The sequence below is a fragment of the Microcaecilia unicolor genome, chromosome 2 (assembly GCF_901765095.1).
Source record: "Microcaecilia unicolor chromosome 2, aMicUni1.1, whole genome shotgun sequence".
In the NCBI taxonomy this organism is placed as follows: Eukaryota; Metazoa; Chordata; class Amphibia; order Gymnophiona; family Siphonopidae; genus Microcaecilia; species Microcaecilia unicolor.
The window spans coordinates 655,472,382-655,728,314 of NC_044032.1; the positions used below are offsets into that span (position 1 = coordinate 655,472,382).

The window sequence follows — 255,933 nt, forward strand, 5'->3', positions numbered from 1 at the left end:
CTGGGGCATGGTTATCAGCCGAGGAGAGATGGGCGTCTTTAGGTGATAATCGAAACAAGAAGGGCGTTTTTGACGAGAATTTGGTCCGCTTTATTTGGACCCTTTTTTTCAGGTCCAAGTCCCCAAAAAGTGCCCCAACTGACCAGATGGCCACCGGAGGGAATCGGGGATCACCTCCTCTGACTCCCCCAGTGGTAACTAACCCCCTCCCACAAAAAAAACCCCACTTTACAAACTTTTTTTCCCAGCCTGTATGCCAGCCTCAAATGCCGTACCCACCTCCATGACAGCAGAATGTGTTCTATCCTCTGGCAGCCTTTCCCTGGTTCTGATGTGGCTCTCGGGTGAGTGTAACACCTTTTCTGTTATGCGCACTGCACCGTCACATCAGCAATGCATTGTGGTGGGTATAGGGTATTGGGCTCCGTGATTTCACTAGCTTGTGTTAAATGCTCACGATGTTGGTAGTTGGTAGGCTCTACTCCCATGGTGCTTTTCCCCCTGCTTACTGGGTCAGAGTGTGCCCTGTTTTGTTTCCGGTAGTCCATGAGGTAGTGGCCATTTTTGTAAGCCAGTTTTAGCTCCCTTTCATGTGTTACCCACGTTACTGACAGTGGCGTACCAAGGGGGGGCAGTGGGGGCAGTCCACCCCGGGTGCACGCCACTGGGGGGTGCCGCAGCGTGTGCCTGTTGGCTCCGAGTTCGCTAACTTCACTCGTTCGCTGCAGCTCCCTCTGCCCCGGAACAGGTTACTTCCTGTTCCGGGGTAGAGGGAGCTGCAGCGAACGAGCGAAGTTAGCGAACTCGGAGCCGACAGGCACGCGCCGCGGCACTCCCCCAGCGGCGTGCACCCAGGGGGGGTGTCATTTTGCCTGGGGGGGAGGTGTCATTTCACAGGGGGGGGGGGGGTGAATCGGCGATCCGCCCCGGGTGTCATCCAGGCTAGGAACGCCACTGGTTACTGAAAGTGGGCATTGTACAGCATTCTGCCAGCTCTCACCTACTGCTAATCTCAGTACCAGGGAGACTCTTTGCCAGTGTGGCACAACCTCTGATCTGCAGTTAACTGTGAGTAAACGTGCTTATTCCAATAAAGGATGTTTTTGTATACAGGTGTCAACCAGTGTGCCAAGGTTATACAGCAGCAACAAGTCCTAGAGGCCTGTGTGTATCCAGGTCCCTGGAGCACTTTTAGTGGGTACCGCAGTGCACTTAAGGCAGGCGGACCCAGGCCCATCCCCCCTACCTGTAACACTTGTGCTGGTAAATGGGAGGCCTTCAAAACCCACTGTACCCACATGTAGGTGCCCCCTTCACCCCTAAGAGCTATGGTAGTGTTGTACATTTGTGGGTAGTGGGTTTTGGGGGAGGGGGGTTGGGGGCTCAGCACCCATGGTAAGGGAGCCATGCATGTGGGAGCATTGTCTGAAGTCCACCGCACTGACCTCTAGGGTGCCCAGTTGGTGTCCTGGCATGTCAGGGGGGCAAGTGTACTATGAAACCTGGCCCCTCCCACTACCAAATGGCTTGGATTGGGACATTTTTGAACTGGGCGTTTTTAGTTTCCATTATCGCTAAAAAAAACAAACGCCCAGCTCGGAAACGACTAAATCCATGGCATTTTGGTCCGTACAAACCGTATTTTCGAAATGAAAGATGGACGCCCATTTTTTTCAAAAATACGGTCTGTCCCACCCCTTCACATACCCATTCTCGGACATAGACGCCCACGGAGATGGGCGTTCGCGTTTGATTATGCCCCTCCACGTCACTTATGATCTTTATGTAATACCACTTGTATCTCTCACTCTGGAATGGCGATCGCCATGACGGAACAAGGTAAGCCACATTGAGCCTGCAAATAGGTGGAAAAAAGGGGGATACAAATGCAGCAAATAAACAAATGAGTAACAAGAGAGAGAAACACAACACTGTAGGGGAGAAAGGGAAGAAAACACTAACACTGCAAACTCTAGCTGCTACTTCTGGTCAGTCCAGCTCTCCAAAGGCTTGCCCAAAGAGCCAGGACTTCAGGTTCGATTTAAAGCTTTTAATAGAAAGCTCACTGCAAAGGGAAAAAGGAAGATTATTCCAAACACGTGGGGAGATGAAAAAGAAAGCACAATGCCTGGTGTATTCAAGATGTGCAAATCTGGGGCCTAGTAGGACCGGACGATGGTCATTTAAGGATCAGAAGACCCTAGGAGGCATGTAAGGAACAGAGCGATGAGAAAGATAATCGAGGAAACCTATTCTAAAAGCCTTAAAGTTCAGTAATGCTATTTTGTATGTGATCCGATATTCTATGGGTAACCAGTGGTGATGTTTCAGTAATGGAATTGTGAGATCCAGATGCGACAAAATAGTCTCCTAGTGGTATTTTGAAGCGTTTGTCATTTCTTTAGGGTGAAGCATGGCAGATTTGCGTAGATAATGTGGCAGTAATCAAGTCGAGATGTGAAAAACAACAAAAAATGACAGTATGAAATTGATCGTGGTCAAAAAAGATGGCGGATGCGTTTTAACTGGCGAAAGGTGAAGAAACGGAGTTTGGAAAAGTGCAAAATATGGGGAAGGAAGGAAGGAAAGTGAGGAATCAAGGATTACCCCAAGATAGCGGAAATGGGGGATTGGGGAGATAGGCGATCCAATATGGTGGCTATGACCTGTCACCTTAGTATTATGGGGGAGGGGGAGGGGTAAGGGAGCCACGGGAAGGGGTCCAGAAATTTTTAATTTTTGTGTCGTCTCCCATGATGACACAAGAGGGGGGAACTCCTGATGAAAATGGAAATTCCCCCAAATAACACAGGAAGTGACTTGAAATGAAAACGTTCTGGCTGCCCATCTCAAGCTAGTTTCACTTTGTTATCGGAACATATTAATTTATGGTTTTCTGTTGGTGCAGCAACTATAATATTTTGGATCGCTCATTATTTTTGGCAAATTTAATCCATTGAGGTAATTGCCTATGAGTGATACTTCACACTCTTGTATTCTGTTCTCTGTACATTTCTTTCATGAGGAATTGATCTCTTTTTTCAGTTTTACTGGCTATGCACTCTTGTCTTGATGTGTAAATCTGTGTGATTTCTTTTTCTCTTTCAAAAAGTACAAAGACTAGGGGACATTCAATGAAGTTACATGTAAATACTTTTAAAACAAATAGGAGGAAATGTTTTTTTTACTCAAAGAACATTTAAGCTCTGGAACTCTTTGCCGGAGGATGTAGTAACAGCGGTTAGCATACCTGGGTTAACAACAGGTTTGGACAAGTTCCTGGAGGAGAAGTCCATAGTCTGTTATTGATATGGACTGCTTGCCCTGGGATTGGTAGCTTGGAATGTTGCTGTTCATTGAGATTCAGAATGGAATCTTGTTACTTCTTCAGGATTCCAGAATCTTGATATTCTTTGGGGTTCTATATGGAACGTTGGTACACTTTGAAATTCTGCGTGGAATCTTGTTATTCTTTAGAATTCTAGAATCTTGCTACTCTTTGGGGTTCTACATGGAATGTTGCCCCTATTTGGGTTTCTGCCAGGTACTTGTGGCCTGGATTGGCCACTGTTGGAAGCAGGATACTGGGCTGGATGGATCGTTGGTCTGACCCAGTATGGCATGTTCTTATGTTCTTATGATTTAAGTTGTGCATTTGCATTTGTGCTCGTTGTATAAGAGGCACATAAGCACCTCTGTGTTTATTAAATACACAAGGAAGTAAGTCCCAGAATAACACAGAAAACCAATAAGTATACAAAAAGAAACTAAGAATGTGGAAACCTCAGAACTTGTAGCAAATTGGCATTTCAGTGACACTGTAAACCATATCAGCTGCTTAAATCAGTGGCTGGTTTCAGTTCGTTCTCATGTTCAGTCAGACTTTATTATATAACCGTTCTCTATTTATAGGCCGACATGAGCCAAATAAACAATAGATTTCAATGTTATCGATTTGAAAATAAAATCGTGCTTGCCTGACTGCTGAGGGACTCGACATGGTCTCTGTGTTTCTTTGAAGAACTGCCTCAGGGGTCCGTCACAGGCACATCAGAAACCTCTGCAGCACAGAAATGGTTGTCATTCCTCTGGTGGACATCTAAACTTCTTTATGGCAACCTGCAGTCTTCAAAAAGCTTCTGTGTATTTAGGAAAGAGCAGCATAAGTGGGTGTGTGACTAAAGTTTGTAGAACTGTGTCTCCCTGATGAGGTAATGGACAGTTGTCTGTGTGAGATCTGGATACACCCACTTATGCAGTTCTGTTTTTATTGATTGCCACTTTCTCATCACTCTCGCCTACACTTTTACTTTCTAGTATTTTGTCATCTTTTGCTGATTCGATCCTGACCTAAGGAAAGGGTGAGTTTTAGCTCCCATAAGCTATCTGTGACTGGGAAGGAACCAAAGTGAGTCAGGCCTTTATAGTAAGGGGGAGTTTCCTTGTACAAGCCAGTCCCCCCTCTGATTATGTCACTCCCAGCTTCTCCATCTCTCTAGAAAAGCCTAATGTTCAGCTGATCAAATATTGTTTGTTTATTTATTGATGTATTTACTACTACTACAACAAATCATTTCTACAGCGCTACCAGTCGTACGCAGTGCTTCACAATTGAACATGAAGAAGACACAGTCCCTGCTCAAGAGAGCTTACAATCTAATTCAGGACAGACAGATAGGACACATAGGCAGTGGCGTAGCCAGACCTGACATTTTGGGTGGGCCCAGAGCTAATATGGGTGGGCACTATGTATGCAGGTATGAGTAGTGTTTCATGGGATATTACAAAATAATGCCTTAGAGTGCACTTGATGAAGGATAAGTAAATAACCTGCCCAACAGTTGTCCTGTGTCAACATAAACTGCGTATATACTTAATGGAACACCACCATTTTAAATTTATTTTAAAAATTTCTATCCTGCACTAGCCCACAATTCTAGGCAATTACTAGACAAACAGCACTTAAACTTGACCAGACATAAGTCTACTATAATGGCAAACACCTCAACACACATCACAGTATCCTGCAAAATAATTATAGCAATGGCACATATCCGTCAAACTTTGCTTTATAATAAATGTAAATGCCTGATTAAACTGTGTTAAAACCACCTTTTCTAAAACTTTAGACAACAATGGCAAATTGGACACTGGCCTAAAAATATTTGGCAGATCTGTCATAGGCCACAGCTAAGATGTTTCCTCTTCCAGTTTTCCCATTGAAAAAAAGTGAATTCAAATTCTGGTAGGACCTCAGTAATAGTAACATTGTCAAAATCCCTTCCCTGCCAGATTATTTGTGACGTAACATTAAATCTTATGAAGCTTTTTAGAGCCTATGTAGCAAACCTTAACACCACCAATTCTGAACACACAAAAGGCAGCAGTGAATATACACAACAGCAATATATGTCCCATTGTAAAAGCCAGACAAGTCAGATTGATATAGGTCCCCACACAAAGCACATGCCTGAACACAGAACAACTGTCACCAATTACAGAATAAAGGATCAAAAATTAGGAATTGTCCCGTAGCCCAGCATCACCTTATGCCTGGAACAGACTTCCGGAGGCCATACGCCATGCGCCCTCCCTGCCCATCTTCAAGTCCTTACTCAAAACCCATCTCTTCTCCCTTGCTTTTGGCGCCTAACCACCTTCCCCATTCATGATACACTGACTACACTGACTACATAGTTTGCTACCTTTAGATTGTAAGCTCTCTTGAGCAGGGACTGTCCTTCCCCATGTTTTAACTTGTACAGCGCTACGTAACCCTAGTAGCGCTATAGAAATGCTAAGTAGTAGTAGCAGTAGCCCAGCATCAGCCCCCGAGATGCCAAGTTACCCAGTTCCAGGCTGGAAATTTTGGGGCTGTCCTGCATTTCTGCCCACTCCATTCTGTTGCATTATGGGACTCGAAGCACTCAATGGGCACTACAAATCCCATACTGTTTTGGGATATAAGTTCAAAACCAGGATTGCCCCAAAATCTCCAGCCTGAAACTGGATAACTTGGCATCCCTGCAGCCCTGCCCTTCCCTACCCTTCATATCCCAGCATCAGCCCTACCCTTGACTACCCCTTTCCCCATCCCTCCTTGTAGCTCGGCATCAGCCCTGTCCTTCCCCTCCCACTCCCCCCCCATAGCTCAGCATCAGCCCACCTCTATCTACTCATAGTCTGGTAACAGTCCTGCCCTTTCCTCTCTCTTCCCCCATAGTCTAATATCCCCTTTTCCCTTCCCAATCACCCACCCCCACCCAAAAGCCCAACATGCAGGACGTCAGACTCACAGAAGCAGAAGCCTGCGCGGCCACATTGGTGATCTGCAAGGGCCGACTTCTACATGGAATGTTGCTAGTGGCATAGGAGCATTCCATGTAGAATCTCAAATAGTAGCAACAGTGGAGGAGTGGCCTAGTGGTTAGGGTGGTGGACTTTGGTCCTGAGGAACTGAGTTTGATTCCCACTTCAGGCACAGGCAGCTCCTTGTCACTCTGGGCAAGTCACTTAACCCTCCATTGCCCCATGTAAGCCGCATTGAGCCTGCCATGAGTGGGAAAGCGCAGGATACAAATGTAACAAAAATAAAATAGATACTATTGGAGATTCTACATGGAATGTTGCTACTATTGGAGATTCTACATGGAATGTTGCTATTCCACTAACAAAATTCCATGTAGAAGGCTGCGCAGGCTTCTGTTTCTGTAAGTCTAACGTCCTGCACGTACGTGCAGGACGTCAGACTCACAGAAGCAGAAGCCTGTGCGGCCACATTGGTGATCTGCAAGGGCCGACTTCTACATGGAATGTTGCTAGCGGAGGAGTAGCCTAGTGGTTAGTGCAGTGGACTCTGATCCTGGGGAACTGGGTTGAAATTCCCACTGCAGCTCCTTGTGACTCTGGGCAAGTCACTTAACCCTCCATTGCCCCAGGTACAAATAAGTGCCTGTATATGTAAGCCACATTGAGCCTGCCATGAGTGGGAAAGCGCAGGGTACAAATGTAACTAAAATTTTAACAAAACTATTAGTGGAATTTGAACCCGCCGTCTCTGGATTACAAGACTGGTGCTCTAACCACTCTGCCATAGCTCTATTTGCTTGGATGTCCCTCCCTTACTTTCAGGTCTCCCAGCTGAGTAAAGCATGGGCAAAAAGGATGTTTTTATTATTGTGGGGGTGGGGGGAGGAGGCACAAAATGGATGTTTTTTTTTTTAAGCGAAGCTTTATTAAAAAAAGCAAACAGGCTCCGATGCTGCAGGCTCTTTTTTGGGCATCATTCAACCCCGGAATAATAAAAACATCCTTTTTGCTCGTGCTTCACTCATCTGAGAAGTCTCTGAGCCAATCACAGCGTGTTTTTAACATTTTAATAATTTTCCAGTCCCGCCCAGCCCCAATGAGAGGTAAAGAACTCTCGTTAGATTTTCCAGCGTTTTCCAGCGTTAAGGCAATCGGAAAAGGTTAGTGCATCTCATTACAATAGGGTTTCTACACGATTTGCTCATCTGCATTCCGTTTTCGTTAGCTGCTACCGTCGTCGGAAAAAAGTGTTTAGTGCAAGCCAGGGTTTACTGCTTTTCTCGTTAATGGCTCGTTCTTGGCTCGTAAAGTTTAGTGCATCTTTGTTATTCCTATTTACATCATGCTCAGTACTTGACAGTATTAATTTGCAATCTTTTGTCTGATCTACTACGGTTTCTTTTGCAACCTCACTATCGGGATACCCTATCTTCCCTGTTTTGCTGATATCTTTGAAAGATACCTTAAATAAAATACTGAGTGGAGTGGAACAGGTAGAAGTGAATCATTTGTTTACCCTTTCCAAAAACACTAGGACCAGGGGGCATGCAATGAAGCTACAAAGTAGTAAATTTAAAATGAACAGGAGAAAATATTTCTTCACTCAATGTGTAATTAAACTTGGGGATTTGTTGCCAGAGAATGTGGTAAAGGCGGTTAGCTTAGCGTAGTTTAAGAAAGGTTTGGACAGCTTCCTAAAGGAAAAGTCCATAGACCATTATAAAATGGACTTTGGGAAAATCCACTATTTCTGGGATTTTATTTATTTTATTTTTTGTTACATTTGTACCCCGCGCTTTCCCACACATGGCAGGCTCAATGTGGCTTACATTAAGTGCAGGGTTGGATGCACTGGCTCAACCTTGGTCTTCGGGCCTCCTGTACGTGTTCCCTCCGTGGTCCTTGGCAGGTACTTGTGACCTGGATTGGCCACTGTTGGAAACAGGATGCTGGGCTTGATGGACCTTTGGTCTGTCCCAGTGTGGCAATACTTATGTACTTATGAAACCCAGCTGAAACATTGTCATAAAGAGAATTACAATAATCCAGTTGGGGAAGGAGCACTGATTGGACTATAGTTCTGAAACTGCTCTGGGATAGTGAAGATCTAATTGCTCTTAATTGTCTGAGCTTAAAAAAGAACTTTTCAATAACATTGGATCACTCTTTGGAGGGTTATGATTCTAAACTTTTTGACACATTGATTGCAATAACTCTCAAATATATTTTATCCAACTGGAAGAATAATTCCCAACTTATCATTCATTTTTGGTGGAATAATGTTTTACAAATTCATAAATATTGTACAGCCAATACTGGTCATTTCCAGATGTCTAATCACAAAGTTTGGTTAACATTGCAGCAATATTTGGACTCACACCCCATTAGTTAGCCATCTGAGCACACTATTATGATTCCTTTTCCCCCTTTCTTAATTTTACCCTCTGTCCTTCGTTTTTCCCTCCAAGTTATTATTCCAAGTTATTATTATTTTTATACAACTTCCATTTTTGTATACCTGCTGTATACTTAATTCGAATTAGTTAATTGTAATTGGTTATATGTTTGTTATCATATAGTTCTTCTTGTGGAATGGAAGTTACATTATATTTTTGTAATGACTTTGGATGGATGTTTTACTTAAAACTAATTAAAAAAATAAAAATAAAAAAAGAACTTTTTAATAAGTGCATTGATTTGTTGTTCATATGACAGTTTAGAACGCAATATAAAACCTAAAGCTTTTGAATAATCATCGATTGGTAAGTTTTCTCCAGAAGCTAATGTTACTATCCCATCTGGAAGATGGTCAAAATCCCTGAACCACGATGGCGAGGCGATCCAAGATGGCGACGGTTTGACTCGCGCCGACGGACGTGCTACCAATCTGTGTTCAGCAGAATCTGGAAAGAGCTTCCTTACCTGTTGAGGAGATGGGAAAGCGACGAGGAAAAGTCAGGGAAGATCCCTCTGACCCTGGCTGGAAACCTCAGCTCTCACAGCCGACGCTTGAACATTTTGGAATTGCGTCCGGTTCTGGTCTCACTTCTACTCCTGCAGCTGGTGCCAGCATCTCGGCGCTGACCGACAGTGGCGACGGGGCTTCCCTAAGCCCTGTTTTACGTATAGCGCCCCCTCAACCAGGAAGAGAGAGCTCCCAGACGAGTCCTGCCGCTTCCAACCGAAGTGGTGAAGGGAGCGAGCAGGGAGGGAACTTGCAGGCAGCAGGAACACCAACTGAACGATTGATTGAACCAGAGAAGAAAACAACTCCGTTTGTGGTATCTACAATCGTGAGTATCCTGGAACAAATTGTTCAAGCACCTCCCCTGGTCTTTACTGAAGGGAATATTGAAAAACCTGCTATAGTGACTTTGGAGTCACTTTGGGACCTGAATTCCACAACTCTCTCTGCTTTGAAGTTATCTATTTCAAAGAATTCTGAAACTATTAAAGTTTTAGCTGAGACTGCACTTAAACAATTGCAAATTAATGAGGTCCAAGCGGTTGAAGTAAAAAGCCTCTCTGAAAAGGTTGAAAAAATGGAACTTGTGGAGAAATCACTGATTAAACAAAGGAATTTTGCTTCCAGACGCATGGAATATTTAGAAAACCAATCTAAGAGACTTAACCTGCGTTTTATAAACTTTCCAAAATCACCATTACTTTCCCCGGTACAAATGGTTAAGAAATATCTTGTCGATATTCTGGGAATGCCTGAGACTTCACTGCCACCAATTACAAGAGCCTATTACATCCAAATTTCTGGGCAAATTCCAGAAAATGTAAATCCTCAGAATGCAATGAATCTGACGGCTTTCCTGGAATCATCTTTGGAGGTGGTCACGCAAAGAACCACTTTGTTAGTGACTTTTGCATTAGAATTAGATAGAGATGCAATGCTCAGATTATCTTTAAGACATTTAAGCTCTTTATTCATGGGTTCAAAAGTAAGGGTTTTCCCGGACTTGTCCAGGGAAACCCAAAAGAGACGTAAGTTATTTCTAGATTTGCGTCCTAGGGCGGTAGCCTTGGGAGCAAATTTTCTTTTGAAATTTCCTTGTGTGTGTAGAGGAGTGTGGTAGCCGTGTTAGTCCACTCTTAAGGTTATCAATAGAAATCAAACAAAATAAAACATGGAAAAGAAAATAAGATGATACCTTTTTTATTGGACATAACTTAATACATTTCTTGATTAGCTTTCGAAGGTTGCCCTTCTTCGTCAGATCGGAAATAAGCAAATGTGCTAGCTGACAGTGTATATAAGTGAGAACATTCAAGCATTGCTATGACAGTCTGACAGGGTGGGAGGATGGGGGTGGGTAGGAAGTATGCATGGGGACATCAAAGCATATCATTGGTATTCTAACAGGGTGGGTGTGGATAGGTGAGGGGAGGGTGATCAACCGAGACATACAGCTTTATGGTTTATAATGGGCTAGGAACCCTAGGTCCTTGTTAAGTCCTTTCTGTTGGGTGTTAAAATATTCAATCATTCTGACTTCAAAGGTCTTACGTTCTTGTATGGTTTTAAAGTTACCTTTGAGGATTCTCACTGTGAAGTCACTGGTGCAGTGTCCTGGTCTTGTAAAATGTTGCCCAACAGGCGTGGGAACTCTGCTGGCACCAGCATTGTTTATATGATGTCTATGTAAATTGAATCTTGTCTTAAGCATCTGGCCTGTTTCTCCAATATAGCATCCTTCATTACATTTTTTACACTGAATGATATATACCACATTGGAAGATGAGCAAGTGAAAGATCCCTTTATGTTGAATATCTTTCCTTTGTGGATGACTTTGGGGTCCTGTGAAATATTTTGGCATAGTTTGCAACTGGATAAATTGCAGGGAAGTGTGCCCTTCTGTTCCTTTTCAGTCTGTGAAGGAAGTTTACTTCTGATTAGCTTGTGTTTTAAATTGGGTGGCTGTCGGAAGGCCAGTACTGGTGGGGATGGGAATATCTCTTTCAGTAATTCATCCTCCTGGAGTATAGGTTGTAGATCTCTTATGATTTTCCTCAGTTTTTCCAGCTCTGGATTGTATGTCACTACCAGGGGGATTCTGTCTGTGGCTTTTTTCTCCTTGTACTGTAGCAGATTCTCCCTGGGTGTTTTGAGGGAGGAGGCAATATTCTTGGAGATTATTTTGGGGTTGTAGCCCTTCTGTTTGAAGGATTCAGTCAGGGTTTTAAGGTGTCTGTCTCTGTCCCCTGGGTCAGAGCAGATACGGTGGTATCTTGTGGCTTGGCTGTAAATGATGGATCTTTTTGTATGTGAAGGATGGAAGCTGGAGTTGTGGAGATAGCTACATCTGTCTGTGGGTTTCTTGTATACAGATGTTTGTATACAGCCATCACTGATTGAGACCGTGGTGTCCAAAAAATTGACTTTTTCTGGGGAGTAGTCAATTTTGAATCTGATTGTAGGATGGTATGTATTGAATGCAGAATAAAATTGTTCAGAGTTTCTTCACCCTCCGTCCAAATCATAAAAATGTCATCGATGTACCGGTAGTATTTTAGAGGTTTGGTCTGGTGTGTATTCAGAAATGTCTCTTCCAGCTCAGCCATAAAAAGGTTGGCATATTGGGGTGCTGTCCTGGTGCCCATCGCAGTGCCCATTATTTGCAGATAGATATCATTGTTAAAGTGGAAGTAGTTGTGAGTTAAGATGAATTTGATTAATTTTGTGATAGTTTCTGGTGAGTATTGATGGTCCAGTGTGGATTTTTTTAGGAGTCTTCCACATGCAGCTATGCCATCCGCATGTGGAATGTTGCTGTATAGTGATTCTACATCCATCGTGACCAGAAGGGTGTCAGGTGGTAGTTGCTTGATATTTTTCAATTTATTCAGAAAGTCTGTGGTGTCTTGTATGAAGCTGTTAGTTTTGTGTACGAGAGGTTTCAGAATTCCCTCTATGAATCCAGATATTTCTTCCGTGAGTGTGCCAATACCTGATATGATTGGTCTGCCAGGGTTTCCCAGTTTGTGGATCTTGGGTAGCATGTAAAATGTGCCTACGGAAGGTTGATTTGGTATGAGTTTCTTCAGGTGAGGTTGCGCTTGTGTAGGAAATGTTTTGATAAGGTCTTTCAGCTGTTTTGTGTAATCCTGTGTGGGGTCCTCAGTTAGTTTCCTGTAGTATTTATTGTCTGAGAGCTGTTTGTGCCCCTCTTCAATGTATTTTTGTATGTCCATAATTACCACTGCGCCTCCTTTGTCTGCGGGTTTGATGATAATGCGTTCGTTAGTTTGTAGGGCTCTTATGGCCGCTCTTTCTGGTGGGGTAAGATTGTACAGAATTCTTTTTTGTTTGTTGGAGAGTTGTGATTTAACCCTATGTCTGAAACTTTCTATGTAGTTATCCAGTTTGTAGTTTTGTCCCTCCTGTGGGGTGAAATAAGTGTTCTTCTGTTTAAGGCTGTATTTTGGATCATTTGATGTCTCTCTATTGTGGAAATGTGCTTTAAGACGCATTTTTCTGAAGAATTCTTCTAGGTCTGAATATAGCTGGATTTTATCTAGGTTATTCGATGGGCAGAATGAGAGCCCTTTGGAAAGCACAGAGATCTCATGTTGTGATAATTGATGGTTCGAGAGGTTTATTATCCCCATTTGGTTTGCATCTGTAAAGGTGTGATCAGTATTCCCTGGTTTGTTTGGGCTCTGATTTTCACATGCCTCAGATGTGTATCCAAGTGTCTCCAAAGTGTCTGGAGCTGTTGGTTCTGCAGAGCTGTAGCTATTCAAGGATAAGCAGTTTCTCTCTCTTTGATTTTGAAGAAGAGAATATAGCTTTATTTCCTTATTGCGGATAGCAATGTATTGTTTTTCTCCCTGGATGTTATGTAGGTCCTCTTTAAGTTGGTTCACAAGGTGTGGATGTAATTCCTCCATGTTCCTCATGGTTACATCCCTTTGGGTTTGTATTATTCTTTTTTTCTTGTAGAGTTGATGTATAAGTTCATTTCTAATTTCTGACTAGTGCGTTTGCAGAGTTTCTCTGCATAGTCAGAATTGTAAGTAGTAGCCAAAGGATTTTTGATCCTCAGTCCTTTGGGAATGATGTCATTCTTCTTGCAGATTGTCAGAAAGTAAAGATGACTGTTTACTTTTGTTTCTTTTTCCAAAAGTTTGTTCATTTGCTTTTTCATGCGGCTGTATGCGGTATCTTCCATCTTAAGTAGAGGAGTGTGGTAGCCGTGTTAGTCCACTCTTAAGGTTATCAATAGAAATCAAACAAAATAAAACATGGAAAAGAAAATAAGATGATACCTTTTTTATTGGACATAACTTAATACATTTCTTGATTAGCTTTCGAAGGTTGCCCTTCTTCGTCAGATCGGAAATAAGCAAATGTGCTAGCTGACAGTGTATATAAGTGAGAACATTCAAGCATTGCTATGACAGTCTGACAGGGTGGGAGGATGGGGGTGGGTAGGAAGTATGCATGGGGACATCAAAGCATATCATTGGTATTCTAACAGGGTGGGTGTGGATAGGTGAGGGGAGGGTGATCAACCGAGACATACAGCTTTATGGTTTATAATGGGCTAGGAACCCTAGGTCCTTGTTAAGTCCTTTCTGTTGGGTGTTAAAATATTCAATCATTCTGACTTCAAAGGTCTTACGTTCTTGTATGGTTTTAAAGTTACCTTTGAGGATTCTCACTGTGAAGTCACTGGTGCAGTGTCCTGGTCTTGTAAAATGTTGCCCAACAGGCGTGGGAACTCTGCTGGCACCAGCATTGTTTATATGATGTCTATGTAAATTGAATCTTGTCTTAAGCATCTGGCCTGTTTCTCCAATATAGCATCCTTCTCAATCAGTGATGGCTGTATACAAACATCTGTATACAAGAAACCCACAGACAGATGTAGCTATCTCCACAACTCCAGCTTCCATCCTTCACATACAAAAAGATCCATCATTACAGCCAAGCCACAAGATACCACCGTATCTGCTCTGACCCAGGGGACAGAGACAGACACCTTAAAACCCTGACTGAATCCTTCAAACAGAAGGGCTACAACCCCAAAATAATCTCCAAGAATATTGCCTCCTCCCTCAAAACACCCAGGGAGAATCTGCTACAGTACAAGGAGAAAAAAGCCACAGACAGAATCCCCCTGGTAGTGACATACAATCCAGAGCTGGAAAAACTGAGGAAAATCATAAGAGATCTACAACCTATACTCCAGGAGGATGAATTACTGAAAGAGATATTCCCATCCCCACCAGTACTGGCCTTCCGACAGCCACCCAATTTAAAACACAAGCTAATCAGAAGTAAACTTCCTTCACAGACTGAAAAGGAACAGAAGGGCACACTTCCCTGCAATTTATCCAGTTGCAAACTATGCCAAAATATTTCACAGGACCCCAAAGTCATCCACAAAGGAAAGATATTCAACATAAAGGGATCTTTCACTTGCTCATCTTCCAATGTGGTATATATCATTCAGTGTAAAAAATGTAATGAAGGATGCTATATTGGAGAAACAGGCCAGATGCTTAAGACAAGATTCAATTTACATAGACATCATATAAACAATGCTGGTGCCAGCAGAGTTCCCACGCCTGTTGGGCAACATTTTACAAGACCAGGACACTGCACCAGTGACTTCACAGTGAGAATCCTCAAAGGTAACTTTAAAACCATACAAGAACGTAAGACCTTTGAAGTCAGAATGATTGAATATTTTAACACCCAACAGAAAGGACTTAACAAGGACCTAGGGTTCCTAGCCCATTATAAACCATAAAGCTGTATGTCTCGGTTGATCACCCTCCCCTCACCTATCCACACCCACCCTGTTAGAATACCAATGATATGCTTTGATGTCCCCATGCATACTTCCTACCCACCCCCATCCTCCCACCCTGTCAGACTGTCATAGCAATGCTTGAATGTTCTCACTTATATACACTGTCAGCTAGCACATTTGCTTATTTCCGATCTGACGAAGAAGGGCAACCTTCGAAAGCTAATCAAGAAATGTATTAAGTTATGTCCAATAAAAAAGGTATCATCTTATTTTCTTTTCCATGTTTTATTTTGTTTGATTTCTATTGATAACCTTGTGTGTGTAGGATTCTCCTTCACACAAAACAATATCAATTTTTTGAACCCAAACAGTTGGATGATTTTCTGAAAGGTAGAGAGAGTATTATTGTGAAATTTTAGACCCGAATGTAACACTGTAAAGCAGCTTTGAGTAAATTGGCAGAACATGGCGCAGTCTTGGTTTAGCAGAATTGATTATAAGCTGGGTACTAAATAGCTTGTTTAATATTTCTTAATTCTTGGATCACTTACCTAATTTGTGGACGATAACAGTATGTTTAGTTTCTTATTACTTTTTTCTTGATGATGTTTTTTCAGTATTGTGTTTTATTATTCTTGATTGAATATTATTATGTATATTAAAATGTTATAAAGAAATAATAAAAAAAAAATCCCTGAACCACAGTTGTTAAGTTTTTTGCTTATTTAACTTTGAAAAAATTATCTGTTGCCCATTTATCTATGATTGAAATATAACTTTGTACTTTAGAAACAGTGTCAGAAAAATCTTTTGAAGCAGGGCACAAAAGAAAAATGTCACCTGCATATGACAAGACAAAAATGCCTAGATCTGAGAGAAGGTAGATATTAAACAAGGCTCTTTTACGTGCCAAACAGGATTATTATATCCAACTGACCAACTCTCTTGGCTCTAATCCTCGACTTCTCTTCACCACATTGAACTCTCTCCTCAAGGTGCCCCCTCCCCCAACTCCCCCTTCATTATCTCCTCAGACCCTTGCTGAATTCTTTCACAACAAGGTTCAAAAGATAAACCTTGCTTTCTCTACCTCACCAGCTCTCCCTCCACTAGTCTGTTCCCCTCTCTCTCCTTCCCCTCATTCCCTTTCCTCCTTCCTGAAGTTACTATTGAGGAAACTACACTTCTCCTTTCTTCCTCAAAATGTACCACCTGTTCCTCTGATCCCATTCCCACCCACCTTCTTAATGCCATCTCTCCTACTCTTATTCCTTTTATCTGTCACATTCTCAACCTCTCACTTTCCACTGCGACTGTCCCTGCTGCCTTTAAACATGCTGTGGTCACACCTCTCCTTAAGAAGCCTTCATTTGACCCTTCTTGTCCCTCTAATTACCGACCCATCTCCCTCCTTCCTTTTCTCTCCAAATTACTTGAGCGTGCTGTTCACCGCCGCTGCCTTGATTTTCTCTCCTCACATGCTATTCTTGACCCATTACAATCTGGTTTTCGCCCTCTCCACTCAACCGAAACTGCGCTTACTAAAGTCTCCAATGACCTATTACTGGCTAAATCCAGAGGTCTCTATTCCATCCTCATTCTTCTTGATCTTTCCGCTGCTTTTGACACTGTCGATCACAGCACACTTCTCGATACCCTGTCCTCACTTGGATTCCAGGGCTCTGTCCTTTCCTGGTTCTCTTCCTACCTCTCCCTCCGCACCTTTAGTGTTCACTCTGGTGGATCCTCTTCTACTTCTATCCCTCTGCCTGTTGGCGTACCTCAGGGTTCTGTTCTTGGTTCCCTCCTCTTTTCTATCTACACTTCTTCCCTTGGTTCATTAATCTCATCCCATGGCTTTTCCTACCATCTCTATGCTGATGACTCCCAAATCTACCTTTCTACTCCTGATATCTCACCTTGCATCCAAACCAAAGTTTCAGCGTGCTTGTCTGACATTGCTGTCTGGATGTCTCAACGCCACCTGAAATTAAATATGACCAAAACCGAGCTTCTCATTTCCCCCCCCAAACCCACCTCCCCGCTCCCCCCGTTTTCTATTTCTGTTGATGGCTCTCTCATTCTCCCTGTCTCCTCAGCTCGAAACCTTGGGGTCATTTTTGACTCTTCTCTCTCCTTCTCTGCTCATATCCAGCAGATTGCCAAGACCTGTCGTTTCTTTCTTTACAACATCCATAAAATCCGCCCCTTTCTTTCCGAGCACTCTACCAAAACCCTCATCCACACCCTTGTCACCTCTCGTTTAGACTACTGCAATCTGCTTCTTGCTGGCCTCCCACTTAGTCACCTCTCCCCCCTCCAGTCGGTTCAAAACTCTGCTGCCCGTCTCATCTTCCGCCAGGGTCGCTATACTCATACTACCCCTCAAGACCCTTCACTGGCTCCCTATCCGTTTTCGCATCCTGTTCAAACTTCTTCTACTAACCTATAAATGTATTCACTCTGCTGCTCCCCAGTATCTCTCCACACTCGTCCTTCCCTACACCCCTTCCCGTGCACTCCGCTCCATGGATAAATCCTTCTTATCTGTTCCCTTCTCCACTACTGCCAACTCCAGACTTCGCGCCTTCTGTCTCGCTGCACCCTACGCCTGGAATAAACTTCCTGAGCCCCTACGTCTTGCCCCATCCTTGGCCACCTTTAAATCTAGACTGAAAGCCCACCTCTTTAACATTGCTTTTGACTGGTAACCACTTGTAACCACTCGCCTCCACCTACCCTCCTCTCTTCCTTCCCGTCCACATTAATTAATTTGATTTGCTTACTTTATTTCTTGTCTATTAGATTGTAAGCTCTTTGAGCAGGGACTGTCTTTCTTCTATGTTTGTGCAGCGCTGCGTACGCCTTGTAGCGCTATAGAAATGCTAAATAGTAGTAGTAGTAGAGAGAGAGAGGGAAACCCTGCGGAACCCCGCAACTCAGATTCTAACTAAAATAATTTCCATTTTTACCTTTCACTCTGTACAATCTGGAAACCAAAAACTGTTCAAAACCAGGTAAGCACCGAACTTGTTATTCCTAGTTCACTCAATCTAAGCAATAGGATGGTGTGATCAATGGCATCAAATCAGAACATAAGAGTAGCCACACTGGGTCAAACCAATGGTCCATCTAGGCCAGTATCCTGTTTTCCAAGCAGTGGCCAAGCCAGGTCACAAGTACCTGGCAGAAACCCAAATTGTGGCAACATTCCATGTAGAACCCAAAGAATAGCAAGATTCTGGAATCCTAAAGAGTGACAAGATTCCATGCAGAACCCCAAAGAATAGCAAGATTCTGGAATCCTAGAGAGTAACAAGATTCCCTTTCAGAATCTCAAAGAGTAGGAACATTCCATGTAGAACCCCAAAGAATAGCAAGATTCTGAAATGCTGAAGAGTGACAAGATTCCATGCAGAAACTCATAGAGTAGCAACATTCCATTTAGAACCCCAAAGAATAGCAAGATTCTGGAATCCTAAAGAGTGACAAGATTCCATGCAGAATCTCAAAGTGTAGCAACATTCCATATGGAACCCCAAAGAATAGCAAGATTCTGGAATACTAAAGAGTGACAAGATTCCATGCAGAAACTCAGATAGTAGCAACATTCCATTTAGAACCCCAAAGAATAGCAAGATTCTGGAATCCTAAAGAGTGACAAGATTCCATGTAGAACCCCAAAGAATAGCAAGATTCCGGAATCACAACAAACAGCAAGACTAGAGGATATTTTCATAGACAGGCATCATTGCTCTTTGAACTCTAGCATGCATGTACTGTGGATTCGTTCTGTTTTCCATGACTCCCAAAAAATTTCCCACGGAGCCAGCTTTGCCAGAAGTGAATTCTTTCCTGCTGCCATCTATCTGTCTCAGGAATCCTGATACCACAGGTGGGATTGTTACATAGATAACATAAGAACATAAGAGTAGCCATACTGGGTCAGACCAATGGTCCATCTAGCCCAGTATCCTGTTTTCCAAGCAGTGGCCAAGCCAGGTCACAAGTACCTGGCAGAAAAGCCCAATTGTAGCAATGCTGTAGAAATATCAAACTGGTGCAGAAGGACCTGATGTCTTCTACTTAGATAATATTTTAGAATAAGGAGAAGTGTTTCTGTGCTATGCCTTGGTCTAAACCCTTGCTGTGTCTTGTGTAAGATGTCATATTACTACTACTACTTATCATTTCTATAGCGCTACTAGACGTACGCAGCGCTGTACACTTGAACATGAAGAGACAGAACTTACAATCTAATTAGGACAGACAAACAGGACAAACAAGAGATAAGGGAATGTTAAAGTGAGGATGATAAAATAAGGGTTCTGAACAAGTGAATAAGGGTTAGGAGTTAAAAGCAGCATCGAAAAGGTGGACTTTTAGGTTAGATTTGAAGACTGCCAGAGGTGGAGCTTGACATATGAATCAATAAAGTTCAGTAATTGTTCCATTCCACTTACTGAAAATTCAAGTAATTTTGCCATCCAAGGAATACTTGCTACAGAGCGGTAACTCTCAGTTAATGTTAGATTAACCCCGATAGATTGAGGGAGAGGGGTCAACACAATGTTTGACAAACTACTCAGATACTGCCCTGACTGAAGAGACATATTCATAAACGCCATAAACAACATTATAATCCTGTCTGGAACTTCGTTGCCAGAGAATGTGGTAAAGGCAGTTAGCTTAGCGGAGTTTTAAAAAGGTTTGGACGGCTTCCTAAAGGAAAAGTCCATAGACCGTTATTAAATGGACTTGGGGAAAATCCACTATTTCTGGGATAAGCAATATAAAATGTTTTGTACATTTTTGAGATCTTTCCGAGTATTTGTGACCTGGATTGGCCACTGTTGGAAACAGGATGCTGGGCTCGATGGACCTTCGGTCTTTCCCAGTATGGCAATACTTATGTACTTATGCTAAAAAGAGTTTTACTAGAATTATTAGATCTTTGAATCTCTTGATTGTAAACACTTTTCTTAGCAACCCTGGGAAACAGTCAGAAAGGTCCATGTTTGTGAGCATGTGTCGAGGTGGGGGGGGGGGGGGGGGAAGGTGTATAGAAGAGATTTCTGGTAACAGCTACACACCCACATAGATCCACTCCGAGTACTGGAAGGTCCATAAGGGGAGGCTTTTAGAAACTCACAGTCTGATGAATCACTGAAGGTTTAGTTTATCCTCTTACTCAACACAATGCAGTCCATGGCTATCAAACGGCAATCTCAATCAGCGATTTGTCATTTGCATGCACAAAGTAAGCCTTTTATAGCTTTTATTTTTCCATCTGGAGCTGTTGGTTCTTAATGTTTTGTAACTGTCCTGTTTTTATCTGTAGTTGTTCTGGGTTTTTTTTTCCTGTCACTGATCAGCATTGGGTGCATGCAATCTTCTGAGACATCTTGGCTCAGCTGAAGGACAGCTATTCTTTTGCTCACCTGCTGGGGTACTGGTATCTGAGAAATGAGGCAACCGCATGGCTGTACTGCACGTTACTGTGCAGCAGTGGTATAACCAGACAGCCAATTTTGGGTGGGCACAAATTGTTCTCTCCACTCTTGCGCGCCTTCTCTTCTCTGCCCCCCCCCCCCCCGCAGCGTTCCCACTCATCCCCAAGACTTGCCAGCTGAAGACATCCTCTGAAGGTGACCAGAATTCCTTTTTACCAAGCTCAGCAGTCAACTGCAACATCCCTGAGCCGCTGACAGTGGCACCTTGCACATTCTTGAAAACTGGTTACAGGCTATGTCAGCAGTTTGTTTTCAACCGGCCCTAGCTTAGTTCCATCTGCATCCTCAGTTACGAGCCCCCTCATTTGGTCGGCCTTTTACACACTGCTCCATTTCCTTGAGGCTGTCCAAACACAAAGCTTCATTGTTGTATACAACCCTTTCATATGCCGGGTATAGTAATTACATGCTTCTAGAGAAAACTGCAAAAGGGGACCATGGCTCTCATAAGTACATAAGTATTGCCATACTGGGAAAGACCAAAGGTCCATCGAGCCCAGCATCCTGTTTCCAACAGTGGCCAATCCAGGTCACAAATATCTGGCAATATCCCAAAAAAGTACAAAACATTTTATACTGCTTATCCCAGATATAGTGGATTTTCCCCAAGTCCATTTAATAACGGTCTATGGACTTTTCCTTTAGGATGCTGTCCAAGCCTTTTTTAAACTCCGCTAAGCAAACCGCCTTTACCACATTCTCTGGCAATGAATTCCAGAGTTTAATTACACGTTGAGTGAAGAAATATTTTCTCTGATTCATTTTTAATTTACTACATTGTAGCTTCATCGCATGCCCCCCTAGTCCTAGTATTTTTGGAAAGCGTGAACAGATGCTTCACATCTACCCATTCAACTCCACTCATTATTTTATAGACCTTTATCATATCTCCCCTCAGCCGCCTTTTCTCCAAGCTGAAGAGACCTAGCCACTTTAGCCTTTCCTCATAGGGAAGTCGTTCCATCCCCTTAATCATCTTTGTCGCCCTTCTCTGCACTTTTTCAATTCCACTATACCTTTTTTGAGATGCAGTGACCAGAATTGAACACAATATTCGAGGTGTGGTCACACCATGGAATGATACAAAGGCATTATAACATCCTCATTTTTGTTTTCCATTCCTTTCCTAATAATATCTAACATACTATTTGCTTTCTTAGCTGCAGCAGCACACTGAGCAGAAGGTTTCAACGTATCATCCATACGACACCTAGATCCCTTTCTTGGTCCGTGACTCCTAACGTGGAACCTTGCAGGACGTAGCTGTAATTCGGGTTCCTCTTTCCCACATGCATCACTTTGCACTTGCTCACAATTCTTTGTTTTGGGTTTCCAAAGCTTGAATCCACAGATGTAGGCTGTCAGTGTGATCTTACTGGGTAATCCTATCCTTTGTATAAACTGCAAGTGTAGCCTTTAGTTAGAATAGAGATCATTGAAAGAGGTCCTGGGTGGGAGGAAGCCTAGCCCAGGGAAAATGATGAAATAATTTCAATAAGGAAGTGCTCTGATTTGCAGAGCCGCAGAGTGGGGATACGTTTGGTGTGGGAAATTGTCCCTGGTTGCCTATATTCTAAGCTGTTACAAGCCCCCTGCCAAGTGACCATTAACAGAATAAGGGGGATCCTGAACCGCCAACTCCAGTTAAGCTGATCCAAGAGGGGAACCGTGTAATTATCCTGTTTGTAGAAGTTGGTGAAAGAGCCAGAACTCGGGCAGATTTGGGAGTCTGGCACATAACCTGGGCTCAGGGCATGATGTGGTCTGCCCACAGCCGGAGGTAACCTTACAGTATTACCCATGGATGAAGACGGCCACATAAGGGGTCACAATCCTTATGGAGGAGTAGCCTAGTGGTTAATGCAGTGGACTTTGATCCTGGGGAACTGGGTTCAATTCCCACTGCAGCTCCTTGTGACTCAGGGCAAGTCACTTAACCCTCCGTTGCCCCTGGTACAAAATAAGTACCTAAATATATGTAAACTGCTTTGACTGTAGTTTGCAAGAAAGGCAGTATATCAAGTCCCATTTCCCTTCCCTTTGTGCTACACTGTGGTCTGCTCAACAAGCCACCAGATATGTGGAAGCTTCTCAAAAATGTGTAAGTCCTAGCCAATGGGCATTTCAGACAGCATTTTGAGCAGGTTTATAGCCATGCAATCCAGTCAATCTTATGGGTGTTTGTCTAGTTTGCTGCCATCACATAACCCCACCCCCACCCTTTTCTGTCCAAATCTAAAGGACCTATCCTGCATAAATGAATTAAACTACTTTTGATTCTAAGAGTACATTATGATGTACCATATCAAAGGCACCCGAAAGATTTAATAAAATCAACAATTATCACGTATACACAGCAGGAACCTGGGTTTGTGAGCCCTTGGGCCACTGCCGAGGAGCAGCAGCGGCAGGAGAATCACCCCAACACCAGATAGGGCAGACCGGAACTGGAACACGGTGGACTGGAGTAAGGCTTCACCTACACTTGGCCACCTTTCACCAAGAGTTGAGCTCTGGGCTTCAGGCGGCCGGTAGGACTTGCAGGACAAGGCAGGACACAGCAGCAGGCTGACAAATAACAGGAACACAAGAAACACGCTGGGTTCCAGGAAAAACCGTAGGCAAACAAATAATCCAGAAACAAGCCAGGTCAGGGCAGGATGTAGACAGAAGAATAGTCCAATAAACAATCCGGGTCCGGGCAGGCGGTAGGCAGAAGAATAGTCCAAAAAACAAGCAGAGTAAAAGTCACCAACACGAACAGCACAATGGCACTGCAACACTTCACACCAAAGGAACGCCTCTGAAGAACACTGTTGCAAGGCAACTAAGAACCTTACCAGGTGATTAATAAAGGCAGGTCACAAGGGAGTTCACCAGGTATGGGTGCTGCTTGGTTCCAAAAAACTCCCAAAACAATCTGGAGAGCTGGAAGATCCGGACCGGACCAGCATATCTTCTGGAACACGGGAAATGGTAAACCATCACCTCGCAGCATTCCTCAGGTCTGAACCCCGGGGACTGAGGTGACTGCGAGCCCGGGACCTGGGCACAACCGTGACAACAATCCTGAGTTCTTATGATCTAAACGTCTATGGATATCTTTTAGTAGAGTTAGTAGAACCCTTTCATTACTATAACCAGGGCAAAACTCTGATTGTTCTAGGTCCAACCCTTGAACGTTCTCTAAATAGTTGTATAGTTGAGAAGTGACATATTCTGCTATCAGCTTTGCCAATAGTCTAAATTTGAAATAGGCCTACAGTTACTCACATCAGGCCCGATATTTAGCCCATTGCAGTAAGTGGTTATAAATTGCTGATGGCCACCAGCTGACATAACCCATGGGGCACTCAAAATCCAGGTATGTGCGGCAACAGATAAGTTAACTAGGCACCAGCCAATATGCAGACCAGTTTCTGGTTAACTCGATGGTTGAATTTTGGACAGCGTTTGTGCTCTCCTAACTTTATCTACATGCTTAGCCAGTTAACGGACTGAATAAAGCCACGAACTGGCTAAATTGTGGCTCTGCCCTAACTCTAGCCCTGGACCACTCCTAACCTAACCAGTTAAGAATTGGCTAGTTAGCGGCGATATTCAGTGGCACTCCCTAGTTAATGCTGCTATCGAGTGGAATGGATAGATGTGAATCTTTCTAAAAATAAAAGGACTAGGGGGAACACAATGAAGCTACTAAGTAGTAGGGCTAAGGCGGGACATAGTCAGCAGTCCTGCCAGTCAAAGAAATCCACTGTCAAAGTGGCCCTCTTCCTCCTTGTGCTGCCTCAGGAAGAGGAAGTCAGCAGGGTGCCTCCAGCCGCTGATGCTGACATTCCCAAGCATGCTCAGTTCATGCAAGTGTTGATGACTGGAGGCAACCCGCTGACTTCCTTGTTCCTGAGGCAGTACGAGGAGGAGGGGGGTGACTCGGGCAGTGGATTTCTTCAGCTGGTGGGGCTTCAACTAGCCCACCAGCCATTGAACAGGTACTGCAGCTTTGAAGGGGGCCTAAGATCAATCTCTCTCTCAATATGTACAACCCACCATCACTCCTTCTCTCATATGTGCCTCTCATACCTTCACCCATTCTCTTCCTTTCTCATATGTGCCCCCATTCCTTCATCTATTCTCTCCCCCTGTCATATGTGCCCCATGGGCCTTCACCCATTCTCTTTCTCTCTCAAATGTGCCCCTCTGTGCCTTCACCCATTCTCTCTCGTCCCCCCTTGTGCCTTCACCCATTCTATGTGCCCCCCTCTGCCTTCACTCATTCTTTCTCACTCTCTCATGTGCTCCCGTTCCTTCACCCATTGTCTCTCTCTCACTAATATGTCCCCTTGTGCCTGCCCCCATTCTCTCTCTCATGTGCCCCCGTTCCTTCACCCATTGTCTCTCTCTCACTAATATGTCCCCTTGGGCCTGCCCCCATTCTCTCTCTCAGGTGACCTCCATGCCTTCATCCATTCTCTCTCTCATGTGCCCATGCCTTCACCCATTCTCTCTCTCAGGTGCCCCCCTGTGCCTTCACCCATTCTCTTTCATGTAACTCCCCTGTACCTTCACCCATTCTCTCTCAGGTGCCCCCCTGTGCCTTCACCCATTCTCTTTCATGTAACTCCCCTTTACCTTCATCCATTCTCTCCCTCATGTGCCTTCACCCATTCTCTCTCCCTCCGTACCTTCACTCATTCTCTGTTCACCCCTGTGCTTTCACCCATTCTCTCTCATATGTGCCCCTGTGCCTTCTCCCATTCTGTCTCATGTGCCCCCTGTGCCTTCACCCAAACTCTCTCATGTGCCTCCAAATCATGAATTCATGGGCGGACGAATTCCAACTAAAACTCAACGCAGAAAAAAACACAATGTCTCATCCTTTCATCACAATACAAGAACAAACCCACCAGTATAAGCACCCCAAATTTTACTCTTCCTATTTCAGATAGCCTGGAAATTCTAGGAGTCATACTTGACCGAAATCTCACACTAGAAAGCCATGCGAAAAATACAACAAAGAACATGTTCCATTCAATGTGGAAACTCAAAAGAATAAAACCTTTCTTCCCAAGGGAAATATTCCACAGCCTGGTACAATCAATGGTGCTAAGTCAACTAGATTACTGCAATGCAATCTACGCCGGATGTAAAGAACAAATCATCAAGAAACTCCAAACTACCCAAAACACAGCAGCCAGACTCATATTTGGAAAAACAAAATACGAAAGCACCAAACCCCTAAGAGAAAAATTACACTGGCTCCCATTGAAAGAACGTATTACGTTCAAAATCTGCACTGTGGTTCATAAAATCATCCACGGTGAGGCTCCGGTCTACATGTCAGACCTCATAGATTTACCAACCAGGAACACCAAAAGATCAGCAAGTACATTCCTGAATCTCCACTACCCCAGCTGCAAAGGTCTAAAATATAAATCAACATATGCATCCAGCTTCTCCTACATAGTAACACAACTGTGGAATGCACTACCAAAAGCCACAACAACAATACACGACATAACTAAATTCCGAAAAATACTAAAAACCAACCTGTTCAAAAAGGCATACCACAATGATCCATCCTAAATACCAGACAACAAAATCCATATCAGAATTGGACAAAACTGAACTCTCTATACCTGACTGCTTAAATTACTTTGTCACTAATGAACTTTAACGCAATACTACTTTATCTCTCACTACAAAAATGAATTCTCTATTCTTGTTTGCTTAATCTATTCTGTCACTTATGAACTTTAATGCAATACCACTTTGTGTTTCTCATTCCAGAATTGGCGATCGCCATTACGGAACGTAAGCCACATTGAGCCTGCAAATAGGTGGGAAAATGTGGGATACAAATGCAACAAATCTAATATAATAATTCTCACCTCCAACGTTCTGAAGCTGACTCCGTGGCAGCTTGGAAGTGAAGCCATGAAGCCCTGAAGTGTTCGTAGGCTTCGTAATAGCTCCGCCCATGCAAACGCGACATCATAAGAATCCCTCCCTCCCTCTGAATTCCAGACCCCCCCCCTCCGCGTTCCTGACCCCTGGACCCCCTGCCGCGACCTGCTCGAGTCCCCCTTCACGCCACCAACTCTCCCCCGCCGCCGTCGCGTACCTGTGCTGGCGGGGGACCTCAACCCCCGCCAGCCAAAGTCCTTCTCTCGGCTGCGCGTCGTAGACGAATCATCTGATCAAGTTGCAATGTTTGTGTGCGTGCATCTGTCGTCCTGCACACAGATTAAAACAGATGAGAGTAGAAGAGGAAAATGCAGCCTAAGACACTGCATTGCCATCATCTTTCTCCTCTACTTCCTAAGAGGTAGGCTGCTTTGCCCTCCATTGTCTTATTCTGGTTTTTAGGGGCTTGGCAGTTTTCTCCTGCTCTGTTGAGCTTCCAGCTTATTCGGAACTATGGCTTGGCCATAAGCTTTCATTTGTAACTATCCAGGAATGTTTCTTCTATTATGTATCGGGGGAGGGAGGGAGGGGGGCCTGGAACTCAGTGGAGGAGAGGGGTTTGGAACTCGGGGGAGGAGACAAGAGGAGAGGAGGGAGGGAGGGAATGCACCACATGTACAAAAACTAGGAAACAAAAAAAAACGGGGGAACGACCCTGGAACTCGGAGGGAGAGAGGGGGGGGTGACGACAACCCTGGAACATGGAGGAAGGGGTGACACTGAAACTGGGAGAAAGGGGTGGGGGCCCCTGGCACACACTCTCACACACACACTCTCTCTCTCTCATAGACACACTCGCACCCAGTCTCAATCTCTGTCACACACACACACTCGCACATTCACTCTCTCTCACACAGTCACTCTCACACATACTCTCTCAAACATACACACTCTGAGGAAAACCTTGCTAGCGCCCGTTTCATTTGTGTCAGAAATGGGCCTGTTTTACTAGTAAATAAATAATAGCAATTAAACGTGTGTAAATCCACAATTATACACCTAACTTTAATCAAGAGCACTTATGCTAGCTGAACGGCTGATATAAATACTCACACATAACTGACAATATTGTATAACTTTAGTACACAAGTGCTGGGCACGCCCCTGACCCACCCATGCTCCCCAGCATTTGCATGCTAAAGGAATTACACACTAAGCTTATAGAATACCGACTAAGCAGTCATACATGTAACTGCAAATTAGCACTAATTAACTTCAATTTTTAAAAGCCAATTAATGTCAATTAGTGCCTAATTGGCAGCACTCTATAATCTGCATACACAATTTTATGCACCAAGGGCTAGATTCTATATAAGGTGCCTAAAAGAACTGGCGTTGAAAAAAGCACTATTCTATAAACCATGCTTAAACTTAGGCATGGTTTACAGACTAGCGCTTACACCCAGTAATCACACCTAACTTTAGGTGTGGCCATTTGCACCAACTGACAAGTGGTGCAAATGTATGTGCCTAAATTAGGCGTGTATCCCCCCCCGTATTCTAGGAACGCTACTATTCCGCCCATGACCCTCCCATTTCCGTGCCCTTTTTTCATTTTACTCATGTGGATCCCACACCTAAATCTACCCACGTAAGTTCCAATTACATCTAATTAGTGCCAATAACTGCTTGTTATGCCAATTGGCACTAATTAGCTCATTATTCAATTAAATTGTGTGCGCAAATTGAGCACAAGCGCAATTTTTGTCGACTTTTACAGAATTAGGGGTACGCGTGAAAATGGCCACATAAGATTATAGATTTAGGGAGGGATAGTGTGCAAGTGTAACTCTGTACTGTGCAGCCTGCTTGAGCTGGTACAGGTTAAAGTCTTGATATGCTCTTGCCACACATTCAGAGCTGCAAATTTACAGAGACCGCAAGAAAAAAAAATTGTACAGAGACTGTGTGTATACTGAATTTATTTAAATTCTCTTCATTTTTATTTTACAAAATTTAAACATCACAAAAAATATTCCATGAAAACTCTATGTAAAAAGCACTCGAAAATGATCTGCACTTTTATATACTACTGTGAATCTTTCCACCAGAAATGTAAAACAGCTGAGTAGATGAACTGTATAAACCAGACACAGTAGAAATGAACATATCCTCATAAAGATGTTCCATTGTGTTACAAGATGAATTTTTGTGCTAAATAGCAAAAAGAAATGAAAAAGCAAAGCCGATTATAGCCTCAGTCAGACCCAACCTCTGTAAACTTACCCTAAACCTTCTCCACACAGTAGCTACAGTAATGACAGAAGTAAATGAAACTGAAAGGAACATACCCATGTGGACAGAGTAATCGCTACCCATAAATCACAGCGCTAAGATAAAGGTCACTAAGGCGCTGCTATGAAAAATACATCACAAAGGGGGTCTTTCACTAAGCCACAGTAGCATTTTTAGCTCGCAGTAGAAATCATCTGGCGCTAAACGCCAAGACGCACATAGGAATATAATGGATATCTTGGCGTTTACCGCCAGCTGGTTTCTACTGCAAGCTAAAAATACTACTGTGCCTTAGTCAAAGACCTTCTAAACTTTTAAGGAACATGGTGAAATTAGATCTTACCTGCTAATTTTCTTTCCTCTAGACCCTCCAGACCGGTCAAGACGCGTGGGTTATGTCCTCCTACCAGCAGAGGGAGACTGAGAAAACACTAAGCTTTTGAAGCCTGTATATATAACCTGTGCAGAACCTCCACTAGCCAGTATTTTCTCAGTCTCAGCAGAGGTAGCAGTTGACAGCCTGTGCAGTCTCCAATAATCTGGTGAGGTAGTTTGTCATTGGGTCGTAGGATTTTTTCCTTCCAAACTTTATTCTGTTGCAGTACCCTGTACGTGTGTGTAAAAAAAAAAAAAAAGAAGTGTAAGGCACTCAAGGCTACAATACTGAGAAAGCAGCCGAGGCACAAAGCTGCCAAGCAAAACGAAATAGAATAACTGACCTTAAAGGCACAGTAATTCTGGCATCTGGAAATTGTAAGGCACTCAAGGCTACAATACTGAGAAAGCAGCCGAGGCACAAAGCTGCCAAGCAAACAGAAATAGAGAGCAGCACAGGGGGAGGGACCCAAACATAGGTGTAACACCCCAGGGGGAAAAACTGGGCCCCACCAGACCCAGGGCCCCAAAGCACTTTTTTTTTTTTTTTTTTTTTACACACACACGTACAGGGTACTGCAACAGAATAAAGTTTGGAAGGAAAAAATCCTACGACCCAATGACAAACTACCTCACCAGATTATTGGAGACTGCACAGGCTGTCAACTGCTACCTCTGCTGAGACTGAGAAAATACTGGCTAGTGGAGGTTCTGCACAGGTTATATATACAGGCTTCAAAAGCTTAGTGTTTTCTCAGTCTCCCTCTGCTGGTAGGAGGACATAACCCACGCGTCTTGACCGGTCTGGAGGGTCGCTGAGGAAGACAGAATATTTTTAAGGCATTATATGGTCTGGGTCTCGCTCAACTCATGATGATAGATTGAAAATTCCATTGAGGTCTGAATGTCGACTAAGTAAGACCTTTAAGCAGGACCATAACTGGAAAGGAATCTGAACTTTAGAACTCAATGCCATTGAATGTAGAATTATTTCAAATTAGGTGAGTTTTAGACATGCTGTGAAGACTTGGTTATATCAAAGTTTTTTTGTAACCTAAAATCTTGAGTGACTAATTGGACAAATGTATTTTTATTTTTAATTTGATCTCTCTATTGCTTTTTATTTACTCTCTGTATATTTTTTGTTTGTTGTAATCCACACAGAACTATATTTGGTTAAGCAGAATATGTGCCAAATTAAATGTGTAGACCACAGACTGAGGGACTGTGTGCTATCTTCAACCTTGTAGTCAGCCAGTAACCCTTCTGGTCAAAAGGACACTGTGCTCCACATTTTATATATCACTGTTTGCGGCTCGAAGTTTGGGGGGTGCTTTCATAACAAAATGTACTAGTGTCCAACAGAGAACTTTCACTTATAATCAACAGACAATCTATAAGGATAACTCTTTAAACTAGCTGCTAACATTTAAGCAACCACTGCATGAATGCTTGAAACACTAGCAAAGAAATGCGCATGCAGATGTGCCCTTACGTGAGAATATACCAGCATGCTACCCGAGTCCTATTCTGCAAATGCTTAATTCACTTACAGAGCGAGAGGATTACGGGAAGGACATAGGCAGGCCTCCCACTTAAGTGCGTAACTTACAAAATACTTAAGTTACATCCCTGCACACTTAGGTGCCTGTACTTAGGCCAGCTCTACGAGTAAACACGGGCGTCTAAACATTTGACATGCAGAAACCAATGGAATCTAAGTGTCTACGTTCCACCCAAATGGAGGTGCCCAGTTATAGGAATTGCCCCTTATACAACCAACCCCACCAATCGCCTAAGAACAGAACCGGAATACTTTGGGAAAGATATAGACCAAAGGGAGTAAAAAGCCAGCAGGATCAGGAGTGACACTTCCGATATGAGGCATTGAGAAAAAGAGAAGCAGCACTTCTGAGGCAAGATTTTGAGACTTCACTAGCTAAGAGGGAAGAGGCACTTCAGATACAAGATTCCTGAGCCACATCAGCTAAGAGGAAAGAGGCACATCAGATAGTCCTAAATTACTTTTAAGCTAAGGCACAAGACGACTGTGTTTTGGCCCAGTTATGTTTATATATATATTGGATACTTTCATGATGGCACAATGATTAGTTGGCTTTGGTTGGACTCCAGACAGCATGTGCAATCAGAAGAATCTTTACTGCAGGTTACCCAATTGTCCTGCATTCAGAAGCAAGAAACTCAGATTCTTGATTTAAGAAATGATCATCTGCTCGCTCTATCTTGCATAATTATTCTCCTTTCCAAAGGCTGGTCTCAGCTGATCTTATTTGCAGGGTTACTGGAAACTGCAATGGCCCAAGTCTTCCGGCTTCTTTAATTTGCTATTTCATTCTGTTTTGATGTATATTTACTGTAGCTTCCCATCTTCTCTAGTGCACGTGCTGGATGAGACACATCCACAGACAGGGAGGCTGAGATTCCAGCTGTGAGGAAGCAGTGTGGAGCAGTTCCCACCCTAGTTCAAGGATGCTCCCAAGAAAGTGTTCTTTAAGAGTCTTACTTCTCTGCACTACAGGGATTTAGCACACAATAACATGTCCAAGACAGGGTGCTTCACTGTTACAACGCTCCTTGGCCAGTGAAACACATCCTCTTCATAAGTAAGCACTACACCTCACGTCTAACATAGTGCTACAACTCACTTCCAGCTAGCAGGGATAACGGAAGTTAATAGTAGGAGGGAGGGAGGAAAGTGCGAGGCTAAGACTGGGGCCTAATAGTACTGCTTTCAGTATAGAGCAAGAGACTATAATCCTTCAGTAAATGCAGAATATGTTCTGTGGGCTAAATCCAGACCAAGAACTGGCTCAACTATTAAGCAATATTTGGGGCTTTTTTGGTAACAGTAGTGTAAGTTACTACTTTGGTCAACAGTACCCCAGAAATCTAGTTTATAAGAACAATATCAATTCCATAAGGCCTGATTTACTAAACTTTGTTTCCCCTAGACATAGAATAGGAAACAAAAGGCTCAGTAAATCAAATCTTAAGTTAGGGGCAATGGAGGGTGAATTTCTTCTCAATCTCATGGTCTAGTATGGGTTTCTGGTTTCTTGAATAAAAAGTTTTCCACCCTTCACAAGTTGCAGCGACAGCTGGGCAGCTAATACAGGCTGGTCTTCTTCATGATCCGCAGAAATTCCTGCTCATTGATCTCTCCATCCCCATCACGGTCAGCTTCATCAATCATTTCCTGCAAAACACAGTCCACACATTCATTCTTATGTCATGTCCAAGCTGATTGATCTATCCAAGACAAAATGTCAAGAATTTCTGGGTTACATCACACTCACTGGATCTGACATGAACTATGTCATGTGTTGGCTGTGACGTACAAATGACAGAACAGCACATCACAGCCAGAACATGAGACAATTCACGTCAGATCCAGTGAGTAAGACGTAACCCAGGAATTCTGCCACTTCCAAGCAGCTAAAAATAATATAACCCCTAGAGGAAAGGAAGAGAGATAGGATGGAAATATCTGAACGTCTCAAAGGTATAAACACACAAGCAGCAAGCATTTTCAAGAGAAAAGACTGAGGTTTTGTGTTATTTCACAATGTGCCTGGTAGTGGAGAGATTTATTTTACTATTATTGAGATGATGTGAGAATCATATTTTTTTTTTGTATGGCAAATTCCATAGAGAAAATGTGCTAGTTATGATCTGCACCTGTTCTTGGGGAGATAAGGTTTTTGTGGACGCACAGCATGTTTAATATATAAGAACTGAGGTACTGTATCAGACCAAGGTCCACGAGGATCATGTATGCAGTGTGTAATGGATGCGAGCATCATCCATCATGTGTGTCCTGACTGAAAAAAAGTTGAGAACCACTGGCCTAGGCATCACTATGAGGTCGCATTTTCTCCCTCTTTCCCCTGTCCTGCGTAGTCTTATCTCTCTTGGCCTTTCCTCCTTGGCGGACCTCCAGTGTTTCTATGCCTGCAGGCAGCATCGGCAAGTAAAGGAAACTGCCTATGGCTGGCCCTGCGAGCGTTCCCTCTGCTTTGCCCACCTAAGCTGACACAGGAAGTTGTGTCAGAGGAGGCGGGACATAGCAGAAGGAACGGTTGCAGGGCCAGTCACAGGCAGTTTGCTTTACTTGCTGACACTACCAGTAGCCACAGAAACACTGGAGAACTAACGAGAAGGAAGAAGAAAGGATGATAGAGATACCAGACCCAGGGGGGAAGGAAGAGTAAAAGATGCCACACTGTAGGTAAGGGAAGGGAAGATGAGAAATATCAGAATGTAGGGAAGAGGGGACAGAGGCACAGAGGGGAGATACAGAGTGATGATGGTGGGCATGGAGTGAGAAAAAATGTCAACTGGAGAGATCTAGAAACAACCAAAGTTAAATGGTACTCTGGGGGGGGGGGGGGGGGGGGGTACAGAGCTGAAGATGGGACGGGGGACAGAACAGAGAAGATCAATGGAACTAGGGGGTGGAGAGAAGGAAAACAGAGCAGAAGATGACTGGGACTTGGCGATCGAACGAGGGTTGAGGACCAGAACAAGGAATTATAGTTAGAAAAGGAGTGAGAGTGTGAAATGAGAGATAAGAGACGAGGGGCAAAAAAAGGGGATGAAATTTGGGGAAAGGTTGAAACATAATTTAAGTGATCTGGGAGAGGATGAGAGGCAATTAAAGGGGATGGGGGTACTGGGGAGGGGTATTAATCTCTGACATGGAAATGGGGATAAAAGATGGTGAATGACAGGCAATAGGACATGGAGTATAGGGTAAGAGAGAAGAATGCTCTGGAGACAGGGAAGGAAAGAGACAGAAGAATAGTCTGGAGACAGGGAAGGAAAGAGAGATAGGGATGGAGCTGGTCAGGTGACAGAAGGCAGTGGAGGGTAGATGAGGATTTAGAGAGAACATTCAGAGGATGGGGGTGGGGTGGGCAACGGGAATGTTGGAAAGAGAATGAGAAGAAGCTAGGAAAAGCCAATGGGTAGATGAGAAGTAAAAAGGAGACTAGAGGGTGAGAGAAAGGGAGAAAGAGAGAACATATGAGTAGCCATACTGGGTCAGATCAATGGTCCATCTAGCCCAGTATCCTGTTTTCCAACACTCCATACTACAAATCTCAGGGCAAGCAATTGAGAGAAAGGGAGAATGAGAGTAAAATCCAACGGGTGGTCATAAATGCAGAGAAAAGAAAAGTGCGTATGTGTGTGTGGGGTGGGGAAACATAAAACATAGGATCTTAGACAGTGCTTCGGAGGAGCCAGCTGTCTTGGTATATGTGGGTTCCAATGACACAGGAAAATGTGGGAGGGAAGTTCTGGAAGCCAAATTTAGGCTATTAGGTAGAAAGCTGAAGTCCAAAGATCCTCCAGGGTCGCATTTTTAAAGATGCTCCCCGTTTGCGTGGTTGAGACGATGGTGCAGGGATGAGGGATTTAGATTTGTTAGGAACTGGGCAACATTCTGGGAAAGGGGGAGACTGTTCCGAAAGGATGGGCTCCACCTGAACCGAAATGGAACCAGGCTGCTGGTGCTAACTTTAAAAAAGGAGGTAGAGAAGCTTTTAAACTAATATGGGGGGGGGGGGGGGGGGCGGGAGCTGACAGTCGCCCAGGAGCTCATGGTTTGGTGTGCCATATCCTTGAAGGATATTACTGAAACAGGACATTTAGGGAATCCCAGTAGAGGTTTCATCAGTACTGAAAGCAAACCAGGTGTGCTTAATGAGAGAGTAGGATAAAGGATGCACATTATCCCCTTCAACTTCTAAGCAGCTTGTAGATCAAAGGAAAAAACACAATTTGAAGTGCCTGTATACAAATGCTAGAAGCCTAAAAAATAAGTTGGGAGAGTTAGAATATATAGCACTAAATGATGAGGTAGATAAAATATAGCAAATGAGAGGGAACGAAGTACAAACTAAAGTCCAAACGAAAAAACAGCACCAAGGGCCTTTAAAAATGGAACACAGTTCTTTAATGAATGAGCCTTGACAAAAAACCCGACACGGGCCGTGTTTCGGTGACTAGCACCTGTGTCAGGGGTCACAGTGATGACGTGGAAAACTCAGGGAATAACTCGAATACATTCCTCTACAATATATTATTCCTTACCCCATGTCAGGTTCTCAGGTTCAGAGCCCGCGGGGCCGGGCTCTGGAGCAAACGTGAGCCCTTGGGCTGCTGACGAGGAGCGACAGCAGCAGGCAAAACCCACCAACCAACACTGGGTAAGCACACCGGCAGGGACTGCAGGCACTGCCCAGCGAACCGGAACACCTGGACTGGAATCCCCCGGACTGGAGGACACAGGACTGGAACACTGGACTGCAATCCCCCGGACTGGAACACACACCGGACCGGAACACACTGGACTGGTCCCCCGGACTGGAGGACAAAGGACTGGAACACAGGACTGGAGCACGCTGGACTGGTCCGCACAGCTTCACCTGTGCTTAGCTACTAAGCCCCCCAGGAGTTGAGCTTCTGGGTTCGAGTAGCCGACAGGACTTACTGGATACCGGGTGACATAGGGACCAGGACTGGAAACAGAAGTGCTCCTAACCCTAAACTGATCTACGTGCTCCCAAGCCCTAAACCAGCAGGAGTGTTCCTAACAGTAAACTGACAAAAGGACTTCCTAAGCCCTATACTAAACAGGAGCTCCTAATCCCTGCTCAAGAAAGGAACTTCCTAAGCCCTAAACTAACAGAGCAGGGAACTAAACACAAAGCTAACACAGGTGCTACTAAGCACCAAGCTACAAGCAGAGCTTTACACTAATAAGCTGAACACAGAACTAACCAGCTACCTAAGCACTGCTCTAGCAAGCAACCAGAAGAGCTCCTAGCACTAAAAGGGAAGACAGGGGAGCCACAAGGAAAAAGCAGTGAAGCTAACACATAAGCCAAAAGTGCTTCTAAAGCACCAAACACCAACAGCAAAGACTGCAATGCTCCTAATAGCACAAACACCAGAAGTACTTCTAACAGCAAACTCTGCAGTGTTCCTAACAACACCAAACCCTGAAGTACTTCTATCAGCAACAGAGCTTCCAAAGCCCTACACATAGCAATGCTCCCAATAGCACAAACACCAGAAGTACTTCTAACAGCAAACTCTGCAGTGTTCCTAACAACACCAAACCCAGGAGTACTTCTATCAACAACAGAGCTTCCAAAGCCCTACACACAGCAATGCTACCAAAACCAAGAGGGAACAGAAGGGAACCAAAAGGGAAAAGCAGGAAAGCTAAACACACAGTCACCAGTGCACACTGCACTAACACTAACCTGGCCCTTAGCAAAAGCAAGCAGGGAAACTAGACACAACGTCAGAAGTGCACACTGCACCACCCTACCTACAGCAAACACCACTGTTGCAAAGGCCCTGAAGGAAAGAACCCACTTCCTTATCAAGGCCCTCCCTGATGATGTCACACTCCCTAGACCTAGGCAAAAGCACACTGACCCAGAGAGGCCCAACCCACACCAATGCAAAACCGTGAAACACTTGAAGCCAGTACACCCAAAGAGAGTTAGAGCAACTCAGACTACACCCACAGCTGCAGTGAAGAGACAATTAGAGCCTTGCTGCTGGAAGCTGCCAGCACAGAGAGACAGAGCCAGCTCAGAAAGGACAGAGAAAAGAAACAGAAGCCAGCTAAGAAGCTGACCCCCAGGAAAGAGGTAAGTTTGAGAGGGGTTCAGACCCCAATCATAACACCCCATGTCTCATATAGTAAAAGCTACAAAGCAACAAAGCACTTTCTGTATCCAAACGGATCAATGGGACAATCAATGGGACACTGTGTTAACAGGATACAAATTGTATCTTAATGAGAGGATCAAATTGGAGGGGGGGGGGGGGGGGGCTGCGCTATATGTTAAAGAGGGAATTGAGTCAAATAAAATAAACAGAATCATTATGGATAGAAATTCCATGTGTGAAGGGAAGGAGTATTCTTGTAGGGCTGTACTACTGTCTGCAGAACAGATGGATGAAGAAATGTTTACAGAGATTAGGAAAGCTGGAAAATTGGGCAATGCCATAATAATGGGTGATTTCAATTACCCCGATATTGACTGGATAAATGTTACATCAGGGATTGCCAAGGAGATAAAATTTCTAGATGTAATAAACGAATGCTTCTTGGAGCAGCTGGTCCAGGAACCGACAAGAGGGGGAGCCATTTTGGATCTGGTCCTTGGTGGTGAGAAGAGCATAGTGCGAGAGGTGGCAGTGTTGGGACCTCTGGAAAACAGTGATCATAACATGATTTAAGTTTGAGCTACTATCTGGGATGAACTCACAAAAGAAATCTACTGTAGCTGCATTTAATTTTCGAAAAGGGCTACTATAATAAAATGAGGAAAATGGTTAAAAAGAAACTAAAAGGATTGGCTGCAAAGGTTAGGACACTAAATCGGGCGTGGACATTATTGAAAAATACCATCCTGGAAGCCCAATCCAGATGCATTCCACATATTTTTTTTTTTACATTTGTACCCCGTGCTTTCCCACTCATGGCAGGCTCCATGCGGCTTATATGGGGCAATGGAGGCTTAAGTGACTTGCCCAGAGTCACAAGGAGCTGCCTGTGCCTGAAGTGGGAATCAAACTTAGTTCCCCAGGACCAAAGTCCACCACCCTAACCACTAGGCCACTCCTCCACCTATTTGCAAATGTGGAAAGAAGAGAAAAGGTGAGCCAGCATGGTTAAAAGATGAAGTAAAAGAGGTCATTATAGCCATAAGATTGTCCTTCAAAGAATGGAAAAAGGGCCCTAATGACGAAAATAAGAAGCAACATAAGCACTGGCAAGTCAGATGCAAAGCATTAATAAAGAAGACGTTAAATCGCGGGAGGATTGTGAAAAATTACAAGAGGACCGTACGAGACTGGGAGACTGGGTATCTAAATGGTAGATGACATTTAATGTGAGCAAGTGCAAGGTGATGCTTGTGGGAAACAGGAACCCGAATTATAGCTATGTCATGCAAGGTTCCCACGTTAGGAGTCACAGACCAAGAAAGGGATCTAGGTGTCGTCATTGATGATACGTTGAAACCTTCTGCTCAATGTGCTGCTGCGGCTAAGAAAGCAAATAGAATGTTAGTTATTATTAGAAAAGGAATGGAAAACAAAAATGAGGACGTTATAATGCCTTTATATCGCTCCATGGTGCAACTGCACCTCGAATATTGTGTTCAATTCTGGTCGCTGCATCTCAAAAAAGATATAATGGAACTAGAAAAGGTGCAGAGTAGGGCGACGAAAATGATAAAGGGGATGGGGCGACTTCCCTATGAGGAAAGGCTAAAGCGGCTAGGGCTCTTCAGCTTGGAGAAAAGGCGGCTGAGGGGAAATATGATAGAGGTCTATAAAATAATGAGTGGTGTTGAACGGGTAGATGTGAAGCTTCTGTTCACGCTTTCCAAAAATACTAGGACTAGGGGGCATGTGATGAAGCTACAATGTAGTAAATTTGAGGAAAATCCACTATTTCTGGGATAAGCAGTATAAAATGTTTTGTACTTTTTGGAATCTTGCCAGGTATTTGTGATCTGGATTGGCCACTGCTGGAAACAGGATGCTGGGCTTGATGGACCTTTGGTCTTTCCCAGTATGGCAATACTAATGTAAGAGAAACTTGCCGAAAAGGCTAAAACTCACAGTAATAACTTTTTCAGGTTCATCAGAAGCAGAAAGCCTGTGAAGGAATCCGTGGGACCGTTAGATCACGAAGAAGCAAAAGGGGTGCTCAGGGAGGACAAGGCCATAGCAGAGAAACTGAATTCTTTGCTTCTGCCTTTACGGAAGAAGATGTAAGAGATCTGCCTGTACCGGAAATGGTTTTCAAGGGTGATGATGCGGAGGAATTGAAAGAAATCTCGGTGAACCTGGAAGATGTACTGAGCCAAACTGACAAATTAAAGAGTAGTAAATCACCTGGACCAGATGGGCATAAATCCAAGGGTACTCAAAGAACTCAAGCATGAAATTGCTGATCTGTTAGTAATATGTAACCTGTTGTTAAAATCGTCCATAGTACCTGAAGATTGGAGGGTGGCCAATGTGACGCCAATTTTTTTTTAAAGGGTTGCAGGGGTGATCATGGAAATTATAGACTGGTAAGCCTGATGTTGGTGCTGGGCAAAGTAGTAGAAACTATTAAAAAGAATAAAATTACAGAACACAAACATGGTTTAATGGGATAGAGTTGGGTTCAGCCGAGGGAAAACTTGACTCACCAACTTACTTCATTTCTTTGAAGGCATGAATAAACATGTGGATAAAGGTGAGCTGGTTAATGTAGTGTATCTAGATTTTCAGAAAGCTTTTGATATAAGTTTCTCATGAGAGACTCCTAGGAAAAATAAGGAGTTATGGGATAAGAGGCAAGGTTCTGGTGTGGATTAGGAATTGGTTATTGGACAGAAAACAGAGGTTAGGGTTAAATGGTCATTTCTCTCAAAGGAGGAGAGTGAACAGTGGAGTGATGCAGGGATCTGTACTGGGACCAGTACTATTTAACATATTTATAAATGATATGGAATTCATAACGAGTGAGGTGATCAAATGTGCAGATTATACAAAACTTTTCAAGGTTGTTAAAACATGTGCGGACTGTGAAATATTGCAGGAAAACCTTAGGAAATTGGAAGACTGGGCGTCCAAATGGCAGATGAAATTTAATGTGGACAAATGTAAGGTGATGCACATTGGAAAGAATAATCCGAATACAATTTTGCCAACAAGGTGAGCCCCGTTGGGCAAAATTGTATAAGCTAAGTAACATTATTAATTCAAGCAACTGCCTGACATCACGCTTAAATGACACTCTAATGGGCCTTTATTTAACCCCCATATAGAGCCTTTACTTTCATATAAGTGGAGTTTTCAGACCGGTGATAACCGAGTCAATTGAATGCTGGCATTGAGTGCAATCATTACACTGCTGCCACGCTATGACTACTGAGGTTGTTTCTCCACTTTAACTAAGAAAAGAGTCTAGTTTGTGACTGGATACCACACATTCTGAACAAGACTGTGTTAGTTAAGCATATTTCAGCTCATTGTCAGTATTTTCACTCATTCGAGATAGAATTGGTCTTATACTATCTGTAGTCTATAAAATGTCATTTTTGGCACTGCAGGCTAACACGGCCACCCCCTTCTGAAAGTTTCTAATCCTGCAAGTCACCCACCTGCAGCTCTTCATCTGTCAAGTTTTCTCCCAGCTCCTTTGCAACTCTCTTTAGATTTTTGAAGGAGATTTTTCCTGTACCATCATCATCAAACAGTCTAAATGCTTTCATGATTTCCTCTTTGGAATCCTTCTCACTCTGCATTTGAAAACATTAAATCTGGATTAATGGCAGAATCAGATGACATGTTTCAGCACTATTCCTAAGCTAGTGACCTGAGGCTATATGATCCAGGGGTCCCTAGATCTCTTAAGCTCTGAGAGTTAAAATGCCGTATTTTTATGCATCTAACGCGCCCACACATATAACGAACACATGCATATAATGTGTGCAAATTACATCTATATAAAAATAAACTGGTATAATGCACCCACGTGTATAAAGCATGCTCCATCAGTTTATTTTTCTAAGATGTGCTAATTGCAAAATTAGTGCGCTTGGTTTTTTAAGGGCTTTTCTCTTTAGATTTCACAAGCAGTACCATAATTATAATAATGCTTGTGAGAAACTAAAAAAGTCTTTAAAAAAATATGTTAGTTTTGCAATTAGCGCATCTTAGTAAAAATACACCGGCACAGCATGCCCACGCATACAGTGTGCAGGGGGGTAGACGCAGTTTGTAAAAACGCTTATAATGTGTGTGTTATATGCGTGAAAATGCAGTACTTACAGCCAAAAAACCTCAAATTGTCTAATCACACAGGGGAAGTGAAGATCTCCAAGCAAAACACTGAAAAACAAATGCAGGGGAAAAGAGCACCGAGCCTCCTGTATAAGAAACGCAGAGACCAAGTTCCAGCTATGTAAAAAAGGAAGGGAACCAAGGGCTCTACTTACTAATGTGTCTTAAGTGATAAACGCAACAAAAATGGGGTAGAGAGGGCCCAATGTCAAGAGATCAGTCACCACGCATAAGGGTAAGATGCTCCAGAAAACCTTTATTAGGACCCAACACGGTCCGTGTTTCGGCTATGTCAGCCTTCTTCAGGGGTCAATCTATGGATGTACGGTGATATATCGACTGATGGAGCAATTAATGATCATTAATAAGACTCACAAAAACCTTAACAAGCACTTCATACAACGCACAGAATGCAAGTTAAACACATTAAGACAGCGTGAGAGAGAAAGAGATCCTGAACTGGTCCATAGAAATCCACCAGCGTCGCCAACTAAACCTTCAGAAGGTCAAGCTCTTCTGCAACCCATCCTGCAAGAAGTGCAGGATTTCTATGACCGTCAACCACCAAGGCAGCATCCCGTGATCTGCGCATCAGGCCTCAAAAAATGCGTCAAGCTCTGATTAAGGCCAACAAAATAGATTGTTCCCACACTCAACAATGTCATAATAAGCTTTTCGCAGGGACCCGCCCTCTTGCACTACTAAGTCGCCAACATGACAAACACAAAAGGAAAGCGGAGAGGAACACGTTATATGTTCTCCAGACCCTTTCGCAAACATGGAGTTGTTTTACTACTACTACTTATCATTTCTATACATGCGTATCTACAAGAAAGGTGATATTGTGGACATCAAGGGTATGGGCACAATTCAAAAAGGCATGCCCCATAAATGTTACCACGGCAAGACTGGCAGGGTCTATAATGTAACACAGCATGCTGTGGGCATCATTGTAAACAATGATGCTGCTTTTTAATATATTTATAAATGATTTAGAGATGGGAGTAACTAGCGAGGTAATTAAATTTGCTGATGACACAAAGTTATTCAAAGTTGTTAAATCGCGACAGGATTGTGAAAAATTACAAGAGGACCTTACAAGACTGGGAGACTGGGCGGCTAAATGGCAGATGACGTTTAATGTGAGCAAGTGCAAGGTGATGCATATGGGAAAAAAGAACCCGAATTATAGCTACGTCATGCAAGGTTCCACGTTAGGAGTTACGGACCAAGAAAGGGATCTGGGTGTCGTTGTCGATAACACACTGAAACCTTCTGCTCAGTGTGCTGCTGCGGCTAGGAAAGCGAATAGAATGTTGGGTATTATCAGGAAAGGTATGGAAAACAGGTGTGAGGATGTTATAATGCCGTTGTATCGCTCCATGGTGCGACCGCACCTTGAGTATTGTGTTCAATTCTGGTCGCCGCATCTCAAGAAAGATATAGTAGAATTGGAAAAGGTGCAGCGAAGGGCGACTAAAATGATAGCGGGGATGGGACGACTTCCCTATGATGAAAGACTAAGGAGGCTAGGGCTATTCAGCTTGGAGAAGAGACGGCTGAGGGGAGACATGATAGAGGTATATAAAATAATGAGTGGAGTGGAACAGGTGGATGTGAAGCGTCTGTTCACGCTTTCCAAAAATACTAGGACTAGGGGGAATGCGATGAAACTACAGTGTAGTAAATTTAAAACAAATCGGAGAAAATTTTTCTTCACCCAACGTATAATTAAACTCTGGAATTCGTTGCCGGAGAACGTGGTGAAGGCGGTTAGCTTAGCAGAGTTTAAAAACGGGTTGGACAGTTTCCTAAAGGACAAGTCCATAAACCGCTACTAAATGGACTTGGGAAAAATCCACAATTCCAGGAATAACATGTATAGAATGTTTGTACGTTTGGGAAGCTCGCCAGGTGCCCTTGGCCTGGATTGGCCGCTGTCATGGACAGGATGCTGGGCTCGATGGACCCTTGGTCTTTTCGCAGTGTGGCATTACTTATGTACTTATAATAAGTTAAAGGCAAGATTCTTGCAAAGAGAGTTAATGTGCGTATTGAGCATATTAAGCACTCAAAGAGCAGGCCCAGCTTCATGAAATGTGTGGAGAATGAGAAAAAGAAAAAAAAAAAAAGGCCAAGGAAACGGGCATCTGGGTTGAGCTGAAACAGCAGCCTGCAGCGCCCAAAGGAGCCCACTTCGTGAGAACACAGGGCAAAGAACCAGAACTGCTGGAGCCAATTCCTTATGGGTTTATGGCATAGGGCACATTTATATTAATAATTCTCACCTCCAATACTGAAGCTCACAGTGTGGCAGGGAAACACTCACTCTCACTCATACACCTGCCCTCAGCCACGCACCCCCAGCCACGCCCCTTCCGGACATAATTCGCTACCTGAACGTTCTATTGAGGCCCCAAGCTCCAGCCACTTCTGTCAAGGGTTCGTTAGTTCATGGTGGTGAAGCCTCTCCACTCACCATGTCTGTCTGTCACGCCCTCGCGTCGAACGTCATGACGTCACGGGCGGAGCTATTTCAACGAACGATGAACGACACGAACGCCACGGAAAGGGGGAAGCCTCACAATCACCTCAGTGCGCCGACGAAACAACAATGGCGCCCAACACGACCGTTCCCAACCGCCACAAAACGCGACCTCAGACGCCAGAGGAGGAGCACCTTCACAGTCCAAAGCTCTGCTGGCTGCCTGCGGTGCCGTCGTGCTTCTACAGAACAGCTGATCCTCTTTGACCAGGTATGTTTGGTGGCTGGCCGGACGAGGAGGGGGAAGCGCCGCTATTGATGATCTGCTTGGGGTGGGAAAGGGGGTGCAGTGGGTGCGCACACTGCAAACCTTCCTGTGCAATCCCCTTGCTAGCGCCCGTTTCATTTCAGCCTGAAACGGGCATCTTTTACTAGTTACAGAATAAAGACAATTGTTACCAGAAAAAAAACAAAAAAACAAAACAATGTCATAATAACAGCTGCCGAATAACCACGCCCACTCAAGAGCCATGCTGCAAGGAAGTATCGAGCTGGGGATGGCCTGGCCACAGGCCAGTGAAACAACAGAGGAGGCAAGAGGGGGAACCTCAGGAGCATGTCTACTAACAGCCACACCAGATCACCATACCATGGCTGACGAGGCCAATCTGGCACAATAAGAGCTACCCAAGTGCTGTGAGCCTCTATCCACTGATAGAAAATACATACAACAGACCGTGGCATGGCCAGAGTTGGACAAGGGCATCGAGGCCCTCTGACATTGGCACCTTCATGCGGCTGAAGAGACAATTTGCCTTGGCACTCCACAGCAGCACCAAATGTATCAACAGCCATGCTTCCCTTTCTTTTGTTGTTGCTGGAATAAAGATTATTTATCCTTTTTTTTTTTTTTTTTAAACAAGCCTCCTAATCTGTTGGTCCCCAACCACAGGAATCTGATTCAGTTTCAGAAATGCAGAGCCCACAGCACCTACCTACCATCTGCTGAGGAGACTGAGAAATACTGAGGTACACAGGGCTCCACAGCACCAAGGAGAAGCACCTCACCTGGTAAGAGGACATATACCCACTCATAGGGCATGGTCTGGAGCAGACGCTAAGGAAATATATCTGTTTTCAGCTAACAGAGGTAAACAGCAGAAAGAATTATTGAATTAACCAGTAGGAAAACGCATACAAATGTGCTGACTGTACCATTTTCTGGGTCATCATTGTCAAAAAATCTTCAAAGTCAATAGTCCCTGAGCCTTCTTTATCAATCTCAGCTATCATTCTTTTAATCTCTTCTTTTTTTGGCTCGAATCCTAGAGCTCGCATAGCGACCTGCAAATGGTTAAAAAAAAACACATATATATATTGTTACTTGTTGCATATATTTGAATTGGCTACAATTACCTTCTGCTAATGTAACACAAAAATATCTAAAGACAATGTAATCTGAAAAAGGGAGAGACAAGATCTTGAAAGCTGGTGCACATGGTCTTTGAATAGTTCTTATGTGTCACAAGTGCGTGAACAGGACAATAACTGTGCAGTGAGTTGTGCTCCTACGGCAGACACAGTCCTGAGAAAACCACAGTTAAACCTCTTGTACAGCATACGTTCCTCAGTTTGCTTATACTTTATTTCCACAGTATCCTGTCCAGAAACACAGTGAGCACAAGAGGAAACTATTATAAAGAATAAAATCACTGAACACATAGACAAACATGGTTTAATGGGACAGAGTCAGCATGGATTCAGCCAAGGGATTCAGCCTCACCAATGTACTTTATTTCTTTGAAGGCGTAAAAAACATGTGGATAAAGGTCAGCCAGTTGATATAGCGAATGCTACATACCTGTAGAAGGTATTCTCCGAGGACAGCAGGCTGATTGTTCTCACTGATGGGTTGACGTCCTCGGCAGCCCCCTCCATCGGAAAGTTTACTAGCAAAGGCTTTTGCTAGTCCATGCGCGGCCGTCTTCCCGCCTGAAACCGGCTCGAGCCGGCCAGTCCAGTATGTAGCAAGACAATACACTTCAAGGGAAGACTCAACTCCAAAGGGGAGGCGGGCGGGTTTGTGAGAACAATCAGCCTGCTGTCCTCGGAGAATACCTTCTACAGGTATGTAGCATTCGCTTTCTCCGAGGACAAGCAGGCTGCTTGTTCTCACTGATGGGGTATCCCTAGCCCCCAGGCTCACTCACAACAACAACCATGGTCAATTGGGCCTCGCAACGGCGAGGACATTAATGAGACTGACCTAAAAAATTTACCAACTAACTGAGAGTGCAGCCTGGAACAGAACAAACAGGGCCCTCGGGGGGTGGAGTTGGATCCTAAAGCCCAAACAGGTTCTGAAGAACTGACTGCCCGAACCGACTGTCGCGTCGGGTATCCTGCTGCAGGCAGTAATGAGATGTGAATGTGTGGACAGATGACCACGTCGCAGCTTTGCAAATTTCTTCAATGGAGGCTGACTTCAAGTGGGCTACCGACGCAGCCATGGCTCTAACATTATGAGCCGTGACATGACCCTCAAGAGCCAGCCCCGCCTGGGCGTAAGTGAAGGAAATGCAATCTGCTAGCCAATTGGATATGGTGCGTTTCCCTACAGCCACTCCCCTCCTATTGGGATCAAAAGAAACAAACAATTGGGCGGACTGTCTGTGGGGCTGTGTCCGCTCCAGGTAGAAGGCCAATGCTCTCTTGCAGTCCAATGTGTGCAGCTGACGTTCAGCAGGGCAGGAATGAGGACGGGGAAAGAATGTTGGCAAGACAATTGACTGGTTCAGATGGAACTCCGACACAACCTTTGGCAGGAACTTAGGGTGAGTGCGGAGGACTACTCTGTTATGATGAAATTTGGTGTACGGGGCCTGGGCTACCAGGGCCTGAAGCTCACTGACTCTACGAGCTGAAGTAACTGCCACCAAGAAAATGACCTTCCAGGTCAAGTACTTCAGATGGCAGGAATCCAGTGGCTCAAAAGGAGGTTTCATCAGCTGGGTGAGAACGACATTGAGATCCCATGACACTGTAGGAGGCTTGACAGGGGGCTTTGACAAAAGCAAACCTCTCATGAAGCGAACAACTAAAGGCTGTCCTGAGATCGGCTTACCTTCCACACGGTAATGGTATGCACTGATTGCACTAAGGTGAACCCTTACAGAGTTGGTCTTGAGACCAGACTCAGACAAGTGCAGAAGGTATTCAAGCAGGGTCTGTGTAGGACAAGAGCGAGGATCTAGGGCCTTGCTGTCACACCAGACGGCAAACCTCCTCCAATGGAAGAAGTAACTTCTCTTAGTGGAGTCTTTCCTGGAAGCAAGCAAGATGCGGGAGACACCCTCTGACAGACCCAAAGAGGCAAAGTCTACGCCCTCAACAACCAGGCCGTGAGAGCCAGAGACTGGAGGTTGGGATGCAGAAGCGCCCCCTCGTCCTGTGTGATGAGGGTCGGAAAACACTCCAATCTCCACGGTTCTTCGGAGGATAACTCCAGAAGAAGGGGGAACCAGATCTGACGCGGCCAAAAAGGAGCAATCAGAATCATGGTGCCTCGGTCTTGCTTGAGTTTCAACAAAGTCTTCCCCACCAGAGGGATGGGAGGATAAGCATACAGCAGGCCCTCCCCCCAATCCAGGAGGAAGGCATCCGATGCTAGTCTGCCGGAGGCCTGAAGCCTGGAACAGAACTGAGGGACTTTGTGGTTCGCTCGAGATGCGAAGAGATCCACCAAGGGGGTGCCCCACGCTTGGAAGATGTGGCGCACCACTCGGGAGTTGAGCGACCACTCGTGAGGTTGCATAATCCTGCTCAGTCTGTCGGCCAGACTGTTGTTTACGCCAGCCAGATATGTGGCTTGGAGCACCATGCCTTGACGGCGAGCCCAGAGCCACATGCTGACGGCTTCCTGACACAGGGGGCGAGATCCGGTGCCCCCCTGCTTGTTGACATAGTACATGGCAACCTGGTTGTCTGTCTGAATTTGGATAATTTGGTGGGACAGCCAATCTCTGAAAGCCTTCAGAGCGTTCCAGATCGCTCGCAACTCCAGAAGATTGATCTGTAGATCGCGTTCTTGGAGGGACCAACTTCCTTGGGTGTGAAGCCCATCGACATGAGCTCCCCATCCCAGGAGAGACGCATCCGTGGTCAGCACTTTTTGTGGCTGAGGAATTTGGAAGGGACGTCCCAGAGTCAAATTGGAGCAAATCGTCCACCAATACAGGGATTTGAGAAAACTCGTGGACAGGTGGATCACGTCCTCTAGTCCCCAGCGGCCTGATACCACTGGGAGGCTAGGGTCCATTGAACAGATCTCATGTGAAGGCGGGCCATGGGAGTCACATGAACTGTGGAGGCCATGTGGCCCAGCAATCTCAACATCTGCCGAGCTGTGATCTGCTGGGACGCACGCACCCGCGAGACGAGGGACAACAAGTTGTTGGCTCTCGCCTCTGGGAGATAGGCGCGAGCCGTCCGAGAATCCAGCAGGGCTCCTATGAATTCGAGTTTCTGCACTGGGAGAAGATGGGACTTTGGGTAATTTATCACAAACCCCAGTAGCTCCAGGAGGCGAATAGTCATCTGCATGGACTGCAGGGCTCCTGCCTCGGATGTGTTCTTCACCAGCCAATCGTCGAGATATGGGAACACGTGCACCCCCAGCCTGCGAAGTGCCGCTGCTACCACAGCTAGGCACTTTGTGAACACCCTGGGCGCAGAGGCGAGCCCAAAGGGTAGCACACAGTACTGGAAGTGGCGTGTGCCCAACTGAAATCGCAGATACTGTCTGTGAGCTGGCAGTATCGGGATGTGTGTGTAGGCATCCTTCAAGTCCAGAGAACATAGCCAATCGTTTTGCTGAATCATGGGGAGAAGGGTGCCCAGGGAAAGCATCCTGAACTTTTCTTTTACGAGATATTTGTTCAGGGCCCTTAGGTCTAGGATGGGACGCATCCCCCCTGTTTTCTTTTCCACAAGGAAGTACCTGGAATAGAATCCCAGCCCTTCTTGCCCGGATGGCACGGGCTCGACCGCATTGGCGCTGAGAAGGGCGGAGAGTTCCTCTACAAGTACCTGCTTGTGTTGGAAGCTGTAAGACTGAGCCCCCGGTGGACAATTTGGAGGTTTTGATGCCAAATTGAGGGTGTATCCTTGCCGGACTATTTGGAGAACCCACTGATCGGAGGTTATGAGAGGCCACCTTTGGTGAAAAGCTTTCAACCTCCCCCCGACCGGCAGGTCGCCCGGCACTGACACTTGGATGTCGGCTATGCTCTGCTGGAGCCAGTCAAAAGCTCGCCCCTTGCTTTTGCTGGGGAGCCGCGGGGCCTTGCTGAGGCGCACGCTGCTGACGAGAGCGAGCGCGCTGGGGCTTAGCCTGGGCCGCAGGCTGTCGGGAAGGAGGATTGTACCTACGCTTACCAGAAGCATAGGGACCAGTCTTCCTTCCCCCGAAAAATCTTCTACCTGTAGAGGTAGAGGCTGAAGGCTGCCGGCGGGAGAACTTGTCGAATGCGGTGTCCCGCTGGTGGAGAGACTCTACCACCTGCTCGACTTTTTCTCCAAAAATGTTGTCCGCACGGCAAGGCGAGTCCGCAATCGCAGGTCGGCGGCACGCAGCCATGAGAGCCTGCGCATCACCACACCTTGAGCAGCGGCCCTGGACGCAACATCAAAAGTGTCATAAACTCCTCTGGCCAGGAATTTTCTGCATGCCTTCAGCTGCCTGACCACCTCCTGAAAAGGCTTGGCTTGCTCAGGGGGAAGAGCATCAACTAAGCCCGCCAACTGCCGCACATTGTTCCGCATGTGTATGCTCGTGTAGAGCTGGTAAGACTGGATCTTGGCCACGAGCATAGAAGAATGGTAGGCCTTCCTCCCAAAGGAGTCTAAGGTTCTAGGGTCTTTGCCCGGGGGCGCCGAAGCATGCTCCCTAGAACTCTTAGCCTTCTTTAGGGCCAGATCCACAACTCCAGAGTCATGAGGCAACTGAGTGCGCATCAGCTCTGGGTCCCCATGGATCCGGTACTGGGACTCAATCTTCTTGGGAATGTGGGGATTACTTAGTGGCTTGGTCCAGTTCGCAAGCAATGTCTTTTTCAGGACATGGTGCAAGGGAACAGTGGACGCTTCCTTAGGTGGAGGATAGTCCAGGAGCTCAAACATTTCAGCCCTGGGCTCGTCCTCCACAACCACGGGGAAGGGGATGGCCGTAGACATCTCCCGGACAAAGGAAGCAAAAGACAGACTCTCGGGAGGAGAAAGCTGTCTCTCAGGAGAGGGAGTGGGATCAGAAGGAAGACCCTCAGACTCCTCGTCAGAGAAATATCTGGGGTCCTCCTCTTCCTCCCACGAGGCCTCACCCTCGGTGTCAGACACAAGTTCACGAACCTGTGTCTGCAACCTCGCCCTGCTCGACTCGGTGGAACCCCGTCCACGGTGGGGGCGTCGAGAGGTAGACTCCCTCGCCCGCATCGGCGAAGCTCCCTCCGCCGATGTAGTCGGGGAGCCTTCCTGGGAGGTGGCCGCGGTCGGCACCGCACGCGGTACCGACGTCGGGGACCTCAACCTGGGCGATGGGCCAGCCGGCGCCACGCTCAACGGTACCGGAGGCGCAAGCACCGCCGGTACCGGAGGGGTAGGGCGCAACAGCTCTCCCAGAATCTCTGGGAGAACGGCCCGGAGGCTCTCGTTTAGAGCGGCTGCAGAGAAAGGCTGAGAGGTCGATGCAGGCATCGACGCCAGAACCTGTTCCGGGCGAGGAGGCTGTTCCGGGCTGTCCAGAGTGGAGCGCATCAACACCTCCTGAACAGAGGGTGAGCGGTCCTCTCGGTGCCGATGCCTGCTGGGTGCCGAATCCCTCGGCGACCCAGAGCTCTCGGTGCCGACATGGGGAGGAGACCGGTGTCGATGCTTCTTCGACTTCTTCCGAAGCATGTCACCGGAGCTCCCCGGCACCGACGAGGAGGACGTAGAATCCATCCGTCGCTTCCTCGGGGCCGAGACCGAAGAGGGTCGATCCCGGGGGGACTGTACCGCAGGAGCCCTCAGGGTAGGAGGAGACCCACCCGAAGGCTCACCGCCACCAGCAGGGGAATGGACAGCCCTCACCTGCACTCCTGACGATGCACCTCCGTCCGACGACATCAGCAGACGAAGTCTCGGTACCACCGACGTCGATACAGTCGCCCGATGCCTCGGCGCCGATGCAGAGGTCCGATGCCTCGATGCAGTCGATGGAGCGGCAGCCAAGGAAGATGGTCCGGACGCTGACGACGTCGATGCACTCGATGCCTCCGGTGCCGATGAAGAGCCCGAGAACAAAACGTTCCACTGGGCTAATCTCGCTACCTGAGTCCGCCTTTGTAACAGGGAACACAGACTGCAGTTCTGAGGGCGGTGCTGGGCCCCTAGACACTGAAGACATGCAGAGTGCCTATCAGTGAGCGAGATTACCCGGGCGCACTGGGTGCACTTCTTGAAGCCGCTGGAAGGCTTCGATGTCATGGGCGGAAAAATCACGCTGGCGAAATCAAAAGCCGAAATGGCGAAAATTGAAGCACCAAAATTTAGAGGGAGAAAAATCTCGACCGAGGCCAAAAGAGGCCTACCCCGACAACGAAAGAAAACTTACGGGGCAAAAACTGAGAAATACGGGAAGGGCAGAAAACCCGAAAGGGTCTTCCAGAACACTACCGGAGCGCTTCCCGAACTTTTTCAAGGAAAAAAGGACAAAAACACGTCGAAAAGGACGCGCGAGGTCGACTCTCTGGGGCACGAACGGCGTAACACGACCGTACCGAGTGCGGACGAAAGAAGACTGGCCGGCTCGAGCCGGTTTCGGGCGGGAAGACGGCCGCGCATGCGCGGTGCGCATGGGCGCGCGAGGACTAGCAAAGGCCTTTGCTAGTAAACTTTCCGATGGAGGGGGCTGCCGAGGACGTCAACCCATCAGTGAGAACAAGCAGCCTGCTTGTCCTCGGAGAAAATATAGCTAGATTTTCAGACAGCTTTTGACAAAGGTCCTCATGAAAGACTCCTGAGAAAATAAAAGAGTCATGGGATAGGGGGCCATGTTCTGTTGTAGATTAGGAATTGGTTACTGGACAGAAAACAGAGGGTAGGATTAAATGGCCATTTTTCTCAGTGGAGGAGGGTGAATAGTGGATCTGTACTGGGACTGGTGCTAATTAACATATTTATAAAGTGATGTGGTAGCCATGTTAGACCACTTTCTTTTTTTTATTTCAACATTTTTATTGATGACATTTCAAAGAAAACACAGCCAACAAGCTGAATATACAAAGATGTACATATGAACATGTATCCAAAAGAAAAAACCAAAATGATACAGTCCGTCATCAATCCTTTAACATTTTACCCCACCCCCACCCCTCTAATGTATGTTCTATCTTTCAACAATCTTTTACTGATGATATAGGTAATCAATAGAAATCAAACAAAATTAAAACATGGAAAAGAAAATAAGATGATACCTTTTTTATTGGACATAACTTAATACATTTCTTGATTAGCTTTCGAAGGTTGACCTTCTTCCTCAGATCGGAAATAAGCAAATGTGGTAGCTGACAGTGTATATAACAGTCCCTCATAGATGGTCTAGCAGGGTGGGTAGGAGATGTGTATGGCCTGGGGATTTCAAAGCATTCCATAGTCTAGCAGGATGCTTGTGGGGAGGAGAGGGGAGGGTGATAAGCAGTGAAATACAACTTATGGTTTATAGTGGGCTAGAAAACCCAGATCCCTGTTAAGTCCTGTCCGCTGGGTGTCAAAATATTCAATCATGCTAGACCATCTATGAGGGACTGTTATATACACTGTCAGCTAGCACATTTGCTTATTTCCGATCTGACGAAGAAGGGCAACCTTCGAAAGCTAATCAAGAAATGTATTAAGTTATGTCCAATAAAAAAAGGTATCATCTCATTTTCTTTTCCATGTTTTAATTTTGTTTGATTTCTATTGATTACCTTTAAGAGTGGACTAACACGATAACACATCTCTTACTGATGATATAGTAAAGCCAACATACTAAACAACCAGCAAGTTCAGTGTACAACCGTTTGTCTTATAACTAACATATCAAGAACAATATAATAGTTCTACCATCATCAATGTATCCATATTCCCCTCTACTCCCCAATCTCCTCCTTTATGCAACTGTCCAATATTCATGAATTTGTGTAAGGATCCCTTTATGACATGCCCAACTGGGATCTTCAAGCGAGAAACGATATCAAACTACAAGAATACAGTGTCATATCTACTAGGACAGACCTCTAAATGGTCTCTCCTCTACCCGAGTCTTCCATCCTCAAAACCATTTATAAATACCCTATGTACCAGGCCTATATTTACTTCTCACATGAACAGCTCCCTTCTGGTAAAAGATAAATTGATGCTTCATAGAAAAATGGAACAGCTAGAAAATTTCAATCGAAGATTGACTCTTAGGGCAATAAACTTCCCCATAATACCTGGGATACCTCCAAATGATTTATTTAAAAAATAATATCTAATTGAGAATCTGAACTTACCATCTCAAGATATCCCTCCTTGCAATAAAATTTACTATCTAAAAATGCCTGCAAAGAAGAATGAACCTGGACAGGAGGGTAATGAAATAGATCTTCAGAATCTAACGGCTATATTGGAAGAATCCATAACTGAAGTGGCGACCCCCGGTACTTTAATTTATTTCTTTAATATTTGAGCAAGATTTAAGTTCACTGATGAGACTATACTTTAGGAATCTCCAGAAACCATTTTATGGTCAAAGAATATGGATCTATCCTGATGTTACCAGAGTAACTCAGGAAAGACGTAGAAAAGTTTTGTTACAGAGGGAGAGAGTGAGAGAGATGGAAGCTTCATTTCTACTCGCCTACCCCTGTAAATGTATTGTCAAATATTTGAACAACAAGTATATTTTTTATGATCCTGAACAATTACAGAGTTTTTAGATAGGAAAAGCTTGAATTGAGAAGAACTATAAGAACTGCGAGAAAACATCAGAAGTAATGCCACTAACTAATAGACAAATTTTTCTTTCTATTAATCTCTCCTATATGATCTTCACCACCTTTTCCCCTTCTAAGATTGAGGTCTGAGAAAGAGATATGTAACATAGTAGATGACGACAGAAAAAGAACTGCACGGTCCATCCAGTCTGCCCAAGAAGATAAATTCATATGTGCTACTTTTTTATTTGTACTGTCCTCTTCAGTGCACAGACCGTATAAGTCTGGCCAGCCCTGTCCCCGCCTCCCAACCACCAACCCCGCCTCCCAACCACCAGCTCTGGCACAGACCCTATAAGTCTGCCCAGCACTATCCCCGCCTCCCAACTACCAGTCCCGCCTCCCACCACCAGCTCTGGCACAGACCCTAAAAGTCTGCCCAGCACTATCCCCGCCTCCCAACTACCAGTCCCGCCTCCCACCACCAGCTCTGGCACAGACCCTATAAGTCTGCCCAGCACTATCCCCGCCTCCCAACTACCAGTCCCGCCTCCCACCACCAGCTCTGGTACAGACAGTATAAGTCTGCCCAGCACTAGTCCCGCCTCCCAACCACCAGCCCCGGCACAGACCGTATAAGTCTGCCCAGCACTAGCCCCGCCTCCCAACCACCAGCTCTGTTAAATATCATTTGTTGAGACCTGATGGTCTAGATGTTTATTTTCCTGCAATATGATCTCTGTGTTTTCACAAGTATGTTGTTATTACAACTTGTATATTGTTTAAATAATAAATAAATAAATAAATAAATAAAAAACAGCTCCCTTTGACAGTATCACACGCATTTCAGCTTCTATAATGTGCTAGCTTTGTATATGTTATTGTACTACATAATCTGCCTTGAACTGAAAGGTAAAGTGCATTATAAATGTACATGTTAAATACTGGAGGGTGGGGGGTTTAGGTTAGTGGGGCTCTCCTTGCCCTTTTTCACCACCTGAGACACGGTGGTCAATTGCTCATATTTTGGTTTATGGTTTATTTGGTTTGCTATACCATTTTTTCTGAACCTATAACGAGGGGGCTTATGGACTAATATTTAAAGGCTTGCACTGTGCTAGCACAGAAACATCTCTGCATTGCTGCGGGGTAGCAAACGGCCTCCTTTGCATGCATTTTAATCAGATATGTCCTGATTAGAGACCTGCACGGGAATGGGGTTTGCAGGAATCCTCTCTGGAGCTGTAGGATTCCCATGGGGACAGAAGCAGTTCTGCGGGGTTCCCGTGGGGATGGAAGCAGTTCATGGAAGTGAAGTTTAAGCTGCACCTGCGCCAGCCTCTCAACTACCAAATTCTTTGAGTGCTGCTTTTCAGCTTGGAGAAGAGACGGCTGAGGGGAGACATGATAGAGGTATATAAAATAATGAGTAGAGTGGAACAGGTGGATGTGAAGCGTCTGTTCACGCTTTCCAAAAATACTAGGACTAGGGGGCATGCGATGAAACTACAGTGTAGTAAATTTAAAAACAAATAGGAGAAAAAGTTTCTTCACCCAACGCATAATTAAACTCTGGAATTCGTTGCCAGAGAACGTGGTGAAGGCGGTTAGCTTGGCAGACTTTAAAAAGGGGTTAGATGGTTTCCTAAAGGACAAGTCCATAAACCGCTACTAAATGGACTTAGGAAAAATCCACAATTCCAGGAATAACATGTATAGAATGTTTGTATGTTTGGGAAGCTTGCCAGGTGCCCTTGGCCTGGATTGGCCGCTGTCGTGGACAGGATGCTGGGCTCGATGGACCCTTGGTCTTTTCCCAGTGTGGCATTACTTATGTACTTATGCCTCTTCATCCTCCTTGCTTTAACAGCGCAGATGTGGAAAGTCTTCCATTAATCCTCTCTGTTCCCGGGCTGATGCGCAGGCCTCAGCTCTGACACAGGCATGAGGTCACCTGACCTACTGGTGCATGCACGTGGCAACCTCTCAGCATACAGTGCCAGCGAATCAAAGACAAGCCTTACCTGAGTGCACCAGAGTGTTCCAAGTTCAAACTTCTATGTTCTGTTTCTTCCTTCCCTGCAGTGCTTCAGCTCAAATCCAAAGAGAGACAGAGCCGACCGGGATTGTTTTTTTTAGGTACCATTAAATTTTTGTGGGGACGGGTTAGATTCCTGCCCTGTGCAACTCTCTAGTGCTGAAGTCTTACCAGAAGAGTTAATTCAGGCACTGAACCCCTTTCTGCATTGTTAGCCCCACTAATGTGCAAGTTGAGCCCTCGTTAACTACCCACTTCTACCCACAATAGTTTTTCAATATCAGCCTCTGTGTGAGGCATGTTAGCAGGGAAAAGAGAATGACGAGACTGCTATTATTTACCAAAGAAGAATAGAATTCAGGAAATACAGACATAGGAAAACTGTCAGGACAAAAGAAGAGGAAGACCCATTAGCTAAGCAAAAGTTCAGCCAGAGGATACAACTTTCTTTAGATATCTGTGTGAAAGAAGACGGACCAGAAGACCAAAATAGAGATAGTAAAAGAAAAGGAGGATCAGAAGACAGCAAGGCTCATACATTTTTTAACTAAAAGGGTCAAAACAGCTACTAACATTTACGCACGTTTCTAGCATGAATAACTGCATGTGCCAAAATGCCACCTAACCCTACCCTGGAAAGACCCACTGTCCTTACGTAGCACAAATTCGCAAAAGGGACATACACAGAGTGGAGGCCTGGGTGGGTCTCAAACTTACATGCATAACTTACAAAATACTGTAAGCGGTGCAAAGAAAAGCTACGAGAATGGTATGGGATTTGCGTTACAAGACGTATGAGGAGAGACTGGCTGAACTAAACATGTATACTCTGGAGGAAAGGAGAAAACAGGGGTGATACGATACAGACGTTCAAATATTAATCCGCAAACATTTTCTGGAGACGGGAAGGTGGTAGAACTAGAGGACATGAATTGAGGTTGAAAGGGGGCCGACTCAGGAATATCATCAGGAAATATTTTTTCCTAAGAGGGTAGTAGATACCTGGAACGCCCTATCACAGGAGACAGTGGAGCTGAATGGTAAAATTATGCCTTACCTGCTGATAACTTTCTTTCCTTTAGTAGCAGCAGATGAATCCAAGAACTGGTGAGTTGTGGTCATCTACCAGCAGGTGGAGATAGAGATTACAAAGCTGAAGGCAGTGATACCAGACGGCTAAATTGAAGTAGCTCTGAATATAGCTAGCTGTCCAATATAAAGAAAAAAAGTGCAATAAAAGCCTTAGAGACACTGCAACAAACAACTAGCTAAAAGTGCCACAGATACAGTGGAAGCTGAAGCTGGAATGCAATACTTTGATCAGAGTCAGACAGCAAAACTGGAAGAGCAGAGCTACTGTGGGAAACCACCACTGCTAACCTTTGACACTGTAGCCTAGTGTAAACTGTCCCAGCTATGGAAGGAACTGCTTGTCAAGGCAAGTAATGAGAGAGGGAAGTAAAATATGCCCCATAGAAAAGGAGCCGAGGGCCACAGTTTCTAATATGATGCACAAACCAGCCTTAAACCTGTGACCTTCAGGCTGAAAGCCAACCACCTTCCAGAAAAACAACTATTTTGCTGAAGCTACTGCACCTGGAGCAAAAGCCCCCATGACAACAGCACTGGGGTCCCACGGAGACCAGAGCACTAGCCCCAGAAAACAACAACACGTAACATTTCCCACAGAAAGGTGGCGCCAAAGGCACTAAGCCTAGAAACCCCCACTTGTAATTGTAAAGGAGTAAAAGGTGCAGAAAAAAAAAGAGAAAACCTACTGCACCTGCTATTCCCAGGCAGTCTCCCATCCAAGTAGAAACCAGTCAGGCTCAACCCTGCTGAGCTTCCAAGATCAGAGATCAGGCACACTCAGGGTGGTGGTGTGCTCGTAGGCAATGCCTGTACTGCCAGTATAAAATACAAAGGAAGGAGGGAAACTTCCAAGCTGTTCAAGCAACTGCCCTCAGAGAAAAACTGAGGGGACAGAAAAGTCTGTAAATAAAAACACACAAGGAGCCCTGCTCTGATGCTGTTCACTGTTTCCCACACCAGGAACAGCCTTTAGCCAACGCAGGAACTATAAGAAAATCTAAACTCACCACAGTGAGGCCTATTGCTATCAATGTACACACTTAGGCAAACATGGCTTTCCAGCTCAGGAGATTCTTGCTGCCTGTGTGCAGAAAGGGACTACCCTGAAAAGACTCCCTCCGAATAGAGGAAGACAGGGGAGAAATAGAGCCTACTGCTCAGCTGGAGAGAAAACATCCCCTCTTCGGGGCAGGAGACAGGGAACAAGCCAGAAAATTCCAAAGGCTGAACTAAAAAGGAACTGTTAGCTCCCCTACCAGACTTCTGCAACATATAGGCATACAGAGCAGCAGAATGAACTCAGAAATCCCCTGCCCCAAAGAAGCCCCCAGTGGCTGACATGCATCCCGAAAAAAACAAGGCACATTGCAAGACCATCAGATTCCTTCTGGAAAACTTAGCCCTCTAGAACCCATCCCCCAATCACGAAAAGGGCTACAGAGGCCAAGCTCTCTTAAGAAGAGAGGTTCAAATTAAGGGTCCCAGAAGATATAGAAACAGCTTAAAGTAGTTCTGTTCTTCCCTTGCGTAGTGGGGCAAGTTTGAGAAGAATTTGTGCCACTGCCCAGCTACATGCAAACAGTTTCTGACTCAACAGTGATTTTGGAAAGGAAACCAAAGGCTGGAGAAAATAAAGGGGAATCCCCTGGACCAGCAATCTCTAATGGAACACAAGGTCCTTTAGGAGAAGCCGCCCCTCCCCCCTGCCCACATCAAGGCTGCAGGGCGGGAAAGGATCAGAGCTGATATCAGGAGAAAAGAGAGGGCTGCGCCAGCAAAAGGACATGCGTTCCCGCCATTTTAGCGTGGAAAAAGACTGCTCGGAGAAGGGGAACTTCAGCACTTCCCTCACCAGCGTTCAAACACGCCACCACACAGTCCCACTGCGGAGCATCTGCTACCGCAGCAGGAACAGATTTCAAATGCCAGCATCGCCCACATTAAAGCACTGTACCCCCGCACTGAAAAGAGAAAGGCAGGGACTCACAGAACAGCAGGTGTCTCCGGAGGAGAAGCAGAGTCCCACAGACGCAGCAGCCTAACCAGCACACAGACTGAAAGCACAGCACTAAGACAGGGAAACCCTGTACTGCCCGGTCCTGTCAGAAATCTTCTGTTTTTGTTTTTTTAAACAGCAAATGAAGGCAAAAGGAGCTCTCGGTTTTTTTTTTTTTTGTGGGGAGGGTTACTGGCGAGGAAGGCTAGAGCTCTAAAGACTGGGAGGCAAGGGGGAAAGGGTGAAGCAGGGACCCAGAAGACTGAGTATGCCCCCAAAGTCGGCACCACCAGCTCAACTGGCCCACAGGACCCAGGAGTATCCCCAACAGACAAATCCAGGAGCTGCTGAAGCACCGTCCACCACCTGCTGGAGATAGAGATGTACTGAGGTGAAGGAGGAGCTGGCCATCTGGTATCACTGCCTTCAGCTTTGTAATCTCTATCTAACCTTTATACCTTTCAGGAAATCTAGACTGCCCCTATTTGACTGACTGTACATTTGTCCTTTAGATTGTAAGCTCCTTTGAGCAGGGACTGTCCTTCTATGTTAAATTGTACAGCGCTGCATAACCCTAGTAGCGCTTTAGAAATGTCAAGTAGTAGTAGTATCTCCACCTGCTGGTAGATGGACACAACCCACCAGTTCTTGGATTCATCTGCTGCATACGCTAAGGAATGTAAGTTACACGTGTCTGTGGCGAGTGCTAACACACCAGCTCTAAGACCAGTAGTAGTGCTCGTGGCTAAATGTTAAGTGTGTAGGCTCCTACCATACACCCTCCAGGCCCTTCATTAGACAGTAGATGCCCCGTTACTGAACTGTCTCCCCCCTCCCCCATGATTTACAGAGGAAGCATCATTTAAGCAACTGGAAAAGTGAAAGTAAACAAGGCATATCCCAAAATACAGATACCATCTGTACCCTTAAAAAGGAGAAGCTCCAAGAACCTAGAGAAAAGCAGGTCTAAGGCCACAAGGATGAATACAAGGAGAAAGCAGAAGATTCCAGAGCAGGATCTAAGGCCATTCCATAGGGATGGATACAAGCAGAAAGGAGAAAGCAGAAGATTCCAGATAAGTACATAAGTATTCCCAAACTGGGAAAGACCAAAGGTGCATCGAGCCCAGCATCCTGTTTCCAACAGTGGCCAATCCAGGTCACAAATACCTGGCAAGATCCCAAAAATGTACAAAACATTTTATACTGATCTTAGTGTACCAGGTGTAAGATAACGGAAGCACCACTAAAGGATAGAATAGTGATTCTATTATTATCTAACAGTGACCTGGAAACGTGGGTTACAAAGGGAAAATAGTGTCAAATAAATCTGATTGATTTCACTGAAGTGACCAGAGCAGGAAATTAAAAAGCTACAGAAACGACAACTTAGCAGCTTCTCCCTGACCCAATATCTCACCAAACTACATAACAGAAAATGATACTGAGTGAGCATTATTGCTTTTGAAACACTACTAATACATTGGGGCTCATTTTCAAAGCACTTAGACTTACAAAATTCCACAGTAACTTATAGAACTTTGTAAGTCTAAGTGCTTGGAAAATCCGCCTCCACATAACTTTGTAAGTCTAACTGCTTTGAGGTGTCATTTTCTTTTAACCAGTAACCAAAGAGAAGCAAGAAATCACAGAGATGGTGAATTACAGATTAATGATGCCATTAGAAGTCTAACTACTGGGTAAGAAAACCCTCATACTCTGTCCTTGCTCTTCCTTCTATTGGTAAGAGTTCAAATATTAATCTTTGCCTATTTGCCCTTCACCATGGGTCCCTAGTATTTTTCCACATTCTAATATTGCACTTAACTACTGCACACAAACAGTTTCCATATCACTGTATCCCTGAGCTCACAGGAAACACTACACTGTTTGCTGGTTATATGGAGAAGAAAGCAGTCAACCTTCAGTTCCTTGACATCAATGGTTCCAGAGCCATCTGTATCGAACAAATCAAACGCCTCCCGGATTTCATGCTTCTGTTCCTCGCTCAGCTCTGGTTTCACTCCTGTTTTCTTCCGCTGGGCCATGCCCAAGGCTGGCTTTCTGCTATAGTTAGAAGCCTGGAGCAAAAACACAGAGAAGAGTCTTTTTAAAAAAGTTAGTACACAGTACTTCTGATGACGCTGCATCTGACGTTGGCAGTATGACGAACGTTACACTGCACTAAAATCTTATTTTTTCTAAATTCTATATTAGATTGTTATTTAATAACTTTCCACCTGCCAAGGGGCCAAATATGCTAAACATTTCTTCTCATTTTGTACCTATCAACAAAATGCTCAGGACTCGTGAAGGACAATTCTGTAATTGAACGTGTGCAGTTACACACAGGGCTGTGAAGTTGGTACACCAAACCTTCCACTCCTCTATTTGTCTGACTGACTCCTACTGATATTAGGCTTTATATTTTTTGTTCAGGTTCTAAAGTAATGGTAAATATAATTTTAGATCCAGGACAGACATATATATATCTTAATATAAATTCGAATGTTTTTTTATTTCTTTTGAAGCTGAAGTCTGAGTCAGTATATTTTTACCGCTTGCTTTCGATTCCGACTCCACAGCCCTGCTTAAACGTGTCTTGCATAGGTACAAGTGAACGAAGTGTTATTCTATAAGGGACATGTACTATATGGCACGTAACTGCAAGGGGGGGGGGGCATACTCGTGGGTGAAGCAAGGGTGCTGTTTGTAGAATAATATAAGTTGTGCCCACTGCATAGCACACTTAGGCACGTCAGACTACGACAGCCATAGACCTGGTGTAAGCGGGCATGCCTAATTATTGTCATGTCGATGTCATTACACACCTACTTTGTATACCACAGAACGTAAGAGGGGCGCCAAGATGCCACACACTGAGTGCCAATTCTGTAACGGCATCTTGGAGCCACCTTATATTCTGCTTTATACAAAGTAGGTGTTTTTAAGTTTTTAAAATAAATATCATTGCCTAAAACCTAAGTGGATTACAAAATGCAAACACATTAAAATACATTACAAAAACACCATAACACCCACCAAGTCATGTCTTCTGTACCACCAAAAAAAAAAAAAAAAAACCACCCTTCAGGCTAGATTTGAAATCCAGGGCCAATCAGAGCCCGGGGCATCAAAACTGGAAGAGAGAAAGACTTATTCTGCAACAGCTTTAAAACTCAAAACAAGCGCCATCTGCTGGCCAATTAGGAGAAAACAAGAGCTTTGGGAGCAACTTTTACCCTATATCCTTGTAAACGTTTGATTCATTTCCTGGGAATTAAATATGTTTTCTTCGAACCAAACCAACTATGGGTTTTCCTGGACATGAAAAAACCATCTAGCCGACCGACTGGAACATCTGATATCAGTTAAATAAGTGGGAAATTCGGATTAGGCCAAATTCTGATGAAATATTTTTTGTTAATCTCTTTAATTTTACTTAATCCACTCCCCCTGATTCTTCTTTTTAAGGTCTAAGGAAGAGTGAAAAATTATGTATAATCTTCTTTACATTTTTCTTGAAACTAATTTCTCTGTATTACTCTTCTATTTGTTTGTAAAATTTGAATTCTATAAATAAAAATGTTTTAAAAAATGGATCATCACAAAACGCCTGAGGTTACCGCACTGCCACTTAGAGGGTCTATCCCCAGCACAGCTCAGGTCCACCTACACCTGCCGCTTTTGCTCTACACCAACACCCTCCTCCCACCAACTGGGTCACAATCGCCCCTGGGCGAGTCTCTACTGGGGCCACACTCCTAGTGGTCCCACAGTTCCCAGAAAGCACTCACAGACCCAACACACAAACCACCAGGTTCTTTATCAGTCCAGACAGGTAGAGCGAACAAACAATTGTTTATTCTAAGAACTTGGAACAGTGGACAAAAATGTGCAGTTGGCTAACAGTAACAAGAAACAGACAATTTACCAAGCACTAAAATGTACCAGGGGCATTTTCCAATCCAAAAGGCATCACAGTAAATTCATACAGACCAAATGGGGTAATAAATGCTGATCGCTCCTGAGCAGCAGCTGTTAGGGGAATGTGCCAGTACCCTCAGCTAAGATCCATTGTAGTCAGTTAAGTGGTCTAGCAACTCGTCCATCCGGGGTATCGGACAGGCGTCAGATACAGCACATTCAATAAGCCTCCTGTAATCCACACAGAAGCTGGTTGTGCCATCTTTCTTAGGAACCAGAACTACAGGAGAAGACCAGGGACTATGAGAGTTCTTTATAATATCTAAGACTAGCATCTCATCAATCTTCTGCTTCATGTGCTTCTCCACCTCAGCAGATATTCGATAGGCACTCTGCTTCAGCAGTGTATAGTCACCAGTGCCTATATTGTGATTAGCCAAATGAGTAATTCCTGGTTTAGTAGAAAACACATCTGCACTTTTGCAACTCTGCTTCTAGCTGCTGTTTCTGAGTGGAGCTTAATTGCTCTCCCTCTAGTAATGTAAAGACAGAAAAAGACCTGCACGGTCCATCCAGTCTGCCCAACAAGATAACTCATATTTGCTGCTTTTTGTGTATACCCTACTTTGATTTGTACCTGTGCTCTTCAGGGCACAGACCGTATATGTCTCTGCTAAGAGGTCTCATATGGGTTCACTATCCTGACACTCCTGGTAGGCTACATATAGCTAACACCATAGCTGTGCGATCTGCATAGGCCTTTAATATATTCATATGAAAGGTACGCTGCTTTCTGTCTTGAGACTCCATAGAATTAACAGTTTTTATCATTCAGGTGCCACATGACCTTGTAAGGTCACGCCCAGTTAGCCCGAAGTTTATTCTGACGTACTGGGACTAAAACAAGTACCTGCTGGCCCTCATGAAACATTCTATTTCGGGCTCTACGATCATACCAGGTCTTTTGATTAGTTTGGACTGCCTGCAAGAAATCTCTGACAAAGTCCACAAGGTCTTCTAATTTCTGGCACATTGTGAAGAAAGTGTGTTTTAAGCCTGTAAAATGTATTGGATATGTCCCTGTTTTAATTATATCTGATGTGTATTTCTCCTATTTGACCACCAGATGGTGCATGTTTAAGCTTAAAGCTGTTAAAGGGAACAGAGTGTTCTTTAACACAAGCAGGAAGCAAGCAGCAGTATACTTGTTGACTGGGCTCTGATTGGCCTGGAGTTCGAAAATTACCCAGTCGTGCTGACTGTTGCTTCAGTCATCCAGGAAGAGAGACAGATCTCTTTGCTGAGGCTTGGTGAATTATATGTCCTGATCTTCCCAGGTACTGTTTAGACAGTATATAGATGTTTAGTTAGTGTAATAATTGATCCATTTTTCAGTTTCTTGTTACTGTTAGCCAACTGCACATTTTTGTCCACTGTTCCAAGTTCTTAGAATAAACAATTGTTTGTTCGCTCTACCTGTCTGGACTGATAAAGAACCTGGTGGTTTGTGTGTTGGGTCTGTGAGTGCTTTCTGGGAACTGTGGGACCACTAGGAGTGTGGCCCCAGTAGAGACTCGCCCAGGGGCGATTGTGACCCAGTTGGTGGGAGGAGGGTGTTGGTGTAGAGCAAAAGCGGCAGGTGTAGGTGGACCTGAGCTGTGCTGGGGATAGACCCTCTAAGTGGCCGTGCGGTAACCTCAGGCGGGTAGCTAGGCGTTTCGTGACAGACCTTTGTCCTTCTTTTGTTGTGGCAGCGGTGGGATTGTCAGGCTCAGTGTGTGGCATGAGGGTCACCATCCAGTGAGTGGTTCAGAGTCTTTTTTATCTGTAACCTCCAGACAGACACAGAGCACAGTGAACAACTGTAGCAGTAACAGCGTCACTTTCCTGTTAAGTTTTCTTTGGTAGTGTTAGGAGACTAGCAGTGTGCTGATGGCGACTGGCAGCAGCCAGCAGGCACTGGAGATGACTGTCCTAACACAAGAGCAACCGAATGGCCTCAGCGAGGAGGAGCTGCAGGACCGGCCTGTGCAGAAATCTCCTGGGGTGAGACCAGACCCCTTGTGGGCAGAGGCCTGTGAGTTGACAGAGCCAGATGCCACACCAGCTGAGATCCAGCAGATCTACATGCTACAGCGACAGCGGCAAGAGGAACAGGAAGACTGGCTGCAGCGAGAGGAAAGGGAAGAGCGACAACGGCTGGACCAGCTGCGGTGTGATGACCGGGACCAGCAGCAGCGGCGAGAGGAACAGGAAGAGCGACCCAAGTGAGAGGAGCGGGAACAGCAGTGTGAGGAGCGGGAGTTCCAGCTGCAGAAATTAAAGATGGAGATGAAAATGGCTCGCATACAAAGCTCCAGCACAATCCCTGCGCCAAGGCCCAAGAGGTGATCCACAGCTTGGATCAGGCCCAACTTGTTTTGCAGTTTGACAATACCAGAGATGACATAGATGGATATCTAACTGCCTTTGAGAAAATTTGCCACCTCAATGAGATTCCTCTGGGTGTGCTATCTGGGAGGAAAGCTCACTGATGGAGCACAATGTGTTCCAAGAACTGTCCATGGAGACATGTTCCCAGTTTGAGCAGGTGCACAAACGTTTGCTGAACCATTATGCCATTATCCCCGAGACCTACAGACTAAAGTTCCGGACTTTGCAAAAGGGGGTGGATGATACTTACAATGAGTTTGTGGCTCAGTGGAGCCGAGGTGAAAACCCTGGAGGACTGCCAAAACCTGATGGTTCTAGAGCAGTTTCTGCAGCGTTGTTGTCCAGAGGTGAGGGCACATGTTCAAGATCACCAGCCCCATACTCCAGAGTAGGCGGCTGAGTTGGCTGGCATCTTCATGTCTAACTGTCCCTGGTTGGCAAAGAGAAGCCGTCCATATCCACAGCAGCCAGTATCTAAGGGCAGCCAGAGCCCTAAGCCAAATATCCATGCAACCTCAGAGACTGTCAGCGAACCCTCCAGTGTTCTCCAAAAACCTAAAGAATATCCTTGTTACCAGTGTCAGCGTACAGGACATTTCAAAGCGGATTGCCCAGCTAATCCCAAGCCTGCACTAAAGAGCATTCCAGTTCCTGTACCTAAGCTGGCAGCTTTCGTGGGTGGCTCCAGTTCCACAAAGGAGACCCGCACAGTTGCCGCAGCACAAAAAGATTGATGAATGGCCAGTAACAAGGAAGTAGATGGGTTTCCACAACACTACAGCACTCCAGTAACTGTGAATCAGATTCAGGTGGCTGGGCCTGTGGACACTGGCTCTAGCATGACTTTCTTACAACCAGAGTTAGTGCCGGAAGATACTATTCTACCAGGGCGCACTGCAGAGGTACTGCTAGCCAATGGATCGACAGACTGTACCCATTGCATGAGTATTCCTGGATTGGGGTACCAAGCCTTGATACAGAGAAGTAGGCACAATGAACAACATGCTGGTAACATAGTAGATGACGGCAGAGAAAGACCTGCACGGTCCATCCAGTCTGCCCAACAAGATAAACTCATATGTGCTACTTTGTGTGTATACCTGACCTTGATTTGTATCTGCCATTTTCAGGGCACAGACCGTAGAAGTCTGCCCAGCACTAGCCCTGCCTCCCAACCACCGGCTCTGCCACCCAATCTCGGCTAAGCTTCTGAGGATCCATTCCTTCTGAACAGGATTCCTTTATGTTTATCCCACGCATTTTTGAATTCTGTTACCGTTTTCATCTCCACCACCTCCCGCGGGAGGGCATTCCAAGCATCCACCACTCTCTCCGTGAAAAAATACTTTCTGACATTTTTCTTGAGTCTGCCCCCCTTCAACCTCATTTCATGTTCTCTAGTTCTACCACCTTCCCATCTATGGAAAAAGTTCGTTTGCAGATTAATACCTTTCAAATATTTGAACGTCTGTATCATATCACCCCTGTTTCTCCTTTCCTCCAGGGTATACATGTTCACAGGGCCGTGCCTAGGGTCTCTGGTGCCCCCCTGCAGACTATCAGTTGAGCCCCCCCCCCCCCCCCCCCGTGAAAATGATCGCTCACCACTTGCTACACTGACAGGTATTGTCAGAAATATTCTTAGAAACAAATTGCTATACATTGCAAAATAAGATAGCAGATGTAAATTCTCAAAGTGGACATATTCCAAACACTAAAATGAAAATAAAATGATTTTTTTCTACCTTTGTTGTCTGGTGACTTGATCATGCTGGCCCAGTACCTGATTCTGCTGCTATCTGTCCTCTTAACTCCGTTTCCAGGGCTTCCTTTCCATTTATTTCTTTACTTTCCTCCTTTCTTCATTTCTTGCCTTACATCCGTAAGTAAAAGCTGGGTCCTCTGTAGACTGTCCAGTGGATCCAGCTTCTGCCTATTTTCTCCATCCATCCATGTCCATCCTTGTCCCTCTCTTCCCTTCCCTCCATCCATATCCAGCAATTCTCCTCTCTCCCCTCCATGTCCAGCAATTTCTCCTCTCTCCCTGGGCCCTGCTCTCCCATCCATGTCCATCCTTGTCCCTCTCTGCCCTTCCCTCCTCCATCCATATCCAGCAATTCTCCTCTATCCCCTCCCCTCCATTTCCAGCAATTTCTCCTCTCTCCCTGGGCTCTGTCCTCCCATCCATATCCATCCTTGTCCCTCTCTGCCCTTTCCTCCTCCATCCATATCCAGCAATTCTCCTCTCTCCCCTCCCCTCCGTTTCCAGCAATTTCTCCTCTCTCCCTGGGCCCTGCCCTCCCATCCATGTCCATCCTTGTCCCTCTCTGCCCTTCCCTCCTCCATCCCTCCTTATCCAGCAATTCTCCTCTCTCCCCTGCCCTCCCATGTCCACCTGCCTGCCCTCTGAGTCTGGTTTCTTGTATTTAATTTAAATTTACCTCCATCGTGGCAGCAGCTGCGCAGCGTCAGTGAAAGCGCTGCCGACGTCTCCAGCCTTCCCTTCCCGCTCGTTCGTTCCCTCAGTGTCCCGCCTTCTTCTGACGTCATTTCCTTGCGAGGGCGGGACACTGAGGGAACGAACGAGCGCGAAGGGAGGCTGGAGACGTCGGCAGCGCTTTCAATGATGCTGCTCAGCTGCTACGACATCAGAGGTAAATTTAAATAAAAGGGCTGCTGTCGGGGTCCGGGAGCTGCGGTAAGCGGCGAGGGTAAGCATGGTGCGGCGGCGCCCCCCTGCGGTGCTTACCCCGCTTACTGTGTTGGCACGGCCCTGCATGTTCAGATCAGCAAGTCTCTCCTCATACGTCTTGTAACGCAAATCCCATACCATTCTTGTAGCTTTCCTTTGCACCGCTTCAATTCTTTTTACATCCTTAGCAAGATACGGCCTCCAAAACTGAACACAATACTCCAAGTGGGGCCTCACCAACGACTTATACAGGGGCATTAAAACCTCCTGCTGTATGGGACCAACGAATATTACCCTTGATAGCAGAGTCAGCATTTCTGCTATGGCAACCCATAGTCAGGCCTGGGCGGCCCAACAAGCAGAAGCAGCAGAGCTCATTTCTCCAGTTCCTGATCCTGAACCAGTCCAGGTGGGACCAGCTGACCAAGCAAAGACATTCCAGTGCTTCCAGCAACACCAGTTTCAGAGGTGACAAGGGCCGTAAGTATGGAACAGCCTGACTTAACTGACACACCTATTCATCAGACTGATGGCCCTGATTTATCAGTCACCAGCAGAGACCCTTCCAGATACTGATATAAGACAGAGACATGCTTTTCAGGAAGCACAGCACTCTGACCCTGACCTGGAAGTCCTGAGGCAGAGGACTGGTTAACCAACCGAGACTTTTAAAGATCGTATCCTATGGAAAAGGGGGCTTGTTGTACAGATCCTGCTGATCCTAATAGGCCCCGGACAGCAGACAAGCAGCTTATGGTGCCCAGTCTCCAACCAGCTACCCAGAGGAGAGGCTTGACAAAATCCTAAGACACTCTAGACCAACTACCTGCTCCCTCGACCCCTGCCCATCAAAGATAGTGCAGAAGGAAAGCAGGAAAGTACGGATCTCATAGATGGCACTGCAAAAATCGTGAACTCCTCTCATTCTAATGGCAACAGCATTAAAAGGGGCAGTGATGCACCCTTTGCTAAAGAAATACAACTTTGACCACGACAAACTTGAAAATTACCAGCCAGTATCCAACATCCCATTTCTAGGAAAACTTCTAGAACAGTCTGTGTTCAACTCAAGAGAGAAACTAGTAAGATCCATATCAATCTGGATTCAGACCCAATTATGGAACAGAAAAATTCCTTGTATCCCTACTAGACAATCTTCATAGAAACAGAGACAAGGGATTTGCCTCTTGCGCACCGAGTCCCACGGAGCAGGTGGGGGGAAGAGGGGTTGGTGGTTGGGAGGCGAGGATAGTGGATGGCAGACTTATACTGTCTGTGCCAGAGCCGGTGATGGGAGGCGGGACTGGTGGTTGGGAGGCGGGGAATCCTGCTGGGCAGACTTTATGGTCTGTGCCCTGAAAAGACAGGTACAAATCAAGGTAAGGTATTCACATATGAATTTATCTTGTTGGGCAGACTGGATGGACCATGCAGGTCTTTTTCTGCCATCATCTACTATGTTACTATGTATGTAAGTAAATGCTCATGAAGAGCTGATAAGATTGGATTCGTGACACAAGCACAGAGGCCTGGAACATCTTCCTCTCAAAAGAATCCAAGGTCCTGGGGAGAACTGCTGGCAAAAGAGCGGATTCCACCACCATGGAATTGTGAAGCAACTGAGGCTTATCAAAACCAGGTGTGCTTTGGATCCCGTACATGGTATCGATCTTCTTGGGAATGACGGAGAACGACAGAGGGGACTCCCAATTCCGAACAAGAACTTCCTGGAGTACCTCGTGGAGAGAGACAGTCACAGCATCCCTAGGAGAAAACATGTAAAGGACCTCAAGCACCTTGGCCCTGGGCTCATCCTCCACCTCCAATGGAAAGGCCACAGCCACTTCCTTGACAAAAGAAGGGAATGAAAGGCTCTCCGGAGGAGATTTCTCCTTCCAGGTGGAGGGGAGGGTTCAGAGGGAACTCCACAGGACTCATCTGACGAAAAGTACCTTGGATCCTCTTCTGAATCCCATGAGCGCTCCTTCTCGGTGTCAGACAATACCTCTTGGTGGGAGTGTCGAGACTGAACCTGCCTCGACGTGGCAAAGCCATGTCCTCGAGAATGGCGTTGAGAAGTCGGTTCCCACCTCGACTCCGGCGAAGCTTCCTCCACTGACATCGAGGGAGTGCTGACTTGAATGGAAGTCCACAGTGGAGCCGCATGCGACACTGGTGTCAGAGGCCACACCGCAGGCTGGGGGCCAAGCGGGGCCACAACGGGAGGCAGGGTAGGCGCAAGCACCACTGATGCCGATGTACACCACTGGAAAAGGCCATCCAGGAGCTCAGGGAGCAAAGCCCGGATGCTTTCGACGGCCAACACCGGGAAAGACTGGGGTGCTGGTTTAGGCACAAGTCGCAGATCTGCAGGGCTCGATGCAGAAGCTGGATCTTGGCTGTGGGAGACTGATGCATAGGCACCTCCTGTATGGAGAGGGAGCAGTCCTCCCGGCGCTGACACATAGTAACATAGTAAATGACGGCAGAAAAAGACCTGCATGGTCCATCCAGTCTGCCCAACAAGACAAACTCATATGTGCTACTTTTTGTGTATACCCTACTTTGATTTGTACCTGTCCTCTTCAGGGCACAGACCGGGTCAGACAATGGACGGTCCCGAAGGCCCTGCACAAGACACTGAAAACGCCAAGAATGGGTGTCTTTTCCAGAGATCGTCTGATTGCACCAGAACCTTTGTGGACATGGAAGGAAAAGCTTTCCCAGCTAAATTAAATGAAACAATGGTGCCTGAAAAAGGGGCGCACCGAAAAAAGGAAGGGGAAAACCCGGCCGAAGTCAAGGCCTAAAAACAGTTGGATGACGACGGAAAAGAAAGAAAACTTAAAACCGGGCAAAATAAACTAGGAAATAAAGAAAAGAGCAGAAAAAAAGAAGGTTCCACACGTGGGAACACAAAAAGGACGAAAAAAATCGCCAAAAGACACAAAAAAAAAGCTCTTTGGACAGAGAGAAGTAAAGAGACGGTAAAAAAACCCCCCACACCCTCTCCTCATTGCAGAAGAAAAAGGACTGAGGAGACTGCGCTCTCGCTGGGGGCAGGAAGGCACTCACGCATGCACAGTAGAGAGTGTCTCGCGCTCCACAAAGCTCTACTTATGTCATAAGTCCCGGACCTGGAGACACTGGTCGGCATCACCCACTTGTGAGAACAAATAGACCTCCTTGTCCTAGGAGAAAATGATTACCTGCCTGACATCAATTCAAGAATGGGCTAAACACAACAAACTTTGCCTGAACCCAATTAAAACCGAGTTGGGTCTCTAACACAAGTGGACACATACCCAACATCAAAATCTCTTTTGAGAAATACAAACTTCCCCTCAAATCACAAGTCAGGAACCTTGGAATGCAGTTAGATTCAACACTTACTCTGATTCCCCTAATCCAAGCAACCTTCAAGAGCTGTTTCTACTATTTGTGTCAACTACACTGCCTCTCTCCTTACATCGAGAAGGGGGAAAGGGAAGGGAAATGGGAACTGATATATCGTCTTTCTGAGGTTTTTGCAATTACATTCAAAGCGGTTTACATATATTCAGGTACTTATTTTGTACCAGGGGCAATGGAGGGTTAAGTGACTTGCCCAGAGTCACAAGGAGCTGCAGTGGGAATCGAACCCAGGTCCCCAGGATCAAAGTCCACTGCACTAACCACTAGGCTACTTATCCCAGTTATATACATGTCATGATAACATCAAGACTGGATTACTGTAATGCACTCTACACTGGTCTGACTACAAAGGGTCTGCACCAGCTCCAATTGATTCAGAATGCTGCAGCAAGACTAATAGAAGGTTGCAAGTGACCTGACCATATCACACCATCTTTGCAAAAACGTCACTGGATACAAGTACAATACAGGGCTAAATTTAAAACTCTATGTATGATCTTCAAGGTCCTTAAAGGAAAAGGCCCCAAGTACTTGAAGAACAGGCTCACCCTCTACACACCTCCAAGAACACTAAGGTCCTCCCAAGGAGTATCCCTAACCAAACCCTCTCCAAAAGACATTACATGATGTGATACCCGCAAGTAAGCCTTCTCCAGAATAGCCCCCACACTGAAATGCACGCCCTGAAAGGTTTGTATTAAGCGGAGCCTATTTCTACAGTAGTAGTAGTAGGAAGCAGGTGAAAGCTTAGCTCTTCAACCAGGCCTTTAATGGAAGAAGTAACTAAGTTCTTATTCGCACACACACACAAAGAGTGACACAGGCTGCACATACTGCAGCAACACATTTATCCATTCCTAACTTAGCTGAGATATTTAATCACCTGTCTGACTTCACGTGCAACTTTCTTTAAATTAGTCTCCTTATTTTCTAACTCCTCTTACTCATCTATATGTTCCATCTTTGCTTATACCCTACGCTGTCTATTAAAATGTTTACATATTGTGTTGACACTGTAAGTAGTATACTATGCCATACTTTCTATTATTTGAATATTTTTACTGCTGTAATTGTCTATTGCTTATGTTTGATTTATTCTTGCTGAACATCGCCTTGACAGAATTCCTTCAAAAAGGCAGTAAATAAATGCTAATAAATACATTTTATTTTTGTTACATTTGTACCCCGCGCTTTCCCACTCATGGCAGGCTCAATGCGGCTTACATGGGACAATGGAGGGTTAAGTGACTTGCCCAAAGTCACAAGGTGCTGCCTGTGCCTGAAGTGGGAATCAAACTCAGTTCCTCAGGACCAAAGTCCACCACCCTAACCACTAGGCCACTCAGTGTATTAGTGTATTTAGAGCAGGGTGGTCCAGAAATGATTGTACAGATCATATGGTTTATAGAAGGAGCGTTTTATGGCACACCAGGGTCATCATTTGAAGAAGTTAGTTTGAGCAAAGAGGGCAGGAACAAGGGAGAGTTTATTCCAGAGCTGTGCCTGTAAGTCCTTGATGTGAGGGGAAGACAGCATGCAGAGAGGAATGTTCCTGCCAAGGTCTAGGGAAAGATAAGGGAATGCTCCTGATGTCTAGGTACAATGGTTCCCAAACCTGGTCCTGAAGGCACCCCCAGCCAGTCAACTAGAACCTGGGGGAAGGCCGACAGTCGTTCAAAAGCGCATGGTTCGGAACAAGGTATCTTTCAAAGATATCACCAAAACAGGGAGGATAGGGTATCCCGATAGCAAGGTTGCAATACAGACCACAGTAGACCAGGTGTCAAAAAAGAAAGGAACAGACAAAGTATTGCAAATTAACACTGCCAACTGCTGAGAAGGATATAAATAGGAATAACAAACAGTTTGAAATATCTATATGTGAAAGCCATAAGCCTAAGATGGGAGAGTGACAATATTATTATTATTTATTGCATTTGTATCCCACCTTTTCCCACCTATTTGCAGGCTCAAAGTGGCTTACATAATGTTGTTGACAATGTCAATACAAGATATCAGATAAAGTTAGTATTGTGCATAGATTAAGTAGGGAACATAGAGGAAGGGAGAGAGTGATCGGGAATTATGTAGTTGGATTTTCATAACTGATTGGGTTGGTGAGGTGAATTGATGAGTTGTCAATTATCGGTTTTCATTGTAGGCTTTGTTGAAGAAGTATGTCTTCAGAGCTTTGTGGAAAATAGTTATATCATTGATTGCTTTCAGGTCTGTAGGTAGTGCATTCCATAATTGCGTGCTCATGAAAAAGTAGATATAATAGGCATCTCTGAGACCTGGTGGAAGGAGGATAACCAGTGGGGCCCTGTCATAACAGGATACAAATTATATCGTAGTGATAGGGTGGATCGAATTGGTGGAGGAGTAGCATTATATGTTAAAGAGGGCCTTGAATCAAATAGATTGAAAATTCTGCAGGAAACAAAACGCATCTTGGAATCCCTACGGATTGAAATTTCATGTGTAAAAGGGAAAAAGATAATGATAGGAGTGTACTACCGTCTACCTGGCCAAGATGAACAGACAGATGTAGAAATGTTAAAGGAAATTAGGGAGGCTAACAAACTGGGGAACACAATAATAAGAGGTGATTTCAATTACCCCTGATACTGACTGGGTAAATGTAACATTAGGGCATGCTAAGGAGGTAAAATTCCTTGACGAAATCAAGGACTGCTTTATGGAGCAGCTGGTACAGGAGCCAACAAGAGGAGGGAAAATTCTAGGCTTAGTACTTAGTGGAGCGCATGATCTGGTGCAGGAGGCAATGGTGGTGGGGCCGCTTGATAACAGCGATCATAATATGATCAGATCTGTTATCAGCTTTGGAGTAAGTACACACAGGAAATCCAATACGTTAGCATTTAATTGCTTTGTGGAATGCAGTGGTATATCCTATATAATAAAACGCATCTCCAACATTCTGAAGCTGACTGCATGGCTGAGGCATTGCTGCTCTCTGTATCCATCTCTTGAATTGACATCACGTACTTCCGGGTTCGTCACAAGCAGAAGTGACCAACCACACGAGGTTTCTCGGCTTCAGAATGTTGGAGGTGCATTCTATTAAATAGGATTGGTCAGTTCCTTGAAGCACAGCCAGAGCTCAGCGTTCTGCACAGTAATGCTCAGACACCAGAGGGGGGGGGGGGGGGGGGGGGCTGACACCAGAGAGGGGGGGGGGAGGTGTCTCTGTCACACAATGTCTTTCTCTCTCACACACTATGTCTCACACTGTATCACATTCACTCTCTATGTGTCACACAGAGGCTTATTTTCAAAGCACTTAGCCTCCCAAAGTTCCATAGAAACCTATGGAACTTAGCCTCCCAAAGTGCTTTGAAAATATGCCTCACGGTCACTCACACACTCTCTTGGTCTCATACACTCAGTCTCACAGAGAGTCTACGTCTCACACACACTCTCTCTCTCTTGCACACACTGTATCTGTGTGAAACACACTCTCTCTCTCTCACACTGTCTCACATACGCACTTGCACACACTCTCATTCTCACATACACTCTCTCTCTCTCACAGACACACTCGTACCCAGACTCACTCTGTCTCTCTCTCACACACACACACTCGCACATTCACTCTCTCTCTCACACACACACAGTCACACTCACATACACTCTCTCAAACATACACACTCCGTGGAAAACCTTGCTAGCGCCCGTTTCATTTGTGTCAGAAACGGGCCTTTTTTACGAGTTATATTATAAAAATGTACTTGCCTTTATTTATTACTAGTATTTCACACAGAAGGTATTAAATAATGAGAGGTATCATTCATGCAGAACTGTCCAGTCTTTCCTGACCCCTGCCGCTGACCCTCTTGCTGCTCCATGTTCTTTAAAATGGCTGCCGAGACTTCCAGTGGTGGCCTCGCAAGACTTCAGTGGAAATCTCATGAGGCCGCCGCTGGAAGTCTAGGCACACATTTTTAAAAAACGATGTCTACTTTAGATCGACATGCAGCTCTCTAGACAGGAGATGGCAATAGCAGGGAGGTGCCAAGGCCGCTGAAGGGCCCCTGTGGGTGCGAGGCTCTGTGTGATCGCCCCTGTCTAAGACTAGCACTGGGGATGACTTCCCTATGAGGAAAGGCTAAAGCGGCTAGAGATCTTCAGCTTCGAGAAAAGACAACTGAGGGGAGATATGATAAAGGTCTATCATATCTCCTCTCAGCCGCCTTTTCTCCAAGCTGAAGAGCCCTAGATGCTTTAGCCTTTCCTCACAGGGAAGTTGTTCCATACCCTTTATCATTTTCGTCACCCTTCTCTGCACCTTTTAATTCCAATATATCTTTTTTCAGATGCGGCGACCAGAATTGAACACCATATTCGAGGTGCGGTTGCACTATGGAGCGATACAAAGGCGTTATAACATCCTCATTTTTAATACCTAACATTCTATTTGCTTTCTTAGCCGCAGCAGCTCACTGAGCAGGTTTCAACGTATCATCAAAGACGACACCTAGATTCCTTTCTTGGTCTGTGACTCCTAACATGGAACCTTGCATGATGTTGCTATAATTCGGGTTCCTCTTTCCCACATGCATCACTTTGCACTTGCTCACATTAAACGTCATCTGCCATTTAGACGCCCAGTCTCCCAGTCTCGTAAGGTCCTCTTGTAAATTTTCAGAATCCTCCCGCGATTTAACGACTCTGAATAACTTTGTGTCATCAGCAAATTTAATTACCTCACTAGTTACTCCCATCTTTAGGTAATTTATAAATATGTTAAATTAGGACCAGAGCGGGTGTATTCTATAACGCCACGAATAGATTTTAGAAATGCCCAGGCCTCATCCATGGCCAAGCCTCCTTTTCAACTATGTGAATTAAAATTCATGCGTACCACATTACAGAATACGCTTAGAGAGCTGTGCACGTAAATCTTAATTAATGCCAATTGCTTGTCAACATCCAACTGACAGTGCTGATTAGCTAGTAAGTTTCTGTGTTTTTCTGGAACTATATTATATAGATACTTATTTGTACCCGGGGCAGTGGAGGGTTAAACAACTTGCTTAAAGTCATAAGGAGCTGTACTACTACTACTATTTAGCATTTCTATAGCGCTACAAGGCGTACGCAGCACTGCACAAACATAGAAGAAAGACAGTCCCTGCTCAAAGAGCTTACAATCTAATAGACAAAAAATAAATAAAGTAAGCAAATCAAATCAATTAATGTGAACGGGAAGGAAGAGAGGAGGGTAGGTGGAGGCGAGTGGTTACGAGTCAAAAGCAGTGTTAAAGAGGTGGGCTTTCAGTCTAGATTTAAAGGTGGCCAAGGATGGGGCAAGACGTAGGGGCTCGGGAAGTTTATTCCAGGCGTAGGGTGCAGCGAGACAGAAGGAGCGAAGTCTGGAGTTGGCAGTAGTGGAGAAGGGAACAGATAAGAAGGATTTATCCATGGAGCGGAGTGCACGGGAAGGGGTGTAGGGAAGGACGAGTGTGGAGAGATACTGGGGAGCAGCAGAGTGAATATATTTATAGGTTAGTAGAAGAAGTTTGAACAGGATGCGAAAACGGATAGGGAGCCAGTGAAGGGTCTTGAGGAGAGGGGTAGTATGAGTAAAGATACCCTGGCGGAAGATGAGACGGGCAGCAGAGTTTTGAACCGACTGGAGAGGGGAGAGGTGACTAAGTGGGAGGCCAGCAAGAAGCAGATTGCAGTAGTCTAAACGAGAGGTGACAAGGGTGTGGATGAGGGTTTTGGTAGAGTGCTCGGAAAGAAAGGGGCGGATTTTACGGATGTTGTAAAGAAAGAAACGACAGGTCTTGGCGGTCTGCTGGATATGAGCAGAGAAGGAGAGAGAAGAGTCAAAGATGACCCCAAGGTTTCGAGCTGAGGAGACAGGGAGAATGAGAGAGCCATCAACAGAAATAGAAAACGGGGGGAGCGGGGAGGTGGGTTTGGGGGGAAAATGAATATAATATAATATAGTGCATGCAAATTGTGGGTATCCTGAAACAGATGTGCCCCAGAACTGAGAAGGGCAGGAGGCTAAAAAACTGAAGATGTTGTATTTATCATTGTTGCGCGCTGATTTTCAAATGTTCTGTGTGGGTGGGGGATGGGGGGATGAGCCAGGGGGGCATCTAACACCTCCAATAGGGTTAAGAGCCAAGCACGCCCCCTGCTGGCCGAGTGTTCTAATACTATGTCTTTCCACCAGTAAGGGCCCCCTCCCCGGTCATAGGCACTCATTCCCCTTCCAGCAGGCAGCAACTACTCATACTCACCATCTTCTGGGAATTGGACACAGTCTTCTCCGCTTTGCCCTGGCCGGAGTCGCTCTTCCTTCCCTCCTAACGGCGCCGCCACCGTCTCTCCACCACAAAACAAACAGGACAAGCTAAGCCCAGGCAACGCAGCAGCAGCACTGAACAGAACCCCGCCCATAACTGTAGCGGGCCAATCGCGGTAGGGGAGACCCATCCAGACCCCGCCTCTCTTGCCTCCAAACCCAATCAGAGCATTGCAAGGGTTAGGAGCCAGCTTGATGGTGTGTGTTGAACGTTAAGTATGCGACGGAAGGCGCGCGCGCGCCGCACTGCAGTCTCCATGGCGACGCTCCCGCTTCTGCCGCCGCGCCACCTTTGGTTGGTGTACGGTGCGCATGCGCCTGTTGGACTGCGCGGTCTGAGAAAAGAGGGACGGACGGGGTCACTGGCAGAACCGGTGTGGGAGGCGAATAGAGAGGTTCAGTGTTACGTTTATTTGATGAATCGCGTAAGGCAATGCCCTTATTTCTATTCACATGATGAGATGGTCTCTCCTTTGTGTTTATCCCACGGAATTCAAACATGCGTGGGATAAACACAAAGGAATCCTGTTTAGAAGGAATGGTTCCACGGAATCTTAGTGGAGATTGGCTGGCAACAGCAACACCAGTAATTGGGAAGCAAAACCAGTGCTGGGCAGTCTTCTATGCTCTATGTTGATCGTGACTGAATAGAGAGGGGTGGGCTGGAGTGTATATTTTAAGGGGCTTCGACGTTAGCTCCAGAACTTAGTACAGGAACAGTGCTGGGTAGACTTCTATGGTCTGTGTCCTGAGAAAGGCAAGGACAAATCAAACTCGGGTATATATATAAAGTATCACATACCATGTAAAATAAGTTTATCTTGTTGAGCAGACTGGATGGACTGTTAAGGGCTTTATCTGCCGTCATTTACTATGTTACTTTGTTACTCTTTGGGGTTCTACATGGAATGTTGCTACTAATTGGGATTCCGGAATCCTGTAACTCTTTAGGATTCCAGAATCTTCAGAACGTTTAGTACAGGAACAGTGCTGGGCAGACTTCTACGGTCTGTGCCCTGAGAATGGCAAGGACAAATCAAACTCGGGTATAAAGTATCACATACCATGTAAAATGAGTTTATCTTGGGCAGACTGGATGGACCGTTCAGGTCTTTATCTGCCGTCATTTACTATGTTACTCTTTGGGGTTCTACATGGAATGATGCTATTAATTGGGATTCCAGAATCTTCAGAACTTTTAGTATAAGAACAGTCCTGGGCAAATTTCTAGTCTACACCCTGATCATGACTGAATAGATATGGATGGGTTGGAGTGTAAATTTTAAGACGTTTCTGTCAGGATTACAGGAGGTCAAACTGATTTCATATTAATATAAGTATGTCCAGCAATAATTTTGACCTCCTGCAATCCTTTCCTGTTTCGACGTTAGCTTCAGAACTTTTAGTACAAGAACAGTGCTGGGCAGACTTCTACCGTCTGTGCCCTGAGAAAGGCAGGGACAAATCAAACTCAGGTATAAAGTATCACATACCATGTAAAGTGAGTTTATCTAGTCGGGCAGACTGGATGGACCGTTTAGGTCTTTATCTGCCGTCATTTACTATGTTACTTTTTGGGGTTCTACATGGAATGTTGCTACTAATTGGGATTCCAGAATCTTGTAACTCTTTAGGATTCCAGAATCTTCGGAACCTTTAGTACAAGAACAGTGCTGGGCAGACTTCTACGGTCTGTAACCTGAGAATGGCAAGGACAAATCAAACTCGGGTATAAAGTATCACATACCATGTAAAATGAGTTTATCTTGTTGGGCAGACTGGATGGACCGTACAGGTCGTTATCTGATGTCATTTACTCTGTTACTACTGTGTTACTATGGATATCAAGACGGGCCATTGTGAGACCACAGTTCTAAGGGATGTTTGTTTATTTCGGTCTGCACTCTGGGTTAAAGGTGTTTTGGTAGCATCAGGTTGGTGGTCAGCATTTCCAATTCTGGTAACAAAAGGAGCAAGAAAACCAGGGAATCAATTTAGCTTCATTCCCGGCCCCCCTCCCCCCCCCCCCCCCCCCCCCCCGGTTTGGCAATGAGCAGCACTGTTACTGTTTAATTCTTAACAAGAAACTGAATGCTTTTCTTTTTCATGCAGATACTTAATAGTCCCTGCTTTGTGACTATGACAGGAAGAGGCCACATTGGACTTCAGCAGCTTTCATCATTAGCAGCATCAGCAAGAACACTTTTAGGACCAGTAAAATTCTCTAAATTTATAGTAGATCAAAACACCCATGAAACTGTTTTGACGTGTTCTGCATTTCGATTTCTTGAAAGTTTGAATTTGACCAGCGCCGTTGGACAGCTTCTGTTTGAGACTGTTCAAATGCACGATAAGGTGTATAAGACTGGGACAACCAGCCTGTTGTTTCTTGTTGGAGCTTGGAGCAATGCCGCATTAGAATGCCTTCATCAAGATATTCCTATTTCAGTGATTGTATCAGCAATGTCTGAAGGTCTGAACTCTTGCATTGAAGAAGTCAGATCACTCCAGATCCCACTGCCTAACATACATAAAAAGTCTGTCCATGAAAGAAATTCTGGCAACAGGTCAGGTGACAGCTCTCCACCTGAGCTTATGCCCAGTCAGGACAATATTTGTTTATTAAATGAACAACTTACCGGAAGAGCTTGCTTTCAGCAAAAGAATACTTGTGACCTTGGAGAAATAAATTCTAAATGTCCTACAAGCACAGCAGTTCCATATGAACCTTCATATTGGATGCTTGGACGTAGTTTTCCTAGCAGCAGAGCAAAATTAACTCACAGCAGGCACTTGAACAGGCCAGAGGAAAACTGTTGTCCCTCCCCTCAGGAGCATGCTGTGGATCCTGCAGGTGTTCTGGCTGAAGATTATCATTTAGGAAGGTTGGCAATGTCTTTGAGTCATGGAAGTCAGCATTGCATGAAGCTAGTGGAAGCTGTTGTTGCATGCATGCATCAGAATGTGGACAAAATGAGTAATGTACATTTTAATATTGTAGACATTGTTACTTGCTGTCTTCCTGGGTTGTCCAGTAGCCTCTCCTGTGTCTGTTCTGGATATATTACTTCAGTGTCAGTAGAAAACACTGTGGTTGTGAAATATCTGCAAGACAGACTTCTTCGCTGTCTTCTTTTTGAAGGTGATTTGACCGAAAGATATCGCCATGTTGGATTCAACAGGACTTCCAATATAACAACAGCGTCTGATCACGTTAACATTCCAGGAAGTAGTTTAGAAGATATATGGGTAAAAAGTGCAATAAACATGTTAAGTGAATTAAACGTAAATTTAATTTTAGTGAAAGGATATGTCTCGGAAAGTTTAGTGCAACAGTGTATTCCAAAGAACATATTAATAGTCAGTCAGGTGAATCACAACGTTTTACAGGCTTTTTGTGAGGTCACTGGAGCCATTCCTGTGACGTACCTTACACAGGTGACTATGTGTTGTGTGGGTACTGGTGCCTGTGTAAGTATTTGGAAAACACGTATGTCAAGTACAGTACACCTAGGCCATGGATTGCTCATCAATGTTAGCGCTCCGAGAATTTCTCTAGTGACAGCTGTGCTCACTAATACTGTACCTGCAAAGATGAAAGCCATGGAGGATGAGTTTTGGAGCTGTGTTTATAGGTTGAATCATGCCATAACGGACCAGAAAGTCTTCATTGGTGGTGGTTCTGTTGAACTTTTGTGCCTTAGCCATCTTCAAAAACTGGAAGTGCTCTCTTTAAAACAAAACAACAAAAGTAGTACTGGACAGGTTTATCATACTTCATCTTGGTTAACTGGGTGCATTGACCATTACAAGCCAAACGTCCTCAGAGCTATGGCAAATGGTTGGTTTAAATACATTGCTACTATCATGTGTAACACCATTAAATGTGAGTCAGAGTTAGAAGCTAGGACGTTAATACACGATCACCTCCAGAAAATATCAAAGGTCAATTCTCCCGTAGCATACATACGGAAAGAATATGCTAAAGACATTGTCTATGTGGATTTTCCTAACAAGTTCGAAGACACATTTGAGATCTATGACAATGTTACACCTAAGGTAGAGGCATGGCACCAGGCTCTTGATTTAACCCTACTAGTGCTTCAGACAGATGCCGAAATTCTCACAGGTTCGTGGACACCCAGGCAGTTGTTAAATTCTCAGAGATCAGTGAGTGAATTTGTATTGCTATAACACTCTAAGCTTTATTCAGAGCTGCAACCCACCTAGACAACAAATCTTCCCAAACCATGTCCGTCTGGTATGTGGTTGAGCAAGTATTGTTTTATATTCATAACAAATGAATTGTCTTCTAAAAATTCAATTATTGCCACTATTGGTTACAACTGTGAACTTAATATGCTGTGATTCACCAACATGTAAGGCAAATGTTTTAAGACATATTCATTTGTAAACATTCTCCAGAATATGAATGTTTTCAGGTACAGTACAAGCCTTTGGTTGTGATAGGAATTCTTTTCTAGGTGTGATACTTTTTACTGGTCCAGTTATCCAAAAATGACCTTGTATATGAGTTTTATCATCACACAGGTTCCAAACGCAAAAACCTCACGTATACATGAGAAAAACGAGTGATCTGAAAAACTCTCTCTTTCCTTCACTATTTGTTCTAATAAACAAAGTGAGACAATAAAACTACAAAACCAAAATACTGGGAATATACCTGGAACAGCTACCCACGATTCAATGTGTAATAACTTAAGGTTAACTTAGGATCATCCCCATAGTCACGCTAGTCCAGAAAGCCTTAACCTTACCTTGCCGCCAGGGGCCTGTAATCTGCAGCCGTGCTGCTTTGCATACAAGAATAATTGTATCTTTGTATAAAAAATCTCATTCACTTATCCTTAATGCTTGGCTCCAGGCTGTGATGTCCTTGAAAGTCAGACTGTTCGTACTCATCCAGCTGATCAGCGGAAGTTCACGACCCCATCAACATCTAGTGTCCTTTGCAAGTCAGGCTGCTCCCGGTGTGATGGGGGGAAAAATCCAGCTGGTTAAGGCTTTTTGGACTAGTGTGAATACGGGAATGATCCTAAGTTAACCTTAAGTTATTACACGTTGAATCGTGGGTAGCTGTTCCAGGTATATTCCCAGTATTTTGGTTTTGTAGTTTTATTGTCTCACTTTGTTTATTAGAACAAATAGTGAAGAAAAGAGAGAGTTTTTCAGATCACTCGTTTTTCTCATGTATACGTGAGTTTTTTGCGTTTGGTCTTTTTTTCTCCTTTTTTCCTCTCACTGGGTCCTATGATAGTACTCTACTCCTGACTATAATAGTGGTTTGTGAAATACTTTCAGTATTTTCCCTATTAGGAGCTTTGAGGTTCCTTGTTGATTAATTTAGAATTAAGGATTTCGTTGGTTAAATCCTTAAATAACAAACTTATGTTGATGTTGAATTTATAAACTTAGATTGAGCAGAAATTTGATTAAAATATTGCGCTTTGTTCACAGAGACTTTATTTGCGAAATGTGGTTCTGCATTGGGGAACTATTGATTATTTGATAGTGTGGTCACCATATGGAGATTGTACACCATGTGCCAAAAGATTTGCAGCGGTTCTGAGATCTTCGGCTGATTCCTTATTATGGAAAAGAACACAGAGTCCAAACAAGTGATATTTTGGTTGTGATTTTTTTATTGTCCTGGATGAAAACATCGTTGTTGGAGGACATTTGCATGCCTGGATGCTCCTGGTGATGGTTATATCATTTGAGTTGCGGCAATCCTCTTAAATTGACTTTTAGCCCAAGTTAAAATTGGGCAGATTATTTTGGACTCTTTCACTATATACTCTTTGGTTGTGTTGTATTACTAGGACTACACTGCGTGGTTTGAATCTTTTGTGTGGAAGATACAAATGGAATGAGTGAATTAGGTATGATACTATGTATTTTTGATATGTTTAAATAAAACATTTTCATAATATGTTTGTATTTGAGCTGGAGTATTTTTGCCAGTTGTAGTAATTGTAGCTTTCACTCCAGTTTAGTTGTGAGTATCCCTTGAATTGGTTCTACCATATGGTTCTACCGTATGGGAAGCTTGCCAGGTGCCCTTGGCCTGGATTGGCCGCTGTCGTGGACAGAATGCTGGGCTCGATGGACCCTTGGTCTTTTCCCGGTGTGGCATTACTTATGTACTTATAAAAAAAATGCCACCAAACGGGGCTACTAAGAAAACCACAGAAGACTAAAAAATTAAGATATGCTATGTACTCGCACTGTGCAGAAAATCATATTCTGGTTGTCACCATCAGGAAAATGTAGTAACCTCAGACTAGAGAAGGATCACATAAAAGCAACTGCATAGAACTGGTGGTATTCCTTTTATTTTTCTATATAACAAATATTTTTTCAAAAAGATGGACAGAACTAAAAAAAATTGGCATTTGTTACTCTTCTTTAAATAAATTACTACTAATAATCATTTCCATAGCGCTACTAGATGTACGCAGCGCTGTACACTAAATATGTAAGAGACAGTCCCTGCTCAACAGAGCTTACAATCTAAACAGGACAAATAACGGATAAAGGAATTACTTAAGGTGGGAATGATAAAACAGACAAGGGTACTGAACAAGTGAATAGGGTTAGGAGTTAAAAGCAGCCTCTAAAAGTTGGGCTTTTAGCTTAGATTTGAATACACCAGAGCTGGAGCTTGATGTATGGATTCATGAAGTCTATTTCAGGCATATGGTGCAGCAAGATAAAAGGAACAGAGTCTGTAATTGGCAGAGGAGGAGAAGGATACAGATAAGAGATATTTACCCAATGAACGGAGTTCCCAGGGAGGAGTGTAGGGAAAGATAAGAGTGGAGAAGTACTGAGGAGCTGTAGAGTGAATGCACTTGTAAGTCAACAAGAGGAGTTTGAACTGTATGTCGAAACGGATAGGGAGTCAATGAAGTGACTTGAGGAGAGGGCTAATAAGAACATAGCGACACTGTGAAAATATAAGTCATGCAGCAGAACTTTGAACAGACTAAAGGGGAGACAGATAGCTTAGTGGGAGACCTGTGAAAAGCAAGTTGCAGTAGTGTAAGCGAGAGGTAGTGTGCTTAGAAAGGAAGGGATGGATTTTGGTGATGTTATAGAGAAAGAAATGACAGGTTTTAGCAGTCTGCTGAATATGTGCAGAGCGAGAGGAGCAAAGATGACCCCAAGGTTATGGAGTTGATGAGAAAGGGAGGATGACAGTGTTACCAATAGAGATGGAGAATGGGGGAAGAGGAGAGGTGGGTTTAGCGGGAAAGATAAGCTCAGTCTCGGCCATGTTTAGTTTCAGATGGTGGTGACATCCAGGTAGTAATGTCAGACAGGCAGGCTGATACTTGGGCCTGGATTCTTGCTGAAATTTCTGGTGTGGAGAGGTAGATCTGGGGAGTCATCAGCATAAAGGTGATACTGAAAACCATGGGAGGAGATCAGAGCACCATGAGAAGAAGTATAGAGAAAATAAGAGGTCCCAAGACAGACTTCTGAGGTAAAGCAACTGATAGTAGGATAGAAGTGGAGGAGGATCCACCAGAGCATATACTAAAAGTGTGATGGGAGAGAACAATAAAATCAAGAAACAGAGCCCTGACATCCAAGTGAGGACAGCTTGTCAAGGGGTAGGTAATGATCAACAGTGTCAAAAGCAGTAGATAGATCAAGAAGAATGAGAATAGAATAGAGGCCTTTGGATCTGGCCAGGAACAGGTCATTGGAGACTTTAGCAAGGGCTGTTTCAGTTGAATGTAGAGGGCGAAAGCCAGATTGACGTGGATCAAGAATAGCTTGAGATAAAAGAAAGTCAAGACAAAGGTAGTGAACAGCATGTTCAAGTATCTTAGGGGGAGATGGGGCAGTAGTTGAAAGGGTAGGTAGCGTCCAGTGAAGGTTTTTTTGAGGAGTGGTGTAACTATGACAATAATGGCATGTTTGAAGCTATCAGGTCTAATGAGCCAAAGCTAATTATGTTTATGAAATAATGTTCAGAAATGTAGGAGCCAGACCAAACTTTTTAGTGCCATGTGGGGGTGACCCTGTGATACTGGTGCTGCACCATTTTAGGAGACAGGAGGCATGGATTGGTGATATAAGAAAGGGAGTGGAGAATGGTGATGCAGTTCAGAAGGAAGGACTTCTGTTTAAAGTTGTGGTTGGTCAGCTGGTGGCAGAGATCTTGCAGCCTATGGAGTTCCTGTCCAGGAGGATAGGGTAGTGAGTTGGCTCTGACTCTACGGAAGGAGGTCAGACACTGGTAATGTTGTTCCTGTAACCCTCAGTGCTTCTTTCCCTGCAAGGTGGTAGCAGTCTGATGGTAGCGCTTCTTTCTGGAGAAGTATTGGCAGTCAGGGGCGTAGCCAGACCGGCGGGAGGGGGCACATTTTAGCCCCCCCCCTCCCCCGCCATTTTTTACCTCCCCGCCAACCACCACCACCTTTGACCCACCCCCAGCGTCAACCCTTTCGACTTCCTTTTCCCGCCGCCGCCACTAACCCTCCCCCGCCGTCGGGTACCTCTGCTGGCGGGGGTCCCCAACCCCCGCAGCCGAAGTCCTTCCTCTTCTCTGGAACGGCCGGGTTGCTGATCTGCAAGGGCAGGCTTCTGTTTCTGTGAGTCTGACGTCCTGCACGTACTGGGGACCCCCACCAGCATAGATACCTGACGGCGGCGTGGGAGGGTTGGCGGCAGGAGGGTGGGGTTGATGGGATTGACGGCGGGGGGGCCAGGGCCAAATCTATGGGGGCCCATGCCCCCGTGGACCCACGTAGCTACGCCCCTGGTGGCAGTGCAATTGCACCCTGTTGTATTCTAATCCAAGTGAAAGTGGAAACAGCAGCAGTGTTTGGCAGATGGGAACAATGCTGATATAAGCCGTTTGACTCTGATACAGGTGACAGGGATTGTCAGCAACGTTCCTGTCTGTGGAGGGCTGGTAACAGAATTTTGTAGACAGAAGCCAGGAAATTGTTTAAGGCACTGACAGTCAAGCAGCCAAAAATTTCAGCCCCTGTTGACATGCATTATTCAACTATTCTGATAATTACTGAAGTGAATATGTGGGCACGTGAACTGTGGAATGCAAACCGCTATGCTATGGGTTTAGCATTATTCTTCTAATGAAGAGGTACAAGCAGACTATGAAACTGCTAAAGCAAAACCCATTCACAATAAAACAGCTCTGAAAAATAGAACACACCCTTTGCACTCCCAGCCTCCAATCTCTCTTGCATTCCATATTAAGCAGTGTCAAAGAATGTCATCAACGAATTCTGATCATAACTATCCAAAATCTCCAAGAGGACTGGAACTTTGGATTTCACATTGGTGCCTTTGAACTTGAATTTGTCTATGAAAAGATCTGTAATCATCCCTGCAAAAAGAGAAGAGAGAATGAATTTTAAAACTGGATTCTATTTAGGCATATTCCTTCAGGACTGGCAATCGCTAACAGATATTAGGAAATCTTTCTGATACTATGGGTAGTTACGCACTGTAACACATTGCAGAAGGAGATGGTGGAAGTGTCATCATTGAAGGTCCTAGACTAAGCAAACATCCATGGAGGAGTGGCCTAGTGGTTAGGGTGGTGGACTTTGGTCCTGAGGAACTGAGTTGGATTCCCACTTCAGGCACAGGCAGCTCCTTGTGACTCTGGGCAAGTCACTTAACCCTCCATTGCCCCATGTAAGCCACATTGAGCCTGTCATGAGTGGGAAAGTGTGGGGTACAAATGTAACAAAAAAAAAAACAAAACAAAAAATCCTCCCCAAAACATCATCTTAGTGAGGTAGATGATGGCAGAACCCCCCCCCTCCCCACCCCAAACTGGTTCAATCAGTCTGTCCAGTTAAGTTCTGTCCATGCTATTAAGGTTGTAAAAGCATGACCTTATCCAGCATGGCTTTTGCTTTCTTCCAAAAATATGTAAAAAATCTATAGGGTGTGGAAGTACACAATCATGAGATCTATTATCCAATGCTTCCACAAGCTGAAAATGCACTCTGTATGAATGTTATTGTCAAAGGAAAAATGGCCTCACAGAGCTCCTAGATTAACATGATCTAATAGAGCTTAAACGGACTCCAATTTGGTCCTCTGTTCATCATTGGCCAAAAAAACCCCTTTGATCTAAAGACGGGTAGCTAGGTGTCTCTATAGCTCTTATTGCAATCAAGTTAGAATTCTCATTGCTTTTGTCTAGATTTTAAACAACACTGGCTACACGCAATATAGTTAATACAAACTATGATCTTTCAATCATGTAACGCTACCGGCACGTTGTAACCTCTAGTACTGGAGCAGGTTTCTTCTCCCCCTCATCCAGTGGGACAGAAATCCGGACAAACGGGCAGATTGGCAAAACCCGCCCAGTTGCCCGGACATGTCCTGAAAAAGAGGACATGTCCGGGTAAATCTGGACATATGGTAACCCTAACCCTACTGCTCACAGCTTCTGAATTGTGGAGTGTGCTTCTCTGTTCAGTATCCTGCAAGGGTGAAAGTATTCCATAATGGATCCGCTAAGATTTGTGACACCGTGCAAGAGCCGAAGAATTTTGTGAATTCTCTGGGGGGCGGAAGCGCCGGCTGAGAATTTAGCTGTTTGAACTACATGTCCATGATTGTGAGTGCCTGCTTTTGGATTTGAATGCTGTCTACGCCTAATTGGATTACAGTTTCAGATGTGCTCTGGTTTCGTGCCCGATCAATGGATTGCGGAAGATTAGTGATACAGTGCAGGAGCTGCAGAACTTTGTGAATTCTCTGGGAGAGGCAGCAGCAAACGTGTATTTAATCATATGACATCTTTGTCCTTGACTGTGAATGCCTGCTCTTGGATTTGGATGCACTTAGTGGGGCCTGAGGCCTATTGAGTTGATCGTGGTTGGCTATATGAGGGGTTGCCTATGCTCCACTGGATTTATAGCCTGCAAGGCCCAGTTTTGCTCTTGGACAGTCGGAGTGTGGACCATTTTTCTTTCCCCTTTTTCCCTCCCCCTCCCTTTTTTTTTTGGGGGGGGGGGATTTTTATTTTTACACCTTTAGTCCTCTTTCTTACATTGAGGGAAGTCCCCATGACGAAAAACCTCAATTTTGTCATTTTTTTTCTACTCTCAAGAGGTCTCTAGGCTCTATGAGACAGTACTGCTAGAAGAGATAAGGGTACACCCTTCTGCCTGGTGCCCTGACAGTTCGTAATTATTAAGCATGGCGCAACTGTCCTGGTTTTTATTGATATTATGGGTCTATATATTTACATAAGAGTATGGTTTATATTTATTTTTGTTTTTCTAGGGGTTTTTAGTTAGGGGGAGGGGTTCGGTAAGGGATTAAGTTTCATACAAAATGCTAGTAGACATCGTATTTCTCCTTTTTACCACATATTTACCTTTGATTAGATATTGTATGTCTAGAAAATTTAGGATGCATCTGTGAAATGCTGTCATCAATAGAATGGTCACGCTAATATACATGGTAGGGAAGAATATGAGCAGGGGTTTGCGTTTAACATTGTAAAAAGTTTGATGACTGATCTAATTGCATTGTTTTTCTTTTTATTCTATATGTTCTGATAGTCGACTTTCGGCATATACCCATATTGACTGAGGTGTTGCATTTGCTGTGTCATCAATAAAATTGTTGCATTTGCTGTGTCATCAATAAAATTCGACGGTGGAGGCTCCAGCACATTTCTCCTTCCTTTGGTGGTGGCTGTGCTAGAGCCAAGGCCACCACCAAAGGAAGGAGAAATGTGCTGGAGCCTCCACCGTCGAAAGCGAGGGGGTGCCCATTTCAGTTTTGTTTTGTACAAAGTGCCTATTAGCTTAGAGCCAGCCTTAGCCCTCATATCAGACAGCAAACCTCCTCCATCTAAAGCCATCTGTTTGATTTATGTAGTCAGAAGAACCTAAGACACTCTCTCATATAACCCAGATATAAATTACTACCCCCCAATACTCCGCTATAAAAACAAAACAAATCCGAGCACAAATTACTTCAGCCATGGAAGTGTGTTTGCAATGTCACAGAAGGATAAAGTTGCTGTAACATCAGTTCAGTGAGACATCACGACATACCACTGCATTATATTAAAGTGGTGACAAACTCTTCTCAATGGTCCAACAGCAGTGAAATACACAAGAAACCATAGCAGACACACATCTTGGGCCAGCAGAGTAGAAGGCCTCTCTCCCCTCCTCCCTCCAGATCCTTCCTTTTGTAAACAGTCACACTAGTCATTGTAGACTAACTTGGCTTGCTATTGGACTCCAGATATAATTACTCACCTTTCCAAATCCAAGCTCAAGAGAGTTATGTGCAGATCACAATCTGTTTTGTACCTGAGGATGAAGTAACTTACTCAGGGTCACAAGGAGCGTAGTGGGAGAAGCAGGATCTGAACCCTGGCTTGCTAACCTGCTGCTCTAACCAACTGGTAACTCTGCTATTCCAAATTATCATGCAAGATACTCAACAGATGACCTGTCCTCCACTGCTGTATGACCTCTACAGCACAGATAATTTGCAACCTGCCAGTTATTCCAAGCAGGAAATACTCTTATGAAATAACAGAATGAAGAAGTACAAAAAAACAATAGATTGTAAAAAACTTTACCATAAAGTCTCTCCAGGTGCGCTGGCTGCTTCTTGTACTCCTGCAGGAGTTGGTCAGACTCTTCTAATATACCACGGTATTCTGGAATCAAGAAGTCCATATTCCCCTCATGGATCTGGAGCTCCTTAGAAGAGGGAAAGCAAAATCAGGCATTACCTGCTAATCTCGGAGACAAATGAGAGAACATGAACCCTTCTGTCATTTCCATGTGAAATGTGTAGCACAGAAACACCGAACACTGTACAGCCTGTCCAGTCTCCCCATCTAAACCACCTGCTCAGTTCTATCAATCCCTTCTTCTCCCTCAAAGACACTCTGTGCTTGAATGAGGCTTTCTTGTAAAATGCAGCCAGCGGCAGCTTTTCTGAACTGTCAAAGTTCTATCCCAGTAACTCAAAAAGAAATAAAGGTTTGGGGGGGAGGGAGGGAGAATCTATCTTCTTTTTTTTTTGTAAGTCAGCCTAGTCTTTCAGTCTCAGCTTCTGGAGAACAACCAAAAGGGATTCAAAATAAACTTAGCAATTCTTTAGGTCATTTACTGCAATTTACCTTGTACCTTAAAAAGAAATCAGCAAAGACCAGTTACGGCCTGCGTGAACTGCACACATAGACATTTCAGTCCCTTTCATAATGTACAAATCAAACTTCCTGGTTGATCATAAGGGCTGTAAAGGCTCCTTCCACGTTTGGGATTGCGATCCGTGCTGTCATAGGAAGCCCCTCTTGTGAGAACTTCATCCCTCCTACAGTCTGCAGCTAGGTCTGGTTATCATTTAATAAAATGAAATGAACTGATCTTAAAAAGTCAGCACGGATTTAGTGAAGGGAAGTCTTGCCTCACCAATCTAATGCATTTTTTTGAGGGGGTAAGCAAACATGTGGACAATGGGGAGCCGGTTGATATTGTATATCTGGATTTTCAGAAGGCGTTTGACAAAGTGCCGCACGAAAGACTCCTGAAGAAATTGCAGAGTCATGGAATCGGAGGTAGGGTATTATTATGGATTAAGAACTGGTTGAAAGATAGGAAGCAGAGAGTAGGATTGCGTGGCCAGTATTCTCAGTGGAGGAGGGTAGTTAGTGGGGTCCCGCAGGGGTCTGTGCTGGGTCCGTTGCTTTTTAATGTATTTATAAATGACCTAGAGATGGGAATAACTAGTGAGGTAATTAAATTCGCCGATGACACAAAATTATTCAGGGTTGTCAAGTCGCAGGAGGAATGTGAACGATTACAGGAGGACCTTGCGAGACTGGGAGAATGGGCGTGCAAGTGGCAGATGAAGTTCAATGTTGACAAGTGCAAAGTGATGCATGTGGGTAAGAGGAACCCGAATTATAGCTACGTCTTGCAAGGTTCCGCGTTAGGAGTTACGGATCAAGAAAGGGATCTGGGTGTTGTCGTCGATGATACGCTGAAACCTTCTGCTCAGTGTGCTGCTGCGGCTAGGAAAGCAAATAGAATGTTGGGTGTTATTAGGAAGGGTATGGAGTCCAGGTGTGCGGATGTTATAATGCCGTTGTATCGCTCCATGGTGCGACCGCACCTGGAGTATTGTGTTCAGTACTGGTCTCCGTATCTCAAAAAAGATATAGTAGAATTGGAAAAGGTACAGCGAAGGGCGACGAAAATGATAGTGGGGATGGGACGACTTTCCTATGAAGAGAGGCTGAGAAGGCTAGGGCTTTTCAGCTTGGAGAAGAGACGGCTGAGGGGAGATATGATAGAAGTGTATAAAATAATGAGTGGAATGGATCGGGTGGATGTGAAGCGACTGTTCACGCTATCCAAAAATACTAGGACTAGAGGGCATGAGTTGAAGCTACAGTGTGGTAAATTTAAAACGAATCGGAGAAAATGTTTCTTCACCCAACGTGTAATTAGACTCTGGAATTCATTGCCGGAGAACGTGGTACGGGCGGTTAGCTTGACGGAGTTTAAAAAGGGGTTAGATAGATTCCTAAAGGACAAGTCCATAGACCGCTATTAAATGGACTTGGAAAAATTCCGCATTTTTAGGTATAACTTGTCTGGAATGTTTTTACGTTTGGGGAGCGTGCCAGGTGCCCTTGACCTGGATTGGCCACTGTCGGTGACAGGATGCTGGGCTAGATGGACCTTTGGTCTTTCCCAGTATGGCACTACTTATGTACTTATGTACTAATGTACCATCAGCAGGAAGAATTCAGCTGCAATAACTTGAAGGTATATCGAGGGCTTGACTCACTATGGTTTGGCTTCTACTGTCTGTCTATGGGAATAAAAGTTTCCAGAATTGGGTAAGATTATGAGAATAAATAATTCTAAGACACATGCTTACTTTCATGTTAAACCAAATCTGAAGAAAATAAAAGGCAGGCTACCCTGACATAGTGCCCTGAGCTGTGCCAGGCACGTTGAAATGAATGACTACCCACCTTCAAAGCATCAATCAGCTGAACTTTCTTAGCCAACAGCAGCTGGTGCTCCAGCTTAGGGTGGATCATCTTTAACGTGTGCTTAACAGAATCTTCATTTATATCTAGAGAGCAGAACCCAAGAATGAAAAGGAGCAATGAGAATGGGCTGCACCAGAGCAGAAAACACACAATGCACAAGTGCACGGGGATTCACGCTGCTCTTACCGTACGATATATTGAGGTTAATCTTCTTTTTTGTGGCTTCTTTAGAGAGCACATCTTTCAGAATGGATATTGTAGAAATGTTGTCAGATTTGAAAACCCCTTCACCTTTTCTAAAATGTTGAATAAATAAAAAAAAATTAAATGAGAAGGAAGGCTCTCAATTTAGAAGTCCTATTTGTGATTCACATGTGCATGACATACAAACCTGTAAAACCAGATTTTAGAAAGCCAGTATTTATGTGTGTATCTCTGCATACGTGTAATCTGCGAAAGGCATGGTTTGGAAGGAACTAAAATCCCATTTAGGAAAGGGAACCCATAAGTATGTCCCAGTATATCAACATCAGGATTTATAGCTGCTCCCTTGCTCATGTAGGTTTGTGAAAAATGCTCATTAGAGCCAGCCCTTAACAGGAGGGATTAAAGGAATTCTCTCCCTATTTCCCCTTTCCAATTTGAAAATAAATAAGGTCCTGTCTATAAGATCATGTTAAAGCAAATTAGTTCTTCCATGCACGTTCTCTCTAATTCTTATATATATCCCACGTTTTATGGCACTGGATAATTTTTCCATATTTCCAGGCTGTCAACTGTGACATTAAGCAATAATAGGCCTGTTTTTTTAAAGATGCTCTCCATTGGTGGATTCAACGCCTGTTTCCAATACATAATCAAGGTGATCCTAGGTGCTGTACATATACGAGTTACAAGTGTATGCATTTCCTTAGTGATCCCAGTTATTTTAAAGTGTAATAAACGACAATCTGCCCTCAAAAAACGTTGCAAAAGTAAAAAAAAAAAGCATTTATTTGACTGTCTAGCGTCTCCCAGAAAGAATGTACCACAGAACAGGGCCACAAAATATGATAAAAGGTGCCTAGGGCCCCAAGTTCTGCCAGCACAAGGCTGTCCCCACACCAAATATTTTCAATAAACGTTCAGGGGTATAATATCGCTGATAAAACATTTTCTATCCATTCTCTATCAGTGGGGTCGCAAAAGGTATCTTACAGCTATTTAAACATTTTACTCCATTGACTAGGCTCAACATTCTCCATTTAACAGTGTACTGTGACACAGATATATCTCTCCTCAACATCGCTTTATAAATCCTTGAAACTCCACTTTTGCTAATACTAGACCATGAGGTGTGTTCCAACACTGTTTCAGCTAAACTCATTTCACCTCGAGCTCTACGGATGATAATACCTTTCAACTGCATATACTGAAAAGCATTGTGATTGCCCATACTCTTCTTGTAAATCTTGAAAAGACATGAGCTTCCCTTCCTCCCAACTTGATCCAGTGTACGCAGAGCTACAGCTGCCCACCTAGAATAGGTGTGATCACTCACTTCAAGGGCAAACTGTGGGGCATACAAAACAGGTGTGATTAAATAGTTTTTCCCAGACCGGTGCTACTAAGTCCTACATTTCACCCACCTCAAGTGATCCATTGAGAGCCAGGACAGTTCCCAAAGGGGAATATCCCCCACCTAATATTGTTCAGTATGCACCATGGTTCAGGGTTTCCTTAATGCCAAGCCGCGATACTTTGTAATAGAGCTGCTTTATGGTACAATTCAAAGTGGGGGACTCTCATACCCCCATCTTGTTTCAGTTGATATAACATACGTCTTCCTACTCTTGGGGGCTTCTTTTTCCATATATAAACAAAGGCTTTTCTAGTAAGATTCTGAAAAAAGGATTTTGGTATTGCTAAAGGGATAGCCAGAAATAGGAACAATAGTTTTGGTAATACTGTCATTCTGAGAACATGAATCTGGCCAACCTATGAAATTTGTAAACTCTCCCATTGTTCCAGCACCAAAAGTAAATCCTTAATTTTGGGGGGGAACTTCATAAATGTCCTGGAGAGAGACTGCAAGATATACCCCTAAATATCGGATGGCTCGAGCTGCCCATTGAAAAAAGAGAGTGTTGTAGATGAATGGCCGCTTCTTGTGATAGATCAACATGCAAAAATCTGAGATTCTTTTTTAATTTTGAAAGCTTTTATTGAAAACATCGATTAACATACAACAATATAGGTCAACATATCAAGCAGTTCCCCATCCACCCCCTCCCATCTCTATCCCCTGCTAGCATTTCCATTACTATGTGGGATAATTCTCCTCTTCATTTTCTGTCTATATACTTGGTTAGATTTTTAGCCGTTCATATTTTCTCCTACCTCCTCCTCAAGAGCTTTACCTGAACGCCATGACTTATATTTGTCCCAAACCTTATGAGAAGAGTTCACTTGTCCATTTTTAATCGCTGTCAATTCTGCCATGAGGTGCAGTAGTTCAATTTCTTCAGGCAAATAGCCTTAGAGGGAAGTGTTGTAGTTTTCCATAAGATAGCCAAAGCCAGATGAGCTGTTGTAAATAGTTGAGTAGCCCATCTATGATATTCAATTTTCACACCAAAGTATTTATGATGCAGCAAACGTTCTGCGCACATAGGGTATGGCATCCCAAGTATCCACTGTGCCATAGAGGTGATGTCCTGCCAATATTTTTGAACTGCAGGACAAGAGCACCAAACGTGGTACATGTCTCCTGGCATCCCACATTGTCTCCAACATAGTCCTGTTCCCGCATGATACACATGAAACAATCTTTGTGGAGTATAATACCATCTATATAACATTTTATGACCATTTTCCATGAAAGTGCTACTAATAGAGGACTTAAGTAGATATTTAAAACTGAGCTCCCATTTCTTAAGCCAAATCTTTAATAGGACCTCCACCCTAAAGGGGGTTCGCCTCATAGTGTTCAAAAATTCAGCTCTTGGAAGCCAAGGTACCGCTCTCAATGGCAGCAGGTCTAATGAAGCAGTGTTTGGGAAGAGAAAAGTTTTTAGCCTCTTCCTGAAGCTAAGGTAGCTGTTTTCTGTTCTGATGGCATTAGGTAGAGTGTTCCATATTTTAACTCCAGTATGGGAAACAGAGAGCTGTAAATCTTTTGATATTGAGTTGTCTTTTGAAACGGTAATGCTAGCATCGGTTGTTCTTTCAGTCTGTTAGACTGGACCTAACATAGCGAAGTGGTCTTAGTCAGCAGTTCAGAGGTGAAACCCTGTAAGATTTGAAAAAACAAACAAGCAGCTTTGAACCTGATCAAAAAGACAGAGAAACAAAACCTGTATCATAAGATACAGATTGAGGAAAAACTAAAAGAAAATGTCTGTGTGCTTGAATATCCCTTGAGGGACTGTCAGGTCCATTATTGTAAAGTGGAAACAGTTTCACACTATCAAGACAGTGCCTTGATCAGATCAACCCTCCAAAATCAGTAGCCAGGGGTTAAGGGAACAGCTAACTAAAATAACTTAAAAATAACTGCAAAGGTCTGAAACTGAAGAAAATCACCGATTGCAACAAGTTTAAGATTACTTCTACATGGGAGAGTGACAAGAAGGAAGCTATTGATGAAGAAACACAACCACTTAAGGGACACTGCATGTGTGTAGGAAGATTTGTTATATGGTAAGACCGAAGTGGAACATTTTGGTCTTAACAGTAAATGATGCTTTCTGCTTGTTTTTATATCAAACTGCTAACACCATTCCTCACTGAAGAACGGTGGTGACAGCATTGTGTTACTGGGATGTTACAGCAGTGGGTACGTAAGTCTTGTGAAGATGGAGGGAAAGATGTAGTTTTAAGTGGTTTTATTTTATCAACGCACTATACGCAGGCTGCAAAGAACAGACTATCAAGAAACTTCAAACAGCCCAGAATACTGTAGCCAGACTCATATTTGGCAAAGCAAAATATGAAAGCGCAAAACCACTAAGAGAGAGACTTCACTGGCTCCCACTCAAACAGCGTATCGCGTTCAAGATCTGCACGATTGTTCACAAAATCATCCACGAAGATGCCCCGCGCTACATGCTAGACCTCATGGACCTGCCTCCCAGAAATGCTAAAAAATCAGCCCACAAATTCCTTGATCTGCACTTCCCCAACTGCAAAGGACTAAAGTACAAACTAACTCATGGGACTAGCTTCTCCTACATGAGCACGCAGCTATGGAATGCACTACCAACTGACTTGAAAACGATTAACAAAATAACTAACTTTCGTAAATCTCTTCAACAAGGCCTACAATGAGAATCCATAGCTTATTATAACACCTTACCACTTCACCCTATTCTGATAGTCATCTTTCTATAACTTTGTTCAGCTCTTTTCTCCTTATCCATGATCTTGTTGTAACATCAATTGTACCTGTCTCCTGGAATGGTTTTTGTAAGCCACATTGAGCCTGCAAATAGGTGGGAAAATGTGGGATACAAATGCAATAAATAATAATAATAATTTTTTATTATTTGTTTGTGGACATATACCCCTTATGCAAGCAATCGCCAAAACATGGCCTTGTCAAGTTTGGTTGATGACTGAATAAATTTCCTGTTGCCATACTGGTGTCTTCTTGCTTATTTTCCTGGTTTCTCCAAAGCAAGGCTTCATTTGACTAAGAGAAAGATGAATGTTACAAGGTACAGGCAAATCCTAGAGAAAACCTGTTCTAGTCTGCCACACACCTGGGACTAGGGAGAAGTTTCACCTTCCAGTAGGACAATGAGCCTAAGCGACAAAACCATCAGAGGTGGAAAAGTACAACGGTGTCCCACGAAAAATCTCAGGAGCAGGTACAGGAGTGGGAACAGAACCAGGCTCTTCAAAAACAGACCAAAGACATCCAATTTTTGAAATATAATTTATTGAAAGAAGACTCTACAAGGTACCTTGTTTCGGCACTAGGAGTGCCTTCTTCAGGAGTCTGGAAATTTTGTCTTGAAAGGTTAGTGGACAAAGCACACTGGATAGAGTCTCTTGTGAGTGGTGTTTTGGTCTTGAAAAAGACGTTCAGTATATATTAGAAGATATGGTTGCTGAACGTCAGTAGTTCGTGTAACTAAATAAATTATATTTCAAAAATTGGACGTCTTCGGTCTGTTTTTGAAGAGCCTGGTTCTGTTCCCACTCCTGTACCTGCTCCAGACAATGAGCCTAAGTAGAAAGCAAAAGCAATGACTGAGTGGCTTAGCAAGAAGAAACTAAATGCCCTCAATTTCATGTCCTCTAATTCTACAGATTAGGTTTGTACCCACTGGTCTGTGCGGGTTACATCCCTTTATGACTTTGTTTAGGATTGCATCTGCCACTCTGTGCAGGTTACTCATCTCTGTGCTTTGGCTTAGGGTTGAACCTGCCACTCCATCCAAATTCCCCCCCCCCCCCCCCGAAACTTTGTTTAGGGTTGTACCTACTGTTCTGTGCAGGTTACCCCCCTTCTCTGTGACTTTATTTATGGTTGTACCTGCTGCTCTTTGCAGGTCACACCCCTCTATGTATGTTATGTAATTTTATGTTTTTGTCTTACTTGATTTTTTTGTAATTTACGTTATATGCTGTATAAATTGCCTGGAACAGGTTGTTGATAGGCAATCATAGTAACAAAGTAACATAGTAGATGACGGCAGAAAAAGACCTGCATGGTCCATCCAGTCTGCCCAACAAGATCTCATATGTGCTACTTTTTGTGTATACCCTAATTTGATTTGTACCTGTCCTCTTCAGGGCACAGACCGTATAAGTCTGCCCAGCACTATCCCCGCCTCCCAACCACCAGCCCCGCCTCCCAACCACCGGCTCTGGCACAGACCGTATAAGTCTACCCAGCACTATCCCCACCTCCCAACCACCAGCCCCTCCTCCCAACCACCGGCTCTGGCACAGACCGTATAAGTCTGCCCAGCACTATCCCCACCTCCCAACCACCAGCTCCGCCTCCCACCACCGGCTCTGGCACAGACCGTATAAGTCTACCCAGCACTATCCCCACCTCCCAACCACCAGCCCCTCCTCCCAACCACCGGCTCTGGCACAGACCGTATAAGTCTACCCAGCACTATCCCCACCTCCCAACCACCAGCCCCTCCTCCCAACCACCGGCTCTGGCACAGACCGTATAAGTCTACCCAGCACTATCCCCACCTCCCAACCACCAGCCCCTCCTCCCAACCACCGGCTCTGGCACAGACCGTATAAGTCTGCCCAGCACTATCCCCGCCTCCCGATCAAGAAACTTAACGCATAAATAAATAAATAAATGTCTTGTACAGGGGCATTATCACCTCTATAAATGCCCCTCCCTGTGTATTCCAGCATCTCTCTGACTCTGGTCACTGCCTTATCACATTGTTTAACTGTCTTGAGAATTTCACACACTATCTCACCAAGGTCTCTCTTGGTCAGTGCATATCAACTTGATGTACAGGCAGCCTGTGTCAGGTTCTCAGGTTCAGAGCCCGCGGGGCCGGGCTCTGGAGCAAACGTGAGCCCTTGGGCTGCTGCCGAGGAGCGACAGCAGCAGGCAAAACCCACCAACCAACACTGGGCAAGCACACCGGCAGGGACTGCAGGCACTGCCCAGCAAACCGGAATACATGGACTGGAATCCCCCGGACTGGAGGACACAGGACTGGAACACACACTGGACTGGAACACACTGGACTGGAGCGCACCAGACTGGAACACACCGGACCGGAACACACTGGACTGGAGCACACTGGACTGGTCCGTACAGCTTCACCTGCACAGCTACTAAGCCCCCAGGAGTTGAGCTCCTGGGTTCGAGTAGCCGGCAGGACTTACTGGATACCGGATGACACAGGGACCAGGACTGGAAACAAAAGTGTTCCTAAACCTAAACTGATCTACGTGCTCCCAAGCCCTAAACTAGCAGGAGTGTTCCTAACAGTAAACTGACAAAAGGACTTCCTAAGCCCTATACTAAACAGGAGCTCCTAAGCCCTGCTCAAGAAAGGGACTTCCTAAGCCCTAAACTAACAGAGCAGGGAACTAAATACACAAGCTAACACAGGTGCTACTAAGCACCAATCTACAAGCAGTGCTCTACAACTCTAAACTAACTAAGGTGCTCCTATGCACCAAACAACCAAAAGAGCTCCTAGCACTAAAAGGGAAGACAGGGAAGGCACAAGGAAAAAGCAGGAAAGCAAACACACGCTAGCAAAGGAGCTTCCTAAGCCCCCACGCTACAGCAGTGCACCACCGCACTAACCTAACCCAGGTTCCACTAAGCACCAAGCTACTGACGTACTTCTCACAGCGAACTGAAGTGCCGCTAACAGCACCAAACCCAGAAGTACTTCTAACAGCAAACTGAAGTGCTTTCTACAGCACCCAAACAGCAAAGACTGCAATGCTCCCAATAGCACAAACACCAGAAGTACTTCTAACAGCAAAATCTGTAGTGTTCCTAACAACACCAAAACCCTGAAGTACTTCTAACAGAAACAGAGCTTCCAAAGCCCTACACACAGCAATGCTTCCAAAACCAAGAGGGAAAAGCAGGGGAACCAAAGGGAAAAGCAGGAAAGCTAAACACACAGTCACCAGTGCACACTGCACTAACACTAACCTGGCCCTTAACAAAAGCAAGCAGGGAAACTAGACACAAAGTCAGAAGTGCACACTGCACCACCCTACCTAAAGCAAACACCACTGTTGCAAAGGCTCTGAAGGAAACAACACCACTTCCTTATCAAGGCCCTCCCTGATGATGTCACACTCCCTAGACCTAGGCAAAAGCACACTGACCCAGAGAGGCCCAACCCACACCAATGCAACACCGTGAAGCACTTGAAGCCAGTACACCCAAAGAGAGGTAGAGCTAACTTAGTCCACCCACACAGCTGTAGTAAAGTAAAACAATTAACCCCATGCTGCTGGAAGCTGCCAGCACAGAGAGACAGAGCCAGCTCAGAAAGGACAGACAAAAGAAACAGAAGCCAGCTAAGAAGCTGACCCCCAGGAAAGAGGTAAGTTTGAGAGGGGTTCTGACCCCAATCATAAAAGCCTGATTTGCTGGAGATTTTTACATGGAAGGACCTGACATTTGAAAACACTTGGCAAAGGAATTCCACCGTTTGTGATTCTTTGCAAGTCTAAAACCCTTCTTCAGTTAATCAGCGTGTTACTAGAATAGCAGGTTCACACTGAGACCCTCTGCATTACCTGTATGTGCATTCCAGCTGCGTGTCCAGAAAGGTGTTCTGAAAGTAGAAGGTGACACTCTCCCCCACTGGAGTTTTCTCTGGAACCTCCGGCATGCAGAAAACAACCCAGGAATGAACCTCGCCAAAACTGAACTGTCCTGTCAATGTTAATGTATTCATAGGCCTAACATAAAAGCAGAAGAGTAAGAGGTGTTAGCTTGCTTCTGTCAGATATCTGTGCAAGAAGGAAGACTGAAAATTTATACTAAATCATGTTTATTAATGGCATAATCCAAACATATTTATCATTTGATGTATTAACCATCATATAATCTCTGGTTTATTTTCAGATCGAATAAATCTTTCGCTTTTTACTAAGGATGTACCACCCATTGGTTAATACCATCAAAGAGATTCACAATAAAATTATTAAAAGAAAGAACTGTCCACAGTGCACCTGAGAAGGCCCTCACTACACCAGCCAGCCTCAAGCATTGACGTCAGCAGATGGTTAGTTGGGATAGCATTTCAAGAAAAAGTGGCTTTTCATGTTAGTTTTAAATCATGAGAGGGTCACTTCCTTACGAAGGCCTAAAGGGAGGTTGTTTTGTTCCAAAAATGTGGAGCAACAACTGAGAAAATAGAGAAGCACATTTGATGACATGATGAAGCTACCATTAAATCTTGCTGAGAGGACTGAAGGGGTCAACCCAGAATATAAGGCACAAGGTATCAAAATCTCCAAGCTACATGTCCGACCTGATCGATCTTCCGGCCAGGAACTGGACCAAATCTTCTCGAACATATCTCAATCTTCATCTTCCTAGCTGCAAAGGCCTCAAATACAAAACCTACTATGCATCCAACTTCTCTGTCATAGGCAGCCAACTCTGGAACGCCATACCTTGACACATCCGAAAAACCACTGAACACCTACCCTTCCAAAAACTGCTGAAGACTTACCTCTTCAAACAAGCCTATCCAAATGACCCGTCCTAACTCCCAAACCTAATTCCACACCACTAGTATCATCCATACTCCAATCCTTTCCCCACATCTATTACTAATGTCCTACTCTATGTAATTATGTCATCTCTGAGATACTTTGTTCCATACTTTGTATTATCTATGCGATACTTTGTAAGCCGCACTGATCCTGCTATCGAGCAGGAAAGAGCAGGGTATAAATGCCACAAATAAATAAAATAAATAAAAAAGAAACAGGGGTGTTTCAGAGGAGAACATTTTCTGAACAAGCATCACAATTTTGAAAGGGATTCTTGCCTTAGTAATGGAGTAATGTGATCTCAAGGAGTAGCACAGTGGAGCACTATAACAGTGGAATTTTGAACAAGTTGTAAATGTCTTTAAATAAGAGTGAATTACAGTAGTCTAAACTTCCTATGATAAATGAATAGATCACTTTCCTCATCCTACTGCAGGTCAAGAGAGTCTGAACCGACTGAATTTGTTTCATTTTAAAGAAACATTTTCAGGCCAGAAAAGAAATATGTGTTTGAAAATTAAGTTGACTATCGATATGGACTCCTAGGATCTTTAAGGATGATACTAGTTCAATTTGGGTGCCAGCCATGATGATCGTTACTGGCAATAGATGTTATGTAGGGGAACCAAATATCAAAATCTTGGTCTTATTATCATTTCATTTTAATTTATGAAGGTTCAACCAGATTGAAATCTGATTATGTTTCTGATTCAATTCTAGTATAGTAGATGGTGAAGAGGAGTGAGTTATTCTCAATATTTGAATGTCATCAGCATATACAATGGATGTTAAGTCAATAGACTGAATCAATGTTAGTAGGGTGTGCAAGAAAGACATTAAAGAGTGTTGGAGCTAATATGGAACTTTTAGGGACCCTGCAAGTCACAGCAAACAGCACTGAAGTTCAATTTTTCCATGAGACTACAGTCAATTGCTGAAAGAGATAAGACTGGAACCAGGCCAAGACAGTGTGGGTCAATCCTATGGTGTAAAGTTGATTTATAAGAAGCTTATGGCCTACTAAATTGAAGGCACTAGACAAGTCAAGAGAAATAACAGTCTTATTCTAGTCCAGATGAGTTTTTACAGTGGTTAGGCCTAGTAATGTGATCTTGGTGGAATGCTTCCTGTGAAATCCAGTTTGATATAGGTATAGGATGTTAGTAGTTTCAAGAAGATCTAGGAGGTGTTCTGAGAAAACCCATTTAGTAAGTCTGGATAAAACAGGAAGATTCACGATGGATCAATAGCTACATCTTGGGGACTCTTTTTTTGGATCCTTGATCCATGGGCAAAGATAGGCTATTTTCCAAGCATCTGAAACTATACCAGTTGACAGTGATGAAGCTATCATATTGTGAATATAGGACAGAAAGATCGTCTCAAATGATTTAAGCAAGATAGATGGAATGGGGTCATGAGGAGCTGTAGTGAGATGTGTTGAACTGAGTGCCTTTTGGACCTCAGTTATAGCAGGGTTATGGAATATTGACCCATGACTTCCCAGGGAGCCGGGGGGGGGGGGGGGGTCATTAAATGTTCCTTCACTGTCTATGAAAGACACCTGGGAGGGGATGGATACTTGATTTGCTCTTACAGAAGAGGAGATAGAAAACTGCATGTCTACAATTTTTCATTTAAAATAATCTGCCAGTTCTTGAGCAGTGAGGACTTGAGAGTCATCCAGAGATAGTTGAGACTCCGTAAGAATACAGAAGATTTTACAGAGTTTAGCTATATTAGGAGTCATAAGAATTTGCTGTGAATAATAAGATTTACATGCAGAAGTAGTTTTTTTCTTATGATGTCTAGCTGTTTGTAACTAGTGAGAGCATCAGGTGAATATTTATTCTGCCATCCACCAGTGCTATTCCATGGAAAATATTCCTTACGAGTATGAACCACCAGACCCAAGGCTGCCCTGCACGTCAGCAGAATTAGTGCAATTAACCAGGTAATGTTCATAAACTGAAGGCTACGACTCTGCTTGCACATGGCTCTGATTCAGGCTAGAAATATGTGAAGCTTTATTAGTTTACTAGCAGTTTTTATGTATGTTTTTAAATGTATGATGTTTATTTACATACTTATGTTGTCATTCTTATAATTTTTTGGCAAATCCAACTATTTTATGTATCTTTGGTTATTTAGATAATTTTTATAGTCTGTTTTTTATTCCAGTGAGTTCACATTGCACTTCCTGGTTCCAATGATGATTGTAGTGTCATTGGAACTCAAAAATACAGCCACTGAAATGCATACATTTCAAAACTTAAAATGAGTATTTTAAAGGCATAATACAGCATTTTTTAACTAAAAAGAGGGCAAGCTGAGCTGCATCAATTCCAGCCTTTGTTTTCAGCTTTTTAATATTTTTGAAAGGATCAATTTTTCCCCATGTTTTTCAGCATCTTTTAAAATGTGTTTTTAAGGTTCAAGCAACATTATTTTAATGTATTTACTGCTGTAACTGTCTATTGCTCATGTTTGATTTATTCTTATTGTACACCGCCTTGAGTGAATTCCTTCAAAAAGGCAGTAAATAAATCCTAATAAATAAATATGGATTTTCCTATTTAAGGGGGTTTTGAGCTGTTTGGGTTTTTTTTTTTAGTTTTTGTGATTTTTTTTTTTTTAAGATTTTATTAGGTTTAATGCAATCCCAGTGTTCAGCTGCATTTAGACAGAGGCAGATTCAATCTGAGGCCCTTTTACAGAGCAGTAGTAAGCCCAATGTGGGCTCATTCTTCCACGACTACCGCTGGTCCAACACGGCTGCCAGCAGTCCTGCCCCCAGCACACCATTTCCAGGGGGAAAAAAAAATCCCGGAAATGGCTTGCGCAGCAGTAACCTGGCGGTAATCAGACATCGCTGCACACTGCCTGGTTACCGCAGGGTTACTGCGAGAGCCCTTATCGCCACCTCGATGGATGGCAGTAAGGGCTCCCTACCGCATGGCCATGTGTGTCTAGGGGCTTTTTACCCTTTGTGGTAAAAAGGGCCCTGGTACGCAGGAAAAACAGCTCCCTTTGCTAGAACAGGGCCCTTTTTCTCGCAGCTTGGTAAAAGGATTGCTCTGTTTGCTAACATGGTAGAAATGCTGTTGCTCTGAGGAAGGAAGTGCTGCACTGTGAGTACCTTATATATGAACTAGTAAAAAAGGCCCGTTTCTGACACAAATGAAATGGACGCTAGCAAGGTTTTCCTCAGAGTGTATATGTTTGAGAGAGTGCATGTGAGAGTGACTGTGTGTGAGAGAGTGAATGTGCGAGTGTGTGTGTGAGAATGAGAGTGTGTGCAAGTGCGTATGTGAGACAGTGTGAAAGAGACAGAGTGTTTCACACAGATACAGTGTGTGCGAGAGAGAGAGTGTGTGTGAGACACAGACTCTCTGTGAGACTGAGTGTATGAGACCAAGAGAGTGTGTGAGTGACTGTGTGACACATAGAGAGTGAATGTGATACAGTGTGAGACATAGAGTGTGTGAGAGTGAGAGAGAGAAAGACATTGACTGTGAGAGAGAGAGAGAGTGTGTGTGTGTGTGTGTGTGACAGAGACACCTCCCCCTCCTCTCTGGTGTCAGGCCCCCCTCCCTCCCTCTCTCTGGTGTCAGGCCCCCCCCTCTCTCTCTCTCTCTGGTGTCTGAGCGTTACTGTGCAGGACGCTGAGCTCTGGCTGTGCTTCAAGGAAGTGACCAATCCTATTTAATAGAATGCACCTCCAACATTCTGAAGCCGAGAAACCTCGTGTGGTTGGTCACTTCTGCTTGTGACGAACCCGGAAGTACGTGATGTCAATTCAGGAGATGGATACAGAGAGCAGGAATGCCTCAGCCATGCAGTCAGCTTCAGAATGTTGGAGGTGTGTTTTATTATATAGGATGGTTTTATTTTATACTGAGCACTTTGAAGATTTATTTGACTTCATTGTTTTGAAAAACCTTTATTATATTTTTTAGGTAGTTTGATTTGTAAATATTAGGGTTATCAATAGAAATCAAACAAAATAAAACATGGAAAAGAAAATAAGATGATACCTTTTTTATTGGACATAACTTAATACATTTCTTGATTAGCTTTCGAAGGTTGCCCTTCTTCGTCAGATCGGAAATAAGCAAATGTGCTAGCTGACAGTGTATATAAGTGAAAACATTCAAGCATTACTATGACAGTCTGACAGGGTGGGAGGAGGGGGGTGGGTAGGAAGTATGCATGGGGACATCAAAGCATATCATTGATATTCTAACAGGATGGGTGTGGATAGGTGAGGGGGAGGGTGATCAACAGAGACATACAGCTTTATGGTTTATAATGGGCTAGGAACCCCAGATCCTTGTTAAGTCCTTTCTGTTGGGTGTTAAAATATTCAATCATTCTGACTTCAAAGGTCTTACGTTCTTGTATGGTTTTAAAGTTACCGATCTGAGGAAGAAGGGCAACCTTCGAAAGCTAATCAAGAAATGTATTAAGTTATGTCCAATAAAAAAGGTATCATCTTATTTTCTTTTCCATGTTTTATTTTGTTTGATTTCTATTGATAACCTTAAGAGTGGACTAACACGGCTACCACACTCCTCTACTTAAATATTAAGGGAAGGTCCAGTAGGTATGTGCTCCCTTTTAGTGTTCCACTTTGTTCTAGTATGGCTCACTGTCACTATTATGCTTAAAGTTTATGTTGTGCACTAAATTGACATGGTACATTTTGTTCAAGAGTTAAATTTCTCTGCCATAAAGAAATTTTGTGCATGTGGTAGATTCACTTTGCTGTTTTCTCACCAATTCCCTGCTTCAATAGCCATTACTGTCTGTTTTATATTTTAATAGCTATTATTTATTATGTCTATTTGGTTATGCATTTTATGTTTTTTTTTTATATTTGAAGTTTTTTGTATTTGAAATTAAGTTTTATCATTTGTATGATTTTAATTTTACTATTTGTACATTAGTTTCACCCCTGACACAGTGCTGCATCGGGTGACTGTTCTAATAAAGCTGCACATCTTTCCAGACTGCTAATCTGCTTGTCTTCCTGCTATTACGCCTAGTTGCAGATCATCGCCTCTCTTTTCTGCTGTGTTACGTGATTCAGGTTATCCTATCTTTTCTTGAATTAACTTAAGAATACCCAAAGATGCTGTTGTATAATAGCTGGAAGCCACATGGCTGTTGCCTTTAATTTTTATTTGATTTATATCCTGCTCCATCTACAAATCTGGGCAGTTTACAATAAGAACATACAAATTACAGTAAGAACAATCACATAAAACAAATATATTCAAAAACTAACACACCAGGACTATTACTCTTCAGCTGTTACCAGAATTCAGAGGCAATCCGGCAAAATTAACCAAAAATAAACCAGTTGTAAACTTACTCAGGCCTTATCAGCCAGAATAAAACCTGTTACCAGCTTACTAGAGAGTTACCACTAAGATCAATGACAAAAAGCCTTCTGAAATAAGTAAGCTTTTGATCGTCAAACGGTCACATCTTTGGAACATTCTCATGCTGACCCAGAATTTTTCGGTATGCACTACGGGGAAGTAGCCTTGGCAATCTGGGCAGAATATCTGCTGCTACTACTACTATTTATCATTTCTAAAGTGCTACTAGATGTACACAGTGCTGTACATAAAACACATATCTGGACAGACTGGCTTTGAAGTTACTGGAACATGAATGCTCCATTTCCTTCCTGGACCTACCTGTCATGTTCAATGACATGAGTCCTTTGATGAAGCGACAGTGGCTTGATCTGATACTGCCGAACTTGACAGGTTTTTGGTTGAATTCTTGGAGTTATGTAAGCCTGAAGAGTCCCATACTGGCCTTCAATTGATCGAATCTGCATCAGTAAAGACAACACAGAATAGTCGTGAGAATAGTGCTGTTAGTCCACCTAAATTAAAAAGCATGCTGGGACAAGGGATGGCTCAAGGTAATCTGCTGCCCTTTTTACAGCCCCTTTGCGTTTAGCTCACTGACTTTCCACTTCCCTCATATTATTCCACTCTGCCAGCTCTTCGTTCAGGTAATTGTCCATTTTACTGAGAAGCAGGTGTAAATTTAGTGTTGATCTTAGAGACCACAGAAATTAATTCCCTTTCTGAAATGTCCAGACTACACCTTCTTGCCATATTGCACCTACTGCAGATTTGCACCTGTAAATCTCCTCGATGTTTCTACCACATTTGTCTTCTCTCTGGAGGTCTAAAATCATGAACAGAGCTGTTTTATAACCCTCCCTTTTGTATTTCCTTCCCAAAACTTAATCTTATTATATTGTAAGCTTTTCCTTTCCTTAGAATTCCTCTTTGTTTGCATTTATATTTATGTTTCTCTGTCATTGTATATAGCCTTCCCTATTTATTTTACTATATAACGTGGAGGGCCATAATCGAATGGGGGCGCCCATCTATAAGGGAGGCCATCTTTAAGGCCGGCCCCGTAAAGCGGTGTCCCCGACCATATTATCGAAACAAGATGGCCGGCCAACTTTCGTTTCGATAATACGGTCGGGGCCGGCCAAATCTCAACATTTGGGCTAGCCTTAGAGATGGCCGCCATTGGTTTTTGCCGATAATGGAAACTAATGGCGGCCATCTCAAACCCGGCCAAATCCAAGCCATTTGGTCGTGGGAGGAGCCAGCATTTGTAGTGCACTGGTCCCCCAGACATGCCAGGACACCAACCGGGCAGCCTAGGGGGCACTTCTAAAAATTAAAAAAAAAAATAGCTCCCTAAATCCCCCCCAAAACCCACTACCCACAACTGTACACCACTACCATGGCCCTTAGGGATGAAGGGGGGACACCTACATGTGGGTACAGTGGGTTTTGGGGGGGGGGGGTTGGAGGGCTCCCATTTACCCCCACAAGTGTAACAGGTAGGGGGGGATGGGCCTGGGTCCACATGCCTGAAGTGCACTGCACCCGCTAAAAACTGCTCCAGGGACCTGCATAGTGCTGTGATGGAGCTGGGTATGACATTTGAGGCTGGCAAAAAAAATGTTTTGTTTTGTTTTTTTTGAGTGGGAGGGGGTTGATGACCACTGGGGGAGTAAGGGGAGGTGATCCCCGATTCCCTCTGGTGGTCATCTGGTCAGTTCGGGCACCTTTTCAAGGCTTGGTCGTGAACAAAAAGGGACCAAGTAAAGTCGGCCAAATGCTCGTCAGGGCCGGTGTTCTTTTTTCCATTATCAGCCAAAGCCGGTCATCTCTTAACCACGCCCCCGTCCCGCCTTCGGTATACTGCCGACATGCCCCCTTGAAGTTTGGCCGGACCTGCGACGGAAAGCAGTTGAAGCCGGCCAAAATCGGCTTTCGATTATACCGATTTGGCCGGCTTTAGGAGAAGGCCGGCCATCTCCCGATTTGTGTTGGAAGATGGCTGCCCTTCTCCTTCGAAAATAAACAGGATAGTAACATAGTAGATGATGGCAGAGAAAGACCCGCACGGTCCATCCAGTCTGCCCAAGATAAACTCATATGTGCTACTTTTTGTGTATACCTGACCTTGATTAGTATCTGCCTTTTTCACGGCACAGACCATAGAAGTCTGCCCAGCACTAGCCCCGCCTTCCAACCACCACCGGCTCTGCCACCCAATCTCGGCTAAGCTTCTGAGGATCCATTCCTTCTGAACAGGATATCTTTATAGAATACTGCCTAGCAAGATGCACGCGTAAATCAAATTGTTGCCAATTAGTGCCAATAGTTGATTAGCACTAATTAGCTTGTTATTCACTTAAATGTACGCACAAATTGGCTGTGTGCCAAATTTGTGCATGCAATTTTGAACACCATTTCTAGAATTTGGGGGAATATGCTTCCTAATGTCACAAGATCTCTGTACCTTCAGTTCCAGTCTGGTAGTATTTGCTTGACATCGGTAAGTAGCCAGAAGAAAGTTGCCATTTGGCTGTGAAAAAAAGAAAAGAAAAAAAAAATAAAACACTAACAGAGGGATGATCAGAAGCAAACACCGGCACAAGAGGCTGTTAGCGCCATACTAGCGCCTGCGTTTGCTACCGCCCCATGATCAGAGTCCTCGAGCACGTGAAACAATGCTCTCGAGGCTCTGAACGCAACTAGCATGCAAATGCATGCAAAACAGGGCTAAACATATTCATCCCCAATGATCATTGACCAGCGTGCCAAAGATTGGGTTGCTGGCTGTGGCAAACCCTACATCAGCTCCGAGCTGGCGTTAGGGTTTGCAGACCATTGGGGAGGAATGGTGAGCCCTGTCCTGCATGCATTTGCCCCCATTCCCTAGTAGGGCAATTAGCTAGCTTGTGTCTTGGTTTTCTCAGACCAGACAGGCTTGCTTAGCCCTAGTAATGGGCCATAAACTTTAACAAGCGTTTGTCTGTTTGTTTGCTTCAAACAGATTCTGAATTAATACAGAGCCATTTTCAGTGAAGGACCAATATGAGTGATAGGTAAAGAGGTTACAAAGGACAAATGATGAATATTTGAGAAAAATACCAAAGAAACAGAATTATGTGAAGGTGACCTTAGAGGTCAGAGTTGAAGAATACCAGATAAGTAAGAGAGAAATGTAAGGCCTTAAGTGACTGGACAAAATTAAGCTTCAGTAGTCTGACAGCTTCTGAAGGAAAAACAAAGAGAGAGAGATATTTTATTTTCCTTATACTGAAATTTGGACTGATATAAATAGTAATTCAATTTTCTGTAGTACTGGGATAAAAGAATTTTTACTGTAACCATTTATTTACTCTAATAAATTTTAGCATTATTATAAAAGAAAAACTGAACTCTAAAGTGTTTTTCCTTTGCCAAAAGAGCTTGCTTTTTTTACTCTCTTCTGTTCAGCTTCCTTTTAGAGGCAAGATGGGAGTGACCTATATACAATGTGCATATTTTATCAACTATTTATCTACACTGTAACTCTGGCCCATCTCCTCTGAAAAGCCACTCTTAGGACAACTATGTGTATGTAAGGACATTGCATATTTTATCAACTATATAGAACAGCAATAAGCAAGCTTATGTGCAAATTCTTCTATTTTTAAAGGACCTCAGTAAAGGGATTAGACGGAAACACTAACTTTTTCAACATCACAATTTACTCGCCTAAATTGTCACTGGTCCTCATTTACATTTTTTTTTTTTTTGCATATTCCTTTGTGTTAACTTTAACCTTGTCTTTTAAATCACAAATAATGTCTTCAAAGAATAATGAAAATCGAAAACTTATCTTAGAGGTGTCGGCTCCAGAGGTTCTTAAGGTCTGAAATGAATCATGTTTTGCCTCCCTAATAGACTTTGAAAACTTTGTTTCTACATATGATTTGATATTGAATGAGATTTTGCATATTTGGGCAGGAAGGTTTGGCGTTATAGCTTCTGACAGGTTTTATCCCTAGAAGCTCTGTAAGGCTTTTTCCTTCCTGACCCCAGGTATTTGTGACACTGTTTGGTTTCTACTATTTTTTGGAGAACTATATTTAGTTTAGGATAATCATTATATTATTCAACCCAAATGCAGATCTACTTAAAGTAGCCAGAGGCAGACCAAGTAGCTGATCTGGGTTAACAGGAATACACTGCAGATCCCTCCCAGAAGTAAGATGGCAAATCACAAGTCTTTCTGGCTGAAAATGATTCTTGAACCTGCCTTCCAGGTACTTCTACAACAACATTCTGAGCTATTCCAAACCTCTAGGCATCCTCACCACTACGATACCCCTCAGCTCACCTCACTATCACAGCCACTGAAACTCACAACTGCTGAATTTTTATCCACATCCAGAAGGTCAACAGGAACATCGCTCTGTATGGAACACAAGAAGATTCATTAATTCTGTTTATAATTATGGTTCCTCCTCTGTAAGGTTCAGGTAAAGGTTCATGGATTTGATATACTGCATTTCTGTGGTAAAACCAAAGCAGATTAGATTTTATGTTTCAACAATTTTTTATTGATGACAACCCGAGTCAAATACAGAAACCAGAATATAACACTCACAAGGCAATCAAAATGACACTAACATGGCCAAACCATCATCAACCAAAGTTTTAACCCTTACCCAATCCCTTTCCCCCCCCAACCCCCCCACTTCCCCCCTTTGTCCCCCCCCTCTTCCGGTCAACCAATTCAAGACCCAGCAAATTATATACCCCGCAACCCAGGAACATCATTTGCACAACATATCAAACTATAACTGTCCACAACCTGGTATTTATATACCTTTACCTCACTACCTTCCCCGCCCACCCCAGGAGCCCCCCTCCCTGCCCCCAATCCTTATATCCCCTACCCCCATACCCCTCCTCCACTATTCTCATTCCACCCCACCTCCGTATCCACCCTTAATAACCCATAAGCTTGTATTCTGATAGCCTCTGGGCTCCCTTCCACAGAAAGGAATACCACAATTTACTAGGTTTGTTATCCATTATTGAAAACTAAATTGAATATTAGACTGCGACCCCAGGCCTGTACATTTTGTAGGCAGGGATTCCAAGTATGCATAAAACGGTGTTTATGCTTAGGGGAACCCCTCACGTCTCTGGCTTCCCAAGACAACAATAAATGGACCTGATTCCTCCATTGCCAGTACGAAGGGGCCTCCTGCGACGTCCAGCACTGTAATATACTTTTCCTTGCCTTTAGACACATTTTGCGACACATCAAACTACCAAATTTAGACAGGTTAGCAAAAGCTTTGGGTTTATCTAAAACAAATTGTTCCAAAGTTCCTTGAATATTCACCCCTAGCAACTGAATCGCAGATTAGATTTTATGTTCAAATTTGTTTATTGAGATTTATATAACATTGTACACAAAAGGAAATGGCTATTACATAATAAGACCTGTGACACCATAACCAATACAGTCAAGAGAATACATCACAAAAGGCGAAAGGGCCTTGTGTCTGATAGCCCCCTGCCTATACACTCTTCCTCTGTGTGAACCCTCATTACTTGTGCACTGTGCACCTGTACCCGTCAACTACTTACGGGTAGCGTACGACTACTTTCCCCCCCGCAGTTACTTAAGCTGTTCCCATACAAAAATAAATATCTGCCAGTTTCTTTTATGCGCCAATCTGTGGTACAGAAACTTTAAACATTTCACTATGTAACCATAACACAAAACAGTCAAAACTCGCCATCCGCCCAAACTAATATACCAACACTGCACCCAGTGAACTACCAAGTGCAAACGCAGATTAGATTTTATTATATGCAGGTCCCTAGTGGGCTCACAAATTTTATATATTTTACAAATTTTATACCCCGCTTAACACTAAGCAGCTACGACACATATATAAGATCAGGCCACCCAAACATCAAGAAACTATACTGCCTAATAAACAACCTCCTTGACACTCAAACTGTGGTAGCCACAAACGAAGACCCTCCCAACTCCATGGACCTAGCCAAATATTTCAAACAGGAAGTGATCAACATTAGGTCAGGCCTTCCAATGACCATTCTCCCTCTAGAGAACTATCTAGTCCACAGGACATCACAAAGCGAGGCAGCACAAGCCGACAGAACTTGGACCTCCTTCACAATGCCATCAACCTCCAAAATCCAAACCTCCCTCAAAAAGTATGTGAATCTCACTGCATACTGGACGCTTGCCCAAACCCACTTATACGAGATGCCCTTCCTGGTCTATAGATTTACTAACTGAATGCATCTCCTTCTCATTACGAGAAGGTCACTTCCTGGAGACCAAGGGAAACATAATGCTTACCCCAATCCTAAAAAGCAACACAGCCAAGAAGGACAATATAACTAGCTACAGACCGGTGGCATCCATCCCACTCCTAGACAAAGTCATGGAAGGTATAGTCACCAAACTAACAAAGGATTACCTATACCAGCACTCTATCCTCCACCCCTCACAGTCAGACTTTAGACCCCACCACAGCACGGAACTTGTTCTATCACTGGTTGAGTGCTTTTGACGTAGTGGACAATACACTCCTCTACATCGGCCTTGGAGGCCCTGTACTCGGATGGTTCACCGGTTTCCTCAAATTCAGATCGTACCAAGTCAAATCAGCACATAATATCCCACCCGCCTGGACTCCAAGCTGTGGTGTACCACAAGGTTTTCCACTGTCCCCAACACTATTCAAGATCATGATAGCACCATTCGGCCCTACAGCTATATCCACGTTCAGATTTTCAAATTGTTTATAAACACTTTCTTCCATGAAGGGTGCACTATCCACTCCATTCCCAGATATATCCTCTGCAGCCAACCGCAGTCCTTCTCCAGGATTTTCTTCCGTGAACACCGAAGAGAAGTATTTGTTTAGCACATTTGCTTTATCAATCTCCACACAGCCATTCTCAGCATCTTTCAGTCTTCCAATTCCATATCCAGGTTTTCTCCTTTCCTCAATGTATCTGAAAAAGATCTTATCACCTCTCTTTACATGTTTAGCCATTTTTTCCTTCCACTTGCAGTAGCCAAATTTCCCTCTTCATCTCTCTGGGTTTAATCCAGTAATCTTTTATATGATCCTCTTGTTGCGTTCTGTATTTCTTGAACGCAGTCTCTTTTGCCCTTATTTTTTCATCCACTTGTTTGGACAACCATATAAGCCTACCCTCACACATGGGGTCATTTTAAGCAAGATTCCTGCAAATACTGTGCTCATATTTTATGTGTTATAAAATATGCTCCAAATAGGTGCTTATTCAGCTTCCCCAATTGGGTGACCTGTAGTTAGCAAATGTTCTCAATGGGGCTTGCATTAAATTGTGTTAACACACTTTAGTAAAGAAGGCCCTTGATTACTTAATACTGTACATGAAAATTTCCTTTTTTTAACTGTTCATTCTGGTTGCTAAAGGAAGGCTCACAGTGTACAAGTGAAAAAGCAAAAACTAATTCAGGCAAGGCACACCTTTTTGCAGGTTTTCTCCTATACTTTTCCGAAGACTTAAGCAAAGCTAAGTGTTGTTATTTTCAGGTGGGGGACCTTAGCTCTTGTATTGCCTCACTTAACCTGACCTAGATAAACAGGTGGCAATCCTACAGTAAGGGCAGCACTCTGTCTCCTGAACTCTCCCATGATGGGAATAACTTCCTGCTTGCCACCACATGCTGCAACACTGAAATGCAAAGCATGGAAAGACAGCAAACAGGAATGGACACTGCCTATGGTAGCGTTAAGGATAGGGTTACCATATTTTGTCCCCCAAAAAGGAGGACACATGCCCCGCCCCGCCACACACCATGCCACGCCCCCTTTCATGCCCTCGCTCAGCTCCCTGTCACATTTTCCCCTCCCCCCTGTCACACACCCCATCACTCCCCCTCACCCCCCCCCCTTACTACTGCCCTGGTGGTCTAGTGACCTCTTTGGGGCAGGAAAGAGCCCCCTCTTTCCTGCCCGGAGCGCTGCCCTGCATGCATCCTTCCTGTTCCTGATCACGGCGCCGATTCAAAATGGCCGCCGAGAATTGAAGTCTCACAAGGTCACTTCAACTCTTGGCGGCCATTTTGAATCAGCGCCGAGATCAGGAACAGGAAGGATGCATGCAGGGCAGTGCTCCGGGCAAGAAAGAGGGGGCTCTTTCCTGCCCAGAAGGCGGAAGAGGTCACTAGACCACCAGGGCAGTAGTAAGTAAGGGGAGGGGAGGCTAGCAATCTGCCCATTTGTCCGGTTTTCTGGACAAACGGGCAGGCTGGTGGGTGGGGACGGCCCGCCCACCAGCCTGCCCATTTGTCCAGAAATCCGGACAAACGGGCAAGATTGGCAAAACCCGCTGCCTCTGGGTAAATCCGGACAGATGATAACCCTAGTTAAGGAGAGCACTCACCTGAACCAGAACATTATCTATGGCAGTCTGCACCTCCAGGATGAGGCTGTAGCTGGCATCATCTCGATTCAGGGTAAATTTCTCATTCACACTGAAGACAGGAACTGCTGAAACAGCAGTGCTGGATTGAGCAGACTGCTGGTATTTTTCCCGTTCCTGAAGCACTTTAAACTGCAGCTGTTCCAACTCACTCCTGTGAAAAGCAGACAGAAGCACAATATTCTCACTTTCCTAGCATGGAGTCTGTTCCTGCTTTCTGCTCAGACATGGAAACAGAATTTAATTCTCCTTCCTGCACATCTCCGACAGAAACATTTCTGGGTGTTTACTGTTTGGAGGTTTTATAAGTGCTTATCATGTAATAAAATAACCTTTTTCTCTGCTAACATGTTGCTCAGTTAATTGAACCTGTAATAAAGAAGGTGAAACCCAAGGTGGATGAATGTGTGTCACACACTGGGCAGCAATTAATGAATTAATGTTTTTTTACGCAAGTAAACTGCATTTTAGTGGAGGATTAGCCTAGTGGTTAGTGCAGCGGACTCTGATCCTGGGGAACTGAGTTCAATTCCCAATGCAGCTCCTTGTGACTCTGGGCAAGTCATTTAACCCTCCATTGCCCCGGGTACAAAATAAGTACCTGAATATATGTAAACCGCTTTGAATATAGTTGCAAAAACCTCAGAAAGGCAGTATATCAATTCCCATTTCCCTTTCCCTTTTAATTATTGCAGCCCTCCCCCAATGTTGGTAAAAGTAAAAAGCACACCATTCACAGTATGCATTTTAAAATCTACATGCATACGTTTGATATATAATTTACACCAGCTTGAATGCAGGTGCAAAGAGCACAGGTACTCTGTATCCATTTTCAAAGCAAAGCTGTGAGGAGTTTGAAAATAACCATGCAGGGATGCACGGCCCATGGGGAGGTTCATTATTGTTTTATTACAGCTAAGTGATGAGTTCCTCCCTATTGTGGAAGGATTGACAAATGTATTTATTTATTGGGATGTATTAACCACCTTTATGAAGAGATTCACCCAAGGCGATGTACAGCAGGTACAGTTTAATATAAAACTTACAATTTTGTTAACAGCATAACACTAGTAAAATGAACTAAGTATAAACATAAATACAATTAATGAGGCAAACTTGAAAACAGTAAATTGAAACCTAATAATAGATCTACCGTGAAACACTATCAAAAATGTACATATTTAACAGCACTGGAATTTGAATACCAGAGATATAATACAATGTTAGCATAATATTAATGATACACCCAATAAGCAGCATTAGAACATTCAACTAACATAGATATGATACTAAAGGCTTTCTACAATACAGCTTACCATATAACTGAGGGACCAGGAGCAGATATAGGATGGGAACAATATGTGGTACAGAGTCAGTTGGGATAATTTGATGGTTAACAAAAATCAAGGCAAGTTCTTTATATAGTTAAGCAGGAGATAAGGAACTGATCTATGTTACAGTATATGTATAAAGCTAGTCCAGGAGCAGAACAGGTGTGTGGGAAAATAAAGGCAGGCCAGAGTCCCTAAATTTATACCATCCCATGGGTTTAAGGTGGTCCCTTGCTGAAAGGCTGCTTTATGTGTAGAGTTCAGAAAAGGGACCCAGTGCCTGGCAGTAATACAGGTGAAAAGGCCGGACTGAAAATTACCTTCCTCAAATCCAGATGAACATATGCGCTGGTTCCACAGCACGTGTGTCCCTATGATAACAAGAAGTATTCCTGTGGAAGAATAAGCCAACATGTGTGTATTCGAATTCAACTGTCTCTCTGATATTTTGTCCCACCACTCGAAGAATTCACAGTTACAAAGTAAGTAGATTCAGTTTGTCTTTAAAAACATTCTTTGAATATGTGCATTAGATGTACCTGTGTAGTTTGTAACTGCATGGGGTCGTTTAATTGCACCCATAAGGCATGCTATGACCATTCTCCTCCCATTAGCCTGTTTAATCTTTGGATAAGGTCTTAACATAATTTAGAAAGTTCATGTTAATTAAAGGAATGGGTCTGCAATTTTGAGTACATGACCTCACCAAAAGCAGAATCATGGCCTCAGTAAAGGTATTCTCCACTTCACTCTGGGAAATATACTTAATTCTGGTCACCACATCTCAAAAAAGATATATTGGAATTAGAAAAGGTACAGAGAAGGGTGACGAAAATGATAGAATGGGACGACTTCCCTATGAGGAAAGGCTAAAGCAGCTAGGGCTCTTCAGCTTGGAGAAAAGAAGGCTGAGGGGAGATATGATAGAGGTCTATAAAATAATGAGTGGAGTTGAACGGGTAGACGTTAATCAATTGTTTACTCTTTTCAAAAATACTAGGACTAGGGGGCATGCAATGAAGCTACTAAGTAGTAAATTTAAAACGAATCGGAGAAAAAACTTTTCTTCACTCAACGTGTAATTAAACTCTGGAATTCATTGACAGAGAATGTAGTAAAAGTAGTTAGCTTAGTGGGGTTTAAAAAAGGTTTGGCTAGCTTCCTAAAAGAAAAGTCCATAAGCCATTATTAAAATGGACTTGAGGAAAATCCACTGCTTATTTCTAGGATAAGCTGCATAAAATGTATTGTACTGTTTTGGGATCTTGTAACCTGGATACTTGTAAACTGGATTGGCCACTGTTAGAAACAGGATGCTGGTCTTGATGGACCTTCGGTCTGTTTCAGTATGGCAATACTTATGTACTTATGTAACCCCCAACCCTCCCAACTAGAGAATGACACAAGGACGGAGACCCGTAGTAACTGTGGGGATGGCAACAGGGACAGAGCTTGCAGGGACAGGGCGGGGATGGGGACAGAGCCCACGGGGATAGGAAGAAACTTTATCCCCGTGTCATTTTCTACTTTGAAGCCTGTTAATGAACTGGACTGTTATTTATGTTTGAGTGATGCAGACAACAATATTTTGATTATTTTAGAAAAACAAACAAACATGCAGTTACCTGATGCTAGGGTCCACCACCCAAGAAAAAGATCTAGGTGTCATTGTAGACAAAAGACTGAATCTTCTGCCCAGTGTGCGTCAGCAGCCAAAAATCAAACAGGATGCTAGGAATTATTAGGAGAGGGATGCAAAATAAGACCAAAAATATTATAATGCCTCTGTATCGCTCCATGGTGCAATCTCACCTTGAGTACTGCGTTCAATTCTGGTTGCCGTATCTCAAAAAAGATATAGTGGAATTGGAAAAGGTTCAAAGAAGAGCAACCAAAATGATAGAGGGGATAGGACTGCTCCCATATGAGAAAAGGTTGAAGAGGTTAGGGATCTTTAACTTTGAAAAGAGACACTGAGGGGCGATATGATTGAGGTCTACAAAATCCTGAGTGGTGTGGAGCGGGTGGAGGTGAATCGATTTTTCACTTTTTCAAAAAAGTACAAACACCAGGGGATACTCAATGAAATTGCATGGAAATACTTTTAAAATAAATAGGAGGAAATGTTTTTTTTTACTCAACAAATAGTTAAGCTCTGGAACTTGTTGCTGGAGGATGTGGTAATGGCAGTTAGCATATCTGAATTTAAAAAAGGTTTGCACAAGTTCCTGGAGGAAAAGTCCATAGCCTGTTATTGAGATGGTCATGGGGAAAACCACTGCTTGCCCTGGGATTGGTAGCATGGAATGGTGCTACTAACTGGGTTTCTGCCAGGTATTTGTGACCTGGATTGGCCACTGCTGGAAGCAGGATACCTGGCTACATGGACCATTGGTCTGACCCAGTATGGCTACTCTTATGCTGGCCACAACTAGCAAAATTTGCAAGGGGGATCCTGTACATCCTGCTACTAGCACATCTTCTATTGCCGGAAGGACTGTAGAAGACAGGAGAGCTAGACTGAATCCTGAGTTTATCTTGTTGGCCAGACCGTACAGGTCTTTATCTGCCACATTTACTGTGTTACTTCTTATTCATCCACAGATTTAAAAAATCATAACACTGCTTCATAGGGCATATTTTTCCCCTCTAGGGCATACAGAATGGGTTGCAGTTTGTACCCCTGGACATTTTAACAGGGTGGATTAGAATTCCTTGGGGTAGTAGAAGTCAGCTATTGTTGGGGTTGGAAGGGTAGAGGGTGGTGGTAGGAAGGAGGGTTATTATAGCTGCTCATAGTTATTATTGTTCTCTATTTGTAATTTATACACAACAGTTGCACAGCATATTGTTCATTTTATACTTTAATAAAAAGATTTAAATATAAAATTGTCATTGTTCAAGGCTTCTGCAGATGAGGACAGAGCCCATGGGGATGGAGCGGGAACAGAACCTGTGGGAACAGGGCGGGGATGGAGACAGGGCCTGCGGGGATGGAGTGGGGATGGGGACAGGACAAACTTTGTCCCCGTGTCATTCTCTACCCCCAACCCAAATAGACAAGAAAGAAAATCAAGAACCCCCTTCCCACTATCAAAACCCCTATAGTCTCCTGGATCCCCCTGCCAATCAAGGAGGACCAACAAGAAATACCCTAAGAAGAGGAAAGCCGCCCTCACCCCGCATGGAAAATCCACCCCCGCCCCCCCCCGCCACACACACACACACACATACACACAAAAAGAATCAAATACATATCTCATACACCCACACAATTACAAATTTACACATCCAAATACCAGCAAAAGAACCCCCTTAGCTTAGATAACAGAATTCTCTTAAACAATATAATAAGCAAAGCAGCAATTGTAATACTCAGTCACTGATTTTTAAACCAAACAGCAGAAATTTTGCACACAATAGTCAAGGTGCTGGAGTGATATGTTTTGTTTTCCATTCCTTTCCTAATAATTCTTAACTTTCTATTTGCTTTCTTAGTCACTGCTGAACACTTAGCAGAGGGTTTCAATGTATCATCAATGGTGACACCTAATGTGGAACCTAACATCATGTAGCTATAGTTTGGGTTCCTGTTTCCTACAGGTATCACTTTGCACTTGCTCACATTAGAACATAAGAACAAATTTCACTGCCGTTTGGATGATCAGTCTCCCAGTCTAGTAAGGTTTTCTTGCAATTTAAAAACTTTGAATAACTTTGAGGGGCATAATCGAACGGGGATGACCATCTGTAAGGGCGCCCGTCTCTAAGGACGTCCCTAAGGGGCGGGGAAACCCGTGGGGACGCCCAAATCTCAACATAAAGGAATTGGAGAAGGTGCAGAGAAGGGCGACAAAAATGATAAAAGGGATGGGATGACTACCTTATGAGGAGAGGTTAAGACGGCTAAGACCCTTTAGCCTGGAGAAAAGGCAGCTGAGGGGTGATATGATAGAAGTCTACAAAATAATGAGTGGGGTAGAGCGGACAGATGTGAAGCGTTTGTTTACGCTTTCGAACAGTAATAGAACTAGGGGACACAAGATGAAATTAGAATGTGGTAGGTTTAAAACAAATTGGAGAAAGTTTTTCTTTACTCAGCGCGTAGTTAAGACTCTGGAACTCATTGCCGGAGAAGATAGTGACGGCAACTGGCCTTGCTGAGTTTAAAGGGGGTCTGGACAGATTTCTGAAGGAAAAGTCCATTGATCGTTATTAAATTTGAGGGTTTTGCCAGGTTCTTGGGGCCTGGATTGGCCGCTGTCGGAGACGGAGTGCTGGGCTTGATGGACCTTTGGTCTTTTCCCAGCGTGGCAGTGCTTATGATCTTAGGGATGGTCATCCCCGGTTTTCAGTGATAATGGAAGCCGAGGATGCCCATCTCAAAAACGACCAAATCCAAGTCATTTGGTTGTGGGAGGAGCCAGCATTCGTAGTGCACTGGTCCCCCTGACATGCCAGGACACCAACCGGGCACCCTAGGGGGCACTGCAGTGGACTAACTGATGCACTAACTGAATGGAAAAAGGCATGCAGTGGTCACTGACCACATCCCACCCCGAAAAAAAACAACTTTAAAAACTTTTGTCTTTTTTTAGAGTATGGGTGAAGGATGTCCTTCGCTATGCCTCCGCGACTGCAGTTGAGGACGTCCTTCGCTATTTATTTATTTATTTAGATTTTGCTCACACCTTTTTCAGTAGTAGCTCAAGGTGAGTTACATTCAGGTACACTGGATATTTCTATGCCTCCATCCCTGCGACGGCAGTTGAAGACGTCCTTCGCTATTGCAGTTGAGGACGTCCAAAATGTGGATGTTTGTGAGAAGGATGTCCATGCCTCCAACACCCCCTTTATTTATTTGGATTTTGGATCACAAGTAGCAGCAGTGGGATTTGAACCGCTACCTCTGGATTGCAAGACCAGTGCTCTAACCACTAGGCCACTCCTCCACTCCACTCCCTTGAAATTTGGCCATCCCTGTGGAGGGGGCGGGCAGTTGAGGACGTCCAAAATGTTTGAAAGAAGAACGTCCACGCCCTCTTTATGCCTCCACTGACACACACATACCTCCCCCCCAGGGACCTGCATACTTCCCCCTCCCCCACAGGAATGGCCAAATTTCAAAGGAGTAGAGTGGAGTGCAGGAGTGGCCTAGTGGTTAGAGCACTGGGCTTGCAATCCAGAGGTGCTACTTGTGATCCAAAATCCAAATAAATAAAGGGGGTGTCAGAGGCATAGCAGGCATGGACATCCTTCTCACAGAAACACCCAGGCATGGACGTCCTTCTCACAAACATCCACATTTTGGACGTCTTCAACTGCCGTCGCAGGGACGGAGGCATAGCGAAGGAGGTCCTTCACCCATACTCTAAAAAAAAAAAAAAAAAAGACAAAAGTTTTTAAAGTTGTTTTTTTTCAGGGTGGGAGGTCAGGGGAGGTCATCCCCGATTCCCTCCGGTGGTAATCTGGCCATTTAGGGCACCTTTTTGTGGCTTGGTCGTAAAAAAAAAAAAGGACCAAGTAAAGTCGGCCAAGTGTTCGTCAGGGATGCCCTTCTTTTTTCCATTATCGCTTGAGGATGCCCCTGTTAGGCACGCCCCAGTCCCGCCTTCGCTACGCTTCTGACACCCCCCCCCCCAAGAACTTTGGTCGTCTCCACGACGGGAAGCAGTTGGGGACGCCCAAAATTGGCTTTCGATTATGCCGATTTGGGTGACTCTGAGAGAAGGACGCCCATCTCCCGATTTGTGTCGGAAGATGGGCGTCCTTCCCTTTCGAAAATAAGCTAGCTAGTGTCATAATCAAATGTAATCACCTCACTTATTATTCCTGTTTCCAGGCCATATATAAATAAGTTTAAAAAAATAGCAATCCCATTGCAGATCCCTGGTGAATCTCATTATTTACTCTTCTCCATTGAGAATATTTACAACACTACCTCCTATCCCAAGACTCTTTAATTTCCTCAGGAGTTGTTCAAGAGGTACTTTGTTAAATGCCTTCTGAAAATCCAGACACACAATATCAACTAGCTCACCTTTATCCACATGTTTATTCAACCCTTCAAAAAATGTAGCAGATTGATGAGACTAGACTTCACTTGACTAAATCCATGTTGACTTTGTACCATTAATCCATACCTATGTATATGTCCTCCAGGACATGAGTGCTACCTTAATCTCTCGACTGACTGGGATTGGCTAGACGATATAGTGTTAAAATGTTTTCATTCCTTCCTTAGAAATAGACTCCAGTCTCTCATTTCTATTCCTTGACTTGTGAGGTTCCTCAAGGGTCCATCTTAACCTCCATTCTTTGTAATCACTACCATGACCCACTGGCAACTATTACCCAAAGTTTCAGGATCAGCAGTGCTTTTTTTGTAGAAAAAAAGGTGCCGGTACTCATTATGGGCGGGGTCACCACATATGGCTCCAGCCCTATGACAGCCACAGCCACATTAGCCACACCCCTTATACCATGGCACATATAAACAGACATCATTGAAAATATTATACTAGTATAGAAGAAAAAAATAACGTGATTTTTTTTCATTATAAATAATTTCTGTAAGCTGTTACAGCTCCAGTATACCTAGTGCAAAATAAGAGAGCAGATGTAAATTCTCAAATTGGACATATTCCAAACACTAAAATGAAAATAAAATGATTTTTTCTACCTTTGTTGTCTGGTGACTTTGTTTTTCTATCCATATTGGTCCCTGTCTCTGATTCTGCTGCTCTCTATCTGTTCCCTTAACTCCGTTTCCAGGGCTTCCTTTCCATTTATTTTTTTACTTTCCTCCTTTCTTCTTCATTTCTTGGCCTACATCCGTAAGTAAAAGCTGGGTCCTCCTCCGTGGAACTGAATGGAGGAGGTATAACGTGGATCCAGCTTTTGCCTATTTTCTCCATCAATGTGCAGCTTTCCTCCTCTCTTCCCTTTCACTCCTCTCCATCCATGTGCATCTTCTTTTTCCTTTCCTCCTCTCCATCCATGTCCAGCATTTCTCCTCTCTCCCCGCCAACCCCTCCATCCATCCATGTCCAGCAATTCTCCTCTGTCCCCTGCCCTCCCCCTCCATGTCCAGCAATTCTCCTCTCTCCCCTGCCCTCCCCACCCATCCATGTCCAGCAATTCTCTCTCCCCTGCCCTCCCCTCCCACCCATGTCCAGCGATTCTCTTCTCTGCCCTGCCCTCCCCTCCCATCCATGTCCAGCAATTGTCTCTTCCCTGCCCTCCCCTCCCATCCATGTCCAGCGATTCTCCTTTCTCCCCTGCTCTCCATAAGTACATAAGTAGTGCCATACTGGGAAAGACCAAAGGTCCATCTAGCCCAGCATCCTGTCACCGACAGTGGCCAATCCAGGTCAAGGGCACCTGGCACGCTCCCCAAACGTAAAAACATTCCAGACAAGTTATACCTAAAAATGAGGAATTTTTCCAGTCCATTTAATAGCGGTCTATGGACTTGTCCTTTAGGAATCTATCTAACCCCTTTTTAAACTCCGTCAAGCTAACCGCCCGTACCACGTTCTCCGGCAATGAATTCCAGAGTCTAATTACACGTTGGGTGAAGAAAAATTTTCTCCGATTCGTTTTAAATTTACCACACTGTAGCTTCAACTCATGCCCTCTAGTCCTAGTATTTTTGGATAGCGTGAACAGTCGCTTCACATCCACCCGATCCATTCCACTCATTATTTTATACACTTCTATCATATCTCCCCTCAGCCGTCTCTTCTCCAAGCTGAAAAGCCCTAGCCTTCTCAGCCTCTCTTCATAGGAAAGTCGTCCCATCCCCACTATCATTTTCGTCGCCCTTCGCTGTACCTTTTCCAATTCTACTATATCTTTTTTGAGATACGGAGACCAGTACTGAACACAATACTCCAGGTGCGGTCGCACCATGGAGCGATACAACGGCATTATAACATCCGCACACCTGGACTCCATACCCTTCCTAATAACACCCAACATTCTATTCGCTTTCCTAGCTGCAGCAGCACACTGAGCAGAAGGTTTCAGCGTATCATCGACGACGACACCCAGATCCCTTTCTTGATCCGTAACTCCTAACGCGGAACCTTGCAAGACGTAGCTATAATTCGGGTTCCTCTTACCCACATGCATCACTTTGCACTTGTCAACATTGAACTTCATCTGCCACTTGCACGCCCATTCTCCCAGTCTCGCAAGGTCCTCCTGTAATCGTTCACATTCCTCCTGCGACTTGACGACCCTGAATAATTTTGTGTCATCGGCGAATTTAATTACCTCACTAGTTATTCCCATCTCTAGGTCATTTATAAATACATTAAAAAGCAACGGACCCAGCACAGACCCCTGCGGGACCCCACTAACTACCCTCCTCCACTGAGAATACTGGCCACGCAATCCTACTCTCTGCTTCCTATCTTTCAACCAGTTCTTAATCCATAATAATACCCTACCTCCGATTCCATGACTCTGCAATTTCTTCAGGAGTCTTTCGTGCGGCACTTTGTCAAACGCCTTCTGAAAATCCAGATATACAATATCAACCGGCTCCCCATTGTCCACATGTTTGCTTACCCCCTCAAAAAAATGCATTAGATTGGTGAGGCCTGTCCAGCAATTCTCTCTTCCCTGCCCCTCCCCTCCCATCGATGTCCAGAAATTCTGTTCCCTGCCCTCCCCTCCCATGATGTCCAGCGATTCTCCTCTCTCCCCTGCCCTGTCCTCCCATCAATATCCAATGATTCTCCTCTCTCCCCTGCCCTCCCCTCCCATGATGTCCAGCGATTCTCCTCTCTCCCCTGCCCTGTCCTCCCATCAATATCCAATGATTCTCCTCTCTCCCCTGCCCTCCCCTCCCATGATGTCCAGCGATTCTCCTCTCTCCCCTGCCCTCCCCTCCCATCCATGTCCAGCGATTCTCCTCTCTCCCCTGCCCTCTCCTCCCATCCATGTCCAGCGATTCGCCTCTCTCCCCTGCCCTCCCCTCCCATCGATGTCCAGCAGTTCTCTCTTCCCTGCCCTCCCCTCCCATGATGTCCAGCGATTCTCCTTTCTCCCCTGCCATCAATGTCCAGCGATTCTGCTCTCTCCCCTGCCCTCCCCTCTCCCATGTCCAGCGATTCTTCTTCCCCCAGCCCATCTTCCTTCTCCACTGCCTGCCAGCGTCGGACTCAGCAGAGCGAACAATGCAGCGATTGAGAGAGGCTGGAAGCATCGGAGCTTCCCTCTGCGAGTCCCGCCTATGCAGAAACAGGAAGTTGAAACAACGTAGTGTGAGCACTCTGGAGGGCTGGTGCGAGGGAAAGGGGATAGTGGGTCTTTCAGCCGGCATCATCCCCGTTCATTCAGCCCAGTGAGGAGAACAGGGCGCCCTCTAGGGATCAAACTGCCAGGGAAAGCGGTAATGCAGGAGAAAAACTACACTTCCCAGAAGCCAGTGCAGGGTCAGCTGAACTCCCAGGAGGGGGAGGGTGGAGTGACTGATTGGGAGATGAGGTCTGATCCTGGAGATGGGGAACAGCTGGTGGAGCTTGGGGAGGAGGAGATGGAGTGGAATAAAGAGGAGGTAGAAGGAGAAGGTAAGGAGGAGTGCATGGAGGTTGGAAGGTTTGCTCAAACTTCCTCAGGAAAGGTAAAGGCTTTGGTGGCGGGAGTGTGGCCCAAGCTGTGCATACTTGGAGAGGATAAAATAATCCAGTGGGGAAGCCACTGGTGGAAGAAGCTAACCCATAAACTATCTAAGGGTAGAAGATAGTGCTGATGAGGGGAGGCTACAATTGGGAGCAAGACAAAGGTTTATATTCTGAGTTACAATTGGGAGCAAGACAAAGGTTTATATTCTGAGTTAAGATTGGACTGTGTTAATAAGCTGAATGTGGAAAAACTGAACTGACTCTTGCATTCTTGAGGAAGTAACTGCTTGAATATTAAAGCTGTATTAAAAGATGCTGAGAGAATAAAGACCTGTGGTTTTCAAGAACTATAAGACTGCTGGAGTTTGTGTGTCCCAGTTGTGAGCTGATCCTGGGCGCAGGTCAGCTGGGCAGCAGTTAAACTAGGCCAGAAGCAGTGCAGCAAGGCGGTGGTTGCAGCTCGTACCGGGGAAAAGCTAGCCAAGCTAAGCAGGGTCGACCCCGGCTCTCACCTGGAAGAGTGACCTGGTTACAGAATGGTGGCAGTGGTGGGATTGTCTGAACAACCCGCCGGCAAAAGAAGCGTGTATTACTCCGAGTTCTGGTAAGCATATACGGGACTCGGGTAACCAGGAGGAGGGGGATATAGAGGGCCGGAGCTGTGTAATACCGCACTTGGAGAGTGTTCTTTGTTGTTCCCTTTCTCTCAGGTACCGGTGGCTAAGGCGACATGGAGTCGAAGGAGCTGCTGTCTTTTATGGCCCACCAGTTCCAAAAGCAGCAGGAAATGGCTCAGAGACTTCTAGAGGATTCCTTGGCTGCTTCTCGAGCACAGATACAACCGGTGCTGGAGGTGGTGCAGGAATTGTTACGGGCAGTACCCCTACCGAGGAAAGAGAGCCCCTCATTGGAGGCTATAGCCACTGGAGCTGTGCCTGGAAGCCTGGAGCCTGGACGGGTTAATTGGCTGCCTTGGGGCAAGTTAACAGAGCAGGATGACATTGAGGATTATCTGGGGACTTTTGAGCGGGTAGCATTGGCGGCTGCCTGGCCTCAAGAACAATGGACCATCAGACTGGCTCCCGCCCTGTCCGGGGAAGCCCTGGCAGCTTTTCGGAGCCTGTTGCCAGGGGACGTGGTGGATTATCAGAAGCTGAAAATGGCTATTTTGGACCGGTATGGGGTAAGCAGACAAACTTATCGCAGGCGCTTTCGGAGTTGGAGGTGGAGGGAGGGGGAGACTCCGAAGGCCTTGGCCCAGAAGCTGATGGACTTGGCTATCAAATGGTTAGAGCCTGATAAGCGGGCAGTGACTCAGTTAATGCAGGATCTGGTGCTGGAGCAGTTTTTAGAGGCTCTACCGGAGAGTATCAGGGTTAATTTGATCAGGAAGGGATGTGAGACTCTGGAAGAAGCTATCAAAGGCTTTGAATACTTTCTGGAGTCACAATACTCTGAGGGGGGAGAGGGTGTCTGGCGGGGTGGTCGGGGTAAAATGTTCAAAGGATCTGGGTGGAGGGAGGAAGGTCCTAAGGAGGATGATAGAGTGTGCTACCGATGTGGGAAGTCGGGACATCTGAGGAGGGACTGTAGGGCCAAGTTGGGGCTCATATCTCAGGTAACCCCCTCTAAGGAACCCCAGTTTACGCATTGGGTTAAGATAGGAGGGGTCTCGGTGGAAGGACTTTTGGACTCAGGAGCGGACCAGACAATGTGCTCCCAGAAGTTGTGGGGGCAGATTGCCCGGAAAGGGGGTCAGCAGGGTAAGAAGAGAGACCGGTCCGTGGCTATTCAGTGCATACACGGGGCCTCCTCAAGGTATCCGGTCCGGCTAGTAGACATACAGGACCAGGAGGGCCTTCAGTGGGTGTGGGTGGCTGTACTTCCTAGGCTTCCTCAGGATCTCATTTTAGGACGGGATTGGGCTCCATTCACATACTGCCTTGGGGGTAAGCAAGCCTTGGTATCTACCCGGGCCCAGGAGAGGCAGGAGAAGGAGCAGGAACTGTCCCTGGCGCAAGTATTTCCATTCCAGGGAGAGGTTATGGGGCGGCCGGGGAAGACAAGGAAAGGCTCTCAGCAAAAGAAACGAGGTCAGGAGCAAAGGCGGCAGCATTGTCAAGAGCTCCTTTATCAGGGGAGGTTCCCAGGGGATACGGAACAGGTGTTAGAGAGATTCCCTGATTTTTCCAAAGAGCAAAAAGATGACCAGACATTGCAATATGCGTGGGAGCGGGTAGATCAAGAGGGAGAAACCAGCTTCCCTCGGTTTGTTAGTGACAAGGGGTTGCTATATCGGCTGTCCTGTTTAGCAGGGGGGAAGGAACCTCAGAAACAGTTAGTAGTACCGAGGGGGTTTAGGAACCTGGTGGTACGGGTATCTCATGATCATATCTTAGGGGGTCACAAGGGGGCTCAGAATACTCTCCGGCAGGTATTAAACAGATTTTACTGGCCCGGGGTGTATAAAGAGGTGGAACAATTTTGCAGCTCCTGTAGTCAGTGTCAGAGGGTATCAGAGCAAATACCGAACAGAGTGCCCCTACGACCCCTTCCCCGTATAGGGACTCCTATTACCCGTATGGCAATGGATATGATCGGGCCCATTGATAAGTCCCGAAGGGGGTATTCCTATATTCTAGTGATCATGGATATGGCCACAAGATACCCCTGGGCCGTGCCGCTTCGTACCACCTCAGCGAAAGTTATTGCGGCCCAGCTAATTCGGATCTTTTGTGAAGTGGGGTTTCCCAGGGAAATGATTACCGACCGGGGGACCAATTTCATGTCACGAACCCTGGCCCAGGTGTGGGAGGCTTTCGGATACAGCATATTCGGACCGCAGCTTACCATCCTCAGACTAATGGCCTGGTGGAGAGATTCAATAAAACCTTGAAAATGTTGTTGAGGAAAGGGTTAGGTTCCTCCCATGAGGAATGGGATCTATTGTTACCATTTGTTTTGTATGTGTGTAGGGAGAATGTTCAGGCCTCTCTGGGCGTATCACCATTTGAATTGATGTATGGGAGATCACCCCGGGGAGTGTTGGATGTGTTAAGGGAGCAGTGGGTTCCTCCGGAAGAGGAGGATCGGGATGTAGTGAACTATCTAGTGAAGCTGAAGGAACGGTTGCATAAATTGAGCCGCGGGGCTCAGCAACACTGGGAGAGGAGTCAGGATTACCAGAAAGCCTATTATGACCGGAAAGGGGTGGAGAGGGCATTGAAGGTGGGGGACAAAGTCTTGATCATGATTTCAGACTCACCTCATAAGTTCGTGGGACGCTGGAGGGGTCCTGCGGTCATAGAAAAGAAGTTAGGTCCAGTCACCTACTTAGTAAGGAATGAGCAGGGCCGGGAGCAGACCTATCATATAAATGTACTTAAACCTTGGCAAGAGCGAAGGGGACTATTTGGTCAGGCTAGGGGGGAAGCTGAGGAAGAATTAGGACCACAGATCACGGAGATATATAAGGCAGGAGAACCGCAGATTGCTACTACATTGCCAGGGAGTCAGCAGAAAGAGGTTCAGGCACTTGTGGAGGAGTTTCGGGATGTCCTGACTCCTTGCCCAGGGGAAACTCACCTTATCATGCATGATATCATCTCGGAGCCGGGCCGGGTGGTCAGACAGAGACCTTACCGTCTCTCACCCCCAAAGACACAAGAGGTGGTCCGACAGGTACAGGAGATGCTGGATTTTGGGGTCATTGAGGAATCTGTCAGTCCATGGTCGAGTCCTGTGGTGTTAGTGCCCAAATCCGATGGTACGTGGCGGTTTTGCATTGACTTTAGGCAAGTTAATGCGCTCTCGGATGCCGACGCCTATCCGATGCCACGTATTGATGAGCTTCTGGATCGCTTGGGTACTGCACGATATCTGTCCACCCTGGACTTGACCAAAGGGTATTGGCAGATCCCTCTGACTCAGGAGGCCAAGCCTAAGACAGCCTTCTCTACACCCATGGGGCTCTATCAATTTAAACGCATGCCGTTTGGGCTTAATTCAGCGGCAGCTTCCTGCCAGCGGTTGTTAGATCAGGTGTTAAGACCGCATCAGCAATATGCAGCGGCTTACCTGGACGATGTTATCATTCAGAGTGAGGATTGGCCCTCGCATATTATAAGGGTGAGGGCGGTATTAGAGGCTTTTCGTCAAGCAGGTTTGACTTTGAACCCGCAAAAGTGTTGTTTTGGGCAGGAGAAGGTTAAATATTTGGGATACTGGGTGGGGAATGGTCAAATAACTCCGCTCTGGGATAAGGTAGCGAGTATCCAGGACTTTCCATACCCCAAAAATAAGAAGCAGTTAAGGAGCTTTTTGGGCCTAGTGGGGTACTATAGGAGGTTCATACCCCACTTTGCCTCCATTGCTACACCCCTCACTAATAAACTTCAGAAGGGGTCCCCCAATAGTCTACGATGGGAGGAGGAAGGGCTGCGGGTGTTCAATGAGTTGAGAGTGGCCCTGTGTCAGGAACCCCTGCTGAGAGCCGTGGATTTTGATAAGCCCTTTGTACTGCAAGCTGATGCCTCGGGGGTAGGTTTGGGGGCCGTGTTGTCTCAGGTACACGAGGGGCAGGAACATCCCCTGATGTACCTGAGCCGGAAACTGCTCCCCCATGAGGTCAGGTACTCAACCATAGAGAGAGAATGTTTAGCGATAAAATGGGCAGTGCAGATGTGCCATTACTATTTAGATGGTCGGAAATTTACTCTGATTACGGATCATGCGCCTTTGAGGTGGTTGGGCCAGATGAAAAATAGTAATGGTCGTCTCACGAGGTGGTATCTGGCTTTACAGCCCTATCAATTCGAGGTGGAGCATAGATCAGGCAAATTTCTGACAAATGCCGATGTTCTTTCGCGAATTGCCAGTGCAGGCCAGGAGAAGACTGGCAATCGTTTGAGCAGGGGGGTGTGTGAGCACTCTGGAGGGCTGGTGCGAGGGAAAGGGGATAGTGGGTCTTTCAGCCGGCATCATCCCCGTTCATTCAGCCCAGTGAGGAGAACAGGGCGCCCTCTAGGGATCAAACTGCCAGGGAAAGCGGTAATGCAGGAGAAAAACTACACTTCCCAGAAGCCAGTGCAGGGTCAGCTGAACTCCCAGGAGGGGGAGGGTGGAGTGACTGATTGGGAGATGAGGTCTGATCCTGGAGATGGGGAACAGCTGGTGGAGCTTGGGGAGGAGGAGATGGAGTGGAATAAAGAGGAGGTAGAAGGAGAAGGTAAGGAGGAGTGCATGGAGGTTGGAAGGTTTGCTCAAACTTCCTCAGGAAAGGTAAAGGCTTTGGTGGCGGGAGTGTGGCCCAAGCTGTGCATACTTGGAGAGGATAAAATAATCCAGTGGGGAAGCCACTGGTGGAAGAAGCTAACCCATAAACTATCTAAGGGTAGAAGATAGTGCTGATGAGGGGAGGCTACAATTGGGAGCAAGACAAAGGTTTATATTCTGAGTTACAATTGGGAGCAAGACAAAGGTTTATATTCTGAGTTAAGATTGGACTGTGTTAATAAGCTGAATGTGGAAAAACTGAACTGACTCTTGCATTCTTGAGGAAGTAACTGCTTGAATATTAAAGCTGTATTAAAAGATGCTGAGAGAATAAAGACCTGTGGTTTTCAAGAACTATAAGACTGCTGGAGTTTGTGTGTCCCAGTTGTGAGCTGATCCTGGGCGCAGGTCAGCTGGGCAGCAGTTAAACTAGGCCAGAAGCAGTGCAGCAAGGCGGTGGTTGCAGCTCGTACCGGGGAAAAGCTAGCCAAGCTAAGCAGGGTCGACCCCGGCTCTCACCTGGAAGAGTGACCTGGTTACAGTAGGCAGGACTTGCAAAAGGAAGCTCCGACGCTGCCAGCCTCTCTCAATCGCTGCCTGCACCGTTTGCGCTGCTGAGTCTGATGTAGTAGTAAATAGGGAAGTGAGAGTATTATTAGAAAAGGGATGGAAAACAAGCATGAGGATGTTATAATGCCGTTATATCGCTCCATGGTGCGACCGCACCTGGAGTATTGTGTTCAGTTCTGGTCGCCTCATCTCAAAAAAGATATAAAGGAATTGGAGAAGGTGCAGAGAAGGGCGACGAAAATGATAAAATGGATGGGATGACTACCTTATGAGGAGAGGTTAAGAAGGCTAGGACTCTTTAGCCTGGAGAAAAGGCGGCTGAGGGGTGATATGATAGAGGTCCTAATAATTCTTAACTTTCTATTTGCTTTCTTAGTCACTGCTGAACACTTAGCAGAGGGTTTCAATGTATCATCAATGGTGACACCTAATGTGGAACCTAACATCATGTAGCTATAGTTTGGGTTCCTGTTTCCTACAGGTATCACTTTGCACTTGCTCACATTAGTTTGTTTACGCTTTCTAACAATAATAGAACTAGGGGACACAAGATGAAATTAGAAGGTTTAAAACAAATTGGAGAAAGTTTTTCTTTATTCAGCGATTGGTTAGACTCTGGAACTCATTGCTGGAGAAGGTAGTGATGGCACCTGGCCTTGCTGAGTTTAAAGGGGGTCTGGACAGATTCCTGAAAGAAAAGTCCATTGATCGTTACTAAATTTGGGATTTTTGCCAGGTTCTTTGGGCCTGGATTGGCCGCTGTCGGAGACAGAGTGCTGGGCTTGATGGACCTTTGGTCTTTTCCCAGCGTGGCAGTGCTTATGTACTTATATACTTATGAGAGGAAGGGTGTAGGACTTGCCGGGGGGTGGGGGGGAAGGTGCCGGTATGCCGTACCGGTGCGTACCGGCACAAAAAAAGCCCTGAGGATCAGTGACTTTTTATATGTGGATCACATTCAACTGCTGGCCTAAACGTATTCCAGCCACAGACCTAATCTAGACGATCTGAATGCAGGCCTACATGCAGTTACTGGATGGCTATCATCTCATAAACTGAAAATAAATTTCACCAAATCAAAGACCATCTGGATTACTGGAAGGAACCTGCCACCTAGCTACACCCCCATCCTGCTGAAAGAAGCAATCACTATACTTGGCGTTTGTGTTGATATCTCAGAGCTAAGTTACTAGGTCATTCTCTGCCTCACAGAAAATTAGGTAAGTCAAGTCTCTCTTAGAAAAAGAATATCTTCAACTTCTTATTCATATGTTTACTCTTAACAATCTGGATACACAGCTATTAAACTTAGGTATAAAGCTAATTGTTGTGCTCCTAATGGACCAGCACTGGCTTCTCTTTACAGATCTAACTGATCCAGATAAATGTTTTGGTCTAAAGACAAAGGTCTTTAATCAAGTCTTTGAAAATTAAGTTGAGGTCTATCCTGAGACTGAAATCTCTCTACTCTGTCTTTCCTGCTCTATTTGTCTCTCTCCCTTGGATTTTCTCCATTTTTCTTCTCTGATACTCTCAGACTTTCTTTCTTCCTCTGCTTATACTATATAATATGGTTTCTGAAATTGAAGTGAAATATAAATCTAGTTAATAGTCCTGTGTACGAAAGTACCCTTCCCTTCTCTGTGAACCTAGAAAGGTTTTCTGTACATTATATTCCCTGGTCTTATATCAATAGTTTGTTTTGACTTTCTAAACTGGAAATGAAACTGAAGGTTAAAAAAAAAGTGTAATTAAGATAAGGACCAACCCTGAGAAGACACCAATTAAGTCCCCTTTGTAAAAAAGAATTATTTCACCCTTAGGAAGACAATCCTAAAAAAAGCACACACACATCACCAAACAAATGGGACCATTTTTGAAAAGGAGTGGAGGAGTGGCCTAGTGGTTAGGGTGGTGGACTTTGGTCCTGAGGAACTGAGTTCAATTCCCACTTCAGGCACAGGCAGCTCCTTGTGACTCTGGGCAAGTCACTTAACCCTCCATTGCCCCATGTAAGCCGCATTGAGCCTGCCATGAGTGGGAAAGCGCGGGGTACAAATGTAACAAAAATAAAATAGATACTATTGGAGATTCTACATGGAATGTTGCTACTATTGGAGATTCTACATGGAATGTTGCTACTATTGGAGATTCTACATGGAATGTTGCTATTCCACCAGCAATATTCCATGTAGAAGGCTGCGCAGACTTCTGTTTCTGTGAGTCTGACGTCCTGCACATACTCACAGAAGCAGAAGCCTGCGCGGCCACATTGGTGATCTGCAAGGGCCGACTTCTACATGGAATGTTGCTAGTGGAATAGCAACATTCTATGTAGAATCTCAAATAGTAGCAACAGTGGAGGAGTGGCCTAGTGGTTAGGGTGGTGGACTTTGGTCCTGGGGAACTGAGGAACTGAGTTTGATTCCCACTTCAGGCACAGGCAGCTCCTTGTGACTCTGGGCAAGTCACTTAACCCTCCATTGCCCCACGTATGCCACATTGAGCCTGCCATGAGTGCGAAAGCGCGGGGTACAAATGTAACAAAACAAAATAGGAAGTATTTCATCAATTACTGCATAATCACATCCTTATCTTTTCTGTGTGTGGCCGACAGATACAATCAGTGTTAACCTGCTACACTGTTAAGTTCTTTCCATCACCTTAAAGATGCAATCTTGTTCTGCATTTCTTGGCTGATCTTGAGCTCATCTCCGGGCCCAGCTTCCTTGTGAGCAGGCTCTGTGCTCAGCCCTGTCACCCAGCCTGTAAAACAAGATAGTGGCAAAAGACTTATTTCTTTCTCAATAACTCCTCCATCCAGTGCAGCCACTGATGTGCTATTAACTTTTTGGCAAGGTGTTCTGACGACACAAGCTTTGGTTTCATAAAGTAATTTAAGCAGAGACTCCTTCCTGCACATTATATCAAATTTTTAATAAACTATAAACACCATCTCAAATACCTCTGACAGTAAATTGTGTGGGTCTGCCCTTCTGTGACACTGAAAGAGAGGGGAGAATGTGTGATCTGGTGGCAAATGCATGAGACCCCTTCTTTTTTAAATCTACACCTCTTCCCTGGGCTCACTGATCTCATCTCATGGTTTCCAGTATCATCTTTATGCTGATGATACCCAGCTGTATCTCTCCACACCAGACATCACCGCGGACACCCAGGCCAAGGTATCAGCCTGCTTACACGACATTGCTGCCTGGATGTCCAACCGCCACCTGAAACTGAACATGTCCAAGACCGAGCTCATCGTCTTTCCACCAAAACCCACTTCTCCTCTTCCTCCACTCTCTATCTCAGTTGATGGCACCCTCATCCTCCCCGTCTCATCTGCCCGCAACCTCGGAGTCATCTTCAACTCCTCCCGCTCCTTCTCTGCGCATATCCAGCAGACAGCCAAGACCTGTCGCTTCTTTCTCTTTAACATCAGCAAAATTCGCCCTTTCCTCTCAGAGCACACCACACGAACTCTCATCCACGCTCTCATTACCTCTCGCCTTGACTACTGCAACCTACTCCTCACTGGCCTCCCACTTAGCCATCTATCCCCCGTTCAGAACTCTGCTGCACGTCTTATATTCCGCCTGAACCGATATACTCATATCACCCCTCTTCTCAGGTCACTTCACTGGCTTCCAATCAGATACCGCATACAGTTCAAGCTTCTCCTTCTTACCTACAAATGCACTCAGTCTGCAGCCCCTCATTACCTCTCTACCCTCATTTCTCCTTATGTTCCCGCCCGTAACCTCCGCTCACAGGACAAATACCTCCTCTCAGTACCCTTCTCCATCACCGCCAACTCCAGGCTCCGCTCATTCTGCCTCGCCTCACCCTATGCCTGGAATCAACTTCCTGAGCCCTTACGCCAAGCCCCCTCCCTACCCATCTTCAAATCCTTGCTCAAAGCCCACCTCTTCAATGTTGCTTTCGGCACCTAACCTTTATACCTTTCAGGAAATCTAGACTGCCCCTATTTGACTGACTGTACATTTGTCCTTTAGATTGTAAGCTCCTTTGAGCAGGGACTGTCCTTCTATGTTAAATTGTACAACGCTGCGTAACCCTAGTAGCGCTTTAGAAATGTCAAATAGTAGTAGTAGTTTAGGACTCTACATGATATTTGTAAGTCGTTTTATCATTCTGTATCTGGATAACGATAATGTCCCTTTTTAGCCCTCCTTTATGGAAGGTGTCATATAATGTAGGAAAACTATCACTTATTTATTTATTTATTTATTTATTTATTGCATTTGTATCCCACATTTTCCCACCTCTTTGCGGGCTCAGAGGTAGCTGCATACATGCTCTATTTATTATTATTATTTATTATTACATTTGTACCCCGCGCTTTCCCACACAATGCAGGCTCAATGCGGCTTACATAGTAATTTGAAATACAAAGTCAAATAATAATAACTGAAATCTCAGATGTGGTCACTTACACTTAAATGGATCTCAATATCAATGTATAAACATATATTTAAGACATCCTTATATAGAAAAATGTTTTCACTTTTACACACACAAAGGGTAGACATATTCAGGCACCTGCCCCGAGGAAATCGCCGAAACTATCCCCTGCGCTTCCGACTCACCGGACACCTGAGGGGAACCCCCGTCGCGCTGAACACCCGCTGTGGGCTGACGGCGGCAGGACTCACACTCCCCCGATGCTGCTCTCCGGCCCCCACACCGGGAGCAGCGCTTAGCAACCTCAGAAGGCACTGACATGCTCCACAAACGACTGCCCCAAAACTGACTCAGCATAACGTCTAGTTCCTTCGTATAATTAAACAAAAACAAAGTCTCTTACCTTTTTTTTTTTTTTTTTTAAAGTCAGGAGAGAAAGGAAACACCCGTTCAGGCCAACAGCCCCGGGCGACGGAGGAAAAATAGGGGGAGACTTGAAGGGACCTGGCACCAGTGTACACCACAAGCTGCAAACAGCCACTCAACCCCTGTCTGTGCTAAACTAGGCCCAAAGGACACCAGTAGCCAGATCAAACCAGAGCTGCACAGAGATGTCCCTCCACCTGCTAGATAAAGAGAATACTGAGGTTCAGCTGGCTGCACAGGTCCACATATAACAAACCTCGGAGGTTCTCTCTATCTCCACCTGCTGGTAGAGGGGCACAACCCACAAGTCTCTGGTTTGATCTATGAGACGCTATGGAACTCACTATTTATATCTCTGCCTGCCTAGGATCTCTGATTGCTCGGTGCAGGGATTTCAGGGAGGACCACGGTAAAGACCACTGAAGAAACCTTAGCTCCAGTTATCTGCAGCAGATTACTCAAGCTAAGCTTTAGTAAAAGATCCCCCAGAATGGGCACGCAGTTAAAGTTTAAATAAAATTCTACAGAGATAGAATTTAAAATCGTTACAAGAGCTTCACTTGATGGAGACATCAACTAAAGAGGTCTTTTTGAAATGCAATACCACCAGAAACCTGACAGTCATGTGAATAGGCCTAAAGCCATGGCAGCTAGCTCATATTAGTTAAAAAGCAAGAGGAATGCCAATAAACAATCTTCACATATGACAGGGCTAAGTTTCCTACTTAAATTATTTTCCATTGCACCTTACCAGAATAAGTGGCCGTCAAAATTTCATCATAACCATCCTTTCCAACACAGCCACCTTGGATAGACATGATGCTCTCCGAAAAGGCCTAGAAATAAAAGATTTTGATTATAGCAGTAGAGAGCAGAACCAGCCATCATTCCCCACAGGACTGCTCTCCTGAAACTAGCAGGAAGTAATCTCGCCCAGCCTTTTATCATCTCATCTGCCCATATACTTCCCATTAACATCCCAGGGCCTCAGGATGACCTCTCTTTGCCCAAACCCACAAGCCAATGAAACAGCAGAAGATTAAATAAGGCCTCTATAGATGATCTGGGTGTCGTCGTCAATAACACACTGAAACCTTCTGCTCAGTGTGCTGCTGCGGCTAAGAAAGCGAATAGAATGTTGGGTATTATTAGGAAAGGTATGGAAAACAGGTGTGAGGATGTTATAATGCCGTTGTATCGCTCCATGGTGCGACCGCACCTGGAGTATTGTGTTCAATTCTGGTCGCCGCATCTCAAGAAAGATATAGTAGAATTGGAAAAGGTGCAACGAAGGGCGACTAAAATGATAGCGGGGATGGGACGACTTCCCTATGAAGAAAGATTAAGGAGGTTAGGGCTATTCAGCTTGGAGAAGAGATGGCTGAGGGGAGACATGATAGAGGCATATAAAATAATGAGTGAAGTGGAACAGGTGGATGTGAAGTGTCTGTTCACGCTTTCCAAAAATACTAGGACTAGGGGGCATGCGATGAAACTACAGTGTAGTAAATTTAAAACAAATCGGAGAAAATGTTTCTTCACCCAACGCGTAATTAAACTCTAGAATTTGATGCTGAAGAAAGTGGTGAAGCTGGTTAGCTTAGCAGAGTTTAAAAAGGGGCTAGACGATTTCCTAAAGGGCAAGTCCATAAACTGCTACTAAATGGACTTGGGAAAAATCCACAATTCCAGGAATAACATGTATAGAATGTTTGTACGTTTGGGAAGCTCGCCAGGTGCCCTTGGCCTGGATTGGCCGCTGTCGTGGACAGGATGCTGGGCTCGATGGACCCTTGGTCTTTTCCCAGTGTGGCATTACTTATGCACTCAATCTCCATTACCCTAATTGTAAAGGACTAAAATATAAATCCACATACGCGACCAGTTTCTCATACATCTGCATGCAGCTATGGAACGCACTACCGAAGGCCATAAAAATAACGCAAGACCTAACTATCTTCCGAAGGCTACTGAAAACAGATTTGTTCAAGAAGGCATACCATAAACACCCATCTTAAACACCAAAAAATAAGACTTTACACGTCTTAGACATAATTGAAATCTTATCACTTGACTGATCAACCTCCTTACCACTAATGAATAAGCATAACCACTTCAATCTCTATGTCGAATATGGTCTCTCCATAGTTGATGACCTAAAGAATGATGCAACCCAATTTCGTACTCAGGAACGTTCATGTATTACTATAATTTATTCTTCCAATTTCTTATTCAGGAACTTTCATGTATTACCATAATTTATTCTTCCTTAACATATATATGCACATGATATATATCTATACCATGATCTGTTCACGTATGTTATGTTACATGTATGTTACCATGTATGTATGCAACTTAACACATTACCATTTGTAATTCTATTACCCGGAAATGGCAACCGCCATTACGGCAAATGTAAGCCACATTGAGCCTGCAAATTGGTGGGAAAATGTGGGATACAAATGCTACAAATAAATAAAATGAGATTATAAATTGGCTGAAAGAGAATAAAGCTGAAATTGCAGTGTCCCAAGCAGCTCTGGCTTCCCTGGGATTGGATTTAAGATCCGATATTGCTGAGCTAGGCAACCACAGAGAGGTGAAAAAAACGAACCAATGAACAATTGGAGCAAATTATTTCACTTGAGAAAAAGTACAGTGAGCATGCACAACAGCAGCAAGAGTTCTTCAACAAAATTGAAGACCTGGAAAACAGGTGTAGAAGAAATCATTTAAAAATCTGGGGTATCCCTGTGTGTCCTGAATTTCAAGACTGTAAGGCTGTGGTTCAGAAGCTCAGGCACAAGTCAGGCTAGCTCTGCAGGATCTTAAAATTGAATGGGCCCTCAGAGCGCACAACAACCTTGCAAAGGCCGTTATGGTGTGTTATCACAGATATGACCTAAAGGAAGCAATTTTCTTCTGCAACAAGGAAGCAAAACCATTCAACTTGTGGCTATTTTTGCGGACATTTCCCCAATTACGTTGCACCTACCCCATGAAATCAGAGAGATCAGTGCTAAGCTCAGAGCTGAACAAGTGAGGTACCGATGGACTTTCCCCTTTGGCTTACAATTCACTGTGAATGGCAAAGCGCACAAGGTGTCAACGAGAGATGCTGCTTTACGAGTGTTAAAAATCTCTTGGCTTGCGGGTTGCAGAGGATTTGTTATCGGATCATCAGCTTAAACTAGGGTTGTCCAACCTTTTCCTATCAGGGGCCCCATTCGGAGGGCCAAAACACATGTGCACTCACACTCTGTTTCTGAGAATCACTGCTGTCTTAGAAGTGATCAATGATGGTCAACTAAATTATATAGTGAAGCCAAATCTAAAGGCACATTATCCAGGATAAGATGGACTTCACTAAGGAAAGCAGTCAAGATTGTTTCTGTACTTATGACCCATCCAAAATCCAGATTGTAGGGTATAAAACACTGAGAGATTATACAAAAGTGGTCAGATGTTTCACCACTACTTTCCCCAACAATTTAAACGCAAAACACAGATCTGATGTAGGTGTATAGCTAGTAACAGCCGATTGGTATAAAGATGCATTTTTCAGTACTGGTCTAATCATTGCATATTTCTAACAAGGTGGTTCAATGCCCATTGACAAGCTTTGATTGTTATACATCCCACATTGACACGTTATTGTCCTTTAACATGTGTTAAAGTATAAGTAACACATATTAGAGCTATATTGCACCTTAATAACTACCCCTCTTAGTGCAGCATGAGCTTCTGAGGATGCAGGTCCACTATGTCATATGACCCCCCCCCCCCCTATCATCACCGTACTGCCTATTAGCTGAAACTTTGTCAAAACCACAGTGACTAGCATCATGGCAACACTTCTGTCACCTTACAAAACGTGTCACGCTCTAGAGAGCTTACCTGGTCATAACGAAGAACAGGGTCATTCGCACTGTCAAAGCTGTAGATTTCCACCATTCCATCATCTCGACCCACCAGCAGCTCCTTCACGCCATCTCCCAAGATGTCAAAGCTATCAATACACAGAACGCCTACAATCGGAGTACAAGGAATCAAACATCAACTGGCTGTAAGGCTCACAAGAGCAAAGTAAAAGCTACAGCCTACGTAAACAGTCATTTTCAAAAACTGTCGGTCAATATTTAAATCCTGTGCTCAGTGTTTAAATATTTTATGCATATTCAGTGTGGCTATTCATAGAAGCAGCAGCACTGAACATTACATTACATTACTAATTAATTAATTACTCTTCCCTAAGGACAAAGTAAATATTCTTCTCACCCCAATTCCTAAGGATTCAAAGGAAAAAAACAAGTGACTTAACCAACTACCGCCCAGTAGCATCTATCCCTCTAGTAACCAAACTAATGGAAGGTATGGTAACCAAGAAACTCACCGACTACTTAAACAAATTCTCAGTTCTTCATGATTCTCAATCAGGATTTCGGTCCAACCACAGCACCGAAACAGTATTAATTACTCTTCTAAATAAATTTAAACAAGCAATTGCAATTGGCAACAGTATACTGCTACTACAATTTGACATGGTAAGCCATAAAAAATTATTAAACATCCTAGAGTTCTTCGGAGTTGGGAGGTAACGTTCTTAGCTGGTTCAGAGGCTTCCTAACCGCAAGAACATACCAAGTGAATTCTAAATCAAATACATCAGCTCCATGGAAACCTGAATGCGGAGTTCCCCAAGGATCACCACTCTCGCCGACCCTTTTCAACTTGATGATGATACCTTTGGCCAAATCGCTATCCAACCAAGGCCTTAATCCATACATATATGCAGATGATGTCACGATCAAACATGATCTAAAAGAAATCACTAACGACATCAACCACAGCTTCCAAATCATGAACTCATGGATGGATGCATTTCAATTAAAACTTAATGCAGAAAAAAACACAATGTCTTATTCTCTCATCACAACTTAACACAATTAAATCCACCACTATAACCACACCAAACGTTACCCTTCCCGTTTCAGACAGCCTGAAAATTCTGGGAGTTACCATTGACCGAAATCTTACACTTGAAAGCCATGCGAAGAATATAACAAAAAAAAAAAATGTTCTATTCAATGTGGAAACTCAAAAGAGTAAAACTTTTCTTCCCAAGGGATATCTTTCGCAGTCTGGTACAATCAATGGTGCTAAGTCACCTTGACTACTGCAATGCACTCTTTGTTGGTTGTAAAGAACAAATCATCAAAAAACTTCAGACAGCCCAAAACACTGCAGCCAGACTCATATTTGGTAGAACAAAATACGAAAGTGCCAAACCCCTAAGAGAAAAACTGCATTGGCTTCCATTCAAAGAATGTATTACGTTCAAGGTCTGCACCCTGGTTCATAAAATCATTTACGGAGATGCCCCGGCCTACATGTCAGACCTCATAGACCTACCACCCAGGAATAGTAAAAGATCAGCACGCACATTCCTGAATCTCCACTTCCCCAGCAGCAAAGGACTAAAGTACAAATTAACACATGCGTCCAGCTTTTCCTACATGAGTTCGCAGTTGTTGAATGCACTTTGATGTGAAAACAATACACGACCTAATCAACTTTTGGAAATCACTGAAGACTTCTCTCTTCAACAAAGCATACTACAACGATCCATTATAAGAACTGTAACGCATTAACGCTTTATCTGTTATTCCGAATGTGACCTCTTCATACTGACTGCTTAATTCTATTATACTAATTGTATCTTTTACTCTGGAATGGTGATTGCCATGACGGAACAATGTAAGCCACATTGAGCCTGCAAATTGGTGGGAAAATGTGGGATACAAATGCAATAAATAAATAAATTAAATAAATAAATTACATTTATAACCTGCCATTACTAAACTGGTTCTAGGCGGGTCACAAAGAACAGACTGAGCATTCTCATGATAATCAACATATGCAACCAGCTTTTCATACATAAGCACCCAACTATGGAATGCACTACCAAACGCCATAAAAACAATGCAAGGCCTAACAAACTTCCGAAAATCACTAAAAACTAACCTGTTCACAAAGGCATACTACAATTGATCCAACCTAAATGACAGACAACGAAGCCTATACCTGAACAGAAAAAAACCGAACTCTCTATTCACGACTACCTCATTCACTATGTCACCAATGTACCTTAACGTTATTCCACTCTTTTTCCACTCCGGAAATAAACACTTTATACTTGACCGCCTAATCTTATGAAGTATCACTTATGAACTCTAACACAATACCAATTTGTATTTCTCATCTGGGAAATGGCGACCGCCACTACGGAAAAATGTAAGCCACATTGAACCTGCAAATAGGTGGGAAAATGTGGGGTACAAATGTAATAAATAAATAAATAAATAATCAGAGTAACATTAAGGGCCCTGTTTACAAAGCCGCGCTATAAGCACGCTAGCGTTTTTAGTGTGTGCTAACACTAGAGACACCCATAGAAATATATTGGCGTCTCTAGCGTTTAGCGTGCAGTAAAAACACTAGCACACCTTAGTAAACAGGGCCTTAAATTAACAATCCCATATTAAATCTACTCAAGAGTACATATTTGTGAAATAAAAATGCTTTAAAAAATTTACAAAATTGTTTACAATTAGACATACATTTCAAGGTTCATGGTAACAAATCCCAGTTTTTAGTGACTTGAAAAGTGAAAATAATTGTAAACATCTTCTTATATCTAACTTGGGTAATGAAGGACTAGGAAATGTTTAGAGAAAAGATTACAATTCTTTGCTGAGATCTTAACCATCATATATGCCGGGACCATACCGTGTAATATTACATACACAGATATTCAAAATTTGTGTATCACCTTGGAAGCCAGGGGTGATGTCCTATCAAACTTGGACACCCAGCATAACAAGCTGGCTGCTGTATTCTGTGGTATTTGCCATCTCCTCAATAAATATTTACTATACCCTGCAAAATTACATTACAGTAATGGTGTTGGGTCCGCTGGGAAACAGTGATCATAACATGATCTAATTTGAGCCAATATCTGGAGTGAAGTCACAAAGGAAATCTACTGTAGCAGCATTTAAGTTTTGAAAGGGCGACTATGATAAAATGAGGGAAATGGTTAAAAAGAAGCTAAAAGGGTCGGCTGCAAAGGTTAGGACTTTAAATCAGGCATGGATGTTGTTTAAAAATACCATACTGGAAGCCCAGATCACATGCATTCCACGTATTTACAAAGGTGGAAAGAAGAACAACCAACAGCCAGCATAGTTAAAAAGTGAAGCGAAAAGACTTTAGAGCCAAAATAACATCCTTCAAAGAATGGAAAAAGGACCCAAATCAAGAAAATAAGAAGCAACATAAGCACTGTCTGTCAGGTTAGATGAAAAGCACTGATAAAGAAGGTTAAAAGAGAACATGAAGTTAAACTTGCCGCAAAGGCAAAAACTCGCAGCAATAATTTTTTCAGGTACATCAGAAGCAGAAAGCCTGTGAGGGAATCCATGAGACCGTTAGATCATGAAGCAGCAAAAGAGGCACTCGGGGAGGAGACTGAATGAAATCTTTGCTTCAGTCTTTACGGAAGAAGATGCAACAGACATACCTGTACCAGAAATGGTTTTCAAGGGTGACAATGTGGAGGAATTGAAAGAAATCTCAGTGAACCTGGAAAATGTACTAAGCCAAATCGACAAATTAAAGAGTAGTAAATCACCTGGACCAGATGGCATGCACCCTAGGGTACTGAAAGAACTCAAAACATGAAATTCTGATCTGCTGTTAGTTTTCTGTAACCTGTCATTAAAATCGTCCATGGTACCTGAATACTGGAGAGTGGCCAATGTAATGCTGATTTTGAAAAAGGATTCCAGGGGCAATCCAGAAAATTACAGATCGGTAAGCCTGACTTCAGTGCCAGGCAAAATAGTGAAAACTATTATAAAGAATAAAATTATGGAACACAAACAAACCTGGTTTAATGGGACAGAGTCAGATTGGATTCAGCTAGAGAAGTCTTGCCTCACCAATTTGTTTCATTTCTTTGAAGGTGTGCCTAAACATTTATTTATTTACTACTAAAAAAGCCCCGTTTCTGATGCAAATGAAACGGGGGCTAGCAATGTTTTCTTCTGTGTGCATGTGGGAGTGTGTGTGTCCCTGCCCTCTGCCTTCTCTCCCCTCCCCCCTCTGAGTCCTTCAGTAAAAAAGCCCTGTTTCTGATGCAAATGAAACGGGGGGGGGGGGGGGGGGGGGGGGGGGGCTAGCAAGGTTTTCTTCTGTGTGCATGTGGGAGTGTGTGTGTCCCTGCTCTCTGGCCTCTCTCCCCTCCTCCCTCTGAGTCCTTCACTGTTACAGAGCCAGCGATTTGATTTCGTGCTCTGCTGTTTTCCTTCACTGACTGTTTGTGTTACAGAGAGGGCGGGGCAGACACTCATAGGGAAACCGGATATCTCGCCCCCTTCACACTTCCGGCTGGAGGCTTCATAGAACGTTGGTGTTGCCTTTTATATAGAGAGATTTGTAACACTTATACCCCGCTAATATCCCCCTTCCAGGGTTTAGTGTGGTTTACATTCTAGGTGAGACAAAAGCAAATAGTGTTAGTTTGAGGTTTGAGAAACATTAGAGACCATTGGATTAATGCACGAGACTAAAAACATTAAGGAAAGGATAATGGATGATACTAGAAGGTAGAAGTCATGATGGATTGTTATGAATCAGTCTCTGGGAACCCATTCAGCAGGTTCAATGCGGCTTACATAGTACTACAGGTTAAACAAGTAGCAAAGAATGGATGCAGCTGTAATATAGTAAATAAAGAGCTGGTCGTTTAGATGTGGGTAGGTGAGAAGGGGAAGGAAGGTGGGTGGTAGAGGTAGGGAATGGGAGGTGGGTACGTAATGGGATTGGCGTGTTGTTAATTATGGGAGAGTGAAAGGGAAGGAAGAAGAGGGATGTACTAGAATGTGTAGGGAGGGGAAGGAAGAGGGATGTACTAGAAGGATAGGCAGGAGACATATTCCAGATTTTGTCTTTGAAGTCTGATCCAGGTAGTGCAAATGGACTCGCAGGTTAAGTCAGGTCCTTATTGTAGGCTTGCTTGAAGAGGTAAGTTTTGAGCAGCTTCCGAAAAGGTAGATGATCATTGACTATTCGAATGGATCTTGGTAAGGCATTCCAGAGTTGGCTGCCCGTGAAGGAGAAGTTGGATGCGTAATATGTTTTGTACTTAAGTCCTTTACAATTGGGAAGATGAAGATTGAGATAATTTCGAGAAGATTATAAGCCATTTCTGGCTGGAAGGTCAATCAAATTATACATGTAGCCTGGAGCTTCTCCGCAGATAATCTTGTGAACCAGAGCATGGACCTTGAAATATATTCGTTCAGTAATAGGGAGCTAATGGAGCTTTTCACGGAGAGGTGTTGCACTCTCAAATCGTGATTTACCAAAAACAAGTCTGGCTGCAGTGTTTTGGGCGGTTTGGAGTTTTTTCAGGATTTGGACCTTGGATCCGATAAAAATACTGTTGCAGTAGTCAAAGAAGGTGAGCCGGTTGGTGTGCAGTGGCTCCCAAACCTGGTCCCAGAGGCACCCCAGTCAGTCTGTTCACTGCTATACTGAAAACCTAATGAGCAGACCAACAACCTGAAGAATTATTTGGAGTTTATTAAAACAATCACCTGACGTGGCCAATTTTTTGTAAAAACCTGTCTTCTGATTTCACCAATGTACTCATGTTGGCTTTTTGCTAAGTATGTGATTTGAATAGTGCACTCTGTTTTAGTTATATGCATATCATTCATGCATATTTGTTTAGTTACTTATTTTAAGTGCAATATGCATGTGGTAACTCTCTTAAATGCACACGTGTTTTCCTTATATCTTTTATGTTAAGAATTGTTATGTTTTAAAGAGTGATTTAATATTATTTTTTTTTATTTTGACAATGTATAATCTTAAATGCATATGCTCTTTTGCATATATTATGAATTTTTATATTTTAAGGAGTGAATTTGTCATTTTTATTCATTTTGAGAAATCTTTTTATGATTTTTATTATTTTAATTGATGTTTTTTTATGTATTAATTTTACCCCCGACACAGACTTTAGGCAAATGTGACCACGTTGGGCGATTGCTTTAATAAACTAAACATTTCTTCAGATTGTTGGTCTGCTCGTTTGTGGATCATCACCTTATTGTCTGCTAGGTTTTCAGTATATCCACAATGAATATTCATGAGACAAATTTGCATGCAGTGCAGACAGTGCATGCAAACTCTCATGAATATTCATTGTAGGTATCCTGAAACCCTGACTGGCTGAGGTACCTCCAGGACCAGATTTGGGAACCACTGATGTAGTGTGCCTAGATTTTCACAAAGCCTTTGACAAATTTCCTTATGAGATGCTCCTGAGACAATTAAAGAGTCATGGGATAGGAGGCAATGTTCTGTTGTAGATTTAGAATTGGTTATTGGACAGAAAACAGAGGGTTGGGTTAAATGGCCATGTTTCTCAATGGAGGAAGGTGAATAGTGGAATGTGGGACTGGTGCTACTTAACATTTATAAATGATCTGGAAATCAGAATAATGAGTGAGGTGATTAAATCAGCAGATGACACAAAACAATTCAAAGCTGTTAAAAAATATGTGGACTGTGGAAAAATTGCAGTAAGATCTTAGGAAACTGGAAGACTGGGCATTCAAACGGCAGATGAAATTCAAATGTGGACAAAAGCAAAGTGATGCACATTGGGGAAAATAATCCAAATCCTAGTTACCTGATACTAGGGTCCACCCTGGGAGTCAGTACACAAGAAAAAGATCTAGGTGTCATCGTATGCTGAAATCTTCTGCCCACTGTGCGGCAGAGGCCAAAAAAGCAAACAGCATGCTAGGAATGGTAAATAAGACCAAAATACTATAATGCCTCCGTATCGCTCCATGGTGCGACCTCACCTTGAATACTGTGTTCAGATCTGGTCACTGTATCTCAAAAAAGATATCGCGGAATTAGAAAAGGCAAACAAGAAAAAGGAGAAAAAAAAAGCAGAATTACATTAGGATAGGAAAGGAGAAAGAAGGGACAGTAAAATAGGGCTAAACTCTTTGAAAAAGTACAAAGACCAGAGGACATTCAATGAAGTTACATGGAAATACTTTTAAAACAAATAGGAAGAAATGTTTTTCACTCAATGAATAGTTAAGCTCTGGAACTCGTTGCCGGAGTAAGTAGTATCTGGGTTTAAAAAAGATTTGAACAAGTTCCTGGAGAAAAAGTCCATAATTTGCTACTGAAATAGACACGGGGAAGCCACTGCTTGACCTGGGAAATGTTGCTACTAACTAGGTTACTGCCAGGTACTTGTGACCTGGATTGGCCACTGTTGAAAACAGGAAACTGGGCTAGATAGACCACTGGTCTGACCCAGTATGGCTACTGTTATATTCTTATGTTGAAAAGGGATGGGATTTCATATACTGCCTTCCTGTGGTTACAGTCAAAGTGGTTTACATATTATATACACCGGCCTCCCACTTAGCCATCTATCCCCCCTTCAATCTGTTCAGAACTCTGCTGCACGTCTTATATTCCGCCAGAACCGATATACTCATATCACCCCTCTCCTCAAGTCACTTCACTGGCTTCCAATCAGATACCGCATTCAATTCAAGCTTCTCCTTCTTACCTACAAATGCACTCACTCTGCTGCTCCACCCTACCTCTCTACCCTCATCTCCCCCTACGTTCCCACCCGAAACCTCCGTTCAAAGGACAAATCCCTCCTCTCAGTACCCTTCTTCACCACCGCCAACTCCAGGCTCCGCTCATTCTGCCTCGCCTCACCCTATGCCTGGAACAACCTTCCTGAGCCCTTACGCCAAGCCCCCTCCCTGCCCATCTTCAAGTCTTTGCTTAAAGCCCACCTCTTCAATGCTGCATTCGGCACCTAACTCTTACCGTTCAGTAAATCCAGACTGCCCCAATTTGACTGCCCCTATCGGACTAACTGTTCACTTGTCTTTTAGATTGTAAGCTCCTTGAGCAGGGACTGTCCCTCTATGTTAAGTTGTGCAGCGCTACGTAACCCTAGTAGCGCTTCAGAAATGTTAAGTAGTAGTATATACAGGTACTTATTTTGTACCTGGGGCAATAGAGGGTGAAATTATTTGCCTTGGTTCTCAGGATACTGCACTAACCAGTAAGCTACTCTTCTACTCCTCACTGAAGAAAGAATTGTAGATAGGCGGGGTAAAAGAAGATTTAGAAATTAAAGTACGTACTGGTACCTTCAGCTACTGAGAAAGGTGTAATCTAAATCCAAATCCTTGTTCACACTGCTCTGTCCTCTCCTTTCAGCTCAGAAATTTGTAAAGAATGCTTTCTAACTTTGGGCACATTTTCAATAACAGTTCAAGTGCAATAGTTCTGTCCTTGATTTGTAATTAAACCCAGAAACGACTGAAGAATGAGAATGATGTCACGATGCATACCTCCTCTCTTCTTTTCATTAATGGTTTCCCATTTGTGCACCGGGTAAGCCTGTGTGATCTGAATTAAGCCAAGCTTGCCATCCGATGTTCCAAACAGAAGGTCTTCACCAGAGTCACCTAAGCATAAAAGTTCAGATTAAGGGCGAGAAGGTATCCACATGAACTACTGTTAAGATGTGTTATTTTACCACTAACTCCTGCTATTTTAGCTCAGGTCCCATTTTATGCAACGAGGCTGCAGTAAGAAATGGCCTTAGCATGCTCTTATCTGGGTTTCCCCGCACACCAAGGCCATTTTAACTGTAGCAGTAAAAATGCCTTCTATCAAATCTTTTCATTAATGGCCTTGAGCTAATGCAGCCATTTTTAAACGTTACCTATTTTGTAGGCGATAAGGGCTCCTGTGAGCTAACAGTACCCTTGCCAGAATTCTGCGCAGCGCACAATTTGCACAAAATTCTGCAGACACGCAGAATTAGGCATATTTGCCGAGAATTTGTTGATCACTGTGGGAACATCAATGGGGAAATAGACTTTTTAGCTGCTAAGCTTTAGCACTGCTGGCTGGCCAGCCCATACGACCCTGCCCTTTCCCCTGCCTTGGTGATCTAGTGGCCTCTTCAGGAGGGCAGGAAAGAACTCCTCTTTCCTGCTCGCTCCTGCCACTCTCTGTGCTGGTGCTCCGCTTCTTCAAAATAGACCAAGCGGTAATCTCGAGAGGCTGCCACAGGAATTCTCAGCGGCCATTTGAAAGAAGTGATGGTAGCAGCACAGAGCAGCTGAAGCAGGCAGGAAAGAGTGGGGTTCTTTCGCGCCCCGAAGAGGTACTCCTGATGCAGCTCCTCTCGTGTATTTATTTATTAGGATTTATTTACTGCCTTTTTGAAGGAATTCACTCAAGGTGAATAGGCAATTACAGCAGTAAAAATATTCAAATAACAATACAAATTATGACATAGTTTACTACTTACAATGTCAACCCAATATGTAATAGAACATTTTAATTGATAGTGAAGGGTATAAGCAAAGATGGAACATATAGATAGGTAAAAGAGTAAGAGGAGTTAGAAAATAAGGTGACTAATTTAAAAAACAATGCACATGAGATCAGATGGTTAAATATAATCTCAGCTAGGGTAGGAGTGGATCAACATGTCGTATGTGCAGCCCAAGTCAATCCTTGTGTGTGTGAGTGAGACTAACAAGTTAGTTACTTCTTCCATTAAAGGCCTGGTTGAAGAGCCAAGCTTTCACCTGCTTCCTGAAGTAGAGATAGTCTTGTGTTAAGCAGAGCCTTTCAGGCAAATCATTCCAGAGTGTGGGGGCTACTCCGGAGAAGGCTCGCTTACAGGTATTACATCATGTAATGTCTTTTGGAGAGAGTGTGGTTAGTGATAGTCCTTGAGAGGACCTTAGTGTCCTTGGCGGTGTGTGGAGGATCATCCTATTCTTCAGATACTCAGGGCCATTTCCTTTAAGGGCCTTGAAGATCAGATATAGGATGTCAAAATATTAACAAACCGGGAAAGTCATATTCCATGGGCTACTGTGACAGCTAACCCCAGTTATTAGTAACTAGGGGGTCCTTTTACGGTAGCCCATGTTGATAACTTCTGATTTGTTAATATTTTGACATCTTATGTATGATCATTGGATGAATTGAAATCTGTTTTATATGGCTTATTGTTGAAAAAGGTGGAATATAAGTTCTGATAATTAAATAAATGTTAGTACATAGGAAAGAAAATACATCCACCCCCTTTTGTAGTCTTTATATGACCTGTATAAAGCACCCAAGAACTCAGGTGCAAAAATATTACTACTGGTTTTCTTTTAGAGAGCTGCACGGGAATGGGGATCACGGGATTGCCGCGGGGACAGAAGAAGGTGCTATGGGATTCACGTGAGGATGCAAGTTGTTTCCATGGGATTCTGTTTGGATAGGTTGGAGCAAGGGCGTAGCCAGACTTCAGCGGGAGGGGGGTCCAGAGCCTGAGGTGAGGGGGCACATTTTAGCCCCCCCCCCGGCACTGCCGACCCCCCCCCCCCCGCCATTTCCAACCCCGCCGCCACCACCAACTTTGCCCCTCCTCCCTGCCGACGACCCTCTCGACCCCCCCTCCCACCGCCAACCTGTCACCTACCTTTGCTGGCGGGGGACCCCAACCCCCGCCAGCCAAGGTCCTCTTCTTCCCGCAAAAGGCTTCCTTCTGTTTCTGACGTCCTGCAGGTTGTACATGCAGGACATCAGAAACAGAAGGAAGCCTTCTGCGGGAAGAAGAGAACCTCGGCTGGCGGGGGTTGGGGTCTCCTGCCAGCAAAGGCAGGCGACGGCGGGAGGTCGAGAGGATCATTGGCAGGGGGGGGTCCAAGGCCAAATATACAGGGGCCCAGGCCCGCCCTGGCCCCACGTAACTACGCCACTGGGCTGGAGTGGGATTTGACGGCAACTCCAGTAGTTGGAACATAAGGACAGAGCCAGGTGGATTTCTACAGTCTATGTTTCAGAAACACCAAAAAAAGACCATGATCAAGTAAATAATATCAGATTCATTGTTCATTTAATCTTGAATTGATAATGAATGTGACTGTTGGGCAGACTGGATGGACCAGGTCTTTAGCTGCCGTCACTTACCATGTTAACATTTTAAGGACAAGCTTATTCAACTTTTTCTCCCGTAGACACAAATTTTAAAACCCTTCAGTTCACCTGATCCTAGATAAAAGTTACACAGAACTTATGAAGGGTGTATAGAGCAGTACACCCAAAGGTTTACAGGTGGTCAAAACTGTGACATGGTGTTTTGATATATTAGCAGTACCATAAGCAGGGATGCCAGGTGGAAAATTTTTTTCCCACCCAATCCAGCCTAAAAACAGTCCAAAACCTGCCCAAACTCAAACCCCGCCGCTGACACCCCCGCCCCCGCGTCATCACCCCGCCCCCGCCGTCATCGGCCCCGCCCAGAACGTCACTAACCCTGCCCCCCGTGGCCGAAAAAAACGCCTGAAAAACCGTGGAAAAGAAAAAAAAGAAGCCCAAAAAACCGCGACCCAATTGGGCGGTAAAACCACTCACCTGGCAACACTGACCATAAGGGCTGATGCCACCATAACATGCAAAACTTTGTCACTTTTTTCTGTCTCTCCCTCTCCCCCAGCACAATAGGTTCATCCATTTTTAACTCAAGACACCTTACACTGTGCACACTTTTCTTGCAAATGGAAACAAAGAAGCAGAGTGATCTTTTTAGACGATCAGAACTTTTCTGTTCATGATATTAGCTGGCTGGAAACGGCTTGGTCAGATCACTTTAAATTACAGTTCACACTACGCTGGCAAACCTCAGGCCCCCTCCGGCCTCGTCATTCTCACCAACATTACACCAGAGGGGTCATTGACCCCAGCTTGTTCTGGAGGTCTCTTTATAGTCATGGCTCGGATCTGCAACCATCCTCGCCCACTTATCTCACTGACTGGGACCACACTTGTAACGCAGTGCTGAATACAATTGCACCCCTGCGTCACAAATCCTCGCACATTCGTAGATTATCACCCTGGTTCTCAACAGACCTGAGAGCTTTGAAACGTGAGGTACGACATATGGAAAGAACCTGGCGAAAAGGTAAATCTGATCAGGCTCGGGAGGCCTGGAAAAGTAGTCACCGCAAATATAAACATGCCATCCGATTTGCAAAGCGCACCTACTTTTCATCTAAGATGCAGGTGGCTGGCCGGGACATCCGACAGATATATCAACTACTAAACACCTTTCTAGATACTCGCAAGCTAGAACGCTCCAGTGTTGATCCTCCCTCAGCTACACAACTTGGATCTTACTTCAAGGAAAAAATTCTTACCCTGCGGTCTTCAACCGTCAGCTGTCTCTCTGACGTGGATGACTTTCTGGCATCCTTGGACGTGCCTTCGGGTGCTTGCCCCGCTGACCGCTTTTGGACCAAATTCAATCGTCTGTTACCCGATAACGTGACTGCTGCTCTACGTAAATTCATAAATAAATGCTGCAAATTAGATGTATGTCCGACTCATCTCCTAAAAGTCGCACCAAATTGTTACATTGAAGAACTGACTTGTTACCTTAACAATATGTTAAGCGCAGGATTTTTCCCGCCAGGTCATGGAAACATCCTTCTCACTCCAATCCCAAAAAATTCAAAGATCAAGCCAGATGTCATCTCTAACTATCGCCCAGTGGCTTCGATACCTCTAGTTATCAAGCTGATGGAGAGCCTGGTCAATGTTCAGCTCAACGAATTTCTAACTAATTTTGATATCCTCCATCATTCGCAATCAGGTTTTCGAGCTCATTACAGCACGGAGACTGTCCTGGTTACCCTCTTATCCAACTTTCGACAAGAACTATCTGTTGGACGAAAGATTCTCCTGCTACAATTTGACATGTCTAGTGCTTTTGACATGGTGGATCATGAACTCCTGCTCCATCTACTGGATACTTTTGGTATAGGAGGACCAGTTTTGCATTGGTTCAAGGGTTTCTTGACCTCAAGGTCCTATCAGGTCATGGTGAATTCCCACACCTCTGAACCGTGGAATGCTTCTTGTGGGGTCCCTCAGGGCTCTCCCCTCTCACCTACCCTATTCAATATAATGATGATGCCTCTAGCCACAGCACTTGCAAATCTGGACCTCAACCCTTTCATCTATGCGGATGATATTACAGTCTACATCCCTTTTCTATCCACAGTATCAGAAGTTGCTAACCTCATAGATGCCTGCTTCTCCACTTTAGAACAATGGGCCAGGGTGTTTCGCTTCAGGCTAAACAGGGAAAAAACTCATTGTCTCATCCTCTCGTCCAAGCACGCACATGTAACAGACACAATGCTTCCAGTTCTGGGCTCTGCCCTCCCGATTGACAACAGCCTGAGACTTTTGGGAGTGCACCTGGATTCACATCTCCAGCTGGTTGATCATGTACACTTGGTCTCCAAAAAAAAATGTTCCAGGCCATGTGGAGGCTTCGACGTATCAGATACCTCCTTCCCAGAGACTTGTTCCGTACCCTTGTCCACTGGCTTGTCCTATCCCACCTGGACTATTGTAGTGGTATCTATGTGGGTTGCCAGGCCTCCTTACTGAAAACTTTCCAAACGGCTCAGAACACCGCGGCGAGGCTCATCCTAAACGAGCGGCGTTTTGCACACGCTGACCCCCTACGCTTTAAACTTCATTGGCTACCTGTACAGGAGCGCATTGCTTTTAAGATCTGCTCCCTAACACATAAAATCATCTATGGGGTTGCCCCGGAATACATGTTCCCCTTGATTGACCTTCCGCCTAGAAATGCCAACCCTGCTGCTCGGTCCTATCTTCACCTCCATTTCCCGAATTGTAAGGGAGTCAAGTATAAGAAAATCTTCGCCTCGTCTTTCCGTTACTGGAGTCCCAAATACTGGAACACGTTACCTCGCCACCTTAAACTCAAGTGGACCATGCCCTTTTTAAGAAGTTGTTAAAGACATTCCTCTTTGCTAAGACTTATCCCTCAATTTACCATGTTGATTAAAACATCCCTTGTCCCTTACCCTACTTAGTTCACTCTGTTAGTTTCTTCCCCCATGTTTACTTCTTTATGCTTGCCTAAGCTGTTAAGTTTGTACTCTTATGTAATTCTCTGTAAGCCACATTGCGCCTGCATGTGTGGGAAAATGTGGGATATAAGTAACAAATAAATAAATCTTCCCTGAGAGCCAATCTCCAATCTATTATATGGTTTACATTTCATATTCACGTACCACCATCTCCATTGTGTAAGCCTAGGACAGTAGGAGGACCAGGGACTTCCACTTCATACATCAAATCAGATCCCTACGTAGAGGATGAAAAAGAGAAAAGCAATGCTTATGGGACTAAGCACAATTCTTGTCTCTGTACTTCTGGTTTTCTGAATCCTCTGTATAAACTGCACCACACTGTGAACCAATTTCAGGCTGCGGCAGAAGGGTTTTTCTCTAAGAAATGAACACGGAACATTATGGGACTGATGCAGAAAGCCGCCATGAGGTGTACACACACGTTACTGGGTGTACAATGCACAAAGGGGTGAAGCGCAGAAGTTAATTTGTGCAATTTCACAGGCGAAGAATATGAAAATGAATGATAACGAGGCCATTAGGTATTCAACCACATGCATCCACAAAGTGAGAAATTCACCACCAGGTCCAAGACTGTGTAGCAGGGTTAGTGGAGAGGATTTACCACCAGTTTTTCATTTTTCCCTGTTACCCACGTTAAAAGAGAGAACAGGAGGTAACGGCTCTGTGCGCACATCCAAGCAAACAAAAATACCAATGTAAACCTGAGCATGAACTGGAATGTTGTTCTTTGCATAAATATTAGCCTCACAAACATTTTATGCAGGGGCGTATCTAGACTTCGACGTTAGGGGGGTCCAGAGCCGAGGTGAGGGGGCACATTTTAGCCCCCCCCCCCCCCCGTCATTGCCGACACCCCCGCCGCCATTGCTGACACCCCCCGCCGCCACCAGAACCACCTCCAGCAACTTTCATCCCCCGCCCGCCCGCCGTCGCCTACCTTTGCTGGCAGGGCACCCCAACCCCCACCAGCCAAAGTCTTCTTCCTTCGTTTAGTTTCTGAGTCTGATGTCCTCAGACTCACAGAAACAGAAAAAAGCCTTGCGCCGGAAGAAGAGGACCTCGCTGGCTGATCTGCAAGGCTTCGTTCTGTTTCTGTGAGCCTGACGTCCTGCAAGTTGTGTACGTGCAGGACGTCAGACTCAGAAACCAAACGAAGGCTTCGGCTGGTGGGGGTTGGGGTCCCCCGCCAGCAAAGGTAGCAGACGGTGACAGCAGGTTGACGGCGGGTTGGCGGCAGAAGGGGGGTTGAGAGGGTCGTCGGCAGGGGGGTCCAGGGCCAAATCTACGGGGGCCCAGGCCCCCTTGGCCCCATAGCAGCTACGCCCCTGATTTTATGTGCAAGAAATGTTTTGGGGAGGCTAATATTTATGCGTAAACATCATTATGGTTCATTAACAGTGAAGCCGCCCTTACTTGCAGAAACTTAGCATACAAGTTCTGCAAATTTAGAATCTGCTTCTTATTAGCTTATTGCATTACAGTGGAATATTTTTGTTAATCTCACGGTAAAAGCCGAGCATTCAGCTATCGGCATGTAGCTTTACTGGCTGCTTTTCTGCATCAACCTCTGTTTGGTAAACCTCCCTCTCTGCTTCCTGTTCACAAGTCATCAGGTGGAGTGTCAGGTGGAAGGGGGCTGAGCTAGATGGTACTGAGGCCACTCTCCAAGAGTTTCATAGCACTGCAAGGAGGATTTTCTTCCCATCGTCTCCTGTACATAAGTATTGCCATACTGGGAAAGACCAAAGGTCCATCAAGCCCAGCATCCTGTTTCTAACAGTGGCCAATCCAGGTCACAAGTACTTGGAAAGATCCCCCAAAAAGTACAATACATTTTATACTGCTTATCCTAGAAATAAGCAGTGGATTTTCCCCAAGCTCATTTTAATAATGATCTATGGACTTTTCTTTTAGGAAGCCATCCAAACCTTTTTTAAACCCCGCTAAGCTATCTGCTTTTACTACATTCTCTGGCAACGAATTCCAGAGTTTAATTACACGTTGAGTGAAGAAACATTTTCCCTGATTCATTTTAAATTTACTACTTTGTATTTTCATTGCATGCCCCCTAGTCCTAGTATTTTTGGAAAGAGTAAACAAGTGATTCATGTCTACCCGTTCCACTCCACTCATTATTTTATAGACCTCTATCATATCTCCCCTCAGCCGTCTTTTCTCCAAGCTGAAGAGCCCTAGCTGCTTTGGCCTTTCCTCATAGGGAAGTTGTCCCATCCCCTTTATCATTTTCGTCGCCCTTCTCTGCACCTTTTCTAATTCCACTATATCTTTTTTGAGATGCGGCGACCAGAATTGAACACAATATTCGAGGTGCAGTCGCACCATGGAGCGATACGGACAAAATAAAGAAACCTGGCTTCAGATGTGCATGAGAGATCAAAGACATGTAAACCAGATTGTTGTGCTTTTAAGCCCTCAACAAAATGTTAATTTACTTGCTAGGGGTGCCTCTTACTTTCGTTTTAGAAGGCGAAAACTGCCTCATAACCACAGCCAAAGTCAGTAAACCCATCTGCACAATCATTTCTGTACCTATCTAGACACTTGAAGGCAGAAGATACAGAAAACACAACCTGTAACACTCTCAAGACTCTGTCCTGGCAGGCCAGTATTGGGGTAATACGCGAGAGTTTCTCCGCAGAAAGACACATAACATCGTTGATTTTGTCCCCTGAGAGATAGTAGTGCTGGTCCTTGCAGTCACAGTAATGGTTAAAGATGTAACTGGCGCACAAGAAGAGATCTGCACCTGATATGTGCCTGTGGAGGGGAAAATAAAGCAATCTCAAAGCTCCCAGCATATTACATTTTCAGTGGCAATCTAAAAATGAAGCATTCATTCATTCATTCAACTTTTGCTTGTACATCTGTTCTTTGGTTACTTAAGAGTTGTTTTTTCCCCCCTTTTTCACTCTGTCTGGCCATCACTGTTGCCCAGGTATCACAACCTCTGAGACACTCAGCAACTCCCAATCATGTATCTTGTGCCACACTGCACTGGGTACACCAGAGCTTCCGAAATTGTGGGTCGCAATCTCAGGGGGTTGCGCACTTTGCGGCCACAGAATATTTGATAAGCACTGGCTACACATTCTCTTCAAGGAGTCTAAAGTGGGGGGGAGTGGTTATGACAGAAACCTTCCAATATTTCCATAGGAAGTGAAATGTTGCACAGAAAATCAATCGTCGACCTGAGTGAGATCAAGAGAGTGTGTGTCACTAGTTGTCTCACAGCCACATGGTCAGAAGCTGATGCATGGATCAAGTTTAAGGTTCAGACTGACGATGTCCTTACTCTTGTGACTTTCTATTCAAGAATAATGCATCCAATGATTATTACTAGTTCCCAAACTAGGAAAACAGCAAGCTCAGTGCAATCAAGTGCTTCCACATTTACCAAAGATAACACATGTTTTGACTTTCGCAACAAAGTGATAACATGGCTATTTGACAATTCCTTTGGGGGTTTCTTTAGCTACATTCGGAGTTTGTAATTTATGTTATTATGTATGTTTGACTGTAGACTGCTGATTGTTTTATTTTTTTTTTAATTTCTTTATTATATTTTAACATAATAAGTACATCTCTTCAAATTTGCAATGATCAACATATGTGCAACATATTAACCTCTTCTTCCATAACAATATTTGCAAATGAACTCTGAACAATCCCTCACCCATTCCTCTCCCACCCCCTCTCTTAATATGATGATTTAGACACTTCTCTCTTCTGTTCATATGGTTGCCAAATTTGTTGAAACCTATGTAATTGGCCTTTTCTCAATGCGGTCAATTTCGCCATCTGATATAGGTAATCAAGTTTATGCTTTACTACTTGAATATGTGGCATCTCTATCTGTTTCCACGCCCTTGCCACTGTCATTTTGGCTGCTGCAAAGATCTGGTTAGCCATTTTATGTTGGTGTGGACTGCTGATTGTTTTATGATGTCTGAATTATGCTGTAAGCCACTTACATTTTATTATTTGTGGAAATAAAAGGAAAAAAACTAAAAAGGCATAGTGTCATGATATGAAGTTGTGGAGAGAAAGATAAAAAGAGAACATGAGAAAATATTCCTTTATTAAGAGGGTACTAGATGCCTCAATTTGGTCTCCAGCAAAGGGAATGCCAACGAAAACCATAAGAAAATTTAAAGATGTTGTGACAAATACAAGGCAGGGACATTGAATGATGTAAATGACAATGGAAGTGTTACAGTTGGACGTGTCTTTTAATCGGTATGTTTTTTTGTGTGGTCGGATGAATGTAAAAAAAGGGTGAGAGTTTTTTTTTTTTTACAGAACCTTTCAGTTTTAAATCGCCTGACCCTTATAGAGCTCCCAGTTCTCACTACCACCATCATTCATTTGTTGACATCAACAGCCACAGGTCAGTTTTTATTCCATCACTCCCATATTTTTACATGTTTGTTTGCCTTGCATTATCCCTATGTTTTTATGTCTTGGTATTTTATTTTTCCTCTTGCACACCTAAAATGCAAATAAGTTTTTTTTTTTTATTGTACATATTTAATGTACTGTCAAGTTTTCATACATTTTTGCATAGTATTGTTTGTATATTTTGTTTCAATTTACCATAAATGTATGTATTTGACTACTATATTTTATATATTCTTTGTTATATAATTTTAGATACTTGCTTTAACCCATTTGTATATTTTATTTGTACCCCACATTTTCCCACCTATTTGCAGGCTCAATGTGGCTTACATAGTACCGTCAAAGGCGTTTGCGCAGTCAGTGGATAACAAATACAAAGTTGTATAGTGATCATATGAGGTATAAGTGGAGGTTGAACCAGTGGCTTGTTTAACTGTCCTTCATTTCCCACTACTGCACTTCTCCTGGACCGTTTGATATTTCTTCTCTATGTCCACCATCCATCTTTCCTGTGTGTCCTGTCCAGCATCTCCCCTCTGTGTTCCTGTCCCTATCTCCCCTCTGTGTCCCTATTTTACTCTCTGTGTCACTATCCCTCCACAAGTGTTCAGTATTGCCTTGAGTCCCAGTCCCTATGTTCCATCCACTGCCAACATCTTTTCTGTGTCCCTGTCCCTCCCTGTGTCCAGATTCTTTCCTCTCTTCCCTTTCTCCTGCACCTCCACCCCTGACTCCCCTACCCTCTATGGTACTACGACTACTACTACTTAACATTTCTAGAGCGCTACTAGGGTTACGCAGCGCTGTACAATTTAACAAAGAAGGACGGTCCCTGCTCAGATGAGCTTACAATCTAAAGGACAAAATGTCAAGTTGGTGTAGTCTAGATTTCTGAGTATAGGTGTGGTGGTTAGGTGCCAAAGGCGACATTGAAGAGGTGGGCTTTGAGCAGTGATTTGAAGATGGGCAGGGAGGGGGCTTGGCGTATGTGCTCAGGGAGTTTGTTCCATGCTTGAGGTGAGGCGAGGCAGAAAGGGCGGAGCCTGGAGTTGGCGGTGGTGGAGAAGGGTACTGAAAGGAGGGATTTGTCTAGAGAGCGGAGGTTACGGGTAGGAACGTAAGGGGAGATGAGGGTAGAGAGGTAAGGAGGGGCTGCAGATCGAGTGCATTTGTAGGTTAGTAGGAGAAGCTTGAACTGTATGCGGTACCTGATCGGAAGCCAGTGAAGTGACTTGAGGAGAGGGGTGATATGAGTATATCGGTCCAGGCGGAAGATAAGACATGCAGCCGAGTTCTGAATGGACTGAAGGGGGGATAGATGGCTAAGTGGGAGGCCAGTGAGGAGTAGGTTGCAGTAGTCAAGGCGAGAGGTAATAAGAGAGTGGATGAGAGTACGGGTGGTGTGCTCAGAGAGGAAAGGGCGAATTTTGCTAATGTTATGGTCTGGTATCTCTCTCTCCCTCCCTACCTCTGTTGGTCCAGTGTCTATCTCTTTCCACCCAACCCACCCCAAAATCTAGGATCTCTCTAGCTAGCCCCCCACCCCACCCACAGATCTGGGATCTCTCTAGTACCACCCATGAATCTGGGATCTCTCTAGCCCCCTCCACCCTGCCCCACCCCACCCTCAGATCTGGAATCTCTCTAGCCACCTCCAATCCATGGATCTGGAATCTCTAGCCCCCTGTCCCCTTGAGGGTCCAGCATCTCTCTAACCCCAACTCCTCCTCCCTTGCAATTCTCAAAAGGTGCTGCAGGTCACCAGCAGAGACGACAACTGAAACAGGCCGCCTTTGCCCAGCCCCACCAGCACCTTTCCTGTGCAGAGTCCTGCCCGTAGGAAGTTACATCAGAGGCGGGACCAGGAGCAGAGAATGGCCTAGTGGAGCTGGACAGAGGCAACCTGTTTTAGTCATTGTCTTTCCCAGTGACCTATGGCACATTTTAAAGATTGCGGGGGAGGGAGAGGTGGGGCTAGACAGATACTGGTCCCACGCAGAGGGCAGACCAGGGACCATAGAAAGAGAGGCATGCCAGAGTGTGTGGGAAGTAAGGACTGAGGGAGGGTGTGTTCACCACTGCCCCCTACCATTGGATGGCCCTGGGCATTCTGCCAGGCTTGCTCAATGGTAGCTATGCCATGCTAAGTACCACCTTATAAAATTACCCCTGCAGTGGCTGTAGGGAAAAAAAGTTAGGCTCTTAGCAACAATCTTCTACAACAAAATAAAGACAAATGAATTGCGGATTGAGATTTTGATGAATTTTCAGTGGAAAAAATAGAACATCCTAACTTTGGCTGAAACATGTCTAGATTTGGAAAACCAAAACATAAGATTTTAACTGGAGCACTGAGCATTTTTTGAAAATCGGCCCCTTTCTGTTTTTTGTTGTGAATTTAAATTTCACACAATGGCTTCTCAAACCATTTTCACTAGGGCAACTTTTTATGAATCGGAATTTTAAAAAGTTCAAACCCAAAGTGCTGCATACATGGCCTTGATGCTTTCCGTGAGGTTAGTCTCAAAGGAAAGGAACTGTTTCCCTCGTTTTGTGAAACCTCGAATCTCAGAGCCAATGGCCACAAAGATTTTCTCCTGAGGCGTGTTAAGAGCTCCTCCGAGGTCCAGCCTGGAGATCTTCTGCCCTGGTAGAGACTTAAAAACTGGCTGCAAAAGTCAAAACAGAGAGATAAATGTTTAGAAAGCACTCTAACTCTGGTGTACAGAATGAAATGATAAACTGATAAAAAAAACCACCATGAATGTCTTCCTGGAAAGTTTTTAAACAGATGATATTCAATATGTTTGCCACTAAACAAAATTAATGGCCAAATTGATAAACATTTAGGACCAGATTCAGAAAAAGTGCCCAAATTTGGGCGATGAAAAAATCCATATGGAGAGCTATTATAAACGACGCTCAGAGTTGCACGTCGTTTACGGAATAGCATTTCTGGACCAAACTTTGGGCGGGAGGATTTACAACTGAAACCTGGATTCCCAGTATTCAGTAATACCTTGTGCATCTTTAGTGAAAGCCCCTGACCCTCCCATAGCCACGTCCATTTTTGAGTTGCGCGCTAAAACATTTGCGTGCAGACCTTTATAGAATAGCGCTTAGCAAAATGCACGTATAAATACAAATTGTTGCCAATTAGCAGCAATAATTGACTGTTTGCAGCCAATTGCCACTAATTGTCTCATTAGTTGCACATGCAACTCAGAACAGCACGCAAGTTTGCTCGCCATTGATAGAATCTGGAGGTTAATGCTGCTGGTATTTCCATTACTTACGCCCTCAGATTCTCTGTTCAGCAATGAAAGCAAAGAGAGACCTTTCCAACTGTTCAAATACCAGAAGTTAATGAATTTTTCTAGCTGGACAATTAGGCTTAAAAGAGTTCCACTGTGTACCCAGAAAGCGAAAGCTACATACCTGTAGAAGGTATTCTCCGAGGAGCAGGCTGATTGTTCTCACTGATGGGTGACGTCCACGGCAGCCCCTCCAATTGGAACACTTTCTAGCAAAGTCCTTTGCTAGTCCTCGCGCGCCGATGCGCACCGCGCATGCGCAGCCGTCTTCCCGCCCGAACCGGCTCGTGCCCGCCAGTCTCATATGTAGCAAGACAAAGAGAAGGGAAGACACAACTCCAAAGGGGAGGCGGGCGGGTTTGTGAGAACAATCAGCCTGCTGTCCTCGGAGAATACCTTCTACAGGTATGTAGCATTCGCTTTCTCCGAGGACAAGCAGGCTGCTTGTTCTCACTGATGGGGTATCCCTAGCCCCCAGGCTCACTCAAAACAACAACCATGGTCAATTGGGCCTCGCAACGGCGAGGACATAACTGAGATTGACCTAAAAAATTTACCAACTAACTGAGAGTGCAGCCTGGAACAGAACAAACATGGGCCTAGGGGGGTGGAGTTGGATTCTAAACCCCGAACAGATTCTGAAGCACTGACTGCCCGAACTGACTGTCGCGTCGGGTATCCTGCTGCAGGCAGTAATGAGATGTGAATGTGTGGACAGATGACCACGTCGCAGCTTTGCAAATCTCTTCAATAGTGGCTGACTTCAAGTGGGCTACCGAAGCTGCCATGGCTCTAACATTATGAGCCGTGACATGACCCTCAAGAGCCAGCCCAGCCTGGGCGTAAGTGAAGGAAATGCAATCTGCTAGCCAATTGGATATGGTGCGTTTCCCCACAGCCACTCCCCTCCTGTTGGGATCAAAAGAAACAAACAATTGGGCGGACTGTCTGTTGGGCTGTGTCCGCTCCAGATAGAAGGCCAATGCTCTCTTGCAGTCCAATGTGTGCAGCTGACGTTCAGCAGGGCAGGAATGAGGATGGGGAAAGAATGTTGGCAAGACAATTGACTGGTTAAGATGGAACTCCGACACAACCTTTGGCAAGAACTTAGGGTGAGTGCGGAGGACAACTCTGTTATGATGAAATTTTGTGTAAGGGGCCTGGGCTACCAGGGCCTGAAGCTCACTGACTCTACGAGCTGAAGTAACTGCCACCAAGAAAATGACCTTCCAGGTCAAGTACTTCAGATGGCAGGAATTCAGTGGCTCAAAAGGAGGTTTCATCAGCTGGGTGAGAACGACATTGAGATCCCATGACACTGTAGGAGGCTTGACAGGGGGCTTTGACAAAAGCAAACCTCTCATGAAGCGAACCACTAAAGGCTGTCCTGAGATCGGCTTACCTTCCACACGGTAATGGTATGCACTGATTGCACTAAGGTGAATCCTTACAGAGTTGGTCTTGAGACCGGACTCAGACAAGTGCAGAAGGTATTCAAGCAGGGTCTGTGTAGGACAAGAGCGAGGGTCTAGGGCCTTGCTGTCACACCAGACGGCAAACCTCCACCATAGAAAGAAATAACTCCTCTTAGTGGAATCTTTCCTGGAAGCAAGCAAGATGCGGGAGACACCCTCTGACAGACCCAAAGAGGCAAAGTCTACGCTCTCAACATCCAGGCCGTGAGAGCCAGGGACCGGAGGTTGGGATGCAGAAGCGCCCCTTCGTCCTGTGTGATGAGGGTCGGAAAACACTCCAATCACCACGGTTCTTCGGAGGACAACTCCAGAAGAAGAGGGAACCAGATCTGACGCGGCCAAAAAGGAGCAATCAGAATCATGGTGCCTCGGTCTTGCTTGAGTTAGATAGATTCCTAAAGGACAAGTCCATAGACCGCTATTAAATGGACTTGGAAAAATTCCGCATTTTTAGGTATAACTTGTCTGGAATGTTTTTACGTTTGGGGAGCGTGCCAGGTGCCCTTGACCTGGATTGGCCACTGTCGGTGACAGGATGCTGGGCTAGATGGACCTTTGGTCTTTCCCAGTATGGCACTACTTATGTACTTATGAGTTTCAACAAAGTCTTCCCCACCAGAGGTATGGGAGGATAAGCATACAGCAGACCCTGCCCCCAGTCCAGGAGGAAGGCATCCGATGCCAGTCTGCCGTGGGCCTGAAGCCTGGAACAGAACTGAGGGACTTTGTGGTTGGCTCGAGATGCGAAGAGATCTACCAAGGGGGTGCCCCACACCTGGAAGATCTGTCGCACTACACGGGAATTGAGCGACCACTCGTGAGGTTGCATAATCCTGCTCAACCTGTCGGCCAGACTGTTGTTTACACCTGCCAGATATGTGGCTTGGAGCACCATGCCGTGGGGCGAGCCCAGAGCCACATGCTGACGGCTTCCTGACACAGGGGGCGAGATCCGGTGCCCCCCTGCTTGTTGACGTAATACATGGCAACCTGGTTGTCTGTCTGAATTTGGATAATTTGGTGGGACAGCCGATCTCTGAAAGCCTTCAGAGCGTTCCAGATCGCTCGTAACTCCAGAAGATTTGTCTGCAGATCGCGTTCCTGGAGGGACCAGCTTCCTTGGGTGTGAAGCCCATCGACATGAGCTCCCCATCCCAGGAGAGACGCATCCGTGGTCAGCACTTTTTGTGGCTGAGGAATTTGGAAAGGACGTCCCAGAGTCAAATTGGACCAAATCGTCCACCAATACAGGGAATTGAGAAAACTCGTGGACAGGTGGATCACGTCTTCTAGATCCCCAGCAGCCTGAAACCACTGGGAAGCTAGGGTCCATTGAGCAGATCTCATGTGAAGGCGGGCCATGGGAGTCACATGAACTGTGGAGGCCATGTGGCCCAGCAATCTCAACATCTGCCGAGCTGTGACCTGCTGGGACGCTCGCACCCGCGAGACGAGGGACAACAAGTTGTTGGCTCTCGTCTCTGGGAGATAGGCGCGAGCCGTCCGAGAATCCAGCACAGCTCCTATGAATTCGAGTTTCTGCACTGGGAGAAGATGGGACTTTGGGTAATTTATCACAAACCCCAGTAGCTCCAGGAGGCGAATAGTCATCTGCATGGACTGCAGGGCTCCTGCCTCGGATGTGTTCTTCACCAGCCAATCGTCGAGATATGGGAACACGTGTACCCCCAGTCTGCGAAGTGCCGCTGCTACTACAGCCAAGCACTTGGTGAACACTCTGGGCGCAGAGGCGAGCCCAAAGGGTAGCACACAGTACTGGAAGTGACATGTGCCCAGCTGAAATCGCAGATACTGTCTGTTTGCTGGCAGTATCGGGATGTGCGTGTAGGCGTCCTTCAAGTCCAGAGAGCATAGCCAATCGTTTTCCTGAATCATGGGGAGAAGGGTGCCCAGGGAAAGCATCCTGAACTTTTCTTTGACCAGATATTTGTTCAGGGCCCTTAGGTCTAGGATGGGACTCATCCCCCCTGTTTTCTTTTCCACAAGGAAGTACCTGGAATAAGAATCCCAGCCCTTCTTGCCCAGATGGCACGGGCTCGACCGCATTGGCGCTGAGAAGGGCGGAGAGTTCCTCTGCAAGTTCCTGCTTGTACTGGAAGCTGTAAGACTGAGCTCCCGGTGGACAATTTGGAGGTTTTGAGGCCAAATTGAGGGTGTATCCTTGCCGGACTATTTGGAGAACCCACTGATCGGAGGTTATGAGAGGCCACCTTTGGTGAAAAGCTTTCAACCTCCCTCCGACTGGCAGGTCGCCCGGCACTGACACTTGGATGTCGGCTATGCTCTGCTGGAGCCAGTCAAAAGCTCGTCCCTTGCTTTTGCTGGGGAGCCGAGGGGCCTTGCTGAGGCGCACGCTGCTGACGAGAGCGAGCGCGCTGGGGCTTAGCCTGGGCCGCAGGCTGTCGAGAAGGAGGATTGTACCTATGCTTGCCAGAAGAGTAGGGAACAGTCTTCCTTCCCCCGAAAAATCTTCTACCTGTAGAGGTAGAGGCTGAAGGCTGCCGGCGGGAGAACTTGTCGAATGCGGTGTCCCGCTGGTGGAGCTGCTCTACCACCTGCTCGACTTTTTCTCCAAAAATATTATCCGCACGGCAAGGCGAGTCCGCAATCCGCTGCTGGATTCTATTCTCCAGGTCGGAGGCACGCAGCCATGAGAGTCTGCGCATCACCACACCTTGAGCAGCGGCCCTGGACGCAACATCAAAGGTGTCATACACCCCTCTGGCCAGGAATTTTCTGCACGCCTTCAGCTGCCTGACCACCTCCTGAAATGGCTTGGCTTGCTCAGGGGGGAGCGTGTCCACCAAGCCCGCCAACTGCCGCACATTGTTCCGCATGTGTATGCTCGTGTAGAGCTGGTAGGACTGAATCTTGGCCACGAGCATAGAAGAATGGTAGGCCTTCCTCCCAAAGGAGTCCAAGGTTCTAGAGTCCTTGCCCGGGGGCGCCGAAGCATGTTCTCTAGAACTCTTGGCCTTCTTTAGGGCCAAATCCACAACTCCAGAGTCGTGAGGCAACTGAGTGCGCATCAGCTCTGGGTCCCCATGGATCCGGTACTGGGACTCGATCTTCTTGGGAATGTGGGGATTAGTTAATGGCTCGGTCCAGTTCGCCAGGAATGTCTTTTTGAGGACATGATGCATGGGTACTGTGGACGCTTCCTTAGGTGGAGAAGAATAGTCCAGGAGCTCAAACATTTCAGTCCTGGGCTCGTCCTCCACAACCACCGGGAAGGGGATGGCCGTAGACATCTCCCGGACAAAGGAAGCGAAAGACAGGCTCTCAGGAGGGGAAAGCTGTCTTTCAGGAGAGGGAGTGGGATTGGAAGGAAGACCCTCAGACTCCTCGTCAGAGAAATATCTGATGTCTTCTTCCTCTTCCCACGAGGCCTCACCATCGGTGTCAGACACAAGTTCACGGACCTGTGTCTGCAACCGTGCCCGGCTCGACTCCGTGGAACCACGGCCACGGTGGGAGCGTCGAGAGGTAGACTTCCTCGCCCGCACCGGCGAAGCTCCCTCCGCTGACGTAGTCGGGGAGCCTTCCTGGGAGGCTACCGCAGTCGGTACCGCAAGCGGCACCGATGTCGGAGACCTCACCCCGGACAATGGGCCAGCCGGCGCCTGGCTCAACGGTACCGGTGGCGCAAGCACCCCCGGTACTGGAGGGGAAGGGCGCAACAGCTCTCCCAGGATCTCTGGGAGAACGGCCCGGAGGCTCTCGTGCAGAGCGGCTGTGGAAAAAGACATGGAAGCCGATGCAGGAGTCGATGTCAGAACCTGTTCCGGGCGTGGAGGCGTTCCGGGCTGTCCAAAGGGGAGCGCATCGACACCTCTTGAACAGAGGGCGAGCGGTCCTCTCGGTGCCGATGCTTACTGGGTGCCGACTCCCTCGGCGACCCAGAGCTCTCGGTGCCGACACGGGAAGGGGACCGGTGACGATGCTTCTTCGATTTTTTGGAACGAAGCACGTCACTGGAGCTTCCCGGCACCGATGAGGAGGACGTAGAATCCAGCCGTCTCTTCCTCGGGGCCGAGGCCGAAGAGGGTCGGTCTCGGGGGGGCTGTACCGCAGGAGCCCTCAGGGTAGGGGGAGACCCACCCGAAGGCTCACCGCCACCAGCAGGGGAATGGACAGCCCTCACCTGCACTCCAGACGAAGCACCACCGTCCGACGACATCAGCAAACGAGGAGGTCTCGATACCACCAACACCGACGCAGCCCTCCGATGTCGCCCCGATGCAGAGGGTCGATGCCTCGATGCACTCGATGCAATCGGGGGCGAGGATGAAGGTCCGGGCGCCAACGACGTCGAGGCAGTCGATACTCCCGGTGCCGATGCCGACGAAGAGCCCGAGAACAAAATGTTCCACTGGGCTAACCTCGCTACCTGAGTCCGCTTTTGTAAGAGGGAACACAGACTACAGGCCTGAGGGCGGTGCCCAGCCCCCAGACACTGAAGACACGACGCGTGCCTGTCAGTGAGCGAGATTACCCGGGCGCACTGGGTGCACTTCTTGAAGCCGCTGGAAGACTTCGATGTCATGGGCGGAAAAATCGCGCCGGCGAGATCAAAACTCGAAATGGCGAAAATGGCACCACAAAAATAGGGGGAAGAAAAACTTCGACCGAGGCCTAAATAGGGCCTACCCCGACGACGAAAGAAAACTTACCGGGGCAAAAAACTCGAAGTACGGGAAGGGAGAAAACCAAAAGGCCTCCTCCCGACACCTTTTTTCTTAGTTTTTTTTTTTTTAGAACAAGTCGAAGAACGAACGGCGAAACACGACCGTACCGAGCGCGGACAAAAGAAGACTGGCGGGCACAAGCCGGTTCGGGCGGGAAGACGGCCGCGCATGCGCGGTGCGCATCGGCGCGCGAGGACTAGCAAAGGACTTTGCTAGAAAGTGTTCCGATTGGAGGGGCTCCCGTGGACGTCACCCATCAGTGAGAACAAGCAGCCTGCTTGTCCTCGGAGAATATGGATTTAGAACTGCCTCCGCAGGCAGAAAAAGAAAATCCACAAAGTCACAGAGGAACCAGGGTAATTGGATATCACCCTAGCTGGCAGATGAGGTACCCAGGACCACCGAGTATCATCTAAAACTAGCCCCAACACAGCTACCAGCACACCCCTGGCTCCACTGTCACCAGAAGAATCTGGGACAGAAGCTACCAGCCAGCAATCCAGAGCAACTGCATGATCTCTCCACCATCCGCTAGGAGACAGAGAAAATACTGAACCATTCCAGGCTGCATGATACCCTTAAGGGGTGGTCATAGGCGGTCGGTGGCCCAACTGTTTGGGGAGGCTAAAGGGGGTGGGGCCAGGGGTGGAGCTTAAATCCATAATTGTCTGATAACACACAGAAAAAATAAAAATAAAAGTCACAATTAATACCTTTTATTAAATTTAGATATTAGACATGTATCATATGTCAAAGAATAAAGTGGTTGCTCAAAGCATATTCTAAGCACAATCGCTCAACTGCAAAACACTATGCACAACTTTGTGCAAAAACACACTCAGAACCTTACTGTACCATAAATATTACACTGGGCAGAACCTAATACACCAATATACCACCCATACGGAAAATGCAGACCGTCAACAATATGAAACAAGGGATCATATCATCACAATTCTCATGTAGAGCCACAAAACACCCTAATTAATGTGGGATAAAATGCCATAAATAAGTAAATAAATATAAACTTTTAATGTTGAGCACCTGATAAGTGAACATATTCCAAACACTATAATGAAAATAAAATGATCTTTTCTACCTTTGTTGTCTGGTGACTTTTTCTGATCATGCTGGCCCAGTATCCATTCTGCTGCTATCTGTCCTCAGTGCAGGTCAGGAAGTCATCCTCCTTAAATATCTCCCTGTCAACCCAGGACACCTCCAGCCAACCCCCCCTGCTTTCCCAGCAGTAAGGTAAACAAACCATAAACCAATTTCTACAACTGCTAGAGGGCTTTCACTGCAGCTCCTGCTGTGAGGATGGAGATAAATCAACAATTTAATCCCCTCAGAGCAGCTGGACTCCACAGCTGATCCATTCTGCTGCAGCAGGGGGGAGGCTTAGCCTCTCCAAGCCTCTTATACGGGGCAACTATGGGGGTGGTTTACCTTGAACTATTTTCTCTGTCTCTTGCAGCTGGTAGATGGACACAACCCATTAGTTTGGAGTGGTCTGGTATAGATGACAAGGAACTACTCCATTCACTGTCTTGAAGGAAGCTGGGCTTCACTCAGCCAGCTCTTTACTGACATACTGGCTGGCTGAGGTCCAGTGGCATACTGTGAATCTTCAGCACCTGGGGTCCAGTGTTTACATTTTCACCCCTAGACACAAATCACTTGTCATATCCACATCTCCTCCAACAGAAGCTTCCTGTTTCTGAGGGCTGGGGATGTAGCAGGACCTTGAGTGCATGAATAGCTCAAAGGCCTGGGCTTACTCTTGATTGTAGCTCTGCTGGGTGGTCCTCAAACACATGAGGCTGGAGCCAGAGAACGATGTGCTTCCACCTACGCCCCCTTCAATATGCCACTGCTGAGGTCTGCCAAATTCAATAGCCGATTGCTCAAATGAAATCTCAAAATATCCGTCTTGCATATAATTAGAAAAGCACATATTTGACTATTCATAGATTCAACCCAAGCCAACCTGTTTCTTTAACACACTAAAAGGTGTATTTTCAAAGCACTTAGACTTACAAAGTTCCATCGTAACCTATGGAACTTTGTAAGTCTAAGTGCTTTGAAAATGAGCCTCCAAGCTACTCCTCTAGGAAATAAAATACATTGATTTTACGCCACATAGTGTAAAATAGATGTAAAATTAGTAAACTTACCATAGCTTCTCCTTTCTTGATACCAAAGCAGGTAACAACACCGTTGTGATCTCCAATGACCACCTGAAACAGATTTAAAGTTTAAATTATATAATGAAACCTCTCCCAGGTATTATTTAAATGTAAATGTCTACTATCGGGATCTGCTCCGATTCTCAGCTGGCTGCTCTAACCATTAGGCTGCTCCTTCATATGGATGTGTGACCATTTTAAGGGACACAAGTGTCCGTGTCCCTCGTTTTGCCCCATCCACAGTTTTGGACATTTCAGTTTATAAAATGGATGTTCATGCTGGATGTATCCAGAACTTGGACGTCCATTTCTCATTATTTTAAAACAGGCAGCATCCAGTTCTAAAATATGAGATATGGATGTCCTTTCTAAAATTCAGCTCCACATTCGTAAGTGGAAACATTCATGTACATTTGAAGCAGGGAACTAAACAGTGGAAAACTTGGACCTCATTTGTCCAAACAAGTGGAGGAGTGGCCTAGTGGTTAGAGTGGTGGACTTTGGTCCTGGGGAACGGGGTTCGATTCCCACTGCAGGCACAGGCAGCTCCTTGTGACTCTGGGAAAGTCACTTAACCCTCCATTGCCCCAGGTACAAATAAGTACCTCAGCCACATTGAGCCTGCCATGAGTGGGAAAGCGCGGGGTACAAATAAAAATGTATTTCATCTCAACTATTGCACTCCTGTGCCAGTGATTATAGCATTCAGTAGGTCCAGTTCACTGCAGACTGTAACATTTCATACTTTCTAAAGGTTCTCAAGGAGATTCAAGCACAGAAAAGCCACAAGTGCTGCTGTTCTTCTGATTCCTCATGGACATCACACCTTAATTTCCAAGGGTTCTGCAAGGTTCTTTTTTTCTAGAAGAAACTGTACCTTCTGTGTCGCTCTACGTCCTGATGCAGGAAGTAGTCTCATGGTCTTCGGAGATGTCACTCCCACCTAATAAAGGAAAGGAAGCCAGAGAAGTCATTGGTGAATTTTATTCTCTCCCAGCTATTACAGTCTCGATCAGCTCTGAATTAGCCGCTCAGCGGAGCATCGGAGAAATTTTTCAAGTTGGAAAGAAACATCTCCCACAAACTCCTTTTACAGAGTTCATGTTGCAATTTCAGCAAATAAGGCAATTTAGGTGCTCTTCTTTCACTCTGACCGAGTGCAAGGTTTTCCCCTGCCACTTTCTTTCTTTCTTGCTTGATAGTGATGTTAAATGTACTGACATGAGACAGTGTCCAGACACAGGTAGGCATGCAGTGTAATACCAAAAAAATACAAAACTCTAGTGAACGATCTTCAAAAGAAGTGCTTATTTAATGGAGAAAAAGCCCTCAGAAACCGTAGGCAAACAGCCTCAGGTTTTGAGCGGGTTTACTGACTGTATGAGTAACACACGCTGGGATTCTATCATCGGGCATAAAAAACTCCACAAAACAGCTGAGCATACTTCCTGCTCTTAATATTTGCTTTTAGTTGTTTCTGCTCTTAAATGCTGTAAATAGCATCAAGAAAATACAAGCACTTAGCGTAGCAGTGTTTAATGAAGCCATTTAAAACTTTTGGTTTACAAATCAATTCAGTGACTGTTCTATAATAGTTGAAGCCTAGCTCTTGAGTACAATAATCCAGACGTGAAAACATCAATGCCTGAACTAATAATTGAAAATATTTTTCTCAAAGAACGAATGTACTAGGTGTCATTGACACAGTTTGAAAAAGACTTTTTTATAGCAACCAAATTTACTTGCAGCTCCAACCAAGCAGCTGTTCAGCCTACTGCAACCCCCACAACAGAACCAGCCTGCCCAGTCAAAACTGAACTGAAATGATTTTGCTTCATACTTTGCCAACAAAAATTAAAAGTCTCCACAAGGATTTACAGGCAATCCCACCCAGTCTCCAATCAGTTAACCAGGAGTGGACAAACTCGCCCCCTCCTGACAGAGATATATGGGACACTTTTAACCCAATAACAGAAGACAGCTTTGACAAAATCCTAAGAGACCTTTACTACTACTACTACTTAACATTTCTAGAGCGCTACTAGGCTTACGCAGCATTGTATAGTTTAACAAAGAAGGACAGTCCCTGCTCGAAAGAGCTTACAATCTAAAGGACGAAATGTCAAGTTGGGGCAGTCAAGATTTCCTGAATAGAGGTGTAGTGGTTAGGTGCCGAAGGCGACATTGAAGAGATGGGCTTTGAGCAAGGATTTGAAGATGGGCAGGGAGGGGGCCTGGCGTATGGGCTCAGGGAGTTTATTCCAAGCATGGGGTGAGGCAAGGCAGAAAGGGCAGAGCCTGGAGTTGGCGGTGGTGAAGAAGGGTACTGAGAGAAGGGATTTGTCTTGAGAGCGGAGGTTACGGGTAGGAACGTAAGGGGAGATGAGGGTAGAGAGGTAAGGAGGGACTGCAGATCGAGTGCATTTGTAGGTTAGTAGGAGAAGCTTGAACCAAGGTTAGGAGACCTTTGACCAACTACCTGCTCCCTCGACCCCTGCCCATCAAAAATAGTGCAGCAGGCAAGTATGGGCCTCACAGAAGGTGCCACAAAAATTGTGAACTCCTCTCTTTCTAATGGGCAACTACCAACAGCATTAAAAAGGGCAGTGATGCACCCTTTGCTAAAGAAATACAACTTTAACCATGACAATCTTGAAAGTTACTGGCCAGTATCCAACAGCCCATTTCTAGGGAAACTTAACAGTCTGTGTTCAACTCACTGATTGGCTAGAAGAGAGAAACTGCCTAGATCCATGTCAATCTGGATTCAGACCTGGTTGTGGAACAGAAATGGTCCTCATATCTCTGCTAGATGATCTTCACAGAAACCGAGACAAGGGATTTGCCTCGGTGTTAGTACTGCTAGATTTCTCAGCAGCTTTTGACACTGTGAATCATGATATCTTGCTAGCACGACTGACAGAAACAGGTATCAATGGAACAGTACTTGCCTGGTTCAGATCCTATATATCAGACAGGCAACAATCCATATTGTTTGGCAGCAACTCATCACCACCATGGACACTGACCTGCGGGGTACCACAAGGATCGATACTGTCACCTATTCTGTTCAATATCTACCTCAAGCCACTAGCTGAGCTGATTCGGTCAATGGACACTCAGTTCTACATCTACACAGATGATGTGCAGCTACTCATACCCCTTGAACCTGACTTGCCTACAGCCTTGAATAAACTGATTACACATCTTACATCAGTTCAAGAATGGGCTAAACACAGCAAACTTTGCCTGAACCCAAGTAAAACCAAGCTTCTCTAGGTCCCTAACACAAGTGGATACATACCTGACATCAAAATTCCTTTTGGGAAGTATGAACTCTCCCACCACCACCACCAAATCACAAGTCAGGAGCCTTGGAATACAGTTAGATTCAATACTTTGATGCCCCAAATCCAAGCAAACTTAAAGAGCTGCTTCTACTATTTGCGACAGCTATGCTGCCTCTCTCCTTACATCGAGAAGGTAAATCTTATCCTAGTTGTTCATGCCATGATAACATGAAGACTGGATTACTGCAGTGCACTATACAATGGTCCGACTACAAAGGGCCTGCACCAGCTCTAGTTGATTCAGAATGCAGCAGCAAGACTCCTAGAAGGTTGCAAGCAACGTGAGCACATCACACCATTTTTGCAAAAACTTCATTGGCTACCAGTACAATACAGGGCTAAATTTAAAACTCTATGTCTGATCTTCAAGGCCCTGAAAGGAAATGGCCCCAAGTATCTGAAGAATAGGATGATCCTCCACACACCGCCAAGGACACTAAGGTCCTCCCAAGGACTTTCACTAACTACACCCTCTCCAAAAGACATTACAGGATGTGATACCTGCGAGCGAGCCTTCTCCGGAGTAGCCCCCACACTCTGGAATGCACTGCCTGAAAGGCTGCGCTTAACACAAGACTATCTTTACTTCAGGAAGCAGGTGAAAGCTTAGCTCTTCAACCAGGCCTTTACTGGAAGAAGAACTAACTCGTTAGTCTCACTCACATTTTAACATCTCTCCTGACCTCATGTGCAACTTTTCTTTAAATTAGTCACCTTATTTTCTAACTCCTCTTACTCTTTTACCTAGCTATATGCTCCTTCTTTGCTTATACCCTACACTGTTAATAACATGTTCTATTACATATTGTGTTGACATTGCAAGTAGTATACTATGCCATTATTTGTACTGTTATTTGAATATTTTTCTGCTGTAATTGTCTATTACTCAAGTTTGATTTATTCTTACTGTACACCGCCTTGAGTGAATTATTTCAAAAAGGCAGTAAATAAATCCTAATAAATAAAATAATATCCAGAACAAACCCTAATACTATGATAGATTTTTCTACTGAAAGAAGTACATAAGTATTGCCATACTGGGAAAGACCAAAGGTCCATCAAGCCCAGCATCCTGTTTCCAACAGTGACCAATCCAGTTCACAATATACCTGGCAAGATCTCAAAAAAGTACAAAACATTTTATACTGCTTATCCCAGAAATAGTGGATTTTCCCCAAGTCCATTCAATAACGGTCTATGGACTATTCCTTTAGGAAGCCGTCCAAATCTTTTTTAAACTCCGCTAAGCTAACCGCCCTTACCACATTTTCTGGCAACAAATTCCAGAGTTTAAGTACACATTGAGCAAAGAAACATTTTCTCTGATTCGTTTTAAATTTACTACATTGTAGCTTCATCGCATGCCCCCTAGTCCTAGTATTTTTGGAAAGCATAAACAGATGCTTCACATCTACTCATTCAACTCCACTCATTATTTTATAGACCTCTTTCATATCTCCCCTCAGCCGCCTTTTCTCCAAGCTGAAGAGCCCTAGCCGTTTTAGCCTTTCCTCATAGGGAAGTCGTCCCATCCCCTTTATCATTTTCGTCGCCCTTCTCTGCACCTTTTCTAATTCCTCATAAACAATATATAAACATGTATCCATATATAATGTGATATTAATCTTTCATTCTTTTTCTCACAATCCTTTTTACTTTTTTCTTTTTGCTTTTTAATCAAAAAATGGAGAAAAAAGACCTCATCAGTCCTAGCATGACGATATTCTTATTCAGTGCATCAATCCATTTAATCGTCTGCTTATTTAGGACTCCATTATAATCCTTGGTCTTAAAAAACATTACAATTGAGTATTATATTTTTATCATAAAAAAGTGGAGTTTTTTAAGACCAAGGATTATAATGGAGTCCTAAATAAGCAGACGATTAAATGGATTGATGCACTGAATAAGAATATCGTCATGCTAGGATTGATGAGGTCTTTTTTCTCCATTTTTTGATTAAAAAGCAAAAAGAAAAAAGTAAAAAAGATTGTGAGAAAAAGAAAGAAAGATTGATATCACATTATATATGGATACATGTTTATATATTGTTTATGAGGAATTCAATCGTGATATTTTTCAACAACAATTTCAACTTAACGTTGTGTCGTCAGCAAATTTAATTACCTCACTAGTTACTCCCATCTCTAGGTCATTTATAAATGTTAAAAAGCAGCGGTCCCAGCACAGACCCCTGGGGAACCCCACTAACTACCCTTCTCCATTGAGAATACCAACCATTTAACCCTACTCTCTGTTTTCTATCTTTTAACCAGTTTACAATCCACAATAGAACACTACCTCCTATCCCATGACTCTCCAATTTCCTCTAGAGTCTTTCATGAGGTACTTTGTCAAACGCCTTCTGAAAATCCAGATACACAATATCAACCAGCTCACCTTTATCCACATGTTTGTTCACCCCTTCAAAGAAATGTAGTAGATTGGTGAGGCAAGATTTCCCTTCACTTGACTTTGTCTCATTAATCCATGCTTTTGAATATGCTCTGTAATTTTGTTCTTTATAATAGTCTCTACCATTTTGCCCAGCACTGACGTCAGACTCACCGGTCTATAATTTCCCGGATCTCCTCTGGAACTTTTTTTAAAAATCGGCGTTACATGGGCCACCCTCCAATCTTCCGGTACCACGCTTGATTTTAAGGATAAATTACATATTTCTAACAATAGCTCTGCAAGCTCATTTTTCAGTTCTATCAGTACTCTGGGATGAATACCATCTGGTCCAGGAGATTTGCTACTCTTCAGTTTGTACAACTGCCCCATTACATCCTCCAGGTTTACAGAGAATTCATTAAGTTTCTCTGACTTGTCAGCTTCGAATACCATTTCTGGCACTGGCATCCCACCCAAATCTTCCTCGGTGAAGATCGAATCGAAGCAAATAATTCATTTAATCTCTCCGCTACGGCTTTGTCTTCCCTGATCGCCCCTTTTACTCCTCGGTCATCTAGCGGTCCAACCGATTCTTTTACCGACTTCCTGCTTTTAATATACCTAAAAAATTTTTTACTATGTGTTTTTGTCTCCAACGCAATCTTTTTTTCGAAGTCCCTCTTAGTTTCCTTATCAGCGCTTTGCATTTGACTTGACATTCCTTATGCTGTTTCTTATTATTTTCAGTCGGTTTCTTCCATTTTCTGAAGGATTTTCTTTTAGCTCTAATAGCTTCCTTCACCTCACTTTTTAACCATGCCGGCTGTCATTTGGTCTTCCATCCTCCTTTTTTAATAAGCGGAATATATTTGGCCTGGGCTTCCAGGATGGTGTTTTTGAACAGCATCCACGCCTGATGTAAATTTTTGACCCTCGCAGCTGCTCCTCTAAGTTTTTTTTTCCACCGTTCTTCTCATTTTATCATAGTCTCCTTTTTTGAAGTTAAACGCTAATAGAATGTTGGGTGTTATTAGGAAGGGTATGGAGTCCAGGTGTGCGGATGTTATAATGCCGTTGTATCGCTCCATGGTGCGACCGCACCTGGAGTATTGTGTTCAGTACTGGTCTCCGTATCTCAAAAAAGATATAGTAGAATTGGAAAAGGTACAGCGAAGGGCGACGAAAATGATAGTGGGGATGGGACGACTTTCCTATGAAGAGAGGCTGAGAAGGCTAGGGCTTTTCAGCTTGGAGAAGAGACGGCTGAGGGGAGATATGATAGAAGTGTATAAAATAATGAGTGGAATGGATCGGGTGGATGTGAAGCGACTGTTCACGCTATCCAAAAATAATAGGACTAGAGGGCATGAGTTGAAGCTACAGTGTGGTAAATTTAAAACGAATCGGAGAAAATTTTTCTTCACCCAACGTGTAATTAGACTCTGGAATTCGTTGCCGGAGAACGTGGTACGGGCGGTTAGCTTGACGGAGTTTAAAAAGGGGTTAGATAGATTCCTAAAGGACAAGTCCATAGACCGCTATTAAATGGACTTGGAAAAATTCCGCATTTTTAGGTATAACTTGTCTGGAATGTTTTTACGTTTGGGGAGCGTGCCAGGTGCCCTTGACCTGGATTGGCCACTGTCGGTGACAGGATGCTGGGCTAGATGGACCTTTGGTCTTTCCCAGTATGGCACTACTTATGTACTTATGTACTTATCACATACCATGTAAAATGAGTTTATCTAGTTGGGCAGACTGGATGGACTGTACAGGTCTTTATCTGCCGTCATTTACTATGTTACTGCTGTTCAGCACCATGACCTGAACAGCTCAAAGAACAGTAAGTCAATTGCACACTACTTCTGGCTCCTCTTTTTCCCTGACCATTGTAATTACCTGTATATAATCTACACGGTTCAGGTTCAGTTCCATAGCTGGAGACAGATGGAGGGAAGACAGCAGGGAAACGGAGAGTCAGCTTAGCTTCACAAATCAGATGGTGAGGCAGCGCTGTGTACAACTGCCCAATGCACTGAGGGACAATTCAGACTCTCAGGAAAGCCCAGTGATTGGTCCCATCGTCAAGTCCAGCTGTGAGATATCTGGAGAAAGAAGAAACTTAAGTGAATTACTATCTACAACTACCCAGTAAAACAACCCCAATCCCCTTGCACAGCAGGCTACAGTGAGTATATCCTAAAGATTCCCTTTCCCAACAGCATGTACTTTGATAAACTGGACTGTCATGCTCCTTGCGCTTTCTTCCATGGGGGTCCCACTTTCTATTTCATCGCAAACTGATCCCATCCACCTCAGTCAACAGGAGTGGAGCTCCATTAAATTACTCCTAATGGAGTTGCACTCATTATTAGCAACATGTAACGGTGTACATAAGTATCGCCATACTGGGACAGACCGAAGGTCCATCAAGCCCACTAGTTTCCAACAGTGGCCAATCCAGGTTACAAGTATCTGGCAAGATTCCAAAACAGAATATTTTATACTGCTTGTCCTAGAAATAAGTTGTGGATTTTCCCCAAGTCCATTTTAATAATGGCTTAGCAACTTTTCATTTAGGAAGCTATCCAAACCTTTTTTAAACCCCGCTAAGCTAACTGCTTTTACTACATTCTCTGGCAACAAATTCCAGAGTTTAATTACACGTGGAATCATGTGTATGTATATATATATATATATATATATATATATATATATATATATATATATATATATAATCCACTAAAACTCAAAACCAGTGGGGTGTAGAAATAATAATTCGCTAGAAAACTGTCTCCAATGATTTCCACTTGCCAAAAATGACAATAAATTTGATTCAAGAAAAGTGCTGTGTCAACTGTCAAAAAATCATACAACACTATGCAGGAAGGAAAAGGCCTCAAACAGCTCCTAGATGCTTTAGATCTATCGGAGCTAAAGCAGATCTTTATGATCTTCCCTTCATCATCGGCCAAAAAACCTTCAAAAATAAATTTAACTTCTTGTTGTTTAAATACTGTAAGTGTTTTTCTAGACTTTTCTACGCTTTTAATTATTTTTATATATTGTATTGCACTCAGTATGAGTACTGACACTTACTTATCTTTAATGTCGGTACTGCTCAATGGGTTGCATTGCCAGATCGAGTGCTCTCCGCTGCGCTGTCTTTCACCCTCTTGCCCTGAGCCGACGGTGGCCAGCGTTTCGCGCTGCTGCTTCAGGGTCTCGGTGCCAGCTATTACTGCAGACAAATCAGAAAAGGAGAAATTAGATCTTACCTGCTAATTTGCTTTCCTTTAGTCCCTCCGAACTGGTCCAGGAACTGACTGGTGGGGTTGTGCACTCCTTCCAGCAGGTGGAGACTGAGAACTCTGACTCTAGAGAGCCAATAAGAGCCCTGGCCAACTAGCCCTAGATTCAGTATCAAAGTAACAAAGCAGGAGAAAAAAAAGAGAGAAACACCCTCTGTGCCACCTGGTATCTGAGCAGCCACCCCATGTAAATTATAATTCAACAAAGGCAAGACAGCGACACCACAGTGCCGGTCAGCCCAAGAATAAATAGGACAAAACACTGCCCTTTCTTGCAGAAGTACTTAGTTTACATGAGTAGGAATTAACTCAATAGTTTAAGAATTAGTTTATTTCTTGTTGAAGTTTTATAGGATCATAAACCGCAAAACAGCTCTGAACATAAAACCAAACCATATTCAAACAACCAGAACACACTCTTTCATACTATGTACACAAACCTGGGAGGGATCTGGACCGGTCCAGTGGGACTAAAGGAAAGCAAATTAGCAGGTAAGATCTAATTTCTCCTTTCTTAGCGTCCCTCCGGACCGGTCCAGGAACTGACTGGTGGGAAGTAACAAAGCAGTAAACCTAAGGGAGGGACCCCAGCAATCCTGCCGTGAGAACCCTTGCCCCGAAAACCGCTTCCTGACAGCACTGCACATCCAATCTGTAATGCTTCCAGAAGGAATGCAAAGAAGACCACATTGCCGTTTTACAAATGTCCAAAGGACGAACCAAAAAATGTTCCACTCAAGAAGCCGCTTGCCCCCTAGTAGAATGAGCCTTGATCCCTTGAGGAACTTGTTTGCTTGAAAGAAAGTAAGCAGATTCTATCATTTCCTTTAACTACTACTACTACTATTTAGCATTTTTATAGCGCTACAAGGCATATGCAGCGCTGCACAAACATAGAAGAAAGACAGTCTCTGCTCAAAGAGCTTACAATCTAATAGTCAAAAAATAAAGTAAGCAAATCAAATCAATTAATGTGTAATAGAGTTGACCTAGAAGCCACTGGACCCTTACGGAATCCCCCGATAAGGAGAAATAGACGGTGTGAAAGCCTGAAATCTTCCGAAACTTTCAGATACTGCCTAAGAACCCTCCAGACATCAAGAGACGCAGCCTGCATTGTTCTTCCGAACCTGAGGAAGAACCTAAAACTGGCAAAACCACAGACTGAGAGACATGAAAACAGGAGACCACCTTAGGAAGAAAAGAAGGAACTGGACGCAAGTCCACCCGCTCCTTAGAAAACCCCAAAAATGGCGACCTACAGGAAAGAGCCTGTAACTCCAACACACGTGTGGCCGAGGCAATGGCCACCAAAAACACCGTCTTGAGCGTTAAATCCTTAAGAGAACAAGCAGCTAAAGGTTCAAACGGAGGCCTAGTAAGGACTGACAAGACCAGATTAAGGTCCCAAGCCAGAAAAATAATTCTCGGAGGCCGCAAAAGACCTACCCCTTTCAAAAAACAAGAAACATCTGGAAGGCTAGCTAAGGACTTGCCCTGAATGCGGCCCCTAAAACATGATAAAGCCGCGACTTGAACCTTAAGGGAAGCAAGAGCCAAGCTTATCAAATCCATGCTGTAGAAAATCCAACAACTCCGGCATCGAGGCTCGTAAAGGAGAGATGAGTCGATCAGCTCACCAGGCCTCAAAGATCCGCCAAACTCTAACATAATTCAGAGAAGTCGAACAACGACGAGAACGAAGCATAGTGGAAATTACTTTTGAATAGTAACCCCTCTTCATCAATCGCGTCCTCTCAAGAGCCAGGCCTTAAGACAAAATTGAGCCGGATCTGGATGAAGAATCGGCCCCTGAATGAGCAGGCCAGGGTGATCCGGCAGCAGGAGAGGAGGAGCAACTAGGAGATGCAAAAGATCTGCATACCACGGTCTGCGAGGCCAATCCGGAGCTACCAGTATCACCCTTCCTGCATGTGCCTCGATGCACTGAATAAGTCTGCCCAGGAGAGGCCGCAGAGGAAACACATATAGAAGACCTGGAGGCCAAGCCTGAAGAAGAGCATCAACCCCGTCCAAGCGAGGATCTTTCCTGCGACTGAAAAAAATGACTTACCTTGGTGTTGACGTGAGTGGCTAAGAGATCCATGACTGGCCACTCCCACTGATCTATTATCACCTGAAAGGTCTGCGATCCGAGAGCCCACTCCCCAGGGTCTAGGAGATGCCGACAGAGAAAATCTGCTTGCACGTTTTCCGTTCCTGCCACGTGCGACGCCGAGAGAGCGACCAAATGAGTCTCCGCCCATGACATGAGACTCGATGTCTCCAGATGTAACAACCGACTCCTCGTTCCTCCCTGCCGGTTGACATATGCCACCACTGTCGGAAAGAATGCGAACCGACGTGCCTTCTAATAGGGATGAAAATGCCTCCAGAGCTAGTCTGATCGCCCTGGTTTCCAGGAGGTTGATCGACAATACCATTTCCGGAGGAGACCATAGACCTTGAGCAAACCGCCCCAGGCAATGAGCACCCCAGCCCTTTAGACTGGCATCTGTAGTTATTACTGTCCAGCTTGGCGGGTCCAATGACATGCCTTTGGTCAGATTGGACGCCCTCAACCACCAAAACAAGCTGCTGTGCTCCGGCATCCGCAGAGGCAACCTCACATGCAAAGAATCTGTCTGAGGAGACCACATGGACAGGAAAGATGCTTGAAGACACCTCAAGTGTGCCCTGGCCCAAGGCACTGCCTCTATTGTCGCTACAATGGAGCCCAATGCCTGCAAATAATCCTGAGCACAAGGGACCTGCTTGTGTAACAAGGCCTGAACCTGAGACTTGATCTTGAGAACCTTCGCTGGAGGAAGAAATATGTGACCCCGCGCCATGTCGAACAAAACCCCCAAGTACTCCAGGGTTTGAGACGGCACTAACTGACTCTTGGCTGAATTGACCACCCATCCAAGGGACTGCAGAAACTGCACTACTCGATTTGTGACTTGAAGACTCTCCAATCAACCAGTCATCCAGATATGGGTGAACTAAAATACCTTCCTTTCTGAGGGCCGCTGCGACCACCACCATGACCTTGGTGAACGTCCGTGGAGCCGTGGCTAAACCAAAGGGAAGCGCCCGAAACTGAAAATGCTAACCCAGGACCGCAAAACGGAGGAATCGCTGATGCCCCGTCGAATCGGAATATGCGGGTAGGCCTCCGTCAAATCCAGAGCTGTCAGAAACTCTCTGTCATATAAAGCATCTCAATCTTGGCCACCTGTGTGTCAACTGAAGCCAAATCATCAGAAGACCTGTCCAAAACTCGTTCGGCCCACCAAAAGCATGCTCTAGCTACCAAAGAGCCATAAATAGCCACCTGCACAGCCAGAGAGGAGACATCAAAACAACTTTTCAAGAGGGCCTCCACCCTACGATCCTGAACGTCCCGAAGAGCCGTACCACCATCTACTGGAACTGTATTGCGCTTAGTGACCACAGACACTACAGCATCCACCACAGGTACCTTCAGAAGAGATTTATCTACATCTGGATGTGAATAAAGGCGCACCATGGATCTTGCTTGCCTAAAGGGAGAATCCAGGAAATCCCACTGAGCCTGGATGATATCCCTAATGTACTGGCGCATAGGAAAAGTTTCCCCAGGATTCCTAATTCCCTTAACTAACAAATCAACCTTGCGCACCTCAGGAACTGCGGACTGATCTTCATCAAAATGCAAAGTGTCAGCTACTAAGGCAATTAGTTCCTGGAGGTCTTCCATATGAAATATACGAACCACTGACGGATCTTCTCCTGGAAAAACGGAATCCGCCCCTGCCTGAGCGGAACCTGAGCCCTCCAATTGTGGCTCATCCAACATATCCAATTCTTCTAAAACTGGCATTTCCAAATCCTGATCTGAAGCCTGATCGTCTTCAAGAATTCCAGATTCCCTCAGTCTTTTAGCAGGAATACGCTGACTGGGCACAGCATCACCAGAAGGAACAGAAGGAAGCAAAGAGGAACCTGCCTGCTTCAACAAGAAAGCTTGGTACATTTGGATGACAAATTCTGGAGGAAAACCTCCCTCCTGAAGAGCTCCTGAAGAGGGAAGCACTGCAGCAGATTGCCCAGCTGGTTGAATTAAAGAAGTCGACGACTGGTCCTCCACAGAGTTCAGAACTGACAAAATGGCCACCATTCCTGCCAAAATGGGTGCGTGACCCGAATCATATCAGCGGGGTGACTGAGCCGAAGCAGCACTCGCAGAAGGCTCAACTGGCCCCGCTGGAGCAGAAGGAACCACCGGAACAGCTGACTCCACCGTTTCCACAGCGGTACAAAACTTGCAAGCGCAGGAAGCTCCTACCCCCTCCCCGACGCTGACATACACTGGCCGCCAGAACGGTTTGCCTCAAAAGCACCTGAATTGTCACCACAAGAGCTGCTGTGCCGTTCACTGGGGGGGGGGGGGGGGGTTCAATTTTATTAAGGGGCTGCCTCTCCTGAAGCTACAGTACTCTCCTACCGAAGAGACTGAGCTCTCCCCAGCCTAAAAACTATAGAATAAAATGCCGGAGGACCACAGGAGGGATAATGGGGGAGGGACCCGGTTACCTCCCAGGTGTAGCACCCCATGGCTGACTGAAGTGTGCACCGCACCCAGTCACCAGAAGCCTAAACCACGGAGGCACAGAAAAAGATACAGAGAGAAAATAACACAGCCTGTGCCCTGCTATTTACCTAAATAAAACGTCTTTTCTTTTTTTTTTTTTTAAGTAGAAAAGCCCCAAAAGATAGAGAGAGAGACTAAAGGGCTCACCTCCCTCCACCTGCTGGAGACTGAGATTACTGAATCTAGGGCTAGTTGGCCAGGGCTCTTATTGGCTCTCTAGAGTCTCCACCTGCTGGAAGGAGTGCACAACCCACCAGTCAGTTCCTGGACCAGTCCGGAGGGACGCTAAGGAAACATAATTACAATAAAGGTGTCCCTAAGCTTACTACTTCATCCTGCAAGCATAGAACATCCAAACGCAAGCATTCATGGTACTTAGAACAGTCACAGCTCGATTTAACAATGCTCCACTCGACATCTGACATAACGCACTGGACCTCTATATTATAGCTGATGTGAAGTCAGATGCTGTCAAAATATCAGCCTATCAGTGACTCAGAAAAAATGGCACCATTCTACGCGGGAGTTCAAACCATCAGGTTCCAGAGAGCGTAGTTTAAATATCCATTTTTGCTCCTGTTGCAAAAGAACTCGGCGGCGATCTCCTCCTTGTTGAGAGCAAAACACTGTTTGAAATACCACACACCCTTAGGTCCTCAAATGCGTGCGATGACAATGTGACACTAAGGGCAATCCAACCTTCTCTGTTTGTATGGAACTCTTATGCTCTGTGAGACGAACAGAGAGTGCCCTAGAAGTCTGGCCCACATAGATTTTGTTGCATGGGCACCTCGGGCAATAGATCACACTACTCGATCTGCATGAGGTGCTGGCTCTAAGGGTACACCTCTTCTGGTCAAATGGGTTGACAAACATCGAGGTTTCTTCCATTATCGGGCAAAAAGTACACTTGCCACATTTAAAGTGGCCAATATTAGTTATCGATTGTCCTGTTGTCTCAGTGGCCATGGGTAAAACCGCAGGGCTCAAAAATTCTTTAAGATTTTTGCATCTGCTGTATGCGAACCTTATCTGTGCATCTTTGAATTGTGGTACAGTCCTTATCAGCAACCAATGTATTACTTTCGTCAGTAAGGGAAGACGCAAGTGTAAACAAATACTGAAATAGCCACAAAATAAATAAAATCAAATATAGCAACAGCACAGAAATCTACACTTAGTAGTATGTGGAGTGGCCTGGTGGTTAGTGTGGTGGACTTTGGTCCTGGGGAACTGGGTTCAACTCCCACTGTAGGCACGGGCAGCTCCTTGTGACTCTGGGCAAGTCACTTAACCCTCCATTGCCCCAGGTACAAATAAGTACCTGTACATAATATGTAAGCCGCATTGAACCTGCTATGAGTGGGGAAGCGTGGGGTACAAATGTAAAAAATAAAACAGTGGACCATGGCTTGGGGAAAGTGAGGTGTAGATGAGGGTTGCTATGTTCTTGTAAATCAAGGGGGATGTTTGGTTGTTCTAACTTGTATTTTTAGCAGCTGTTGCTAGATTTTACATTTTCATTTCTCGTACTTCAATTTTTGTATTTTTTTTGTTAATTATTGCATATTATTACTAGACTTTGCGCCTTCTGTCTCGCTGCACCCTATGCCTGGAATAAACTTCCTGAGCCCCTACGTCTTGCCCCATCCTTGGTCACCTTTAAATCTAGACTGAAAGCCCACCTCTTTAACATTGCTTTTGACTCGTAACCACTTGCCTCCACCTACCCTCCTCTCCTCCTTCCTGTACACATTAATTGATTTGATTTGCTTACTTTATTTCTTGTCTATTAGATTGTAAGCTCTTTGAGCAGGGACTGTCTTTCTTCTATGTTTGTGCAGCGCTGCGCAAGCATTGTAGCGCTATAAAAATGCTAAATAGTAGTAGTAATCTGTTCCCTTCTCCACTATTGCCAACTCCAGACTTTGCGCCTTCTGTCTCGCTGCACCCTACGCCTTGAATAAACTTCCTGAGCCCCTACATCTTGCCCCATCCTTGGCCACATTTAAATCTAGACTGAAAGCCCACCTCTTTAACACTGCTTTTGACTCGTAACCACTCGCCTCCACCTTCTTGTACACATTAATTGATTTGATTACTTTATTTCTTGTCTATTAGATTGTAAGCTGTTTGTGCAGCGCTGCGTACAGCTTGTAGCGCTATAAAAATGCTAAATAGTAGTAGTAATCTGTTCCCTTCTCCACTACTGCCAACTCCAGACTTCGCGCCTTCTGTCTCGCTGCACCCTACGCCTGGAATAAACTTCCTGAGCCCCTACGTCTTGCCCCATCCTTGGCCACCATTAAATCTAGACTGAAAGCCCACCTCTTTAACATTGACTTGTAACCACTCGCCTCCACCTACGCTCCTCTCCTCCTTCCTGTGCACATTAATTGATTTGATTTGCTTACTTTATTTTTTGTCTATTAGATTGTAAGCTCTTTGAGCAGGGACTGTCTTTCTTCTATGTTTGTGCAGCGCTGCGTACGCCTTGTAGCGCTATAGAAATGCTAAATAGTAGTAGTAGTAGAAGGAATGGATCCTCAGGAGCTTAGTCAAGATTGGGAGGCCAGGCTGGTGGTGGGAGGAGAGGATAGTGCTGGGCAGACTTATACGGTCTGTGCCAGAGCCGGGGCTGGTGGTTGGGAGGCGGGGATAGTGCTGGGCAGACTTATACGGTCTGTGCCAGAGCCGGTGGTGGGAGGCGGGACTGGTGGTTGGGAGGAGGGGATAGTGCTGGGCAGACTTGTATGGTCTGTGCCAGAGCCGGTGTTGGGAGGCAGGGATAGAGCTGGGCAGACTTATACAGTCTGTGCCAGAGCTGGTGGTGGGAGGCCGGGCTGGTGGTTGGGAGGCAGGGATAGTGCTGGGCAGACTTATACGGTCTGTGCCAGAGCCGGTGGTGGGAGGCGGGGCTGGTGGTTGGGAGGCGGGGATAGTGCTGGGCAGACTTGTATGGTCTGTGCCAGAGCCGGTGTTGGGAGGCAGGGATAGAGCTGGGCAGACTTATACAGTCTGTGCCAGAGCTGGTGGTGGGAGGCCGGGCTGGTGGTTGGGAGGCAGGGATAGTGCTGGGCAGACTTATACGGTCTGTGCCAGAGCCGGTGGTGGGAGGCGGGGCTGGTGGTTGGGAGGCGGGGATAGTGCTGGGCAGACTTATACTGTCTGTGCCAGAGCCGGTGTTGGGAGGCAGGGATAGAGCTGGGCAGACTTATACAGTCTGTGCCAGAGCTGGTGGTGGGAGGCCGGGCTGGTGGTTGGGAGGCAGGGATAGTGCTGGGCAGACTTATACGGTCTGTGCCAGAGCCGGTGGTGGGAGGCGGGGCTGGTGGTTGGGAGGCGGGGATAGTGCTGGGCAGACTTATACTGTCTGTGCCAGAGCCGATGTTGGGAGGCAGGGATAGAGCTGGGCAGACTTATACAGTCTGTGCCAGAACCGGTGGTGGGAGGCGGGGCGGGTGGTTGGGAGGTGGGGATGGTGCTGGGCAGACTTATACGGTCTGTGCCAGAACCGGTGGTGGGAGGCGGGGATAGTGCTGGGCAGACTTATACGGTCTGTGCCCTAAAGAGCACAGGTACAAATCAAAGTAGGATTTACACAAAAAGTAGCACATATGAGTTATCTTGTTGGGCAGACTGGATGGACCGTGCAGGTCTTTTTCTGCCGTCATCTACTATATTACTATGAATTAATATTTATTTATATTCTGCCTCTAACTCCTGAATTTAAATGTAATTTTTGTGCCTTATTTTGATTTTTTTTGGTTTGCTCCTTCCCCCACAACAAACAGATCTTTTTAGGGCACCAGAGATGTTGCCGGTACGTCAACATTCACCACCCCTGAAAGACCCCCCAAGTAACAGACATTCGGCTGCCCTGGACTCTCCCCCTCCCCCCCCGTTCAACTCATACCTCCTCCTCCGCTTCCACATCAACAATCCCGCCCGCCGCAGCTTTGCCGTCTCCTAAGAGACGACGCGACGTCCCTCCCTCTAGGCGTCCCTGGAAACAGGAAGTAGCGTCAGAGGAGGGCGGGGTTAGCAGCGGCACCGCCCCCTCCTCCTCCTCCCCTTCAATAACAGCAGCTGCTCTTGTTGTCTCTCCGGGTGACAGGAGACGGCATGAACCTATCTGGGCTTAGGAGGTTTATGACAGAAGGCGACATGACGTCAGAAAGTGGAAGCCGACTCCGTTCGCCTTTCCACAGTAAAAGATAACAAAAGGAGTTACATAGATAGAGAACATGGATGATAAAATAGGATTAAGCAAACAGATATAGGAGGGAAACAATTCAGAATAGAAGGTAGAGTGATGGTGCTACAGTTATTGGTCGTTGAAGAGATAGAAGTCTTCAGAGATTTACCAAAGTTAATTAGTTCCTAAATTGTTTTTAAGGTTAATTGTGGCTCCAGAAAAAGGAGGAGGGATTGAGCCAACCGGGATTTACTTCCATTGCTTTAGCCATATGGTGACCACTCTACACTGCACCTGCTTCTATTCCCTGCTTGGCTGCTGGAGTGCTTTGTGGTAAGCTCGTCCCTCATATCGTTCCAGTTTCTTTTACTTTCCCTTTCCTCTGTATTAACTAAGGTGACCATATTTTGTCCTCTGAAAAAGAGGACACATGTCACGCCCCCTGCCCCGCCCACACCACGCCCCTTTCAGATCCTCATCCCACCCTGTCACATATTCCCCTACCCTGCCCCCCCCCCTGTACGCTCCCCTCCCCCTTGTCACATAGTCCCCTCCCCTCCCCTTCCTTACTATCTACCCTGGTGGTCTAGTGACCTCTTCGGGGCAGGAAACAGCCCCCTCTTTCCTGCCCGGAGTGCTGCCTGCCCTTGCCCTGCATCCTTCTCTGTCACTAGACCACAAGGGCAGATAAGAAGGGAAGGGGAGGGGAGACCCACAGCGCCGCCCGCATGTTTCTCCAGAAATCCGGACAAACGTGCGTGCAGGCAAAACCTGCAGGACACCCCAGACATGCCCTCAAAAAGAAGACATGTCCGGGGAAATCTGGACTAATGGTAACCCTAGTATTAACTCTTTTGTGTTGTGCTTAGTATTTTTTTTTATTACATTTGTATCCCACACTTTCCCACTCATGGCAGGCTCAATGCGGCTTACATATTATATACAGGTACTTATTTGTACCTGGGGCAATGGAGGGTTAAGTGACTTGCCCAGAGTCACAAGGAGCTGCCTGTGCCTGAAGTGGGAATTGAACCCAGTTCCCCAGGACCAAAGTCCACCACACTAACCACTAGGCCGCTCCTCCACCATTGCCTTGTTGTCCTGCCTTTGGGGGCAACCTTCTGACCCTTTGTATCATCCTGGGGATTTGTTTTTTCCCTTTGTTTACTTTAACCCTTTGACTTCAGTCTATCCCTGCTCTTGGCAGGTTAGTGTTTTAAAAGCAGTCTTTTCCTTTAGCCTGCTTTAATTCTTTCTTTGCTGTGTCCGTCTCCTGTTTCTGGTGAGCGCTGCTCCTTATCTGTTCTGTGTGTGTTTAGGCAATGTCCTCTGTTTGCTTACCTTTCCCTTATCTTTGAGTGCTGTGTGGCACAGCCTTGTGTATCCCTTTAGCAGTTCCCTTTATCCCTGTATGTTTTGAGGTTAGCATTGTGTATTCTTAGGTGACTTTCACTTGTGTGCTGTATGGTACAACCTAGAGTGTTCTCGTGTGGCTTCCTTTATCCTTGACTGCCTGTGGCACAGCTTTCTGTTTCCTAAAGGAACGTCTGTCAGTCCCTTTTCCCTTGTGTTCTTAGCTAGCGCTGTGTGCGTTGCTGGTGCTCTTGTCCCTTTGGGGACCCCTCATTGTTCTTTCTCCCTTCCCAGTGTATGACTCGGTTCCTGTTCGGCCGTGAGGCCCACATGCTTGGACTCTGTGCGAGTGGGTTCCCGATAGGCCGTGAGGCCCGCCTGAATGCTCTATTTCCCATTTTCTGGTGGTGCTAGTTGGTTGTTGTGTATGTGCGGGGCTTGGTGGCTGGGGTAGTGCGTAGTGCTTGTTCGATCTACCCTAGGCCTTGGCCAAAACCCTATACTAGGCCTCGGCCTGGGCTCAAGGGCTCACAACCAAATTATCACTTCATGAGTACTTTGCATTTGACTTGACATTCCTTATGCTGGTTCTTATTATTTTCAGTCGGTTCCGTCTTCCATTCTCTGAACAATTTTCTTTTAGGTGTAATAGCTCCGTTCACCTCACTTTTTAACCATGCCAGCTGTCATTTAGTCTTCCTTCCTCCTTTTTTAGTACATGGAATATATTTGGCCTGGGCTTCCAAGATGGTATTTTTGAACACCATCCAAGCCTGATGTACATTTTTTTGACCTTTGCAGCTGCTGCTCTATGTTTTATTTTCACCGTTCTTCTCATTTTATCATAGTCTCCTTTTTTAAAGTTAAACGCTAACGTATTGGATTTCCTGTGTGTACGTACTTACTCAAAAGCCGATATCAAACCTGATCATATTATGATCACTGTTATCAAGCGACCCCAGCACCATTACCTCCTGCACCAGATTGTGCGCTCCACTAAGGACTAGGTCTAGAATTTGTTCCTTCTCTTGTTGGATCCTGTACCAGCTGCTCAATAAAGCAGTCCTTGATTTTGTCAATAAATTTTACCTCTTCAGCATGCCTGATGTTACATTTACCCACTGTTTTTACCTCCCCTTTTTTTGTGTGTTACATTTACCCAGTCAATATCGGGGTAATTTAAATCACCCATTATTATTGTGTTGCCAGTTTGTTAGCCTCCCTAATTTCTGATAACATTTCTACATCCGTCTGTTCATCCTGGCCACGTGGACGGTACACTGTCCTTTTCCCCTTTACACATGGAATTTCAATCCATAGGGATTCCAAGATGTGTTTTGTTTCCTGCAGAATTTTCAATCTATTTGGTTCAAGGCCTTCCTTAACGTACAAAGCTACCCCTCCACCAATTCGATCCACCCTATCACTATGTTATAATTTAAACCCTAGTATGACAGTGTCCCACTGGTTATCCTCTTTCCACCAGTTCTCAGAGATGCCTTGTTCCGAACCATGCGATTTTGAACGACCATTGGCCTTCCCCCAGGTTCTAGTTTAAAACCTGCTCCATCTCCTTTTAAAATGCCAGCAGCCTGGTCTCAACCATGGTTAAGGTGGAGCCCATCCTTCTGGAATAGGCTTCCCCTTTCTCAGAATGTTGCACAGTTCCTTACAAATCTAAAACCCTCCTCCCTGCACCATCACCATATCAACGTATTGAGATTCCTCATGAGTCGCACACCCCTGCTCCTGAGCAAATAACCGTGGTGGTTTACTGATCCCCCTCCTCCCCTGCCCTTCCCGGTACCGTCAAAAAAGTTGGGCAGAAGGGCAGGAGCAAAAGCTCCTCCCTCCAGAATCAGCACCGCCACTTTCAAAATGGCGACATCCAGACCCTGCCCTGTGCATTCTGGGGTGCACCAAGTGGAGCTAAGCACCATTGTTTAGCTCCACCCAGTGCATCCCACAATGAATTGGGCAGGGGCGGGGTGCCGCCATTTTGTAAATGGTGGTGCCAAGGCAGGGAGGAAGATCTGTTGCGCCTGCTCTCTTGCCCAACTTTTTTGAAGGTAACGTGGAGGGCAGGAGAGGAGGGTGGGGGTTGCTAGACCACCAGATTTATTTGCTGAAGAGGGGTGTGTGGTCCACTGAACCACCAGGGGATTTTGTCATGGAGGGGTTCAGGAGGTGTCGGGGGTCAAGAGGCATCCCAGGGGTCTGTGGTCCACTGAACCACCAGGGAAGTTTTCGGGTGTGGGGTTGGGAGGTGTGCGGGGGGGTCACCACCAGGGAATTCTGTCTGGGTGTCGGGGGTGCATCAGGTGCTGGGAGGTTAGTGTCAGGTGTGGGGGGGTCTATGGTCCACCGGTCCACCAGGGAATTGCCTGCATGGGGGGCGTGGGGGGGGGGTAGAGTTAGGGAGCACAAGCAGGAGTCTGTGAAGATGCCTGCTTGTGTTTCCTTCCTCTTCCGACAGCTCCAGAGCAGCCGTACAATTAGCTCATTAGAGGCAGGTGCACTGAAGCTGTGCATCGCCCAGAATGCTCATTAAAATACTAATGAGCTTCTTTGCATAGGGTTCTTGGTGGCTGCAAATGGCACAGGTTAGTGCATTGCTCACTAAATAATGTATTTGTTAAACTAGTTAGAACCAATCTAAAGTAAACTTTAACAGCACGGTAAGCTTTGTGCATTGGGCGCTGTTCAAAAATACCATCCTGGAGGCCCAGGGCAAACATATTCCACTAATTAGAAAAGAAAGACGGAACTCCAAAAGACAGCCGGCCTGGTTGAAAAGTGAGGTGAAGGAAGCTATTAGGGCTAAAAGAAACGCCTTCAGAAAATGGAAGAAGGAACCGTCTGAAAATAACAAGAAGCAGCATAAGGAGTGTCAAAGCAAATGCAAGGCGCATATACAGAAGGCCAAGAGAGATTACGAAAAAAAGATAGCATTAGAGGCAAAAAAACATAGTAAAAAATTTTTCGGTATATTAAAAGCAGGAAGCCAGCAAAAGAATCGGTTGGGCCGCTGGATGACCGAGGGGTAAAAGGGGCGATCAAGGAAGACAAAGACGTAGCGGAGAGATTGAATGAATTCTTTGCTTCGGTCTTCACTGAGGAAGATTTGGGTGGGATACCGGTATCGGAAATGATATTTCAAGCAGACGAGTCGGAGAAATTTACTGACTTCACAGGTTATCAATAGAAATCAAACAAAATAAAACATGGAAAAGAAAATAAGATGATACCTTTTTTATTGGACATAACTTAATACATTTCTTGATTAGCTTTCCAAGGTTGCCCTTCTTCCTCAGATCGGAAATAAGCAAATGTGCTAGCTGACAGTGTATATAAGTGAAAACATTCAAGCATTACTATGACAGTCTGACAGGGTGGGTAGGAAGTATGCATGGGGACATCAAAGCATATCACTGATATTCTAACAGGATGGGTGTGGATAGGTGAGGGGAGGGTGATCAACAGAGACATACAGCTTTATGGTTTATAATGGGCTAGGAACCCAGTTTTACCCCCTCAGTATCTGTGACCCCCCCCCCCCCTTTATTGCCAGCTTTACCCCTCAGTATCTGTGACCCCCCCCCCCTTTATTGCCAGCTTTATCCCTCAGTATCTGACATCCCCTTATTGCCAGCTTTACCCCTTACTATCTGTGTCACCCCCTGACCACCAGGTTTAATTCTTAATATCCACAACTGCACCCCTGTGTATTTGTGACGCCCCAGCTCTGGCCCATCCCCCTCAGAGACGTGCTCTGTTTAAACCTCCCCAGTGGGGGTGATTGACATCTGGTCTGCTGCGCTCCGCCCCGGGCTGTCCCTAACGGCCGCCGTAGACGTAGTGACGTTGGCGCTGCCGCGCGCTGATTGGTTCATTTCAATAGTCGCGGGCTACTTGAATTGAGAAGTGAGCAACTTACACCGCGCAGCAGCCAGGGAGCGGGAGACAGAGAGGGGACGAGTGGAGCCCGGGGACGGCAGCAGAGACACCGCGCGGCGGCCCAGGCGCCCCTTCTCCGCGTATCGTTACCGAGGATGTTGCAGGACCGGGAGAACCAGGAGAATGTGCCGCCGAGGAAGCCGCAGCCCGGGGGACGGTTCCTTCCCGGTAGACCAGCGCTGGGCCTGATCCAGGGCAACCAGCGGGAACAGCCGCAGCGAGGCTCCCGCTTTCAGGTCAGAGCGCGCCCCTCCTTCCCGGGGCTGGATCCCTGCGATCGCGCCCCCTCTAGCCTTTGCAACAGCTGCTGCTGCTGCTCCTCGCTCCTTTTCCTAGTGTGCAATCTGATTTGCGCGCGCTGTGCAGGGCGCGTTACTTGGCTGGGTTGCACCCGGGAAAGTCTTCTATCAGATGTGCAAAAGTAATTGCACCTTCATTTACGTCCTCTTGCTTTTTTTTCACCACTTCTTTTTGCATTCCAGTACGTTTTTGCTTCGCTCGCTTTTCTGGGTAAAGCTAAGATTCAAATTATGCAATAGTGGGTTTCTAATGTATTGCTGGGGCCATGGCCTAGGTAAAACAACACAGCATCAGCAACCAGAGAGCTTAGAGGTGGGCCAGGGATTGCTTCGGTCCTTGTAGAAAAACAGGTGTTCTGCTGCCCCCGAGCGGTTTTTTTCCTAAAGGGAAATGGGACTTGATCTACCGCCTTTCTGAGGTTTTTTTATTTTTTTTGCAACTACATTCAAAGCGGTTTACATATATTCAGGTACTTATTTTGAACCAGGGGCAATGGAGGGTTAAGTGACTTGCTCAGAGTCACAAGGAGCTGCAGTGGGAATAAAACTCAGTTCCCCAGGATCAAAGTCCACTGCACTAACCACTAGGCCACTCCTCCACTCATTCCACCAATAAGAGCCAACCTCATCAGTGATGTCACAATGGCTTGATTGCCCAATACAGTTCCCCAGGATCAAAGTCCACTGCACTAACCACTAGGCTACTCCTCCACTCATTCCACCAATAAGAGCCAACCTCATCAGTGATGTCACAATGGCTTGATTGCCCGATACAGTTCCCCAGGATCAAAGTCCACTGCACTAACCACTAGGCTACTCCTCCACTCATTCCACCAATAAGAGCCAACCTCATCAGTGATGTCACAATGGCTTGATTGCCCGATACAGTTCCCCAGGATCAAAGTCCACTGCACTAACCACTAGGCTACTCCTCCACTCATTCCACCAATAAGAGCCAACCTCATCAGTGATGTCACAATGGCTTGATTGCCTGATACTTGGCTCACTTCTGATATTGTGATGTCATAAGGGAAAGGGAAATGGGACTCGATATACCGCCTTTCTGAGGTTTTTGCAACTACATTCAAAGCGGTTTACATATATTCAGGTACTTATTTTGAACCAGGAGCAATGGAGGGTTAAGTGACTTGCTCAGAGTCACAAGGAGCTGCAGTGGGAATCGAACTCAGTTCCCCAGGATCAAAGTCAGCACGGATTTAGTGAAGGGAAGTCTTGCCTCACCAATCTAATGCATTTTTTTGAGGGGGTAAGCAAACATGTGGACAATGGGGAGCCGGTTGATATTGTATATCTGGATTTTCAGAAGGCGTTTGACAAAGTGCCGCACGAAAGACTCCTGAAGAAATTGCAGAGTCATGGAATCGGAGGTAGGGTATTATTATGGATTAAGAACTGGTTGAAAGATAGGAAGCAGAGAGTAGGATTGCGTGGCCAGTATTCTCAGTGGAGGAGGGTAGTTAGTGGGGTCCCGCAGGGGTCTGTGCTGGGTCCGTTGCTTTTTAATGTATTTATAAATGACCTAGAGATGGGAATAACTAGTGAGGTAATTAAATTTGCCGATGACACAAAATTATTCAGGGTCGTCAAGTCGCAGGAGGAATGTGAACGATTACAGGAGGACCTTGCGAGACTGGGAGAATGGGCGTGCAAGTGGCAGATGAAGTTCAATGTTGACAAGTGCAAAGTGATGCATGTGGGTAAGAGGAACCCGAATTATAGCTACGTCTTGCAAGGTTCCGCGTTAGGAGTTACGGATCAAGAAAGGGATCTGGGTGTCGTCGTCGATGATACGCTGAAACCTTCTGCTCAGTGTGCTGCTGCGGCTAGGAAAGCGAATAGAATGTTGGGTGTTATTAGGAAGGGTATGGAGTCCAGGTGTGCGGATGTTATAATGCCGTTGTATCGCTCCATGGTGCGACCGCACCTGGAGTATTGTGTTCAGTACTGGTCTCCGTATCTCAAAAAAGGTATAGTAGAATTGGAAAAGGTACAGCGAAGGGTGACGAAAATGATAGTGGGGATGGGACGACTTTCCTATGAAGAGAGGCTGAGAAGGCTAGGGCTTTTCAGCTTGGAGAAGAGACGGCTGAGGGGAGATATGATAGAAGTGTATAAAATAATGAGTGGAATGGATCGGGTGGATGTGAAGCGACTGTTCACGCTATCCAAAAATACTAGGACTAGAGGGCATGAGTTGAAGCTACAGTGTGGTAAATTTAAAACGAATCGGAGAAAATTTTTCTTCACCCAACGTGTAATTAGACTCTGGAATTCGTTGCCGGAGAACGTGGTACGGGCGGTTAGCTTGACGGAGTTTAAAAAGGGGTTAGATAGATTCCTAAAGGACAAGTCCATAGACCGCTATTAAATGGACTTGGAAAAATTCCGCATTTTTAGGTATAACTTGTCTGGAATGTTTTTACGTTTGGGGAGCGTGCCAGGTGCCCTTGACCTGGATTGGCCACTGTCGGTGACAGGATGCTGGGCTAGATGGACCTTTGGTCTTTCCCAGTATGGCACTACTTATGTACACTAACCACTAGGCTACTCCTCCACTCATTCCACCAATAAGAGCCAACCTCATCAGTGATGTCACAATGGCTTGATTGCCCGATACTTGGCTCACTTCTGATATTGTGATGTCATAAGGCAAAGGGGGAAAGGGAAATGGGACTTGATATACTGCCTTTCTGAGGTTTTTGCAACTACATTCAAAGCGGTTTACATATATTCAGGTACTTATTTTGTACCAGGGGCAATGGAGGGTTAAGTGACTTGCCCAGAGTCACAAGGCGCTGTAGTGGGAACTGAACCCAGTTCCCCAGAATCAGAGTCTGCTGCCCTATCCACTAGGCTACTCCTCCACTAGCATTGTTCCATGTAGAAGCCTGTCCTTGCAGATCACCAATGCGACCGCGCAGGCTTCTGTTTCTGTGAGTCTGACATCCTGCACATATGTGCAGAACGTTAGACTCACAGAAACAGAAGCCTGCGCGGCTGCATTGCTGATCTGCAAGGGCAGGCTTCTACATGGAATGTTGCTAGTGGAATAACAACATTCCCTGTAAAATCTCAAAATACTAGCAACAGAATCTCAATAGTAGCAGCATTCCATCTCCAATAGGGAGAGGGAAATGGGACTTGATATACTGCCTTTCTGAGGTTTTTGCAACTACATTCAAAGTGGTTTACATATATTCAGGTACTTATTTTGTACCAGGGGCAATGGAGGGTTAAGTGACTTGCCCAGAGTCACAAGGAGCTGCAGTGGGAATTGAACTCAGTTCCCCAGGTTCAGAGTTCACTGCACTAACCACTAGGCTACGCCTCCACTCATTCCACCAATAAGCCAACCTCATCAGTGATGTCACAATGGCTTGATTGCCCGATACTTGGCTCACTTCTGATATTGTGATGTCATAAGGGAAATGGGACTTGATATACCGCCTTTCTGAGGTTTTTGCAACTACATTCAAAGCGGTTTCCATATATTCAGGTACTTATTTTGTACCAGGGGCAATGGAGGGTTAAGTGACTTGCCCAGAGTCACAAGGAGCTGCAGTGGGAATCGAACCCAGTTTCCCAGGATCAAAGTCCGCTGCACTAACCACTAGGCTATCTGACGCTGCCACCTAGTTAAGAAGCGGGAAGGGCTCCTATGCTACCCAATTAGTGCAGGCATGCCTACTCTCTGCTCCCAGACAGGCCTCCTGTGCTGGAAAACAAAACATTTTTCAGCGTCCGGTTAGCGTGTGCTAAGCAGAACTCTACCACGAGATTCCTCAACATGCCCCTCTGCTTTTTTTTTTATCGTGCAGTAGGCCTACTGCCCCCTTAGTAAAAGGGCTCCTAAGACAGTACTAAGCAAAATCTTTAAAAAAAAAAAAAACCCAAAAACCTTACTGGAGCAAAAATAGGCTAGTGCTACCTTATTTGTTGCATTTGTATCTCACATTTTCCCACCTATTTGCAGGCTCAATGTGGCTTACATAGTACTGGAGGTGCGTTTGCAGGGTGTTTCCAAATACAGAGTGATGTTGAGATGAGAAAGTTCACATGGGACAGCCACATAAGGCCGTTGAACAGTGGGAGAGTTGTGTTTTGTGCATTTTGAATTCTAGTGTTATTGTGTTGCAGAGATCAGGCATTTGTTGGGTTGGTAGGGTATGCAGTTACCTTAGACTAACCAGTTTGTTGAGGTATGAGCTTTTGGGCAACTGCGTTTCAAGTACATGGTGCCTCTTATTCTAAAAGGGCCACCACTCTGATTTTACTGCTGCAAGATAACATCACTTTGTCTGGAAATTACACAAGTACTGCCTGCTAATGGATGAAGAAAAGTTTTTTGTGGGCTGTTTAACAGGTTCCTTTATTTCGTATCCTGGTTGGGTGGGCATTAGTTCAGTGGTGTGATCTAAACCAATGTTTTGAAATCCTATGGTGTCTTACACAGCTGTTATTCTTTTTCAGGTTCTTCCTGCTCAAAATCACCTGGGCCTCAACGATGAGAATTATGGCAAGATTCCAGCTGGCAAAGCAGGCCCCAAACAGCCTGCCTTCACTATCCATGTGGATGAGCCTGATGGTGCAAGTCGCAAGAGGCCGGCGGCCCCAAAAAAGACTGTCTCAGATGAGAACCTCATGAGTTTAAATGCAGCAGTAACATTACTGGGAACTAGGAAGCCCTTGGCGCCGCTTGACTGTTCAATGGATTTAAGCTTTGGTATGTCTCCTGCAGTGATGTGCCCTAAGGTAGTTGGCTTTCAAGGCATAAATGACTAAAATATGGGGGGATATTGAATGAGTGCACCAGTCTCTTTGTGGAGGTTTGAGTTGACACTGGAAGGGTCAGTTTAGCAGTGGGGTCATCTAGTGAAACAGTTAATGGTTAATTCATGAGAGAGGACTTATTTTAAAACACAGACCTTATATAGAGTCAGGCAAGCCCTGTTTTTATTTTCTGTGGGTGGAGTTGAGGAAGAGCAGGAGCCTGGATGTCTGATTTAATGGCTTCAGATGAGTACTTTATCCCGTCACAGCTGGTGTAGTACATCAAATGGGTTCTTAGCGCATTTGTTTGCAAAGAAACTATGGACAATCTGTGAATGCTAATCAGTTGTATAGGGAGGAGTAAAAGGGGGAAGATGTCACAGAGCTTCATTTATCCAGCATAGGCGATTTGACAGTGCTTTCTACTTCCATCAGCTTGGCTAGCATGACTGCAGTAGTTTCCAGGTGGGTTATAAGTCCCTCAGGCACCTCTGTACATACATACACACACACACTTGTATCCCGCAAAGTCCTACAAGAGCTGCATGTGAAAGGTAACCTAGGCATTCCCAGGAAGCTACAAAGTTAAAATTGTAAGGAAAAAAAATAGAAAAACAAAATTACATCACTTAGAATAGGTGAAAAATTAGTTTTAAGAGCCACCTTAAATAAAATAAACCAGATTATTCTACCATTTAGCAGACTGGAAAGAAAAAAAAAAACATTTAAAAACAGTCTTGTAAGTTACATGTTTAGGATGTAAGGCGCAGATAAAGAAGGCCAAGAGGGATTACGAAAAAAAGATAGCATTAGAGGCAAAAAAACATAGTAAAAAAAATTTTTCGGTATATTAAAAGCAGGAAGCCGGCAAAAGAATCGGTTGGGCCGGTGGATGACCGAGGGGTAAAAGGGGCGATCAAGGAAGACAAAGACATAGCGGAGAGACTGAATGAATTCTTTGCTTCGGTCTTCACCGAGGAAGATGTGGGTGGGATACCAGTGTCGGCAATGGTATTTCAAACGGACGAGTCGGAGAAACTTACTGACTTCACGGTAAACCTGGAGGACGTAATGGGGCAGTTCGGCAAACTGAAGAGTAGCAAATCTCCTGGACCGGATGGTATTCATCCTAGAGTACTGATAGAACTGAAAAATGAGCTTGCGGAGCTACTGCTAGTGATATGCAACTTATCCTTAAAATCGAGCGTGGTACCGGAAGATTGGAGGGTAACCAATGTAACGCCCATTTTTTAAAAAGTCTCCAGGGGAGATCCGGGAAATTTATAGACCGGTGAGTCTGACGTCGGTGCCGGGGAAAATGGTAGAGGCTATTATTAAAAACAAAATTACAGAGCACATCCGAGGACATGGATTACTGAGACCAAGTCAGCATGGCTTTTGTGTGGGGAAATCTTGCCTGACCAATTTACTTCAATTCTTTGAAGGAGTGAACAAACATGTGGACAAAGGGGAGTCGGTTGATATTGTGTATCTGGATTTTCAAAAGGCGTTTGACAAGGTACCTCATGAAAGGCTACAGAGGAAATTGGGGGGTCATGGGATAGGAGGAAATGTCCTATTGTGGATTAAAAACTGGTTGAAGGATAGGAAACAGAGAGTGGGGTTAAATGGGCAGTATTCACAATGGAGAAGGGTAGTTAGTGGGGTTCCTCAGGGGTCTGTGCTAGGACTGCTGCTTTTGAATATATTTATAAATGATTTAGAGATGGGAATAACTAGTGAGGTAATTAAATTTGCTGATGACACAAAGTTATTCAAAGTTGTTAAATCGCGACAGGATTGTGAAAAATTACAAGAGGACGCCCATTACAAGAATGGGCGTGCAAGTGGCAGATGAAGTTCAATGTTGACAAGTGCAAAGTGATGCATGTGGGTAAGAGGAACCCGAATTATAGCTACGTCTTGCAAGGTTCCGCGTTAGGAGTTACGGATCAAGAAAGGGATCTGGGTGTCGTCGTCGATGATACGCTGAAACCTTCTGCTCAGTGTGCTGCTGCGGCTAGGAAAGCGAATAGAATGTTGGGTGTTATTAGGAAGGGTATGGAGTCCAGGTGTGCGGATGTTATAATGCCGTTGTATCGCTCCATGGTGCGACCGCACCTGGAGTATTGTGTTCAGTACTGGTCTCCGTATCTCAAAAAAGATATAGTAGAATTGGAAAAGGTACAGCGAAGGGTGACGAAAATGATAGTGGGGATGGGACGACTTTCCTATGAAGAGAGGCTGAGAAGGCTAGGGCTTTTCAGCTTGGAGAAGAGACGGCTGAGGGGAGATATGATAGAAGTGTATAAAATAATGAGTGGAATGGATCGGGTGGATGTGAAGCGACTGTTCACGCTATCCAAAAATACTAGGACTAGAGGGCATGAGTTGAAGCTACAGTGTGGTAAATTTAAAACGAATCGGAGAAAATTTTTCTTCACCCAACGTGTAATTAGACTCTGGAATTCGTTGCCGGAGAACGTGGTACGGGCGGTTAGCTTGACTGAGTTTAAAAAGGGGTTAGATAGATTCCTAAAGGACAAGTCCATAGACCGCTATTAAATGGACTTGGAAAAATTCCGCATTTTTAGGTATAACTTGTCTGGAATGTTTTTACGTTTGGGGAGCGTGCCAGGTGCCCTTGACCTGGATTGGCCACTGTCGGTGACAGGATGCTGGGCTAGATGGACCTTTGGTCTTTCCCAGTATGGCACTACTTATGTACTTATGTACTTATGTACCTTACAAGACTGGGAGACTGGGCGGCTAAATGGCAGATGACGTTTAATGTGAGCAAGTGCAAGGTGATGCATGTGGGAAAAAAGAACCCGAATTATAGCTACGTCATGCAAGGTTCCACGTTAGGAGTTACGGACCAAGAAAGGGATCTGGGTGTCGTCGTCGATAACACGCTGAAACCTTCTGCTCAGTGTGCTGCTGCGGCTAGGAAAGCGAATAGAATATTGGGTATTATTAGGAAAGGTATGGAAAACAGGTGTGAGGATGTTATAATGACGTTGTATCGCTCCATGGTGCGACCACACCTTGAGTATTGTGTTCAATTCTGGTCGCCGCATCTCAAGAAAGATATAGTAGAATTGGAAAAGGTGCAGCGAAGGGCGACTAAAATGATAGTGGGGATGGGACGACTTCCCTATGAAGAAAGACTAAGGAGGCTAGGGCTATTCAGCTTGGAGAAGAGACGGCTGAAGAGAGACATGATAGAGGTATATAAAATAATGAGTGGAGTGGAACAGGTGGATGTGAAGCATCCACGCTTTCCAAAAATACTAGGACTAGGGGGCATGCGATTAAACTACAGTGTAGTAAATTTAAAACAAATTGGAGAAAATGTTTCTTCACCCAACATGTAATTAAACTCTGGAATTCATTGCCGGAAAATGTGGTGAAGGCGGTTAGCTTTGCAGAGTTTAAAATGGGGTTGGATGGTTTCCTAAAGGACAAGTCCATAAACTGCTACTAAACGGACCTGGGAAAAATCCACAATTCCAGGAATAACATGTATAGAATGTTTGTACGTTTGGGAAGCTTGCCAGGTGCCCTTGGCCTGGATTGGCTGCTGTCGTGGACAAGATGCTGGGCTCGATGGACCCTTGGTCTTTTCCCAGTATGGCATTACTTATGTAGTAATAATGGAACTCTTTCTTCAACATAAATTAACAAGATCTGTTAAATAGCCTGGTGCTAGCTCATAAAGAATAAGACATATGGCACACAGCTTAAAAACTCGAGTTTTGACTGACTGGGAGCCAATGGAAGACATACCAAGAGGAGCTACAGATTCAAATTTCAGTGACCCACGGATAAGCCTAGCTGCAGTGTTCTGAAACATCTGAAGCCTTTTCAACAGGCTTTCAGAGAAGCCCACAAAAATAGCATTACATAGTGTATTGAGATAATAAAGTTTGGGCTACAGATCCAAAGGTGTTAAAGGTTAGACTTGATCTTATTCTTCTTAGCTTCCTCATTGTAAAAAACCTTTTTGATAATTTTGACTTACATGTTGCTCAAATGACAAATCTTCAGTTTTTCTAGTGGCAATCGCACCATTTGCTACTAAGACTGTTTATTTCAACGTTTTTTGGATCGTGCAAAAAGAACACGTCCAAATAATCTGATAATACAAAGATTAATATGAAATTGAACTCGGCTAAGACAAAATTATACAGTCCATCATCAAACTTTTCCCCCACTTTTCTCCCCACCCCCCTCTCTCTACTCTATAGTCCAACAATTGTTGTAACGATCCAGCAGATTCACCATTCAACTAGTTCCATGTACAATATATTATAAACAAACCCTCTGATAGTTAATAAACACATCCTCAAAATGTCTGACCTTTCTCCCCCTTTGTTCAATCTCCCCTCATACCCACCCTTCCCATTATTATCCATATTTTTCCCCTATCCCCCCTCCCCCCCATCCTATTAGGTATCTATTTCACTAATCACAAGGTGTTGACAATAAGGCTTCTTCCAAGACTGTTTCTTTAAAAGGTTTGAGTTTTGCTAATACAATAAATTTAGTTTTAATCATTTAACTTTAATCTGGCTGCTGGGTAAAAATAAGACTTTTTTTTTTGTTTGTTTTGTTTTTAATTGAATATTCACAGAAGTTTGATCTTGGTCATAATTAATTTTGTGGTGTTCTCTTCAGATTCTCCGATGGTTTTGGATACTTCAGTAACTTCAGTCGTGAAGGAGAAACCAGTCAGTGCTAACGATGTACCAGATTATGCAGAGGACATCCATACGTACCTCAGGGAAATAGAGGTAACTTTTAGCCCTCCTCTTAACATTCCTGCTGATTCTGGACTGGCAGATCTTAGAAGCCTTAGTTACAAACCTATCTATTGGGCTTCTCTCACTTGCATGTGTGGGAGGTAACACTGAACAGCAAGTTACAGCTCCTTCGTGATCCTAGCTTGTAAATGTGATGGATAGTATTGCTCTAAGACCCCCTAGGGCAGTGGTTCCTATATCCACAATGAATATTCATGAGAGAATTGCATGCACTGCCTCCACTGTATGCAAATCTCTTATGAATATTAATAGGGTTTTATTCCCTGTGACTTGGAACAGTGTGGTCAGGATTGCTAGCTTCATTTTTGTCCAATAAACCAGTTAGGCCAGTTTAATGCTACTGAGCTGTATCCCCCAACCAGCAGATGGAGAGAGAACAGACACGTTCTGGTGACATCACTAGCAGGTGCAGCCAGGGCTAGTCGGTATTTCTCTACCTCAGAGGATGGTGGAGATTGGTGCACTTGTGTGTTTTTATTTTGAGGATAGCTGGACTCTTGCAGCACCTGGCTACGGCTGGTGACAGTTGAGTCCTCTGGCTGTGTCTTTTTCCAATTGTTTATTATTTCACCTGTTCTTCCCAACCCAGAGGAATACTCCACGCACTCCAGTAGTTAGGGAGAAACAAAGTGGACGCCACAAAGATATGAGAAAATACTAAGTTTTATTCACTTACCAAGTTAGAAAAACAGACAGCCAGTAATGGTAATGTCTACAAAGCTTTTCTCATGGGAGTGTACACAGGATGCATACAGGTGCAGTCTCAAAGCACATTTCTGCAGAAGTAGGAAATACAATCACTTATATATGGTAAACAACATTGAGTCTATGGGAGACATGTCACTAGGCCTGCCTTTTCCTCAAAAAGAATATAGCTGATCAACATTATTAGGGTGGTCCAGAGCAGCAACATACTGATTAGAATGTTTATTCGCTTGCTTCACAGTCCATGTCACCAGCAACTTTTTACCTTATGCTTACAGGTGCAGATAACTCCAGAAAGCCCCTATCCACGTTCTGTCCTACGCCCCTGGCTGGAACATTTTTGCACTAGGTTCCTCTTTCTGCAAAGCCAGCTTGTCACAAAGTACAATCTCTGGGTCACACAGAGGTTAAGCTTTTAGTTTGAGCTGTTAGCTTCAGGCTTTCAGGACTTTGGTTCAGAGAGGGCCTAGACAGGTTCATTATTATCACAATGTTTTGGTCAATGGTCCCATCACCGGGTGGTTCTGGTGCATCTTTGCACCTCTTGTTTCCTCGAGTTTGCACTTCTTGGCTGGAACCCTTCTGTAGGATCTGTTCCAGCCACTGGGCTTAGGTTATTGTCCTCAATCACATCCCCTTCTTCTGGAGCTTTACAAAAACAGGCTTGAAGGAGACAGCCGCTGCATAACGTTAATAAACCCCCCCCCCCCCCCCCCCCTGGTTTCCTCAGCGACCCTCCAGACCGGTCAAGACGATTAGGTTATGCACACCTACCAGCAGAGGGAGAAGAACACTGAAATTTTAACACTGTGCAAACCCCAAGCAGCCTGTAAATCTGTCTCCAGCAGAGGGTAGACGTGCAGCCTGAGCAGTCAGTCTGGTCTGGTAGACTTAGGGGTTGTTAGGCCTCTTTTGGTTAGCACCCTGTACTTGGACTCTGTGTGCTTCGGAGAATTGGGTCCGGTGGGGCTCAGTTTTTCCCCTTGGGGTGTTACACCCAGTGGCTGGGTCCCTCCCCCTCCTGTGCTTTCCTGAGCAGACAGCCCTGTGCCTCGGCTCCTGTGCTCTTGAGTGCCTTTTGCCCTTGTCAGCTGTCAGCTACTGGGCTTAAAAAAACAAAACAAGAAACTTCAGTTCTTGTTTGGTTTTGGGCTGGCCGGGAGAGCTTCAGTGCAGTTTGTGAGGAGCAGTGAGTGCTGGGTTGTGCAGGGCTCTGCTGCCGCTTGTTTTGCTTTCCTCCTCCCTTTCTCGAGGGGATGTCGTCAGGGGAAACTGTTCCGTTGCCATTTTTGTTTGTGCTGAGGATTAGACGCACCGGGTGCGCAATGCAGGCTCTGTGGGGAGCCAAAGCCGTCTCCCTCTTTGCCTCTGGTGTTATCTGCAGAGGTTCACGTAGCCAGCTCTGTTTCTGCTGAGGCGTTCTCGCATTTGGGTGGTGGAGCGGAAGTTCCGATTTTGGCAGGAACCACCACCATCTTGGATTCTTCCTGCCCTGCAGCATCACCACAGTTCTTGCATGAGCTTATGGGGCAGAATGCAGGCTGGTCTCCTGAGAACGCAGGAGGGATGGGATTTCCTCCTGACTTTATCTGGTCAATGTTCCAGGCGTGGAAGTCAGGATCCCAGCAGTCAGACATTCATAAGGGGGGTAGGTCCCTTAGTAGCGAAGCGGCCACGCCTGGATTGGTAAGAGGACCCTGAGATTTTGTCTGTTAAGCCCTCGGAGGAGGAGTGCAGTGATTTCGGGGACGAAGTTATTTTGGATGCTAGTCAAGAGGAGGAGGGTTCCTTACCAGGTGAGGAGACCTTGGTAGTGAGGATCTTTCATAGAGATGAGTTGTTCAGGTTGTTGCAACACTCAAGTTTGATTCCCTTGAGGCCCCGGTAGGGGAGGTAAAGCAGGTGGACCCGTTAAGGGTATTCATCGGTCCTCCTGTACCTTTCCCATGAATAAAGACCTAAGAGATGATCATGCATGAGTGGTCCTCCCCAGATTCTCCCTGTAGGGTTTCTAGACCCATGGCGAGGCTTTATCCTCTTCCACAGGAGGATAGGGATTCCTTAAAGCCTCCTACAGTGGATGCGGTGGTGACGGCAGTTACTAAGGCCATGGCTATTCCTGTTGAAGGGGAGGCTGCTCTTCGGGATCCCCAAGTTAGGAAGTTGGAATCCTTTGTTAGGTGTAATTTTGATCTCAGCCTTGGCGCTGCAGGCCTTTGTGTATGGGGGTTTAGTTGCTTGTGGCTGAGAAGCTCCTGGATGATCCGACTGTGGACAGATCTTCCTGGGTCCAGGAGCTGGTCAAGCTGGAGATGGGGGTCTTCTTTCTTAGCGGATGCCCTTTATGACTTACTGCGCGTGTCAGCGAAAAATATGGCTCTGGTAGTGGGAGCTCGTCGGGCTCTTTGGCTTCGAGGTTGGGTTGCAGATGCGGCCTCTAAGTCCAAGTTATGTTCTCTTCCCATCAAGGATTCTATGCTCTTTTTGGGGAGAACTGGATAAGTTGGTGCGCGGTCATGGGGATGCTAAGGTTCTGCGCCTGCCAGAGATGTGTCCCAAATTGAGTGGTTGAGGCTGGCGGGGCGTGGTCGTCTTCGGGACTCTTGGCAGTACAGACCGGGTAGGACCAATGGAGCGCCTAGAGGTCAGTTTTTTCAGCGCACTCAGCCCTTTCATGGAGGCTGCCGGGGAGGTCGGGGTGCAGCTTTGGCGGGTTCCATCTCGGAGCGTGCCTCTCAATGAAGGTGTGTGGGTCCAGCCTCTGGTTCGCATGGGTGCTCGTCTTCGTCAGTTTTACCAGAGGTGGACCCAGATCACCTCGGTTCAGTGGGTGCTCGAAGTAGTGTGCGACAGGTATGCCCTAGAGTTTGACAGCCCTCTTCCCGACTTCTTTCTGGTATCTCCGTGATGCTCTTGGCTCAAAGCCATGGCAATTCACCAAACCCTCCTTCGTTTGATCGATCTGGGGGCTGTAGTTCCCGTCCCCATCTTGGAGCGGATGGTGGGTTGTTACTCAATTTTATTTCGTGGTTCCCAAGAAGGAGAGTTCCTTCTGGCCCATTTTAGATCTGATGAAGGTCAGTGGGGTGCCGAAGGTTCCCTCCTTTCGGATGGAGACGTTTGGTTTGGTCATGGTAGTGGTTCAGACAGGAGAGTTCCTCACTTCGTTGGATCTGAGGGAAGCCTATCTACATATTCCCATCTGGGTGGCTCATCAGCGTTTTCTTCGTTTTGCTGTCTTAAGGCAGCATTTTCAATTCTGTGCTCTGCCTTGCCGTACCACAACGGCACCCCGGACCTTTTCCAAGGTTATGGTGGTCGTGGCGGTCAGAAAGCAGGGTGTCTTGGTCCATCCGTATCTTGACGATTGGCTGAGTCGAGCCAAGTCAAGACAGAGTGTGGAGGCGACCGTGCGAGTGGTGAGTTTCTTGGAGTCGCTCGGCTGGGTGGTGAACATGGAGAAGTCGCCTGGTTCTGTCACAGTCCCTGGATTATCTGGGGGTCCGCTTCGACACTGCAAAGGGGTGAGCCTGCCGTCCACTTGGATTGCAAAGATGTAGGTTCTAATTCGTCAGCTTTGCTCCGAGAGACTTCCTTTGGCCTGTTCTTATCTGCAGGTATTGGGACTCATGGCGGCATCGATAGAAGTAGTCCCGTGGGCCAGGGCTCACATGTGACAGTTAACAGTCATCCTGTAGGGTGAGATAAATAATACCTAGGGCAACAGGTACCCACAGATTACTTATACCAAGATTCCCTGATGCATAAGTCTGCCTAACAGACTCACTAGCTCTGTCTAGGGTGAGATACAGGAATCTTGCTTCTGGCACCTCTCCAGGTGTTGGTGTGTAGAGTGAAAAAGAAAGACACAGCTGATAGATATATATATTAGCTTTATTATGGATAAGAAAATAGAAATACTGTGCGCTAGCTTATGCAATAAAAATATCCCTTACTGATATGAGCACTACCGAAAATATATTGTCTAAACTACACTCTGATTATCCTGAGACTAAGTACGGTAATGATTAGAACAGTACAAATGATAACCTAATAATCCTTATGAAACTTATCACATCTTATGCAAAATACACATTAGCAGCTGTCCCTGACCAAGAGCTGACATAAACCAGTCGTACTTAGATAAAACCACTGCCTAACCCCAGACCAGGAAATATATCACTGTGATCTTACCACGCTGTCCTGATGACGGCTTCAGATAAGACCGGAGCAGAATCTCCCCAGACGCTATTTTAGCTGTCTGTGTCTTATGTAGTGCAGGTCTTTATCAGCAAACACGTAGGTTCCCGTCACTCCTTTGGTTATCAGAGCCAATATCTCTGCCACAGGTATTTGCACCAGGATGCAGGTCACGAGGTTGGTATCATACAAAGTCTCTGGCTCCCCCGAGCCTTGCTGGATTTCTCAGGTCTTCTTACCAGTTGCCCCTCTTCCAAGGGTCTCCGACTCACTAACTTCTGTTCCCGCTTTCCCTGTACCTCTCGGTCAGGTGACTGTAGGAACCAATCATGATCTTGTCCAGTTCAGTACATGGGCAAGAAGAGTTCTTTGTTTTGTGACCTTGGAGAATGGTAACTTCTGGAGCCATGTCTGCCTCCCTACTCCGTTCTCAGGGTGATAGAAGGGGGTGTTTAGAACACAGACTGTCCTTGGCTTTAGCAAGCCTGTCAGTGATTTTCCACAAGCTGAAGCTGGATGTTGCAGCAGCCATCTTATTATACCAAGATGTCATAGGCTTGTATAGGCCAAGACCAGCTTAGGCTAGATCACAGGGAAATACCCCTAAAATCCCTTCTGGATCGCTGGTCTCCTCAGACACAAGACTTGGAGGAGAGACTCCCTTTGCCGGCGGCTGCCCGCCTCAGCCTTCAGTGGTGGCTCCACACACCGAATCTGGAGAAGGGCATTCCCTTGGATTCTCCGGAATGGATTGTTCTCACCACGGATGCCAGTCTGGGGGGCCCATTGTCTCGGACAGGTAGTTCAGGGCCGTTGGAGGAGGCTGGATGGTCCAAATCGTCTAGAAATGCGGGCTATGCATTTGGCCCTGCAGGCCTTTCAGTATCTTAGTGGCAAGGCTGTCCCGAGTCTTGTCCGACAATGCCATGGCCGTCGCATATGTCAATCAAGGGGGTATGAGGAGTCGGGCAGTCGCCGAGGAAGCAGCAGAGTTAATGCGCTGGGCAGAGGTGCATCTGCAGAATCTCTCAGCAGGTTACGTGGCTGGCGTGGACAACGTGAGCGCCGATTTTCTGAGCAGACACATGTTGGATCCCACTTTGGGATGAATACCATCCGGTCCAGGAGATTTGCTACTCTTCAGTCTGTAGAACTGCCCCATTACGTCCTCCAGGTTTATAGAGAATTCATTAAGTTTCTCCAACTCGTCAGCTTCAAATACCATTTCTGGCACCGGTATCCCACCCAAATCTTCCTTGGTGAAGACCAAAACAAAGAATTTAATCTCTCCGCTACGGCTTTGTCTTCCCTGATCGCCCCTTTTAACTCCTCAGTCATCTAGCGGTCCAACCAATTCTTTTGCCGGCTTCTTGCTTTTAATATACCTAAAAAAAAATGTACTATGTGTTTTTGGCTCCAACATAATCTTTTTTTCGAAGTCCCTCTTAGCCTTCCTTATACGCACTTTGCATTTGACTTGATATTCCTTATGCTGTTTCTCATTATTTTCAGTCGGTTCCTTCTTCCATTTTCTGAAGGATTTTCTTTTAGCTCTAATAGCTTCCTTCACCTCACTTTTTAACCACACCAGCTGTCGTTGGGTCTTCCATCCTCCTTTTTTTAATACGTGGACTATATTTGGCCTGGGCTTCCAGGATGGTGTGTGTTGAACAGCATGCACGCCTGATGTAAATTTTTGACCCTTGCAGTCGCTCCTCTCTCCCACCCCCACCGTTCTCATTTTATCATAGTCTCCTTTTTTAAAGTTAAACGCTAACGTATTTGATTTCCTATGTATACTTCAAAACTAATATCAAATCCGATCATATTATGATCACTGTTATCAAGCGGCCCCAGCACCATTACCTCGCGCTCCACTAAGGACTAGGTCTAGAATTTTTCCTTCTTTCGTTGGCTCCTGTACCAGCGGCATCATAAAGCTGTCCTTGATTTCATCAAGGAATTTTACCTCCCTAGCGTGCTCTGATGTTGCATTTACCCAGTTAATATCAGAGTAATTGAATCACCCATTATTATTATGTTGCCAGTTTGTTAGCCTCCCTAATTTCCTTTAACATTTCTGCATCCGTCTGTTCATCCTGGCCAGGTGGAGAGTAGTACACTATCACTGTCCTTTTCCCCTTTACACATGGCATTTCAATCCATAGAGATTCCAAGATGTGTTTTGTTTCCTGCAGAATTTTCAATCTAATTGATTCAAGGCTCTCCCTAATATACTATGCTACCCCTCCACCAATTTGATCCACCTATCACTTCGATATAATTTATACCCCGGTATGACAGTGTCCCACTGGTTATTCTCCTTCCACTAGGTCTCAGATGCCTATTATATCTAATTTTTCATTTAGTGCAATATATTCTAACTCTCCCATCTTATTTCTTAGGCTCCTGGCATTCGCATATAGATATTTCAAAGTATGTTTGTTCCTATTTACATCATGCTTAGTACTTTGACAGTATTAATTTGCAATCTTTTGTCTGTTTTTTATTTTTATTTAAGGACACCTGATCTACTATAGTCTGTTTTGCAACCTCACTATCAGGATACCCTATATTCCCTGCTCTATCTCCTTTTTAAATGCTGATGCCAGCAGCCTGGTCCCACCCTGGTTAGGGTGGAGACCATCCTTTCGGAATAGGATCTTCTGGGAGAACCTTTCCTATACATCAGGCCATTCGGGATAATCAGGCTCAGTGGGATGTGCTGGAATCTCCCTTTCGTCCAGCCAAGTCCATGGTTTGCCTTTACCCAGTTCTGGGTGCTGACAGGTCCCTTCTAAAGGTGCTGGTGTTGACGCGGTGGTCTCGGCAGTCACCAAGCGCAATATGGTTCCAGTAGACGGTGGCACAGCTCTTCAGGATGTCCAGGATCAGAGGTTGGACACTCTCTCCTCGAGCAGTTTTGATGTCTCGTCTTTGGCTGTGCAGGCAGCCATCTGGGGCTCCTTGGTGGCCAGATCCTGCTTCCTCTGGGCCAAAAGTCTTGGATAGGACTTCGGATGATCTGTCTATAAAAGGCAGAAGTGGCGAAGATTGAGATAGGGTCTGCCTTCTCAGCTGATGCCTTGTATGATTTGCTGAGCATTTCCTCTAAGCCCATTGCTTTGGGGGTTGCAGCCCACCGCCCCCTTTGGTGCAGGGTTGGTCGGCGGATGTGGCCTCCAAATCTAAGTTGTTGTTTGGTTTTGGTTTTTGTTTTTTTTTTCTTCAGGGGTTCCTTTTTGTTTGGAGAGGAATTGGCTAAGTTGGTCCATAGTCTGGGTGATAGCACGGTCCCTTGCTTCCTGGAAGATAGGCCTTGGTTGGGGTTCCCTGACAGGGACGGGTGCGTGACTTTTGCTGTTTTTGGTACGGCCACGGGGCTTGGGCCCAGAGGTCTAGGTTTTTTTTTTTTTCAAGAGGATGCAGTCCTTTTGGGGCTCTTGCTGTGGGCGACAGGACTCAGGCGCCTCTTTCCAGTCCTCTGACCGTCCTTCCCAATGAAGGTGCTTGGGCCTCTCCTCTGATTCCTGTGGGAGCTCGGCTGTCAGTTTTGTCATGGGTGTTGGAGGTTATTCAAGATGGGTACACCTTAGAATTTCTGTGGCCTCTTTCAGCTGTTCTGGAGTCTCCCTGCCGGTCTCGCCTCAAGGCAGGAGCAGTCCGGGACACTCCAGTGAGACTTTTGGATCTTCAGGCTATTTGCCCAGTTCCTCCCTCAGAAGTCAGGCAGGGTCATTACTCCATTTACTTTGTGGTTCCAAAAAAGGAGGGTTTCTTTAGTTCAATATTAGATCTCAAGGCGGTCAATCGTGCCCTCAAGTCACCAGTTTTCAGATGGAGACCCTCTAGTCAGTGATTGTCGTGATACGGTCGGGAGAGTTTCTGATGGCGTCGGACCTCACAGAGGCTTATTTGCACATTACAATCAACCCTATTCACCAAAGGTTCCTTTGGTTTATGATTCTCGGCCAGCACTTCCCGTTTTGAGCACTTTCCTTTGGCCTGGCCATGGCTCCTCGCATGCTCACCAAGGTCATGGTAGTGGTTGCAGCAGCGCTCAGGAAGGAGGGCATCTTGGTGCATCCATACCTGGATGACTGACTAATCCGGGCAAAGTTATATCAGGAAGGTAGTTTTTTTTTTCTCTTTCCTGCTTTGTTAGTCATATACTGAATCTATAGCCAGGGCTCCTGTTGGCTCTCTAGAGTCAGTTCTCAGTCTCCACCTGCTGGAAGGAGTGCATAACCCACCAGTCCAATCCTGGGCTTGTCTGGAGGGACTAAAGGAAAGCAAATTAGCAGGTAATACCCAATTGCTCCGTTGCTGTGGTGCCCTGACTGTTAATCTGTTCCTCTTGCCTCCAGCTTACACATGTCAAACCCTGTTTTTGTAAAATTCTAGAATCCCTCCACTTTAGGCTATATACCACCCACCCACACACACACCAAATTCTTTATCCTCCTCCCATCTGCCTGCTTGAACCAGCTCCTTCAGACCCTGCTAGGGGACTTTTTTTTTTTAACTGACAAATCCTCTCCCCCCCCTCCACGAATGACTTTCTTTCTCTCCTCTTCGACACTTAAAATCTTACCCAGCATGTCCATGCTCCCACACACAAATGGCTGTATGCTTGATTCTTGTTTTCTCCCTTCCGCAAGTCCTTCTCACTACACGTCTCATCCCTCCCTCTCCTCTGGCTGAATATTTCCCTGTCATGGAAAATGCTGATCCCTTCTAGCTTACGGCTTGGCTCTTGAGTGGCAACACTGTGGCATAAGGGCTATCTAGCGAGGGTGATGGAAGGAGAACCTAGGCTCCTTGGTGTACATGAGGATCTGGAGGACGTTTGATACCCAGAAGGCAGGTATCACCATGATACTCTAGTTTTGCAGGGTTTGGCTGGGGTTCTTTGGAGCCTCCTTGAAAGATCTTTTGCTTAATACAGCTGGACCCCTCACAGGAGCTGGAGTACCTCTGTGCATTTTGTTGTCATAAGAACATATGAGTAGCCATACTGGGTCAGACCAATGGTCCATCTAGCCCAGTATCCTGTTTTCCAAACAGTGGCCGTACCAGGCAGAAACCCAAATTGTGGCAACATTCCATGTAGAACCCTAAAGAATAGCAAGATCCTGGAATCCCAAAGAGTGACAAGATTCCATGCAGAATCTGAGTAGCAACACTCCATACTACAAATCCCAGGGCAAGCAGTTGCTTCCCATATCTCTCTCAATAGCAGGCTATGAACTTTTCCTCCAGGAATTTGTCCAAACCTTTTTTACACTCGTACACTAACCGCTATTACCACATCCTCGTCAAAGAGTTTAGCTATTCATTGAGTGAAAAAATATTTCCTCCGGTTTGTTTTTAAAGTATTTCCATGTAACTTAAGTGTCCCCTAGTCTTTGTACTTTTGGAACGAGTAAAAAATTGATTTACTTGTCGTTTTTCACCAGTCAGGCTTTTGTAGACCTTGATCGTATCTCCCCTCGTCCATCTCTTTTCCAAGCTGAAGAGCCCTAACCTCTTTAGCGTTTCCTCATATGAGAGGAGTTCTTTTTTGAACTTTTTCTAATTCGGCTATATCTTTTTAAAGATACGGCGACCAGAACTGAACGCAATACTCAAGGTGGGATGCAGCATGGAGCGATACAAAGGCATAGTATTTTCGTTCTTATTCACCATCCCCTTGATTGTAACCTGAATGCATGGTGTGCATGTACAGTCGGGGCTAGAAAATTTCCAGGTGCTTCAAATTTGACACTTGGTACCTCTGCTTGGTACTTGCCACTGGCCTGAGTCTTGATGAGGTCATGTGATCAGGGCTGTTCATCTGCACAAAGGCTATGTGTGTGTTGTGGGGGGGGGGGGGTTCATCCTCTATATGTGTTGGAGGAGGGAGAGACTCCCCCGCCCCCTTTCGATGACACAAGGTTGTGCGTTCTGCTGGAGCGGATTATCAAAATAGAGGGCTGTGGAGGGGAAAGGGAAGGAGGAGACGCTGGCACATGGAGGACTTCAGGAAGAGGGATGGCCCAATAAAAAAACCTTGTATATTGGGGGTGTCACAGTTTGTAAAACACATAGCCTGCACATGTTATGTATGAAAATACAGTAATTCTCTTGGACCTGGGTGCTGAGATAGCTGGGACTTCTCAAGCCTTGTCTGACCTGTGGCACAAAAAAACTGGGCCCTGGTATTGGCCCTTGGATGGTTTAGGTCCAGGTCATCACTTTTGAAAGAAAGAAAAGTGAAATTCAACCTTTTTTCTTTAGTATAATCAACTTTTGGTTACTATGTTAATCCACTTGGGACCATAAGAGAAAAGGCGAAAACTATAGGTCTATAGGTGAGATCTTGTATTGAAATGCTTGTCCTATATTTCCATATTTGAGGCTGTTGTCATGAAGCGCAATCCAAAAGCCAGCTAGTTTTTTTTAACATCCTGGTTTTCCTTCTGTCACTTTACTAGGTTGCCTGCAAGCCCAAAGTGGGCTACATGAAGAAGCAACCGGACATAACTAACAGTATGAGAGCCATCTTGATCGATTGGCTGGTGGAGGTTGGTGAGGAGTACCAGCTGCAGAGTGAGACGCTGTATCTGGCTGTGAATTACATTGATCGCTTCCTCTCGTCTATGTCTGTGCTGAGAGGGAAACTTCAGCTCGTGGGCACCGCCGCAATGCTGCTGGCCTCGTAAGTAGAAGGCTGGGAAATGGGCTTGGTCTTCCCTGAAAACCCAACTGCTAGAAAAGGAATTTTCTTCTACTGTAGGGTTTTGGCCTGCAGAGCTAACCTTTGTCTTCATTCCTTCTTTAATGACTCTTTAGGAAGTTTGAAGAAATCTATCCCCCTGAAGTCGCTGAGTTCGTGTACATCACAGATGACACCTACAGCAAGAAGCAGGTGCTGAAGATGGAGCACTTAATCCTGAAGGTCTTGTCCTTCGACCTAGCTGCTCCCACTGTCCAGCAATTCCTTACCCAGTACTTCCTGCGTCATCCGCTCGCTCCTAAAGTCCAGTACTTGAGCATGGTAAGCAGTTCTGTTGTTCTCGTGTGTAAGCATGTGGGGGTGGAGGGGGGGTGCTATGGATAAATGTTGTTTTGTTCGTATACCCAGACAATTAGCTACAGCAGGGTTAGAAGGGACAGCTACGCAAACTGAGGGGACTGTTCACTTAATATGCAACAAGCTTGAGAGCTGCTAATTGGGGGAAGACATGAAAACATTACTGCATTTGTATCCCACATGTTCCCACATCTTTGCAGGCTCAATGTGGCTTACATTATGCCGTAATGGTGATCGCCATTTCCGGAAGGAGAAATACAGAATATTATTGCATTTAAAGTACAGAAAGTATAAAATTAGAAGTAAATAGATATACAAATCATTTCAGGTATAAGAGGACAAGTGTAATGTCATTGTGATTATAGTAAACAAATAGAGATTAATAACTTGTTTTGGTGTCAGTTCATCTAGGAAGGATTTTTATAAGTTTCTTTGAACAGGTTAGTCTTTAGTAATTTCCGGAAGGTTGCCAAGTCGTGCGTTGTTTTTATGGTGTTTAGTAATGCATTCCATATTTGCGTGCAGGTGTAGGAGAAGCTAGATGCATATATTGATTGAGTCCTTTGCAATTGGGGTAATGGAGGTTCAGGAATGAGCATGATCTTTTTGTGTCCTTGCTGGTAAGTCTGAGGTCTTAAGCCAGGGTAGCCCTAAGCAAAGAACAGGGGTTTTCCTGCATACGTCAAGGTATTTATCGGTTTCTATGTATTAGTATCCACAGGAAGCGAAGAGGAACTTAATGTGTAAGATTTCCAGCTAAGGCTTGGTGTGGAGGGTTCTCACCATATGCTCAGTGTGGTGGGACAAGATTTATAGCAGACTTGTCCAACCTTTTTCTGTCAGGGGCCACATTTCTATATTCTGATGGATGAAGCAGCAGTAACCAATTCTGTGCTTTAGTTTTATATTTTACCTGTAATGTGTATCCCTTTCCTGTTTTGATTCTTTTCTGTGCTGATATTTTATATTGTAAAGTAAATTCCAATAAACATATTTATTTTGTAACATTTGGAGGACCAAACAAAGCATGCGCTCATTCTTTCTGAGAATCACACTTGGGCAATCTCAAACACGGAGAATGAAATTCAATTACACTTTAATTGAATTGCTAAAGAAATACTTTTTGTTCTGTTTTTCACTGAAGAAACTCCTGGAGAAGGACCATGATTGATTAGCAAAAGTACATATGAGAGTGGAGCGGATGTAGCACCGTTCACAGAAGCGAGAGTCTATGAACAACTTGACAGTCTAAAGGTGGACAAAGCCATGGGACCGGACGGGATCCTCCCCAGGATATTGAGGGAGCTCAGAGAGGTTCTGGTGGGTCCTCTTAAAGATTTGTTTAATATATCCTTGCAGACGGGAGAGGTTCCGTGGGATTGGAGAACGGTGGATGTGGTCCCTCTTCACAAAAGTGGTGATAGGGAAGAAGCTGGAAACTACAGGCCAGTAAGCCTTACTTCGGTTATTGGAAAAGTAATGGAAGCGATGCTGAAGGAAAGAATAGTGAATTTCCTGGAAGCCAATAAGTTGCAAGATACGAGACAATATGGCTTTACCAAAGGTAAATCATGCCAAACGAATCTCATTGAATTCTTTGACTGAGTGACCAGAGAATTGAATCATGGACGGGCTATGGAAGTAATCTACTTAGATTTCAGCAAAGCTTTTGACACGGTTCCCCACAGGAGACTCTTGAATAAACTTGACAGGCTGAAGATAGGATCCGACATGGTGAACTGGATTAGGAACTGGTTGACAGACGCCAGAGGGTGGTGGAAAATGGAATCCGCTCGGATGAGGGAAAGGTGAATAGTGGAGTGCCTCAGGGATCAGTGCTGGGGCCGATTCTGTTCAATATATTTGTCAGTGACATTGCCAAAGGGTTAGAAGGTAAAGTTTGCCTTTTTTCCAGATGACACCAAGATTTGTAACAGAGTGGACACCCAGGAGGGAGTGGAAAACATGAAAAAAGATCTGCAGAAGGTACAGGAATAGTCTAATGTTTGGCAATTAAAATTCAATGCGTAGAAATGCAAAGTGATGCACTTAGGGAGTAGAAATCCACGAAAGATGTATGTGTTAGGCGGGGAGAGTCTGATATGTAGGGATGGGGAGAGGGATCTTGGGGTGATAGTATGTGATGATCTGAAGGCGACGAAACAGTGTGACAAGGCGGTGGCCGTAGCCAGAATGTTGCTAGGCTGTATAGAGAGAGGTGTGACCAGCAGAAGAAAAGAGGTTTTAATACCCGTTGGTGAGGCCGTATCTTGCTAAGGATGTAAAAAAAAAAATATTGAAGTGCAAAGAAACTACGAGAATGGTATGGGATTTGCGTTACAAAACGTATGAGGAGAGACTTGCTGACCTGAACATGTATACCCTGGAGGAAAGGAGAAATGGCTGATAACAGACGTTCAAATATTTGAAAGGTAACCCGCAAACGAACCTGTTCTGGAGACGGGAATGCGGTACAACTAGAGGACATGAGGTTGAAGGGGGGCAGACTCTAGAAAAATGTCAGGAAGTATTTTTTCACGGGGAAGTGGTGAATACTTGGAACGCCCTCCCACAGGAGGTGGTGGAGATGAAAATGGTAACTGAATTTAAAAATGAGTGGGATAAACATAAAGGAATCCTCAGAAGCTTAAGAGGAGATTGGGAGGCGGGGCTAGTGCTGGGCAGACTTCTATGGTCTGTGCCCTGAAAATGGTAGCTGCAAATCAAGGTCAGGTATACATACAAAGTAGCACATATGAGTTTATCTTGTTGGGCAGACTGGATGGACCGTCACCTACTATGTTGCTATATTTTCATTTATTTGTACAGCCATTCTAGATGGTGTAAAAAAATACAAAAACAGGCCTAAAATTCAACATTTAGGATATAGTTTTGTCTCTATGCTTCCATTACATAGTTTTCCCACTATTTCAGAACCTGTGGGGTAGTTGTCAGTCAACCAGCAGGTGGAGATATAGCTCAAAACTGAGCTGAGACATATCTGCATCTGTTTTGTCCCTCTCCACATCCAGGCCCCACGTAGCTATGCCACTGCTCCCAATATCGGACTATCTAAAAAATCCTAGGAGTCACCATAGATCATCATTTGACCTTGGACAAACAAATCTCAAATGTTACGAAGAAAATGTTCCAAACCATGTGGAAACTAAAACGCATTAAAAGCGACTTCCTAAGAGATGTATTCCGCACACTAGTTCAATCCATGGTTCTTGCCCATGCTGACTACTGCAGTGGAATCTACACAAGATGCAAGGAACAATCACCAGATACTACAAACGGCACAAAACACAGCAAAAAGACTTATCTATGGAAAGAATCAATTTGAAAGCGCCAGACCACTACTCTAAAATCTGCAGTGGTTACTAATCAAAGCAAGTTCCATTTCATCATGCTGATCAATCCATAGACTGGTGGGTTGTGTCCATCTACCAGCAGGTGGAGATAGAGAGCAAACTTTTGCCTCCCTATATGTGGTCATGTGCTGCCGGAAACTCCTCAGTATGTTCTCTATCTCAGCAGGTGGTGGTCACACACAGCAGCAGCTCTGGCTAGGCCTCCAAGCCTAATTTTTAGGTTTTGTTGAGTGCCTGGGGTTGAGGGCTCTTCTTGAGCAAGTGCAAACCTGGTGGTGCCAGGTCCCTCCTTTTCTCCCCCCTCCCGCTGGCTCCGTTAAAAAAAAAAAAATTTGAACGTCCTTAAAGGCGTTTATTTCGACGTTTATTTAAACGTTCATTGCAGCTACTCACTGGGACACCAGGTCGTTACAGCTCTGAGCGGAAAGCAGGTAATTTTTACCTTTTTATAGCGGGCAGGGGATTCCCCGATTTATCTCCACGTGGCATATGGCGTCAGAGGGCGTAAAGAGTCGCTCCCCGGATCGCTTGAGCGCTTCTAGAGGGGATGCGGGGGTCTTAAAGCCTGTTTCGCCCTTGTTGGGTGACAGTTTCGTGACCGATGAATGTCCCGGTCCTTCATCCGGCGTGGCGGTTTTTCCCGCCTTAAACGCCCATCCCCCGCTCCTCGCCTCCGCCATCTTGGCCGGCCACGCGGCTCGGACGGCTTCTTCTTGGGCCGCCCTTGAGGTTGGAGACATTAATGCCATGAACGCCCTTAATTTGGGCGACGGCACCAAAGCGGCTAAAATTAAGCGCCGCTCTTCCCGCGCGGCTCCTTCGCGGAGTGTCGCGCCGGACGCCATTTTGGATGCGCAGCGTGTCTCTCCCCCGCTCTTACGAGCGCCGGTTGAGGGTGCGTCTAGGGCTGTTGCCCAGGCTGCGGAAGTGCACAGTCTGGGGGGTTTCCCCCGAGTTTGTTTTGCTGCTGCATCAGGCCTTCCTTATGCAAAACGCTGCCCCTGCTCCCTCGTCTGATAAAGAGGTTGAGGTTCCCAGAGGTAAACGCCCTCGGGTTGATTCCCAGGCCTTGGAGGACTTTGTCTCCTCCGATGTAGATGAGGGCAGCGTATCTGAGTTCTCCCAACGGTCCTTTGCGGATTCCTTGGAGGAGACGGATCCCCGCTCGGATGGAGCGGATGACCCCTCTGCAGCGCGGCTCTTTAGCTCAGAGGATTTGCCCAACCTGTTAGTGCAGGCAATGGGCATTTTGACGATTTCCTCTCCGGAGGACGTCTCTCCCTCAGCCCCTGTTGGCTCTGCCATTATGCTGGGGACGAAGCGCCCGCCTAGAACCTTCCACGTGCATGATGCCATGCACACCTTAATTTCGGCTCAATGGGATGTCCCGGAAGCGAGCCTTCAAGTGGCTAGGGCTATGTCCCGCCTCTATCCTTTGCCTGAAAGTGAACGTGAGGCCTTCCTGTGGCCTACCGTGGATTCTTTAATCACTGCGGTGACTAAGAAAACGGCGTTGCCAGTGGAAGGTGGCACGGCCCTAAAGGACGCCCAAGACAGAAGATTGGAGGCGGCCTTAAGGTCGTCCTTTGAGGCGGCTGCTTTAAGTTTGCAGGCCTCAGTTTGCGGCTCCTATGTGGCCAGGGCGTGCCTGACTATGGTGCAGCGGGCTTCCCCCTCGGATCATTCCTTGAGGGCTGATTGGCCGGCCCTGGAATCGGGCTTAGCCTATTTGGCAGACTTGCTGTATGATGTCTTGAGGGCCTCAGCTAAAGGCATGGCTCAGACAATCTCTGCGCGGCGGTGGCTTTGGCTGAAGCATTGGTCTGCTGACCACGCCTCTAAATCCCGCCTGGCTAGATTGCCTTTTAAAGGCAAGCTGCTCTTTGGGGTCGAGCTGGACAAGATCGTGACCGATCTCGGCACGTCTAAGGGCAAGAAGTTACCAGAGGTCAGGGCTCGGGCTAGTACTCGCCCTGGTACCTCCAGAGGACGGTTTCAGGAAGTCCGTCGGTACCGCCCGGGCAGGTCGGGCTCCTCTGCCCCCTCTTCCTTCAAGAGGAACTTCTCCCCCAAGCAGCATTCCTTTCGCAGAGACTGCCGTCCCGGAGGTGCTCCCTCCGGTCCTCCCCCAGGGTCTCGTACCCAATGACGTGGCCTTGGTCCACGCCCCAGTGCAGATTGGAGGACGGCTGTCCTCGTTTATGGGCGATTGGACCACAATAACTTCAGACGCTTGGGTGCTGGAAGTCATCAGAGACGGCTACAAGCTAGAGTTCTGCCGACCCTTGAAAGACGGGTTTGTACTCTCTCCCTGCAAGTCTCCGGTCAAAGCTGTGGCAGTGCAGCAGACCTTGGACAATCTGATCCGCCTGGGGGCGGTCGTTCCGGTGCCAGAAAATCAGCTTGGCAAGGGACGTTACTCCATTTTCTTTGTGATTCCAAAGAAAGGAGGTTCTGTACGGCCTATCCTCGACCTCAAGGGGTCCATTGGGCCTTGAAAGTTGGGCACTTTCGCATGGAGACCCTCCGCTCTGTTATAGCGGCAGTGAAGGCAGGAGAGTTCTTGGCATCCTTGGTCATCAAGGAAGTGTACTTGCATATTCCCATCTGGCCTCCTCATCAACGCTTTCTGCGTGTTGCAGTACTGGGCCGACACTTCCAGTTCAGAGCCCTCCCGTTCGGGTTGGCTACTGCTCCGCGGACCTTCTCCAAAGTAATGGTGGTCCTCGCGGCCTTCCTGAGGAAGGAAGGAGTTCAAGTCCATCCTTATCTGGACGACTGGTTGATCCAAGCCCCCTCTTATGCAGAGTGCGGCAAAGCTGTGAACCGGGTGGTTGCTCTTTTGAGCTCCCTGAGGTGGATCATCAACTGGGAGAAAAGCCAGCTGCGCCAGAGACACCCAAGTGGGCAGAGTGTTCCTGCCAGACAATCGGATTGTCAAGCTTCAGGCTCAGGTGGACTAGTTCCTAGTAGCCTCTCCTATTCGGGCTTGGGACTATGTGCAGCTGTTGGGCTCTATGACGGCCACGATGGATGTAGTGCCCTGGGTCAGGGCTCATATGAGACCACTACAATAATCTCTGCTGCTGCGCTGGACTCCGATGTCGGAGGATTATGCTGTGCGCCTTCCCTTGGACCCAGCAGTGCGCAAGGCGCTGAGCTGGTGGACGCAGACAGACAAGTTGTCTGCGGGAATGCCTCTGGTGACCCCGGAGTGGATTGTGGTCACGACAGACGCCTCTTTGATGGGCTGGGGAGCCCACTGCTTGGGAAGGACAGCGTAGGGGCTCTGGTCTCCTGCAGAGGCAAAGTGGTCTATCAACCTCCTGGAACTCAGAGCCATTTGGTTGGTGCTGTTGGAGTTCATCCCGGTACTGGCGTTGAAGCCAGTACGGGTCCGGTCGGACAATGCCACGGCTGTGGCCTATGTCAACCGCCAGGGAGGTACCAAGAGCGCCCCTCTGGCCAAGGAGGCCATGAATCTATGCCAGTGGGCGGAAGTGAACCTGGCACAGCTGTCAGCGGCTCTCTTTGTCGGAGTCATGAATGTCAAGGCGGACTTTCTCAGTCGCCATACCTTGGAGCCCGGAGAGTGGCAGCTATTTGCTCAGGCGTTCTTGGGCATCTCGAAGCGCTGGGGCCAGCAGAGCCTAGACCTGATGGCGTCATCGGCCAATTGCCAAGTGCCGCGCTTTTTCAGCAGAGGACGGGACCCTCGCTCCCTGGGAGTAGATGCTCTTCTTCAACAGGGGCCGGCACAAGAGCTTCTCTATGTGTTCCCGCCCTGGCCCAGGTTGGGCAGGGTGCTAGACCAGGTGGCAAAGCATCCAGGCCGGATAATCCTGGTGGGTCCAGTCTGGCCCAGACGTCCCTGGTATGCGGACTTGATCAGGCTCTCAGTGGACCATCCTCTGCGGCTGCCAGTGGAGCAGGGCCTGTTGCATAAGGGTCCCGTGGTGATGGAGGATCCTTCCCCCTTTGGTCTTACGGCCTGGCTATTGAGCGGCAGCGTCTGAGGCAGAAGGACTTCTCAGACAAGGTCATCGCCACTATGCTGAGAGCGAGGAAGCGCTCTACTTTTACTGCTTCCGCCAGGGTTTGGCGTACCTTTGCAGCGTGGTGAAGCAGGCTCATTTTCTCCATTCACTGCTCCAATTTCTTCAGTGCTGGCGTTCCTGCAAGAAGGTCTGGAGAAAGGCCTGTCGCTCAGTTCCCTTAAAGTCCAGGTAGCGGCTCTGGCTTGCTTCAGGGGCCGCCTGAAGGGTGCTTCCCTGGCTTCACAGCCAGATGTGGTGCGCTTTCTCAAGGGAGTTAATCACCTGCGCCCTCCTCTGCACTCAGTGGTGCCTACGTGGAATCTCAACCTGGTGCTAAGAGCATTGCAGAAGCCGCCTTTTGAACCCTTGTTGAGGGCATCTCTGAAAGACCTTACGTGGAAAGCAGTCTTTTTGGTGGCTATCACTTCAGCCAGAAGAGTTTCCGAGCTCCAGGCACTCTCATGTCGAGAGCCCTTTCTGCAGGTCACTGAGGCAGGAGTGTCTATTCGCACAGTGCCTTCCTTCCTGTCCAGGATTGCTTCTCGCTTCCATGTGAATCAGCAGCTCTTAAATATCTGGATGTGAGATCAGATACTTGGAAGTGACCAATGATTTCCAGAAATCGGATCATCTGTTTGTCCTGTGTGCAGGTCCTCGTAAGGGTCTGCAGGCTGCTAAGCCTACAGTGGCAAGATGGGTCAAGGAAGACATTGCAGCGGCTTTTGTGGCCGCGGGGAAGGTGCCGCCTATCCAGCTGAAGGCTCACTCCACTAGAGCTCAGGCGGCCTCGTTGGCAGAGGCCGGGTCCGTCTCCTTGGAAGAGATATGCAAGGCGGCAACTTGGGCATCGACCCATACATTCTCCAAGCCTTACCGCTTGACTGTGGCTGCTCGGGCGGAGGCCCGGTTTGGAGCTTCAGTGTTGAGGTCAGGGATTTCAATGTCCCGCCCTGGGTGAGTACTGCTTCGGTACATCCCACCAGTCTATGGATTGATCAGCATGATGAAATGGAAGGTAAAATTAGGTTTCATACCTGATAATTTTCTTTCCATTAATCATAGCTGATCAATCCATAGCCCCTCCCAGATATCTGTACTGTTTTTATTCTGGTTGCATTTCAGGTTCAAGTTTAGTCTTCAGTTACTTCAGGAGGACTTCGTGTTCAAGTTTTTCACTTGGATTCTTCAAGAGTTGAGACGAGTTTGTGTTACAGTGAGTTGCTGCATTCCTCTCCCCTCCGTTTTACGGGGCTGGATTGAGACAAAAATTCTGCCGGCGCTCCCTCCCGCTTCGGGCGGTTGTAGGGCAGCTTTGTACCCCTCCCGCTTCGGCGGTGTTAGGGTCAGTCAGCTCCTCCCGCGGTTGCGGTTGCAGGATAAGCCAGATCCCCCCGCATCGGCGGGTGTGGTGTCCCTCCCCCGCTCCGCGGGGATGAGCTGGACGGATTCCCCTCCCCCACTTGTGTGGGGATGAGCTGGGCTAATTCCCCTCCCCCGTTTCGGCGGTGGTGAGCTGGGCAGAGTGTCCCTTCGTGGGTGTAATTCTCTAAGTGCTGAGTCCTGCGGATGGAGCTTTGATATCGACATACTGAGGAGTTTCCGGCAGCACATGACCACATAAAGGGAGGCTCTCTATCTCCACCTGCTGGTAGATGGACACAACCCACCAGTCTATGGATTGATCAGCTATGATTAATGGAAAGAAAATTATCAGGTATGAAACCTAATTTTACCATATGCGCCGTCGCTTACAGAATAATCTTTGGACTTGCACCGGCATACATGACAAACCTAATAGAACTCCCTGCACGCAACGCAATCGGAGCAAGAACCTATCTCACCCTCCACTTTCCCAAATGAAAAGGCCTGATATACGAATCATCATACTCCAAGCAGCTTCACATATGTTTCCCCAAAGATATGAAACGCATTACCGAAAGCAGTCAAATACATGCACAACTACTTAACATTCCGAAAACACCTGATAGCCCACTTCAGAAAATTCTTCTCCAACGACCCCACATAATCGGAACACCAACCGCCACACGAAGATACATGAACTCAAACAGGTCTAACTACAAATGACTATATAACGTGTCTAACTGAAGTAACTTGTAAGGCACATTGAACAGACTACTGGGGTACAAATGCAAGCACAAATAAAATTTGGTACTCTGCACCCAAAGAAAGTACCAGTAAATTCAAAGAAGCAAGATAAGCAGTAATAGCTTCGTTAATAGAAGTATCTTGAGTATAAAGCTCCTCCAAAAACTCCCTAAATCAGCCCTTTTTCAAGGCTAATCAATACAGTTCTATCTTGAATCTTACAAACCAATCTCGGTACAAGCCTTTCTCAGTTTGAGCCAAAATAGCACTTGCTTTCCCAGAGTATTCATAATGTTTTGGTTGGTTTACTTTATCCATTTCAAACCAACTCCTCCTGCTGCAAGCCCTCTAAGGACAAACGAGCAGACCAGAGTGCACTCCAAATCTGACAAGAACCCATCCTTTTATGTTGAAACTCTAGGGAAACCATGAGATTTACGCTTGAGGGTCTCACGAAGCCACTTCTGAGTTGCAAGAAACGCCCCCTTCTGAGTTACCGCTTTTAAAACATCCCTGGGGGGAGGGGGGTCTCACCTCCTTTCTAAAGTACAACCTCACTGATTGCTCTCTGAAAAAGGTCTGTTTGCGATCAATACATTTCAAATATTTGAAAGATTATACTTTTTGGGTTTGGGACAGTGGGCAAGGATCAGTATTTTTGTGTATCAAGACTCTCCACAATAGACGACCCCCTTTTCATGCTGGGTAAGCTTTAAGCACCTGGGACTTGAATGGCTTACAAACTTGACGGCAACTTTCTGATGACACTTGATAACTTTTTGAAGAGTTGGCTTGATTATATCAATTGCTGCCACAAGATCATAGGCCTATTTGCAACTTGTCTATGTGATCCCCAAGGACGATTAAATCCAGAGTCATTAGGGAGGATACTCGGATCTTTGCAAAGATTTTCAAAAACGCTTGCAGATTTATCTGCTCTCTATCATTATCTTGGGGACAGAGCGCACCTCAGCTTGGTGCACATTTTCAAATGGGAAAGGGACTTGAGTACCCAACATGAGAAACATGGTTTTGTGAGCAATGGAGGTGGTTTTTGTCCCATATATCCAGAGCTGTTATATTCCAAGAGAAATGGAGTTAAGATTATATACAGGTGGTACTTTTTATACTAGTTTTGACTTCATCACAAGTTTCCCCACAGTGTTGGAGAAAATGTGGTACAGGTACTATGGTTCACATTTGGAAAGCAGTACAGACTTCTGACGTGGTTGCGAATCTCGATACCGTGGGATCTAGGCATCTAATAGGGCTGTCCCAGGATTACTTTTTTCAGCATTGTCTTAATGCAGACCAACTCACCCTGACAACTGCTTGGAAGTCAAAGGGTGTACCTTTTAGTTTTTAACAGCATTTTTCTGAGCTGTAAGCTTTTCCACATTACATATATACCAAAGCTTGGTAAGCCAAGAGGTAAAATGGGAGAAAGTATGGGAAACTTTTCTGTCATTGTTCATATTCATGGACTTCAATCTTTTGAGCTGCTTTTTTTTACATTTTTTTCCATATGTTTAAGAACAGAACAAAAGAATAGCAATATTTTTATTTGACACTAGTGAAAAAGGCCCGTTTCTGACAGAAATGAAATGGGCGCTAGCAAGGTTTTCCTCGGAGTGTGTGTGTGTCAGAGAATGAGATAGACAGACAGTGTTTGTGTGTGACTGTGTGTGTGTGACAGTGTATGTAAGAGGCAGTGAGTGTGTTTACCCCCCCCCCTGCGCATCAAACCCCCTCGTCACCCACAGCTGCCACTGGTAACGCTGTCCGGTCGCTGCTGCATCTCCTGTTGAACAGCAGCGACCGCTACAAAAAAGTGAAAAAAAAGCCATAAATGATTTTAAACATCAAGCGCGGCACTGTAGACAGCCATCAGGCATTGGCTGTAGGCTCTGCAGCCACTCCTCCTCTTGCCTCCACGTCACTGCCCCTGGAGTAAGACCCCGGAGGAGCACAGCGACGTGGGAGGCGAGAGGAGGTTCCGCGCTTGATGTTTAAAAATCATTTATGGCTTTTTTTTTTTCTTTTTGTAGCGACCGCTGCTGCTCAACAGGAGATGCAGCAGCGACCGGACAGCGTTACCAGTGACAGCTGAGGGAGGGGGGCTTGGGTGATACACCGAGGGGGGGGGGGGTTGTCTGATGGCTGCGCTTGTCGCTTTTTGGAACGGCGCACTCACAGCTGATTCCCAGGCAGGGGGAGGAGTAGGGAAACACACAGAGCAAGTTGCTCCGCGTGTTTCCCTACTCCTCCCCCTCCCTGGGAATCAGCTGTGAGTGACGTCAGCCTGGCTACGGAGCCTAGCTCAGCAACTCCAGGAGCCACGGACACAGGCAGTCACTCAGAACTTTGGTGGTGAGAATTATTATATAGGATTTGTATCCCGCATTAGCCTGAGTAGAACTCAGATTATGTGACTTGCATAAACATATATTAACAAAATAAAATCATATAATGTTAGACCAGTAAAACTTGAGTTAGCAGATGTAGCTAAATATTTAGTGATTTAAGCTAGATAATTGAAATATGAGGAAAAGGGTAAAGGGCTAGGATTAAGTAGGGTATAGACAGGCATAGTGGGAGGTAGGATGTAAATTTTAGTTTTGTTTTTTAATGGTTTCCCCCCCCCCCCCCCCCCCCAATCTTCACGATAGTAAGCAACCTTCAGTCTTGATGTGTTCTTATCCAAGTGTTTTCATGCTGCTTACGTTTGAGGGGATGGGGGAGTTTGATTCTCTTTTTTTGGGGGGGGGGGGGGTCATGTAAACTTAAAATTGGAGGTCTGGTTCAGTATTCTCCTTATGAGTTTTTTTTACCTCTTGTTTATAACAGATGTTACTTTGTGCTATCACCTATTGAGCTTCATTGTTCAGTAAAAATAGCTGTTGTATTTCTAATTTTATTCCCTCAGTACCTGGGAGAGTTGAGTCTGATTGATGCCGACCCATTTCTGAAGTACTTGCCATCAGTTGTTGCTGCTGCTGCATTAATAGTGGCTAACTACACAATCACTGGTTCATCCTGGGTATGTATCGGAACAAGGAGGGGCTGGGGAGAGGGCGAGGGGTAGGGGCTGGGGAGCTAAAAATGTAAAACAATTGTGGAGCAGAGGTACATCTTGGAGGGACGACTTTCCTATGAAGAGAGGCTGAGAAGGCTAGGGCTTTTCAGCTTGGAGAAGAGACGGCTGAGGGGAGATATGATAGAAGTGTATAAAATAATGAGTGGAATGGATCGGGTGGATGTGAAGCGACTGTTCACGCTATCCAAAAATACTAGGACTAGAGGGCATGAGTTGAAGCTACAGTGTGGTAAATTTAAAACGAATCGGAGAAAATTTTTCTTCACCCAACGTGTAATTAGACTCTGGAATTCGTTGCCGGAGAACGTGGTACGGGCGGTTAGCTTGACGGAGTTTAAAAAGGGGTTAGATAGATTCCTAAAGGACAAGTCCATAGACCGCTATTAAATGGACTTGGAAAAATTCCGCATTTTTAGGTATAACTTGTCTGGAATGTTTTTACGTTTGGGGAGCGTGCCAGGTGCCCTTGACCTGGATTGGCCACTGTCGGTGACAGGATGCTGGGCTAGATGGACCTTTGGTCTTTCCCAGTATGGCACTACTTATGTACTTATGTAACCTGTCTGACTAGGCCGGTCTGGAGGGACTAAAGGAAAGTAAATTAGCAGGTAAGGTCTAATTTCTTTTAGCTTGGGTTCTCAGCTTTGAAATATAGTAACATAGTAGATGACGGCAGAAAAAGACCTGCACGGTCCATCCAGTCTGCCCAACAAGATAACTTGTATTTGCTGCTTTTTGTGTATACCCTACTTTAATTTGTACCTGTGCTCTTCAGGGCACAGACTGTATTAAGTCTGCCCAGCACTATCCCCGCCTCCCAACCACCAGTCCCACTTCCCACCACTGGCTCTGGCACAGACCTTATAAGTCTGCCCCGCCTCCCGATCTTGACTAAGCTCCTTAGGATCCATTCCTTCTGAATAGGATTCCTTTATGCTTATCCCACGCATGTTTGAATTCCGTTACCGTTTTCATCTCCACCACCTCCCGCGGGAGGGCATTCCAAGCATCCACTACTCTCTCCGTGAAAAAATACTTCCTGACATTTTTCTTGAGTCTGCCCCCCTTCAATCTCATTTCATGTCCTCTAGTTCTACCTCCTTCGCATCTCCGGAAAAGGTTCGTTTGCGGATTAATACTTTTCAAATATTTGAACGTCTGTAGCATATCACCCCTGTTCCTCCTTTCCTCCAGGGTATACATGTTCAGGTCAGCAAGTCTCTCCTCATACGTCTTGTAACACAAATCCCATACCATTCTCGTAGCTTTTCTTTGCACCGCTTCGATTCTTTTTACATCCTTAGCAAGATACGGCCTCCAAAACTGAACACAATACTCTAGGTGAGGCCTCACCAACGACTTATACAGGGGCATCAACACCCCCTTTCTTCTGCTGGTCACACCTCTCTCTATACAGCCTAACAACCTTCTAGCTACAGCCACCGCCTTGTCACACTGTTTCGTCGCCTTTAGATCCTCAGATACTATCACCCCAAGATCCCTTTCTCCGCCCAGTATACCGAAGAGAAGACAGCACCAACCTTCTATATGGGAGCTTTGTCTCTCATCTGCTGGCAGGGGGACATAACTACTTAATGGAAGGACTAAAAGAAAATTAACAGGTAATGTCAAATTTCATCACAAAATATTGTAGACTGCATTGTCTACTTTCTAAACTGAATCTAGTGTAGCTCTAATCGCCTGTTTATCAGGTTATGCTACTGGACACAACCTTGTCCTACCAGCTTTGGTCAGCACAATCTCTTATGTATGAAACATTCAATAAGGGGAGTAGGGATTCTGATTTTTTTATTTATTTTTTTTTTTTTTAATAGTGCTGCTTTAAAATTTGACTCTTGCTACATTGGTCTCTGACCCTTTTGTTCAGTGTAGTGCTGCTGAGTGACTTGAGTTGCATTTGGTTGTTCTCCTGTCTTGCTTAATAATGGACAGTCTCCCTTCAAACTGACCTTTTTTTCCTCTTCTTTCCTCATAGCCTGAGTCCTTGGTCCAGATGACGGGGTACACTCACGAAACCATCAAGCCTTGTGTCCTTGACCTCCATCAGACCTACCTCTCTGCGGCAACCCACACGCAACAGGCTGTCCGAGAAAAGTACAAAACTGCAAAGTAAGGGGACATGTCTGTCGTCTCAGGCTCTACAGACGCGGGGATCATTCCATAAGCTTGGCAATTTTGAGGGTTTATGTGACTGCCCTTGACCTGACAGAGTTGAAGCTGTGTTGGGGGAAGTTGTCAGCCGAAAGGAAAATGATAGTAACTTAACCACAACCTTCCATATTACCCTGATATCTAGATTTCCTCCCATTTAAAACTGAGCTTAGTTGGCCTTTCCTGTGCTACATTCATTACCATTAATGGGCTCACAGGGGAACACTGGTCAATGTCACCTGTCTTATCTACATCCCACAGGCCCTGCTTGGTCACAGGTATTTCAGCAATGATGCAGTTGCAGGTGTTTAAGAGACTGCTGGGGCACCTTCCCAATTTGCAAATTGTTTCAGATTTCTTCATAAGAAGTTAGCGGTCTGAGCAGAATGCAGGGGAATGTTGTGTGTTCATGTGTTCTTAATGGCGGCGCTCAGACTTCTGGGGCAGCCCCCGTTCCGTCTTTCTGGAGTGTTTTGTTTTCCCTGCTACTTTGCCTCTCTACCTAGGCTCAGCACAAAAAGGGGAAAGTGGATGAGGGGGTGGGGAGACACATAAAGGACAAAGCGTTTCTCAATAGACAATGCATCTGGAATGCTCAGAGGATATCTCCTAATTAAGTGTGCGGATGGATGTTAGTAGGTTGGTGGCTCCCCTTCAGCTCCTTAGAATCCAAAGTGGCCGCAGCTTAATCAATGATAGTCCTCTCCACCTCCACTGGGCAGTTTGTCATGCAATGCATACACCACTCTTTTTTTCTGTAATGAGTATTTCCTTAGGTTATTTTATTTTATTTATTTATTGCATTTGTATCCCACATTTTCCCACCTCTTTGCAGGCTCAATGTGGCTTACAATACATCATGAATGGTGGAGATATATAAGAAAATAGGCAGTATTACAAAAGGATCTTGGGTAACATTATAATGATAAAACATGATGATAGTATAACAAGCAGAAATTAAGACAATTCTGGATGTATATGGGGAGTTCACATTTGTTGATCTTTGTGGTATACCTTGTTAAAGAGATGGGTTTCGGAAGTTAGTTCATAAATCGTTAAGTTGCGCGGCAGCGCGTTCCAGAATTGTGTGCTCAGGTATGAAAAGGTTGACACGTGCATTAGTTTGTATTTTAGACCTTTTACAGGTTACTTTTTTGGAGTCTACCCCCCCCCCCCCCCTTCAACTTCATCTTATGCCCTCGTGTTCCAGAGATTCCTTTCAGTTGAGGGACCTGCCTCCTGTACACTTATGCTGTGGAGATATTTAGTGTCTCGATCATCTCCTTGTCTTTCTTCCCGTGGTATACACATTGAGGTCTGAGTGTTTTTTTCTGATGGCCACTGATCATTTTAGTAGCTGTCTTCTGGACAGATTCCATCCTTTTGAAGGTGTGGTCTCCAGAATTGTATACAGTATTCAAAATGGGGCCTCACAAGTGGTAACTGGAGCTAGAGAGGATTGGGCATGCCTGATACGAAGCTTTACAACCAAGTTTGCTTGGTGTGCCGAGTCTGTGCTACACAGATTTATCTTTTGAAAGATTTTAAGCCTTCACACCCCATTGCTTTATAGCATACTCCCTTGTCTTGGTTTCCCTCTCAAGTTAAAGGCAGTATGAACTTTATAGTATTTATAGAAAGAGCTGCTTTTGGGTTGGGTCAGACCCCCAGTAGCAGCATATCATTACAATTGGTAAGGAATGTGGAATTTGTCTCTGGGTTTTGATGATGTGGTGTTTAGGAGGTGGCGTAATCAAGGGGGTCGTGCATTTAGAACCTCTGTTGCAGGTTGAAGCTTATGCTTTCCATCTGGTGGATCGTTTTGCATATCAACAATTAGCTAGTTTCATAGTTTGCCACCTAACAGTTTTTTGACATTTTAAATTGTCATCCAGACTGAGGGGATGTGATTGTACAGGTGTCCATTTCTTGGTTTCACAAGCTGTTAACCAAACAAGCCGTCCCTGTATATGCTGGTCTATAGGAAGCATGGTCTAAGGATCTTGGGCTGTCTTTGGGGTTGTACCTTGGGTCTTCCCTTGTTTTTACCGATCCCAAAAGTGGTGCATCAAGCTGAGCTTCATTGTACTTATTTTTCTGAAAGTAGGGTATATCGAGCAGGATGTGCTGATGAATGTAACACTCAAAGACATTGTCATGGCATGTGGAATTATAGGAAAATCAAAGCCTTTGGGTGGCTCTCCTGAGCTATTTGCAACATCTCCTAGGTCATCGTCTTTTGCTATGGAGGGGCTGCTATTGAATAAGCTTTCCCTTATGGGTTCGTTACTTTTTTTTTTTTTTTTTTTTTTTTTTTTGGGGGGGGGGGGAGCTCATCTTGGGTCAGAAACGTATTTTTAAATCATTCGTTACAGGCCTCCCCTGCCTACATTTTAATATTGGCAGAATGAATTACATGCCTCAATGATGCTTTGGGACTAGTAATCATCCTAAGCATATGAAGGATTTTCTGTTCATTTGGAATCCATATTGGCCTATAGTCAAGTCCTCAAATCCAAGAACTGAAATCAGTGAGCCTCCTAGGTCTTTGGAATGTCGGGGGAGGAGCTGTAGGATTGAGTTAGGGTGGGAAGGGAGCTTCTGGGTTTGAGGTTGAGCCCAGACCTAAAATCTGTCGTGGTTTATGTGGGATTGATTCTGTTATTCCCAGGGGCTGGGGGGAAGGGTGTATGGGGATGGTTGAGATTTCTTGTTGCCATTCTTTGTTTTTATTTCCTTAATAAAAGATTTAATAATAAACACACAGGCATCATCACCTCCTTTCCTGCTGGTCATTCCCTCTTCCTATGAACCTGAGCATCTTTCTGGCTTTGGCCATTGCCCTTTCTGTTTGGCCACCTTAAGATCATCACATACGATCACCCCCCAAGTCTTGTTGCCCTGGGGTTGTTGTAGCCCAAGTGTGTGACCCTGTGTTTTTAGGATTCAATCTTGGTTGCCAGTTATAGAATACTGTCAGTTTAAAGTGTAACCAGCTAATAATTAGCTGGTAACTGGCATTTAACCATTGCCTATAATTGGTTTTCTGATTTAAATAACTGCTCTTCAGTATTCTGTAAATTGTGTGCATAACAGTAAGTGGGGGGTGTGGACTTAGGAGGGGCATGGACAGGTCGGGGTGGGGGGTGTGGACTTAGGAGGGGCACGGACAGGTCGGGGTGGGGGGGGGGGCATGCCTAGTCGTTCCATTTAGGTGCATGCGTTTATACCATCCATTGAGTTGATGTAGCCTCTTGTGTCTAAAGTTAAACTTGAAACTTACTCTAGTATTCTGTATTGGCAGCTGTGATCTATAGAGAATTACCCCCAGTCCCTCATGAGTAATGACTTAGCATATCATCTTTAACAGAGCAGGGGTCTGTGTACTGCATAGTTCAGGAGCGTAGCCAAATGCCCAACTTTGGGTGGGCCTGAGCCCAAGGTGGGTGTGCATGGAAATCGGCCCCTCCCCGGTGCCCATCTGATTTGCTCCTCTCTCCACCCCTCCCTGCCCACAAACACCAAATATTAAATACTTGAGCTGGTGGGGATCCCCAAACCCTTCCAGCTGAAGATCTCCTCGAGCAGCCAACGTTCTTCCAAACGGCAGCACTTGCCTCAAACCGATGCTGATGCCGGCGGGCTGTGCAAGCTCAGTGCTTTTTGCATGTGTGAAAACTGAGCATGTGCAGAAGGTCTTGGTGTCGGCACAAGGCAACTGCTGGTGGCTGACATTTGGAGAGTGCTGGCTGCCCAAGGAGAGAATCTTCAGTTGACAAGGTTTCCCCAAACCCTTCCAGCTGAAGATCTCCTTGAGCAGCCAACGTTCTTCCAAACAGCAGCACTTGCCTCAAACCGATGCTGATGCCGGCGGGCTGTGCAAGCTCAGTGCTTTTTGCATGTGCGAAAACTGAGCATGTGCAGAAGGTCTTGGTGTCGGCACAAGGCAACTGCTGGTGGTTGACATTTGGAGAGTGCTGGCTGCCCAAGGAGAGAATCTTCAGCTGACAAGGTTTACGGATCCCCACCAGCCACAGCAAGAGTGTCACAATTTTGAGTGAGCCTGAGTCCAAAGTGGGTGGGCCCCTGCTCACCCAGGCCCACTTGTGGCTACACCACTGGCATAGTTGACTGGTATTTGGACAGTCAGCCTTCAAATCCATGACTAGTCTGTATCAAGCCTTTTGTGGAAACAATACTGGTGAAGGGTGATACTGGTGTTCCTATCACAGCTTTAGACATAAATGCAATCCTGTTGTGTTTTATCCAATTATCTCTTATTTCTTATTACGAAAATGAACTTTTTGACTAATTCCACTCTGTCACCGCCATATTTTAACTATGTATTTCTCTTTTTCCGGAATTGGCGATCACGATTACGGAACAATTGTAAGCCACATTGAGCCTGCAAATAGGTGGGAAAATGTGGGATACAAATATAGAAACATTGCAGGGTTTTCCAATACTGTGCCACCCAGGCCCTATACTCAAGGGAAAAAGGTTAGGTTGCTGATTATTCACAGGTAGCCAAAAGACAAGGTGGTTAGAGCTGGAAGAAGGCTCTGTCACCAACAGTTTATAGATTGCAATTTAAAATTAACTCAAGCCTGCTTAGGACAGTAATGAAAATGGTCTGAGGTGAGGAGGAGGCTGTTGTGCAGAGAAGCTGAACATTAGATGTGGTAGCAGAAGCTTTCTTGTGAGTAGTAACTAGGTCTTTCTTGTTTCAGGTGCCATGGAGTTTCCCTCATCGACCCGCCACAGATTTTAACATTAGTCTAATTAGCGGAGGATGGGACTTGTAAGATGTATATTCCATTGCAAGCACATGATGTATAGAACTCTTCTTTTTTTATTTTTTTATTTGGATTTTACATTGACTTCCTACTGCAATCAAAACTTGACAAGACTGCCAAACCTACTGTGGACAGAAGGCCAATTATGCAGCAGGTTTTAGTTACATTTTTTATAACTTTTTTAGGGGTTTTGTACATGCAATCTTGTTCTCAAACATTTAGTCTAGCTACGTTGTCATACAAAATTAAGGCATCTGTTATCAAATTGTTAATCCGACACTATATGCATCAAGGTTTAATATTTCAGAATAAATGTTAAGTACAGGAACGTTAAATTTAAATGTGTAACTTTCTGAACTGGAATGTGAGGCTGTTCAAATCATGCAGACATTCTTAAATGATCTGTCTTGCAGATGTGACCCCCCTCCCCCCTCCCGGTACAGGGTTCCCAAGATATAGGGGATGGTGCCTTGAGTACCCCTCTCAAACCCCATTAGCACTTGTTCCCCATTGCAGCTCCGTGCTGTGCAAAAACAGACTAGTTGCTTATAATAGTCCAGAAGCAGGTAAGTTGGCCTGTTAATGGCAAATACACTGGTCCTTGGTGGGTATCCTGAGTAGATGTGATCAGCCCTGAAAGGATTCTGTTCAACACATCTTTACTCGTATCTCTGCCCTCCACACCGCCCTGTTTTTTTTTGTAAGAACAAACTTAAAGAAAAAGCTTTGTAATGCTACAAAATTCATTCCCTTTGTAAAGCTTCCTGTAATCGTGAATATGCTTATACCCCGCTCCAGGGCCTTGTATGAGCTGTAGTCACCACTGAAGCTCTGTCGGGAGCCCCAGGGCTGGACCTCAAGCAAAAGTCACTTGCCACTTTAGACCCTGCTTTATAGCTAGCATAAAGAATTAGGAATTTTGTGCTCTAAGCAGGAGTGGACAAATGCTGTTCAATATACGTATTCAGGAACCTCTTGTCGCAATTCCTTAGCATCCCTCCAGACAGATACACTCCTACCAGCAGATGAAGGTTGGGGAAAAACTGACTTCTGAGGACCATATCACCACCTTGTGTATTTCTCAGTCTCCAGCAGATGGTAGACATGGTAAGCCTTTGCAGTCTGGGTTAGGGTGGAGTCATGGGAGTTTAGGGTCTATTGGGGGTGTCCTTTTTTTGTATTTTTCACAAAAAATAAAAGGATTCCATTTGTACTAGACGTACCTTGTGAGCATTCTCTGATTACAGTATAGATTTCAAGCCAGTAGGGCAGAGGTCCATTGGGGGGGGGGGGGGCGAGGCGAGGCTTCAGGTGTCCTAGTGGTGTCAACGTGGAAGACCAGGTCTCTCTTCTTCCACACTCCTGGAATCTTGCCCTCTTACTTTCCTGGTTGAGTGGAGGGCCATATTATGCCTTGGCTCCTCTCCCTGGAATTGGAGTGGAGGGGCATTTGAAAGGCACTGAGCATATCAGGAGAACCCCCCCCCCCCCCCCCCCCTCCATATAAGGGCTATTCAAAGTTTTAAAATGTATTTGGCCTGTGATTGCAGGAAGATATTTGGGCAGGTGAAATTTTAATGTAGATGAATGCACAATGGTGCACATTGGGAAGAATAATCCAAATCAGTTACCTGATTTTAGGTTACATTTTAGGAGTCAACACCCAAGAAAACAAATCTGGGTGTCGCTGTAGACAATACGCTGAAATCTTCTGCCCAGTGTATTGTGGCGGCCAAAAAAGCCAACCATGCTCTGTCACTCCATGGTGCAACCTCACCTTGAGTATTGTGTGCAATTCTGGCTGCCATATCAGATGGAGCCAAATTAGAAAAGGTTCCAAGAAGGGTGATCAAAATGATTAAGGGGATGGAACGCCTCTCTTGTAAGAGAAGGCTTAAGAGGTTGGGGGCTCTATTGGTGCAATACAGATAACACGTTTGGGGTATTATTGGTATAAATTCTGAAAGAAATGGGTCCCAAAAGACTTAACATTAATGAGTGAAGTGTCGGAAGCAAATGCATTCCTCTTATCCTTAGATCCAAATCCACTATGCCCAAATAATAGAACCAACTCCACAACCAAGTATTATAAAAATAGGACAATTTATTTATGCAGCAGATATAATATAAGAAAGGCAAGAAATACATAGAAGTAGCTCAGAGGATCTTCCAGCCTATTCTGAGCCGCAAATGTTATAGAAGTAGCTTGGAGTAAATGCACATAACCCTAGATGGCGCTCTAATCCAGTCAGGCTACTCCATCCCCACACAGCACTAAACCAAAGAACATGGTGCACATAGTGATGCAGACCTCCAGATGGCAGTGTGTTCCTCAGACGGTCATCGGGTCCAGGGCAGGTCTGCTCCTTAACGTAGGATGTAAACACAGCAGCCCTCGTCTCTTACGAGAGCCCCTTTTCTTTATACAGGAATCACAGGCTGCAGTTACACTACTGACACGCACATTCCAGCCTTACACCGTCCTGAGTGAATTCCTTCAAAAAAGGCAGTAAATAAATCCTACGTAGTAAATGACGGCAGATAAAGACCTGAACGGTCCATCCAGTCTGCTGAGGTGGAAGGAGGTGTTTCAGAGAGCTCTGCAGACTTCCAGTGGGAGGAGAGTGAGGCCTAACTCCCTCCCCAAGGATGTGGAGGGCCTCTGGGGAGCGTTCCCCAGGACAGGCCCAGGCCATGGGGCCTCTTGGGCTCAGGGACCAGAGGGTCAGGAAAAGCGGTCTCCTCCCTTGCAGTGCCGCAGGGAGGAGGGAAAGGAGCCCTGTGGATAGAAGAGGGCCAGACTCCAAGGGAGGAAGCCGGACTGGTACCCCCCTCGCGGCCGCACGACGTCCAGCAGGTGAGGGGGAGAGAGAGCTCGCGGAGACCCTAGAGAAGAGCTGGTCTGAGAAGGAAAGAGTGGTAATGGAGATCTGTCAAGAGGCCCTGCCGGAGGTGGAGGAGGAAAGCAGTGAGGATAGTGACGATCTAGAGGAGGAAGAGCTTGTGGACTACTGCCAGGATCCAGAGGACCCGGCCAGTGGCATAATTAAAGTGGTGAAGAGAATTAAAAGTACGGAGAAGGAGGTGGTGGACCTGGGGAAGCGAGTCAAAATGGCAAAAGCCCTGAGCAGGCTGGCCCCAGCAGAGCATCGCAAAACCTATATGAAAGAGGAAACCAGGCTGCTTAGGCTTCTCCAGAGAAAAGAACAGCTGCTGAGGGCCCTGAGGAAAGGCCCTGGAAATCCTCTGAGAGAACTCTATATCAACAGAGACAGGATGGCCTCGGGGGGACAGGCCCCGTCAGCCTCGGTACAGTGGAAGCAACAAACAGAGCAGGAAGGAATCAGCCCAGGCTTTGGACCCCAGAACATTGAAGCATCAGGGGAGCTGCCAGGAACTAGCACCCAAAATACATTGAAATTCATGCAATACCTTGCTAGTCAGTCAGGGCCTCTGCAGGCAGCTTCTGGAGTAAGCAGGACTGAAGGTGGGGCTGTGGAAGCCTCATTGAGAGCACCTGAGTGTGGGAGAACAGAACAGGAAAAAAACTTTAACACTAAGACTTTTCACATTGTTGAAACTGAGGCTGCAATTTCAGGAGAGAAACCTTTTTCCACAGAAGTGGTGGTGGAAGTTGAAACAGAGAACTTACCTGGAGAAGAGGAGGTTGTCCTGTTCCCATTGCCTGTAGTAAAAGCAGACGGCAAGGAAAAAATGCCTGGGAGGCCTCACCCACAAAGCTCTGAGGAGCAGGATGTTCCAGCCAATCAGCCTGCAGCAGGGCTAAGGACTGAAAGTGGAGATGTTCCTGCAGGGAGCTGCCTCTTAAAGGAGAATGCAGGAAGAAAGGCAGGTGAAGACAAGGAGTGGTTTTCCATAGAGAAAGCACAGGAGGCCACACAGTGTTCCCCACATAAAGGTTCAGAATGGCAAGGAACTGCGCTGCCGGGTGGCGGGATGCCATGCCCGCCCAGCACATTGGAGCAGGAGGCGCCAGCCAATCGGGCTGGAGGAGCAGGGATGGCCGCAGAGGAGAATGCTACAGCGCAGGAGGATTCCCCATGTTTGGGAGAGCGAGTGGTGCTGGAGTGCGGGAAGCCACTCTTACTTTGCAAAACGGCAGAGCAGGAAGTCCCAACGAAGCAGGACGCCAGAGGGGAGACCAGTTCCCAGGAAAACAGCGGGCCCGCACAGGGAAAGCTGGAGCAGCACGTTGCAAGGAGGGACCCAGCACAGAGAGCAGGTTCCGGGGGGGAAGGAGGGGGGGAGGAGCGGGAGGTGTTTGCCTTGCAGTGTGCGCCAGAAGGAAACTTGACTGGTACCTTTGACTGTGCAGTTGGCCAGGCTGCGGGGGTGCGAGCCAGGGGGGAGTGTTCGGGCCGGGAGGGGAGGGTTGGCTCGGTGGGCGGGGGAGGGGGTCAGGGGCATTGGGAGGGGAACAAGTATTTAGGGGAACCTGCTCTCACTGTCTCTAGCGAACGTTTTGAAGGGGACAATGGCAGGTTTTTTGCTGCAGGGGAAATGGTACAGAAGCACACTGTGAAGGCAGGGGATGTGCAAAGTCTGCTGACAGAAGGGAGAGAAGGGAGGAGGCTGAGAGGGGAGGCAAGAGAGAGAGGGGGGGTACGGCGCAGCAGGAGCAGGGGGTCTCAGTGCAGGAGATGGAGGAGGGGGACGGTGGGGGGGTGCTCCATCCTTTGCGGCGGTAGTAGGTGGAGGGGCGGGCGCAGGGGGAATGGGGGGGCAGGAAGCATTGGGGAAGGATGGGGGGGAGGGTGGGGGGGCCAGGTTCCCAAAAGGAGGAATGTGATTCAGTTAAGGTGGGTGGGGGAGGGGGGGATGCCAAGTAGGGATGAGGCCCTGAAGTTGGTCTTGGGTTTAGGATTTCTCCCAGAGGACCTCTATGCCTGTATCCACCCGGTGAATATCCCAGAGTATGATGTTAGTTTTCTGACCCAGCGAGGCATGGAGGTCTTCTGGGAGAAATACGAGGGGGTAAGGGGGAAAGGGGATTGGAGAAACTTTAGGGCCGTACCGATCAGCAGACCTGACCTGGTGCAGGTAACCCTGCTGGTCCGAAATGAATCCATTTCAGGGGCGGACCTGGCCTTCTGGCTACAGCGGTACGCAGAATTGCGTACCCCCTTGTCCAAACTCCCTGACCCCAGTAGGGTGTGGGCGGGAGGATGGTGTGCGCAGGTTAGGCTGAAGCAGGCAGGACACGTGACCCAGCACATTCCCTCCGCGGCGTTCATTGGCAGGGATCGGATCCTCTGCTTTTACAAGGGGCAGCCGCGGCAATGTCACAAGTGCGGGTCATTCAGACATTTTAGTATGTCGTGCCCAGTACGGCAGTGTGGGAAGTGCGGGTCTAAGGAGCATCCTACGGAGTCTTGTGCATCTATCCGGTGTAATTTGTGTGGGGGTCTGGGGCATGCATTCAGAGCTTGCCCTTGGGCCTCCCATAACGGGGGAGAGGAGGACATGGGAGGGGGCGGTCCAGTTCAGAGGGAGAGGGGGGGAGTGAATGTAGGGCGAGATCAGGTTCCCGGGGTGGGGGGGAAAGGAGCTGCGGAGGGACAGGGAGTGGGAGGTGGGGAAGGGTTGGGGGAAGGGCGGAAGCGGCAGGACGGGGCAGATGAGGGTTGGACGCGGGTGTCAAAAAAACAACGGAAGGTGACGGGGGTACGGGAGGAAGGGGGAGGGGAGGCAGGAATGGGGATAGAAGTAGAGAACAGATTTAGGGGATTGGAAGATGAGGAAGGGGGTGACGAACTGGCAGGAGAGGAAGGAGAGGATGGGATGAGCCGGCAGGATGGATTGGAAAGCATGGCAGACGCTGGAAAGGGAACAGCGGGTAAAAGGAAGAAGAAGAAGAGGGAGAAGGTTTTGAGGGACGAAGAGGAGGAAATGGTAGTGGAGGAGGTCGGGGAGGTGGGGGGCAGATTGGGGGGGGCTGAAGGGAGGGTGGGGGAGAAAAGGAGGGTAGGACAGGAGGCAGGGATGAAGGCAAGAGAGGAGAGGGAGGATGGGCTGGAGGCAGGATTGATGGAGGGGGTCGAAGAAGGGGCAGAAGGGGCGGGAGAGGAGGCAGGGGGGGGAGGGTCAGTGGACGACTCCCAAGAAGGGAGGGAGGTGGGCGAAGAAAAGAGGAAGAAGGGGAGGAAGAAAGTAAGGAAAGGGGGGGGGCTTTTTGAGCTAGGGGTCCGGGACTGGGCGGACGAGGAAGGGGAGGGTGAAGGGGAAGGGATCCCTGGAGGTAGTATGGAGCAGAGGGAAGGTAGCCAGGAGGGCGGGGGGTATGGAACGGCACAATGATGGCTGGACTGCTGTTAACATTCGCCACACTTAATGTGGCTAGTGTCGCCTCCCAGAGGGCAAGATGCTTGGCGTTCGATGGCCTCTCTGCCGTGGCGGTGGACTGTTTTCTTCTGCAGGAGACCAGGCTGCGAACGCTGGAGGAGGTTCGGCGGGCAAAGCAGGCCTGGAGATGGGGGCCCTCTATTTGGGGTCTGGCAGGGGAACGGTATGGGGGGATAGGCATCCTCTTCAAAACATTTAAAGTAGAGATCCAGAGGGTGGTGGAGCTGGGAATTGGGAGGTGTCTGGTGTTAGATGTGAGATTGCGGGGGGTGGCTTTGCGGGTGATTAACATCTACGGGCCGCAAAGCAACGGGGAAGGGCAGCACTGTTTGGGAAAATTCGGCCGTACCTTTACACCTCACGGCAGCTAGTTTGGGGGGGGGATTTTAACACAGTCCTGAGGAAGGAGGATAGGGGGAGGAGGGCGGCGCAAGTAGGTTACGATGGGGTACGGCTAGCAGGGATCATGAAGGGAGCGGGATTGGTGGACGCGCACATAGAGTTTGGTGGTGGGACGCAGGGTTTCACTTTTGCCCGGGGCACTTGTAGAAGTAGAATCGACCGGTTTTTAGTTCGGGGAGGGGCGTGTGGGAAGGCACCAAGGGTGGTAGAGGTTGATTTCTCAGACCACAAGATGGTGCTGGTCGAGCTGGGGGGAGGGGGGATTCACGGATTGGGGAAAGGATTGTGGCGTTTAAATCAGAAATGGTTGAGGGAGGGGGTGTTGTACCAGGAGTATTTGGAGTTTCTGGCAGACCAGGTATCCATTCAGGGTGTCTTCCCTTCCCTAGGGGACTGGTGGGAAGTTTTGAAACACCGCACCAGGGGGTTCTTTCTCCGTCAGGCGAGGAGGCAGGGGAGGGAGGTCACCCGGCTAGGAACTGCTCTGAGGAAGCGAAGGGACAATTTGATTTCCAGGGGAGGGAAGAGGGAGGACATTGAGGCCTTGCAGCAGGAGGTGGAACGGGTACAATACAATCGGTACTCTTCCCTCGTCTATGAGCGGGACTTCGGGAAGCTGCTCAGCCCGAACCCTTATGACTGCTGTAAGGAAAGAAGGGAGAGGAGGGTGGTAGAGGGGTTAAGGGATGAGGGGGGGACGCTCCAGCAGTCTAGGGAAGGTATCTTGCAGGTGGTGGGGACCCACTTTGGGCGGGCCTTTTTGGACCAACGGTTGGGGGAGGAGGCCATGGCGAGGTACATTGAGGAAACCCCAGGGGTGGGTAAGGGGGGGCCTCATCTTCGGGCCTTGCTGCGGCCGTGGACGCTGCGGGAGGTACAGGAGGCCATTGGGGCCTTGCGGCGCAGGACGGCGCCGGGGCCAGACGGACTCCCGGCAGAGTTCTACCAGCAGTTTAGGGATCAGTTGGCGCCAGTCTTGTTGGCAATCTGGGAGGCGGCACGAACAGGGGGATCCTTGCCTGAGTCGATGGGGGCATCAGCTTTGGTCCTTCTTAGCAAAGGCAAGGACCCCCAGGATGTGGCAAATTGGCGGCCGATTGCACTTCTGAACACCGACCGGAAGATCTTCGCTCACATGCTCCTTGCCCGCATGAGGAAGATCTCCGGGGAAGTGCTGGCAGCCCCGCAGGGGTGTGGGGTCCCGGGAAGGGGGGTGCTAGAGGCAGTGGCCTGGGTGAGGGAGGGCCTGGAACGTAGTCGGGTGGGAGAGGGCAGGCTGGTCGTGGCCTTGGACCAGGACAAGGCTTTCGACCGAGTGCAGTGGGGTTTTTTATGGAAGGTCCTAGACCACTATGGATTCCCGGGGGAATGGATCGCGCAACTTCAGTTATTGTATGCGGGGGCGCGATTCTTTCCCCTGGTGAATGGATGGAGGGGGGCGGAGGTGGGGATCTCGGCGGGGGTGCGGCAGGGGTGCCCGTTGAGCCCCCTGCTGTACGCTTTCGCCATTGATCCCCTGGTGAGGAGGCTGGAAGGGGGGGGGGAGGACGGGCTCAGAGGAGTGGAAGTAGGCAAAGGGAATGTGTTGCGAGTCATCGCCTATGCGGACGATATCACCGTCTGGGTGGCGGATCGCAGGGAGGGGAGGAGGCTGCAGGAGACCCTTGCAGCATACTCCCAGGCTTCGGGGTCTCGGGTAAACCTGGGCAAGAGCACCAGCTTGTGGGTGGGGCCAGAGGGACGGCGGTTTAATTTAGGTGGAGGGTTCCCGGATGGGATAGAGAAAATGAGGGTTTTGGGAGTGTATTTTGGGGGAGGGGATTACGGGCGGGAAAATTGGGAACAAAGGATAGCGGAGGCGAGGGAGAAGGTGGACCGCTGGAAGGGGTGGCGGATGCCCATGGAGGACCGGGTCCGGTTGCTGAAGAGCCAGGTGGTCCCCATGTTCCTGTTCCTGAGCTACATCTGTCTCCTGCCGGAACGCTGTTTCACGGCAATTTACAGCGTGTTCTTTCAACTCCTGTGGGGGAACAGGATGAACCCAGTTCGACGTAATTTCACTTACCGGTCGCGGGAGGAAGGGGGGGTGGGAATGGTAAACCCAGTCTTGCTATTCTCCTCCCTCTTCATCCAGTTTAACCTGGGGCGGGCGGGGGGTCTGAATGCCCCAGGATGGGTACACAGTGTTGTCCAGTGGTGGGAGGGATTTTGGGGTCCTTGGTTGGGGGGAGGTAGGGTGGGACGGTTGCGGAAAGGGTTCCCGGAGGGGGTAGGCTACTATAAATCTTTGGTAAAGCTGGTTCGGCTGTGGGACATTACATGGGAGGAAGTTAGGGCAGGACAGAGGGAGATCTGGGTGGAGCGGGTTCGCTCCCAACGCTTCTCCTCTCCCCTGGCTCTTAGGGATGCTCCGGAGCCCGTGCTGAGGCAGGGCCTGCGGTTTATTTCATCCAAACGCATCCCACACAAGTACAGGGACATTGCTTGGCTGTCCCTACATGGCAGGTTGTATGTTAGGGCAAACCTTCGGTGTAGGAACCAGCAGGACCGAGACTGCCCGAGGGGGGAGTGTGCTGGCCGGCTGGAGACCATGGACCACTTCCTGAAGGAGTGTCCATTCTCCATAGCGGTTTGCCGGAGAGTGGCTGCCTTGCTGGCCATCCCCAGCTTCACGTCCTACACCTATGCGGACTGGGTGTATGGGAGGCAGGGGGAGACGGGGCGGCTAGAGCCAGGTACCGCCTTTCTAATCTCAGTTATCATCAGATACTGCCTATGGATGGCTCGCTGCGGGGTGTCCCTGGGCCAGGAGTGCAGGTCTGCTGAGCAGGTCTCCTGGGACGTTGTCCGAGCTGTCCAGGAAGTGGCCCGATGGGAACGGGTGGAGGTGGGGGTAAAGACCTTTGGGGTTTGGTGGAAGCATGTACGCTTGAAGTTGAGTTGAATGTTTGGGGGGGGGGGTTGGGGGGGATGGTTTTTTGTGTAAAATTTGCATTTTTGTATAAAAGTATAGAGGGGCTGGCTTTATAACTGCACAGTGTAATGTATTGAAATTTGATTTTCCGCTTTCATTTAATAAAGGAATTCTCCAGTCTACTCAACAAATAATTGTGGGTGACACATTTTTATCCTCATTGTTGTGACTTCAGGGTACACAGGATTGTGTAGGAGGCATGCGATGAAACTACAGTATAGTAAATTTAAAACAAATCGGAGAAAATTTTTCTTCACCCAACACATAATTAAACTCTGGAATTCATCGCCGGAGAACGTGGTAAAGGCAGTTAGCTTAGCAGAGTTTAAAAGGGGGTTAGACTGTTTCCTAAAGGACAAGTCCATAAACCACTACTAAATGGACTTGGGAAAAATCCACAGTTCCAGGAATAACATGTATAGAATGTTTGTACGTTTGGGAAGCTTGCCAGGTGCCCTTGGCCTGGATTGGCCGCTGTTGTGGACAGGATGCTGGGCTCGATGGACCCGTGTTCTTTTCCCAGTGTGGCATTACTTATGTATTTGCTTTCTTAGCTGCTGCACAAGGAGCAGAGTTTCAAAGTATTAAAAAAAAAAAAGATACCTCTATCCTTTTCCTGGGTGGTCACTCCTAATGTGAAACATTGCATACACCTATAGTTTGGGGTTCTCTTTCCTACATCTATTACTTTCTCCGAGGACAAGCAGGCTGCTTGTTCTCACTGATGGGTGACGTCCACGGCAGCCCCTCCAATCGGACAATTGGAGGGGCTGCCGTGGACGTCACCCATCAGTGAGAACAATCAGCCTGCTGTCCTCGGAGAATACCTTCTACAGGTATGTAGCATTCGCTTTATACTTCCTGTCACGTAATGCCTTAGTATTACCTCTAGCACCCACCTTGGCCTAACCCTACGGTCATCTGCAGGGTTTAACCCAGTATTGCTCATGCCCACTTGCAGCTCTGTGTATGTTTCTTTCTCCGAGGACAAGCAAGCTGCTTGTTCTCACGACTGGGTGACGTCCGCGTCAGCCCACCACCAACCGGAAGAAGCTTTGCGGGCGGTCCGCACGCAGGGCACGCCCACCGCGCATGCGCGGCCGTCTTCCCGCCCGTGCGTGACCGCTCCCGCCAGTTCCTTTTTTTCCGCGACTGGAGAGAGTTGTGCTTTCGCCGCTCTCTCTATCTTCAGCCCCGGAAAAACCGTCGCGTTTACGCGAGTCTCTTATTTTTACTTTATTTTTACTTTATTAGTTGCCGCGCGCTCCATTTTCTTTTTCTTGAAAAAAAAAAAAAAAAAAAAGGAGCACGCGCTCCCATTTTCCCTCGTTTCTAGCGGGGGCGTTGCGTTGCGGCCTTGTAGCCGCACGGTCGATTTCTTTTTCGAGGTGTGATTACCGCCACCATCGACGACTTTAACTTCGCCGACGCGATTTTTCCGTCGATGTCCTCGAAGGTCCCGAGTGGATTTAAAAAGTGTGGTCGGTGCGGCCGGCCGATCTCGCAGACCGACACCCACGCTTGGTGTCTCCAGTGCCTCGGGCCGGAGCACAATATCAAGTCGTGTTCCCTGTGTCTCGGTCTCCGGAAACGGACTCAGGTTGCGAGGCAAGTTCTTCGGGACCGTCTTTTTGGAACTTGCGCCGGCCCCTCGACGTCGACCTCGACGGCATCGGTATCGACGGCCGGTTCTTCGGTACCGGTATCGATGCCCGAGAAATCGGCACCGATGGCATCGACCCCAGGAGCACAGGTCCCGTCGGCCCGCCGGCGAGGGTAGGGGTGAGAGGCCGCGTGGGCAATCGGCCCCGGTCACTCCCTCGGCCCATGGCCCTCGGGACCGAACCCTGTCGGACCCGGTTCCTCGTGACCGAGGGGGATCGACCTCTTCCTCCTCTGCTCCACCTGGCGCCGATGACGGGCATCGCAAAAAGTCACACAAGCACCGTCATCGGTCGCCCTCGATGCACCAGGGTTCCGGTGCCGGCAAGGAGTCGACGCCGAAGCGTCCTCGTCGAGAGGAGAGATCCCCTTCGGTTGTGGAGGTACCGCCGCGTCAGGGTCCCAGCACTTCGGTGCCGTCTCCTGGACCCGAGCAGCTTCTGGCACCGACACCTCTACTGGCCCCACTGTCTTTCCCGGCAGCGGGCCTGGACGAGTGCCTCCGAGCCATCCTTCCGGGGATCCTGGAAGGGCTGATGTGCCGGCGAGCTCTAGCCCGGTGCCGAGACCGTCGACACCGCCGCCGCTTGCGGCGCCGGTCTCGACCGCCACGCAGGTGGAGTCCCCGTCGATGGAGGGAGCTTCGTCCCCGCCGGCGCGGGAGTCCACCGCTCGACGACACCGAGGCCTCGGTGCCTCGACGTCGAGCTGGGCCCAGTTAAGGACTCAGCTACATGAGCTCATGTCCGATACCGAGGAAGAGGCCTCGTGGGGGGAAGAGGAGGACCCCAGATATTTCTCCTCAGAGGAGTCTGCGGGCCTCCCCTCTGACCCCACGCCTTCACCGGAGAGGAAACTCTCACCCCCGGAGAGCCTCTCTTTTGCCTCTTTTGTCAGGGATATGTCTATCTGCATTCCCTTCCCCGTGGTCTCTGTGGATGAGCCGAGGGCTGAGATGCTCGAGGTCCTCGACTATCCATCACCACCTAGAGAGTCCTCTACGATGCCGTTGCACAATGTCCTCAAAGAGACACTGCTTCGGAACTGGATGAGACCGCTATCTAATCCCATCATCCCCAAGAAAGCGGAATCCCAGTACAGAATCCACTCTGACCCAGAGTTAATGCGGCCCCAATTGCCCCATGACTTGGCGGTCGTGGATTCTGCTCTCAAGAGGGCACGGAGTTCGAGGGATACCGCCTCGGCGCCCCCGGGGCGGGAGTCTCGCACTCTGGACTCGTTTGGGAGGAAGGCCTACCAATCCTCCATGCTCGTGACCCGCATCCAGTCATACCAGCTCTATACGAGCATCTACATGCGGAACAATGTGAAGCAACTGGCGGACCTGGTCGATAAGCTCCCGCCGGAGCAGTCCAGGCCTTATCAAGAGGTGGTCAGGCAGCTGAAGGCGTGCAGAAAGTTCCTGTCCAGGGGTATCTATGACACCTGTGACGTGGCATCTCGTGCTGCGGCCCAAGGTATAGTGATGCGCAGGCTCTCATGGCTGCGTGCCTCTGACCTGGACAACCGTACCCAGCAGAGACTGGCCGACGTCCCTTGCCGGGGGGATAACATTTTTGGTGAGAAGGTCGAGCAGCTGGTGGACCAACTGCATCAGCGGGAAACCGCCCTCGACAAGCTCTCCCACCGGGCGCCTTCAGCATCCACCTCAGCAGGTGGACGTTTTTCCCGGGCCCAGCAGGCTACACCCTATTCTTTTGCAAAGCGTAGGTACACCCAGCCGGCCCGAAGGCCTCGTCAGGCACAGGGACAGCCCCAGCGCGCTCGTTCTCGTCAACAGCGTGCGCCTAAGCAGCCCCCTGCGTCTCCATAGCAAAAGCCGGGGCCGGGCTTTTGACTGGATCCACGGGAACATAGCCGCCCTCAAAGTGTCCGTACCGGACGATCTGCCGGTCGGAGGGAGGTTAAAATTTTTTCACCAAAGGTGGCCTCTCATAACCTCCGACCAGTGGGTTCTCCAAATAGTGCGGTGCGGATACGCCCTGAATTTGGCCTCCCTGCCACCAAATTGTCCTCCGGGAGCTCAATCCTTCAGCTCCCATCACAAGCAGGTACTTGCAGAGGAACTCTCCGCCCTTCTCAGCGCCAATGCGGTCGAGCCCGTACCACCCGGGCAGGAAGGGCAGGGATTCTATTCCAGGTACTTCCTTGTGGAAAAGAAAACGGGGGATGCGTCCCATCCTAGACCTGAGAGGCCTGAACAAATTCCTGGTCAAAGAAAAGTTCAGGATGCTTTCCTTGGGCACCCTTCTGCCAATGATTCAGAAAAATGATTGGCTATGTTCCCTGGATTTAAAGGACGCATACACTCACATCCCGATACTGCCAGCTCACAGACAGTATCTCAGATTCCGCCTGGGCACACGGCACTTTCAGTATTGTGTGCTGCCCTTTGGGCTCGCCTCTGCCCCACGAGTGTTTACAAAGTGCCTCGTGGTGGTGGCGGCGTATCTACGCAAGCTGGGAGTGCACGTGTTCCCATATATCGACGATTGGCTGGTCAAGAACACCTCGGAGGCAGGAGCCCTCCGGTCCATGCAGTGCACTATTCAACTTCTGGAGCTGCTGGGGTTTGTGATAAATTACCCAAAGTCCCATCTCCAGCCAACCCAGTCTCTGGAATTCATAGGAGCTCTGCTGAATACCCAGACGGCTCAGGCCTTCCTTCCCGAAGCGAGGGCCAACAACCTCCTGTCCCTGGCTTCGCGGACCAGAGCGTCTCAGCAGGTCACAGCTCGGCAGATGTTGAGACTTCTGGGTCATATGGCCTCCACAGTTCATGTGACTCCCATGGCTCGTCTTCACATGAGATCTGCTCAATGGACCCTAGCTTCCCAGTGGTTCCAAGCCACCGGGAATCTAGAAGATGTCATCCGCCTCTCCACCAGTTGCCGCACGTCACTGCTCTGGTGGACCATTCGGACCAATTTGACTCTGGGACGTCCATTCCAAATTCCGCAGCCCACGAAAGTGCTGACGACGGATGCATCTCGCCTGGGGGGGGGAGCTCATGTCGATGGGCTACACACCCAGGGTCTGTGGTCCCTCCAGGAAAAGGATCTGCAGATCAACCTCCTGGAGCTCCGAGCGATCTGGAACGCACTGAAGGCTTTCAGAGATCGGCTGTCCTGCCAAATTATCCAAATTCGGACAGACAATCAGGTTGCAATGTATTACACCAACAAGCAGGGGGCACCGGATCTCGCCCCCTGTGTCAGGAAGCCGTCGGGATGTGGCGTTGGGCCGGCCGGTTCGGCATGCTTCTCCAAGCCACATACCTGGCAGGCGTAAACAGTCTGGCCGACAGACTGAGCAGAGTCATGCAACCGCACGAGTGGTCGCTTCATTCCAGAGTGCTACGCAAGATCTTCCGAGAGTGGGGCACCCCCTCGGTGGACCTTTTCGCCTCTCAGACCAACCACAAGCTGCCTCTGTTCTGTTCCAGACTGCAGGCACACGGCAGGCTAGCGTCGGATGCCTTTCTCCTCCATTGGGGGACCGGCCTCCTGTATGCTTATCCTCCCATACCTTTGGTGGGGAAGACCTTACTGAAGCTCAAGCAAGACCATGGCACCATGATTCTGATAGCGCCCTTTTGGCCCCGTCAGATCTGGTTCCCTCTTCTTCTGGAGTTGTCCTCCGAAGAACCGTGGAGATTGGAGTGTTTTCCGACTCTCATTTCGCAGAACGACGGAGCGTTGCTGCACCCCAACCTTCAGTCCCTGGCTCTTACGGCCTGGATGTTGAGGGCGTAGACTTCACTGCGTTGGGTCTGTCTGAGGGTGTCTCCCGTGTCTTGCTTGCCTCTAGGAAGGATTCCACTAAAAAGAGTTACTTTTTCAAGTGGAGGAGGTTTGTCGTTTGGTGTGAGAGCAAGGCCCTAGAACCTCGTTCTTGCCCTGCACAGAACCTGCTTGAATACCTTCTGCACTTATCAGAGTCTGGCCTCAAGACCAACTCAGTAAGGAATCACCTTAGTGCGATTAGTGCTTACCATTATCGTGTGGAAGGTAAAGCCATCTCTGGAGAGCCTTTAGTCGTTCGATTCATGAGAGGCTTGCTTTTGTCAAAGCCCCCTATCAAGCCTCCTACAGTGTCATGGCATCTCAACGTCATCCTCACCCAGCTGATGAAACCTCCTTTTGAGCCACTGAATACCTGCCATCTGAAGTACTTGACCTGGAAGGTCATTTTCTTGGTGGCAGTTACTTCAGCTCGTAGGGTCAGTGAGCTTCAAGCCCTGGTAGCTCATGCTCCATATACCAAGTTTCATCACAACAGAGTAGTGCTCCGCACCCACCCAAAGTTCCTGCCGAAGGTGGTGTCGGAGTTCCATCTTAACCAGTCAATTGTCTTGCCAACATTCTTCCCCAGGCCGCATACCCGCCCTGCTGAACGTCAGTTGCACACATTGGACTGCAAGAGAGCATTGGCCTTCTATTTGGAGCAGACACAGCCCCACAGACAGTCCGCCCAATTGTTTGTTTCTTTCGACCCTAACAGGCTAGGGGTCGCTGTCGGGGAAACGCACCATCTCCAATTGGCTAGCAGATTGCATTTCCTTCACTTACGCCCAGGCTGGGCTGGCTCTTGAGGGTCATGTCACGGCTCATAGTGTTAGAGCCATGGCAGCGTCAGTGGCCCACTTGAAGTCAGCCACTATTGAAGAGATTTGCAAGGCTGCGACGTGGTCATCTGTCCACACATTCACATCACATTACTGCCTTCAGCAGGATACCTGACGCGACAGTCGGTTCGGGCAGTCTGTGCTGCAGAATCTGTTTGGGGTGTAAATCCAACTCCACCCTCCAGGACCCGAATTTATTCTGGTCAGGCTGCACTCTCAGTTAGTTGTTCTTCATAGGTCAATTTCTGTTATATCCTCGCCGTTGCGAGGTTCCATTGACCTGGGTTCTTGTTTTGAGTGAGCCTGAGAGCTAGGGATACCCCAGTTGTGAGAACAAGCAGCCTGCTTGTCCTCGGAGAAAGTGAATGATACATACCTGTAGCAGGTGTTCTCCGAGGACAGCAGGCTGATTGTTCTCACCTACTCTCCCTCCTCCCCTTTGGAGTTGCGTTTCATAATTTTGCTTGTCATTCAACTGGCGGGAGCGGTCACGCACGGGCGGGAAGACGGCCGCGCATGCGCGGTGGGCGTGCCCTGCGTGCGGACCGCCCGCGAAGCTTCTTCCGGTTGGTGGGGGGCTGACGCGGATGTCACCCAGTCGTGAGAACAATCAGCCTGCTGTCCTCGGAGAACACCTGCTACAGGTATGTATCATTCACTACTCAGGCCTACCTGCAAATTATTTCTTCGGTGGCTTCAAGGGAAGTGGGCCCACAATCCTGTGGGTTTCAAAGTGCCCAGAAAACCATTCTCAGACCAAGAAAACAAACTGCTAGGCATCTTAAGCAGTCCCGACAACAGAGCTAACATCGGGAGGGGAGGAAATTTACTTGATCTCAGTGGAGTAGCCGCCTAGTGGTTAGTGCAGTGGACTTTGATCTTGGGGCGGTGAGTTCAATTCCCACTGCAGCTCTTTGTGACTCTGGGCAAGTCACTTAACCCTCCATTGCCCCTGGTACAAAATAAGTACCTGAATATATGTAAACTGCTTTGAATGTAGTTGCAGAAAAACCTCAAAGTCAGCTATATCAAGTCCCATTTCCCTTTCCCTATTTGAGATTCTACATGGAATGTTAATGTTGCTATTCCACTAGCAACATTCCATGTAGAAGCCTGCCCTTGCAGATCACCAATGCGGCCGCGCAGGCTTCTGTTTCTCTGAGTCTGACGTCCTGTACATACGTGCAGGACGTCAGACTCACAGAAACAGAAGCCTGCGCGGCCGCATTGGTGATCTGCAAGGGCAGGCTTCGACATGGAATGTTGCAAGTGGAGGAGTAGCCTAGTGGTTAGTGCAGTGGCCTTTGATCCTGGGGGACTGGGTTTGATTCCCACTGCAGCTCCTTGTGACTCTGGGCAAGTCATTTAACCCTCCATTGCCCCTGGTACAAAATAAGTACCTGAATATATGTAAACCGCTTTGAATGTAGTTGGAAAAACCTCAGACAGGCGGTATGTCAAGTCTCAGTTCCCTTTCCTTTCTGTGGCTACTGTTGTTGCTTGGCAGATTCAATAAACATATATTAAAAAAAAAAAAAAGTCTACCTCTGGACTAAATTATGGGTAATTATGATGGGTTCTGAAGCCATGGCAGTCTTACGGCATAGATATTTTTCTTGCGTGCCGACTCCTAAGGTGGACCCCAACATCAGGTAACTATGATTTAGGTTGTTCTTACCAATGTGCATCACTTTGCATTTGTATACATTAAATGTCATCTGCCATTTGGATGCCCAGTCTTCCAGTTTCCTAAGGTCTTCTTGTAATTTTTTTTACATCCTGTTTCTTTATTATTAGGTCTGCCTCTTCTGTTTGGGTAGCAGCGGCATGGGCTTTCTACTAACCTGGAAAGAACTGCATATAACCCTCTAAATACTTAATTACTCTAACCTTGTATCTGCTCTGTCAGATTTACAGTCTAGGCAGTAGCAAATTCAGTAATTAGAAGGAAACCCAGTATTCAAAAGATATAATAAGATAGTTTATTAGCAAAAGCATCTTACCCAAAGATAGTACGGGCAGTTCAGACATTCACATGGTAGAACAACACTTCACAACTGATGACATGTGCCTTCAAAGGTTGCTGGCTTCACTCTTCTTGTCCGAAAACACTGCTTAGGTAGCAGACCTTTTATACAATTTTGATCCCATAGATCCTTATGAGCATTTCACTTTCCCACCTTCACTTTTGTCATAATTGGCACATATATCCAATTATGCCCAAGTTCTAACTTTTCTTATCTTTCATCCAATTAGGACCCAGTTTCAACCTTAGCAAGTTTGCTTATCTCTTATCCAATTATGACCAAGTTTCAGCTCTCCTATCTCCAAACTTCGCTTACCCTTAAATTGAACTTTTCTTCGCCTGGCCCAATTATTTTTATAGTTTCTCAGTATGCCTATGTCCAACCCTTGCCAACTTTGTAACTCTGCCAAGGTTAAGCAGGCTGTCACATTTCTTCAGTGAAATATCAGGACTGAGAGATGCTATGATTTTAGAGGCCTAGTTTACTTTCGACAGCCTGAACCTGTTTTTCGCTGCATCCCCAACGGTCCCGTTTCACCGACTAGGGCTTCATCAGGGGAAGAGCTCCCTGCAACACCAACCTGTGGTAAGCACCAGGCAGGCCTGTGAAGCCGCCAAAATCAAATGCTTCACAGGCCTGCCTGGTGCTCACCACAGGTTGGTGTTGCAGGGAGCTCTTCCCCTGATGAAGCCCTAGTCGGTGAAACGGGACTGTTGGGAAGCCCCTGATTGGAGCAGCAACAAGCTAAGTAGCTGTGGTGTTAGATTTTTATTGTTGATACAGCACCGTTATGAAGTATAGACACACTGTTAAGGGAGGATGAAGGTAGGGGATCAATGATTATCGTTACCACATAATGATCACTTTATTGATTAAAAAGGTGGTACTGGTCTGAGGTCCCCTCTTCCTCAGTTCTCATTCAATGTTTCATGATTGACTTATTATACCAGCTGGTTGTGAGTATTCATATTTCAGCGGAAGATTCCCTGTTACTTTCAAAGAAATGAAGCAAATTGGTGAGGCAAGATTTTCCTTGGCTCAATCTATGCTAACTCTTCATTTGTATTCCATAATTTTATTCTTTATAATAGTTTCCCCTATTTTCCCCAGCACTAAAGTCAAGCTTATGGGTCTCTAATTTCCCGGATCACCCCTGGATTCCTTTTAAAATATTGGTGTTGTATTGGCCACCCTCCAGGTACTATGGATCATTTTAATGACAGGTTATAGATCATTAACAACAGATCAGCAATTTCATGTTTGAGTTCTTTCTGTACGCTGGGGTGTGTATCATCCGGTCCAGGTTTGGATAACTTCCTGAAAGAAAAGTCCATAAGCCATTATTAAGATGGACTTGGGGGGAAAAAATCTACTGCTTCTTTCTAGGATAAGCAGCATAAAATCAATTTTACTGTTGGGGATTTTGCTAGGTACTTGTAACCTGGATTGGCCACTGTTGGAAGAAGATACTGGGGTTGATGGACCTTCAGTCTGTCCCCGTATCAGCTAAAGGCCCATCCTCTGTAACCACTAACTACAGTCCTCGTCTCCACGACCTCCACCACCCTTTCCGTAAACGAATGCTTTCTTAGATTCCTATTTCCTCTTAAGTTCATCGTATGTCCCTTCATTTGTACATTAATGCCA

At 45.8% G+C, this 255,933-nt stretch overlaps 4 protein-coding genes, 1 long non-coding RNA gene and 1 pseudogene across 8 annotated transcripts; 4 read left to right on the forward strand and 2 right to left on the reverse strand.

The window, feature by feature from the left end:
- The first annotated feature begins 28,471 nt into the window (after positions 1-28,471).
- On the forward strand, positions 28,472-57,338 carry LOC115461737. Of its 3 annotated transcripts, none has more exons than XR_003940752.1 (5): positions 28,472-29,119; positions 29,993-30,371; positions 40,899-40,913; positions 56,981-56,988; positions 57,327-57,338. It is a non-coding gene; the product is annotated as an uncharacterized LOC115461737 (long non-coding RNA). The 3 variants fall into 3 exon arrangements; XR_003940753.1 differs by lacking the exon at positions 57,327-57,338 and adding an exon at positions 57,041-57,050; XR_003940751.1 differs by lacking the exons at positions 40,899-40,913; positions 56,981-56,988; positions 57,327-57,338 and having other exon boundaries at positions 29,993-31,061.
- Positions 30,505-77,558, reverse strand: LOC115461735 (caltractin). The gene is made up of 5 exons (XM_030191776.1): positions 77,414-77,558; positions 60,592-60,750; positions 44,764-44,892; positions 40,382-40,519; positions 30,505-32,385 (listed from the first exon to the last, which is right to left on the reverse strand). Exons 1-5 carry the CDS (start codon positions 77,414-77,416, stop codon positions 32,296-32,298), a joined length of 519 nt encoding a protein of 172 aa, XP_030047636.1. The 5' UTR covers positions 77,417-77,558; the 3' UTR covers positions 30,505-32,295.
- Positions 41,726-44,009, forward strand: LOC115461736 (annotated as a pseudogene).
- A 266-nt stretch (positions 77,559-77,824) lies between the features above and the next one.
- On the forward strand, positions 77,825-81,991 carry BBS12 (Bardet-Biedl syndrome 12). Of its 2 annotated transcripts, none has more exons than XM_030192718.1 (2): positions 77,825-77,873; positions 79,591-81,991. In XM_030192718.1, exon 2 carries the CDS (start codon positions 79,618-79,620, stop codon positions 81,670-81,672), a length of 2,055 nt encoding a protein of 684 aa, XP_030048578.1. In that variant the 5' UTR covers positions 77,825-77,873; positions 79,591-79,617; the 3' UTR covers positions 81,673-81,991. The 2 variants fall into 2 exon arrangements, with proteins under 2 accessions (XP_030048578.1, XP_030048577.1); XM_030192717.1 differs by lacking the exon at positions 77,825-77,873 and adding an exon at positions 77,875-77,903.
- Positions 81,992-86,281: 4,290 nt separating this feature from the next.
- On the reverse strand, positions 86,282-180,510 carry BBS7 (Bardet-Biedl syndrome 7). The gene is made up of 20 exons (XM_030191777.1): positions 180,377-180,510; positions 179,177-179,382; positions 172,408-172,473; positions 171,519-171,581; positions 162,337-162,512; positions 158,016-158,202; positions 155,563-155,635; positions 149,785-149,901; positions 141,203-141,333; positions 138,054-138,138; positions 135,112-135,214; positions 115,600-115,792; positions 111,506-111,580; positions 109,637-109,702; positions 107,488-107,627; positions 100,793-100,957; positions 92,735-92,844; positions 92,528-92,631; positions 90,113-90,236; positions 86,282-86,866 (listed from the first exon to the last, which is right to left on the reverse strand). The coding sequence occupies exons 2-20, from the start codon at positions 179,210-179,212 to the stop codon at positions 86,733-86,735; spliced, it is 2,148 nt and encodes a 715-aa protein (XP_030047637.1). The 5' UTR covers positions 179,213-179,382; positions 180,377-180,510; the 3' UTR covers positions 86,282-86,732.
- Positions 180,511-194,717: 14,207 nt separating this feature from the next.
- CCNA2 (cyclin A2) lies at positions 194,718-237,428 on the forward strand. Its single transcript, XM_030191778.1, has 8 exons — positions 194,718-194,968; positions 199,523-199,775; positions 204,503-204,618; positions 216,030-216,253; positions 216,388-216,592; positions 229,072-229,185; positions 231,239-231,372; positions 236,145-237,428. The coding sequence occupies exons 1-8, from the start codon at positions 194,828-194,830 to the stop codon at positions 236,194-236,196; spliced, it is 1,239 nt and encodes a 412-aa protein (XP_030047638.1). The 5' UTR covers positions 194,718-194,827; the 3' UTR covers positions 236,197-237,428.
- Positions 237,429-255,933: the final 18,505 nt, after the last annotated feature.

Bases quoted from the DNA above. Each gene is read 5' to 3' on its own strand.
- LOC115461735 (XM_030191776.1), bottom strand. The intron at 40,520-44,763 runs GTACAGTCAGCA...TTTCAAATGCAG, and splicing joins CAATGATGACCCAGAAAATG to AGTGAGAAGGATTCCAAAGA. The intron at 32,386-40,381 runs GTGGGTGACTTG...TGTGTTTTGCAG, and splicing joins TGACAGATGAAGAGCTGCAG to GAAATGATTGATGAAGCTGA.
- BBS7 (XM_030191777.1), bottom strand. From the start codon at position 179,212: ATGGAACTGAACCTGAACCGTGTAGATTATATACAG. The intron at 92,845-100,792 runs GTAATGCAGAGG...TCAACATTTTAG, and splicing joins CAGCTGGAATGCACATACAG to AAAAGGTGAAGGGGTTTTCA. The intron at 92,632-92,734 runs GTAAGAGCAGCG...TCTGCTCTCTAG, and splicing joins TAACCTCAATATATCGTACG to ATATAAATGAAGATTCTGTT.
- CCNA2 (XM_030191778.1), top strand. From the start codon at position 194,828: ATGTTGCAGGACCGGGAGAACCAGGAGAATGTGCCGCCGAGGAAGCCG. The intron at 216,254-216,387 runs GTAAGTAGAAGG...ATGACTCTTTAG, and splicing joins GCCGCAATGCTGCTGGCCTC to GAAGTTTGAAGAAATCTATC. The intron at 216,593-229,071 runs GTAAGCAGTTCT...TTATTCCCTCAG, and splicing joins AAGTCCAGTACTTGAGCATG to TACCTGGGAGAGTTGAGTCT.